A 288,358-nucleotide genomic window follows, 5' to 3' on the forward strand; every position below is an offset into this window, starting at 1 on the left:
ATAGGCTTTGCTTCTCTATGGAAATAAGGAAAAGGCTCCCCTCCAAGATGAATGTAGCCCAATGCACTTTAAGCTCCACCTTCCTCCTGGCTAGGATCCCCAGTAGTGGGCAAAATATGCACAACCAGATAGGTTTATCTGTACTTTGGAAAGCCCACCAACTACAGGTTCATCTGCAGCAACCACTTGGTTTGTGTAGCAGGGAGAAATTTCTATAAATTTTAAGTTTCTAGTGTAGCTCTGTTAGACACCTTTCTGCATGATCCATAGGCACTCTTAGATCACAGCAAAGCTGACATGTGTTCAGTATCACTCTAATGGTGTTCTTGTGTTGGGAAGGTATCACTCACAGGTGGCATATGTAGTTAGAATCTATAACCCAGCATCACTAGAGCAGGCAGTGCTTAAGGGGTCAAGGTGGGACAGAGAGACAAGAACGCAAAACTACCCTTTAATTACTCTCATCAAAGCACCACACCTGTAATATTTACATGCTGGGATTCCTTCTAAGATTTCATTCAAGGAAGGGTTTCAGGACTAGGAAAATTATGAAGGCACCTCCATACAAGCCTCCTTTTGCAGGGTATTTCCCTATTACTTGTGTTTGTAGAACTCAAATATGTGAAATCTTGATTTCTACAGAACAGGTGGTCTGACCTCTTCAGCTGCATGCTTTAAGACAGTCACTTTCAAAGTGTACTTTGAAGAACTCTAGGAATTTCTTCAGGGCTCCTTCATGGACTATGGGGAAGAGGCGGGAAACCCAACTCTCTGGGCTCCCACAAGGTTATCCACACTGCATATTGCATATTTTACAGACTCAGCTGCCATAGACTTTGAGGGTAAACAATGTGCTCTGTGTCTTGTCTTAAAAGCTAAGTTTCAGGGTGATAAAAACCTGAGTACATCCCCTTCTCCATTCTCTAGCATTATCAAAAAAAGATCAGCTCTAATTATATTATAGTACAGAAGCTACCGTTTTCTACCTTTGGTCTATTTTACAAGGAAGCTGCAGTAGTAGTGAAAACAAATGTGTATAATGCCTATCAATGAACTAAAACTCATTGTCAGGAGAATTACTTAGCTAGGCAAATAGGACTCACGGTGAAATTGTGCAGCCCGAGGCATATGCATGATGTCCTGTGTAGCGAATTTCACAGCGGACGACATTGTTGGTATAGTCTGACTCAGGAACCAGGTAGCTGGGGTTCACACTGACCTAGGCAACATAAACATCATCTGTGTTTCAGATTTTATTAGCAGTGTTTACTGGTTAATTTCTTCCTATTTTCACAGGGCTAGAACAGAGGCAATGTGCTCCAACTAAATCAAGCAGGGAGGGGGTGTAAGTTAGGCACATGGTTCAACTCTGGAGAAGTTATCGAAAGAGGCTGTATATTTTTCCCTAAGTTCTTTCAAATAAGAATTTTTAAAATATATCTAGGTTGGTTTAGAAGTACTTCTGGAAGATGTATAATTGCTTGAAGGACCGTGATTATTTAACATTGGAATCCAGAGAAGAGGCCCATGAGTTGCAACTGAAGTAAATTATGGGTACATATTCAAAGTTCTCTACCTTTAGAATATAGTTTCCAGGTTTTACATCTGTAATATCAATCCACTGGCAGTCTATGTCTGCATTATAGGTATCATAGCAGCCAGGACTCAGCCCCTGAAACAAATAAAATTCAAAAATTAAAAAGATGGTATATGGCTAGAATGTGCTAAAGAATATGCTTATTATTTGCAAATTAAATTTTAAGTTAGTACTTACAAGAGTTTGACATAAAACTATACTTATATTGCATCTCCTTTGAGAAGTATATATTACTCAGCCTTATAGCACCTCCAGCTAAAAAAAATACAGGACTAATATAAGTAGTAGTACATCTCGCTTCTTAAAATTGTCATAAATCACTAGTGATAAATACAATCTTAAGTGACAAAATAGGCCTCTACCAAAATTCTTGAATATTACCAGTTCAGGAATAAAGGCCATGTAATAATCAACTTGACTCAAATGTCTTGTCATCAGTGGAACTCTCCAATTTCTCTTCTTGGAAATTACCTTCCTATACTCTGAATATCCAAGATACTCTGTGTATAGATTTTATGGTATTTATCCTTCTCTCCTCTATATTAAAGTCATACTATATAAGAATATATCTAACTAGAGATTGTAAGCTCCCCAAGGGCAGAGTCATATTGCATTTTTGAATAGTTAACACTTATGAACTATGTATTATATGCCAGGATCAATTAAACATGTTAAATATATAAATTTAATTCTCACAACTACATGAGGCAGGAGGTAGTATTAACCCATTTTACAAATAAAGAAACTGAGGCACTGTAAGGTCAAACAGCTCACACAAGAATATACAGCTAGTTAATGGCTGAGCTGGTTTTGAGTTTAGGCATTTGGGGTCCAGGGTCCCTGATTGTAACCACCACACTATGTTCTTTTTCACATCATCACTGAATATTTTGTTGTATTAAAGGGATGATTGCTACATCAACTCTACTTGCAAAGATAGTCACTTCAATAAGTAAATGAGTGCCTTCTACAGGCTGAGAAGAGAAAAACACCACTAAGATATGGTCCTTGCTCTCCAGAAAGTTATAGCCTGGTGAAATTTGCTCAAATTGGAGTCCATAGGTATATTCTTGATTCCACTAGTTCTTCATCAGACGTTTTAACTGTTGTATTTGCAGTCTAATACTAATCAAAATGAATTAAAAAGTATAGGCTAGAATCATTTAAACTCAATACCACGATTTAATTTCAGCAACCAAAATTGTTTGGTGCTTAAGATCACCTTGGTCACCAGAGAGATGGCAGAATCATCTAAAGCGTGTTCTACTAGTGCTGGTTTGCCTGTGGTTTGATTTGGGAAGAATGGGGGAGAACTGTGCTCTCATACAGCACACAGTAGTACAGATAGGCCAAACTCAAAAAGTACCTGTGCCACAGCAGTGAGAACCATTTTCCCACTTTGGTCCATACCAACTTGTGCTCATTCGTTAACCTTATGTTGAGTAGTCAATATATTATGAAGAATTTTCTGTTTCTGATTTCCAGCACATAATTCTGATTCTGGCACATACTATACATTCAGTAAGTGTTAGCTATTATTGTTGCTACTACTACTACTACTACTACTACTACCACCACCACCACCACCTTCATGGCACTGTAAGGGATTCACTGGATTAGATACCCATTTAAGACTGGTTTAAATAATGCTACAATGCTTATCTTACCTTTAAGTGAACAAAAGAACTTTAAAGAATGCTGAAATTGCCACTCTACCTTACTCAAGTGGCAGAATTTAAGTATAAGCTTTGATTATTTGAACTGGCAAACAAAAAAGGAGTTTTTCAGGGCAGTAAGCAAACAGGCATTTCCTGTATTCACACTTTAAAAACTTTTTAAAAAATGTAGAACCTTAGCCAAGCCTATATAGATTAACTATTTGGTTTTAGCAAAACATAACTGTTTGTTACATAAATTAATGAGGTTAATGTAACTTTCTAGTTTCGTATATATTTAATATCTAAATTTGTTATCTAAGAACTTATATGAAAGTATAAATATAAAGAAGTCCTATCTAGTATTACTTTTGGATACATTTAAAAACTTTATAATACAACTAATCTAAGTCAATACTGGGACTTTGTGAGAATTTTTTTTTTCCCTTTAAATGAAGCCCATGTTCAAGAAACACCAGTCTAGTGAAAAACACAAATACATTAGTCATTTGTAGTGTAAGACCTAGTGAATAATGGTTAAATAGGACACAAACGGAGGATAATTAACAAGAAAGCTACCTAGCTGATTCACTTCATTATAAACAGAAACGAACACACCATTGTAAAGCAATTATACTCCAATAAAGATATTAAAAAAAAAAAAGGAAGCTACCACATAAAAAGAAGTAGGGTCACCCCCCACGGAACTGGGGGACTCACATGCTATAAATACCTATAGTCTTAGATTCAAATATTTCAGCAGTGAGCTGTCCAGAGTGCCTCTTTTTCTAAAGGAAGAAAATAAACTCCAGGTCCACTGCACAGTTGGGTGCTGTGGGACTTAGAGATCACTGAGTGAAAAGGGGACCTCTATATACACATATGTGTAATGTGTGGGTAGGTTACATCTCTTTTGCTTAAAGAGTAAGTCCTGCCCCAGGGCGAGAGGAATTGAACCCTTACCCCTCCAATTGCTATGATGTTCTAAGCTGAGGGAAAGAAGCAACGATAACATTTAGGTCACCAGAAAGCTTCCTGCCACAGCCCTGGAATTTGCTTCCCAAGATGCCAGCTGCTGATCCTTTTGTGCCCTGAGTTATGTACATTCACTACTTTCTGCCAAGATTTCCGCTGGAGTAAAATTATAATGTCCTTTTACAAATTAGGGTTTCTTATGGAAATACTGGCACAGCTTTTAAATGACACACATTTTCCCATTATAAGACATACAAACTGCTTAGGACAGCACTCTTTTTAAAAATCCATCCAAAGGACATCTGACATCAATTATACTGTAGGTTTAAATATATATGCATGGAGAAAGAAACTGTGTCCTCTGCTCTTCTTCATATGATTAAAAGAGACATTTTTAAAAGTACTTTTTAAGAAACTTATTTTCTGGCCTTTTGCTAATCCCAATCACCATTCTATTTTTAGTTTAATAGGTAGAGGGAGGAATAGTTTTGCAGGTGACAAAACAGATATCTTTTCTACAATTGCTTACCAATCAAGTTAAAGAATACAGAATGAGTGCAGAAACTGGAAACCATTAGGATTTTTTCAGATAATAAACTACTGCTTTTCACTGTAGAACATAACAGGTAGGCACATTGACTTTCTGTGATGATGAAATACTTTAAAAGTAATTTGGATCATCAAGCCATCCCTTTCCTTTTCCCAATAATTTACCATATGGACTAGATGACCCCCTAAATAAAATAGTTTTTTCTTTTAAAAAGACAGCCTGCAGGAAAGAAAATAGAAGACTGTTTTCTCTCTGAAGCCTGTGGGTTCTTGATTCCAGGTTGCCACCCTACCTGTGTGTGTGCAGTACATGCAAACCGCCTATGGTAGCCGTAGTCACAGGATGTGTCCTCAAGACAGAAACTTGCTTTGTGGCCTTCAGCCACTCTCCTCTGGGTGCTGGCATCAAGCAGGTCATAGTGGCTGAATTCATCCATGCTGTGGTAATGTCTAATGTCCCACACAACACAGAGACAGTGGTCAGTAACATACAGAGAAAGCAACGAGGATTCTAGATGACATCCCCACTGCTTCCTGCACTTGTTTTCACATCAAAATTGAGATCAAGTTGATCTTCTTAAAGGTAGATTCATGCTAGATTTTTTTTCCAGGACAAAAATCTATCAAAGTTATAAGGCTTTAACTTTGCTACTAGGAAAAAAAGACCTACTTTGAGTATGTTGCTTTTCTATTTCACTCTGTTTTATATTTGAATATTAAATAGAGATAGATAGTAAATTATCTTTGTTTAAGTGAAACTTGCCATATGTTATCTAGTATATCTCCTTTGGCTGCCACTACCGATGCTTCATTCCAAAAGAGAAGAGCACTTGTCTCTTGGGAGGTTTCTGTGAAATTTTAAAAAAATGTGTTCTCACACATTTAAAATCCTTACTAAAATGCAAAGGAGAAATAAAGGCATGTTTTATCCACCATTATTATTTAACTAGTATAAACTTTTATTTAGAAATAATTCTATTTTATCAGCAAATTAGGTGCTCACATCTATTTTCCTCCTTTCATTAAAGTGAAGGTGCTGAGCTGTTCATCTTCTCACATAAGGAAAGAACAAGAAGAAACGGCTTGAACTATAGAAAGTTTAAGGGCACAAAACAGGATTTCCTGGCAGTAAACACCTAGGCAAGTTACCAAGTCAAACTATAGAATTACCTTATGTGAAAATATTTAAATTTAGGATAAAACAAGCAACTACCTTTTGCTTGGGTTTGATACAGGCCTTTTAAAAGATTGAGGTAGGCCCTTCTCAGTTCATGGAGTAAGTCATCTACATCTTTCTTTGAGAACAGTATCTGAATCCTTTTCATAATGTGTGATCTTTATTAAATGCTATGAAATGCTAACTAATTGTAGATGATCTTGACTGTAATAGGCTTTTTTAGAACTCTTACCTGTAGTATACTGGGATAAAATTCTAGTGAAGCTAATTGCTGTATCCTATCAACAGTTTTAATAAGCTGGGCTTAGAGTTTCCAGTTTAAAAGATAACAGGATATAGTAGTTGATGTATTATTTTAAAGATAGATTTCCTTGATTATGTTAAATCACACAGAGAAATTCTAAATGTAAATAACAGCAATTTTCTCTCTTTGTGTAAGAATTTGTCATATCAAGAATCACCTGTAAAATGAAAAAGCAACTCAAAAGTACCCAAGAGGCCTATCCACTTACTGGTGACAACTGTGCCATTCCCAGGAATATCTCGGTCGGCTTGGTAAGAAATCTGATGTCCCTTGGTTTTTCACTCTTTGGGGAAATCTTAGCAGCACCCTGTGATCATAATCTCTGACATCTGCCCTGTATGCTGAGCTGTGATTTTGAAAAAAGAAACATTATTATTTTCACAGAATATTAACTAAAGACAAAATTATAAGCAAAACCTTTCCATTTTATAATGGTCACTACCCTCTTCCCCCAACTAGGCTATCAGTTCCAAGAGACCAGGGCATTTTGCATACATTTTTTTCTTAAACAGTTAACTAAGATGTAAAGTGGGGAAGTAACTCTAATAAAAGAGTATTCCCAGATTAGATAAATAATTTAGTAACTATCTTTAAAACAACGGCATTACTGTAGTAATATGGGGAGTGCAATGGTGTGTGGTGCAAGACTCTAGAATGAAGATGATGAGCTTGGATTTCTTCTTTTAGCTGGACAGTTATAAAGGAAGTGGAAGAAATTTACAAAATAAATTTTTTCTTATTTATTTTGTGTGAATATATATATTTAAAAACTATTGATGACCTTATTTTACATTAAAAAAATTTTTATGCATCTTATCAAATCATCTTTTGCTCCCTCTGCTGGTTTCCCAGCAGCAAACTCAGGGAATTCCATTCCCCAAATTGCTAAGATTTTATTTTAGGACTAATGCAAAAACAAAGCTCTTGCTCATGCTCTTATTCTGGCTGAAGTAATACCAAAATAACTAAGTTAATTGTGGCTTCAAATAAAAGAAGAAAACTATGACACCCAATAAGGGGTGCCGTACTGGCAAAGTGGCTCCCAAACTTTTAAAGGGGTATTAACAAGCTCTTCCATTACAGTATTTTTTCCACGTTATAGTTTAATAAAACCTTATTGGAAACAGTTGGCTCCAGAGTTTAAGGATCTTGGAAAAAGAATAGGAGACACACACACACATACACACACACACACTCTCTCTCTCTCTCTCTCTCTCTCTCTCTCTCTCTCCAGGATAGGGTTTGTTTCATCTCCCTGACTTGTGCCACAGTTTGAAAGTCAGAACCCACAGAAATCTTCAAAATTTTAACTCTCCATCCAGGTCAGCATGCCCAGGAGAACACGTTCCACTTCCCAACTCCTCTCTGCACGGAACAAGAGTGGTCAGAACCAGGCACTTGGGTAGCACCCCCGGAACCAAGACGGAGGAGCTGGGCCGAGGAGATACAGCTGGTACCTGGCCAAGCAGTTTTCCTCCGCAGCGCATCTCAGGTTGTACATGGCCGTCTTTTGCACGTACGTGGACGCCTGGATGTAGTAGGGGTCGGGCACCAGGTCCGGAAGACCTAAACGTCAGCCAGGCGATAGGCAAAACCGTGAGACAACTCCGCGGCCCTCACCCTGGCTCCGGGTCCCTCCATGTCCCTTACTCCTCACCCTTCACCCAGCTGGACTGCGGTTGTAGGGCTGCGGCTAGCAGAAGAATGGGGACGCCGAGGGCTGCAAAGCAATGTGGAAAGAAAGCAGGAGGGGCCAGGCGCGCGGTTTGCAGCAGATTCCAGGGCTGCCTCTGCAGGAGCAGGGGGAGGGATGGGATCTGCATGGACTGAGGCCTGCCGCGCCCAGGCAGCCACGTCGGGGAGCCACAGAGTTGGGGAAAGGGTGCGCGGGTGTTTCTGGCGACTTGGGGGTGCTTACCATACTGGAAGTAGCCGGTGCCATATCCGGGCCGGTACCTGCTCCCAGGCCTGGGCCTTTCGTATGTGTCGTAGTAGTTGTAATAGGGGTTGTCGTCGGTGTACTTGTAGGGGTTGTACGGGTCGTCGCCCACCATGCCGTCCACGTCCACGCGGTTGGGCGGCCGCAGGTTACTGAGCGCCGGGAGCTCTCCTGGCGCCGTCTGGTTACCGGTGCGCGGGGCCCCAGACATTGAGTAGCCAGCTTGGAACCAGTGGCGGGCGGCGGGCCTGGGGCGGCCAGCTGCGGCTCCAGACGAGCCGGCCGTCCGCGCCCGCGCCGCCACCGTGCGGTTGTTGCGGAGCAGCAAGATTGGCGTGCGCAGCTGCGGGGCGGTGGCGTTGGCGGCGCCCGGGGCGGTGGCGCCCGGGTCTCGCCGGCGCTGTGGCTGGTACTGCGAGCCCAGGCTCAGCAAGCTGAACACCTGCCCGTTGTTCTCCCATTGGATCTTCTGGCGCCAGGCGCCCGGAGCCGCCGGCTGCTCGCGAGGCGGCTGCTGGTGGCCGGCGGCCGGCGGGGCGCAGCGCACGAGTGCGCAGAGCTGCAGCGGCCCGAGCAGGAGTGCGGTCCAGGCGTAGCGCATCGCTCCCTTTGCTGGATTGTCCCCGCTCCGGGAGGACGTAGCTCGGAGAAAAAAAAAAAAAGAAAGACGGGGCTCAAATCACGAGAGGGAGGGAGAAATCTTCAACTAGGGAGGCGGACTGGGCTCGCGTCTATCTCAGTCCCCACCAAGCAGTGCCAAGGATGGGCTGAAGACCCTCTCCAGTAAAGGCGGCTGCTGGGACGTGGCACTCGCCTCTCTCCTCTTTCTCAGTCCTTCTGGAAGGCGACGGGGAGCGGCGTGGCGGCCCCGGCGAACGGGCAGTGTCTGGAGTGAAGGAAGGAGGAGAGATTTTAAACTTTCTGGCACATTTGCAAAGTTACACAAGCCGTTCTGGCCCGGCCGCCCCTCCGCTATTTGTTCACGTAATGTGATTGGAAACGTGCAAGGCGGACAGCTCCTCGCCTCTGCCCCTCCCTCCCCTCCCCGTCTTGTCCTCCTCCCCCCAGACACGTTGCACAGGGAGCGTTAAGGGGAAAGAACAAAACGGAACACACATCCTGAGACACACTCTTAATCTGGGGCGAACATGCAGGAATTTCAAAAGACTCAGACAGGCAAAGCCAGCCAGGCCATGGGGCGACGCCAAAATATGCACGAAGAAAAATGCTATTAGGTCACCAGCCCTGCAGAGGCGGGAAGTCGGGAGGTGGGGAGGGTGCTGGGGGCGAGAGTCGGGGATGGGGGGAGGGGGGAGGGGGAAAGTGGGCGGAGGAACGATTGTGACTAACTTATCCATAAGGAGTTAACCAGACAAATTTCCACACTCCTCGCTTTTATGGGAAGCGCCTTCAGCAAATAAACCCCAAGATATCAAATTTTGTTTTTCTGTGTGTAGGTAATATGAGAAATGGGTTACAAATTTATTTCCTCCAGTGAATATTTTAATAACCAAAAGTAAAATTTTACAGGGAACAAAGCCAGCTAACGCTGAAGTGATGAATAAACCTGTCTCTTTCAAAATGCAGGCCTGAATTGTACTTTAAGTGGAAGTGAAGAACCATCTTTCATTTCCACAGTGTCTCTCAGGAAGTTTCAGTAAAGGGGGCTAGAGCAAGTCTGCCTTAGCACTCAGAAGGCAGTTTCAAATATGCATTTCATCTGATTTTTTTCTCTTTATATGTTTAATAAGGAGGTTTGACTTTGGATTAAAAAAAAAACTTAAATAACCATTTGTTAAATGTTGAAAAGTCAGTAAAGAATCCTTTGGTGTTTGATTGATCTTCCAAGCTAAACAAAGAGGTTGAGGAAGAAACAGCCTTGGGTTTCAGATTTTGGTAAAGAGAAGGGAATGGGAGTGGCCAGAGGAGAATGTGTAGGAGGCTGTGGGTAGGAGATAGGTAGTGCTGACTGGAAAGGGATGCTTAATGGACGAGTTGTTCACATGCCACTCAGGGTTTGGGCAGTGCTGGAAGCATTTCAAAGAAAAATATTTAACAGCTTAATTTAAAACTACAGTCAGAACCAGGTTTTATTAACCTTTTAATTAGACTCATCATTGATTGGGCCATTGTCTAGATACACTTCAATATTCACCTATCACTGTTGGTCTCTGTCTCTTGATGATTAACCACCACATTTGGATTGTGTCGTGGACCTCTGCTGATTTGACTGCCCAACACACATTTCACTTGTTTTCTGGTCAGAACAACTGTATCTTCCTTTTGGAAACTTCCCCTACCCAGTTGCATGGTGGGACTGACTGAGCATTCGTGAGACTTCCCCCACTTCAAACGGTGGTCATTAGACTCAAGCATGGCTAATCAAACCATCTCCCTAGAGTTCAAATCTTGAGCAGAAGTACACAAAGGTCAGAAATGTTGGAGCCCGCTCTTCCCGCTAGTAAAGAAAGTTTCTGTGAGTTGTTGCTACACAGATTCCCCTTACGGTGTCTTCGGCCAGTACCTTCGAAGACCTGGTTCTTCAGCTTTTCCTTCCATTTTTCCACTGCATTCCTTTGTGGCTTAATGTGGTCAGAGTCAATTTCTGTTGTTTACCACTCAAGAACCCTAATTGACACTAAGGTGAGGGTTGGCTGGTTCTCTCACGTAATCAGATCTCATGATTCTGAATCCAAGGTGATGCGTTTGGCTTTTACTGAGTCAATTAAGATTTGCTCTGCTGTGTCCACACACCATCCTTGATCACAAATGGGTGTCAGGTGGAAGCTTGCCTATGGATTGCCAGATCTCTTACTTAAATATTGAAGATAAAAATTCAAGTGCAAATCCCATGGATGATGGCAGGTCAGCAGTGCTATCCCTCTGTATGAAGTTCAGAGACATCTCTAGCTATCATGTTATAGACTTGCAGCAGAACTTAAACTACTCAATTCCCCAAACGCACTAAGAGACGGAGTAAAAAGAAGAAGCAGGTGTATATAATTTGGATGGATGGGCCAAATTATAGGAGAATCAGGAAGGGAGAGAGTATAATTATCTCTCATCAGAAAAATGTTCTATATTCACCCATGAAGAGCTTGTTCGCCAGGAAAGAGAAGCCCACAACTGCTAGGGCTTGACCACACGTTGCTGAGGGAAGACCTCTGCTATGGAGTTCAGACTGTCAGAGTGGCAAACCCAAGTGTCCCTTAATGGGAGGGTAGAAAATTTTTCCTGGATCTTGGATAAAATACTCTTGCTTCCAATCCTGGTGTTTACATAAAAAAGCTGTGTATCTTTGGACAGCTGACTTACTTTCCCTGGCTCTTAGTTTTATGTAGGATTCAAGGATTAACTCAAATCCTTTCTAAAGTATTTTCCCTGTTTTAAAATCACTGATTTTTGTGAATAGCCAAGTAACTTCAGTTACTTTCAATTCATTCACTATAGCGTTTCATTATGATTATTAATATTTAATTGAATAACTCCTTTAGTTGGACTTTAAAGCTTTGGATGTATTTTATGTGTGAGAGTGTGAAGACTGCCATTTTCCCTTTTTAAATATTTCCCTTCAGAAATTCAGTGTACATTTGTTTTACAAATATTTCTTGAATACAGTTATACTGTGAAGTGTAGTATACCGTAATGGTGATTTGCCCACCTGGGCAGTCAATGAATGTCAATTGATTAACTCATCAAAATTTATGGCTGAATGAAGTTCACCATTTTTTTCAAATTTGCTCCAACAGACTTAAAAATTTCTTGTCAGAATAAAATAACTAGAATAGTAATGTGTGCACTATTTATTTTCCTTTAAACACACAATACTACTTTAGGGGGGAAAACACATTACCCTTTGTTATACTTCCTCATGAGATGGTTAGTTGCTTTTCTTTCTCTTCCCCTTTCTCTAAATTCTCTCTGCTTTATGATTCAGCCAACTGAAAACAAACATGTGGCTAGCACATTGGGGACAATTGAAAGTATTTGCAAACCCTGTGAGAGACAGTCTAGCCACACATTGTGCCTTCTGTTCAATGACAAAGCTATTATTCACAAAATTGGAGAAACTACAGTTCCTTCTACTCAACACTGAAATAATCATGAATCATGACAATAATAACTGCAGCTACATCAAGATACCTTTGCTTTTAGCTTTAGGAAGATCCATAGCTGATTCCACTTTGACTCTGAGATCTTCTTTTGTGGACAATTCTACAGTATATAGCATAAGAGGAAAAGAGATGGAATTATGCTATTTTTTCAAGGTTCTAGAATATCGATATCAAGAATTTAAACTGCAGTGTCTGTCACATTGATTAAGAAGTGAAAGTTGTTGGGACTTCCCTGGTGGTGCAGTGGTTAAGAATCCACCTGCCAATGCATGGTCCAAGCCCTGGTCCAGGAAGATCCTACATGCCGTGAAGCAACTAAGCCCATGCGCCACCACTGAGCCTGCATGCTAGAGCCCGTGAGCCACAACTACTGAGCCCGCGTGCCACAACTACTGAAGCCCGCATGCCTAGACCCCGTGCTCCACAACAAGAGAAGTCACCGCAATGAGAAGTCCACACACCGCAACGAAGAGTAGCCCCGCTCACTGCAACTAGAGAAATCCCACGCGCAGCAACAAAGACCCAACGCAGCCAAGAATAAATAAATTTTTTTTTTTACATCTTTATTGGAGTATAATTGCTTTACAATGGTGTGTTAGTTTCTGCTTTATAACAAAGTGAATCAATTATACATATACATATGTTCCCATATCTCTTCCCTCTTGCGTCTCCCTCCCTCCCATCCTCCCTATCCCACCCCTCTAGGTGGTCACAAAGCACCGAGCTGATCTCCCTGTGCTATGCGGCTGCTTCCCACTAGCTATCTGTTTTACATTTGGTAGTGTATATATGTCCATGCCACTCTCTCACTTTGTCACAGCTTACCATTCCGCCTCCCCACATCCTCAAGTCCATTCTCTAGTAGGTCTGTGTCTTTATTCCTGTCTTACCCCTAGGTTCTTCATGACATTTTTTTTTTCTTAGATTCCGTATATATGTGTTAGCATACGGTATTTGTCTTTCTCTTTCTGACTTACTTCACTCTGTATGACAGACTCTGGGTCCATCCACCTCACTACAAATAACTCAATTTTGTTTCTTTATATGGCTGAGTAATATTCCATTGTATATATGTGCCACATCTTCTTTATCCATTCATCCGATGATGGACACTTAGGTTGCTTCCATCTCCTGTGAAAGTTTCTGTAAGAGTGTTCTGATATTTGTAAACTGTATTCATATATGTGGGATAATTCATATAAATGGAAAGTAGACTTACGCAGAAAGCCAGAACACTAATGCCTTGGTGGAAGGACTCTGAGTTGAGCACAGATTCTTTAGTTTGGGGTTCAGGAAGCTCATACAAATGTCGTTCATTGGTAGACTAATGTTCATACATGCTTTGGTGCCATGCAGTTTGAAAACATCACAGAGAATAAAATCAACAAAGAAAGTGGGAAGTTGGAGATGTGTAAGTGAGAAATGATTGAGAAAAAAGTAGGCATGATATCCAACACAAGGGAGATGAATTGAGAGGTGAATGAAAACACTAAGCACATTTTTGAAGGTAATTTAGAAAGGAGTACAGCGTGAACCAGAAGTCTTTGGACCAGAAATCTTCTTACTTAGGGTAAAATGGAGGAGAAGAGCAAGTTAGTTTTGAAGTTAACAATGTGCTTGTGTTCCCTTGACCTCATTCTTATCTTCTGCCACATACCACTTCCAGGTACTCGCTCAAATATAAAAAGTAGACTGTTGGTACACACTTATCTCTGTGTCAAGCCTGAAATGAAAACAAAACAAAACAAAACTGTAAACAGACCAGATAGAAGAATTCCAGAAATAATGAATTTTAAAATATCTTGTTTGGTTACTTATCTCCTTGGGCCACCTAGGGAATGGAAAAGTGGAGCTTAACCCTAGGGAATGGAAAAGTATTTTTTTCTAGTGTCTTTAATGCATATTCATATGTGATTAAGTAAATATTGTTAGTCACTATAACAAAACGGGAAGATGAGAAGGGGTGAAGTTATGATAGGAGAATGAGTCTTTGAAATTCAGTTAATCAGAGTTCAAAGTAATTTGGTTACATTGACCACAGAAATAAGGGGTCAGCCTTATTTTTGGCAAAACTGCCTACAAATGAAGTCCAAATGATTCGATTGGACGTGATGGACTGTCCATGACAAAGAATCCACTGTTCTTCATGCCATGAGTTGTACTAGGGTCATTCCTGTTTTTAATTGATACAATGAAGTGTGTCCTTTGGTCCATGTCCTGCCTTATTTGCTGCTTCTCAGCTCTTCCTGGATTCAGCTTCACTGTCTCAGAACCCTAAAAGTTATTTAATACAACCTGGATATGATCCTCTGAGATGGTGAGATAGAGGTCAGGGGAACATTCATGCTTAACTAAGGTGTCCCCATCTACTTGTCACATGCTATGATTGCAGTCCACCATCAGATCGTCTTCCCTCTGCTTTAACTTAACCCAAAGTGCCCTGCCTTCATTTAGTATCCAGGAGGACTAAGACCACAGATTACTAACAACCTACTGCAAATTATATGGAGTTGTATTATTTTCTCTCTCTCCCGTAAGACAGTAGTTCTCAGAACATTTGAGGGTGTTATGGATGTTTGGAGTAAAGGCGGAGTGAAGAAAGATCTTGATGGGGCTCTAGAGGTGAAAACCTGTTTACTAATCGTTGCTCAAGATGAGCTTTGAGAATCATTGTTCTTTCTCTTTCTGTTATTATTAGAAAATTGCTTATTTCACCATCTCACTTCTTCTTGATTATATAGCACCTTAAGCAAAGAATCAGACTTTTATATCATGGCTCTTAAAGCTATGATATAGCTTTTAAAGCAGGTCCAGTTAGTTATATAGTTAGTACGTTGTTGTAAACACGGGTTTCTTTGGCTTCTATGTATTTTCTTTTCCTACTTTTCAGCTATTTCATGGATCACAGCCATCCCTTCCAGAAAGTGGCAGATAAAAAGAGAAAAATTGAAGCTCATAAAGTGTGTGGGAACTCTGTCTCCTATAGGTCACATAATGGCACTGAACAGTTTGACCACTATTCTGGGCTCCTTATGGGAACAAGACAGGCTTTTCTGCCAGTGACATATCTCTTATACTTTATTCTCAACAGTCTATATAAGTTTTTGCAAATAAGTAATACAAGAGCCTATGATACAATGGCATATTTGGAAACATTAAATGAATTGATTAAATGAAAATATTAAATGAATATTAAGTGAAACTTGTAAATGTATACAACCTCAAAATGATCCGTGACGAAGGAATCTCTCATGCCCAAAAAATGAGTTGAATACACAAGCCCTTTTCAAACTTACTAAATGGATTCTCAGTAGAAGAAGGAAATAATAAGGAAATGAATAGTAATAAAAATAGCAACTTAATCACTCTCTTTAAAGGACACTACTGGTCCTCTCATTAACAATAAGCATTTCTATTTCTTGTCATTTGCAATGCTTCTGACACAGTGTAAAGTGCTTAAATGTATTACCTCATTTTATCCTCACAACAACCCTGTGAGCTGGTTATTAATACCTCCATTTTATGAATAGAAAACAGAGGCTTAGATAGATTAAGCAACACGCTCAGTTAAAAATGGACAAAACTAGATCTTGAACGTCAGGTTTATCCTGTTATAAACACTATATTACTCTTGCCACGTGAAGTAGAATAAAGGTAAGTAATAGTCTCTTTCATTTTCTTTCTTTGTTTTAATTATTGGAAAATTAGGCTTAGTGACTCACTGAAGGAGGTTGTGGCCAGGTCAATTAAATGACTAGCAATGACTGTTTACCTAGTGCCTAAGGGTAAATGGCTTTGGGATAACTGGTTGATGGAGACAGACAGTCCTTGGATAACTATTACCTCTACTATTTACTAACAGGGAGTTCTTGGGCGAATTAAGTGTTCTGAGACTCAGGTTTCTCAACCAAAAATAAAGATAATAAGACTTATCTTGTAGGAAGTGTTGTGAGGATGAAATATTTGTAAGTATATGGCAGAGAATCTAGCTTACATTAGGCAGTAAGTAGGTGATAACTGTTGTTAATGCTTGGTACTTGGACATTACAATTTAAAAGTCAACAAGACTATTTGTATATAAACAATTATGCAGAAAGGAGTTTTCTCTAAACATGGAAAAAGAGGCATTATTTAATTTTTAAAGTGCCTGTTTTGTAACTTTGAGGCAAGAAGATTCTTTAAAAAATAAGTCAGCTTTATTTAGCTATAATTTACATAAAATAAGATGTGTAACTTGCAAGTACACAGTTTGATGAGTTTTAACAAATGCATATGTCTTTGTAATCAGCACCACAATCAGGATATAGACTATTTCCATCATTCCATGAAGTCCCCATGAGCCCACCCCACCCCTGCCCCAGGAAACCACAGATCTGATTTTTTTTCACCTAGATTAGTTTTATCTGCTCTAGGACTTCATATAAGTAGGAATTATGCAGCAGCTATCATTTTGTGTCTGTTCTTTTGCTCAGCATGTCTAAGATTGATCCATGTTGTTGCTCAATCTGCAGTTCATTTATCTTTCATAATGAGTAATGTTTCATGCTATGAACATACCATAATTTGTTTATTTGCTTGTTTGTTTCCCAGACTGGAGCTATTATGAAGAAAGCTGCTATGAGTATTCATCTACAGGTTATTCAGTGGATGTATTTTTTATTTATTTTTGTAAATACTTAGGGGTAGAATTGCTGCATCTTTAGAGTTAGGTATGTGTTTACTTTTATAAGAAACTATCAAATCTTTTTATAAGTAGTTGTATTATTTTACATTCACACCAGCCGCATACAGAGATTCCGTTGTTCCACATTCTTGCCAACCCCTGATATTTCAGTCTTTTTCCATTTTAGCCATTGGGTGTGAAGTGGCATTTCATTGTTATTTTAATTTGCATTTCCTTAATGACTTATGATTTTAAGCATTACTTTCATGTGATACTTTTTTGTGTGCTATACATTTTTGAAATATATATTCAATTTTTTGCCCAATTTTTTTCTTATATTCTTATTAAGGTGTAAGAGTTTTTTATACATTCTGGAACAAAACTTACGTGAGACATATGTATTACAAATATTTTCTCCATCCATGGACTTACCTTTTCATTTTCTTAATGTCTTTTGAAGAACAGGAGTTTGTAATTTTGATAAAATCCAGATGATCAATTTATTTTCCTTTTGCATCCTAAGATATCTTTTTCTAACCCAAATTGACAAGATTTTCTTCCAGAAGTTTTATAATTTTAGCTTTATGTTTAGGCCTATGATCCATTTTAAAATACTTTTGGGTATAGTACAAGGCAGGCGTTGAGGTTTTCTTCATATGGCTATCCAGTTGATTCAGCAAAATTTGTTGAAAAGACTATTTCTCCAAGACACCCCTTTGCACATTTGTCAAAAGTCAGTTTGCCTCTATGTGCAGATCTATTTCTGGACTTCCTATTCTTTTTTACTAGCATGTTTATTCTCATGTCATTACCACACTGTCATGATTATCATAGCTTTATAGTAAGTCTTGCAATCAGATAGTGAAAGTCCTCCAAAAATATTTTGACTGTTTTTGGTTCTTTGCATTTCCATATACATTTTAGAAACAGCCTGACAATTTCTACCCAAAAAAATGCTGGAATTCTGATTGAAGCTTCATTGAATCTATATATCAGTTTGGGGACAATTTATACTTTAACAATATGAGTCTTCCAGTCCATGAACGTGGTATACACTCCACTTATTCAGGTCTTTACTTTCTTTCAGCAGTGTTTTGTAATGTTCAGTGTAGAAACTTTGCATCTCTTTTGTTAAATTTATAAGTATTTTATGTGTTTTGAGATTATTATAATGAAAATATTTAAACTTAATTTTCTTATTGTTTGTTGCTAGTTTATAGAAACACAAAAATTTTATACATTGACTTTATATCCTCTTTAAAACTTTGTTTTAGTTAAGATTTAAGGAGGAGAATAATAAGAGACTGTGAAAGAAACCTGATGGATGTAAATAAGAGAACAACAAAGAATGATTCTATATGATCACAAAGAATGATTGTATATGAACAATTTTAGAGGGTAGGTAATGAAAAAATAGTACCATATCTGCTAACTATTGCTATGTAACAAATCATCTCAAAACCTAGTGCCTTAAAATAATACACATAGTATTATTTCACAGTCCTTTGGGTCAGCTGAGTGGTTATTCTGTTTTTAGCTGCTCATACAGATACATTCAACTGTACCTTTGTCTCAGAAACATATCTGGTACATACTTTATTCTATCTGTGAATGAATCAATTTATTGGGGAAAACAATTGGGAAAACAACAAACATAAAAAAATCTATTGAAAAGAACATGAATAATTCATTTCACATACTCAGAATATTGGAAATAATCAGATACTACCAAAAATACCTACTAGGTATTCACCTACTAGGTGAATACCTACTAATTAATATAAAATATTAATACTTCTAAACTAATTATGGTGATTCATAAAAAATCATAATCAAAAATCAAAAAGAAAGTATAAAGTATTTTATTTACTTATTAAATAAATTTAACCCATCACAGAATCAATAAAAGAGTTGCATAAGAGGAATCAGGGTAGTATTTGTATATATGAAAGTTTGTTTAATCATGGATAGAAAGGAAATAATTTTTAAATTAATGTTAATAATGCATTTATATACATATATGTTTAGTCCAATACTTTTAATATATAATATAACATGTCCCAAACTGATTATTTTTCTGCAGCAAACTTTTTACTTTATTCTCCTCTCTCTTAGTAACCATAACCCCAGCTGGCTAGTCCAGAAACCTGGGAGTCATCCCTCAGGTCACGCTCTCCTTTACCCCAACATCCAATCCATTTTAGAATTTGGTCCATTGGACCTCCTTTAACATTTCTGCTTTTCCCCATCTCCATTTCAAACACCCCTGACAAAGTCACCAATCATCTCTCAGGCAATAACTTCCTAGCCAATTTCCCCACATTCATTGACCCATGCCCACCCTCACATAGTCCATACTGTAGCTAGGGTGATTATTTTTACAAACACACATATGACGATGTCATTTCTGTCATCAAAACAATTTAGGAGAAGCTCACTTCCTTAGAGTAAAGTAGAAAATTCCTACTATGGCCTAATGGACTCTGCTCTTGCCAATTTATGTAGGTTCAATGCCGCCACCACCGCCACATCCCCACAGCCCCACCTCCTCTACACTGCTGCTGTTCATTGCAGTTTCCAGACCAAACTGTCATACGCTCTCCCATCAGAGTCTTTTTTGCACAAATCACTATTTCTTCTACTCTTTAGCTAGCCAACTTCATCGCATTCTTCAAGTCTCAGAGCAAATGTCATTTCTTTCTGGAGACTTTCTTTTCACCCCAAAACAAGGTCAACTTCTTTTTTGCACATACATAGTATACTGCACTTGTTTGTAAAACTAGCCTCACCTGTAATTATGTGCTCAATGCCCGTCTTCTCAATTGAGCTATAGTTTCCATAAGGATATAAACTTCATCCATATATATTCATCCAAGTTGCTTATTTCCATCTGCAGGAATGAGGACTTCCTTTATGTATTATATGTGGACTAAGTACAATATCTATTATCAATACATGTTAATAAGTAGTAATAATAAAAACACTTTGTCCTAACTTAGCATGGTTTCAACAAACATGTACTGCACTCCCAGAATCAATGTGCCAAATGAAAAGTCACTTCAGCTGTCTCAGCATGGGAACTTAAGTAATTACTCACTTGGGAGAGAAACGGGCTTAATTTAACCAGAATAGCAGAGCGTCTGCTCCAGAGAGGTCTTGGGCTGAAGCAATTGGAACCTTAATCTCACCAAAATGACAAGGTTTTGGCTGAAGTGAATGGGGAATCTTGCCCAATACTTGACCACACCAAACTGGCTTTAGTCAGGCCCTCACATTTCATGTACCAACATCTACTTGTTTCTTAATTTAAAAAGGGTAAAGGTAACTTAATTGTAAACAATGCTGTTTTATAGTAGACTAAATAGTTTTAGAGTTATCCCATTTAAATTTTCATTTGTAAATTGAATAATTCATTTAACTGAATATTCATATTTTCTTAGGACTCTGGTTATTTTATGAGCTGCCCTTTGTTGAGAATGGTGTTTGGGCATCTCAACAATGACTGCATGGTGAATTGTGAATGAGATGAGGAGAAGAAATAATTTAAGGTGATCTGACACTAAATTGCAAGGTTTATGAGGCAGAAAGCATGCATGAGCATTGAAACGGGGCTCTTAAAAATGCTGTGACTTGTTTTTGGAAGTAACAGGACCTCAGCTAAGAGCAGCTCCAGCTGCAATCCAAATGGTGATATTTTCATATGAGAAGGGCTAAATGATCATTTCGTGATCTTTCAAGCAAACCACAGAGGAAATTCACAAATTACTACAGCAGACTTTGCTTGTGTTGACACTTATGTACACAATCAAAGGGGCTTTTCTCTAAGTGTCTACATTAAAGGCTTGCTTTCACGAAAGAAAAATATCCCTTACAACTAGCTATAGGAACAAAGAATAAAGAAACAGAAGTTACTGTTTTATTTATCAATGCATTTTTACTATGCTATAACTCTGTACTAATAATCAGCTATATAAACAAGTGATTCATAAGAAAAATTGACACAGTTTACCCATTTCCTTATGAGTAAATGGATATTATCAAGTTGATTATTTCTTGATTATTATCAAGTTGATTACATTTTTTGTATGTGATACTAAGGGACCACTAAATAAACTACTGCTATATCTGCTACAGTATATTTAATCATCTTTCACAAAAAGATATGTCTTTCATGATGGTACTCCAACTTAATTTCTGAGCAGCTCTGCCATAACACTTTGTAAGAGAATGGAGATATATCTTAAATATTCAATGTTTATTTCACATTGACTAGATATTAAGACTAAATGTGATGTCTGAAGAAATTTTTTTTAAAGAAAACTGGCGGTCGTAAGTATGTGCTCTCTATTTTGGCATTTTCCTTGGGGACTGAGTAAAGTTTCTAATTGCTTAATTACCTATTAGGATGACTGACCATTGTTTATTATTATTTTTTGTGGTACACGGGCCTCTCACCGTTGTGGCCTCTCCCGTTGCGGAGCACAGGTTCCAGACGCGCAGGCTCAGCGGCCATGGCTCACGGGCCCAGCCGCTCCGGGGCATGTGGGATCTTCCCAGACCGGTGCACGAACCCATGTCCCCTACATCGGCAGGCGGACTCTCAACCACTGCACCACCAGGGAAGCCCCCAAGTTCTATCTGAGTTACAAGTTAGGGACTACTTTTGGTGATTTTGAGCCTAGTGCATAATAATTGCTAGAACTAAACACTTACCCTATGTCTTCCAAACTATTAACAGAATAGATATAAAGGAGGAAATGGTCTGAGAACAAGTGCCGATGGGTTTTAGAATAATACTAAAAGCCAATGAAATGCTGTGGAGATGCACTGAAGCAAAATGTCAATTTTGGGAACTGGATGCTCTAAAAATAGGACTACATTTATGCAACATTGTATTGGAGGTTATCTATGAGCTTGATTTATAATCTTTTCTCAACAGACTCTCAATTTCTTGAAAATTTTCTCAATTTTTGGTAATAACTCCTGAAAGGAAAAAAAAAAAAGATTATAGCAGACATGTGCTTATAATGTCTCTACTCCTCTTCCAAATACTTCATGTCCTCAGAACATGGCTTCCACTGAGAGATTTGAAATCAGTTTCTGGATTTACTGATACAGGCTACTTGCTACTAGGAATTTGAGAAATTCATGGGAGGTGTCTCACCAGGAACCCAAGAAATGGAATTTTAGGTGTGGCTAGCAAATGACTTAAAACTGCTTTAGTAGACTTCCCTGGAGACAGAAAAATACTGTCTATAGGTCTAGTGGATTCAAAGCCACACAGTTTTTTCCTTTCTGTAGTGGACTTTCTCACTGCTCCAGAATGAGTGTATGGCAGGATGGAGTTTTTTGGAATTCATATGTCAAGTTCATAGCTATGAGTGGGTAAAAACTCTGCTTTTGCATTCCTACAGAAAACCACTAAAATGAGTCATCCTCTAGGGGGCAGTAGAGCATGATACAGGCTCAGAATTGTCTGGATCAAGTTCCTGAGGGAATGATTGATCATGAAGAACGATTAGTCTTAGACTTGAGAAAACCTTAAATAGGCTTTAACTTTATTATAGTGCCCCAGAATCCCCTCAAATTTTTGTGGCTAGTGAAGCTAAACAGTGCTGAGGTAGACCAATTGATGAATGCAGCTGCCCTGAAGGAGAATCACAGATGAATGAACCTAAACCCCAGATCTGCAGAAGACTTGAAGAGGAAGGGATGGGGCAAGACTGACTGAGCCTCTTGAAGTGCAATGCTTTACAGTGAGACTTCTGACCCTGAGGAGCCCCTGTCTTGCCAAAGGAGTTCCAGTTTGGGGAGTGTCCCTCCTTATTTAACTCCAGTATGATTTTTCAGCTGTCTAACTCCCCTCATTTTATAGTATTCAGGATGGCAAGAAATTTTTTCTAGGCGACTTCTGATTTCTCAAAACTTTGGTTATTCAGCTTGGTCCCATACTGCCTCAATTATGTTGGTACAGTTCATCTAATAGTCAATTGCCTGTGTAATAGAAAGAATTTTGTGAAATTACCTTCATCCTCATGTTATGAAAACAAGGACCCCAGGAGGGTGGGTGGGCACTAAAATCCTAATGCTGATGCGTTTCCTTTCCAATTTTCTAGGAGAAACTTAGACAGACACAGGTATGGTACACTTTCCAGAGTGCCTGATGGGAAGCCTGTCTGACCGAAATGAAGAAGGAGAAAAGCATGTTGGAGTGTGATGAGTGGTAGTGGTAAGTTGTACAAACACATATGGCATTCTCCTCTGGGTCGTGGGTGCATAAATATCTGATGGGAGAAAGGGTAACAGAGAAATAGAATTACTTTGAAAGTATCCATAGCCTCCCTCACCACTTTGTTTTCTTCCAAGAAGAAAAAATTATTACTGATTGGATCTCATTTTCTATGCAGAATTTTAGTGATAGGATAATTCTTATGAGAAAAGCTATCAAAGCACAGGGTGAGAGTAAATTTGACAGAGGGCTGCATGCAGCAGGGAAAGTCTCTGTAGGCAGCTAGAGCTATTGGTAAGGGACTCATAGGAGGGTCCCTCCTCTGGAAGGAGGAAAATGAGAGAGAAAAGGTGGCAGTGGGAGAACCATATTAAGGGACGGAGCTGAATATTGAAAAGTGATGAGGAACAAGAAAACTATCCAAAAAAATAAAAAAGTTAAGTCATGTGGCTTGTATTAAAAACACACCGTCCGTTTTCAGGCATTTTTCCCCCACCAAGAGACTTCGCAAAGATTCCAATTGCTTTTATTTACTATTTGAGAATAGGCCATTTGGGGACAGGGATTCAATTATATTTAGGTTATAATTAAAAAGTATATTGACTTGGAATATCATTATATATTTATTAGCCTAAGTTACTTCTTTTAGCTCTTTCTTCACTTTATATTTTGATGATACACTTTCCTAAGTAGCAATAAATCTGAAAAATATTTTTTAAATCAACAACAACAAAAAAGTTCTAGCTGGGTATTACCAGGCTTCCTGCCAAGTACAGTAATTGTTACTTGTGGAATTTTCTTAGAATGGCCAAGGCATTTGACTCAATAACTATAACTCTGGAATGAGTATCTGGGTGGAGACATTAGTCTGTTGGAATGTTGGTGAGTTAGTTCAAGCACATATGCTGGAAGAAGAGATTTATCGATGGATTCACTCAGGAAATCCAAGAAATACATGGTCTATGTTTTCTTCAAATCAAACATGGAATTTCATTAACCTATGCTGTTGGTTCCCCTTTTCTCTTAACAGATTGTTTCCTTTTTTTTTCCTACTCTGCTTGCCTTTTGTGTTTTTTATACCATACTAATAATCCATTTATTAAATGATACTCTTTTTTGGATATATAAATACAAAGGCCACAGTTAGGTCATGTTAAGAAGGGTGGGTTCAATTATTTAAGAGCACACGTTGACTGGAAATAACCACAAAGTATGAGGAACTAGGGCAAATAGGAACCAGAGGACAACTACATCACTGCTCAGCCAAGCAACACAGAACGCTCAGTTCCCAGCCACGATGTCCAGATCTGGATTTTGACATTCTTCTTTCACTGAATTTGAGTTGAAACTGAATTTCCTTGTCGTTCTATCCAAGTTGGCAATGTGTGGAGCAAATTTATAGAAACTTAGAATGTAAATGTAAGCAAATAAATTGCAAATGGTACACCCTAAGTGCAACAGTTAATTCAAAAACATTCATCTGTGAATGGGCTGGTTTGTTTGCAAAGTATTAGTTAGGATGTGCCCAATGCAGAGAACAATTAAGGAACAGTTTTGAATTTTGAATGGTCTTTCATCGCTGCACGTTTATTAGGTCCTGAAAGTGATTACACTACCTTTAGTTTCCTCCCCCTTTTTATTTAAATTTGTTGAACATATCTGTACACAATTCATTTTTGCTTTTAAACTTCCAGCCATTAACATAAACAATTAAATAGTATAAAGTTGTTCTCCTCTTTGATTTGTCCACATGTTAAAAACACTAAACCATGAGATGTGGTTGTGCAGATCTCATCTGAGAATTTGCAAATATGTGGCTCCATTTGCAATGGGCCTGCTGCTGTATAGGGATGTCCATGTGCCTCAGGGCTCTCATCCATTGTTTTTCCCTTGCACATGTCACTTTAATATTCATTATTTTAGGAAATTACTGTACCTAATCAGCATATAATTTGCCTTTCTTGTCAATTAATGTAAATAAAAAGATCATCATATTTTCTAAGAAACAGATAATAAAAAAGCTACTCACGGAGATAATATTCCTCTGTTATACCTATATAACAGGAAATGTTTCCCTACCCCTTGCACTGAGACATATGAAACTTTACCCCAGAATTTCTTTAGGTAAATTTAAACATTGTTTAAAGGGATGTTTATAGAACCTTTCAGTTCACAAATCCCTAGAAGTTAATTTGCTTTGCTTAGAATTCAGCCCTTGACCACATAGAGAAGGAAGTTCGAGAAGTAGTACAGTCCCAACTCACTGGAAGTCAGCGGGGGAAAAACACTGTGCTTAAGCTGATTTTAGACTCAGAATGTAGCTCATTAACATTTTGTAAATATGACACATCCAAGAACCACATTTATTACAAATCCAAGAATAAGTGAGGTCATCTGTTTCAAGCTTGTTAGAATTTTGCTTTGGGACTTTGTGGGGGATGTGGCCCCTCTTGTGTGACTTCCTGAGCTGCAGGAGTGAGAAAGCTAAAATCTATACCTCTCAGAGTCTGCTGAAGCTAGGGCTGAAGGATTAGGTTCTGCAGTCAGACGGGATGCCCAAAATTTTGAAACTTACTTAAGGCATAGGTTTCCCTTCCTCAGTTTCTGCTGATTTTGCTGGTAAGCATGGTTGCGCAGGAATTAGGATTCCCTGCTTCACATGAAGGCCCCCAGTCTATTCAGTAGCTTTGCAGGACCCAGTTATAGTACAGAGCCTAGGAGGTGCAGAATGGTTCTAGAGCTAACAGCTACACCTTCCAGATCCCTGGATTGCACAGTTAAGGTAACTGGTCCCAGAGCAATAGTTCCAGGGACAGCTTCCAGATTTCCAGCTTTCCTAAATGTGGTCAAGTTAGCAGCTCCCTTAGTGGGCCAGAATCATTTTGAAATTATTTCTAGAGTCCAATTCTCCGTCTCTTTAAATGATTTTATAAGTATCTAATTCCCTGATTTAAATTACTTCTGGCTTGAAATAGAGTGTTTTCTGTTATCTGTGACTGAATTCTGATTGATAATAGTGTTTGAGGAAGTAGGTTAGGTATTTAACCTACTTGGGTTTGAAGGAAGTGAGGATTGACCTACCATTAAACAATGGAACAATAATAATCTGTGGAAGCTAGTGGTGAAATAGTTAAATTATTACCTGTATTCACCTGGCTTGAGGTGCCTAGTGGAAACATGACTTTGATAACTGAGTGATAAGGTGGCACAGTATGAAGACATGATGAGTAGGGGTGAACTGGCTGCTGCATACTGCGTTAGATTAAAAAGAGAAATGAAAAATTCAGGGCTTTAAATTATCCACTCAGTGTGGTTAGAGAACTAGGAAATTTTTAGCTTTAAAAAACTCTTCTTTCTTGTGGCTGTTGGTAGCCGGAAACCAGAGTCTGACCCTACGGCTTGTTAAATAACAACATGGGTTGAATTCAAACACTTGCCAGATTTCTTACGTGAAAATGCATATCTTGGGAAAAAGTAAGATTCTGGAATTTGGAGAGGTGATCCTTGGAAGAATTTGGAAAATTCTGTTTACCCCAAAACTAAACCCATTGACCTTCCAATGACAGCAAATGTAGCCCCTTCTATCCTGTGTTCTAGTCTTTCCTTGCTTTAAAAAGCTGTGGTGACTTTTGTTGAAGTTGTCACCTAACCAGGGGATACTAATTTGCCTCATGTTCCATTCTACTTAAAGCAGTCCTTCTGGACCTGTAAGTAGAATCTGATCCCACAGGGACCCAGTTACAAAGCCACACATGAAAGGAAAATACGTTGCACTTCAAAACACTGCAAAATTTAGCCAAAAGAAGTAAAGAAATGTGCTGATTCTCACAAGATTTATAGATCTTACTGTGTACCTCATTGCACAGAAGCAGCCGGCCTCATAGAAGAATGAAATGGCTTATTGAAGACAGCAATTATGATGGTAGGTAGAAGTCAGCGCCTTGTGAATTGGGGTCCACAGAGAATGTGAAATCTTGTCTCAACCAGTGACCAATGTATATATGGGTCTGGGAAGAAAGAGGTGCAATTGGGAATATCACTGTTCACGGTATGCTGATGACAGTCTTCCCAAACTGTTGCTTCTACCTTACTATGACTAGGAATGCAAAGCCCTCATTGGCCAGGTCTAAGTTCCATGTCAACCCTCAGTATCAAGCATCGTGTCCACTCGAATGGTTTGAGAAGTGGGCAGATGGTAGTTCTCCAAAGGAATATCTGAATATGATTGCCAGAGGAAGGGAAGGGAATTCTGGGTAGCAAAACAACTGTCATGTCATCTAGGAAGCCATCGCCCCATGTATCCCTTATACCATCATAATGACTGAAAATCTACCACAAGCGAATAATTACTGTTGTTTAAAATTTGCCCTTCTAAAAATGGCAGGGACTTCCCTGGTGGCACAGCAGTGGTTAAGAATCTGCCTGCCAATGCAGGCGACACAGGTTCGGTCCCTGGTCCAGGAAGATCCCACATGCCACAGAGCAACTAAGCCTGCATGCCACAACTACTGAGCCTGCTCTAGAGCCCGCGAGCCACAACTACTGAAGCCCGCGCACCTAGAGCCCGTGCTCCGCAACAAGAGAAGCCACCACGATGAGAAGCCTGCGCAGTGCAAAGAAAAGTAGCCCCTGCTGGCCGCAGCTAGAGAAAGCCCGTACACAGCAGCAAAGACCCAACACAGCCAAAGTAATTAATTAATTAATTAATTAATTCTAGAAAAAGACAAAAAAAAAATGGCAAACACTTTCTACTTAGTGGATTATCCTCATTGTAAAGATGAGAGATTAAGTAATCTGTCTAGAGTGGTAGAAATGGGACTTCATACAAAGCTGTTTGACCACAAAGCCCCTACTCTTAAAGAAAACAAAGTAAGCAAATTACGCATATGCTATAAAATTTAAAAGGTGCAATTAAGGAATATATGGTAAAAAATAAATTTCCCTTTCACCCTGCCCCTCAGATACCAGTTTACCTGGAGTGTCTGTTACCAATTTCTTATTTAATCCCCTATGTATATGTACATACATATACAAGCATACACACACGAATATTTATCCTAAAAACACAAAAAGCACCATAAGATTATTTTATGCTTTTTAAAAAATATATCCATCTGACTGTCTTGGCGACAATTACATATTACTAAAGCAGTATGGCCTTGTTGATTTTGCTAATATCTACACAGTGTTTATTGTCTGTATAGAGCTTTATTTGTGTAACTAGACTTACTTATACATCTTTAAGTTCTTTCCAAGCTTTTGCTACTATTAAAAAATGCGGCAATGAATATCGTTGTACAGATAGCTTTTTGTTCATATTTAAATATATTTGCAGGATATAGTCCTAAAAAGAGACTTTTTGAATAAAAGGGTATGTGTGTTTTTAATTTGTTAGTCACTGCCAAATTGCCTTCCAAAAGGATGGTTTCAGTTTTTACTCCCATCAGCAGTATTTGAAAGCACCTATTTTCCTGTACTATCCTGCTCAACTCAGGGTACTATCAAACGTTTTGATCTTTATCAATCTGATAAATGGAAATGGTTATTTTTCTTATAGGTTTAATTTGCTTTTCATTTACTATGGGTGATTTTGAACATCTTTTCTTAAGTCTAAAAGTAATTTGTATTTCCAGTCATGTTAAGTGTTCATATCCTTTATCTCCGGGGTTGTTAGTCCTTTCACTTTGATTTATGGTAGTTAACTGTAGATTCATGAAACAAGCTTTATTTTGCTCTGTTACCAAAATTACCCTCATTTGTTCACAGTACTGTTACTCTAGGCAGAATCTTATTTTCACTTCACTTATGGTTTCTATTGCTGTATTTTAAAATATGGTAGTCTTTTTGGTGTAAAGAGTGAGATTGGGATCCCATTTTCCTTTCCTTTCTAGATAAAAAAAAACTTCCCATTCCCGCAACTATGCAATGTTGCTTTCTTGAGACGATAACAGCTTAACAGTTCTGCTGCCTTGTGTCCCTCACAGTCTAGTAATTTATCAGTGCCTTTCAAGCTGCCTCCTCAGAGTTGAGCTTTATTTTCTCTTATTATTAATGTATTATTTCTATTGAGACATAAATGTTGATTTGACATGTTGTATAACTTAAACTTCCACAATGTCACATGTCATTTGTATCCTGCATAAAGTGTGTAGCTCAGCCAAGAGGCGAAGTCATTTCCAATGTCACACAGGCGGCAAGTACAGAAGCTGGGGTTGGATCAGCTCTACCGTGCTGACTACAGAAAGGGTGAAGACTGGAGGTAGTGCTTGGAGCTGCCTAAATCACAGGCCTCAGAGGTGAGCAGGCGGGGATGGAAGGAGCACGTGAGGACAGCGGGAGCGCTGCCGATCAGGTGCCTGGGAGCCTGGGCTGGGTCCTCAGAGGGCACACCTCCCCACAGCCACCCCACCCCTGGGCAATCCCCGTATAGAGGACAGAGCTGGGGTGGGTCCAGCAGACAAAGTGTGGTGGATTCCTTCCCTTAAGGCACTGGGATAGTCATCTGAAGAGAACAGGTGGGCCGACTGGTCAGAGGGAATGCAAGTTCCCGCCATGCCCCCCAGCTAGGCAGCCCCTGGGCCAGCTCCCCGCTGAAAGAACAGGACTTGATCCAGGTCCACAAGGACGGAGGGAGACGTTTAAGGACGGCTGGCCCCTGCCTCTGCTCAACAGACTAGCACTCTGACCGCACAGCAGCCCCATACACAGTCTTCAACACATGGATCAGGCTGGGGCCTCTGGCTACAACCCACGGGAGAGGGACAGAACCAGAGGCAGGGGTTAGTCTGAGATGGCTTGGAGCTCCCAGAAATCTATCTTCTGCGTATTTTCCCCAAGGCTCAGCTGGTCTTGAGCACTCCTGCCAAGGAATGGCTCAGGCAACCAGGAACCACGTGGAAAACCTTGCCTGTTGTTTTGATGCTGATGGCTCTCAGGAAGATGGCAGCTATTCAAAAGGATTGTACACACCTCTGAGATTTTATGTACCTGACCTTTTAAAAATAAGCCCTAGATTTTCTAAAGCCTGCTATATCACCTAGCTTGAACTTGGTAAAGTGTGCGAAACTGATTTTAAAAAATTGTGTGGGCCTCTGGGTGTAAGCACATGAATAGATTTCTAAGGGAATCTACTTAAACCTTCTGAAATCTGTATTTTTTCAGATAACTGTATATTGTTGTTTCAAGAAATTGACTATTAGATTATTAAGTATTATATCCAACAGCAAGATTTTTACCTTGGTTTAAAATGAAATAAATAAGTAGACAAAGTGTCTTAATATTGATTGAAAACAAGATCTCTTAGAAAATGTATGTAGTACTGTATCTCGGCCTAGTCATATAGTTATACTTTTTATAGTAAGAATTCATAGTACTTTCTGGATTCTTACCAGATGCAATAAAAAATTAATTCACTTTGTAATGCCTTTCTGCCCAAAATTGAAAAATAGAAAGTCAAGAAAGTAGTTACTGTTGCTATTAACAGAAAATGATATTTGTGTTTCAATTTGGTAAAATAATTTATGCAATTAAGAAGAAGTGAGGCATGGTGGAGACAGCAAGGGTTAGGAGTCAGATACAGCTGGTACCAATTCTGCCTCTGCCACTAGTGGCTCTGTATTCAGGGACAGTTACTTAACATCTCTGAGCTCCCTTAGTTTTCTCTTTTGTAAATGGGGATAATAAAAACTATCTTAGAAGATAGTTGAGAGGGTGATGGCACAAAACAGTCGCTCAGTAATGTTACTGTTTATTATTATTAATGACATGGAAAGTGAATTGTCAACCAAGAACAAAATTGTACTTCCTTTGAATCAGAAAGAATTAGGTTCCCAAACTAAAGCTGGTTACAATTACTAAATGTAAATTAAACCATAATCTCTTTGGATTATTGACATTTCTTTATATCTAATAGGACAGAAACAGTTCGGAATTTGTAGGTGACTTTATAACAAAAAATCAATGCCTCATGGGTGGAAATATTACTCCCAAATTTGGAAACATTAGGTGTCCACAAGCAATTCTCTCAGCTACTCTCTGCCACAGTGTTATTCTTTCTAAAATACTTACGATGAGGAGCCACTTTCAGGCTAAAATTAAAAGACAAAATGGCTTTGTTTTGGAAAAACCGATTCATCGATATTTTTTTCCCATTGCTATAAAAAGTATTTGAAAATGAATCAAAACAAAGTGGTAAAAAATCTTGGTATGTATTTTTTCCTTGGATAATGAGGTACTCATTCAAGTCCTCTTGGAAAAGATTATTTTGTGCTCTGGTCAAGGTGGCCTACTTTCTTTTTGTGTTGAAAAGAAATAAAAATAGCTTCTGAAGTTATTTGAATTAGAAGTTATTTGTATTTTCCCAGGGAGAAAATTAGAAGTTATTAGAAGTTAGAAGTTTGAAATTAGAAGTTATTTGTATTTTCCCAGGGAGTGTTCACTTTGGGAAGAAAGAAAATTATACACCTGAAGAACATGGTTGGCCAATTTATTGTTTTTTGTCTATGGTAGGCCTAAAAGGAAATACATAGAATTCAAGGGTTTTTTTTTTTTCCTAGGAAATGCAGTGTCTCATTTTGTTTTATGATAGAATACTACTCTTTCCCTCATTTTAGTGTGTTCAAAGGTGAATTATTTGAGCTCACAATCTGAACCAAACCACACACACATATATATATATATATATATATATATATATATATATATATATATATGAAATGGAGGAAAGAGAGCATATCAGAAGTCTTTCCTTACAGGAAGGTTTCAATAAGTATGTTTTCCCTCTTCTGAAAGATTGCTCAAACACATTTTAATTCCTCTAAAGTGCTCATTTTGAGAAATTGTCTACAAAAATAAATTCTTCCCTCTGAATTTTTTTCATATTCATATAGTCTTGTTCCTGTGTTCTCTATGGAAAAATGAGTATCTCAGCCACCTGGGATATTATTATAGTTGAGGACTGTCATCAAGAGGAATGTGTAATTGCAATTATCCTTAGCTCCAAAGGAGTTCGCAATGGACACATAAAGTAAATTGATTTGTACAAATGGTAGAGCCAAAGAGGAATCTTTAGAACCAGGTGTTGGCAGAATTATTTCATTCATTTGTGCTAAGTGCCCTCTCCTGGTCACTGTGAGTAACGTGCAGGAGCTTATTCTTTTTCTAGATCTGCTTGTTATGAAACATGGTATGTGCAACTATACATATATACTCCATGCTGGGCTTCCTATATGAGGAAAGAAATCTGGAGAAAAGTGACTCTCAACCTTACAAGAGTTAGAGTCTTATTTCCCTCCCTCATCCTAGTACCTTTGACCATCAAGTTATATTTAATTAACCTTGTATGGGAGGGTAATACTTTTGTTTGTTGACCAGCGTGCTCTTCTCTTTTCCTCATGACTTCACCATCGATCCAAGGGAATCCTGCATATGACCTGTTTGTACATGACAAGAGTGATGTGTGGAACAGGAAGCCAGCCTAGAACTTGAGCAGGTGAGGAAATGAACATCTTCCTCTTCTCCCATGCTCTCTCATACAACAGCAGAATTTGTGTAAGCCCTAGGATCAACAGAACTCAGGAAAAGGGAGCATCCCAATGTGATTGAGTGTTAAACCTAAATATCTGTGAAATCACTGAATTTTACTTTAAGTTTTTGGCATCAGGCAGAATGGTGGGTGGTCTCAGAATGAGAAATTATGTGAAATTTATTACTGAAAAATTTTATCTTCTATACCTGTTTAAAAATTGTGATTGAACTAGGGATTCTTCTGCCTAATGACTTCAACAGAAAAACACAATTTTTGATCAGAGAGATTAGCATATCAGAGTTGGGAATGACTGCATATGTCACCTAACCTAGTTTCTAGTCTAAGATATAATTAGACTTTCAATCTCTTCTGATAGAAGAGGTAAGGGTATTTCCCCAGACAAAGAATAGGCTTGCTTACTGTTTGTTAAAAAACCAGTAGATTCCTCAAGGTCAGTGTACTTTAGCTGTGATGCAAACCCACTGTGTGCATCAAATCCAAATCGATCTGAGCAAGTTGGTTCATGTTGATGGGACTTGGGGACAGGAGAACCCGTGTAAATATGCAGATACTCATGCTCCTTGCTGTGCCATGAGTAATGGTTCTGTGTTCCTAATCAAAGTCTTGTGTCTTCAGCCAGAACCCATGAAACAGTAACAGGCTAATTTCTTACTCTGTAAGTAGAGCAAAGTCAAATCCCAGACCTGACAGTAGCCTCCCACCCAGCTGAAAATATTTTTTCACTGTAGCATTCTATAATGAATATTTTTACCTTCTTTACATGTTAGAAATGAGAGCTGTTCCAAAAGCTAATTCATTTATCTTATTCATCTATCCCACTGTGATAATAAACTATTTATAGAAATCAAATTTTAAAACACTCAGAATATGTTATTGGCAGAAAAGTAGACACATAAATCAATGGAACAGAACAGAGAGCCCAGAAATAAACCTACAAACTTAAGATGAATTTATCTACAACAAAGGAGGTAAGAATATACAATAGCGAAAAGACAGTCTTTTCAATAAGTGCTGCTGGGAAAACTAGACAGCTACATGTAAAAGAATGAGATTAGAACATTTTCTCACACCATATACAAAAATAAATTCAAAATGGATTAAAGATATAAATGTAAGGCCAGAAACCATAAAACTCCTAGAAGAGAAAATAGGCAGAACACTCTTCGACATAAATCGAAGCAATATTTTTTTGAATCAGTCTCCTAAGGAAAAAGAAACAAAAGCAAAAATAAATAAATGGGACCTAATTAAACTTAAAATCTTTTACACAGCAAAGGAAATCATTGACAAAATAAACAGACAACCTACTGAATGGGAGAAAATATTTGCCAATGATATGACTGGTAACGGGTTAATATCCAAAATATATAAACAATTTATACAACTCGATATCAAAAAATAAATAGCTCGATTAAAAATGGGCAGAAAACCTGAATAGACATTTTTCAGAAAAAAACCAGAAGAGTCTGTTTTTATACTCAAATCTGAGAAATGACATTTTGTTTTGTTTTTTTGTTTTTGCGGTACGCGGGCCTCTCACTGTGTGGCCTCTCCCGTTGCGGAGCACAGGCTCCGGACGCGCAGGCTCAGCAGCCATGGCTCACGGGCCCATCCGCTCCGTGGCATGTGGGATCTTCCCGGACCGGGGCACGAACCCGTGTCCCCTGCATCGGCAGGCGGACTCTCAACCACTGCGCCACCAGGGAAGCCTGAGAAATGACATTTTTGATCTAGGGAATATCTGTCTATTCCTCCTTCCATGGGGCAATAAAACTTTGGGTCTAGCCTTAATTGCTAAAGGACAATAGTGGAAGGTGGAAAACTGGATTACCATGAGAAAAAAATACATTAAGTAGTATTTTAAAAATTCCTATTCTTCCCAGGTAAAATATTACCTCCTGCCTTCTTTAAGCCCTATTGTTTCTATCTGGGTGCACACCTTCCCAAAGCCATTCCTTGTTCATATCCAAGGAATAGCAATCAAAGATCTCTGGGAAGCTGGGTTCCAGTGAACTAAAGGGAGATGGAAAAAATGAGTAATAAAAACACCAAAAAGTAGGATATATCCAATATCTGATACAGCCCATTGATTCTGAGAGAGATATGACTCACATAAGCCCTCTGGTTCGAACACTGGGAAAACAGGGTCACATGTTTCCCTTTGATTCTCAGCTTGCCCCCCCACCCCACCCCAGTACCACACTAACCTTATGCATCTCTTTCAAGTGTCAAGCACAAAGTAGCTTTAATAATCTCTCCTTGGTCTCCTTTACCCATTAAAGCACAGATATAAAGAAAATAGTGCCACAGACAGGTGTTTCCTCATAAAATAAGACAGCCATTTCATTGAGTCTTTTCCAAAGAGAAACTGATAGAAGCACTAGTGAGCCAGTATTCTCTCAACTACACAGACACCATGAAGCCAACAAGATGATGAGGAACTTCCAGTTATACTGCTTAACATTGAGAGGATGGCTAATAAAAGAAAGTAAAGGAAATTGTGTTTTCTTAGAACATTGGCTTAGGTGACTATATGTTTTATTTTCAAACTGGGAGATTTTTAATAGTGAAAGGGAGTATATTAATAATTAGCTCAAAACAATGGGCATTAACAAGGAATGTTCCAGTCAAACTAGAACATATGGTTATCCTAATAATAACACAGAAATTATGCTCTAAAAGGTGGTCAACACCAGCAAGAAAAAGGTTTCTTCATCTTATGGATGGTCTACTCTGAGGATGAGGAAACATGATGTCCCCTCTTAAGATGCCTAAAAATGCCTGTCACAGCTTCTGTAAGATGGAGCTGGAGGGAGTGCAGATTAGATATTGAAGAAGAGAAGATTAATGACTTCAAGACACAGCAATAGAAACAATCCGAAATAAAACACACAGAGAATAAAAACTTTAAAAATATATAAAGTGAGCATAAAGGAGCCATGAGCAATCTTCAGGCAGCCTAATATACACATAATTGAGTCCCTAAAGGAGGGAAGACCAAAAAAAATTTTTTTGGAAGAGATAATACCTGAAAATTTTCAAATTTGGTGAGAATTATAAATCCACAGGTCCAAGGATTTCAAACCAAACCACAAAAAACATGATGAAAACCACATAATCATAATCAGAACCTAATTGTACCAAACCTATTATTAAAAAAAATTTTTTTTAAGAGCCAGAGGGAAAAAAGAAACCTTTTCTACCAAGGGATAAAGATAAGAATTACATCAGATTTCTTAATGAAGCAATGCAAGTGAGAAGACAGTGGAATGTCTTTCAAGTACTGAAAGAAAGAAAAATTGGTCAATTTAGAATTCTACACCCAGTCAAAATAGTTTTTAAAAAATGAAGGCAAAATAAAGGCTTTCTAAAATGTACAGAAGCTGAAAGACTTCATCACAAACAGGCCTACATTACATAAAATTTTAAAGGAAGCTTCTCAGAAAGAAAATAACAGCAGTGGAAATATGGAATATACAAAAGAAGAGCACCAGAAAAATGCAAATATATATGGACAAATATACAAGATTTTTTCTTATTATTTGAATTTCTTTACAAGATAATGATAATTACTTTAAAAATAACATATGTGTAATAAAAATGTATGAAAACAATAGTATAAAGGCCCTAGTAGAAAAATGAAGTATATTATTTTAAGGTTATTAAATTATACACAAAGTGGTATAATATCAAACAGCATATGATCAACTCAACAGACAGAAAAATCGTTTGCAAGATTCAACATCCATTCCTAATTAAAAACAAACAAAAAAGCCCCCAAAACTTTAGCAGACCAGGTATAGAAGGAAACTTATTCAACCTGAGAAAGGGAATCTATTAAAAACAAAAACAAAAACTACAGCTAATATCTTAATGGTGAAATTCTGAATGTTTTCTTAAAGATCAGCAACAAGAAAAGGATGTCTGTTCTCACCATGTCTATTTACCTTTATACTAGAGGATCTAGCCAGTTCAATAAAGCAAGAAAGACAATGGAATCCAGTTTGGAAAGAAATAAACAAAACTGTATTCACAGACAACATGATTGTCTTTGCCGAAAATCTATTGGAATCCACAAAAAAGTTCATAGAGCTAATAAGTAAGTTTAACAAGGCTGTAGGATACTGAATCAATATACAAAAATCAACTGTATTTTTATGCTAGCAACAATCAGTCAGCAACTGAAAGTAAAAAACAATATCATTTCCAATATCCTTAGATAATATGAGATACTTAGAGATAAATCTGACAACATATATACAAGTCCCATTCACTGGAAACTATACAAGAGTATTGAGTGAAATTAAAGAAGACCTAAAGTAATGGACAGACATTGCTTGTTCATTGTTCAGAAGATGTTAAGACATTGTTAAGATGTTAATTCTCCCCAATTGATCTATATGTTCAGCTCAATCTGAAAAAAAAAAAAATCCCAGCAGGCTGTTTTGTAGAAATTGACAATCTGATTCTAAAATTCATATGGAAATGAAAAAAGACTTAATATAGCCACAACAATTTTGAAAAAATAGAATAAGTCAGGAGACCAAACACTACCTGATTTGAAGATTTATAATGCTACAGAAAGCAAGGCAATGTGGTATTGCTTTTAAGGTAGGCAAATTTATCAATGTAACAGAGTCCAGAGTCCAGAAACAGACCCACAAGTATATGGTCAATTGATTTTCAATAATATGCAAAGGTAACTGAGTGAAGATAGGATGTCTTTTCCACAGCTATGTCTTTTCCAGCTATTTGCTGGAACAAATAGCTATTCATATGCAAACAAGTAAATTTCAACCCATATCTCACATCACATACAAAAATGAACTCAAATGTAGAATTTAAGACTATAAAATTTCCAGAAGAAAACACAGGAGAAAATTTTTTTATCTTGGTTTAGGCAGAGATCATAAATACAACACCAAAAGCAGGAACCCCCACACAAAAAAATGATAAATTGGACTCCATCAAAATTAAAACCTCTGAGAATTAAGACAAGTCAGAGATGGGGAAAACTATTAGTAAATCATATATCTGATAAAGGGCTTCTATGCAAATTATGTAACAAACTCTCAAAATTCAAAAATGGGTAAACAATCAAAAATTTTAAGTGGGAATAATATTTTAACAGACTCTTCACAAAAAAGACCTATGAATAGCAAATGAGCATCTGAACAGATGTCACTTAGTCATTAGGAAATGCAAGCAACACCACAAATACGAGATACAACTATACACCTATTAGAGTGGCTGGAATTAAAGGACTAATCATATCATGTGTTGGCAAGGATGTGGAGGATCTTTAACACTCATATATTGCTGTTGGCAATATAAAATGATACAACTGCTTTAGAAAGCAAGTTGGCAGTCTCTTAAGAAGTTAAATATGCACCTATCACAATCCAGCCTTTATACTTCTAGGCATTTACTCAAGAGAAATGAAAGTGTATGTCCATACAAAGACTTATAGACAAACATTCATAGCAGCCTTATTTGTAATAGTAAAAAACTGGAAACGACCCAAATATCTATGAAATGTGGGTAGATTAACAAAATTTGGTGTATCCATACAATGGAATACTACTCAGCAATAAAAAGAACTGAGCTATTTATGAACACACAACATGGGTGAATCTCAAAATCATTATGTTGAGTGAAAGAAGCTAAATGCAAGAAGATATGTTCTATATGATTCCATTTATATAAAATTCCAGAAAATGAAGGCTAATCTATAGTGTTAGAAGGTTAGCACTGGTTGTCTGGGGATGGTAGATTCAGGTTGAATGGGGGGCAGGAGGGAGGGATACAAAGGGGACAAGGAAACTTTTAGAAGTGATAACATGTTCACTATTTTGATTATGGTATTGATTTTCATGTGTATATATATATATATATATATATATGTTTTGATGCACCATTATGATTTTAAAAATCAACAAAAATGTATTAAGGCCTATTAGGTACAACCTATCATACTAAGAATTATTCAGCAAACAAATAAATATAAAAAGCTATCTTTGCCATTAAAGAGTATGAAGGGTAGCTAGAAGAAAGTTTTAAATGAGAGAAATTAAATAGAATAAAAATTTTAAATAACTTTTATTACAAATGGAAGTGGTACCTCTCACAAGGCAGTACATGGTTAAGTGTCCAGTGAACCTTCCAGACAATGGTTACCATGGGAAATCAGAGGTTCATCAAAATCTGGGCTACTTGGGGAAGATTTTCTTCAAAGAAGTACGACTGAAGTTTGGTCTTGGAGGGCTGTATAACATGCACCAAATGTTTGGCTAGACCTAAGAAACACACAATTGCTTTTAATAAATTGTTGGGCTGATGTTCTCTGTTCAGAGAGTCAATATGTTCAGGAATGCACTCTGCTAGTAAAAAGTCAGTCTCTTTAGATGATGGCTGCTGACAACCCTGCCAGCAGGTCACCCTTCTCCCAAGCCAAATGCACAGTGTGACTGAAGTCTTAAGAGGTCTGTCAGAAATAGCCCACTTGTCGGAACTGGGATGTGTTTGTGGAACTGTGTGTTGAAGCACCTGTACCCACCCATGTCTGGATGTAGTTATTAGTCCTTCATTTTCCCAAGTGGTAAACTTGTTCACAGATGTTACTGGAGGGAAAGAAAATGTTCAGTGTTTACGCAGCAAATCTGCTCTGAAGAAACCATTCTGCTCAACTGAGGAAATGCCAGTTATTTTGGTATTCCTTTAATTTTGGAAGTCTGCATTATTTGCAGGGCTGACCAAAAGACTTTTTTAAAAAGCCACAAATAAACATCAAATTCCTGTTTAATATGGTGGACGTTACCGGTTTTTGAAAAACAAAAAACAGTCAGTCACTCTTGCACCCAACCCCAAAAGCTAACGGACTTTCTGGTATTGATAACCCAGAAACCTCATGACATAAACCTTATTTTATTTCTGAGTTGGAACATCTACCTCAAAAAGTAGGCTCTGCAGGAAGGCCCTTTCTATTCTTAACGTTTCTGAAACTGGTAGCAAAGAGCAGACAGAGATAAAGCTAAGAGGAAAGTTTCCAAAGTTGATCTCTCATCAACAGCAAGGAATTCCCACCTCAAAAAAAATTATCTTTTTTTAACTTAAGCCTTTTCTCAGCTGAATAAATGGAGAGAAGTGCATTTGGGTTCTTTGTTTTATCCTTCTTATTGCCTAAGAAAATGTTTATTGTCTCTCAGGAAATAAAAACAAAGGAATGGTAATTTATAATTTTTTTCCCACATGTGTAATAACCTGTGTCATTTGGCAAACTGAAGTAATTCTAGGATCAGTTGGGATTGCCTATCCTTTGATTAGTTTAAATAAAACTTGAGGTAAGCCCCTCTCTGAAGGTTCTCACTTGGGGGTAGTTGAAGTAAGGGGAGGAGGGGGAATGTCTTCATTTTTTCCTGGTTTTCATCTTTCATCTTAAGCTCCTGCTTCTATTGAATTTCTAATCTCCACTTTTCATTTCACCTACAGTCTATGACACTGACTCATACTCCTCTAAATAATACTGCTGTGTGGGGGGGAGAATTTCCTGAAGATTTGGAACAAAGGGTATGGATAGGATGAGGTGAAGCACTTCACACTGCATATTAGCTGTGTTTGTAAAAATACTCCAGACATTTCTATAACCAACAGGCCCCCTTTTCTAATAAGGACCTTGCCTCTCCCACACTGCAGCCTTCATCCTCACCCTTCACATCTCCTTGCCACTTCTTTAGAGTTTTACTGGTCCCTCAAATCTAAGATTCCTATAGAGTAGTTCCTCTCTCAAACTTTCCCTAGATCAGCATTCTCCAACTGTGGTGATGGAAATGTTCTATAATCTGCTCTATACAATATGGTAGCCACATGTGCCTACTGAGCACTAGAAATGAATTAAATGTCACATTTAATTTTAATTAATTTACATTTACATTCAATAGCTACATGTGGCTATTATAATGGTTGTTGTATTGGATACCACAGCTCCCAACCATCCAACATTGACCAAGAGGCTACTCTTTCTGAACTGGACAGGCTTACTAAAGTGTGTTTCTCAACACAGATATTTAAAAACAGGAACAGTTATAAACCAGGAATATAAAAGACAGGAGTTTTTTTTTCTTTCCACTTGCTAAGTATCTAATATGGTCTGTGTCCATGTGCATGAAACCTAGCCATAAAAATACTGAAAAAGGGAAAAAACCCTCAATTTAAACCGTTAGTATTCTATTGCCCCAGCCTTGCTCTCTCAAATACATCCTTTTAAACATGCTTATATATTCATTTAATGCTAGTGTCCAAATGTAAATTAGTAAATCATGATTCTGTGTTGAAGTTCCTGACAAATAACTTCTTAGAGTAGCCAAACAATTTAATATATCTAAGTCATGGTTTTAAGATGTGTGATTTGTGTTTCTAATTTTTAGGATACACTCCAGTTACATATTTTTTTCTTTTGTCAGTTACATATTTTTTTCTTTTGTCAGTTACATATTTTTTTCTTTTGTCAGTTACATCTAAGGAAGTTTGGCATGCTAAACAATGGAATCATGTGCTTGAGTCTCAGCTTAATAGTCTTTCCACTCAAAGAACTAAATATGCCTCTGTTAACATTGTGCATCTAATTGTTATTTCTTCTGGTATAAAGAATAAGCTCTGGAGCACTGCAATTCTTTTGAAGGAAATACTACTTATCCCAAGAGTGTAGATTTTGTTTTACAATATATATTTGCCTTCTACATTTCTTCCTTTAAAATGTTTATTGCAAATGTTAATTTTAAACAGATGGGTTTTGTTTTGTGATGGAGAGGATCGAGTGTGCATTTAATAGATGCTGTGAACATTTCTCTTTGCAAGTCCATTTACTTTTGGGCCAAGTCCTGACATGATTATTTCCTTGCTGCAACACTCCCTTGTTTAGCTATTTGCTTGTTCTACCTTTCCATTTCTTCTGCATTTCCTCCCTGCTTGGTAAGCAAGGCAGCTGCCTTCATTCTGTTGGACAAAAAGAGCTCTGCCAAAGAAACATTTGTTATCAAACTAGTAATTTATTTCATTTTCATTTGTCACGCTAAGTAAAATCTCTACTTTTATCCAGTCAATATTAGTTTCCATTATTAGCATCTTGTCTTTCAAACTTTGAATCATGATGGTTAGTCACTCTTATTTTGTCACCCATAATGTATATTAATTTGCTTTTAAAGTCACAAACATCTTTATTACATACTTTAGTTATAAAAGTAACATAGTCACATGAATTAAAATATGAACCGAAGGAAAATATAGTGTATTTTCCCACAATCCACCACTTTAATGCAATCACTAATTTATTTATTTTCTCATGCATGTTTTCACGTAGCTATAATAATGATGTCCATACAATTTAGTGTCTTTTATTTAACATTTTATCATAAGGCTTTTCCATGTTATGACATAGTCTCTTCAACCCTCTTTTTTATAATCATCATTTCAGTGACTATATATTATTCTATTCAGGGGCACACTATAATTTATTTAAATAATCCCCTATTGGTGACCATATGAAATACATCTGATATTTAAGTTTGATAAATGAGACTCTTAAGAGCATCTTTGTGCTTATAGCTTTTTACATATTTTGTTTAACTTAATGGGGGATTATTTATCTATTTATAGACTATCTATTAATTTGTCTAGATCTAAATCTAATAGAGTATATCTGTGTGTATCTATTTATTATTGACTTACTACGATAGTTAAAATTTGAAACCCTAGCATCAGGCAAGGGTACAGCCAATTAGTATATTAGGAAGAGATAATTTTTTACAATTTAAATATATTAATGAATTTATTCAAAATATCCTTTTTGAGCAGTATGTCAAGTACTATTCCTGACATACTAGGAAGGCAACAATGACCAAGGGAGACACCATCCCTGTCCAGATAAAGCTTTCCTTATTATGGATGGTGCACACTAGTCTACAGAAGACACAGTACTTTGATGGGGGACATAGATATCCTATAAAAACACATAGATGGGGCTCAACCTTCTAATTACAGAACCTTCTAGGGCTTCCTAGAAGAAGTAACTTTTAAATAAAGTGTAAAGAATAAAGAACTAGTCAGCAAAGATGTCGGGTGGGATAGGGAAAGAGGGTAATGCACTTCAGGCACCACTAATGGCATGCGAAAGCCCACAAAGCAAGGGAATGTGTGTGGTGAAAAAAACAAAAACAAAAAGAAAGCAGTGTGCCTGCAGAGGGGATTGTGTGTAGGAATATTTGAAGATTTCTTTTGCATTTTGCTTAACATTCATCAACAATCAGATTTAAACCTTGACGTATCTGTTGAGCAGATAATCCAAGCTTCCTTTCCAACAAAAGTCATCCTATCCTAATACCAAGCAAAGTATTAGAGGGCCAGTTAAACTGCACCCTTGCCAGCATCAGATGGTATCATCTAGGTTATTTTAATAGCAGGAGAATGAAAAAGATATTATTTATGTTTTAAGTATCGTTTCAAAATCTATGGAGTGAGTTGAGGGAAATCCTCAAGGGAAACTATTCAACAAGGTATCCCATAATTCTTTTCCTGAGCACTGAAATTCCTATGGTTTCTCTCTCCTTTGGCTTCAAGTATTGAAAGCCCATGTTAATTTGTAAATTTGTTAGTGGAAAGGATCATGTATTCTATTCCTTTTGGCCATGAACACTTTATAATAAATTATCTTTTCATATTGATTAACAAAAGAGCTGTGTCCCTAAAGAATGTGTCACAGTAGAGTTAAATTTTGATTGTGAATATTTCAATAAAAACAGTTCCTAGTAAGGGTTTCTCTTTAGAAAAATGAAAACTTAAGTGTGGACCGTAGACTTGTAGAAGACTTGGAAAGCAGGAGTAGAGAGTGGAAAGAAGGTATTACCCCCAAACAATAATGAAATGGCTCCATATCATACCCTATTCACAAATTTTCCTCTTCTGAGCCCTGTCCACAATAGCCATTCAAGGGGAAACTGGAAAGTACTTTTGAAATGTAACTTCTTATAAACATCAGATGTGAGACCTTTTTTGTTACATGGCCAATTTTTCAATGTAATATAGACTAGAAGAATCATGGTTTCCTTTATACTCTTTGGCTATTAGGTCATACATTAGTAGGCACAACCTGTATCGTAGGGAGTCATGAAGAGTTGAGCTAGGTGAGGAGGACAGTAATTAATGCAGTTGTTACCCCCAAAATTAGGTGGAGTAATTTAATTTTGATTTGGTTATAAAAATCATCATAACTAATATTCCCAGTCCTATCATATGACATTTGATAGTCACTGTTTAAGTAATCAAACAGTAATTCAGTGTTTAAGTACTGTGGCAGTCATTTTACTGTTAAATTCTGATTCTCCTCCTTCTGGGCATATGGTAGTTATCTTCATTCCCTGTCCTCCTTAAGGCTGTACTTGCTTTGGCTAATGGAATGGGAAGAAAAGTGATGTGTGCCTTTTTCAGATGGGAGCAATAGCTGGTGGAAGATGGAATCAAACAGGCTTGATTTGAACCATATCCATACAATAGCCATTGGGGAATGTGGAATTGTGAGAACTATTGAATGAAGAATGAACTTCTATAATCATAACAAGAAGAAAATGGACAATTACAAATCAGTCTTTTTCTAGCCACATGTCACCTGTTTTGTGGAAAAGCTAGTAACCCTCAACTTCTTCCAAAGTAGTCCTGAAAGTTCGAGGAGACCCTTCCTGTGCTCTGCAGCCAAATCTTTTGGCTGCAGTGTGCCATCTGTGATCTTCTCTTTTGCTCCAAATCTCTATGGCAATGGCAGTGAACAAAGTAGTCACTCTTTTAACAATGCACAGCCGAGGTGTTTCTACCACAATACAGCAATTGCTGAGCCAAGATGGCAGTGCCCTAAGCCAATGACAATGGCACCTAAACCAAATCTCTGACTGTTGCATTTAATACAAATGCCCCCTTACATTGTCATGTAAGCTTGTAGCATCAATATAGCAATGCCATATACGCTCAAAAATCTTATTTGTATTAGTTTTTATTCATTTTTAAAATTACAATCCTCTTTGTCTCTGAGCTCAAATATGAGATCATGGTGGCTAGACCACAGTTACAGACATAAATGGGGCTATTCTCAGAATCATCCTTGCCCTCTGTCCTGGCAATGAGTACCTCAAATAAACCAATGCATCTAAAAGATTCCCTCTCTTCAGATAATTTCTCTTCTGGGAGTCTCCATAGGCCCTTTTGCACATAATGATTTAATAGACGCAGTCTATCCATCCTCCACACTTGTCTTAGGGTGATCATTGGTTAGCCCCAAGTTGTGTACTCACCTACAAATACTTTTCAAGCTTGCTGAATTTCTTTGATCATATTAACAAGAATGTTGCAGATATAAGAAGATACTGAACTAGAATTGAATTAGAGTGAAATGGAGAAAAAGAAAATAATTACAGTACCTGGACACTTCCCATTCTCCTACTTTGCTGTTCTCAGTTGGTTGGTTTCCATCCCTCTTGATGCAAGATAGCTGACACAGCCCCATACCTACCTCCTTCTTCAATCCTATTCAAAACAGGAAGCCGAAGGAAAGGACAGGAAGCAGCTTTCTCTTTGCACACCTCTGTCCAAATCAAGGGGGGAAATCCTTGCCAGAAGCCCTCTGACATCTTGCTACTCAAATTGTGGTCCTCAGACGACAGCATGGTCCATCGCCTAGGAACGTAAAATGCAGCATTCGAGGCCCTATCCTGATTACTGACTCAGATTCTGCATTTTAGCAAGATCCCCAGGTAATTTTCATACACAGTAAAGCTTGAGAAGTACTGCCCTTATAAGCTTTTTCTAATGTCTTTTTAGCCAGAACTTGGTGACATAGCTATCCCCAGGTGGAAGGGAGGATGGGAAAGTAATCTTCCTTTTTTTAGCCTCTTTAGTGGGAAAGAGGAAAGAAAAAATGAGGCAGGGAATGACTGTTGGTGGAACAACTCCCAGGATCTGCCATAGTATTTCTCTGGAGAAAGGGTGGTGCAGAATGCCGTGCTCCCTGCTGTTCAGTGTTACCCACTGTGGCTCGCTGGGTTCATGTAACCTATGGAACCCTCCCAGAGAAGGAAGCACTGTCCTCATCAGTAGTATTTTTAACAGCAGGTTGAGACTTTACCTGTGTGATTTTGGAATGGTTTCTTGTTTTTATAATCTTGAGGTTTAAGAGTGCTGTCTAACCCAGGAGAATTCAAAGGAAAAATATTAAAGCTAGTATAATTAAAGGGAAGGTGAAAATTATAAAATAGCAGGTTTCTCTTCTGCTCTGGTTGGTATGCAACATTTTTTCACTGAAAGCCACTAATAAAATTTATTTTCATGTACATTTTTTTTCCTTGCTGTGCATTAGTTTTCTGGCCTTATTGAAAATTTGTTAAGAAAGTTGTTTATAAACATGAAATAACTGGCTTAGAGGTTTTTAGTTTAATTTTTTAAATGAGAATTATGTTGTTTCAATGTTGAGCCATTAATAAGCTAAGCTTTCTTAAGTATTTCATAAAGTAAAATTCTAACAGTTTTTCCAATCATACAAAGTAATAACACAAGGATAAAATGGCATATAGAAAAAATAATAATAAAGGAAAAATATGGGGGACCTCTCAATCATGGGACAAGGACCTTGTAAACTCCAATTTAAGCCAATTTTGGTTTGACCTCCTGGTGATTATGTGATGATTTATGTGTGGTAGTATAGAAATAACAGATGTCCTTTTTTGTCTCAAAATACCTCTACATATTTGTTTGAAGCCTCCTAAATCAGTGATCTTTCCCACTGGTTGTTTAAAGGACATTTTGAGAGTGGATTTGGGGCTACATTCCTATCCTTCCCAACCAAATCTTTATTTTGTTTAATTCTAGGGAAAATGTATGTTCCCAATGAACCCATCTTGCTATTACCTTACCTGTTTGATATGATAGAATAAATTGGGTGTAACTCCAGAGAAACAGAAATCTTTGCAGAAAAAAAACAAAAACAGAAGAATCTTCAACATAGAGATGGCTGTTTGATTTCGGAAATGCTGCAGACACACTCAAGAGCGTGTCTTTAAATCCAAAGTACAAATGAGTCAGTGGTCGTGTACAGATGAGCAAAGAGTTGGAGGGCAGGTCAGTCCTTACAACACTTGGCATGTTTTAGGTGCACATAATTCTCATCAAGTTGGCTGAGAGGCCTCTACAGAGATCTCTTGGGAGACTGTGGTGCCCACTAAAACAACTGTGACTTTCAATAAAAATTTATGCCATGGATGCCAAAACAAACTTGTGAAAATTGTTCACTTTCAGGCAACCTGGACAAAATCCTTAGGAGGGCTGAAGTCACCATTTAAAAGGCTCCCTATAAGAGCCAAGAGAAATGTACCTTTGATTTATTCAAATACAGGTTCTTTTAAATGGCAAATCCGCAATCAGCCAAATTTGCATTTCATACCTGGAGTCTGGATTTGGCTCAACCTAAACAGTGAGTCTCCTTGGTCCTTGCTCTCTGAGCTGCTAAATGGAGATTTCAGGAATGTGGTCAAACTAGATCTTAAATTTAAAGACTTGGTGATTAATTGGAGGTTTGGGGGAGGTCTTGTTTTCATTCCTTCAGATAGACCATATTCATTGAACCAAATTGAAAATAATATTTTCAACAAAGTAAAAAAGCAAGTTCAATTATGAAACTCAGGAAATATATTTTTTTCTTTTTTTTATTTGAATTTCAGATTCTCATCAAATGTGAGTTGTATTCAGTCTGCTTAGTAGTAAATCAGAATGTCACCACTTGACCTTGGCAAAGTTACCTGGTAATGAGGATGAAAGGTGTATGGAACAATTTGTGTCTGAATCACCAAGTTTTCCTTCAACAGGACAAATGTGTCATCTGTTTTGTCATGGCTGGTCTTGAGCAATAGGACCTGTGGTGGCCATAGAGAGGAATGGGAAGGGCACCAACCTGCAGGTCAGAAGGTGATATTCACACGCAAGTATACTTCTGTAAATGCATAGACTTCCTGGAAGAATGCACAAGAAACTGGTAACAGAGGTTGCTGCTGCAGTAGGTCCTGAAGTGGGAACCTGGTGAGTCTAGGGTGGGAAAAAAATTTATTCTTTGTGTATGCCCTTTTTTCATTTTTAAACTCTTCTGCATGTCTCTCTCTCTCCCTCTCTCTCCCTCTCTCTCTCTCTCTCTCTCTCTCTCTATATATATATATATAGATATATATATATATATATATATATATATCTCCCATTCAAGGAAATGAATAATGATATCAAAAGACAGTGAGAAAGAATACATGAGGGGCTTCCCTGGTGGCGCAGTTGTTGGGGGTCCGCCTGCCAATGCGGGGCACACGGGTTCGTGCCCCGGTCCGGGAGGATCCCGCATGCCGCGGAGCGGCTGGGCCTGTGAGCCGTAGTCGCTGAGCCTGGGCGTCCGGAGCCTGTGCTCCGCAGTGGGAGAGGCCACAGCGGTGGGAGGCCCGCGTACCGCAAAAAAAAAAAAAAAAAAAAAGAATACATGAGTGTGTGTGTGTATATATATATATATATATATATATATATATATGTATTTGACTCCACATTAAACTGGATGGATCATTTTCTCCCTCTAGACCTTAGAAACCTGTTTTCTAAAATGAAGTGGCCTAGAGTTTAGAGTAGAGAAATAGCTAATATTTGTTAAATCAGGGACTCCACAATTATAGAAAATAAAAATTTTCATCTGAGTCTGATGTTGGAGAGATACAACATATATAGTTAATAATAACAATATGAACCAAAAACCATATCTTACTAGCCATAAAGTTCAAAATTCATTGTTTGTATATTGAGCAGCTGCCCTGAGAAGGAACATTCGGAAAGTAAGAGGGGAAGAGACAAGTTGCTTTTTATTGGGTGGAAGCTGTGGTAGACAGGAGAGCAAGGTGGCTAGCAGCCCAAAGGACAATACAAAACAGAGCACATTCATGGGCAGAATGGCTTAAGACTCTGTGTCTAACTGGGGTCATCGCTTCACAAGAGCCTCTGCCCGTCTTTGCTTTATCTGGGAACAAACTTGGGTGTGGCTGCCTTTGACCAGCCCAGTTGACCTTGTCTTAGCAGTTTCCTGTAACTGGGCTCTGTCCTCATACCTCAGTGTATGCACTTGCCCACAGTTCAGACATCTAACTTTATTCTCACCCACTCTAATTCCATTATAGCTTTCACTGGGGAAGACAGCTCAGTTCTCTGTCCTTGCACTTTCTCTAGCTGGCTTTTGAGTTGCAGAAGTGATTTCACCCTTAGTCACGTAAGACTGAATGTCTGCCGCCTAGTTTGGAGCAGATAATGTGGAAAAGAGACTAAGCTTCAAAGCCCATCAGGCAGGGCCTACATTCACATTTCAAAGGTTTCCTCACTTGGCTGTAGAAATATAACTAAGCTGCTTAAAATCTCCATGCCTGCTGCTTCATTTGTAATGTAGTCCCTTAGTTATGTACCATGAGTCTGGAAAGAACTGTTAACACAAGCTATTCTGGAAAGACAGCATTCTCATTTGAACACTCGGAGAATCCAGAGCACAAGCCTCAACCATGGCACTGTCGACATTTTGAACCAGATAATTCTTTGCTGTGGAGGGCTGTTGTTGTGCGTTGTAGAATGTTTAGCAGCATCCCTAGCCTGTACCCACTAGATGCCAGTAGCACTTCCCCAAACCCGTATGTGACAACCAAAAATAACGTTAGACATTGCCAAATGTAATGTCTCTGAAGGTGGAGGGGGAAATCGCCACCAGTTGAAAACTACTGATTCAGAGGATGATCTTCCTATCAAGTTTCATTTTGGTTCGTACAGAGTCAGACTAGGGTGAGCATCTGGACAATATTGTCTCTTTTCTGATGTTCCTTACCTTGTGCCTTCAATCCAGCTTCATTAGGCAGCTCTCTAGGGCGACAGGAACATGGTTGTCCCAAGAGTTAAGGCTTTCAGAATTTAGGGAGAGCTTCTACAAGGCAAACAAACTTGGTCTTGCTGATGTTGACCAACTCTTAGGTAAAGCTTTCACATGTTATTACTGTAATCGAGTTTCTATCTCAGCAAAGCTCTGTAGGAAATCAGGGAGTGAGGAGACACAGAAAATTCCATAAAAAGGGAGAACTCAGTAGCAAACTGCCTGCCTCAAGAACTGGCAAACTACAAGAGTAATCTCTCTCCTTTCTTTCTAGGTCTCAGAATACAGCGCTCCCTGCCAACCAGCTGCCATCTCTCCCCACCCAGTCAGTCTGGTGATCAACAGCATCCACGTCAGGAACTGCAGGCTGTGCCTTAGGTTTTGAACTCTTCTTGGATGGATATTTATATTTATCAGGTCTTGAAGTCAAGCCGAGGAATTTGTACTCTCAATGGGATGGTTAAGAGAGAAGAACATTTGTAATAGGTGGGAGGGTGACTGTGTTAGATGCATCAGAGTCATTTTGGGTAATGGGAACTGAGAAATACTCCAGGATGAGTTGATCAGAATGGCACTCATGATGTTCTAGGATGATGCTTCAGTGAGAGAAGAGGATAGGAACCAGAAGATAGGCAAAGAGAATGTTTAAAATGAAGGGAGATATGAGGAGAATGGGGGCAGTGGCTTAGACTCCTCTTTATGAAGAAGATGGTGGGTGCACACAGCATATACAGGTTGTTTTTAAGACAGAGGACACCTGAGACTCTGATGGTTGGGGGGAAGAAGCCAGTAGAATAGAAGAGGTGCTAGAGAGGAGGGACCAACCAAGGAAGCAAAATACCAGAGAAGAAACATCCCTCCCCTTGAGACTTGTGGAAAGAAGTAGAATAAGAGGAAATTCCCTTATAATTTACTGTTTTCAATTAAAAAGTTGAAATGCCCTTCATAAAATGCACATGAGAAAGTAAAATATGAGACTGTTATCAGCCAGGAACACTCTAATTTAAACCAGCTTGAGAAATCTGTGGGTAATAAACTCGTGATTAAGTATTTATTAAACTTTTATTGTTCACATGCCCTAAGCGTTTGGACTTCTGCCAATACTCTGAAAAGAAAGACAAAATTATTTCAAAATGTTTACATTATATTAAATAGAAAACTTTGAGTATTAATCTGGACTTAACATCTTGTAACTTTTAGTCATCTTCAACCAAGCTGCTCGCTATTATCTCTTACAACGAAAAAGGTGTGTGCCCAATTAAGTGGTTGAATATTGACTAAGCACCTACGACTTACAAGTACTAGTGTTCAGTCCTGGTTTAGTGGCTGTCAGAAAAATGGTGGAGGAACAGGGTGGAGAGCTGTGCCAGGATGGCCTGGAGAGCCAGAACTGTGATGAGCTGTCCAGACGCACAGCAAATATTTAAAGCCTAGAATCTCAGGCCCTTGAAACAGGAGGTTTTATAGCACAGTATATACAAAATATTTTATTATCAGTGGAGTAGTGGATATAATACTGAAGAAACATCCTCTGTTCGTAGGAAGGGAGATCAAAAGAAAGAAATCCTTCTCTTTGGCAATGTTTTCGTTGTGCCAAAGATAAAGCAAGGGAGTCCTTTGACGAACTTTTTATTGGAGTCTGAGTTTAAATATGTGGCACATAAACAAATAACAATCTCCTCAGCTTAGACTCCTCATCAGTTTAAAATAGACCAATAATATCTTCTTGCCTGAAGACAGTTGGCTGGGCTGGATGCTATTTTTAAAGTCCACTTGAGCGCCAAGATTTCTATTTCTATGATAAAACCAGTCTGATGCATAGAAAATATAATGCATTTATTGTTCCTTTTCTTTTTTTTCTTTTTTTTTCTTTTTTTGTGGTACGCGGGCCTCTCACTGTTGTGGCCTCTCCCGTTGCGGAGCACAGGCTCCGGACGCGCATTGCCAGTGGCCACGGCTCACGGGCCCAGCCGCTCCGAGTCATGTGGGATCTTCCCAGATCGGTGCACGAACCCGTGTCCCTTGCATCGGCAGGCGGACTCTCAACCACTGCGCCACCAGTGGTTGATGGGTTGATTGCGCCCAATATTGTTCCTTTTCAAACAAATCCATTTTTCTCTTGAACACAGTTAGGGACAATTTACCGTGCTTTTTTGTTTTGGCAATTTAGGAAGGGTTTCCATGGTCTCTGTGGCCTCTTGCTCAGTTTTTCTGTGCATCAGCTTGACCATAAGATTATCTGAGGCCAACATTGTCACCTCTTTGGATGTATGTTTGCTGGCATGCATTCCCCCTGGGGGCAGTAAAAATTGGTTTTGGGGGTGATGTAATCTTAGATAATATATTGGTTTGTAGGCCACCAAAGGGCCACAATACATAAACAGATACAAGGTATATCTGTGGTAATTAAATTTCATGGTGATGGTGGCGGGGAGAATTAGGGGAAAAAATGTAAAAATACTCAGAGGGGAAGCAATAATAAAATAAATGGAGAAACACTGACCCGGGCAAAGAGTCCTGAGGGAGGGTAGGGGTGTAAGATCTTTTGGGTAGGACTTTAACCCATCAAATACAACAGTTTTTTTTTTTTTTTAAGTTTTAGAAGCCTATATTTAAAGTATATCTTCCGCCTTTCTTTCTAATCGACTACAGGACACATTTTGCAATGTTTTAAATTTAGACATTTTCAAATTTACTTTCTGTAAAGACCTTTCTTGTGACAAAAGGCATATCTTGAAAAACAACTGTCTCTTTTCAGGTCAGACTGTTCTGTGTGGCAGTCTGGAAGAGAGGTCTTGCAGGAGACAGTAGAAGGAGAGTCGTTGAGCACGCGAAAGACATACGTTTCAATCCCAGATTTGCTTCGGATGAGCCTTGCAATTAGGGGCAAGCCGAGTAAAGCCGCGGAGCCCCTGTTTCCTCATTTGTAAAACAAGTCTGCTAATGCTTCCTGTGGCAGGGTTCTAAAGGATTTGAGACAACTGATGTCAGGTGGCTGGCGCTGGCTGTTTCTGAGTTAGGTGGTAAGGCCAATAGGTAGCAGAGGCCAATAACTGGGTAGAGGAGGACAAGATGCCCAGTGGACCTATTTTGCCAAATTCCGCAAACATCCTATTGGAGTTCCTGCTGCTGCTGTTAAAAAAAAAAAACTGTGCCCCTGCACAGTTTAAATAAATTCAAAAGGACTATCAGTAACTTTCAGAGTAAGATTTGGGCTTTGCATCAATGAAGAGACATCAGGACAATCAGAGATACCATCAAGGAGCAGCACTTTGCCTGCTCCATAAAATCACCATGATTTAGTCCTTTAATGAAAAAAGGGGCTTGTGCAGGCACAACAGCTGTGGTTTTATGAGGGGAAAATAAGCCAGAATTCCTTGTGGTGGGGCTGTTGCCACAAGGGGTCAGATCTGGATTTTTGGTGGAGGCTGGCATATCCTACAGTGACAAAAACATGATTGGAAGTCACATAGCTTGAAATAACTTGCTTGTTTTAGGGGAGAATAGCTCAAGCAATACCAAACCTGACTAGCTCTGTTTAAGTAAGGACTTCAGTGTTTTTGATCTGAGGTTGAGTTGAGTGTCTGGAGTGGGAACAGAAGAAGGAATACCATTATCTTTAAGCTTGCCCTGGTTGCTGGTTGCCCACTTAGCACATGTGAGCAGTTTAACTGTCACCATGAATAAGGGCTTTTTTTTCCCCCAAGGTTATAAACAGAGATGCATAAATATTTTGGATCCATCAGCCTCCAAGTATTCTTCAGATGTTTTGAGTTCAACAAAACAGAATACACTGTGCTGAGTACATTCTCCCTTGCTTTTTGAGGATCACGTGTGATTTATAGGAAATGGAATCCATATGTTTCTGCTTCATTTACACTTAACTCATCAAAAGATTGTGTTGTAAAGCTATGTGATGTCCAAGATGGCTTTTTGAGCTTGGTGGTTTCTTTTTTTAAAATAAGCTGCTTAAAAGTTTTTGTTCCTTTAAAAGTTAGAGAGAGAGAGAGAAGAGAAAGATACCTAGGAAGGCCTGTTTTGCCAAGATGAAATAGATTTGAACACCAGGAAGTTCAATTTAAGCTGAAACTACAAACCAAAGAATTTCAAATGGGTCCAGAATTTGGAAGAAAACAAAGGTTCCTCTCCAGTCACTTTCCGAAGCATCTCCGATGAATGCAGAAAAGCAGCTGGCCACTCAGCAACCCCACTAAGGGAAGAGAGGGCTGTGAATGCACCATTAGTGACCCAGCTAACACATGTGCCCACTGCTGGAAGAGCTGTTATTCTCAGGCCTCCTGAGACCAGTCACTCTAGTCCAGATAAAGAACTTTTTGCCCTATTTTAGCATGGAAATATCTGCTCTCCTGGTGTTTTCCCGGGATTGTCCTGTCCTAGGCCAGCATTTCCTATTTGTTCTTCTGCCATCTGGCCCAAATAGCTGGCCACTAGACTGAATACTGTGTGTGCATTTGGGATGGTGTTTATTTATTGGACAACTTCTTTAGAGAAATATCTTGTTTAGCTCACAATAGAGCCAAGAAAGCATGCAGTTTGTATAAAGTAAGAAATATGTTAACGAGGGACCCACAAGTTTGTAAGAAGCCAAATGTAAAACTAAGTTTTCTTTCGCCATCTCAATATTTAGTCACTCTCATAGCAGCTCTTTAATCATTTTAGACATGCTTTATCATCTATATATGGCATCTTATGAAAGTTTTCAGGAGAAAAGCACCCAAATTAGAACTATTTAATGTGATAGTATAATTCAGATAACTATAAATCTCTGTAGAGGACTTATCTGCTCATCTCTAGAACAATATATAGTGTTCGATGTGAAACTTCATTATCCAGTGAGGTCTTTTAGATTGTGTGGTCTGAAGTCATTTCAACAGAATTAATAGTCCTATGAATTACTTATACATACCAATTCAGTTATCTGGGGGTGAGGGGCAGGATTTTGGAATCTTTTCTTTTTTATGTGCAGTTTATTTTTATATATTTATTTATTGGCTGCGTTGGGTCTTTGTTGCTGCGTATGGGCTTTCTCTACTTGCAGCAAGCGGGGGCTACTCTTTGTTGTGGTGCACAGGTTTCTCATTCTGGTGGCTTCTCTTGTGGAGCACCGGCTCTAGGCGTGTGGGCTTCAGTAGTAGTGGCACACAGCCTTCAGTAGTTGCAGCACACGGGCTCTAGACTACAGGCTCAGTAGTTGTGGTGCATGGCCTTAGTTGCTCCGCTCCACATTTGGGATCTTCCCAGACAAGGGATCGAACCCATGTCCCCTGCGTTGGCAGGCGTATTCTTTTTTTTTTTTTAACATCTTTATTGGAGTATAATTGCTTTACAATGTTGTGTTAGTTTCTGCTGTATAACAAAGTGAATCAGCTATATGTATACATATATCCCCATATACCCACCCTCTTGCGTCTCTGCCCACCCTCCGTATCCCACCCCTCTAGGTGGTCGCAAAGTACCGAGCTGATCTCCCTGTGCTATGCAGCTGCTTCCCCCTAGCTATCTATTTTACATTTGGTAGTATATATATGTAGTGTTATTCTCTCACTTCATCCCAGCTTACACTTTCCCCTCCCTGTGTCCTCAAGTCCATTCTCTACATCTGTGTCTTTATTCCTGTCCTGCCCCTAGGTTCATCAGAACCATTTTTTTTTTAGATTCCATATATATGTGTTAGCATACGGTATTTGTTTTTCTCTTTCTGACTTACTTCACTCTATATGACAGTCCCTAGGTTGATCAACTTCACTAAAAATAACTCAATTTTGTTTCTTTTTATGGCTGAGTGATATTCCATTGTATATATGTGCCACATCTTCTTTATCCATTCATCTGTCAGTGGACACTTGGGTTGCTTCCATATCCTGACTATTGTAAATAAAGATGCAGTGAATATTATGGTACATGACTCTTTTTGAATTATGGTTTTCTCAGGGTATATGCCCAGTAATGGGATTGCTGGGTCGTATAGTAGTTTTATTTTTAGTTTTTTAAGGAACCTCCATACTGTTCTCCATAGCGGCTATATCAGTTTACATTCCCACCACCAGTGCAAGAGGGTTCCCTTTTCTCCACACCCTCTCCAGCATTTATTGTTTCTAGATTTTTTGATGATAGCCATTCTGACTGGTGTGAGGTGATACTGTATTGTAGTTTGTTGTTTTGTTTGTTTGTTTGTTTGTTTTGCAGTACGCGGGCCTCTCACTGTTGTGGCCTCTCTCTTTGCAGAGCAGAGACTCCGGACGTGCAGGCCATGGCTCACGGGCCCAGCCGCTCCGCGGCACGTGGGATCCTCCTGGACCGGGGCACGAACCCGTGTCCCCAGCATCAGCAGGCGGACCCTAAACCACTGCACCATCAGGGAAGCCCCTGTATTGTAGTTTTGATTTGCATTTCTCTAATGATTAGTGATGTTGAGCATCCTATCATGTGTTTGTTGGCAATCTGTATATCTTCTTTGGAGAAATGTCTATTTAGGTCTTCTGCCCATTTGTGGATTGCATTGTTTGTTTTTTTGATATTGAGCTGCATGAGCTACCTGTATATTTTGGATATTAATCCTTTGTCAGTTGCTTTGTTTGCAAATACTTTCTCCCATTCTGAGGGTTGTCTTTTCATCTAGTTTATGGTTTCCTTTGCTGTGCAAAAGCTTTTAAGTTTCATTAGGTCCCATTTGTTTATTTTTGTTTTTATTTCCATTACTCTATGAGGTGGGTCAAAAAGGATCTTGCTGTGATTTATGTCATAGGTGTTCTGCCTATGTTTTCGTCTAAGAGTTTTATAGTGTCTGGCCTTACATTTAGGTCTTTAATCCATTTTGAGTTTATTGTCATGTACAGTGTTAGGAAGTTTTATAATTTCATTCTTTTACATGTAGCTGTCCAGTTTTCCCAGCACCATTTATTGAAGAGGCTATCTTTTCTCCATTGTATACGCTTGCCTCCTTTATCAAAGATAAGGTGACCATATGTGCGTGGGTTTATCTCTGAGCTTTCTATCCTGTTCCATTGATCTATATTTCTGTTTTTGTGCCAGTACATGCTGTCTTGATTACTGTAGCTTTGCAGCATAGTCTGAAGTCCAGGAACCTGATTCCTCCAGCTCCATTTTTCTTTCTCAAGATTGCTTTGGCTATTCAGGGTCTTTTGTGTTTCCATACAAATTGTGAAATTTTTTGTTGTAGTTCTGTGAAAAAGCCATTGGTAGTTTCACAGGGATTGCATTGAATCTATAGATTGCTTTGGGTAGTATAGTCATTTTCACAATGTTGATTCTTCCAATCCAAGAACATGATATATCTCTCTATCTGTTTGTATCATCTTTAATTTCTTCAACAGTGTCTTATAGTTTTCTGCATACAGGTCTTTCATCTCCTTAGGCTTATTCCTAGGTATTTTATTCTTTTTGTTGTAATGGTAAATGGGAATGTTTCCTTAATTTCTCTTTCAGATTATTCATCATTAGTGTATGGGCCTGCAAGAGATTTCTGTGCATTAATTTATATCCTGCTACTATACCAAATTCATTGATTAGCTTCAGTAGTTTTCTAGTAGCAACCTTAGGATTCTCTATGCAGAGTATCATGTCATCTGCAAACAGTGACAGTTTTACTTCTTCTTTTCCAATTTGGATTCCTTTTTTTCTTTTTCTTCTCTGATTGCTGTGGCTAAAACTTCCAAAACTATGTTGAATAATAGTGGTGAGAGTGTGCAACCTTGTCCTGTTCCTGATCTTAGAGGAAATGGTTTCAGTTTTTCACCATTGAGAACGATGTTGGCTGTGGGTTTGTCATACATGGCCTTTATTATGTTGAGGTAGGTTCCCTCTATGCCTACTTTCTGGAGAGTCTTTATCATAAATGGGTGTTGAATTTTGTTGAATGCTTTTTCTGCATCTACTTAGATGATCTTATGGATTTTATTCTTCTGTTTGCTAATATGGTGAATCACACTGATTGATTTGCATATATTGAAGAATCCTTGCATTCCTGGGATAAATCCCACTTGGTCATGGTTTATGATCCTTTTAATGTTTTGTTGGATTCTGTTTGCTAGTATTTTGTTGAAGATTTTTGCATCTATGTTCATCAGAGATATTGGCCTTTAGTTTTCTTTTTTTGTGACATCTTTGTGTGGTTTGGTATCAGGGTGATGGTGGCCTCGTAGAATGAGTTTGGGAGTGTTCCTTTATCTTCAATTTTTTTGGAAGAGTTTGAGAAGGATGGGTGTTAGCTCTTCTCTAAATGTTTGTTAGAATTTGCCTGTGAAGCCATCTGGTCCTGGGCTTTTGTTGTTGGAAGATTTTTAATCACGGTTTCATTTCAGTGCTTGTGATTGGTCTGTTCATATTTTCTATTTCTTCCTGGTTCAGTCTCAGAAAGTTGTGCTTTTCTCAGAATTTGTCCATTTCTTCCAGGTTGTCCATTTTATTGGCATATAGTTGCTTGTAGTAATCTTTCATGATCCTTTGTATTTCTGCAGTGTCAGTTGTTACTTTTCCTTTTTCATTTCTAATTCTGTTGATTTGAGTCTTCCCCCTTTTTTTTGGGATGAGTCTGGCTAATGGTTTATCCATTTTATTTATCTTCCCTAAGAACCAGCTTTTAGTTTTGTTGATCTTTGCTATTGTTTCCTTCATTTCTTCTTCATTTATTTGTGATCTGATCTTTATGATTTCTTTCCTTCTGCTAACTTTAAGGTTTTTTTTTTCTTCTTTCTCTAATTGCTTTAGGTATAGACTTAGGTTGTTTATTTGAGATTTTTCTTGTTTCTTGTGGTAGGATCATATTGCTGCTAACTTCCCGCTTAGAACAGCTTTTGCTGCATCTCATAGGTTTTGGGTCATCGTGTTTTGTCATTTGTTTCTACGTATTTTTTGATTTCCTCTCTGATTTCTGCAGTGATCTCTTGTTTATTTAGTTGTGTATTGTTTAGCTTCCATGTGTTTGTATTTTTTACAGTTTTTTTCCTGTAATTGATTTCCAATCTCACAGCATTGTGGTCAGAAAAGATATTTAATATGATTTCAATTTTCTTAAATTTACCAAGGTTTTGTGACCCATGATATGGTCTATCCTGGAGAATATTCCATGAGCACTTGAGAAGAAAGTGTATTCTGTTGTTTTTAGATAGAATGTCCTATAAATATCAATTAAGTCCATCTTGTTTAATGTGTCATTTAAAGCTTGTGTTTCCTTATTTATTTTCATTTTGGATGATCTGTACATTGGTGAAAGTGGGGTGTTGAAATCCCCTGCTATGATTGTGTTATTGTCGATATCCTCTTTTATGGCTGTTAACATTTGCCTTATATATTGAAGTGCTCCTATGTTGGGTGCATAAATATTTACAATTGTTATATCTTCTACTTGGATTGATCCCTTGATCATTATGTAGTGTGCTTGTCTCTTGTAGTAGTCTTTATTTTAAAGTCTATTTTGTCTGATATGAGAATTGCTATTCCAACTTTCTTTTGATTTCCATTTGCATGGAATATCTTTTTCCGTCCCCTCACTTTCAGTCTGTATGTGTCCCTAGGTCTGAAGTGGGTCTCTTGTAGACAGCCTATATACAGGTCTTGTTTTTGTAACCATTCAGCCATTCTATGTCTTTTGGCGGGAGCATTTAATCCATTTGCATTTAAGGTAATTATTGAATGTATGTTCTTATTACCATTTTCTTAATTGTTTGGGGTTTGTTTTTGTAGGTCTTTTCCTTCTTTTGTGTTTCCCGTCTAGTGAAGTTTCTTTAGCATTTGTTGTAGAACTGGTTTGGTAGTGCTGAATTCTCTTAACTTTTGCTTGTCTGTAACGGTTTTAATTTCTCCATCGAATCTGAATGACATCCTTGCTGGGTAGAGTAATCTTGGTTGTAGGTTTTTCCCTCTCATCACTTTAAATATGTCCTGCCACTCCCTTCTGGCTTGCAGTGTTTCTGCTGAAAGATCAGCTGTTAACCTTATGGAGATTCCCTTTTATGTTATTTGTTGCTTTTCCCTTGCTGCTTTTAATGTTTTTCCTTGTATTTAATTTTTGATAGTTTGATTAATATGTGTCTTGGCATGTTTCTCTTTGGGTTTATCCTGCATGGTACTCTCAGCCCTTCCTGGACTTGACTGACTGTTTCCTTTAGGGACGTTTTCGACTATAATCTCTCCAAATATTTTCTCAGACCCTTTCTTTTTCTCTTCTTCTTCTGGGACCCCTATAATTAGAATGTTGGTGCATATAATGTTGTCACAGAGGTCTCTGAGACTGTTCTCAATTCTTTTCATTCTTTTTTCTTTATTCTGGCAGGCCGATTCTTAACCACTGTGCCACCAGGGAAGTCCAGGATTTTGGAATCTTGAAATTTAGAGTTATTTCCCCTAATTCCTAGCCCTAAAGAACATTTAATAAAATGTTTCTTAATTTCATCATCCAGTGCTAACTGCTGTTAACATTTTAGTATATGTTCTTTCAGCTCATGCATGTGGGCATGTGCTTGCATACACAGACACACACACGCACATTTTAATGAGATCATATTATTTATTCTGCTTTGTAGCTTCTCTTTTTCGTTTAGAAATATATTATGGACTTTTTCCTATGTTAATAAACTTTTTTACCTCATCAGGTTTAATACAGAATTTTAAAAATAATGTTTTTAGGATTGTACTATGATTAGCTTAATATCTCAGAGTCTTTTTATATGTAGGGTTTTAAAAAATCTTTATTTTAGATACATTTTTAAATGTTGACCTTAGTTTTTAAAAATGTTTTCTATATTTTAAGACACATTAGAAAATAAACTAATTATCTTCTGCATCTTGCGTTTCATTATATTTTGGACCAACGCACACTTTGAGAACCATGGAGAATATCCATCTCCCTCTTTTAGAAGAGGCCAAGCATTCCTATATAGATGATACTTTTTAAAGACCCTAGAAAAAATCAATAGGACAATCAGTAATTTTTTTTCTTCCTTAGGAAAAAAAAAGTGTTTCCACCCCATTCCATTGCCAAGAAGAGCCTTGTGACTTAGATTAATCTGCCTCCCTTTCTGTGATGTTTAGTCCACTGGTAAAACTCCCAGAGTCAACTTCAAAGAAAGTTGAGATCCATACCTATTTTGCTGTCTGTTTCTGAGTTTCTTCACCCCTTGTTTCGGAGTTTTCCAATCTGTTACTATAGAACTCAGTCCTGTCCCTTTTGTTGACAGGTTGCCAGGATACATCCTGGCAACAAAGGCTGGGGTTCCTGTTCCAGGCAGCCAGCCTCACATACTACATGAACTCTTGCAAGAGGGGATGTGAATCGTGGAGCTCCCAGCTAGTCTGCTCCTGTTTCCACCAGCTCCCTCACTGAGGGGTTCAGCAGGCCATGACAAAAGCCAAAATAGAAAGATGAAGAAAAAATGTTACAAGGTGAGTCTCCCAGAAGGTGTTCTTTCTTGGTTGTCTGTCTCAAATCTTACCTTTCAACTAGCAATAATAATCTTGATCTCTTCCACTTCCTTCTCACCACTATGTAGTAATATTTCCTTGCTATAGAAAAGGAATCCAAAGAAAAGTAACCAATTCTTAAGTTAAAAAAAACCCTCAAATACTACTTAACGAATGAACAAATATTGTTTTACTTCATTGGATGATTCTGACAATAATTGAACTATGGATTAAATGTTTTAATGGCTAAAAGAAGCAAATTCTATTTAAAGGGATGATTTTTAAAATTTTCTTAAGAAAAGTTGATAAAATATATTTTTAACATAAATTCAGAATTATATGTTTATAAGCCAGATTATCCATGAAAGAAAAGGGGTGATAAAGGCTATAGTTACTCAGTTGACTTGGTAGTTTTTTTTTAATTGAGATAAAATTCACATGGAGTGAAATGTAACTGATCTTAAGTTTAAATTCAAGTTCCTAAAAAAACAATGAATTTGATATATATATACAACCATGTAAACCATCACCTTAATCAAGACATAGGACATTTCTATCACTCAGAAAGTTTCCTCACATCCCTTCCAGTCAGTCTCCCCTCCTTAGGCAACCACTGTTCTGATTTCTATTACTAGAGAATAATTTGGCTGTTCATGAATTCTATATGAGTAGAATCATACAGTATGTATTCTTGTATCTGACTTCATTGGCTCAGCAGAATGTTTTTGAGATTGTTCCTGTTGCTGTGTATATAAGTAGTTCAATTCCTTTTATAGGTGAGTATTAATGCAGTATAGAATTATTCCACATCTGTTTATCTATTTTCCTATTGATTGATATTTGGTTTGTTTCCAGTTTGGGTCTCCTATAACTAAAGTTGATTTAAACATTCTTGCACAAGTCTTTTGGTGGACATATGTTTTCATTTATCTTGGGTTCAGACCTAGGACTAAAACTGATGGATGATAGGGTAGACATATGTTTATCTTTATAAGGAGCATGAAATGATATGTCATTGTGGTTATAATTTGCATTTCCTTCATGACTAATGAAGTTAAGCATTTTTACACAAGCTTGTTGGAGATTTGCATCTCTTTTTTGTTAAGTATCTATTCATATTTCTTGCCCGTTTTAAATGTGTTTTTATTTTTATATCATTTTTATTGATACATAATTCACATACAATAAAATGCACCCATTTTAAGTACACAATCTGATGAGTTTTACAAGTGATTACATCCATTTTACCACCAATGATAAAATATAAGAATATGTCCATTAACTTTGTATTTCATTCTCCACCCACCTACCCACCAAGTAATCACTGATCTACTTTCTGTCACAGATTAGCTTTGCCTGTTTAGAATTTCATATAAATGAAATAATTCAGTATATTCTCTTTTGCATATGATTTCTTTTATTCAGTATAATATGTTTGAAAGAGATCTATGTCATTGTGTGTAATTTGTTCACTTTTATTGTGGAGTAATATTCTGTTGTATGAATGTGCCATAATTGGTTTATCCATTTACCTGTTAATGTGTATTTATGTTGTTTCCAGTTTTTCACTGTTAAGAGCTGTTATGAACATTTGTTTTATATTCTATTTGTGGACATATATTTTCATTTCTCTAGGATAATTATTTAGGGACAGAATGTCCATATCATTAGGTAGATATATATTTAACTTTATGAGAAATTGCCAGATGTTTCTCCATAGTGGTTGTAATGTTTCACATGCCCACGAGGCATATATGGGAGTTTTGGTTTTTTCACATCCTAACACTTGGTATTGGTAATTTTAAAAATTTTATCCATTCTAGTGTGTGTACAATGGTATCTCTGTGGTTTTATTTTGCATTTTCTTGACAAACAACAACTAATGATATATACTATTGTTTCATGAGCTTGTTGATATTTTATACGTTTTCTGTTGTGAATAATCTATTCAAAGCTTTTGCCCGAATTAGGCAACCCATATTGGGTTGCTTGCCATGTATGTGTCAAATATATGTATTGAAAACATTTCTTCCCAATCTGTGGCTTATCTTTTAATTTTCTTAATAGTATTTTTTAAAGAGTAGAAGTTTCTAATTTATATGAAGTAAAATTTTAAATTCTTTTTCTTTTATGTTTAGTGCTTTTTGTGTTTTGTCTAAGAACTCTGAAAATATTGAGGTCATAAAGTATTTTCCTATACTTCTAGAAGCTTTATAGTTTTAATTTTTATATGTAGTTCTGTGATCCACCTCGAGTTAATTTTTGTGTTTGGTGACAGTAGATGGTTGATATTCATTTTTCTGCTACATGAATCCAGTGGTTCCACCATCATTTGTTTAAAAGATTTTCCTCGCTCTATTGAATTGTCTTGGCATCTTTGTCAAAAAAGAATTGATCACATATGTGAATCAGCCATATTTCTGGACTCTATTTGGCTACATTAATCTATTTATTTGTCTTTATTGGCATCATTAATTTTTAATAAGCCAGCTCATCTTGGCTTGCATGTAATGAAACAAATATTCAAAACAGATATACAAGTTGAGTCCTTCCATGACTGCTTGCCAGTGGAACCACGCACAAGAGTTTGAATCAGGTTGGGCATTCTGTCTTGTATGTTGTCCAAATCTTTACCTAGGCAGTAATCTGACTTTAAGCAATTCTGTAATAAGCAAAAGCCAAAAATATACAGTTATAAATTTAATCAAGAATGATAATCCCAGGAAAAGGGATGTATTTTTCAAACCCATTTACACAGAATGTAGCTTGAACTTAATTTTCATTCGTTCAATAATTTATTGAGTGTCTACTGTATTCCAGACACTGTTCTAGACAAGGAAAGTGGGAGGAAAATATTTCTTTGTTCGTAATTTCTGTAAGGAAACAATACTTAATATAATCTCTACTCTATTGCCTGTTTAACAGTGTATGTCTCACAATTACAGAGAAAAGAAACCCTATGCCTGATAAAATAAGCATCAGATTAAAAGTTTTTATGCATTCCTATGAATTGACAGAAAATTAACAGCACTCAAATGTTTAATAAGGAAAAACATTTCCTCAGTCTTTCCAAGTTTGCTATCACCGTCATAAATATACATTTCTTTTGAGCCTGAGAATGTAAGCTATCATTTCTGTCAGTTGCATTTTCCAACTTGTTTTAGAAATTGAATCTTATATATTATTTCTAAGAGAACTTGGTTCACAGACTGGACCTTAATATGGCTGTTTCTTCTCTGGATCTATATAATTTAAATGAATATTATTTTATTCTATTTTAAAAAATTTTTAATTTAATTTTATTTTTATACAGCAGGTTCTTATTAGTCATCAATTTTGTACACATCAGTGTATACATGTCAATTCCAACCACCCAATTCATCACTCCACCATCCCCACACCCCGTGGTTTTCCCCCCTTTGTGTCCATACGTTTGTTCTCTACATCTGTATCTCAACTTCTGCCCTGCAAACCGGTTTATCTGTACTTTTTCTAGGTTCCACACACATGTGTTAATATACGATATTTGTTTTTCTCTTTCTGACTTACTTCACTCTGTATGACCGTCTCTAGATACATCCACGTCTCAACAAATGACCCAATTTGGTTCCTTTTTATGGCTGAGTAATATTCCATTGTGTATATGTACCACAACTTCTTTATCCATTCGTCTGTTGATGGGCATTTTGGTAGCTTCCATGACCTGGCTATTGTAAATAGTGCTGCAATGAACGTTGGGGTGTATGTGTCTTTTTGAATTATGGTTTTCTCTGGGTATATGCCCAGTAGTGGGATTGCTGGATCATATGGTAATTCTATTTTTAGTTTTTTAAGGAACCTCCATACTGTTCTCCATAGTGTCTGTATCAATTTGCATTCCCAGCAACAGTGCAAGAGGGTTCCCTTTTCTCCACACCTTCTCCAGCATTTGTTGTTTGTAGATTTTCTGATGATGCCCATTCTAACTGGTGTGAGGTGACACCTCATTTAGTTTTAATTTGCATTTCTCTAATAATTACTGATGTTGGGCAGCTTTTCATGTGCTTCTTGGCCATCTGTATGTCTTCTTTGGAGAAATGTCTATTTAGGTCTGCTGCCCATTTTTGGATTGGGTTGTTTGTTTCTTTAATATTGAGCTGCATGAGCTGTTTACATATTTTGGAGATTAATCCTTTGTCTGTTGATTCGTTTGTAAATATTTTCTCCCATTCTGAGGGTTGTCTATTTGTCTTGTTTATGGTTTCCTTTGCTGTGCAAAAGCTTTGAAGTTTCATTAGGTCCCATTTGTTTATTTTTGTTTTTATTTCCATTACTCTAGGAGGTGGGTCAAAAAGGATCTTGCTCTGATTTATGTCATAGAGTGTTCTTCCTATGTTTTCCTCTAAGAGTTTTATAGTGTCCAGTCTTATATTTAGGTCTCGAATCCATTTTGAGTTTATTGTTGTGTATGGTATTAGGGAGTGTTCTAATTTTATTCTTTTACATGTAGCTGTCCAGTTTTCCCAGGACCACTTATTGAAGAGACTGTCTTTTCTCCCTTGTATATCCTTGCCTCCTTTGTCATAGATTAGTTGACCATAGGTGTGTGGGTTTATCTCTGGGCTTTCTATCTTGATCCATTGATCTATGTTTCTGTTTTTGTGCCAGTACTATATTGTCTTGATTACTGTGGCCTTGTAGTATACTCTGAAGTCAGGGAGTCTGATTCCTCCTGCTCCATTTTTTTCCCTCAAGACTGCTTTGGCTATTCGGAGTCTTTTGTGTCTCCATACAAATTTTAAGATTTTTTTGTTCTAGTTCCGTAAGAAATGCCATTGGTAATTTGATAGGGATTGCATTGAATCTGTAGATTGCTTTGGGTAGTATAGTCATTTTCACAATATTGATTCTTCCAATCCAAGAAAATGGTATATCTCTCCATCTGTTTTTATCATCTTTAATTTCTTTCATCAGTGTCTTATAGTTTTCTGCATACAGGTCTTTTGTCTCCCTAGGTAGGTTTATTCCTACGTTTTTTATTCATTTTGTTGTAATGGTAAATGGAAGTGTTTTCGTAATTTCTCTTTCAGATTTTTCATCATCAGTGTATAGGAATGCAAGAGATTTCTGTGCATTAATTTTGTATCCTGCAACTTTACCAACTTCATGGATTAGCTCTAGTAGTTTTCTGGTGGCATTTTTAGGATTCTCTATGTATAGTATCATGTCATCTGCAAACAGTGACTGTTTTACTTCTTCTTTTCCAATTTGTATTTCTTTTATTTCTTTTTCGTCTCTGATTGCTGTGGCTCGGACTTCCAAAACTATGTTGAATAATAGTGGTGAGAGTGTGCAACCTTGTCCTGTTCCTGATCTTAGAGGAAATGGTTTCAGTTTTTCACCATTGAGAACGATGTTGGCTGTGGGTTTGTCATACATGGCCTTTATTATGTTGAGGTAGGTTCCCTCTATGCCTACTTTCTGGAGAGTCTTTATCATAAATGGGTGTTGAATTTTGTCGAAAGCTTTTTCTGCATCTATTGAGATGATCATATGGTTTTCATTCTTCAGTTTGTTAATATAGTGTATCACATTGATTGATTTGCGTATATTGAAGAATCGTTGCATCCCTGGGATAAATCCCACTTAATCATGCTGTATGATCCTTTTAATGTGCTGTTGGATTCTGTTTGCTAGTATTTTGTTGAGGATTTTTGCATCTATGTTCATCAGTGATATTGGTCTGTAATTTTCTCTTTTTGTAGTATCTTTGTCTGGTTTTGTATCAGGGTGATGGTGGCCTCATAGAATGAGTTTGGGAGTATTCCTTACTCTGCAATTTTTTGGCAGAGTTTGAGAAGGATGGGTGTTAGCTCTTCTCTAAATGTTTGATAGAATTCACCTGTGAAGCCATCTGGTCCTGGATTTTTGTTTGTTGGAAGATTTTTAATCACAGTTTCAATTTCATTACTTGTGATTGGTCTGTTCATATTTTTCTATTTCTTCCTGGTTCAGTCTTGGAAGGTTATACCTTTCTAAGAATTTGTCCATTTCTTCCAGGTTATCCATTTTATTGGCATAGAGTTGCTTGTAGTAGTCTCTTAGGATGCTTTGTATTTCTGTGGTGTCTGTTGTAACTTCTCCTTTTTCATTTCTAATTTTATTGATTTGAGTCCTCTCCCTTTTTTTCTTGTTGAGTCTGGCTAATGGTTTATCAATTTTGTTTATATTTTCAAAGACCAGCTTTTAGTTTTACTGAACTTTGCTATTGTTTTCTTTGTTTCTATTTCATTTATTTCTGCTCTGATCTTTATGATTTATTTCCTTCTGCTAACTTTGGGTTTTGTTTTTTCTTCTTTCTCTAGTTATTTTAGGTGTAAGGTTAGATTGTTTATTTGAGATTTTTATTGTTTCTTGAGGTAGGCTTATATAGCTATAAACTTCCCTCTTAGAATGCTTACACTGCATCCCATAGGTTTTGGATCATCGTGTTTTCATTGTCATCTGTCTCTAGGTATTTTTTCATTTCCTCTTTGATTTCTTCAGTGGTCTCTTGGTTATTTAGTAACGTATTGTTTAGCCTTCATGTGTTTGTGTTTTTTCTGTTTTTTTTCCCTGTAATTTATTTCTAATCTCATAGCATTGTGGTCAGAAAAGATGCTTGATATGATTTCAATTTTCTTAAATTTACTGAGGCTTGATTTGTGACCCAAGATGTGATCTATCCTGGAGAATGTTCCATGCGCATTTGAGAATAAAGTGTAATATGCTGTTTTTGGATGGAATGTCCTCTAAATATCAATTAAATCTATCTGGTCTATTGTGTCATTTAAAGCTTCTGTTTCCTTATTTATTTTCATTTTGGATGATCTGTCCATTGGTGTAAGTGAGGTGTTAAAGTCCCCCACTATTATTGTGTTACTGTCAATTTGCTCTTTTATAGCTGTTAGTAGTTGCCTTATGTATCGAGGTGTTCCTATGTTGGGTGCATATATATTTATAATTGTTATATCTTCTTCTTGGATTGATCCCTTGATCATTATGTAGTGTCCTTCCTTGTCTCTTGTAACATTTTTTATTTTAAAGTCTAGTTTATTGGATATGAGTATTGCTACTCCAGCTTTCTTTTGATTTCCATTCACATGGAATATCTTTTTCCATCCCCTCACTTTCAGTCTGTATGTGTCCCTAGGTCTGAAGTGGGTCTCTTGTAGACAGCATATATATGGGTCTTGTTTTTGTATCCATTCAGCAAGCCTTTTTGGTTGGAGCATTTAATCCATTCACGTTTAAGGTATATTCCTATGACCATTTTCTTAATTGTTTTGTTTTTGTTTTTGTAGGTCCTTTTCTTCTCTTGTGTTTCCCAGTTAAGGAAGCTCCTTTAGCATCTGTTGTAGAGCTGGTTTGGTGGTGCTAAATTCTCTTAGCTTTTGCTTGTCTGTAAAGCTTTTGATTTCTCCATCGAATCTGAATGAGATCCTTGCCGGGTAGAGTAATCCTGGTTGTAGGTTCTTCCCTTTCATCACTTTAAGTATATCATGGCACTCCCTTTTGACTTGTAGAGTTTCTGCTGAGAAATCAGCTGTTAACCTTACAGGAGTTCCTGTGTATGTTATTTGTCATTTTTCCCTTGCTGCTTTCAATAATTTTTCTTTGTTTTTAATTTTTGCCAATTTGATTCCTATGTGTCTTTACATGTTTCTCCTTGGGTTTATCCTGTATGGGACTCTCTGTGCTTCCTGGACTTGGGTGGTTATTTCCTTTCCCATGTTAGGGGAGTTTTCAACTATAATCTCTCCAAATATTTTCTCGGGTCCTTTCTCTCTCTCTTCTCCTACTGGGACCGCTATAATACGAATGTTGTTGTGTTTAATGTTGTCCCAGAGGTCTCTTGGGCTGTCTTCATTCTTTTTTCTTTATTCTGTTCCACAGCAGTGAATTCCACCATTCTGTCTTCCAGGTCACTTATCTGTTCTTCTGCCTCAGTTATTCTGCTATTGATTCCTTCTAGTGTAGTTTGCATTTCAGTTATTGTATTTTTCATCTCTGTTTGTTTGTTCTTTAATTCTTCTAGGTCTTTGTTAAACATTTCTTGCATCTTCTCGATCTTTGGCTCCACTCTTTTTCCGAGGTCCTGGATCATCTTCACTATCATTATTCTGAATTCTTTTTCTGGAAGGTTGCCTATCTCCACTTCATTTAGTTGTTTTTCTGGGGCTTTATCTTGTTCCTTCATCTGGTATATAGCCCTCTGCCATTTCATCTTGCCTATCTTTCTGTGAATGTAGTTTTTCATCCACAGGCTGCAGGATTGTAGTTCTTCTTGCTTCTGCTGTCTGCCCTCTGGTGGATGAGGCTATCTAAGAGGCTTGTGTAGATTTTCTGATCAGTATTATTATTTTAAGTAATTTCCCCAAACTCTCTGGTGAATGAAACATTTTCAGGCATATATGCAATTCAAGAAATAAGTTGTGAGTGGTGAAGAATGTGAATGATTCCAGAGCACCCTTCCTGAGGCAGCAGTGGAGATTCCCATGGAGTCTTAAAAACATAGAGAAAGCTTTTCTAAATAGTACAGTATACAAGTACAGCAGGAGGCACACACAGTGTTGGGGGCAACAGAAAAGGAAAATGTAAAGGAGGCAAGTTGCTAACAGTTCAAAAGTGATGACAAACTGCAAATAGAATTTCCACAGTGCAGTGCAACCAGACATTTATTTCAGAGAAGCCTCTAAGAGGAGGCTAATGGAGTTCTCTGCAAACAAAATTTAGTAGGATTCTGGTTGCGCTAAGTGCTATTTTGTAGATTCACATTGATTAATAATTGGATGTTTCACTGTTAAAATAAAATGGAGTCTCATTTGTATGCTTTAATTCAGGGGTTAGGAAACTTTTCCTATAAATGGCCACATAGTAAATAATTTAGCCCTCATAGGCAAAAGCAGTCAAGACAAATACATAAATGAACAAGCATGGCTCTGTTCCAGTAAAACCTGATTTACAAAAAGAGGTGGGCGGCTGGCCAGGTTTGACCAGTGAGCCCTAGTTTGTTGACACTTGTTCTAATCTTCAAGGAATTCTGATAAAATATCTTCCAAAATTATACATTGACATTTAAAGAACTGTGGCCTTGAAACTGTTCTTCCTCAGAGTGCCCAGTATTTTGGGGGGCTCTCTTCAGAAGAAATATGACTTCAAAGGAGAATTAAACTTTGAAAGTAATATGTATTCAAAATGCATGTGGTCAAGAAAGACAATATATGAATAAGCTCAGCTCAGGAAAGCCTAACTCTGTGTTTTTCCTTCAGTTTTCTACCTAGTCATACAGCACCCAATACATGTGTCTACCTAATCATAAGGCTGCCTCTGGTGTGCTTGTCTAGCTCTGTTCTTGGGGGGAGCTCTATGCCGTAGATGCTCGTTGCTCATTACTTGATGAGCAGTCTTTACCATAACGTCCAGGGCTTGGTCCAAGCCAATGACTGGATTCTCTTTTCTCTTAAATTTGGTAAATAGACAGTCTTCCTTCAGTATCCTTGGGCATTTGGATCCAGGACCTCCTGTGGGAACCAAAATTCATGGATGCTCAAGTCCCTTATACAAAATGGTGTAATATTTGCATATGGCCTATGCATATGCTCCAGTATACTTTTAAATCCTCTCTAGATTACTTGTAATACCTAATACAAAGTAAATGCTATGTAAATAGTTGTAAATACAATGTAAATAATATGTAAATAGTTCCCAGTGTATGGCAAATTCAAGGTTTTTTTTTTTAACTTTCTGAACATTTAAAAAATATATTTGATCTGATGTTGGTTGATTCTGCAGATGCAAAACCCACAGATATGAGTGACTGACTGTAGTTATGCTTCTAAATCTAGAATGATAATCCCTTTTTGAAAAATTATTGTAATATAGTTTATTTACAATGTTGTGTTAGTTTCAAGTGTACAGCAAAGTGATTCAGTTATACATATATTCATTCTTTTTCAAATTCTTTACCCATATAGGTTATTACAAAATATTGGATAGAGTTCCCTGTGCTATACAGTAGGTCCTTGTTGGTTATCTATTTTATATATAGTAGGTGTATATGTTAATCCCAAGCTCCTAGTTTATTCCTCACCCCACCCCAGCGTTTCCCCTTTGGTAACCGTGACTTTGTTTTCGAAATCTGTTAATCTGTTTCTGTTTTATAAATGAGTGCATTTGTATCATTTTTAAAAATTAGATTCCACATATGAGTGATATATTTGTCTTTCTCTGTCTGACATACTTCACTTAGTATGATAATCACTAGGTCCATCCATGTTGCTGCAAATGGCATTGTTTCATTCTTTTATATGTCTGAGTAATATTCTGTTGTATATATGTACCACATTCGCTGTATCCATTCATCTTTCAATAGTCATTTAGGTTGCTTGCATGTCTTGACTATTGTAAATAGTGCTGCTATGAACATTGGGGTACACGTATCTTTTCAAAGCATGGTTTTCTCCAGATGTGTGCCCAGGGTTGGGATTGCTGTATCATATGGTAACTCTATTTTTAGTTTTTAAGGAACCTGCATACTGTTCTCTATAGTGGTTGTACAAGTTTACATTCCCACCAGTGGTGTAGGTGGGGTCCCTTTTCTCCACACCCTCTCCAGCATTTATTGTTTGTAGACTATTTGATGATGGCCATTCTGACCAGGGTGAGGTGGTACCTCATTGTAGTTTTGATTTGCATTTCTCTGATAATTAGTGATGTTGAGCATCTTTTCATGTGTTTTTTGGCCATCGTATGTCTTCTTTGGAGAAATGTCTATTTAGATCTTCTGCCCATTTTTTGATTGGGTTGTTTGTTTTTTTGATATTGAGCTGCATGAGCTGTTTGTATATTTTGGTGATTAAACCCTTTCACTCACTTCGTTTGCAAATATTTTCTCCCATTCTGTTGGTTGTCTTTTCATTTTGTTTATTATTTCCTTTGCTGTGCAAAAGCTTTTAATTTCATTAGGTCCCATTTGTTTATTTTTGTTTTAATTTTCATTACTCTAGAAGGTGGATCCAAAAAGATATTGCTGCAGAATACTAATCCCTTGAGTTAATATTGTTAGGAATATTAAACAAGGGTTAGATGGTCAGATATTCCTAAGACTTGAGAAAATACCACAAAACTAGCTTTGAATCCTTTTTCCAAAAGTCCTTTTCTGTTTTTATTCATCTATTTAATTAATGAGCTTGATTCTTATTTAAAAATTTAGGTTAAAATTAAGCTAATCTTACTCAGCTCATTCAACATTCAACATATTTTGTCAGTGCCTACAAAGTGCCTGGCACTGGACTAGGTGCTGGTCATCTAACTATGTAGAGAGCAAATGAGCCCCTAATGCTCATGGAGGTTACATCCAAGTGAAGGAAAAGAATACTACACAAGTAAACAAACAAACAAGGTAAAAACATGCTGTAAGAGCTGTGAAGAAAATAAACAGCATTGCCATAACTGTGCACATAACTGTGATAGTGGTGGTGGCAGGGGTACATGTGTGCATGTGTATGTTCATGTGTGTGCATATGTTCACACACATGTTTCTGTATGTTGCATGTGTATGTGTGTGTTTCTGTGTTTTAGGAAGAAACAAAGAAATTACTTGAGAAAGAGTAGTCAGGAAGGGTCTGTCTGTTTGAGTCAATGATATTTTAACAGAGATCTGGAAAATGAAATGAGAAAGCTATGCAAAGACGGGGAAGATTCTAGGCAGTGGCAAGAGCATGTGCAAAGCTCCTTTTCACTCTCTCCCCTAACCTACCCCAGAGTGAGAACGAGTTCGGTTTATTTGAGGAACCAAAAGGTGAACATGGATGAAGCACAGTACAGGTGGGAGAGAGTAAATGGAGACCAAAGCAGAGGCTTAGGGACACACCAGGTTACAGAAGTTCAAGAGTTTGGATTTTTTTTTTTTTTTTTGCGGTACACGGGCCTTTCACTGTTGTGGCCTCTCCTGTTGCGGAGCACAGGCTCCGGACGCGCAGTCCCAGTGGCCATGGCTCACGGGCCCAGCTGCTCCGCGGCATGTGGAATCTTCGCGGACCGGGGCACGAACCCGTGTCCCCTGCATCGGCAGGCGGACTCTCAACCACTGCGCCACCAGGGAAGCCCAAGAGCTTGGATTTTATTTTGAGAATAGTGCAACAACCACGGAACATTTAGTCAGGGGAGGTATAGGATTTGTTTTATAACTTAAGTAGGTGAATATGACTGCTCTGAAAAAAAGAAAGATTAGGCAGTGGGAGTGGTTATTCACCCATTATGCCTGAAACAGCACGTGGATGGTGAGGCACCCCCATTCACCTGCGTGGCAGTACACTTAGGAGGGCAGGCAAAACATCACAAGAAGTTTTCCAACATCACTGGAAGAATGGAGACAGGTGTGAAAGAATATGGGAAAGGAGAGGCATTAAGATGCAAAAAGCAAAAAAGACAGGAGAGGAGAAAGTGAGCAGAAAGAAAATATAAGAAGATGACTAGGGTAAAATAAAATGTTTACTTTTCTGTGAAATCAATCAAATGCACTTATACAGGGATAAAAAATACTAAATCCTTTTTTTAGACTGTCTACTAGTCCCTTTTACCTTTTCTCTTGCTCTCCTCTCCCAACCCCACATCTTCCATGCAAGCCCACAAGAAGATCAAGAACTTAGTTGGAGAGCTGGGGCAAAGGAAGGCATCCTCGTGATCATCTCACCTGCCTTCACTATCAGTATGACTTCTCCCAAGTCGAAAGATGTGGTCAAAGTTTATTTTAGTAAAATTACCGTGAAATGAACAAAGAACAAAGTGAAAAGTATTGAGGATTGGAGATAGAAGAAATACACGGTTGGAGGAGAAAGATTCAGAATTCAATGTTTAGCCAACAATTGTCCTTATTAGTACCATCTGACCTAGTTACAATCCAGCATATCATTACCAAATACATGCTAGATGGACTGGAATCTTGGCATGGATTCATTGCCAAATGAAGATTTTGACAATGATTATCAGTCTGTTTTCTTGTCCTAGAAGGAATTTGGAGAGAAATGTATAGAGGGGTGTGTGTGTGTATGTGTGCGCAACTAGAAGCAGAGTGCTCACCAAAGTGGTAATAAATATAACTAATAAGATTCCAGCCTCTCGCCAAGTGTATATATTCATTGAAAGGATGGAAATACATATAGTTTGTGAAAAATTATTTATATTGTGGCTCTTTTTAAAATCAGAAATGTGTAGTAAGTAATTAGTTTTCATATTATTTGAATCACTTCAAGGCATTTTCTCTCAAAAATACCAAATGATTGTGCAATATTAAAATAAGATAAATCTTGGATTGCTTTATCTGTTCAGTTCCAAGTGAACCATATTATATATGAAACACATAACATTTCAATCAACAAAAATTAAAATCACATTTTCCTCTTCAGTTAGCCTATTTCCTATGTCAAATACCATGTCAAGTGGAGTTTAATTATTTTAACTATGGGGGTGGTTATGGGTAACAAGAAGTTTCCAAGTAAACTTTTCAACAGAGACTCTCAGGAAATGCTTACTGATAAGTAGCACAGGAACACTGTTCTAGCTGTAATTACTGAAATGGACACTATCCATTGTGTGACTAAATAAAATAGGTTAGGTTGTGATTCACCAACAATTTAATAACATATAGTGTAACTGAATCTATTTCAATCTTAATTTTGTAACTGGAATTTTATAATTAATCAAGAGAGACAAAAATTTGTAGCCTAAAATTGTGTCATCCTTCCATATGATATTTACAAGACAGATTTAAAATCTATACATTTTCAAATAGTGATTTCATAATGTCTTAAGATAGTTCAGCTTATTCTATTTCTCCCATATAATTGTGGTATTATAAGATTCTGGTATTCAAAATATCAGAAAACTAGAAAAACTATGAACAAATAGTTACAACACTTAAATGGAAGCTTCAGAAGACAACTGTGAGAAAAGAACAGTGAACAGAAAAAGTGAAAACAAGAAATTTATAAAGCCCACTGAAAGTAAATGCGGACTTACTAAATGCATCTCATCTACACCTTCCCACCCTGGGATCCAGAATAATGAAATAATTCTCAAGACAGAGAGAAAGGAAAAGCCTTTTTAGTCACCTAGGAGTTAATTGCCATATATATCTTTTAGTGGAGTAGCCTTTGCAAATGGGACTTCTGGGCCTAAAAGGACAGGAAAGGTAAAGGAGGAGAATGAAAGGAAGAGGATGCTCACAATGACTCTTGTTGGTGTCCCATGGACCTTGGCTGATGGCATTCTCTGAAAAATTCACCTGGAGGCTAGGATAACCACAAACCTTTACAGAAAAACTACAAAGGAAAAGAGCTCTGCTAGACCCTAGGATTGGTCCATCTGTCCTATATGAAGATAGTAGAATCACATAATTCAAATAATGCCATAGTAATAGTACAGTAGTTGCATCCATGAAGGAAAGGCCAAGACCATCACTGAAGCATTGGTATTATTGAGAATCTGATTGCTTCTTTTCAAAAAACACTTCTTACTTTGATAAAAAGATATGCCTCTTGGGGCTTCCCTGGTCGCGCAGTGGTTGAGAGTCCGCCTGCTGATGCAGGGGACGCGGGTTCGTGCCCCGGTCCGGGAGGATCCCACATGCTGCGGAGCGGCTGGGCCCGTGAGCCATGGCCGCTGGGCCTGCGCGTCCGGAGCCTGTGCTCCGCAACGGGAGAGGCCACGGCAGTGAGAGGCCCGCGTACCAAAAAAAAAAAAAAAAAGATATGCCTCTCTTTCTTTAAGTGACTGAAGTAGGATTCTTTTTATTTGTAGTGACACACAATCCTAACAGATACATACGTGAAGTAAACGTACTATAATAGACTATTAACTCATAGATGGAAGGGTTGGATTATTTGGAAATATCTCTAATGGTGGTCGTGGTAATGGGAACTCAAAAATTATGTCCAAAATATCTGTTCCAGGCCCCACTGCCAGAGGCAGCATTCTGGGCTGAATGAATTATTAAATAAATCCAGCTCCAGCCAGACCTTCTTAGTGGACTCAAGTGTACTTAGGGCATTTATTATAAGGATACTTGTGCATGGAAACACAGGGGAATCAAACAGCCAGGCCTCAGGAAGCTCAAGAACTACCTGTTCCAGGGGAATTCCTAGCCAAAGAGTTGAGTGGACTCTGTTCTCCAGACCAAACACCAAAATAATAGGTAATTTTTATAAAAGCTTCAGAATTCTAGAGGGAAATCAAAGGAATTTTCAACCAAGTTCTTTTTATTTCTGCTGATTATTCAGTGTTAATAATCAGGTATTATCCCCATTGGCTTTTCAGCTCTATACTCATTAGGTCTCTTTCTTGAATTGTTTCAAAAGCCTGCATAGAACTAGAGACCCGACCCTGCTTTCCTTTTTAGGAGAGGTGAAGAAAGAGCCCTATCCACAATCTAGCTCTGCAAGCCTGACCTGGTCACTGCTTTTCCACCTGTGAGGTGGCCCACTTCCTCTTTTATATTTGACATTACAGACATTAGTAACATCTGAATATAATTTCTCATTTCTTATTTGGAACATTGTGACAAGCTTCTTCCATTTTCTAATAGAATTATCACAAATCTCCAGGAGTGCAGATATTCTCTAGAAATAGTGCAAGATATAAAGACTAAAGAACATTGTATGTCTTCTGCACCCACGCAGTAGTGACAACCCCTCATGGTTGCTCACCTGAGTGTTCCAACATTGGCCTGTTCCCATGCTCTACCCTGTTTCACCCACAGTCACTCCATCTCCTTCTATTCTACTTTTTTTTCTAATTTTTAAAAATTGAAGTGTAGTTGATTTACAATGTTGTGTTAGTTTCAGGTGTACAGCAAGGTGATATGTGTGTGTGTGTGTGTGTGTGTATACACACACACACACACATATATATATATATATATATATATATATATATATATACACACAAGTATATATATTCTTTTTCAGATACTTTTCCATTAGGTTATTATAAGATATTGAATATAGTTCTCTGTGCTATGCAGTAGGTCCTTATTGTTTATCTATTTTATATACAGTAGTTTATATCTGTTAATCCCAAACTCCTAATTTATCTACCATCTCCCTCCCCAGCTTTCCCCTTTGGTAACCATAAGTTTGTTTTCTGTGGGTCTATTTCTGTTTTGTAAATAAGTTCATTTGTATCATTTTTTTGTAGAATCCACATGCAAGTTATATCATATGATATTTGTCTTTGTCTGACTTACTTCACTTAGTATGATAATCTCTAGGTCCATCCATGTTGCTGCAAGTGGCATTATTTCATTCTTTTTATGGCTGAGTAATATTCCATTGTATATATATTCCACATCTCCCTTTTTATTTTATTTTATTTTTTATTAATTTTTATTGGAGTATGGTTGCTTTACAATGTTGTGTTAGCCTCCACTACACAACAAAATGAATCAGCCATACACATACAGATATCCCCTCCCTTTTGGACTTCCTTCCTGTTTAGGTTACCACAGTGCATTAGGTGGAGTTCCCTGTGCTATACAGTATGTTCCCATCAGTTGCCTGTTTTATACATAGTATGAATAATATATATGTGTCAATCCCAGTCTCCCAATTCCTCCCACCCCACCTCTTTCCCCCTTGGTATCCATACAGTTGTTCTCTATGTCTTTGTCTCTGTTTCTGCTTTGCAAATAAAATCATCTGTACCATTTTTCTAGATTCTACATATATGCATTATTATACATTATTAGCTTTTCTCTTTCTGACGTACTTCACTCTGTATGACACTCTCTAGGTCCATCCACGTCTCTACAAATGACCCAATTTTTTTCTTTTTATGGCTGAGTAATATTCCATTGTATATATGTACCACATCTTCTTTATCCATTCATCTGTGGACATTTAGGTTGCTTCCATGTCTGGCTATTGTAAATAATGCTGCTATGATCACTGGGGTACACATATCTTTTCAAATTAGAGTTTTCTCCGGGTATATGCTCAGGAGTGGTATTGCAGTATCCTATGGTAACTCTATTTTTATTTTTTTAGAGAACCTCCATACTGTTCTCCACAGTGGCTGCACCAATATACATTCCCACCAATGGTGTAGGAGGGTTCCCTTTTCTCCACACCCTCTTTAGCATTTATTATTTGTGCTCTTTTGGATGATGGCCATTCTTATTTGTGTGAGGTGATACCTCATTGTAGTTTTGATTTGCATTCCTCTAATAATTTGTGATGCTGAGCATCTTTTCATGTGCCTTTTGGCCATCTGTGTATGTCTTCTTTGGAGAAATATTTAGCTCTTCTACATAGTCTGTCTTCTTCTTAGGCATAATTTATTTGTTGTGATGTTTCATGCTGCTGTTCTTCAGCTTCACAACTCTTTCTCAGTGTCCTTTCTGCTTTAGCAACCATTGCTGTTATCTTTTCCAATAGCGGAATTGTGATTGAACCAGTTCATCTGTTCATGTCATAGACTACTGGTGAGCGTATGATGGATAGCCCTTGTCCAATGCCCAAGTTCTGACACAATCAGCTTGGGTTGGGGATCAGGAGTTGAATAATATGCTACAGAACATGACCACCCAGGGCCACCTATCCGCTGAGGGGGTGGGGCAGATTTCCTTAGCAGGGGCTGAGTATGACAAGCACCATAATTATAATATTTCATACTGCTTTGATCTGATAATTTAAAAAAATGTACTCATATTTCCCATAACTTTTCAGTATTTTTTTTTCCTTTTCAGGACTACAGGTCGGATTGTCTTTTAATGAAATATGAATAAAATGTTATTTGAATTAGCTGCAGAATGAAAATTTTGGAATTCATCAGAATATTTTTTAAAAGGAAGAATAATTTAAAAAATCTATAGTTAGTCTTCTAATTACATTTTTCAGCCTGCAGGATTATTTATGAAAATATGGGGCAGAAGACCTATTAGAACCATATAATAACAATTATGATATCATACCACCTACCAGACAGTGTGCTAAGCATTTTATCTTTTAATCCTCATAATAACTCTGCAAGGTATTATCATCCTACCAAACAAGGTGAAATTGAGGCACAGAGAGGTTACATATCCCAAGATTCTGTAGCTGATAGACATTTTGGAGCAAGTGTTTAAAATAGACCTGAGTTTATTGCAAAAGTACTTTAAAGTGGAGATTAACAGAGTATTACTGGGTTCTGGGTGTAAGCTACTTTTTCTGCTTTTACTTAGCAAATTAGACTGTACCAATGTATTTGAGAGCTTGCTTGAACTTGGACTCTATTTCCCAGACGTGTTAGTGAAATCTTGATTAAGATTTTAATGACCTGAGCCCATGACACACAGAAAGAGGCATGGGAATTGATTTAGCATCCAAAGGGAAGATGCTGTTGTAAATAAACTCTTTCATTCTTGAAGTGCTGTCTAAATGCAGCAAAATTCTACAGCAGAAGTTCACTTTCTAGTCCAGAAGTATTTGTCAAGATTTTTAGCAAAAATGTTTAGACATATGTCAGCTACTACTAGTAACATAAGATGGAACATGGAGCTAACTGCCTGAAGCAACATTAAACAGAATTTCAGAATTGGAAGGAGCATACAAGTCTGGCTCTGTGTAGTATACATAGTCTCAAGAAGTTAGGTACAAATTGCATTTAATAAACCAGAGGGATCTATTTTCCTACTAAAAGTTTACTTGCAGAGTAAAGTCTGCAATGGATCCTTTTAGGAAACCAAAGAACTTCCTTTGCCTGGTCTTTAGATGTTAAATGTTGATGTTCTCCAGATTTCCTCACTCATGATCTTTTTTCAGTTGTATGTTATATATAAGAAACTCTATAAAAGTTCCCCATTTCCTATAGGGAAATCAAAATTCTTGCGATTCGTTATAAGGCTTTTCATAATTTGTTCCCAGTATACCTTCTCAATTACTTATATAAATTATTCACCATTCTTTTCCCTTTCTCACTTTACCCACTACCCACCTTACTGCCCATCTACACACACACACACAAAACCACTCACATCCATCTACAAACTCATATATACACACACATCCATATACATACACACTCACACTCTTCCACTCACACCTATTCACACACCCCCAATCACTGACACCCATGTACACATTCACTTCCATCCATACACATACCACATCTAACAATTCACACCTCTATCCATACACTCATATCACACCCATCCACTCACAGTCATGTACATACCCACACCTAACCACTCACCATCTACACACTCACATATACATACGCTCACACTCGTGCACATACATTCATATATATACCTATAATCTCACCCATCTGCCTTCCCATTTGCTCAAATTATGTCAAAGTGGCATATTCTGATTCCTACAATTTTAAATAGGAAATGACTCTACAAAATGGAAATGTGTTTTCAGCTCAGACTCGAAACTGGAAGTAACCTTTTCCACCCAGGAAGGGTTTAAACATCCACCTCCAATTGTTAGAGAAGGCTGACTAAGGTCCTGAGGGCAGAGTCAAAAGGAGAGAAGGAAAATATTATGCATGCAGCACTTTGACAAGAAATATAGTCAGTTAACCAAGAGCAGAGTGTATTAAAGTCAAGTTTCTGAAGATAACAGTTAATAAAGGCTTTACCAGTTGTAAATATGCAGATACAGAAACAAAGAATACAGTCAAAGAGGACAGGGGAGAGCAAGCTTGAAGTGTGTACGGGAAAGACACATAGACCACACAGAGGAGAATGCAAAATCTGAAGGATTGTTTCTTCAGTCACACTGGTTGAGGATTCTCACAAGAGCTAAAGAGAGATACTGGAACCCATTCTATAATGTTATGTGAATATTTATGTTTTCGTTACTATAGAGTAAATTGAATTATAATTCTCATTGTAGAGGGCTGACTGGGGCTTCTCAGCAAGGCCTCTGGGATGGAGTCACCCTGGCGGGGTTTCCAGTGGAGACTAGAGTTGGGTGACCCTGAGCTGACTATTAAGATTCTGGGTCACAGGGGGGCCAAAAGTAGTTGAGCAACATTTTTGCAGAAGGCTCCATTCACAATGCTGATCTCTTTCTTTTGGGGTGTTTTAGTCTTCTATTACTGCCTTAGCAAAATACCATAAAATAAGCAGCTTAAAAGAACCCCAATCCATTATCTTATCATTCTATGTCAGAAGTCCAACATGGGTATCCTGGGGTAAAATCAAGGTGTCAGCAGACCGTGTCCCTTTTTGAAGACCCTGTGTTTGTTTCCTTGTCCTTCCCAGCTTCTAGAGCCACCCCCATTGCTTGCACACAGCCTCTTCCCTCCACTTCTTTTAAAGTCAGCAATGGCTACTTGAATCTCTTTTTCCTTCAGTTGTCCCATCTCTTTCACTGGATGGGGGAAAGTTTCTCTACTTTTGAGAACTCATGTGATTAGATTGGGCCCGTCACTTCTCATCCTGTTTTCTCCAGAATATAACGGAGTTGAAATATAAGACACACTTTTCTAGTGGTGAGCTGGTCTGTGTCTTCAGAGCAAATTAGCAGTGAGGTCAACCACAGGATGCCGCATTCTTCACTCCCTTGCAGATGGTACCTTGTCCTTCATGTGTTGGGTTGTCCTTCTAGACTTAAAGTGGAGACAGACAGACAATGGGAACAATGAAACAAAGAGAAAGAGAGCACAGGCAGTGGGAGAAAAAAAGCCTGCTGAAAACACAAGAAACAGTAAAAAACAGCATTCACAGAATTGATTTTAAATTGAATTCTTCCAATCAAATACTCCAATCTTTCCGATCCTAGGTGTGACTTAAAATACACACAGATCTTCCTTTTGTTTGTTAAAGGAAAAGAGAACAAAGCAGTTGATACTCTCACTGACTTCCTTGCTATTTGACACTTATTGGGCATGGGGTGGAAGGAGGTTTTCAGTAAAGTTTAAACTACAAAAAATTTAAAGTACAAACTAAGAACGTTTGCAAATAAAGAGCTGTCACCACATTTTATGTTTGGTCTGGGCTCTGGGGACCTGGAGAATGAACAAGTTTCTCCTAGACACCAAGAGACTCCTTTCAGTGGTTTTCTCCAGCAGGGGATAGCCTTTGTAAGATTTCCTGAGCAATGAGAGGTTGTAGTGGAGGATTCTAACCATCGACAAGTTCAAACCATCTGGCCTGTGAAAGAGTTCCTTGTTCACAAAATTCAGAGATGAATGAATGACAATAGCTTTTTAATGACTTATTTACATAGGAGGATGAGAGATGTGGGGAGAAGAGCAACAGAAAGCCCCTGTTCAGAAACAGCCTTCAGCTGGTGGGTGTACCCAAACGACCGAGACTCCAGGGTCACCACCAGAGAAGACATGCTAAATGTACCAGGAAATAAGAGGCACATTCATTTACACACAGCAGAAACCCAGCCTTGCCTTTTGGGCTCCATCCTGGTTTTGACTTTCTTCCCAGGGACTTTCCTCAGAAACAGCTTTGCGTGGAAAGAGCATTATTAACAAAGGGTGTTGATGTCTGTAACGAATGGTAATGATGGTCAGTTTAAGTGTTAACCAGGCTTTGGGAGGCACCGACCTCCTGGAGGTGGGTAGAGCTAAGGCACAACTTTGAGGCTCTTGTAGGAGAAGTGGGTGATGTGGTTAAAAAAGGTTCCTTCAGAATACAGTGAGGCCCATCTCTCTTATGCCAGTCTATATTGGCCAAGAAGATCCCATCAAAGGCAGCTATATTCTTCATTGTGTTTGTTTTAACCTGGAGGCACTAGTCTAGTAACTGCACTTCTGACACTAATACTCTGTGGCTTGGAAGTCTTTGCCAAAGATATTGCACTGAGTTAGCTCTCTGAGACAGTAAATCAAGAGTGTAAAGACGGTGGGAACTCTGTGCAAGCATATCACATAATGGAAACTGGTAAACAATGAATCTATTTGTAATTCTTTTTTAAAATTTAATACTGAAACAAGGGTATCTGTAGTTTTTTCCCCCATTATTTTTTATCATAATGCATCAAATTTAGACACTTAATGGATATTGGATATCTCATTCTTTATGAGAAGGAATTACTGTACTGTGCTGTTCTTATACATTTCAGTTTAAACTAACATAGATGGTACTTGAGAAAATGGTCAGCTTGGCAGAAAGAAAAAGTTCACCAAATTCTATAATCCCTGCAAGGAAGCATAAGTCTCTTAGGAAGTATTTCCAGCCCAAATCTTGGAAATGTAACAATAGTCTATATTATTAATAGCTTATTTATGGTTCTTTTTATTGACTGGTTCTTTCTTAATCTAATAACTTAAGATATCCAACATTCTTCATTTGGGAAATCATTTAATGGTTAATCAAGGGCCCTGACTAAAACAGAAGAGTAGCTCTTATTATATCAATGGATAACTAAATAATAATGGGAATGCTTCCAAAAAGTTCAGATGGTTTCCAAAACACATTTCTTGCCTGTTTGTGTTTTTCTTTTTCCTTTCTTTCTTTCTTCCTTTTTTTTTTCCTTCTATCATCTCTCCTGTGGCTGATCTAAACACAGGCTGCTCGATTTTTTTTTTTTCTTTCTGAAATTAGGTTCATCATTTCCTATGACCCTTTAATAATGTATGAAAATTCTTTCTCAGGTCACTGGTTCTTTTCTTTTTTGCCTTGGATATTTCTCTCCTTCCTTGAACCAAGTACTTCATCCTGACTCAACTTTCATTAGGAAGTTTCCCTTCTGAGTTTTTACCAATGAGTACGTCATGTTTTTAGTAGTTGTCTCCCAGAGAAAAGACTTCAACTGGGTTCTCAGTCTTCCGAGGGCAAGTGCTCCTTATAGTGATTTTCAAATATTTAACTGAGGAGAAAAATGGAGGAAAAGGGCATTTTAAAGCTAGAATCACAAAAGGTCACAAACTCAATTGAGTTTGAGAATCAAGCATGAATTTTTTTTTTTTTTTCTTTCGGTACGCGGGCCTCTCACTGTTGTGGCCTCACCCGTTGCGGAGCACAGGCTCCGGACGCACAGGCTCAGCGGCCATGGCTCACGGGCCCAGCCGCTTCGCGGCATGTGGGATCTTCCCAGACCGGGTTACGAACCCGTGTCCCCTGCATCGGCAGGCGGACTCTCAACCACTGCGCCACCAGGGAAGCCCCAAGCATGAATTTTGAATTGAACAAGGGGCTGATGAGAAACTTTGTAAGAGTGCAGACTGGCTGTCCGATCTATAGGTTCAGCCCTTACTCAATATCCCAGCTTATGTTCGATGTTGCCACGTTGGAAGATGGGCTCTAGGCCTGATCTTCCAATTTTTCAAAAGAAATCAAAAATCCCAATTTTGTGTCACATCTCTCAATTTTAAAATAATGGCAACTAATTCAAACATTTTTAACTCTATGCAGGCCAAAAGGGGCATATCTCTGAGCCAGGTCTGGCTTATGAAACATTTCTTTAAAGTCTTAAAAAAGAGCTATTGGAATAGAGTTATTTTATCGGAATCGAACTATCCCAGATGTCAGAAAATATGGCATGTAGATTTGTTTGTTATTCAATGGCTGACTCTCCCAGTTTTTTGTCTATCCTTTGAATTTCTATACATTATAGGCCTCTAACGCGACTATCCTGGTGGTTTCCATAACCAGTTCTCCATCACTCCAAATGTCAATATTACAATTACACAGTCATACCTGTGTGGCATTTATGACTCTTGAGTACTCTGTGATTTGGATACTCAATATAGAGTGAAAATTACAGGCTCGGTCTAATAATAGCTTTCATAGGGTGATATTATGAACCTTAACATAAAATGCCCTTGCAGAAGGCTCTACTTAGAAGCATAAAGGTGCATTTCTCCCATTTTTGGTTTTCATAGCTTTCCTAACACCATAGACTATTATGTCTACACCCGACAATTAGATGGAATAAAAGTGAAAGAACTTATATCTTGGTTTAAAATTCTTCACAGTGAAGGAGAGACAAGGAAGGGGAAATTTTGCATTAGCTATTCAAAATCAGCCTGGGAATGTCAGTATGGACACCCAGATTCCCTAGAAGTCATGCCTCAGGCTAAATGGCTTTTCTGAAAGTGTTTCCATTTTTTACCTTTCAAACACTGCTCCTGTCTTTCCCAAGCCCAACCACCTCTAGTTCCCAGTTGCTCTTTTGTCCATGCATATCAGAATTACTGAGGACTGCAAATGCTACTGGCCCAGGAGCTACCCAGAAGGGAGTGAGAGAACCAACCAGGGTGACTGGACCAGCTCCCCTCAACACTTCCTGGTCATCTCTGATCTATGAATGGGATTACCTTACTCTGACTCCCTCTGTGGCTGCGGTGACCATATGGCTGGGTAGTCAGTACAGGAAGAGTATCATATAAAATTAAGAAGAATATGAATATGCCTAAAATGGCAGGTTTCCCCTTATGGTGTAATTCAGTTGATCACAATGGAAGAGCAACATTTTCTAGCTCTTGAAGGCTAGTGATGGTGTAAACATTATAAAGATATGTTTTCAGTGGTCTGAATGAGTTGGGGGTTGAATATTAAGCATCATATTATTTTCTAAGTTGCTATGAAATAATTCATTTGAGTTTATTGCAATAGTAAGGTAATATGCAGCTTGAATATCACAGATTTTTATTGCTTATATTCTGAGAGTGGCTGTATCAGTCAAGAGACAGAGACCATACCAGTTATTTAAACAGAGAGAATATAAAGAGTTGTTAACCAGGAATGAAGTTGTTACCTAGGTAACTAGCAAAGTAAAAAGAGAGAACTATTGTATAAGGGAGGTGGCAGCTACCATTCCTAGGGCTGAAGGATCAGAGGGAAAAGGTTTGAATTATTACGACTTAGCAACTTAGAAGAAGCACCCTATGGAGCTGAAAATCCTATTTCCAAAGAGGAAGAGCAGACTGGCTGATGGTGCTTTCTGCTGGGGGAGGGGAAATCAATCTGATTTGCAAATGTTGCAAAAACTGTAAACTGGTTTCAGCTACTGCTACAGGAAAGAACTGCTTTTGCTGAGATAAAGAAGTATTGCTGGGGTGATACTCACAAGAACCAAAAGCAGGCAGGAAACCCTTTAAAAAGACATAAGTCTTCTTTCTCCTCTAACCTCACATTCTTCCCCCATTACCAGTATTGGTAAATCATAATGCAAGGCTGGCTGGCAAAGCAGAAATGGGGTGTGCAGAGTCTCAGTGCCAGCATCACAAAGATGGATATAGGAAAGAGAGTATGGAATACAGAGACAATGCATTAATAACTGGCACAACAATGATGCCTGCTAGCTCTTTCAAAATCTCATGGAAAAAAATAGGGTTCTATCCTTCTGAAGCAAAATGTCAATTAATGTTTTTCTTAAAAAAAAAAAAATTCCAGGAAAGGAGGTATTGTGAATCAGTTTCTTAAGAACCATTGGCTCAGTATTTAAAGTTTCAAGCTTTTCTATTTCTGATTTTTAGGAAAAACTGTATATTTAATAAGTCAGTTTTACCTCATAAAACCTCTCAAATTTTTTCCTCATCAAAAAAAGGTCCTGAAATTTGAAATGTCACTATTAGAATTCATTTTGTGCCTAGATAATGACAACTATTAAACTATAACTCAGTGTTAGGTTTTCACATGAGTAAAAGACTCTTAAAAATTGGCTAAGATACAAATAAACATTTATTTCTCTTATGTAAATAAGGCCAAAGGAAGACACTCCAGAGCTTCTATGATGGCTCTAATATTATCAGGGACCGAAGTTCATCAACATCTCTACTCTGTCATGTCAAGGGTTACACGAATGTAATCTGGCCCAAGATGGCTGCTAGAGCTCCAGCCATCAGTTATCAGTATGAAGGAAGGGCAGAGGAGCATGTTGTGTCCCCTACTTTTCAATAGGAGTTTTTACAAGTGCCACATAATATTTCCACTAGCTACAAAGAAACCTGTAGACTTTTGGCTGGGAAATCATGTGCCCAGCTAGAAAGTGGGGCTCTGTTAACTTGAGAGAATTTGCACAGAGTAACTATTGGTAGGGAACTAGCTGTCTCTGCCAGACTCTGGGAGGGATATTACCTCATCAATCATAATTCTTGGTGTAAAAGAGTCTATCAGCTCTTTTCTGAAAGCAAGATTTCATTGGTAAGGAAGACTGGAGTGTATATGAGGGTACCAGGCAGGGGAGGCTACTGAATGGGGTGGATGGAAGATATTGAAGACAAACCTCCTCTATTTTATAATTTTACTCAGAGCCAGCATAAGTCCCAACTCCACCTTTCTTATTTATTCATTTGTCCATTTAAAGAATTTGGATTCTATACTAACAGAGAAAATGTCATGTATCCATGTTTATTTTGTTTCAAAGAGCTAAATTATTTTTCAAAAGACTTCATCACACTTCTGCTTGTGTTCTTTCCCCTCTTTTATAGAGAAACACCTCCTAATGCTAAGATGAGTTTTGGATTTTCATGGTTATTATATTCATCTTTGTGAGTTTGTCTCTCCCTTCCCATGAACACCAAAGGGCATGGAAAAATGGCATCATATTGATAAAACGTGATGCCTTCCAAGACATTCTTTAAACAGTCTATTTGCAAATATGGTCAAAATGAATAATTCAGGCCAGTTGGAGTGAACATTTCTCCATGGATGCTTGGGGTGAAACTGGCTGGCTTTGCAAAGTGGTTCTCTTTATAAACTAGCAACATTGCTTTACGATGTATCTGGGTGACAGGCCAAATTCTTAAGTGATTTAAGTATATGTATTTAGTATTTTCCAGCACTCTCACTTTTAGAACTAACTTATAGGATAGAGCAGCTGACTATGCTGTGCCTTGTCACATTGCCTTAGCAGAATCACTGCAGAAACATCATAAATTTCTCCAGTTCCCCAAAACTTCACTTGCTTCTAGCTACCTCATCTTCCATACGTTGATACATTTAATCACAATAAGACAATTTTCAGGAGGACACTGGAGGAAGAAAAGGATGATTAAAAAAGAAAAGATGAAGATTCAATGGGAATTTTATGATGCTTTGTCATTTTTGCTGCAGAGAAAATATTTGTAGTGCACAAGCACCTGCACGCATAAAGATCCATCCCTAATCAAAATAGTGACAGGGCTGCAAACTGAATGCCCTCTGACCTCTTTGGGAAGCCTTCACTTTCACCCTGCAGCCAATTCCTCTCACCCACCACCTGCAGCTAGTAGTGTAGATTTTTATTAAGGATACTGGTGAGATAAGGAAAGGATTATGTATTGCACACCACACAGGGAAAAACTTCATCTAGAAAACCACTGACAGCAAAATAAAGTGATCCCTACCGCTTAAGGAAAAACGCTGTCTTCAGTAACCTCAGTTTCTCACCTGCTTTTTCCATCTTGGAGATTTCTCCTCTTCTGTGCCCTATTCCCCTCCTCCCTTTCACCTCTTCCTTCTTCTAAAAGGGAGCATAAAAGCAGGTGAGAGCTTAGTTACCTTCCCATGGGGCATATGAATCGTACATTAAAACAGGGATAAAAAACTTAAGAGAAGAAGCTCTGCCGGTGGAATTTTAGGCAGAATGAATAATGGAAAGAGTCGAGCATTGGAGCCAAAGAGAGCTGGAATTGATTCCCAGTTCTGTCATTTAGAAACTGACTGTCTTGGGCAAGTTACTTGTCTTTTCTGAGTCACAGTTTCTTCATTTGTAAAAAGAAAATAATAATACCTGCCTCATAATCATTTGAGAATTAAATGAAATTATGTAAATAAAAATTAGTACAATATCTGATGCATAGTTGGCACTCAGTAAATATTAGTTCTCTTACTTTATGATTAGGTAAAGATGCAGGAGGTGTTGGAGCAAGTCATGGGGCTTTCTCAGAATTCTCACCTCCAGGGAGCAGTGTGGGGACGGGGGGGGGGGAGACTGCAAGCAAGTCTAGGGAAATAAGCTCATTTGATCGCATTGATTTTTCCAATCTGTCTCCTTAAGTACTTTTGCTGTCTGCAACTTCCTGGTATCAAGGAAAATGGGAAACTGAACCAGGAGATCCTTGGTGAACAAGAAATCAGAACCAAAAAAGCAGAGTGGTTTGGAGGATTATTTCAGTCATGTGCTGTTTAAAACCTGATGAAATAATTTTACTGGATTCTTTGTGTTCTCTAGAGCCATTTTCTCTTTGGATGGTGATGATCAAGTGATAAATTTTGTTCCTTCAAGCTTCATTTTCTGTGTTGGTCATTCTGTTTGGGGCCAACACATTCTTTTGTCACATGTGTTAATATCACTGTCCTAGGATCTGTCAAAATGAAGAATAACTTCCTTTTCTGTGCCAGACCTGATTTGATAGCCTTAATTGCAAAGATGTAGACCTTTCTTGGCACCAAAATACGGGAACTGGGTGCATATCTCACAGCTCTTTTTGTCCCTCATCAACCGCAATGCCCAAACAGTGTTTTGATATTACCAACACGGCTGTCCTTGCTGTACCTGAAGCCGTGTCTGCTGTGGTCTGCAGGGTCCAGCCTCAGATCAGGTGCTTCTCCCTCTGTGACTAGGAGCCTCTAATCCAGAGTGAGGTCATCCTTCAGGAAATGAAGAAGGTCCTAAGACTTTTGAAAATTACCTTTCTTGAGCTAGATTGTAGACCTGGGATAAAACTGACTCATGCCTTTACCCAAGGTAAAAACTCCTTTGGCTTCTGACCATAATGAGATCTTATCAGCCCTTTCTTCTGGTTTAATAAAATTGTTGGCCATGTTTTTTACAAAAGGTATTTTGAAGATACATAGATAGATAATATCTATATAGAGATATATCTATATAAAACAAGAACGTGAACACAATAGCTATAAAAAGAGCATCAAGTGAAGTCTGAGCATCTTCATCCCAGGAAAGATGTACAGATATACTGCCAGGAAGAGTATAGCCCTGGGTTGCATATTGGCTTGACAGTTACGGCCACAATTTAATAATACTCCCGTCCCATGATGAAGAAGAGTGAATACCTGGTAGGTTACAAGAAGTTTACCTCTCTCTGATGGTTTCCCTGATAATCCTCCTATTCACTATTGAATTACTTCTTCTGCCGGTTCTTAACCCTAGGCCCATGGACACTCAAAAATTCTAGCATATTACTTATAGCTCAAGTAAAAGATAAATCACAACTAAAAATATTTGATAAATTATTTCAATGAAATTAGTTTCACTTGTACTAGTAAGAATTTTATTTTTTGCTTTTAAAATTATTATTCTGGGAAGAGGTCCCTAGGCTTCAAAGAACTGACAAAGGAATCCATGGCACTAAAAAGAATCCCTAAGGTAGTGGAAGGAGGTCTTTTTACATGATCTGCAGTTTCATTAATCATTTTCAGAGGCCTTGGTTCTCTCCTCCATGATCTCACCACCATGCCTCTTGGTTTGTGCCATATATGTCTGTGATGTGCTATTAATGTCCATCTTCCTTTGGGCAGAACACTACTTTCAACACAGTAACAGTGCAATTCATAATGGAATTTTTTTTCGTACTTATTTCAACATTTACTGAACAAATCCTAAGTGCTAGTTACTATGCTAGCCAAAGAGGATACTAGGTCAAAAAAAAAAAAAAAACACGTTTCTTTATCAACTTCAAATCTAAGTGTGTGTCTGTGTGTGTGTATGTAATAACTTCTTGATTTATGTTTCCCCTGTAGATCTTGGAGGCATCTGAGGTTTCATGGGGACTTTCCAGCATTCCAGACTGCTGCTTTGCAATGAAGCTCTGAGTCACTGTCTTTGGGTCTAAGGTACTGGCTACAATGTGGAACCCCAGAACAGCCAACCTGACTAACCTTCTCTCTAAGCAGAAGCCCAAAATATGTCTGGCCTGAAATCAGAGCAAGCACTAGAGAAAGACTTCTTTGTTAATGGAAAGAGGAAAGGAGAAAACGGTTTCCAACACGTTGCAACAGTCTTTCCACCATTCTAAAGAGTCTACCTTCCTTATAAACCAAGCTGTTCTATCTAGTGCATCCCTTTCTAGCTTTTTGCCAGAAATTGAGCATATCAATCCTGGTGAAAAAATAAAGACGGACCCTCAGAAAAATAGACCTGGAACTGTAATACTCCTAAAACGGTCCAGTAGGAGGATTATGTCGGAAAGTCAGCCCAGGCCCCCTGTGATCCCATCCCGCAGGCCCGGGTTCCAGGTGTGCCATATCTGTGGCCGAGAATTTGGGTCCCAATCGCTTGGCATTCACGAGCCCCAGTGCTTGGAGAAGTGGCGTACTGAAAACAGCAAGTTGCCCAAGCACCTGAGGAGGCCAGAACCTTCCAAACCACTGCCTCTCAGTGGAAGTGGATCCTACAATCTTCAGGCAGCATTCCAGGGTTCCCAGGCTCACCTGCTGCCCTGTGAATCCTGTGGTCGCAAGTTCTTGCCAGATCGGCTTCTTGTTCATCAGAGAAGCTGCAGGCCGAAGGGTGAGGGGCCCAGGGCACCAAACCCCAACAGTTCTGATAATCTTGCTGCTCTCAAGAAAGCTTCTGGTGGCATCCCAACCCGACCAAGGGCTCTCATCTGCTACGTCTGTGGTAGGGAATTTGGCACTCTGTCCCTTCCTATACATCAGCCCAAATGCCTGGAAAAGTGGAAAATAGAAAATGACCGGCTCCCTAGCGAGTTCTGCCAGCCACTACCGCGGAAGCCTCAGCCCCTTCCAACTGGACAGTCCAACCAAGAGGGGCCGAGTCAAGCTCAGCTCGTACCCTGCCCAAATTGTAGCCGGACCTTTGCCCCTGACAGCTTTCTGGTGCACCAGAGAAGTTGTATAGCTCAACCTAGCGGGCCAAAAGTTCAAGATTTGACATTATGGAATAAAGGTGGCCTCAAAGAGTCCACTAATTCCAAGCAGCAAAGGAGCATGGCAGTACCCACTGTGACTGATAAGGTAATTCGTGCCACATGGTATGCACTGGGTGGGTCTGGGGGTACATTCTGCCTCCAGGGGAATGAGAGAAAAATGTCCCCAGAATCAGCTCCCTCAGCTCTTAGGATGGTTTCTTTCAATGCCTTATTTCTGCCTCAGTGCAGCCTAAGTTGACCCCCTGTCAGACTCCAGGGCTATATCTCTGTTGGCAAAGTAGATTTAAAAACACCCTTGCCTGGTGGATTCATAGTCTCCTTCCATTCTGCTGCCCAAAAGAGAGATGGACTTCTTTCTTCCTTGATCCCTCATACCAATAATCCTTGGGAGAGACTGGTATTTGAAAATGAGTCAGTAATGCTGTGTCTACATTACAGAGAAATAATTCCCATTCCAACAGCCAATATTTATTACTGGTTTATTTTAGTCATCTACCTTAGGAATTCATTTTTGGCCATGCTGGTTATACTGAGTTTATCGTACTAAAATAAAATCTGTGTCAAAAACCCCAAATGACTTTAGCATAATTAAACACTGGAGCACTTGCAGAAATAAACATGCTTTAAAATGCAGCATGTTTTCTTTTAACACTTATATGGTTGTAGTATCTGGGGGGATTAACCCCAGTGCAGACCCAAAGCCAACTAGGTGTGTTCATGGGTCTAGGAAGTGCTCAGTTTCTGCTGCTGCTCTGTACCCTGTGTTTGGGTCAGACACCAGGCCATGACTTGGGCAGTTGTAAATAAGCATGACCCCAGGGATCCCCAACCTGTATGGTGAAATGTTGTTGGGCCTTCACCTGAAATTTCATCATCAACCAGGACTGGGGAAGGATGCAAGATAGAGTGTGGTCCATGTGTTTTGTCCTTCCATGAAGCTAGGGAAGTGGTTGTGCTGCCATGTGTCACACCTTACAGAACATCAAGTCGTGAGAAATAGGAGGTGGTCAAAGGCTTTTCTCTGTGACTTGCTACTTGAAATGTCCCACCTGCAGGAGTTTTTTAAACGAACTGTTCTCAGGAGACTAAGGTTACCCAAGCTATTGCAAAAATTAAACCAGAGGGATTGGGGGATGGGTAGCCATACTTCATTTTTTACCCAGTTTTTCTTCGTTACTTCTTTTATTGCATTACTTTGGCAAATGTCAGGTACTTTTTCCTAACTTCTATGTTTAAAATGAAATCTTTAAGTGAGATCCTTCACTTACTGGTTTAGAAGGTTCCAAGACAGTGATCTTAAAGCTGAAGAGTCAGACTAATGGGCATATTTTCCGATGAAATTGAAAAAGAACAGCTAGTTTCTTTGCCGAACGAAAACCGAAACTCGTAAGTGTGGCATGGGCTTCAGGCTGGTCTCATAAACATGAACTGTTTTTCTCATCTTCTGGCTGTTGCTTTTCTTCCAAAACGTGTGGGGTCTGGATCCAGTGAGCGAAAGAATCCATGTCATAGAGCCACAAATCTGAAACTCCGTTAGTGTTCTGACTTTCAGCCCTGTTTCCTGATTGTATGCATTTGCTTTAAGTGTTCTCATTACAGATCTCAAGATAGGAAAGAGTGTGGTCAGAATTCTCGTGCTTGTTGCTGTAACACATACTTTGTGCTCCCAAGAGTGGAGCCAGCAGGCTGAGCATAGCGTGTTCTCACTCAGTCACGACTGCTGAGAGAGGCTGGCCTGGGCCCCTGGCTTCACAAGAGGACACCCCTGACTCACTCAGTCATCTGGAGGGGAGAATGTCAGGAGGAGAGGCCAGTGAGGGCTGTCGGTGACTTGCACTTTGAGATCAGAGTAGAGGGAGTCCTTTGGAACAGGGGCATCAAGAGGACACGGCTCTGTCAGAGTGTGACCAACTCTGCTCCCGACCTGAAAAGGTGCGTGTCAGTGAGAAACTGGCACCCACTGCCGTCAGATATGTGCTGGCCCTTTTGGGGACCACACAGGCTTTAGTGGAGGGCATAGAAATGTCATCCAACATAGGGTCCCTTTAGCTGCCAGATTTGGAGCAAGCTTGGGTTCATTAAAATGGAGAAAACTCCTAGTCTTCTGAGAGGCAAAAGATCTCTTGAACCAACAGACTTTATCCCTTCCCTTGAAAAGACATTTGCCACTGCATTGTGCTTTCAGCAGAAAGCCTTTCCTGGGTAGTGTAGTTTTCTCCTTTGGTTGCATTTTGACCCCGTCTATTGCTGTTTTTCTATCTTTGTATCATTTAAGATTTAGATAGTGCAGTGAATCATTCATTTCCATAAAGATCACTGCCTTGTGCATTATTAGATTTCAGAATTTCATCTGCCTGTGGCGGCCAGCTTTTGGCTGACTGTGAGACACATGCACTGTTTTTTTTCAATTCAGATGTTTGCTTCCTCTCTTCTCATGTCAATCAGAACAATTTCCCTCTAGAATCCTTGTTCTGACTTCAGATTAGAATCAGCGATCTTGCCCAATGTTCTCAGGGGGCTCCATCTTGTAGTGAACTCAGGTGAGAAAAATATTTTCAGAATCATGATCACAGAACTTGGAAACTACTCATTGCAGTTGGGCAACAGTGACTGTTTCGCTGGCAGAGTGGATTACCCTCCGCTCGGAATGTTCCTCCTACATAGATTGGCTCAGTTCTCTGATGACACAGATGCTCCTGTTACCCGTCAATCAAATCTAAACAAACAAACGCCGCTAAGACGGTCCTCCTCCAAGTCGTCGATGGGCATTCTGTGCCAGCTCTGCTTTGCCCTGTCACCACTGAATGGGCTTGAATTGTTCCGTTGCTTCTCATCCAAAACGTAGGGCTGAATTCACTCTCTCTGATCTCACAGTGAAGTTGTGAAGGATCCCAAGCAGCACTGTAAGAGGAATAAAACCGTTGATGCGGATTTTTATTTAAAAGGACCTAGAGTCTGTCATACAGAGTGAAGTAAGTCAGAAAGAGAAAAACAAATACCGTATGCTAACACATATATATGGAATCTAAAATAAATAAATAAATGGTTCTGAAGAACCTAGGGACAGGACAGGAATAAAGACGCAGATGTAGAGAATGGACTTGAGGACACGGGGAGGGGGAGGGGGAAGCTAGGAAGAAGTGAGAGAGTGGCATGGACATATATACACTCCCAAATGTAAAATAGATAGCTAGTGGGAAGCAGCCGAATAGCACAGGGAGATCAGCTCAGTGCTTTGTGACCACCTAGAGGGGTGGGATAGGGAAGGTGGGAGGGAGACCCAAGAGGGAGGAGATATGGGAACATATATATACATATAGCTGATTCACTGTTATACAGCAGAAACTAACACACCATTGTAAAGCAATTATACTCAAATAAAGATGTTTAAAAATTAAAAAATTAAAAAATAAATAAAAGGTGTGACTGCCTGGGGTGTTGCTCTCCCATTATATGGTGTCAGAGCAACATCAAACTCCCCTTTTTGCCTCTAAAAGAAGGAAAGCCTGAACAAGCAATATCCAGCTTAGCAAGGTTTTAAAAGTAGTGTTAATTCCAGATGAAATTTGATGCATAATATGGAAAACTATAGATTATCATTTTAAATTTTAATATTGCATTTATTTAATGCAACCCTTTGATGTCTGTTTTAGCAAGCAATGGTCTAAGTAATGCTAAAAGTATACAAGAATAGAGGTCACTATTGCCTCTTATTTTAATATGAGTGAATACATTTTAATATTTGCATTTAATATTTGGGAAAAATTTCCCTTTTCTATAAGCTGATAGTATTTCATTCTTTGACTTAAGGCCTTTCTGTCTAATTGGAACACAGATTGACAGAGTTAATTAAATATAACTACAACCTAAAATTAAGCATTTGTTTTATTACCTTTTATTAGTTACATAATGCTTAGGGTTAGTTTCTTAGTATTTTTCTGGTAACATGTGAAACACTGTTTCTAAAAACCCTATACTATATTACAAAATAGGCATTATTTTTCTTTAGGGAATGTCTTTTTTTTTTTTTTAATAAAATATTGTCTCTCTGAATGTAGTTTTAAGCTACCTTTGGCATCCTTGATGCTCAGGTTTGAACTAAAATCCCATCAAACACATCTCTAGCATCAGGTGCTGCCATCTGGTGTTTTCTTTTAATGTAATGTCTTCTACACTCAAAAATATTATTGCCTTTCTCTTTGTGTTACCTTCATATTTGAGAACATGCCCTTATAATACAAACTCAAATTATTTAGGGCTACAGTTTTATATTTGGTTTAATATCATCAGTGCTGTTCCATAGCTAAATATCTCATTCTCTAAAGGCAAACCCCTCAGTGGGAAGGTCACAATCAGAAAGACTCAGAAGGGTAGGATGGATGTTCTCACAGTCAAATGTTGTATGTGTGTGCGTGTGTGTGTGTGTGTGTGTGTGTGTGTGTCTATTAGGTAAAAAGTATTTGGATTTTATTAGGAGGAATGGAATAAAGGGAAGTAAATTTTATTAAATATCTTTATGATCAGTACTTCATATACATGTTCTCATTTTAATCATCGTAATATAACTATATGTCAGATATTACTTCCCTACTTTCCAGGTGGGGAAACTGAGATTAAGCAAGTAACCCAAAGTCACACAGTGGGCTCGGTAATGGTGTCAGAGCCAGATCTGTCTAATTCCAAAGAACAATACCTTTTTATGTCACTAAAGAGAGAGGCATATGTGTGGTACAAAAAGGGTATGGCTATGCTGCCAGGCTTATAAGTGTTAATTAAGCAGGACAAAGAGGACAGAAGTTTGTTCATTCAATAAATATTTATTGTTAGGCATTGGACTAAATATAGTCCAAGTACTAAGTACTAAGTCCAAGTACTAAGTACTAAATATAGAGTCATAAAAAAGGTAGACACAGTCCTTGATCTCCTGGAGTTTTTAGTCTTATGGAGGAAATGATAGGAAATAAATAAAAATAAATATAAACATTCAAATTGTAATGTGACAGTGTCTAATGGTAGGAGGTGGACATTTAGGTTCTTGGTTAGAGACAACCTCGTGACATTTCAGCTGAGACATGAAAGGTATGAAATCATTAGCCAATCGTCAGGATGTGAGGGGATGCGAACGACAGGAGGAGGAGATATGCTGGCTAAAGGTAGCGCGTATGAAGGCCTTGAGGTAAGAGGGATCTTAAAATGGAACTAAAAAGTCCACATGTGGCCAGAGTGTGATGAAGGGAGGGGACAGGCACACAAGATAAAGCTGTGGAAACAGCACAGTTTCCGCCAGCTGCCCAGTGGACATAGGGACCTCAGTTATTTGGCTACTGCAGGAATCCAGGTGAAAGCAGATGAGAGCTTGGCCTAGGGTGCTGGTAGCAGAGATGGAGATGAGGAATAATGGGCAGAACCTGGTAATAGGTGGGATATGGAGGAGTAAGGAAGGGGGTCAAGGATGACTAAGATTTCTAGCTTGAGCAACTGCACTGCTTGTGTCACTTTCTAAAATGGGAAAAACTTGAGAAATGGGTAGGCTCTTGGGGATAAAGACCAATTGTTTCCTTCTGGACATAGCAAATTCAAAAGGCTTGTGAGATATCTAAGTAGGTCAGTCAGGCTGAAAATATAAGTCTGGATCTCCAAAGTGGAATTGGGCTGGGGTATACACTTGTGCATTGTTAAAATATATTTAAAGTCATCAGAATGAGTATAGGGCTAGAAAAATCAACCCAGGGCTGAGTCCTGAAGCATTGCAGTGTTTAGGGATTAGAGGAGAAGGAGCTGGAGAATAAGGGACTGGAAACACTGGAGGAACAACTTGAGAGCACGGTGCCCTGAAAGTTGTGACGGAAGAAAATGTGAAGAATAAGGGTGTGGAAAACAGTACGCAACGCACAGAGGTAGGATGAAGGATGGAGTAGGATGAAGGCCAAAAAATCTATTTGATTTGGCAATGTGGATTTAGTTTGACACACTTGGAGAGAACACATTCAGAGTCGCGACGGGGGCTGCAGACTGTATGGATGATAAAGATAGGATGTGTTTTGAGAAGTTTGGCTTAGAGACTAGAAGAGAAATAATGGGTAAGCTAGAAATAGAGATCTTAGCTTAAGAGAGGTTCCCTTAGAAGATGGGAGCTTGTAGACTACATTTGAATATTCTGGATATTGATCCAGTAGAGAGCAGGAGAGGTGATAAGAGCAAATGTAAAACCTGGAGGAGAAATGGGCACCAAGGTGGGATCCCAGCCTGTGCAAAGGGAGAGGATTAACAAGAGGGGACAGTTCTCCATTTCAGGAGGAGGTTGAATGCAGGTGGAGGTAAGATTGTAGGTTGTTAGTGGGAAGATGAAGGAACTACAGTCTGTTAGCTTAGATTTGATATTTTCTCAGTGAAAAATACCAGGTAAGCTTATCAGGCCTATCAGATGAGAAAGAGAGACATATAAAGAGAGAGGGGAAAGTGAATCTTAAGGGTCTACTTAGTCCTTTGTCTCTCATGCCTTCAGTTAAACTGAGTTTCTGAAATAAAGACAGGCTCCTAGAACCGTTTGCCTCTAATTCCCAAATACAAGCATGACTTGGAACTCTTTGGAGGTGGTAGATAAAAAGTTCAGTGTGATCCTTCTGCAGATTCTTATCCTTTTAGCCATCTTCAGTGGCCCTAGTTCACCTCTGAACTAGCACTCATCAGTGCTGATGTCATAAAAACCAGGCTCGACCTCACAAACCAGCCCTTGATGATGCTGCCAGCTGGGCCACTAATATCCAGCTCCATGTGCCATTTCTGCATCTTTCCTTGGTGCCAACCATGCCTGAATATCAGGGCAGCATTCTAGGATCCCACGGCTCTCAGGTGTACCAAGCGTAACTTCAAGGTAACAAGAGCATTTCCTTCTGCCGTGTTGGCTCCAGTAACCAACCCAAAGGAATCTGTGTGTATATAGCGTGTGTGAAATATGTGTTGAGGGTGAGAGAGAGTTACACATCTGATGTGAGAGCAACAGCATCACCGATGAAATTGATATGTATTACTTCCTAATATAAAAATTTGAATAATACTCATCTGTACAAATTACACTCTAACATATTCATTTTTAAAAATCAGCCTCAAATTATAATTATACATATGTCCTACATATCCATAATGAGAGAGACCATAATAAATATAGCTACCTCTCTCAGAGCCCAAAGATGAAAGCAAAAATAGGTGGTCCTTGCATTGGTACTCCAATATGTGGATTTCTGCTTCTCTGAAAAGAAGAATACTGATGGTAACCTCTGTGATAAGAGAGGATCACATATTATAAATTCAGGTATTATTCAAGCCTAAAATGAACAGAACTACAACATGCTGTACCCTCAGATAATTTTTCTAGCTTAAATGATTTCATGTGTCTTCCTAAGCCTGCTTCTCCATGTCACCCCCATCTCGCTCCTTCCAGCCCCAAACACACAGACATCCACATTTTCTAATGATAGATGCTTAGGAAATCTTTATGTAATGACTGAATGGATATACATAGTTCTTAGAAACCTAAATTCCAAGGTCAACAATTAAAATCTCTCCCAAAATTCTTAGACCTCCACCAAAGGCAGTGCAACACAACCTTGAAAAAGTTCCTCTTGAAATGGAGGTGATTGTCCTATGAACAGACTCTCACTGCTAGATGTGAGGACAAGTTCAGCTTTATGAATAGGTGGAAATTGAGAGAATTTGACTTAGGACTCACCTCTTGCTTTCCCTTTATATTATGTAATTCATCTCCTTCTTACATCCATTGTCTCTTTCACATATTTACCTCTGTGAGGCTGTCTTATAGGAAGAGAGATGTCCTACAAATTGAAGAAGGATCTAATAAATGGAGGAAATCAATAAATTTCCAATAATCCTGCTCCAAGCACCAACTCTGATGCCATAATGCTGTCATTAAAAGTCCCCAAGCAGCTCTCACATCCAGGCTACCTTTGTTTAAGCAGAAAAGGTAAAAACATAAAGATATCACTGGTCCCAACCTAAAGCTTCAGGAAATCAGAGGCAGAGGGTAAAGAGACAGAGAGGAAAGGGAGAGATTGGGACCAAAAACTCTGATAAGAAAAGAAAACGAAAAGACAACAACCAAAGAACAAAACTATCTCCTAAGGTTAGAATCCTTTCTGTCCTATATCCAAGATGATATCTTTCTTCTTTTCATTGGAAAACTTCTATCCTGGGCCTTCCCCCAGAGCTGGGGGCCCTTTAGCATACAAGTTGTAGACAAACCAGTCATGGGAAATAACCCATCTTCCAAGTTCCAGGTCAGATAGTGCCTATGGTTTACTCTTTTTCTCTCTAACTATAGCAGCTGGAAAAACTGTGTCTGCCACAATTTTTAGGTTTTTCCTTTCTTGTCCCCATTGCTTCATTTTACCCTGTGACCCAGAGCCATCTGACCATGAAGGTCAGGCCTGGTGCCAAACTGAGGATCACAGAAACCAGACACCAGGGACACATCCATTTTCTTCAAGGAAAGTCATTCTTACAAGAATTTGCCAAGAGGTTGAATCAATATCTCAAACACCTCACTTTCTAACCAATATCCTTCCAAGGGATCAGAAAAGAACGCTTCTATCTCAAATGTGAAAAGAAAAAAGAAAAAGAAAAACCTTCAGCTAAGAAACTGTATTCCTTTCATAAACAGAAACTAATTTGCAATTCGTTCTTTGACTTAGATTTTTCAGCCTTTGTATGTCAGGACAAGGAAGTAAATAGTAAATAGCTAAAATAGCTAAAATAGCTAAAACATATATTCAAAATACCAATAGTTTGTTTTAAAAAATCAGGAACATGAAAATACTTTAATGTTAACAGCATTTCCAAATGAGTGACCAAGTCTTTCTTATTGTTTAAAAGGAGCAAAACAAAACTCCAAATCACAAATAGCAGACTCTCTAATAGTTGGCCAATAGACAGGCTGGATTGGAAAATTCCTTTACGTGGCATCCAGTGATTTCCAAAAAAATTTAATTTCAAACAACGATCCTTCCAGATGTGACATTTGGGTAGGATTGTTTGAAAACATCAGAAATGTGAAATACCAGTGGTTTTGAGACAATCAAACTCTGCGATTGTTGAGGTTTGAGACTGAACTACACAGTTACTCCTATATATTAGAATGTTAGTACTTTGTCTGCGTGTGTAGGACATGCCTGGGGGAATGGAAACTTAATTATACACTTTCAGTCTCAGTCAAGTTTGTTGAAATTGTGTTTTAAATGGCCACAGGCAAAACTCTGACTTTGGGAATGGCTTTGGGTGACCTGGATCTCCTTTCCCTTTCAACACCTTCTGCATCTTCCCTGCTCCTACCAACTCCCATCTTTTGATACTGTTGGAAGGGGGTCGGGAAAATCTGATAAAATTCTTCATGGAAAAATCTCTCATAGGACTCTTTGCATTTTCAAAGAGGATCTGGGGAGAAAGGATTTTAATCCAAAGGAATGAACTTTTGAGGTAGTCGAGAGAGCAGAAGTAGGAATTTTACAGGTTTCTCTCACATCCCATGCAACGTCTGACTGTGGACACATAAGGCAGAGCATGATACCCTGCCGACGACGGACGACATTACGCCCCATGTTTCTAGAAGCCGCTGAAATCAAACAGACCTGGAATCAGTTGACAGATGCACAACAAAATCACATATCTCTGAACAAATTACTTCCCTCAGCCTCAGTTTGGCAGGCAAGAGCTTAAATGTGAGAATACCCGCAGAAGACCTGGGATCGTGTCTGACAGACTGCCACCTGTCATCTCCTCCGTGCTCCCTTCACAGTGGCGGTGCAGTGACAGGCAGTCTGAATATCCACTGTCTGGGTGAAATGCAACTTCACCATTTACTAACAGCTCTGTACCTCAGTTTCCTGGTTTGTAAAATGGGGGTATTACCTTTTATCCAGGGGATTATTATGAGAAGTATTGAGATAAAGCATGTTCAGTGCTTAGTACAGGGCCTGGCACATAGAAAGTGCCTCGTAATTGTTAGCTGCTACTTGATCAGACATTTTCAATATTGGAATACGCACATGGATTTCTAAAAGAGGTTTTACTCTTTTTTCCGCAAGTGCAGGGAAGAAAAACTTTCCCTCATATTTCCCCATCTAACCTTACTGCATTCTACGACATGCCTTGTGCACTTACCACAGACATTTCAATTATTTGGCCTAATAGAAGAGATCAAGAGTGTGGAAAATCTAAAACAGCAGCTATGGCCCAAATTCTTTATGTTTAATTTTGTCATGCAGAAAGAGGAACACTATTGATGGAATGATACCCATTCAAAAGCTGCACAGTCACATAACCATTCCCTCAGACCCTGGCAGGATTGGCCCTGTTTTTGACAACCTGGGATCCAGCTAGAAGTGAGGGAAGCAAAAAATCCTCTAGCAAGTAAATGACTTAAGGATAATGCACAGTTACTGTGTGGAAGTGCTGTTGGACCCTCCTCCCTTCATGGAGTGTTTTCTTTTGCCTAAGGATAGGTTTCCAGCCTCCTGTCAAGTACAAAGTGCCTAAGTGCTTATACTCAAAGGGAGTAGGTAATTTTCAGTGTGACAATTGCTAATGTACCACTGCACATTTGTTTTCTAAAATACCTCCCCTACTTTTTAAATTCCAGAGCCAGAGATTCAGTCCTTTGACTCAAAGCACTGACTCCATAGGAAATCCCAGCTAAAATGTAAAGATCCCCTAGCTAGGTAGCAAACCATGTCTAGCTATTGGCATATTAATACAGATTAACCATAAGTTTAGCTCATTTCTTAAAAATGAGTTGTAAGGCAAATACCTTTTATTGGGGAGATAAGTGGGGAGAGGGAGTGAAAGAACAGCTGCTCTAAGTCACAAGCTCATATGCTTTCAGGGTTTGGGCAGCTGCATGTAGGGCCATAGGGAATGGTGGAGCCTGTGGTATGCTGGAGAGTAAGTCCCACCTAAGGATATTCACACTGGAAACTTTTAAGAACTTTGTGCCAGTCAAATAAAACATGGAAGTCCATTGGCTGAAATGGTGGCGAGTCCATCAGTTTACAATCTGAGATCCAGAGTGTAAAACAGAGGGGACATAGTTCCACGGGGTAGCCTGGGTGAGATGCTGTAAAGAGGACAGCCTGGGTCATGAAGGACCCATGAGGGGACCCACATAGTTGTGTAGTAGTTGAGTACAGGGTCCACTGGCACACACGCTTCGTGCCGGGGCAAAGGGTAGCTCACCCTAGCTGCCAAACACCATTTGGATCACGTGTGGGAGACTCCAGACCAATGAGGCGATTCTTGTGGGTCAGATATCTGGGAGCCAAAGCTTCTAAGAATTTTACAAGGCCACAAAAAGTCCAGGACCCTAGAGAGGTTTCCCATTGGAGAGTAGTCTTCAGAACTAATCAGTCTGATTGAGTTCAAACATATCAATGGGCAAAGGAGTCAAGAATGCTTACTCCACTCAGCAAGCCCCTTTCTCCCCCAGCCCCTGTTTCTTGACTAATTTCATGGGGAATGGGCTCTGTGCACACCACATAGGGATCTGTCAACTAGACTTATTGCCTCAGACAGAGAGCTTAGGAAAAAATAAAAAATGTTCCCAAATAAAGGTGGTGAATTTAAATACGATCATTCCCACAGTTAGGGCCAATTCCCAGTTCTGTCCCTAGCATAGTGCCTTGCACATTGCCTGTAATCAGAACATTCTTCTGAGCAACAGCATCTGGGCTACACTTGAACCACCTCCTGAGAGACAGCCGTTTCCTCCAAACGCATTTCTATTTAGTGCCATTCTCATCTGCCGAATCAGTCTCAGCTGTGTTTTCAGCAGATGTCTCTGGTTTCTTTCCACTCACAGTGCAACTTCAGTGTCAATATTTAGAATCCAAGTGCTTTATTGGCTTTCACGAAGTTGAAAAATCTCTGATTCAACTCAGATATTTACAGACTGGCTCCTTACCAGTCATGCTCCATCTGAGAAACAAAGTACACATCAACCTATAGGGCCAATTCTAGGCCATGTCCTGAGACAGGGCAAGGGTTGTCCTGTGTATTCTTTTCCACGGCCACCATATTTAAATTTTGTTATCTTGTGACTTGTGTCATTACAGATGATAGATCACAACCAGATGGTTTGAAAATGTGTTAAGGTGGGGCATCTTTTTCTAATTTACTCAAAGTGGTGGTGCAGGCCACGGGGACAGTTTCCCTTTCAAGACATTTTCACACCTCTGGGTTCTTTGATTTCTCTTTGACTCTTAGGTTAATGAATGTCCCCAAATGAACACAGGGCATGTGGCTGTTTTGTTACAGGGATGTTATGGTGCAACCTAAAAGGAAGAAAAAGGACCATTCAACTTTCAGCAGTGTTTGTTTGTTTCTAAGTAACGTGTGAAGCATGTTACCTGGGGGAAAGAGCGAGGCATTTTATTTACATACATAATTTGGTAATAAAAAAGACATCTTTTACATCTTGATATAGCTGCTTTGGCCCAGCCCCACTAAAATAGCCTCTTCGAAAAGAACAGGCCAACTGCTTCAATGACAGCAAATAAATCCAGGTAACTATGGCCTTACAATGTGCAAATGTGCGAGGCTTCCTTTGTTCCCTGGTAGCAGGGAGGTAATTGTACGTGTGACCTTTTAGAGGCAAAGCTCTCAGCTTTCTTTCTTCCTGAGGGGATCGAGTCTGGAAATGATCATTGGAGGCTGAAAGGAGGGCGAAGGCAAAGCCAGGGAAAATGTAGTGGAATGACTAGTGCGATACAAAGGGAGCCTTACAGTACCCCTGAGATTAACTGAGGAAAACGACTAACTTAACTTACTTGTCTTTTGTGCACACATACTCATGCTCGTGCATGTGTGCACACGCGCGCACACACACACACACACACACACACACACTCATATACTAAAGGACCTTGAACTTTCTCTTACTAGAAGATGAGAAACTGGTGTCAGTTATGTTTCAAATGCCAGATGCCATACACATGGGCACAGAGGGCTAGCCCTGCTTTTAATCTATCCATCCCTGGTGCAGGGGCTCAGGCCCTGACATTCTAAAACTGGATTTTCTGGATGAAATTGTATGTGAATGGAATTGTTACCCACTGCACTTACTCTGGCAAAAATGTTAATGTCCTGGAAAAGAAACTCAATAAAACACTTTATAATTTTCTCTAGTTCTTTTTTTTTTTTTTTTTCCTCCCATGGTATGTTTTTTTTTCTTTTTTCAACTGGAGAATTTCTTGGGTGACAAATTAAAGGGTTTAGAATTTAGATCACTTAAAAATATTCTCCAGTTTCTGGCAAAAGTAACCCTAAAACACATTATTTGATTTTGGAATTTCATCTGACAATGTGTATTGCTGACTTTGAACTGACTGCATTGCGTGAGCAGGGAGGTGCAAAAATACTCCACTAAACTAGGTCTGCATGAGTGGTGTTTAATCAGCTTCACTGAAGAATGATATACAAACGATAAACTCCATCCATTAAACACATACAATACAATGAGTTTTGAAAGTTTTATATACCTGTCACCACCATAACCCCTGATTTGATTTTTAGCCATTACAGCTTAGTTTGGATGTTATATAAATGAAATCAGGTGGAAATGTAGTCTTTTATGTCTGACTTCTTTCAGCATAATGATTCTGAGTTTCATCCATGTTGGTGTGGGTAGCAATAGTTATTTTTTATTGCCGAGTAATAGTCCATTGAAGGGTGGAATTACACTTTGTTTATCTATTCATTGATGTTTACAGTTGCATTAGGGTTTTTATTATCATTTAGGAGTGCTGTCTACTTCAGTGCAGACAGAACCAGTTTACATTTCTTCAGTATGGAAGAATCAAGGTGTTTTAATATGTGAAAAGTATAAATTGCCTCATCTGGCCCATTCCTTGATCTGATTCTGTCTCAGAGGTCCTCATCTTTGAACTCAGGTCTCAACACAGTCAAGACAGTTTCCATTACTGTTTTTCATTGCCCAGTCTCTGCCTGACTCCCAAATAATACAATGCCTTCACATGGCCAAGGCAGCCCTCTTGGTGTAGGAAGTACTTGCTTCTAGTACTGTCTGTCAAATCCCTCCCCAGCTACTGAAGCATGGCTACCTTCTAATGACAGGAGGATGGAGTCTGGGGTCAGGACCAAGGTGGGAAGCCAGGGAGACCCTTAGAAAAGGTGCTGATCTTTGACTGCATTCTTGAGGTCTGATACTCATGTTTTAGTCCTGTATTGAGTAGCCCGATTCCTGCTTTCACACTTCCTCTGGTCAGTTATTCCACTATGGACTTTAAAGCTTTCATATTAACATACTACAGTACTGTTAAGCAGTTTTTGAATAGGTCATGTTGTTGGGCAATTTGTTTGAGGGAGTTCTGCCCACATCAGTACAATTCTACCCATTCAACAAACCCATTTCAATCATCACCCTCTTCACTGGTTTCTGGTCAAGATTCTTCCCTTTCTTCCTACTTCAGGCTCCTATAGCACTCTGTCTCTGTATCATGACACATAAATTTTGCCTTCTAATTTAGTTTACATGCTTGTCTCCATTACTAAGGAAAGCTAAGGATTGGGGTTCCCCATAACCTCCAGCAGGGTGAAGGTGTATACTCAATTTAAATGCTTGTTGTTGGAAGGAACAGATGAATAAATCCATGGAGGCAATAAAATAGAGGACTGTGGCCTCTACCTTGGGGAATAATGTTGAGTTTGGTGTGGCTAGCAGACCTGTTTCATGGGGCTTAAGCTGGGCCTGAATGAAATCAGTCTGAAGTGTTTGGACTTTATTCTGTAGTCATAGAGAACCACAGAAATTCCTGATATCAAATCAGACCAGCCAAGTTTGTACAAAACTTAGTCAAGTGCACAGGGTGAGGAAGCAGTCGGGAGGCTGAATATCATACAATGATTTGTCAGTCCAGCCACAGTGGGTGACACAGGACCCAAGGGGATGGTTCAGTCCATCCATCTCCCAAATCATCTTTTTGGCTGTCACTTTTCAACATAAGATGGCTCATACCCTACAATCCCATCTAGTTATTTGTGAATTCACTTTTTGGTGAATGCAGCCAAGCTAGGGAAACAAGCCTGAATAAAATGAAAATATTAGGAAGAGCTATACTTAGATCATCTTATGGTGGAAACAGACTCGTGCTAAATCCTGTCCTCAGATTATTTTTCCAGGCCTTTGTTACTGCTTTTTAAAGTAATAGAGCTGAATTCTAGGACTTCAGTTGAGTTACATCATGCAAGCATTTAACTAATGTATTTTCAACTATAAACCATTGACAGAAGAAAATAGTATTGGAATAATGTAATTTAAGATATTGTCAATATTTTCATTTTGCATTGTACTTTTATGCTATGCAGAGGTGTATTCATTCTTAATGTTATTTTAATTCCAGTTACTAATTGGTTGCATTACTAAACTGTAATATATACAATACCTTGAATATCATCTTTTATCAGTTATTTAAGGAATTTTCAGAAAGTACTTGGGGCTCCACTTGATTTTTCCTTTTAGGACTGAGTTTATTACCTAATCTCTGCTTAAGTTGTGACTCGGGAGTTGACATTCTTTTTTATTACTTTATTATTATTATAAAAATGACACAAGTTCATTATAAAAGTTCAGGCTGTCATAAAAGTATAAAATTAGCATAACAGTTACCCCAGCTTAGTTTGACCTTAGTGAGTATCATTCCAGACATCTATGTAAATAACATATAAATAAATAGACATGCAGGTTTTCATAGAAATGAGATCATCACATTCAAGTTATTATTGATAGAGGTAATATATTTAATTTTACTTGAATTCAACAAAAAGAAACCAAAGTGAAACTGATGATATTGCTGAACTTCAGAAAAATATTTCTTCACTAAAAGAATGTTAGTTTCTAAAGCACCCACTAATGCTCAAAAACAAAGATACACGTTATTAAATAATATGAAAAAAAATTTAACTCCATGTTTCAATTTTATACTGCTTTAATTGACTGTTTGCCGTGAAAGGTGGAGAATTTAGTACCATTAACATCTTTGTACCTACCTCTCCTTCTGTGGCTAATTTTTGTAAGTAAGGTATTTTTATTTGTCAAGGTGTGTTGCTTTTCTATTCTCTTCCCTAAATATAATTTCTATAGTCATTTTACCTTAGTTCTGTGTTTAAATGGATTCATTGCCATTCTTATAAATCTATACTTCTCCATGTGGATTACAGCTTCAATATTTCTGAGCTTTTTTTTTGTTTGCTGTTTTTGTTTCATCTCGTGATTGCTTATATTTTATGGATTGATGTTTTTCAAAAGTGTGTAATTTATTGACGAAACGGGGACATTTTAGAGAGTAAAAGAAGGGACTATTAATACTTAGTCAAGACAACAGGTACATTAGGAACTGTTTTACACAAAGCAGAACTTAAGATCTTCCTAAAGCCAGAAGTGGTATATGTCATAAGTTCTTGCAGCCTTCAGTTCAGTACTTTTAGAGGCATTTAAATGGTGCCAAATGGCTCCTTACACAAAGGAGCATCTATTTGAAAGAAAAGGTTTGGCTCTGACTAAAGGCCCAATATCTCACTTCCTGGGGTTAATGGATGGGTTTTAGGGAGTCCCCCAGTCATTCCAAATCATATCCACAGTTCTCTGTACATGTGCATTTTTCTGAGGAGATGGCCTTTGCAACCATTAGATTTTCAAAGGGGCTTATGGCTCCATATATATTACTAATTGATATTTCACAACATAGCTCCCAAAAGCTACATCACTGATGCATGTTCTCCTAAAAATAATATCACACAACTATAATTTCACACTATTATTACTTAGTATTTATTGTGGGATTAATATAAGAAATGACCAAATGTACTAGTCATAACTTCCACTTTAGTTTTTAATGTCTCTTTCATTAAGGTTCATGTAATAGTATTTAATGTTAGGAATATCTTTTCCTTCTGACCAATTACTATACTTCCTTCTATAAGCTCTGTTACCTATTGAGTTGTGTGGTTCACTATGGTTTTCTTTCCGCCTGAGCACTCAGGGAGGTCATCAAAAGCTATGTGAAGCTATTTGAAATAGGTATCCTAGTCTAGGTTTTCTGGAACTATGTCCATTCCTCTTCAATCAACATCTCTCTTAAGGCTCTCCACTAAACCACCCTCTTTCCTTGGTCCTTATTCTTTTCCCTTTGATTCAGTGGCGATATTACAAATTGTAAAAAAGAATGGATGGATGACAGGTCATCTACACTGATTAGGAGAAAAGTTGTTAAATGTCCACTTCCCTTTGCATTGCACAGTCCTGGCCTAAAAGATTGAACATGAGGCATTCCTGACAAAGAAGAGACATTAACAGAAAGAAAAAAAAATGCTGTGTGGAAAATAGAATAATAATTCCAATGGTGGCCAGAAAAATGATTGAAAACATATGAAAGTTAGTGGATTCAACTTGAAAGAAATATACACATATGAAAACTTCCCATGAAGTGTTCAAGTGCCTCTGGCTACATCCAACCTAAACAGACTTTCCCAGGAAACTGAAAGAACAAGGGCAAAATGTGATGAGCCCTAATAAACTTGCTGTGTAGGGGCATTTAGCTGCCCCCCTAAAACAGTTCACATCAGAAATAGTGCTTATGTAGTGCTTATGTAGATCAAAACTGTTGATCTAATCCTTTGCTTTGCAGAAACTTTAGACTGACTGGCTTCCTCTTTGCCCTCCTTTGATTACACTTCCTGGAGTTGGCTTGCCCTGGCAGGCCCCGTGTAGACAAGCCCCCTGGGCACACCTTCCGCCACCCGCCTTGCTCAGTTATGTGAGTCCCAGTAGCACACTAGCCAAGAAGCGGCCGTCTACCCTTTCCACCTAGAACATGGTCTCTTCTTCCTGTTCCTCCTCTCCATCCCCCACTCATCCACTTCCATCTGAAAACACTGAAAATGCTAAAGAGTAAAACCTTGGCAGTGGCCGTAACCACAAGTTGGAGATTGTTCAACTTTCTCTGGAAGTTTCAGACTGACAGTTGTGAAATTAATGAACAATAAAAGAGGTTCTCTTATCTCTGTTCAGACCCATGGGGATGCATTTTTCTCTTCAGCTGTGTGTCTGGGTTGCTTACACTTCCCTAGAGCATGGCTTAGGAGCGAGATGCTCAAAACCTAAGAATATGGAGTATATTGCAAGTTCAACTGCAGTTCACCCACAAATATAGAGCATGGGGCAGGCTTTGGAAAATATAATATAGAATATCTTAGCCTTTTTATGGTATTAATTTTCTCCCACATCCCTGTAAGTTATTTTGTGCCTGTCTTCTAGCCTCTGTGTCTGCCTATTTTCTTCTAATTTTTCCTTCCAGAAGAAGCCTTATGACAATGTGACGTGAAATGTCTTCATTTATGACCCATACCAATTATTTTGCTTACACGCTTGGTTAAATACTACATTTGGCTCATACTTTCCATATGGAGTTTTAAGAAATTCATTATTCTCAAAGTAAAAAGAATAACTTCTTTTTTCAAACTTCAAAAACCTGCATCTAATTAATCTTTCAACTAAATAAACATAAAAATAAGAAGGAACTTTTGGATACTTTGAAGATTATTACTTCTGCTTTACTCTTTCTCTTAGGTCTTGAATTCCCTAAATATTTATAAAGTCACTTTTCAAGTGTTAGACATTGCTACATGGCTAATAAGAAGGAAGGATAAAGAACTATTTCATTATTTTGATTAAGGTAGTGTATTGAAATATTTTTCCTCAAACAATGTGCTTTTTTAAAGACTTGGCTCATCCCGGAAGTAACTCCACGTTCCATTTTGCTTGGTCTGCATTAATTGTGGATTTACTCATCTAGAATCTGTTATTTCTGCTCAGGCATGCAGAAATCATAAAACTGTTTCCTTCTGATTTTGATCTTTCCCTGTGCTTTTTCCACTGCAGATGTAACCCCTAAGAGTTAGTTAAAAGCAAGCTGATTCTAAAACATTCACACATTTCACCATGTTTTATTTCCCCAGTGGAGACCACACGACCAACTTAATTTGGTTCTGCTTTCATGCCACCCCAGTGCTACTTCAGAAATATTGAAAAAGGTCATTTAATTCCACTGCAATTTCTTGCAGCTCAACTTAACTGGGCCTTTTCCATTATTCTGTGAGTATTCTTCCCTAATTGAATCACTGTTTCCCACAGTGCTTAATCCCAGTATTTTTCACTATTCTATTTCCCAGAATCAGAATCTCTTCATTCTCTAAAGATCACTTTGCCTCATACTTAGAAGACTAAATTCATTTTATGTTAGCTTCACTAGCGCCTCGCTTCTCTACAGTAATCTTTCTCTAACTCCACCTGTTTTATTTTTCTTCCTTTTCCCCTTCCCATTTCCAGTTACACCCTTGACCCAATCTTCTCTTGCCTCCTCAGAGACCTTTTTCTATTGATTATCCCTTTTCTCTTATCTTAGTTCCCCAGCCAGGGATTGAACCCAGGCCCTCGGCAGTGGAGGCTCAGAGTCCTAACCACTGGACTGCCCGGGAATTCCCAGGCCTACAGTTTCTTAATCTCCATCCCAAACACTCCTATCCCCAAAACAGCAAAAAAACAAATCTTTCTTAACTCTACTTATCTCTCAAATTTTCTTTCTGCAGACTTTTGGAAAGTGTATTCCTCTTCTTATTGACCTAATCTTTAACTCCTAACAATTTAGTTTTTATTCTTTTCACTCCTTTGGAACTAAACTATCCAACATCACTGGCTTATAACCTACTGGTAACCAGATCTACCTGCCTTCCTCAGCCACCCATTACTCTCTGTAGCATTTGACAGAGTTGATGACACCAACTTTCTGGAACCAGAAGTGTTTCCAGAATTCTGAAGGGAGTCTTTTTCTCCATGCCCAAGTTTCTTTAACTTCAAACTTGAACCTTTATCTTTTTAGACTGCAATTTCCCTTGCTCGATCTCCTTATTGTAGATATTCTCCTGGGAATTTTTCTCCATACACTCTCTATATATGCCTCTTCTAGAATTTTTATGGTTTTAAACCTCTTTTCTGTGCAAACAGTTCTGAATCCCGCTAATCCTGAATTACAGGCCTCTGTTTCTTATTTTGCCTGGACTAATTTGTGTTTAAACTCCACTAATACATCAAACTCAACAGGTCCAGAACAGAATCCCTTTTTTCTCCTTCCCCAACCTGTCTTTCCAGATTTCTCCCTTTCTGAAAGTGACATCACCATCTTCCCTCTTATTTAGAATAAAACATTGGTGTTCTCTTGGACCCATGATTTACTTACCCCCCAGAGCCATGAATCCTCAAGCTCTCAAAGATACGCTGCCCTGCTACTCCTTTTATATACAGCCAAACAGACTTTCCTGCAGTGAACTTATAGGTTATTTCCCTACCTAACAGCTTCCTATCACTTACAAAACAAAATCTAGATCTTAGCCTGGCATTCATGGTTGTTCACAGCATGGCCACCACCTACCTATTTGATTCTAGTTCTCAGTGCTACACTGAGCATCAGGCAAGCTGAATTATTTGCTATTCTCTGTACTAACCTTCAGATTTCTGTCCATGGGACTTTGCTCATGCTGCCTTTGCTCAGCCTCCAAAATCTTTCTCCATCCTTCCCAGCCCTTGTGGTCTAAATTTTACCCATTCTTCTAATGCTACCTCCTTAAAGCTTTCCCTGATCTTCACAACTGGAAGAAACATTTCCAACCTCTGAATTTAATTAGATTTTAATAATATAGCCATGCTATTTTCTTTGGCTTCATGTTTATATGAATTCTTTCCCTTCCTTTTACTTGTAATCAGTTTCTATCTTTATGTTCATAAAATGTGTTTCTTATAAGCAACATATAATTGGGTCTTGCTTTTTTTTTTTTATCTAGTCTGTCAATCCATGCCTTTTAATTGTGTTCTTTGGTCCATTTATATTTACCCCAGTTATAAATATACATAGAATAAAGTCTACCACCTTGGTGTTTTAATCATACTTATGCCTCCTGCCTTTATTTTTCTTATTTTAATTTTTTAAATATTTTTCAGTTTTATTTTTATTTTATTTTTTAAAATTGTATTGAAGTATAGTTGATTTATAATGTGTTAATGTCTGCTGTATAGCAAAGTGATTTAGTTATACATATATATATTATTTTTCATATCCTTTTCCACTGTGGTTTATCAAAGGATACTGAATATAGTGTGTTATACAGCAGGACCTTGTTGTTTATCCATCTTATATATAATAATTTACATCTGCTAATCCCAAACTCCCAACCCTTCCCTCCTCTACTCCCTCTCCCCCATGGCAAACACAAGTCTGTTCTCTGTGTCTGTGAGTCTGTTTCTGTTTCGTAGATAAGGTCATTTGTGTTGTATTTTAGATTCCACATATAATTGATATCATATGGTATTTGTCTTTCTCTTTCTGACTTACTTTGCTTACTACAATAATATCTAGGTCCATCCATGTTGCTGCAAATGGCATTATTTCATTCTTCTTTATGGCTGAGTAATATTCCATTGTGTGTGTGTGTGTGTGTGTGTGTGCGCGCGCATGCGCGCACATGTGCATGTGTGTGTGTGTATGTGTATATATATATATATATATATATATATATATATATATACCACAGCTTCTTTATCCATTCTTCTGTTGATGAACATTAAGATACTTTCTGTGTCTTGGCTATTGAAAATAGTGCTGTTATGAACATAGGGGTGCATGTATCTTTTCAAATTATGGAGGTTTTTTTCTGGATATACGATGAGGAGTGGGATTACTGGATTATATGGCAACTATATTTTTAGTTTTTTGAGGAACCTCCATATTGTTCTCCATAGTGGCTGCACCAATTTACATTCCCACCAACAGGGTAGGAGGGTTCCTATTCTCCACACCCTCTTCAGCATTTGTTATTTGTAGACTTTTTAATGATGGCCATTTTTAATGGTGTAAGGTGTGGTACCTCATTGTGGGGTTTTATTTTTCTAACATTTTTATTGGAGTATAATTGCTTTACAATGGTGTGTTAGTTTCTGCCGTATAACAAAGTTAGCCAGCTATACATATACATATATCCCCATATACACTCCCTCTTGCGTCTCCCTCCCTCCCACCCTCCCTATCCCACCCCTCTAGGTGAACAGAAAGCACTGAGCTGACCTCCCTATGCTATGTGGCTGCTTCCCACTAGCTATCTATTTTACATTTGGGAGTGTATATATGCCACTCTCTCACTTTATTCCAGATCACCCTTCCCCCTCCCCATGTCCTCAAGTCCATTCTCTACATCTGCGTCTTTATTCCTGTCCTGTCCCCTAGGTTCTTCAGAACCGTTTTTTATCTTTTTTTTTTTTTTTTTAGATTCCATATATATGTGTTAGCATATGGTATTTGTTTTTCTCCTTCTGACTTACTTCAGTCTGTATGACAGACTCTAGGTCCATCTACTTCAATACAAATAACTCAATTTTGTTTCTTTTTATGGCTGAGTAATATTCCATTGTATATATGGAATATTGAATATATATACAATATTCCATTGTATATATGTTTATATAAGATATATAAACATCTTCTTTATCCATGCATCTGTCAGTGGACACTTAGGTTGCTTCCATGTCCTGGCTATTGTAAATAGAGCTGTAATGAACATTATGGTACATGATGCTTTTTGAATTATGGTTTTCTCAGGGAATATGCCCGCTAGTGGGATTGCTGGGTCATATGGTAGTTGTATTTTTAGGTTTTTAAGGAACCTCCATACTGTTCTCCATAGCGGCTATATCAATTTACATTCCCACCAACAGTGCAAGAGGGTTCCCTTTTCTCCACACCCTCTCCAGCATTTATTGTTTGTAGATTTTTTGATGATGGCCATTATGACCGGTGTGAGGTGATACCGTGTTGTAGTTTTGATTTGCATTTCTCTAATGATTAGTGATGTTGAGCATCCTTTCATGTGTTTGTTGGCAATCTGTATATCTTCTTTGGAGAAATGTCTGTTTAGGTCTTCTGCCCATTTTTGCATTGGATTGTTTGTGTTTTTGGTATTGAGCTGCATGTGCTGCTTGTATATTTTGTAGATTAATCCTTTGTCAGTTGCTTCATTAGCAAATATTTTCTCCCATTCTAAGGGTTGTCTTTTGTCTTGCTTATGGTTTCCTTTGCTGTTCCAAAGCTTTTAAGTTTCATTAGGTCCCATTTATTTATTTTTATTTTTATTCCCATTTCTCTAGGACGTGGGTCAAAATGGATCTTGCTGTGATTTATGCCATAGAGTGTTCTGCCTATGTTTTCCTCTAAGAGTTTTATAGTATCTGGCCTTACACTTAGGTCTTTAATCCATTTTAAGTTTATTTTTGTGTATGGTGTTAGGGAGTGTTCTAATTTCATTCTCTTACATGTAGCTGTCCAGTTTTCCCAGCACCACTTATCGAAGAGACTTTCTTTTCTCCATTGTATATTCTTGCCTTTATCAAAGATAAGGTGACCATATGTGCATGGTTGATCTCTGGGCTTTATATCCTGTTCCACTGATTGATATTTCTGTTTTTGTGCCAGTACTATACTGTCGTGATTATTGTAGCTTTGAATTATAGTCTGAAGTCAGGGAGCCTGATTCCTCCAGCTCAGTTTTTCTTTCTCAAGATTGCATGGTTATTCGGGGTCTTTTGTGTTGCTATACAAATTGTGAAATTTTTTGTTCTAGTTCTGTGAAAAATGCCATTGGTAATTTGATAGGGATTGTGTTGAATCTGTAGATTGCTTTGGGTAGTAGAGTCATTTTCACAATGTTGATTCTTCCAATCCAAGAACATGGTATATCTCTCTATCTGTTTGTATCATCTCTAATTTCTTTCATCAGTGTCTTATAGTTTTCTGCATGCAGGTCTTTTGTCTCCTTAGGTAGGCTTTTTCCTAGGTATTTTATTCCTTTTGTTGCAATGGTAAATGGGAGTGTTTCCTTAATTTCTCTTTCAAAGAGTGTATAGGAATGCAAGAGATTTCTGTGCATTAATTCTGTGTCCTGTTACTTTACCAACTTCACTGATTAGCTCTAGTAGTTTTCAGGTAGCACCTTCAGGATTCTCTGTGTATAGTATCATGTCATCTGCAAACAGTGACAGCTTTACTTCTTCTTTGCCGATTTGGATTCCTTTTATTTCTTTTTCTTCTCTGATTGCTCTCGCTAAAAGTTCCAAATCTATGTGGAATAATACTGGTGAGGGTAGGTAACCTTGTCTTTTTCCTGATCTCAGGGAAAATGGTTTCAGTTTTTCACCATTGAGAACAATGTTGGCTGTGGGTTTGTCATATATGGCCTTTATTATGTTGAGGTAAGTTTCCTCTATGCCTACTTTCTGGAGAGTTTTTATCATAAATGGGTGTTGAATTTTGTTGAACACTTTTTCTGCATCTATTGAGATGATCTTATCCTTTTTATTCTTCTGTTTGTCAATATGGTGTATCACACTTATTGATTTGCATATATTGAAGAATCCTTGCATTCCTGGGATAAACCCCACTTGATCATGGTGTATGATCCTTTTAATGTCTGTTGGATTTTGTTTGCTAGTATTTTTTTAGGATTTTTGCATCTATGTTCATCAGTGATATTGGCCTGTAGTTTTCATTTTTTGTGACATCTTTGTCTGGTTTGGTATCAGGGTGAAGGTGGCCTCGTAGAATGAGTTTGGGAATGTTCCTCCAAACTTTTGGAAGAATTTGAGAAAGATAGGTGTTACCTCTTCTCTAAATGTTTGATAGAAGTTGCCTGTGAAGCCATCTGGTCCTGGGCTTTTGTTTGTTGGAAGAGTTTTAACCACAGTTTCAATTTCAATGCTTGTGATTGGTCTGTTTGTATTTTCTATTTCTTCCTGGATCAGGCTCGGAAGGTTGTGCTTTTCTAAGAATTTGTCCATTTCTTCCAGGTTTTCCATTTTATTGGCATACAGTTGCTTGTAGTTATCTCTCATGAACCTTTGTATTTCTGCACTGACAGTTGTTGCTTCTCCTTTTTCATTTCTAATTCTATTGATTTAAGTCTTTTCCCTTTTTTTCTCAGTGAGCCTGGCTAATGGTTTATCAGTATTTTTTTATGTCCTCAAAAACCAGCTTTTAGTTTTATTGATCTTTGCTATCATTCCTTCATTTCTTTTTCATTTATTTCTGATCTGATCTTTATGATTTCTTTCCTTCTGCTAAGTTTGGGGTTCTTTTGTTCTTCTTTCTCTAATTGCTTTAGGTGTAAGGTTAGGTTGTTTATTTGAGATGTTTCTTGTTTCTTGAGGTGGGATTGTATTGCTATAAACTTCCCTCTTAGAACTGCTTTTGCTGCATCCCATCCTAAGTTTTGAGCCATTGTGTTTTCATTGTCATTTGTTTGTAGGTATTTTTTTATTTCCTCTTTGATTTCTTCAGTGATCTCTTGTTATTTATTAGTGTATTGGTTAGCCTCCATGTGTTTGTATTTTTTACAGTTTTTTTTTTCCTTTAATTGATATCTAGTCTCATAGCACTGTGGTCAGAAAAGATACTTGTTACAGTTTCAGTGTTCTTAAATTTACCAAGGTTTGGGCTTCCCTGGTGGCGCAGTGGTTGAGAGTCCGCCTGCCGATGCAGGGGACACGGGTTTGTGCCCCAGTCCAGGAAGATCCCACATGCCGCAGTGGCTAGGCCCGTGATCCATGGCCACTGAGCCTGTGCGTCCGGAGCCTGTGCTCTGCAATGGGAGAGGCCACAACAGTGAGAGGCCTGTGTACTGCAAAAAAAAAAAAAATTTACTAAGGCTTGATTTGTGACCCAAGGTATGATCTATCCTGGAGAATGTTCCATGACAACTTGAGAAGAAAGTGTATTCTGTTGTTTTTTAATGGAATGTCCTATAACTATCAATTAAACCCATCTTGTTAATATATCATTTGAAGCTTGTGTTTCCTTATTTATTTTCATTTTGGATGATCTGTCCATTGGTGAAAGTGGGGTGTTAAAAGTCCCCTACTATGATTGTGTTATTGCTGATTTCCCCTTTTATGGCCATTAGCATTTGCCTTACGTATGGAGGTGCTCCTGTGTTGGGTGCATAAATATTTACAATTGTTATATCTTCTTGGATTGATCCCTTGATCATTATGTAGTGTCCTTCTTTGTCTCTTGTAATTGTCTTTATTTTAAAGTCTATTTTGTCTGATATGAGAATTGCTACTTCAGCTTTCCTTTGATTTCCATTTGCATGGAATATCTTTTTCTATCCCCTCACTTTCAGTCTGTATGTGTCCCTAGGTCTGAAGTGGGTCTCTTGTAGACAGCATATATACTGGTCTTCTTCTTGTATCCATTCATCCAGTCTGTGTCTTTTGGTTGGACCATTTAATTCATTTACACTTAAGGTAATTATCCAAATGTATGTTCCTGTTACCGTTTTCTTAATTGTTTTGGGTTTGTTTTTGTAGGTCTTTTCCTTCTCTTGTGTTTCCTGCCTAGAGAAGATCCTTTAGCACTTGTTGTAAAGCTGGTTTGGTGGTGCTGAATTCTCTTAACTTTTGCTTCTCTGTAAAGGTTTTAATTTCTCCGTCGAATCTGAATGAGATCCTTGCTTGGTAGAGTCACCTTGGTTGTAAATTTTTCCCTTTCATCACTTTAAATATATCCTGCCACTCCCTCTGGCTTGCAGAGTTTCTGCTGAAAGATCAGCTGTTAACCTTATGGGGATTCCCTTGTATGTTATTTGTTGTTTTTCCCTTGCTGTTTTTAATATTTTTTCTTTGTATTTAATTTTTGATACCTTGATTAATATGTGTCTTGGTGTGTTTCTCCTTGGATTTATCCTGGATGGGACGCTCTGTGCTTCCTGGACTTGACTGACTATTTCCTTTCCCCTATTAGGGAAGTTTTCAACTATAGTCTCTTCAAATATTTTCTCATCCCTTTCTTTTTCTCTCCTTCTGGGACCCCTATAATTCAAATGCTGGTGTGTTTAATGTTGTCCCAGATGTCACTGAAACTGTCCTCAATTCTTTTCATTCTTTTTTCTTTATTCTGCTCTGTTGTAGTTATTTCCACTATTTTATCTTCCAGGTCACTTATCCGTTCTTCTGCCTCAGTTATTCTGCTATTGATTCCTTCTAGAGAATTTTAAATTCCATTTATTGTGTTGTTCATCATTGTTTGTTTGCTCTTTAGTTCTTCTAGGTCCTTGTTAAACGTTCATTTTCTCTATTCTATTTCCAAGATTTTGGCTCATCCTTACTATCATTACTCTGAATTCTTTTTCAGGTAAACTGCCCATTTCCTCTTCATTTGTTAGGTCTGGTGGGTTTTTATCTTGCTCCTTCATCTGCTCTGTGTTTCTCTGTCTTCTCTTTTTGCTTAGCTTACTGTGTTCGGGGTCTCATTTTCACATGCTACAGGTTCGTAGTTCCTGTTGTTTTTGGTGTCTGCTCTCAGGGGATAAGGTTGGTTCAGTGGGTTTTGTAGGCTTCCTGGTGGTGGGAACTGGTGCATGTGTTCTGGTGGATGAGGCTGGATCTTGTCTTTCTAGTGGGCAAGACCACGTCTGGTGGTGTGTTTTAGGCTGTCTGTGAACTTATTATGATTTTAGGCAGCCTCTCTGCTAATGGGTGGGTTTGTGTTCCTGTCTTGCTAGTTGTCTGGCATAGACTGTCTAGCACTGTAGCTTGCTGGTCGTTGAGTGGAGCTGGGTCTTAGTGTTGAGATGGAGATCTCTGGAAGAGTTTTTGCCCTTTGATATTACATGGGGTTGGGAGGTCTCTGGTGGAACAATGTCCTGAACTTGGCTTCCCCACCTCAGAGGCTCAGGCCTGACACCTGGCCAGAGTACCAAGACCCTGTCAGCCACACAGCCATATACGTAGGGAGATTCTTGCCTTTTGGGAAGTCTGATTTCTTCTGCCAGCATTCAGTAGGTGTTCTGTAGGAGTTGTTCCACATGTAGATGTATTTTTGATGTATTTGTGGGGAGGAAGGTGATCTCCACGTCATACTCCTCCACCATCTTGAAGGTCCTCTCCTTGCCTTTTCTTTTAATCCTCTGTTCCTCTTTTCCTATATTTCTTTGGGGGACGGTTAACTCATCAATTTTTAAAAATTATTCTCTCTTCTCATTGACTTTTTAGTTATTCCTCTTGGCATGACTTTGTACTTTAGTGGTTATTATAGAGGCTAAAACATAGCATATCACATTCTATGTTTAAAAATTACTTCAAGAAAAATATAAGAATTCTATGACAATCTATTTCCAGTTTTTCGTCCCTACAATTTATGCTCTTGTTTACTATAACTTTACACATTAGAGAATATAAACTCCATTTTCTTTTGTTATTATTTTTCTTTAAAGAGCCCATGGTCTAAAGTGATTTTGTCATATATATGTACAAAAATTAGAAACATTTTTTAAAAGAGTGTTTTAATTTATTGACCTATTTGCATTTTATAGTGTTTTTCCATTCCTTCTTGCAGAACCAGATTTCTAGCTGATATTTTCCTACAGCATTTATAATGTCTTTTAACATTTCTTGTAAATCAACTCTGCTGAGGAAATTCTTTCACCTTTTGTCTAGATAAAGACATCTTTAGGACTTCCCTGGTGGTCCAGTGGTTAAGACTCTGTGCTTCCACTGCAAGGGGCATGGGTTGGATCCCTGGTCAGGGAAGTTCTGCATGCATGCCACACGGTGCAGCCAAAAAAAAAAAAAAAAGTCTTTATTTCACCTTCATTTTTGAAAGGTATTCTTACTGACTATGGAATTTTGAAATGACTTGATAATTTTTCCCTTTAAGCATTTTTAAAATGTCATTCTCTTGTTTCCTGTTCTTCATTTTTTTTTTTTTCTGATGAGAAGTCACCTGAAATTCTTATCGTTTCCTTATTCCCTTGTATGTATTGTTTCTGTCTGAGAGCTTTCAAGCTTATCTCTGGTTCTTAGCAGTTTTACTAGTACATATCTAGTTCTGTTTTTTTGTTCATCTTGCTCGGATTTCTCTGAGCTTCTCAGATATGTCATTTTTAGTTATGTTCAATGCATTATAGGCTTTAAATTCCTCCATGGTAAACTGCCCGTGCTTTGTACTTAGTGTAAGGCCTGGAGCCAAAGGTCTCCTCCTGGTTCTTCTACTACACCTTTAGACTCCTGTGGACTCTACATGCCTGCAACAGAGGGGGGTTCCCTCTTAGTGCTCCCAAGCCTCCCCAGCAGTATACTGCTCTTATCTGGGACTAGCACATGGCCTAATTCTCCAGCTTTACCGTCACATTTTAGGCAAGCCCTATGTTCCTGAATTGGTAAGCGTTGATCTCAATGCTCCTGACTCTCTCCAGTGTTGGACTGTCACCCTCTATTACTAGGTGCAAGACCCAGTGGGTGGGAAAGTTTCTATAGACAGGACCTGTATGCTGCACCTCTGAATGGTTCACACTCAGCTGTCCTGCCCTTATCTCTGTGGCAGACAAATGTTTCTAATTCATGTAAAGTTGGAGGGTGGGAGTTGTTCTCTTGTTTCTGCTGATCCACCCTCAAACTGAGGCAGTCCTTTTAGTTCATTAGTTTACCTTGCAACTTTGAGTATCTAATAGGCTCAAAAATTATGTTTCTGCAGGCTATCTGATTTGTTCTCATTGTTTAGGTGGGAAAAATGTTTCTTGTAATGTTCTATATCCTAGACAGAAGGGTTATATCCTTAACTCTTCCTTAGATTTGGTTCTCCCAGAAACAAACATTAAGAAAAGGATTTGAGTTCAAGTAGTCTGGGGGGAGGTGATCTCAGGAACCCCAATAAAAGTAGTGGGAGGAGAGACAGGGAAAAGAAGGAAGTCTACATAGTGTGTTAATGAGTAACTGTGATACAGTCCCACTGGGGACTTCTGGAGCACTGTATGGAAACAGCCTAAGTGAGCAAGCTGGGTCTTTATCCACCAACTCCCAAGTGTAATTGATTAGTTGTCCTGCCTATAAGCGGAGTCTACTGCAGATCAAAAAAGGCAGAGACTCGCAGGTGCAGCAGAAATTTTATACATGAAGGAATGCGAGAGAGCACAACAGTGTCTGTTAAAAACTCTCTCTGTGCCAGTTAGGACATTAATTACTTTATTCCTCAGTCATATTGATATACTGAGAGGATGATTCATACCTGATTTATCTTTGTATTCTCCCAGCATGGAGAAAAGTCAGAAGACAATCAATCACTATTTATTCAATGAGAAAATAACTTTTATAAAGTACCAATATGTAAAATTCTGGTTAGCTCTTCTTCATTTCCTGTCCTCCTCCCAAACCAACATCCTTACCCCCCACCTCAATCACCCAGGTAGTATAGTTTATTCTCTTAACTGCCAGAAAGGTTAAACTCACCAGAATGGTTAGACTCTTTTAAAAATTTACTGATTTTTCTAGCTAATTTAAATGTATTATAATTTAAAAGTATAATTTCCAAACCTGAACTTTATCTAACAGATATTTTGTATTACTTGCAGCCAACAATGATAAGGCATCCACCAACAGTTGTTTGCTACATTTGTGGTCGTGAATATGGAACAAAATCAATTGTCATCCATGAGCCACAATGTCTGAAAAAATGGCATAATGAAAACAACTTGTTGCCTAAAGAGCTAAGGAGACCAGAACCGAAAAAGCCAGAAGTCGGGACCATTACTGGTAAGTTTTTGGAAAAAAAGACTTGAGTGTATAAGGGAAGACTTTTCCCTCTAAACTTAAAAGAGTAGAGGTATTCTTTTATTACTTGTTCAGGTAACTGAAATCAGCAACATTTACTGTCTTGGCTACAGCCAAATAGAAAAAACAGTTCCAGAATACCTGACCAAAGTGTTGTCTTCAGATGCTGAGACATAAAGATACTATATCCTGGCAAACTGTACAAGGAGAGGGACTCACTGGTATTTGCTATATTTCCCAAAAGTTGCTTTCATATATTATCAAACACAAGTCTTTAAAACTTTGTAGCTTAAAAAACCTTTGGGGACATCTGGAAACATGTTTTCAAATATGAATGTGTTTTAGTGTTCAAAGAGTGGGGGTACCAAAGTGAAATGCTTATAGGGTCTGCTAGTCAGGATACACAATTGAATAAATTTGTCCGTGTGTGGAAAAAGGGAAGGTGGAGACTATGAGTGGGAGAGCACTGCCTTTCTTTTTTTTTTTTTTTGCGGTACGCGGACCTCTCACTGTTGTGGCCTCTCCGGTTGCGGAGCACAGGCTCCGGACGCACAGGCTCGGCGGCCATGGCTCACGGGCCCAACCACTCCGCGGCATGTGGCATCCTCCCAGACCGGGGCACGAACCCGTGTCCCCTGCATCAGCAGGCGGATTCTCAACCATTGCGCCACCAGGGAAGCCCAACACTGCCTTTCTAAAGGAGACAGCTGCTATCCAGTTCCAGCTGGTGTTACACTTAAGAAATTTAGCCTTAAATTTACTGTGATGTACCTTTCAATAATACAAAAGAAACTGGAAATCTAGACTTCTATATGAAATGTCCAGATTTTAAAAATTTTGCAATGAATACTTTGTAAAACACTGCACAGGCTGACACTGGAACTTCATAAACTGCCATGTGTGGTCGCATTACAGAGCCTTATACTGACTCATTTAGGGTGAGAAAGAAGTAGTTCAGAGAGTGTGTTTGCCATACAAGCTCAGACTTGCTCATCATCTGCCATTGTCATTTTCTCAGTTGATCTCCTGATTCCCCTCAAAGGAAAATTATTCTTGGTTTTAAGAGAATCATTCAATTAATTGATTTTCTTTATGTAACCATAGGTACCTTGGAGGTCATTTAGTATCAGTTAGCCCAAAGTACTCTTGTTAGAGATGTGACCCAAAGAGACTTTTTTTTAACAACCCACAGAGTGGAATCTAGATTGTCATGATAAAGTTCTAAAGGCTGCTAGAACCCAACTATTCACAGTCCTTGCCTAAAGGAAGACTCTGCATGAAAAAGGTGGGAAAAGAGCTCAAGATGAAAATATCCATCTACTGAAATTAGAATATTTGCTCACAAAGAAATTGTTCACCTCTTTGAGACTGTCTTCCCATCATTTCTCATTTGGTGTCGAAAATCTATTTCCTTCACTTCTGATCTTTATCACTTTCTCTGCTTGAGCATGCTTATCACAATTCTAGAAGAGGTGAGAGAAACGACTGGTTTGGAAGCCCTGGAGTGTTCGCCATTCTGTTATTGGCTACAGATGGAAAAGGCAGATCCTTATAATTGCACTTTCTGCAATTTTTCTCTTGGCTCTATGCTTTTGTTATTTCCGAAGTTGCCCTTCCTCTCTAGGCAAAGAGAATTCTCATGAACATTTCCATCCCGTGGACTTACTGTAGTCATAGGATTCAAATAGCCCTTCCTCCAGATCCAAAGTACAAGCCCTAAAACTTTTAGAAATGTGATGAATCATCTTCAACTGAGAATCAGTGAATACTCTGGAATTTTTGAGTCCATATTAAAACTCATATGAGTAAGGAGAAAGACAGTGCCATTCCTTTTTAAACTGCTTTTAAAGCACTCAAAATATACATTCAGGGCTTCCCTGGTGGCACAGTGGTTGAGAGTCTGCCTGCCGATGCAGGGGACACGGGTTCGTGCCCCGGTCTGGGAAGATCCCACATGCCGTGGAGCGGCTGGGCCCGTGAGCCATGGCCGTTGAGCCTGCACGTCCGGAGCCTGTGCTCCACAGTGGGAGAGGCCACGACAGTGAGAGGCCCGTGTACCGCAAAAAAAAAAAAAAAAAAAAAAAAATATATATATATATATATATATATATATATACACATTCATATCCTGCATGGAAAGTGACACTTCCTTTATCCAAGGGAGAAATACTAGGTTGTCCTGTTGTGCTGGAGTTTAATTTCCCACGGAGAAAAAAATAAAAGAAAAAGAACATGAGTAAGCTTGTTAAAGAATCTAAGGTTTGCTATGTTTGTGTGAACCACTAGACAGAAGTCATATGGGTATTGCCTGGGCTTTAGTGAAGAAATATATGCTGTGAAAATAATTTTTTAAAAACTATGTGATATATTTTTGCATGCCTGGCTACATTTTGGGGGGCCTATTTTGGGCAATTCTAAGACATAGTCAATTTAATGTACTAAAGCCATTCTATTTAAATAAGGTTTATTAAAGTTAAATCCCACACTGTTTCTCTAAAATAAACCCATATGCCTTTTTTCCTGTGCTCTGCCAATGGAGATTATATATCTCTCAGCTGCCTTTGTTGTTTTCTTAAGGACGCTTTTTTTCATCAGATGAACTATTCTGTTTGCATTCTTCACTTTAATTACTTAAAGAATCTCTGAGTTTACGGCCATAAAGAGATGATAAAGTTTTAGGATATAATTCATCTCAAATTCACTCTCAACTGTCAGTTATATCCTCTAAAAACATTCCACTGAAGGATTACAGGAGAAGAAAATTCAAATAAATGTTCTTTTCCTTTTGTAAGCTTATATTTAGAGTCAACTGAAAGAAAGCCAAAAGTTATATTTGCAAGATAATAATGTGTAAGCAAAAATGTTAATAATTAGTGAAGAATGCATATCACAACACATAAAACAATGTCTTCCCCTTTTTAAAATCTGAGGACTGAAAAACCTCTAGTTCCGAGCTAACGGTTCTCAACCCTTAAAAGACCGAGCAGCACTTTTTTTTTTTTTTTGGCAAAAGTAATACGATTTGTTTAAAAGCCTCAGTCAACAGGTATTTCCTGAAAATACTTTCCATAAAAAGTAGAGCATGGTTCTCCAGAATGAAAACTGATCCATTTTCCCATTTTCTTTTTCTTTTATTTTTTGTTCTTCTTTTTTTTTCTCCTCTGTTTTTCTTTAACTTTTCAGCCAAGGGTTTCTATGATCTTGATGCCTTAAACGAAGCTGCTTGGAAAAGTGCCCAGAGCCAGTTGGTTCCCTGTAATATTTGTGGGCGTACCTTCCTGCCAGACAGACTGATTGTTCACCAACGATCCTGTAAACCAAAAGTCGCCAAGTAAAGCTCTTTCTCCCTACGAAATAGTTGCAGGAATTAAATCCTTTGGAAAGAGCTGGGATATGACGGGGAGGAGGAAAAGGAGGGGAGGAGAGGAAACAAGGAAAAGTGGAATTGACCAAAGGCCATCGAGCACGAGACGCCCAGCTCAGTGCTTTGGGGGCCTGGTGCGACCACTGTGTCACTGCTTTTAGCGTGCAGCTGCGTGTGTGTGCCTTGGCATGCCAGGGCCTCGCATGTCACATGGTTGTCAGGCAGAATTACACGTGGCCGCCCCTCATCAGAGCTGGCATTTTTATCTCCAGGAAATTTCAGAGCCAGTTGTTGCTGTTTTTCTTCTGGTCTGATTTCCTGAACAAGATTCTGAACCTCACACTTAGGACTATTATTCAGTGAACAGAGACTTTGGGTGGTGACTTCAGGCAACTCTTTAGTTCCCGAGAAAAACTGGATTCCCTCCCATCCCTGTGCTTTCTGAAATAATGTGCCACTCCCTGCTATTTCTGATCCAGGGAAATGTTTTTAATTGAGTTAGTGACCGGGAATCTTCTTTTCTCTATAAAATTGTTCAACAGGAGACACATACAAAAGAAGAGCTAAGGACTTAAAGTACTAGAAGCACACAGAACTCATGCTCCCTTACTAATAGTGAAAAATGCTACAAGGAAAATTCAGCATCAGTGCCAGCCTCATATGTTGGGAGATTGCTGTGATGTGATTCATCACATGGGTGGAAGCTAGCTCCCTCCTCCTATAGAAGAGGTCCAGCAAGAGTTCTCTCTGCCCTCCTAGGGGCTTATAGGTGTTTTATTGTGGAGCTCTAAAAGCCTGCCTGGAAGTCCTGTGCCTCCCTACCCAAGGGCCACGCACAGTACATGGGTTGTGAAGCTGCTCTGGATTTGAGTCCTTGAATGTGTATTCAGAGAGTCGGGACTCCTGGGAGGAGGCCAGGGCCAGGGAGGTGCTCTGCCCAGGAAATTCTGCCCCGCCCCCACCCCGGGGCAGCGCTGCTTTGCCTGGACTCCCAGCGGTTTTGCTTGAGATCTTTGTTCATTTTATGGCTGACTTTCAGCGCCATTTTGGATCCACCAGGTAGGTTCCTGCAAACCTTGCATTCATGACCTTACACAGCACAGTTAACTCCAAATTATACAAGCAAATTTATTAGACCTAATAATTTGGTCATAATCTGCAGGTTATAAAAGGTTAGGTTAGGATCACGGTGCTAACTATTTGGGTTTTCCTGCCTGTTCCAAAGGAAGCAAGAGATGAACTTCTTAAAAAGTCTTTTAGATATCCCCAAATAAGATTAGCATCTTGTAAAGGATAGCCTTTAATGACTCATACCTGATGGTTTGTTCTTTTATTTTGTTAAAAAAATGACAACAACATCTAATGTGTAGTGAGTGTACTGTGGGTCAGGCACTGTGCCTAGTGCTTCCTATATATCAGTTTATATAAATCTCACATCAACCCTACAAGTAGATAGTATCCTTCTTTTATACGTGAGGAAACTAATACTTAGACTAAAGTAGCAAATTCAAGGTCACACTGGACTTGAGTTAAGGGTTGGAGTCAGGAAGCAAACTCAGGACTGTTGGACTTCCAAGCCCATAGTCTTATCCATTGCCATTTGTGTGCTAGATACCACCATTAATAAGATTAACTCCAACACAAATGATCTGACAAATGTCAATTTTGTACAATGTTTAGTAACTAAGGCAAATGGGAATTTTAGCATGCTTGCAGTTTGGCTGCTGGTCTGGGTTTATCTTAAACCGAGGTGATAACAAAAGTTTGAACTGCATTGTGTGTTTTTTATTTATTTATTTATTTGCAGTATGCGGGCCTCTCACTGTTGTGGCCTCTCCCGTTGCGGAGCACAGGCTCCGGACACAGGCTCAGAGGCCATGGCTCACGGGCCCAGCTGCTCCGTGGCATGTGGGATCTTCCCGGACGGGGTCACGAACCCGTGTCCCCTGCATCGGCAGGCGGACTCTCAACCACTGCGCCACCAGGGAGGCCCTGTGTTGTGTTTTAAAAGCCACTTCTGTATTCTGCTAATGTTCAGAAGCCAGACAGCAAGGGAAATAAAGCAAGAGTTCTGGCCTCAACTTTGAAATGAGTGGCCATTTGGGGTCATAAAGAGAGATTCGTGGGCCTTTGCTTTCAAAGCCTGAGAAAAACAAAACAAAACTGTTTTATCTGTAGGAATTATTAAATCTGAGTTCTTGAAGCGGTTGAAAAAGATGAGCTCTTGTAAGAACTGTGCTTCCACAGGGAACAGCTTGAGGAATGTCAAGGTGCCGACCGTGGGACTTCCACTTCTGGCTCCAGCTCCAGCTCCATCTGAGCTGGCCTGGAAACGTTACAGGGGATCAAATCTGAAGCAAGTTCAGTCACAATGACATCAATCCAAGGGCTCCTATCTTTCATCAAGGCAAGTCACTGAAGTCTCACCATTAATAGGACAGAGCTCACCTGCTCTCTGCCGACTGCCCTCCCCCCAATTTGTTCACATCTGTGCAAATTTTTTACTCTAAAAAGGAAAATGATTTTTTTAACAATGGTTGGCACATCCATGAGCTTTGAATCTGAATCTTGTAATGGTTCCCATAGATAGTCTCCTAGGTGATGAAGAGCAGATACTAGATGAAGGTACTTGGAGCTCTTATACTGGCTCAGGTAGGTATTGGCTTGGGATGCGATGTTATTAGAGGCATCGGCAACAATACAATTCCCTCTCTGCTCTGGCAACTGGTGCTGCACAATCTTTTATTGAATTCCCCTTTAGTTGAGGTTATGGGAAGAATTCCAGGATTTCTTGATGCTCATTTACACATTAAATTCACATCAAAGTTGCGGGGCATGTCTTATCAGAAGGGAACACTGGAGACAGAACAAGCCTGTCCTACTAAGGGATGTGGATGGGGAGACTCTCCTCTGGTGAGTAAGCATGGAGATCTGTTCGAGCTCTGTTGTGGGAGCTAGCTCCTCAGGTTGTGGGACCTTCTCCTCATCTGGCAGCCTTGGATGTATTTCCAAGTAGGGTCCCAGTATTTCCAAGGATGGCTCCCAGATGACACTGCTTCAGCTTGGGGGATATTGGCCTGAGTCTCTTCACAGAAAAAGAAGCTTCTACTGACAAGCAGACCCATTTGCGAGCAGGGAAGAGAAAGAGGGCAGATATCCAAAGCCTTCCATCTCCTGAAAACCTGAAAACAGCCCTTGGTCTCTCTGTACTTCTGTCATTAGCAGCATCTCTTCTTTACACCCTCATCTAAACCAACTCATATGGCTTTAATCCCATACCAGGTCAGGTCAGGAAGTTCAGCCCTTTCCTTCCCTAACCCTGTGGGAACCTTTCCCTGCTCTGGCAATGGACAACCTTCCTTTATCATTTATTACTTCCCTCCTGACTCTCTGTCTGGTGCACATAAACGGCCGTGCCTGTTTCAGCTGGCCCTGCCCACTCTCTGTGAGCACTGTGGCCAGAGATGGAAATGAGGTTTTCCTGCACTTGGAAGAAACAGCACACATGAGAGGCAGTTGAGTTTCCGGTGGGGGCCAAATTGGATGGTGTAGAGAGAATTACACCAGGAAAAACACTGTTAATTTAGCATAGGATGGTACACTTTGTGCTTAGTTCTTTTAAATTTTTGTTATAAAAATATTCAATAGATAACACCTGTAGGGTAAAGGATAATGAAGTCTTATGTCCTCCACACCCAGACAAACTTAGTTGAAACCCCACTAAGGTTGAATCTGAATGGTCTAAATTTCAACTACTATTCTTTTGGGTATAAGAGGATGAGGATGTGGGGAGAGGTGCTGGGAGCACAAGATTGCAGAGTATGTCTGATAATTCCTTTTATTTCTACTTCTGGAAACTTGAGATTAAGCCAGCATGGATATAAACCAACTGCAAGTAAGAAAGTGAAACCTGGCCTAGGCATCATGGGGGCTAAGTCCTATCATTGATTCATATTGATCACCTATAGACCAATGTTTTCAGATAATACTTAATTGAGAGTGTGTTTGGCAAAATAATGTCCCCAAAGATGTTGATACCCTAGTTCTCCAAACTTATGAATATGTTACCTTGCATGTTATGCTACCTTTGCAGATTGTGGTTAAGGTTTTGGGCCTTGTAATGGGGAGAGTATCTCGGATTATCTAGGTGGGCCCAGTATAATCATGAGTCCTTAATAGTGGAATAAGAAGAAAAAAGGGTGCTTGAGAGAGATGGCAGCATAAGAAGGATTCAACAGTCTGTTGCTTGCTCTGAGATGTAGGAAACTATGTGCAATGACCAGAGAAAAACCTCTCCAAGTTAAGGGCATCCCCAGCAGACAGCCAGCAAAGAAACTGGAACCTCAGTCCTATAACCACAGGAACTGGATTCTGCCAACAACCTGAATGAGCAAGGAAACATTCTCCCCTGGAACCTCCAGAAAGGATCACAGCCTGCCAACAACTTGTTTTTATCTGGTGAGTCCAGGGTTGAACTTCTGACCTACAAAACTGTAAGAAAATAAATGTATGTTGTTTAACCCATTGTTTATAATAATTTGTTATGGCAGCAACAGACAACTAATAGAAGAAGCATCCACAGGCAGACCTCAGAGGTACTGTGAGTTCATTTCCAGATGACCTCAATAAAGTGAATATCACAATAAAGCAAATCACAGAATTTTTTTGGTTTCCTCATGCATAGAAAAGTTATGTTTACACTGTAGTCTATAAGTGGACAGTAGCATTATATCTAAAAAAGCAATACACATACCTTAATTTAAAAAATGCTTTATTGCTAAAAAATGCCAAAACAATTGCAATGGCAACATCAAAGATCATTGAATGCAGATCACTATAACAAATATAATAATAATTTAAAAAATTTGAAATATTGAAAGAATTATCAAAATGTGACAGAGAGACATGAAATGAGCAAGTGTTGTTGGAAAAATGGTGCTGATAGATTTACTTGATGCAGTGTTGCCACAAACTTGTCAAACAAAACAAAACAAAAACTCATCTGCAAAGTACAGTAAAGCAAAGCACAATAAAATAAGGTGTTACCTGTATGTGGCATAGGGTAGGACCCCCAATCCTTCTACTGATCAGAGAGATAGAGTCCTCAACTCCACGTGGGACACCGGCCACCTCCACTGCTTGCATTAGTGAGAAGGCACCATAATCAATTTCAGTAGGGCCAGATAGCCCAACAAAAACTGGCTCCAAGATTTGCTACCCACAAAATACCCAGCTATTTTACAATATGCACAAAATATGGATGCAAATTTTTAATGTTTTGTTAATATTTTTAGTCATAAAATGGATTCTGTTACATGTACACACTTGTTTAAAAACTAATGAGTGGACAAATGCAGTTGAATTACTTGGCAGTTGACTTTGCATGCCAATGACCCCATGACCTTGTCCTACCCACCTGTCTGTCTTTTCCACGAGCTGCAGAAAGAAAATAACTGTATAATCTGAAATGGTAGAAGGTTATTGTTATGGGAATCCCTAAATAAGGTACTAGCTGAAAAACAGTGAAAATATCCGAGCACTGAAAATGCAGATATGGCTTAAACAAATCTCATCGTTCTCTTATGATCTTTAGCAGGACTTTTCTGAGGGGCCATGTGTGGATCTAAAAAGTAGGCTGGACCATCAAAGAAATGTGCTCAAAGTGTAGGGGAAGGGTAGAAAAAGCACCTGATTTGAGGACCGTCATTCAGCTAAATTATCAAGCAAGAAGTTTCCCTTCAATGCCTTCATCTCCCATCTTTGAACCTTCTGAACTCTTTCCTCCCAACCCCCATGAAGGTTTCTCCAGGATCCTGCTGCCCTGTCTTCTATCTATGACTGTCCAGACGTCTGTTTCTGTTGGAGAAGAAACTCAGGTGCTCCACCTTCTAGATATCCCTCCATCTCTCCTAGTCTGCCCATCCACATTTCTCTTCCTGTGTCCCTTTCTGGACTTTTCACTAGCTATTTCATTAGAAAGAAATTTGAGAAAGTCATCCATGCTAAGGGGTTCATGGAAGTTGATGGTTTGATGCTCTGTCTTTCTCAGATGGTATGGTTATTTTTAAAAAAGTTTCTTAGAAGTATTATGTCTATATCCAAAGTAATGAAGTCCATGTGGTGGAATTTTAGACAAAATGTTGGGATGGAAGTCAATGGGCATGGGAAGCAGGTCTCTCCTTGACCGTTAGTGACCCTCATCACACCACATAGACCTCTGTTAACTCCACACCTGAGTAGAGACACCTCTGACAGGGTTTCTACGGACAGCTTGTATTAAGGTAGGCTAAGTGCTGTAACAAATAGACCAAAATATTCTAAGGGCTTGAATAAGACAGAATTTTATTTCTTGCCCTGGGCAAGTGAGCAGTATAGTGAGGCGTCCCTCCTTTGTGACATCATTCAGGGCCCCAGGCTCATGAAATCTCTGCCACTTTCAACATGTGACACACAAGTTGCCCTGGTAGGTCCTCTCCTTTCAGCTCATCCACGAGGAGAAAAGAGCATGGAGTTACCTATTCGGCCTAGAAGAAATGCTCATCATTCCACTCACATTCATGGGCTAAATCTCAGCCACATGACTGTACCTGAGTGCAAGGAGGTCTGGACATTGTGTTCTCACTGCCACAGCAGGAGGAAGAGGTGACCAGGGATTTGGGGGAATAATTAGGATTTTCTGGCATGAGCTCAAATCTCTTCCTGGCTTCTTGTTAGGGGACCACTTTCCCTTTTGTGGGAAATTGACAATATTTGGGCATAAACCTCAGAGGACGAGAAATTATTCTTGCCATCAAGGCAGGCAAGTTTGGTAAATTAGACCCCCCAAAAGATAAAACTTTAAAAAATTATAGCCATTTTCACATATCAGAAATAGCAGCATTCAATATTTGAAGGAAAAATTGTGCTTTTTCTTTTTATTATTTGAGGAAACACTTTAAAAGGCATTTTTGATATGCAAAGTTTAGTCCTGAGTTTAGTCTCACAAGGTAGCTGGGGCAAAGAAGAACAGTTTTGCAAAAGAATGTGAATGGCCACCTTTACAGTGGACAAAGCTCCAACTTTGAGGAAGTATTATTGAGTACACTGGTTTTCATCCTCTTGTTAGAGACTGACAAAAAAGAAATTGGAGTTTGGGGCTCAGAACTAGGTCAAGGGGAACTCCCACCTATGTGACGAGGGACTGAAACCACAGCAGCACCTCAGCAAGACAGCAGGTAGGGGGCGCCCTACATTGGGACAAGGCTGGTGGACTTAGGAGCAGCAGTCACTGCTGCCGAATTTTAAATGTCCCTTTCCTGCACTCTAATGTTGTATGTTATCTTCGAGCCTTCACTTTGCCTTATTGTTAGCTGTGCTGGGGTGTGGGGTGGAGCTGTGAAATAAGAGAGGAGCCAATGTCTACACATGGACAACCAGACCAAGGAAGCCCTTGAAGCTACAAGGAGCCCCCAAGCAGCAGACAGGAGCAACAGATGGCAAGCAACAGCCAAGGCAGGTGCAGAGTCTCCAGGAATCCTCAGAAGCACCTGAGGAGAGGACTGGGATTCCTGACATCATCTATGAGCAACTTAGATCCTGGTTTTTCAGCTAGCAAACCCTGGAATGCCAGAGACCGTAGGTATATGGTTGAATGTGCTTCAGTAAAGCATCAGTGAACAACACAGCACTGCATGTAACTGACAAGTGGTGGTACACAGGTTCTGACTCCTGCAGCCAAAGCAGATGGGGGAAATGACATCTTTATGAAGACCTCAAGGCAGAGGGAGTTCGGAGCTGGCCCTGAAACGATGAACAGGTAGAGGCAGCAGGGATACTAAAGGACACACGAGGGAAGAAGCTTACAGAAACTGTGATCTACTCCATATCCCTGTAAGCAGCCTCAGGGATGAACACTCTGTATAATACCAGTATCAGCATTTTCCAGGTGAAGCACAGCGGGAAGCTCTATATCCTTTATGGGTGTTTCTAAATTTAATTTTTATTTTATATTAGAGTATAGCTGATTTACAATGTTGTTATATTCTTTATGTTGATGGGTGACTTGACCACAGGAAAGACAAGTACAGAGCCTTTAGACTATGAGATCAATTCATACAAGAAGTTTTCAAAGTTAACAGCTGAGTTACTTGTTCTGGATAAAGGTATTTCTCTTTCTCTTTTTAAACATGCTTCCTGCCCAACTTCTGTCACCAATGTGGTATTTTCCAGAAATGAAGAACCCAGATCCAGAAGGCGGTAAAGCATTAGCACAGAGGGTTAGAAGCAGTCCCCATATATAGCTGGGCAAACAGGCAGGCTTGGGAGGGGCTCAAGAGCAGCCCTGTTGTGTGTGGAAATTATCTAGGAGAGCAACAGTGGACAGCAAGTGAGAGGAACAGCTGAGCAAGGACAAAGGGCATGTGCAGGATTTGTGTGCAAGGAAGATGAGGGGCAATGACAAGGCAGAGGCCAGGGTGGTCATGGATTTATTCTTCCAACCCTGCAACTTGAGGTAGGTGCAAAGAAAATCTGAAGAGGTGTACAATTTTCTGTTTTTGTTCAGGAGGGCACTGGACAAGATGACATCTAAAGGAAAAATGAGGGTGAGTGAACACAAAGGGTAGGAGGGGTATAAATCTGCTTTTCCCATTTTGTTCCCACATTTGCCTTTTCCTCCTTTTCATCCTCTCATAGTATCACTGTCTCTGGCCCCCAGTTCCCTTTCTCTTTCCAAGCAGGCTCATTTCGCACAGCTCTAGCAATGAGCACGCTCTGCCAGAAGAGGACAGCATTGGGAAGCAATGAGCAGAGGCATCCTCACTGTGCAGGCACAAGTCCCGCCAGGCAGAGACAGGGGCTGGCTTTCTGTTTATTCTAGCAGCAAACTCTGAAATAAACATGAATTTATCCTTGAAGTCATATCAAGTGACTCCTTCATCTCCCCCGCTCCCAGCTTCTTAAAGGAATAATCATAAATATTCAGGGTATAGATACCAACTTGGCTTCATAACAGGCGATGTTTCAGCCAGTTTTCTGACAAAACTTACATAGAATATTGAATGCAAATATCTAGATATTGTGAGTAATTCAGGCCAAAGAGGCACTTTGTTTAAAGTATGCTGGCTCTTATTATGCAGTTGGCAGGTTGAATTTGTATTCTACCGTTTTTTTTGTTGTTGTTGTTGTTGTTTTAATGATTGCACAAGTCACTTATTAACTTTCTCAACACATATTTCTTGAGCACCTGTGAGGTGTCATGGGTTGCCTGGACAAGGGGGAGGTATGTAAACAACCAGGTGGTATAGATGGATGATGTGGGATTGAAAGAAACTGGATTTTTGAAGAAGGAAAAGAAAGTTCTAAAAAGGGAAAGCAATGGTGAGTACAGATGACACCTGCCCCATCCCCAGGCATTATGTTATATGGGATATGGGGATCTGACAGTGTCCATGGGGGACAGAATAGACTTAGTTAGAGTAAGAAGAATTTTTTTGAATATTAAGAGAAGAAATTGGGGCTAGAGGTAAATTACAGATAAACTGCTGATAACAGTATTAAGGAATAAAGAAAGGGTTTGAGGTAGGAAACATAGGCAGCCTCATAAGTGTATAATCGGGGTATCACATGGAGCACCACACTTAGAAGGCCCCATGCTTGATTTAATGTCTTGATTTTACAAGCAGGAAATTCTTACTAATTTTTGAACAGGAGATCCCCATTTACATTTTACATTAGGCTCTGTAATTTGTGTACCTGAAGGTGGGGGTTATGTGGAAGTTTGGATAAAACAAGACTAGGGAATTTCCAGATCTGTCTGTGGATAAGAGTTTCCCTGATGCTCTGGGAAGCTGGAATTTCTGTTGGTGTTGGAAGCACACAAGGGTGTAATTCCCAATGATATAAATACTGATGGTCTTTTATTTATTAATTTTTAACATATTTATTGGAGTATAATTGCTCTACAATGGTGTGTTAGTTTCTGCTTTATAACAAAGTGAATCAGCCATACAAATACATATACCCCCATATCTCCTCCCTCTTGTGTCTCCCTCCCACCTCCCTATTCCATCCCTCTAGGTGGTTACAAAGCACTGAGCTGATCTCCCTCTACTATTTGGCTGCTTCCCACTAGCTATCGATTTTACATTTGGTAGTGTATATATGTGCATGCCACTCTCTCACTTCATCCCAGCTTACCCTTCCCCCTCCCTGTGTCCTCAAGTCCATTCTCTACATCTGCCTCTTTATTCCTGCCCTGCCCCTAGGTTCTTCAGAACCATTTTTTTTTTCAGATTCCATACATATGTGTGAGCATACGGTATTTGTTTTCCTCTTTCTGACTTATTTCACTCTGTATGACAGACTCTAGGTCCATCCACCTCACTACAAATAACTCAATTTCGTTTCCTTTTATGGCTGAGTAATATTCCATTGTATATATGTGCCACATCTTCTTTATCCATTTGTCTGTTGCTGGACACGTAGTTGCTTCTGTGTCCTGGCTATTGTAAATAGAGCTGCAAAGAATATTGTGGTACATGACGCTTTTTGAATTATAGTTTTCTCAGTGTATGTGCACAGTAGTGGGATTGCTGGGTCATACAGTAGTTCTAGTTTTAGTTTTTTAATGAACCTCCATACTGTTCTCCATAGTGGCTGTATCAATTTTCATTTCCACCATCTGTGCAAGAGGGTTCCCTTTTCTCTACACCCTCTCCAGTGTTTATTTGTAGAATTTTTGATGATGGCCATTCTGACTGGTGTGAGGTGATACCTCATTATAGTTTTGATTTACATTTCTCTAATTATTAGTGATGTTGAGCATCCTTTCACGTGTTTGTTGGCAATCTGTATATCTTCTCTGGAGAAATACCTACTTAGGTCTTCTGCACATTTTTGGATTGTGTTTTTTTGATATTGAGCTGCATGAGCTGCTTGTAAATTATGGAGATTAATCCTTTGTCACTTGCTTCATTTGGAAATATTTCTTCCCTTCCTGAAGGTTATCTTTTCACCTTCGCCTTTATGGTTTCCTTCGCTGTGCAAAAGCTTTTAAGTTTCATTAGGTCCCATTTGTTTATTTTTATTCTTATTTCCATTTCTCTAGGAGGTGGGACAAGAAGGATCTTGCTGTGATTTATGTCATAGAGTTTTCTGCCTATGTTTTCCTCTAAGAGTTTTATAGTGTCTGGCCTTACATTTAGGTCTTTAATCCATTTCGAGTTTATTTTTGTATATGGTGTTAGGGAGTGTTCTAATTTCATTCTCTTACATGTAGCTGTCCAGTCTTCCCAGGACCACTTATTGAAGAGGCTGTCTTTTCTCCATTGTATATTCTTGCCTCCTTTATCAAAAATAAGGTGACCACATGTGCATGGGTTTATCTCTGGGCTTTCTATGCTGTTCCATTGATCTATATTTCTGTTTTTGTGCCAGTATCATACTGTCTTGATTACTGTACTTTTGTAGTATAGTCTGAAGATTGGGAGCCTGATTCCTCCAGCTCCATTTTTCTTTCTCAAGATTGCTTGGGTTATTCGGGATCTTTTGTGTTTCCATACAAATTGTGAATTTTTTTGTTCTACTTCTGTGAAAAATGCCATTGGTAGTTTGATAGGGATTGCATTGAATCTGTAGATTGCTTTGGGTAGTATAGTCATTCTCACAGTGTTGATTCTTCCAATCCAAGAGCATGATATATCTCTCTATCTGTTTGTATCATCTTTAATTTCTTTCATCAGTGTCTTATAGTGTTCTGCATACAGGTCTTTTGTCTCCTTAGGTAGGTTTATTCCTAGGTATTTTATTCTTTTTGATGCAACAGTAAAATGGTAAATTGGAGTCGTTCCTTGATTTCTCTTCCAGATTTTTCACCTTTAGTGTATAGGAATGCAAGAGATTTCTGGGCATTAATTTTGTATCCTGCTACTTTACCAAATTCATTGATTAGCTCTAGTAGTTTTCTGGTAACATCTTTAGGATTCTCTATGTATAGTATCATGTCATCTGCAAACAGTGACAGCTTTACTTCTTCTTTTCTGATTTGGATTCCTTTTATTTCTTTTTCTTCTCTGACTGCTCTGGCTAAAAGTTCTAAAACTATGTTAAATAACAGTGGTAAGAGTGGACAACCTTGTCTTGTTCCTGATCTTAGAGGAAATGGTTTCAGTTTTAAACCATTGACAATGATGTTGGCTGTGGGTTTGTCATATATGGCCTTTATTATGTTGAGGTAAGTTCCCTCTATGCCTACTTTCTGGAGGGTTTTCATCATAAATGCATGCTGCATTTTGTTGAAATCTTTTTCTACATCTATTGAGATGATCATATGGTTTTTCTCCTTCAGTTTGTTAACATGGTTTATCACATTGATTGATTTGTGTATATTGAAGAATCCTTGCATTCTTGGGATAAACCTCACTTGATCATGGTGTATGATCCTTTTAATGTGTGGCTGGATTCTATTTGCTAGTATTTTGTAGAGGATTTTTGCATCTATGTTCATCAGTGATATTGGCCTGTAGTTTTCTTTCTTTGTGACATCTTTGTCTGGTTTTGGTATCAGGGTGATGGTGGCCTTGTAGGATGAGTTTGGGAGTGTTCCTCCCTCTGCTATATTTTGGAAGAGTTTGAGAAGGACAGGTGTTAGCTCTTTTCTAAATGTTTGATAGAATTCGCCTGTGAAGCCATCTGGTTCTGGGCTTTTGTTTGTTGGAAGAGTTTTAATCACAGTCTCAATTTCAGTGCTTGTGATTGGTCTGTTTATATTTTCTCTTTCTTCCTGGTTCAGTCTCAGAAGTTTGTGCTTCTCAAAGAATATGTCCATTTCTTCCGGGTTGTCCATTTTATTGGAATAGAGTTGCTTGTAGTAATCTCTCGTGATCCTTTGTATTTCTGCACTGTCAGTTGTTACTTCTCCTTTTTCATTTCTAATTCTATTGTTTTGTGGCTTCTTCCTTTTTTTCTTGATGAGTGTGGCTAATGGTTTATCAATTTTGTTTATCTTCTCAAAGAACCAGCTTTTAATTTTATTGATCTTTGCTATTATTTCCTTCATTTCTTTTTCATTTATTTCTAACCATATCTTTATGATTTCTTTTCTTCTGCTAACTTTTGGGGTTTTTGTTCTTCTTTCTCTAATTGCTTTAGGTGTAAGGTTAGGTTGTTTATTTGAGATGTTTCTTGTTTCTTCAGGTAGGATTTTATTGCTATAAACTTCCCTCTTACAATTGCTTTTGCTGCATCCCATAAGTATTGGGTCATCATGTTTTTATTGTCATTTGTTTCTAGGTATTTATTGATTTCCTATTTGATGTCTTCAGTGATCTCTTGGGTATTAAGTAGTTTATAGTTTAGCCTCCATGTGTTTGTATTTTTTACAGATTTTTTTTCCTGTAATTGATATCTAACCTCATAGCATTGTGGTCAGAAAAGATACCTGATACAATTTCAATTTTCTTAAATTTACCAAGGCTTGATTTGTGACCCAGGATGATCTATCCTGCACAATATTCCATGGGCACTTGAGAAGAAAGTGTATTCTGTTGTTTTTAGATGGAATGTCCTATAAATATAAATGAAGTCCATCTTGTTTAATGTATCATTTAAAGCTTGTGTTTCCTTATTTATTTTCATTTTGGATGATCTGTTCATTGGTGAAAGTGGGGTGTTAAATGTCCCCTACTATGATTGTGTTACTGTCAATTTCCTCTTTTATGGCTGTTAACATTTGCCTTATGTATTGAGGTGATCCTATGTTGGGTGCATAAATATTTACAATTGTTATATCTCCTTCTTGGATTGATCCCTTGATCATTATGTACTGTCCTTCTTTGTCTCTTGTAATAGTCTTTATTTTAAAGTCCATTTTGTCTGATATGAGCGTTGCTACTCCAGCTTTCTTTTGGTTTCCATTTGCATGGAATATCTTTTTCCATCCCATCACTTTCACTCTGTATGTGTCCCTAGGTCTGAAGTGGGTCTCTTGTAGACAGCATATATAATGGTCTTGTTTCTGTATACATTCAGCCAGTCTATGTCTTTTGGCTGGAGCATTTAATCCATTTGCATTTAAGGTAATTATCGATATGTATGTTTTTATTACCATATTCTTAATTGTTTGGGGTTTGCTTTTGTAGGTCTTTTCCTTCTCTTGTGTTTCCTGCCTAGAGAAGATCCTTTAGCATTTGTTGTAAAGCTAGTTTCATGGTGCTGAATTCTCTTAGCTTCTGCTTGTCTGTAAAGGTTTTAATTTCTCCATCAAATCTGAATGAGATCCTTGCTGGGTAGAGTCACCTTGGTTGTAGCTTTTTCTCTTTCATCACTTTACATATGTCCTGCCACTCCCTTCTGGCTTCCAGAGTTTCTGCTGAAAGATCAGGTGTTAACCTTATGGGGAATACCCTCATATGTTATCTGTTGTTTTTCCCTTGCTGCTTTTAATATTTTTTCTTTGTATTTAATTTTTGATAGCTTGATTAATATGTGTCTTGGCATGTTTCTCCTTGGATTTATCCTGGATGGGACTCTCTGTGCTTCCTGGACTTGACTGACTATTTCCTTTCCCATATTAGGGAAGTTTTCAACTATAGTCTTTTCAAATATTTTCTCAGTCCCTTTCTTTTCCTTTTCTTCTTCTGGGACCCCTATTATTCGAATGTTGGTGTGTTTAATGTTGTCCCAGAGGTCTCTGAGACTGTCCTCAATTCTTTTCATTCTTTTTTCTTTATTCTGCTCTGTGGTAGTTATTTCCACTATTTTATCTTCCAGATCACTTATCCGTTCTTCTGCCTTAGTTATTCTGCTATTGATTCCTTCTAGAGAATTTTTAATTTCATTTATTGTGTTGTTCATCATTGTTTGTTTGCTCTTTAGTTCTTCTAGGTCCTTGTTAAACATTTTTTGTATTTTCTCCATTCTACTTCCAAGATTTTGAATCATCTTTACTATCATTACTCTCAATTCTTTTTCAGGTAGACTGCCTATTTCCTCTTCATTTGTTAGGTCTGGTGGGTTTTTACCTTGCTCCTTCATCTGCTCTGTGTTTCTTTGTCTTCTCATTTTGTTTAAATTACTGTGTTTGGGGTCTCCGTTTCACAGGCTGCAGGTTTATAGTTCCCGTTGTTTTGGGTGTCTGCCTCCAGTGGCTAAGGTTCACTCAGTGGGTTGTGTAGAATTCCTGGTGGAAGGGACTGGTGCCTGTGTTCTGCTGGATGAGGATGGATCTTGTCTTTCTGGTGGTCAGGACAGTGTCCGGTGGTGTGTTTTGGGGTGTCTGTGAACTTATTATGATTTTATGCAGCCTCTCTGCTAATGGGTGGGGTTTGTTGCTGTCTTGCTAGTTGTTTCTCATAGGGTGTCCAGCACTGTAGCTTGCTGGTCATTGAGTGGAACTGGATTTTAGCATTGAGATGGAGATCTCTGGGAGAGCTTTCGCTGTTTGATATTACATGGAGCCAGGAGGTCTCTGGTGGACCAATGTCCTGAACTCTGCTCTCCCACCTCAGAGGCACAGGCTTGACACCCAGCCAGAGCATCAAGACCCTGTCAGCCAAACGGCTCAGAAGAAAAGGGAGAAAGAAAAAGAAAGAAAGAAAGAAAGAAAGAAAGAAAGAAAGAAAGAAAGAAAGAAAGAAAGAGAAAGAAAGAAAAGAAAGAGAAAGAAAGGAAAGAAAAGAAAGAAAGAAGTAGAAGAAAGAAAAATAAATATAAAATAAAAAATCAAAAAGTTATTAAAAATTAAAAAGTAATTTAAAAAAAGAAAGAAAGAAGAGAGCAACCAAACCAAAAAACAAATCCACCAATGATAACAAGTGCTAAAAATTATACTAAAAAACCCAAAAAAACGGACAGACAGAACCCTAGGACAAATGGTAAAAGCAAGCTATACAGACAAACTCTCACAAAGAAGCGTACACGTACACACTCACAAAAAGAAAAAGGAAATATATATATATTTATATTTTTTAAAAAAGAGAGCAACCTACTCAATAAACAAATCTGCCAATGATAATAAACTCTAAATACTAAACTAAGATAAACATAAAACCAGAAACAAATTAGATTCAGGAAGCAAGCCCTAAGTCTACATTTGCTCCCAATATCTACCACCTCAAGTTTGGGATGATTCGTTGTCTATTCAGGTATTCCACAGATGCAGGGTACATCAAGTTGATAGTGGAGATTTAATCCGCTGCTCCTGAGGCTGCTGGGAGAAATTTCCCTTTCTCTTCTTGTTCACACAGCTCCTGGGGTTCAGCTTTGGAGTTGGCCCTGCCTTTGCATGTAGGTTGCCTGAGGGTGTCTGTTCTTTGCTCAGACAGGATGGGGTTAAAGTAGCAGCTGATTCAGGGGCTCTGGCTCACTTAGGCCAGGGGGAGGGAGGGGTACAGAGTGCGGGGCGAGCCTGCGGCGGCTGAGGCTAACGTGACATTGCAGCAGCCTGAGGCGCGCCGTGTGTTCTCCCGGGGAAGTTGTCCCTGGATCACGGGACCCTGGCAGTGGTGGGCTGCACAGCCTCCCAGGCAGGGAGGTGTGGATAGTGACCTGTGCTTGCACACAGGCTCCTTGGTGGCAGCAGCAGCAGCCTTAGCATCTCATGCCCGTCTCTGGTGTCCGCGCTGATAGCCCGGCTCACGCCCATCTCTGGAGCTTGTTTAGGTGGTGCTCTGAATCCCATCTCCTCACGCACCCGGAAACAATGGTCCCTCGCCTCTTAGGCAGCTCCAGACTTTTTCCCGGACTCCCTCCCGGCTAGCTATGGCGCACTAGCCCCCTTCAGGCTGTGTTCACGCCGCCAACCCCAGTCCTCTCCCTGGGATCTGACCTCCGAAGCCCAAGCCTCAACTCCCAGCCCCCACCCGCCCTGGCGGGTGAGCAGACAAGCTTCTCGGCTGGCGAGTGCTGATCTACAGTGAGCCTCTCTGCAGGAATCTCTCCACTTTGCCCTCTGCACCCTTGTTGCTGTGCTCTCTTCTGTGGCTCTGAAGCTCCCCCCACCCCCCGCCAACCCCCATCTCTGCCAGTGAAGGGGCTTCCTAGTGTGTGGAAACCTTTCCCCCTTCACAGCTCCCTCCCACTGGTGCAGGTCCCGTCCCTATCCTTTTGTCTGTTTTTTCTTTTTTCTTTTGCCCTACCCACGTACGTGGGGGAGTTTCTTGCCTTTTGGGAGGTCTGAGGTCTTCTGCCAGCGTTCAGTAGGTGTTCTGTAGGAGTTGTTCCACATGTAGATGTATTTCTGATGTATTTGTGGGGAGGAAGGTGATCTCCAAGTCTTACTCCTCTGCCATATTGAACATCTCCTGTGATGGTCTTTTAGGGAGCGATGGTTCCCAGTTCTAATGAAGTAGGGATGTCTGGAGAGAGTCGGGGTCCTGGGAGCACTTCTTGTTCTTTGGATCTGGAAAGTGGTCTACCCTAGAGCACGTGGGGCCTCGTTCAGATTTAGGGGTATTTGGTGCAGAGTTGTTTCCTTTCTAGGCTGTAGTGTCACATGTGATGGGGTAGTTAAGGGAGGTTTGTGGGCCTCCCTTAAATCCCATAGTAGGCCACACTGTATCTGGAAGAAAGGCATCTTATCAAGAGCCAGAGAGCCAGTAAAACATCTCCATGTGGTAAAGTATGTTAGACTTTTCCTGTGTGCTTATGTTACTGAACCAAACTTGGGTCTGCTTGCCCAAGCACAGTAAAGCCAATCTACTAACACTGGGTTGTGGTAAAGGAAAGTGCAGCATTTATTGCAGGGCACCAAGCAAGGGTCCAGGGCAGCTAGTGCTTAAAAGACCTGAACTCCCCAAAGGCTTTCAGGGAAAGGTTTTTAAAGACAAGGTGAAGAAGGGGGTTATGGGATGTGTGATCAGCTCATGGACTTTCTTCTGATTGGCTGATGGTGAGGTAATTGGCATTCAGCATCGTGAACATTCTGGTTCCAGCCGGTCTGAGGGTCTAGGTGTTTGTGGGCAGCATGCAGTTAACTTCTTCCACCTGGCGGGGGTTTCAGTATCTGCAAAACAGCTCAAAGGACATGGCTCAGAATATTATCTATAGCCCTTAAGGGGGAACTAAAGGTCCTTGACTTTTTTTAATGCCTAAACTATTATTATTGGGTCTTGTTTGACTGTTTTCCTTTCTTTCTGGATTTTCTCCCTTCTTTTTTAAAATATTTTTTAAAATTTTATTTTAGGGGCCTCCCTGGTGGTGCAGTGGTTGAGAGTCCGCCTGCTCATGCAGGGGACACGGGTTTGTGCCCTGGTCCGGGAGGATCCCGCATGCCGCGGAGCGGCTGGGCCCGTGAGCCGTGGCCGCTGAGCCTGTGCATCCGGAGCCTGTGCTCCGCAACGGGAGAGGCCACAACAGTGAGAGGCCCGCGTACCGCAAAAAAAAAAAAATTTATTTTTTATTTTTTTGGCTGTGCTGTGTGGCTGCATTTTCTCACTTCTATGATTAAATTTATTCTTTGACTAAAATTTTTCTATAGACAAAAGACAGGCAGGGGACATGTCGGGTGGTGGAGTTTTGTTCTGGGAAGGCCCCATAGGGTCCTGCTTGGTGTTTACAATTTCTGAGTATGATGTCTAGCTTAAAGAGCCTTCTCCCTCCCCAAGACTCTATAGATTCTTACATTTCTTCTAACAATTTTCAGTTTTTATATTTAGCCTTTAATTCCTCTGAAATTTTATTGCTATATGTTTGCATAGTAGGGATCTTTTTTCTTCATTGCAGTTTTTCCATATCATTTATTAGTTAGTTTATCCTGTATATGAATGGATGTCGATCTGTTTTCCTATCTCTGCAACATTATCACATGGTTTACATGCTGTATCTTTAGAGGACATTTTGATATTGTATGACAAAGGCCTGCTTCTTTTTCAAAAAAAAAAATTGGCTCTTCTTACTTATCTCTTCTTCTAGATGAATTCTAGAATCAAACATGTCAAATAACATAAATAATTCTGCTAGGATATTGATCTGTATTGAATCAAATTGATAAATTTTTTTAAGGAAGAATTAGCATTTTTACAATATGTACTCTTTCCATTCAGGAACACTATACAATTTGTGTTCTAAATCATAAATCTTCAATCCTGAATTCCATTCACCCACCCATGCTAATTTGCTTTGCCAGTAACAATCTTTTTGCATCTTTTCTACTTTTTTGTGGACCCCTTGGCATCTCCCTTTTCACAGCCATGTGTTTTCAGATAACTCTAAGGGGCAGTGAATACACAGGGAATGGAGAGTTTGAGGATAGTAAAACATCACACTCAAATTTTCTAACTACTGGGAGTTTTTGTTCTTTTCTTAAATATATCTTGTTAAATTGAAATATTTCTTCTCTTAAGTGCTCCAGAAAAGATTTGGAAAGTTTTGCTTTAGACCCTGAAGATGTCCACATCAATAGTTTCTCTATAATCAGATAGTTATAATACAAAGCCATATGAAATTAAATGCCAAACATCATTGCAAATCAACATACAGCTGGAAAAGCACTCTACATAACTCAATATATTTTTCAGGAAAGCAAAATCTTCAGCAATATCCATCTCCTAAAATGAGGTTGTTCATAAAGAAGAAAATCATTTTTATTCAGCCAAATTATTTATTCCACCGACCAAGGCTAATCACGGCATGTGATTAATAATATTCACTTAAAATTACATCCTGGGAAGTGTTTTCACTTAGGTTTAATGAAAAACACTTGGAAGCAATTGAATGCTGTGGAGACGTGGTTAGTTATTATCCTTGTTTATGAATTAGCATGATTTTAAAGAGTAGTTGATGCTGAAGGCTAAAGTTTTTATTTCTTTTTCATAACAATATTCCACCCAAACTGAAACAGAGAGATTGACAAGTGTAAGAGAGCATTTAGCCTGCAAAAGGAGCCAGAAGCTAGAGATTTGGAATCAGAGGTGGTGGGACTGGATAGTCTGATGAAAACCGTGGAGCCCAGAAGGTGGTGATAGAGGCTCTTCTCTCCCCTCAGGCATCTCAATTTGTCCAGTTTCTTAACCCAATGTTAGGGTAAACCTAATTTCAATTATCTATGGTCTCCTTGTTCTCATGGAAACAAGAATAGGAGGAGACAGGGTAGCATAGAAGGAATGAAAACTTGTGTATAAATCTGAGCCCTTGGGTAGGACTTTGATTTCCCAAGTCACTGAAGACTCCTATTCATAAAGAATATGTATGTTTCGATAGCCTCTGTAAGGATGGTTAGGATTTTTTTGGGGGGTGGATGATAAATTTTTTTAAATTAATTTATTTTTATTTTTGGCTGCATTAGGTCTTCATTGCTGCGCACGGGCTTTCTCTAGTTGCGGTGAGTAGGGGCTATTCTTTGTTGCGGTGCATGGGCTTGCCATTGCGGTGGCTTCTCTTATTGCGGAGCACGGGCTCTAGGTGCCAGGCTTCAGTAGTTGTGGCTCGCGGGTTCTAGAGCGCAGGCTCAGTAATTGTGGCACATGGGCTTAGTAGCTCCACGGTATATGGGATCTTACCCGACGAGGGGGTCAAACCCGTGTCCCCTGAATTGGCAGGCGGATTCTTAACCACTGTGCCACCAGGGAAGTCCCTAAAATTTTAATCATCAATAGTTTCAGCTTAATAGTAAGGTTTTTGGCAGATTTTGGTACAGCTAATTAGTTCAAAGGGAGCTTATTGAAAGGCTTAAACTACTAATGACTGTCATACACAGCAAAAATTTAAAAAGTGTTTTCAAGCAGAGCACATAGAGAACTGAGATGTTACAAGAAGGAGCTGGAAGACTAAAGGTGCCTTTTGTTATGTTAATGAGGTGACCTTTGGAAAGTGCCCAAGGATGCTGGAATGTAGCCAGAAGAACCAAACAGGTGATTAGAGGGTTGGAACTTTCAGCTCCACCCCCTGACCTCGGAGGGGAGAGGGCCCTGGAAACTGAATCAATTGGCAATGGTCAATGATTTAATCAATCATGCCTGTATAATAAAGCCTCCAGAAAAACCCAAAGGAGAGCTTCCAGGTTGGTGAATGCATGGAGGAACGGAGAGAATGGTTTGCCTGGCGAGAGCATGGTAGCTCTGTTTCTGAATTAAGTCATTAAGTCATATGGACCCTGCTTGGGCCCTAGCCCCTCTGTCTTGGTAGGGGGAGGGGTTTTTTCCATTCGGGTGGGGTTCGGGCAGCCTAATAACGAAACTGAATCTGACATTGACAGAGCACAAGCTTTATTCAGTGGCCAAAGAATGGAGAAGCAGGAACTAAGTTCACAGATCTACTTCTCACCCATGTGGCGAAAGGGACTTAATTTTAAAGAGTAAAGACAAAGGGAGAAGGAGTGGGGCTATTGATGGGGAGGCATACGTATTAGTCGACCAGGGAAGGGGCAGGGCTTTTTCCAAGGGAGTGGGGTGCCACCCCCTTTTTATCCTTTTTTGGTCCTGAATGTCTGGTCGTGGCCACTGGTAGGTGTGTCATATAATACACTAATGTAGTAAAAGCAGCATATAATGAGACTCAGGGTCGGTTGGAGGTCAGATTTGTGGCCACCTTGGTCCCAGCTGGTTCCATCTGTTTTTTGTTTGTTTGTTTGTAGCTTCCTTTCTTATCTCTGGACCCTTTAACTTAAAGACTTATGTTAACTCCTGCTAAAGGGCCTGGGGGTGGGGAGGTGTTGGCAGGTTTGAGCAAAGACCTGGAGCAACTCTGGCAACAGCTCCATGCTCTTTCCCCATACCTTGCTCTATTCATCTCTCCCATCTGGCTGTTTCTAAGTTTTGTATACATTCTTTCATAAAAAAAAAACCCAGTAATCTAGTAAGTAAAATGTTTCTCTGAGTTCTGTGAGCTGCTCTAGCAAAATAACTGACCCAAGGAAGGGGTTGTTGGAAGCTCTAATCTATAGCTGGTTGGTCAGGAGCACAGGTGATAATCTGGATTTGCAATTGGCATCTGCAGTTGAGCGGGGAGGGGCAGTTTGGTAGGACTAAGCCTGTGGAATCTGATGCTATCTCCAGGCAGATAGTGTCAGAATTGTGTTGAACTGTAGGACATCCAGCTGGTGTCTGAGAATTACTTTTGATGTGGACCCTCCACCACAGTGGAATTGGATAAGAATCTTTAAGCACTTAGAACAGTATTGTCACAAAGAAGCTCTCAACAGACCCTGGCTATTATGGCAGAGATAATTAGTGCTCAGAGCTTATTTATTTGTTCCATTGCATTTCCCAGCCTCCCCTGCAGTTAGTTTAAGGCCAGGTGCCTAATTATAGTCAATGAACTGGAGCAGAAGGACTGAGGCAGGTAAAAGCCAATGCGCCTTTGAGATCTCTCCTTCCCTGATGAACAGAACTTGGAGACCATGAGTTCCCATCGGTAGAGCACCAAGATGGAGCACCACCCCTGCTACATCAGGGTGCAATGAGGGTGACAAATTGTTGTGTTACATTACTGAGATTTCAAGGTTAACTCATCACCTTAAGATGTCTTCACTAGGTAAGGAAGACATACAATTTTACTATTAGAGTTTCTTTGCAAGTATTAATTCTAGATAATGACTAAGAAAATGAGTAACTGACTTCTAGTTCTTCATAAGCAGAATTTAATCCCCTTGAGGGTAAGGCCTTTATCTATCTTATTTACCATTGAAACCCCAGTGCATAGAGTAGTGCTTGCTTGGCACATAATTAAGTGCTAAATATATCTCTTCTGTGCAGGTACTGTGCCTTTTCAATATGCATAGCACTCTTCATACATTGTATAGTGCTCAAGAAATTCAAACCATGGTCTTTACCCTCAAGGAGTATATAATCCAAGTGAGGAGACAAATATACCTTTTCTTCCCTTGCCTCCTTCCCCCCTCACCCCCCAGGTACACAAACCAATGACATTGCTGCTTCAACTAAAGACACTATATTTAAACGCTAATTTATGCCATAGATGGAAGGTGTTCCATCTGTAATAGAGAAAGAGAGACCAGGTGAGTGAAAGAGAGAGGTTAGTGACATAGCTAGAGGAAAGACCCAGGATTCTGGATATGAGACTACAAATGTTGATGAGACAGAGCCAGGCTAGAAGAAAAATAAGGGTGGAGAGGACAAAGAAAAAAATTGGATGGTGGATGTCATGATAGGCCACCCAGACACCCCCCACTTCGGGACTTAAGCACTCACTCATTCCTCCAGCCGCTGGGACGGTTGACTGCTGAAGACCCCTCCGGAAACAGCCCTCAGGTGAAGAAAGCCATCTGGGTCAAGGTCTCACCCTCTTTCCAGGGACAACCCATATCCAATGATCAATTGATGCCAAGATGCAAAGGCTGGGCCTCTTGCCTCATTGAAGGATCCCAGCTCCAAGCATCCTGTGGGGTTATAGAGGCCTCTGTTGTGACCTTATCACAGCCTGACGTTTGTCCTTGCCCAGGCCTGCTCTCCTTACTTCCCTGCAGGTATCACTTACGAAAGTAGGCCCCATACTTCCTGCATGCAGATCTCCACCTCAAAAATCTTCTCAGGGACAGGCAGCAAGTCATGAAGCATCACACAAGCCAGGAAGAGCTTAGACTTGTTGGAGTTGAGAACACAGTCACTAATGACTTCTGAGGAGGGGAACGAGAGTCTAGGAAGGATTCGGCTGGTGATGGGATGGAGGGTAGGTGGAGGCGAAGATCCTTCATTTGCAAAGGCAAAAATCACTTTGACAAAGTCTGCTCCACACTCTATGAAGCCCTTCAGTGAAATTCCATTGTCTAGACCCCAGAATATTTTCCCAGAATGTGTCTAGAATTTCAAAGTTCACTCAGAACTCTGAGCTACATGTCTGATGAAGGGAGTGAAATTCCTTCCTTGGCTCTGCTTCAAGCAGGATCACTTGACTAGAGATGAGTGTGAGAAGTAGCCAGAGTTAAAGGTGAATGCTCCGTTTCTTGAAGAAAATGTCAGCATTTTGTGACCTTTCTCAACATAGAATTGATATTGTGAGGGAGTGAACAATTGAAGGGAAGACAGCATCCTTATGGGGAGAGCTGACTACAGCTGCTCGTTCTTACCACTCAGATCTTAGTGTTCCACAGTAGCACTGGCCATAGAATAAAACACCAGCTGATAGGAATATTCAGTCAGGAGAGAGAGAGAAGCCAGGGGCAGACAGCCAAGACGAGCTAAGTCGACCTAAGAAGCTGTGGAAAATAGAGATCAATGAATATTGTTGATTGTTTGATGTGGTAACGTTTTCAGGTACGATTTACGTAACATTGAGGATCCTTTCTCTACATTAATTAAAAGACATTTTCTCTCTTCCCAACTTTGTTTTCATCTCTTACCTGTTGCTTTAAAGATGTTTGTAATGGCAGCGGGAGTACCAGAGCATCAGGTCTTAGACAGTGATCGCTACAAGAATGATGCTCATTTCACAAAAACTACGTGTAGATCTAATAAATGGTATCAATGGAGTCTTGGAAAACTATTATTTTGATTGGAGCAGTTTTAGAAGTGTTGATTGAATATTTAAATAAGAACTTAGGGAAAAAAGTTAGCCATCCTAATGTTTTTATAATGGGGCCATTAGCTCAAGTGAGCTTGGCATGCTGTCCTACTGATCGTAGGTGGAGGGAGCCGATGTCGTAAGGTGTAAATGTGGGATCTATGGATTCAAAAAACAGAACAAAGATGGGACATCCTGAGGCAGGACGTGTGCAATGAGTGTTTTTTTTAAATTAATTTATTTAATTATTTTTGGCTGTGTTGGGTCTTCGTTTCTGTGCGAGGGCTTTCTCTAGTTGCGGCCAGTGGGGGCCACTCTTCATCGCGGTGCGCTGACCTCTTCACTATCGCGGCCTCTCGTTGCGGAGCACAGGCTCCAGACGTGCAGGCTCAGTAGTTGTGGCTCGCGGGCCTAGTTGCTCCATGGCATGTGGGATCTTCCCAGACCAGGGCTCGAACCTGTGTCCCCTGCACTGGCAGGCAGATTCTCAACCACTGTGCCACCAGGGAAGCCCCAATGAGTGGTTTTGACACTAATGAGCCCAGTAAAATGGGAATTACCTGCTTTCTAACCTTATTCAACAAACATTTCTTAATCCTTTACCTGTACCAAGCACTTCATGGGAGTGTATTTGGCAAACTGATGAAAAATCAGAATTAGTAAGGCCTTCTGAAGTCAGAAAGATGAGGGAAAAGGTAGAAGGGACAAAGGGTTTGAGAAAGGACTGAAAGTTGGAATTAGGCAAATGAGGAGAGCTGAGTCTGGACGGAGTGGTCACGGTGCGAAGCAATTGCTCTGTCAGATTCCCTTGTGAGTCAGTGGGGTCACCAGCTGGATCGGGCGATCCTGCAACTCCTGGGAGCAGAGGCATCTGTGGCACGTGGGACTTTGGCTAGTTCCTTAATCTCTCCGTCCCCCGGTTCCTCATCTGTACAATGAAATTAATAACAGGACCTCAGGGGATTGTTGCTAGAAGTTAATAAAGTAATTCATCTGGAGTGCTTCGCACAGTGCCTTGCACTCTGTCATGGTGCTCAAATAGGTTTACATGTGCTGTATGACAGTGGACACACTGTGTATGGGTGAAGAGATCACTGGAGAAATGGAAAGGGCACAAGTCCCTGGGATGTAGTCCTTTCAAATGTCTTCCCTCCCTGCATTCCCTAGGGGTTAAAAATAGAAAAATCACCCAGCATAGCAGCATGGGAAACAAAGACGGGATACATTCTCTTTGGAGTCATTCATCTCACCACAGACATCCAGAGAGACATGCAATTTCTTTTCTCTTAAGTTTATAGCTTATGGAGTGTCTTAGCTTCTGATGGACTGCAGGTACCTTCTGGTGAGACTTAAGCAATTTTCTCAATTTTTGCTTAATAAGAATAATTCACTCTATGCTAAGTCTGCATAAATAGTTTCTGACAGATGAAACAGTTTATAAATCCTCAAGAGTTTTTTATTATCCTTGAAAAAACCTTTACACTTACTGTGTACCCTGAGGGCCTGTTGTATGGAAAGGTCTCTCACGCTAAAGAACAAAGGCAGGCGATGTTTTCTTAAAAAACAGGCATATTGTCCTGCTTGACTAAGGCTCCCTCTGGCTCCAAACCTTGAAAATCCTGTTCGTTTTTAATATAAGTGCTCTAGCAAGGATAGGAATAAGCCAGATTCAGAGGATTTCCGTGTCAGCAGTGCCGGATCTTTGCATGACAGGTGGCAAATGGCTTTTCTTCTTTTTCTTTCACCCTTGAAACCTCTGGCATATCTGAACTCTTGTTCTTGTGTCTTTTCTGGCCTTTGAGGATAACAATGCAGCTGTGTGTTAAGCGAAGGTAAAACAGCCTTTAAAGGGTTATTCTGGTTTTCATAGGCTCCACATAAGAGTAAGATAAAGAGAAGTGATCTAACGTGCCCCAAATCACAATATATTCTGACAGGAGAGCAGAATAGCTTATTTGGAGTTTTTCCTCATCCCTGTTTTCACTCCCATCTGACACAGCAAAGCCAGTTGATAGAAGGGGTGCTCGCCTCCTGCCCTCTCTTCTTAGCTGAACACTTCGCTTTCTAGCTCTTCAGTCATCTTATTCCATCTTCTGACATTAGCATGTGTAAGCCATGTAGAGGGCTGGAGGATATCTTTGTGTGTATCTTTGTGCCCATCCCTGGGTATCAATTAATTTATTAAAGGCCCTAGGGAAAAACTTTTCAGAGACGTGGTGTTGGGTGACAGTTCTCCATGAGCCTCTCATGTTTCTGCACATCTTGCAACAGAGATACCATCTGTCCTTTCTTCTGGGCTATCTTTCTAAGGATGTGTATAGAGTGGGCAGCCTTGGGAAATAGAGCATCTCCCTCTAGAGCAAAGTACAGGCGTGTTCCCTCCCCATCATAAAAGATTCAGGTTCCCTGAGCTCAGGGTTCCCCTCCCGTGGCATAACCCACTGCATGTACGGGTTTAGTGTGGCTTTCCTCCCAGGGCCCTGGGGTTCAGTGACTAGTGTAGAAATGTTACTGCTCTTGCTGTGTGTAATGAACTGTTCTGTGTCTCTGATCCAGGGGTCCTGTGTCATCTGCCGGCCTCCATGAAACTGTGGCAAGCTAAATTGTTGGTATGTACGTTAAAATCTCAGACGCATCTCAGTTCTTGACACATAGTTCCAAATTTAAAACGATCCTGAGAGATTTACTGATGTACAAAACCCCTGATGAGGATTCCTTTTCTAAAAATTAATTAATTAATTAATTTTAATTTTTTATACAGTTTTAAAGGTTACTTTCCATTTACAGTTATTACAAAATATTGTCTATACTCCCTGTGTTGTGTAATACATCCTTGGGCTTATCTTACACCCAATAGTTTGTACCTCCCACTTCCGCATCCCCATGGTGCCCCTTTCCCCCTCCCCACTGGTAACCACTGGTTTGCTCTCTATATCTATGAGTCTGCTTCTTTTTGTTATATTTGCTAGTTTGTTGTATTTTTTAGATCCCACATGTAAGTGATGTCATACAGTATTCTGACAAGTATTCTTAGCGTGTTGACCACTGTGACACTACACCAAACCGCTCAGCATGTCCCACTGCTTCCTCAAATTCTCAGAAACTCATGCTTTGTGTGTGTAACAATAGCTTCACTCAATCACCGTTCTTGGATCATTATTTTGGAAACTTCTTAAAAATTGGCAAAAAAAGCATTTAACTCTCAGACCACTTTCTAAATATTATCAGATCTTTGATCTATGCACTGAGGATTGAGTTCCTGTAAATGGCTTGGACAAGTTGTGACTGGCAAAAACACAAAGGCTGTCTCTGTTCCCACTGTATAGATTGGCTCAGTCATTCAGACCCATTCATTTATTCAAATAAATTTATGCATTAACTTAAAAACATATTTCACAGAGTCAAGTAAGACAGGCACATTCCTGCCTTCTTGGAACTTGTAGGTTAATGGGAAATAAAATATTAACATAAAATTATTTAATATATCGTAAATACTAGAAATGAAATGACTACTGTGAAGTACTATGAAGCATGATAAAGGATTTAATAGGGATTTTTTTAATTCTCTCAAATTTCAAATGTAGCATAGACTGGCAAATAACTCTGCTACCAAAGTACAAAACTTTTTGAACCGTTGAGATCTTTTTCCCTTCCTTTTTTTTTTGCATTGGATCTTTGAGATAAACAAGAAATAAGAACTAAAATTTGTATGTTCTTTAAAATTTTACCCAAATAAAGTAACATTTCCCCCTGGATAAAGTGGATTTGGGGGAGGTTCCACGATTTCTTTTAAGAAAGAAGATGTTGCTCTATTGACAATCTTTAAGAATAAGTGGAAATTTGCTGGCCATTATGTAGAAGTTAGAAGCTGAAGGGAGCATGAGATTAAAAGAGGAACATTTCACTTCTCAAACGAATGAGGTAGACCTAAGACCCGAATAAATTTTTTCACCTGTCCCAGCAATGTTTGATAACTATGTTAGGTGACTATAGCCTGTGATGATAAGCACCTAATCTGTTAAATTTTAAAATAAGTCTTTTGAAATTATGAGAAGGGAGACACACATAAAAACAGTTGTTATTTATAAACATTTCCAATTAAAATTTCAGAAAAGCAGAAACTTGTAAAATTTTCTAGGCAGCTCTCACCTTCATTCAATTCACAGGCTGATTTGAGCAGAAAAACTGCAGAATGGCAGGATCACCCAGTATTCTGGAGCTGTATGGAATAGTCTGTATCATATCTGTCTGTCTCTCTCTCTCTCTACATGCATGTGATTTATATTTATCTCCCCAGTTTTCTGAATAATTCAAACATTGTGTTTTAATTTGTGAATTATTCCAAATAATGCAGATAATTGATTAAAATCTGTACTTCTGACTAGCGTTGGCAAGGTTTAATCATAAAACCCAAGATATAAAAGCTATTTTTAAATGGGAATGAAGAAAGCATGTGATAGGGATTTGACTGAGGAATGGTTAAAAAAAGAAGGTATTATTCTGTTCATATAGATTAAAGGAATGTAATCCCATTGAAATTCTTCTTTTAGGGTGGTGCCAGAAGGAATTTATTTTTCTTTGTAGTAATACTAGGACTTGAAATAACTTATCTACTAATTAGTTACCTCATGGGAAGGAAAAAGCTCATTTGTGTTTGCATTACTGAACATGAAGGCAAAGAAGCCAAGATGTTGTAGACCAGTTCTCTTTATCTGTCAGCAATGGCAGATGTTTATCTCTGTTTTTCCTGAATGCTGCATGAATATCTGGATGAGGCTGAGTTTCTGCCTAAGCAGGCAGAGCTGATCCTTGCATCCAGCAAACCACATTGCTCCAGCTATTGCTTCTGGCTTGGTAACCCTCATTACACTACCCAGCTCATTTTAGAAGGGATTGTTCAATATGATTGTCCCTTGCTCCTAAAAGCAATTACATTACAAGCTGGTGTAAGATTTCTGGTTTCCTTTCAGAGCATTGGTAGGTGAGTGTGTTTTCTCCAATTCTATTGGTAGCACAAATGCCCTCTCATTCAACGTTTCCATTTTATGAGACCTTCAACACTGCCATCAAAGTCAAATAAAAGTTCAAAGCCTACAACCCTTTCTTTCATTTCTTCATCCCTTTGAGGGAGGGACTCTTGGGATGAGGTACGGATGGGGGTAAAATGACTTTTTGTGTAAGAAGCAGGACTTCATTATATTGCCTGTGTTTGGAAATATCCATGTGGAGCTCAATTTATTTCTTCACATCTGACACTGACAGTTTCTGGCACATAATAGTAAAATTCTAGTGTTTCCTAAAAGATTCTTGGTAACTGGTTCTATTTTATCTGAATTATAGCTTATAAAATAATGTAAGCAACTAACTCATATCATATTAATAAAGGAAATTCTCCTGCTAGATCCAAGTCAGTATTACAAGTCTAAACAGAAGACAATTGTATTGGGTTTATAATGGAATTCTTAGTTCTATCTACTTCTATGAGAGTGGATCTCAGTGATGCTGCCTGGAGAATTTTGTATAGTGTAAGCCATTTCCATTTAATGACCATCGAAACTGAGGCAAATATTTTCTTCTTTAGGACGTTATCTTTCAAAATTTCCACTGACAATTTGAAGCATAGCAATTCAATGAGGGATTATAGAAGCCATACCTTGGGATGTGTTTTTAAGTGGGTTAGAATAGGGACTCTTGCTGGTCTGTATATCTCCCTATGTGTCCTAGGGTTATAAGTACAGAGATATTTACCTTAAGTACTGGGTTTTGGACTAGCTACATCGTAATCAGTTGGGTAACTTTAAAAATAATACAGATTTGAAGACACAAGTCCCAGGGATTCTTATTCAATTGGCCTGAAGCAAAGCTTTAGAATCAGTGTTATTTATAAGTATCTTACTCAGTTTTAAGTTATGCCATGTTTGGGCAACAGTTTTTAAATCCATAAGCTACTTTACTTTTTCCTATAATACTTTTTCATGAAAACATGAAGAAATAAAATAATAACTTCTGATGATGCCAAAATAAATGTCCCAGTGCTTTTGGCTGTTTGATTTTATCTTTTCAAAGAAAATGCTGTGGTAGGAAAACAGTAGGTTGTTTAGGAAGAAACAACTCAGGCAAACTTATGTAATTTGTCAAATATGTTTTAGGTACTCTTGGGCCCTATGGTTGCATAGGTGTCTGTACCAGTCAGGATAAATTAGGTTATACTGTAGAAATGAACAGCCCCCAAATCTCAGTGGCTTAATATAGCAGTTTATTTACTACACATGCCACAGATCCATATGATCAATGGCAGCTTTGCTCCACAGCATTTTCCCTGGGGCTCAGGCTGACAGAGCAGCCTCTGTCTAGGACATGGCTGGTGATTGTGGAGGAATAGTAAAGAAGGCATGGTGAGCCATATGCAGGCTCTTAAAGCTTCTGCCCAGGGAAGGTCCCACAGCCATGCCTGAATTCCATGGGGAAGAGTGTAGAATCAATCCCCCAGTAGGAGGGGATAGCAAACATTTGAAAATCAGAGTGCACCACATAATTCTCTTTAGAAAATGAACAGTGCTGATCTTAAACCAACAGAAAACAAGTATTTATTGAGTTCCTACCATGTTCCAGATACTGGGAATATAACTGTAATTGGGAAACACAAAATCCCTGAACTCTTGGGACTTTCATTGAAGGGGTGGGAGGAGGAATAAAACAAATATTTTTCTTTGAAGAAAAACAAAGCAGAATAGGAGACTAAAAGCGATGAGAGTGTTGGGAGTTCTATTTAGACAAAGTCATCAGGGAAGTGTCTTGTGAGATATTTGAGCATAAAATTGAGAGAAGAGAATGGACTCCGTTCCAAGACCTGGGGGAGGAGACTTTGAGACGATGAGAGCAGCAATTGCAAAGGGCCTACAGCAGGAACGTGTGTGGCCTGACAGGCACTACGAGAAGGTCAGAGTGAATAGATGCTTGCATTTCAAAACAGAGAAATAGGAAAGAAAACAGCAGTAAGAGGTCCCAAATAAGTCCAAACTACAAGGCAAGCTCCATGAGATTTAAGGCCTAAGTACAGTCCTCTTTGACTTGATGCTCTGCCCTCCAGATCCAGGTGGGGCAAAGGTCCCACCTTCCAGACACTGGGGCAGAAGTTCCATCTTGTAGGCCCACTGGGAAAGCAGTCTTTCCCCTGAAGCTTTGGCAGGGCTGGGTGGGAGCCCCAAGATGCTGGGCAACCCCACCCCCCATGGCTTTGAGCAGAGGCCGTCTGGCCTGTTGAAAGTGAGGTGATAGGCTCCCCTTTTGAAACCAAGGGGGTGGCCCTGATGATCTCTGAATTGCCTTCAGGGTTATTCTTTCCCTGTCTTGAAGAACAGTGCACATTCATAATCAAATAGTTCTAGGGCTCCATCTTGAGAAATTCCGGAAGACCAACAGTCTGGTCTCCCTTCATCTTTCCCATATCCTTCCTCCTCAGTTCAGACTGGCAGTTTTCCTACTGGGGTTGCTGATGAAATCCATGGTGCACACACAAACCAATCTCTTTATCAGAGAGATGCTTGGCCACATCCTTAGTGTTCTCTCCCGACACACTTTCTCAATTTTGCAATATGGGTAGGATAAGAATTTGTCAAATCTCTAAGTTCTGCTTCCTTTTTGCGTAACAATTCCAACTTTAAGTCATTTCTCTCTTCTCACATTTTCCTGTAAGCATTCAGAAGGAGCTAGGCCTCACCTTCAACACTTTGCTTAGAAATTATTTTAGCTAAATATTCCATTTCATTGCCTGCAAGTTCTACCTTCCACAAAACACCGGAACAGGAGCACAATTCAGTCAAGTTATTAGACACTTTATTACAAGGATCACCTTTTTTCCAGTTTTCAATAACATGTTCTTCATTTCTGTCTGAGACCTCATCAGAATGGCCTTTATAGGCCATATTTCTACCAACATTCTGGTCAGGATTACTCAGGTATTCTCAAGAAAATGTGAGGCTCTCTCTAGAGCTTTCCTCTCCTGAGCTCTTACCAGAATCACCCTCAGTGGTCTGTTCATAGCAATGTAAGATTTTTCTAGCATGCATCTCTTCCAGCCTTCACTCCTTACCCAGTTCCCAAACTGCTTCCACACTTTTAGGTGTTTGTAATAGCAACACCTCACTCTCAGCATCAATTTCTCTCTTACTCCATTCAAGCTAAGACAGAATACCATAGACTGAGTGGTTTATAAACAACATAAATAAGAAATTTATTTTTCACAATTCTGGAGACTAGAAAGTTCAAGATCAAGGCACAGACAGATTCTCTGAAGAGGGCCCACTTCCTGGTTCACAGGCAGCTGACTTCTTGCTGTATCCTCACAGGCTGGAGTGGGTGAGGAAACTCTCTGAGGTCTCTTTTATAAGGGGAATATTCCAATGCATGACCTACTTAGCTCCCAAAGGTCCTATCTCCTAATTCCATCACAATGGGGTTTAGGATTTCAACATATGAATTTTGGAGGGACACAAACATTCAGTCAGTCTATAGCAAGGTCATTGGTCATTTTGGCAAAAGAGGTTTAATTGACTTGTTATAAGGATTAAAAACTTGACTTGAGCAATAATGGAGGCTGAGAATTTGGAGAGCAATTACAGACTCTTAAGAGGTTTTACTTTGAGTGGGAACAGTTGGCTAGGTTTCACTGCTTCATAGTTTTTTTTTTCCACTGTAATTGTACCATGTGACATGTTTTCCAGCAGTACTTTAAGAGTTCCAGTTTTTCCACATTTTTACCAACACTTGGTATGGCCAGTTTTTGTTAATTTTAGCCATTCTAATGAGTATATAGTTATATCTCATTGTGATACTTCCCTGATGACTGATGATATTATTGATCATCATTTCATGTGCTTATTAGACATTTGTATAGCTTCTTTTGTAAAGTAGCTCTTTCAATTTTCCATTTTCTTATTGGGTTTTTAGTCTTTATAATTGAGTTATAAGAGTGCTTTATGTATTCTGGTTACAAGTCTTTGTCTTGTATCTGGCTTGCCAATAGTTTCTTTGATGCTCCATGACTTGCCTTTGTGTGTTCTCATTAGTGTCTTTCAGTAAGAAAAAGTTTTCCATTTCTGAAGAGTTCCAACTTATCTGTTTTTCCCTCATGCTTCATGCTTTCAGTATTCTATCTAGGAAATATCTCCCTATCCCAATATTGCAAAGATTTTCTCTTGTGCTTTTTTCTAGAAGTTTTCTCATTTTGTATATTATATTTGTGTCTGTGACCCTTTTTAGTTACATGTTAGGCATCATGTGATGTGAGGGTTGATATTCATTTTTCCCCTGTGGATAGCCATTTGATTGAGCAATGTTAGTTAAAAAAAATTTTTTTTCCCATTGAATTGCATTGGCAACATTGCCAAAAATCAATTGAACATACAAACTTGCTTTACTAAATTTTTGGGCAGTGATTACTCGTCCTCTATTTTTTACTATATTTGAATAAGATTGGTGTTTTATTTCTTTCTTCAATATTTTATAGAATTCACCAGTGAATTTATCTAGGCCTGGACTTTTTCTTCTTGGGAAGGTTTTGATAACAAAGTAAATTGCTTTAATACATATAGAGTTATTTATGTCATTTATTTTTTTCTTAAGTCAGTTTTGATATGTCATATTTTTTGGAAATGTATTTATTCATTTCAATATTCCTATTTTTTAGCATAAAGTTATTCATAGCATGGTCTTATTGTTTTTTAATATCTGTAGTGTTGATAACCCCTTTTTCATTACTAATATTGGTGATTTATATTATCTCTCTTTTTTTCTTGATCAGTCTAGCTAGAGTTTTGTCAATTTTGTTGGTCTTTTCAAAGAGACAGTTTTTGGGTTTGCTAAGCAGTTTCTCTATTGTCCATTTTCCGTCTCATTGATTTCTGTTTTTATCTTATTTCTTTCCTTCTACTTACTTGGGGTTTACTTTCCTCTTCTTTTTCTTTTTTCTTGAAGTGAAACTTACGTCTTTGCTTTTAGAGCTTTCTTCTTTCTTATATAAAGCAACTTTTCCTTCTCAACACTGTTTTAGCAGCATCCCACAAATTTCGCAGTGTTGTATTTTCATTGTCGTTCAATTCAAAATATTTTCTAACTATGCCTCTGATTTCATCTTTAACCTGTGACTGTTACTTAATTTCCAGATACATAGGATTTTCCTAAGATATGTTATTGTTATTGATTTCTAATTTAATTCCTTTGTGGTCAGAGAATCACTTTGTATAATTTTGATCCTTTTAATTTTATAAAAACATGTTATATGGTCCCACTTATGGTCTATATCTGTCAGCGTTCTATGAGCACTTGGGGAAAAAATGTGTAGTATTCTCTAGTTTTTGAATGTAGTGTTCTATAAATTAGATCAAAACGGTTGATAGTGTTGTTCAGATCGTCTGTATCTGTACAAGGGTTTCATCTCATTGTTCTATCATTTGGTGAGAAATGGGTGTTAAAATCTCCCATACATCAGGGTTGAACCTGAGATTGTGCAGGTTCACACTGAGTATCTGAGCACGTTCCTCTCCAGCTCTCCCTTCTAGGATTCTCCTCTCACTCTCCAGCCCCTGGACACTCATTTTCCTCTGGCCAGAAATATGGGATATTTCTTGGAGTTTTAGCCACTTACAGTATTGCTGCTGCTGTAGCACTCCAAGACCAGAGCCTGCCGTGGGGGCAAAGCCACAAAAGAAAAGAGAAAAAAATGAGAAACTTAATTTTGTCTACTTTTCAGAGTCTTCAAGTTTTTTTGTATTTTGCTCAGAGTTTTTAGTCATAATCAGTGAGAGAAAAGGGACATAGGTGGATGGAGCTTTTTGTGATATGCCAATATCAAAACATCCAAAAAGTTTCAGAAGTTTTACATAGAAAAACTTTAGCCTTTTCACGAGGAATTCTGAAGTTTTGTGTTTTTTTCAATAAGGTCTTCTTTATCCCAAGAATGTAAATAAATATATATATTCTATCTTGTTTCTGATTTTTTTTTTTTTTTGGCTGTGCCATGTAGCATGTGGGATCTTAGTTCCCTAACCAGAGATCAAACCTGTGCTCCCTGCAATGGAAGTGTGGTGTCCTAACCACTGGACCACCAGGGAATTACCTAGTCTATCTTGTTTCTGTTAGCACTTTCAAAGTTCTTTTGTTTGTTCATTTGTTTCGTTTTAAGCTTACTTATTAAGCCAACTAAAATTCCTTTTTTAACGTTTTAGCATGGGATGAAACAGATCTAAATTTAATTTTTTTCACTTTGAATAGATGATCAATTGTTCAAGCACCATTTATTGTATAGTACATCATTTTCACACAAGAATTTGTTTCTGGATTGTCCATTCTATTCTGTTGATCACTTTGATTATTAATTTTCCAATATCTAGCATTATTATCTAGCATTATTACTTTAATCCTTTTTTGGTCATAATGTATATTATTCTTGTTTTATACTTAACTTGTTATTCAAGTTGAATTTTCAAAAATTGTCCGAAGTAGGAATCTAATCCTTTTTTAAAGGACAATCCAATTTTAAAAGACAGCCAACACCACTTTTTGCATACTCCATCATATACACACACAAATAAATGAATTTCTGAATTCTAGATTCCCTATACTCTTCCATTGACCTATTTATCTATCACTTTTCCAATATTTAGCAATACTGTGTTAAACCCTTTTTGATCATGATGTATATTATTGTTTTAATGAAATTCTTCACTAAAAGTGCTAATATCTCCTACAACTGTGTATGGTGACAGATGTTAACTAACCTTACTGTGGTGATCATTTTGCAATATATACAAATATTGAATCATTATATTGTATATCTGAAACTAAATAATGTTGTATGTGAATTATACCTCAATAAAAAATGCTAATATTAAATTTAGGGGTTTTGCATCTAACTTTATAAGAGAAGATCTATTGCATTCTCTTCTTTCAGTATTCTGGTTCTGATTTTGTAGAATCCACCCATAAAATGTTCTGATCCTGGCTTTTGTCTATATTTTAGATTTTGTCTATGCTGCTGGTCTATTCTGTTTTTAACTTCTTTAAGAAATCTTATTAATGTATATTTTTTCTGGAAGAGCCAATCATTCCAATTTAAAAAATTACTTTGTATAAAAATGTTCTCTTATGTTTTAAAAAATTCTGGAATTTATACTTTTGATCTCTTTATCATTCTAATGTTTTTTTTATTCTTGATCAGGTTACAAAAGGGCTGTTTATTGGTATTTTCAAAGAGGCAACTTTTGACCTTAAATATATGTTCTATTGTGCTTTTTTTTTTTTTTTTTTTTTTTGCGGTACACGGGCCTCTCACTGTTGTGGCCTCTCCCATTGCGGAGCACAGGCTCTGGACGCGCAGGCTCAGCGGCCATGGCTCACGGGCCCAGCCACTCCGTGGCGTGTGAGATCTTCCCGGACCGGGGCACGAACCCGTGTCCCTTGTGTCGGCAGGTGGACTCCCAACCACTGCGCCACCAGGGAAGCCCTATTGTGCTTTTAATTAATTAATTTCTATTTCTGTCTTTTGACTCCTCTTATAGTTTCTTTGGGTGTGTTTTTTCATTCTTTTTCTAGTTTATGTTGAATATATGGTTCATTTATATTTAATTTTTACTTTATTAAATACTTTTAAGCCTAGGTTTATTATTATTATTATCATTTTGTGTGTGTTTTTAAGTTTCAAAGTGGATAGATTTTCCTGTCTTGGCTTCTCTCCTTTTTCTATCCTTTAGGAGTTTCTTTTTTTTCTTTCTTTCTTTATTTTATTTTTGGCTGTGTTGGGTCTTCATTTCTGTGCGGGAGCTTTCTCTAGTTGTGGCAAGCAGGGGCCACTCTTCATCACGGTGCACGGGCCTCTCACTCTCACGGCCTCTATTGTTGCGGAGCACAGGCTCCAGACACGCAGGCTCAGTAGTTGTGGCTCACGGGCCTAGTTGCTCCATGGCATGTGGGACCTTCCCAGACCAGGGCTCGAACCCATGTCCCCTGCATTAGCAGGCAGATTCTCAACCACTGTGCCACCAGGGAAGCCCTAGGAGTTTCTTTTGTTTGTTTTGTTTTATTGCGTTTTTTTGTCTACTTTATACATATTTCTTGTCTACTTTTATTTCTGAAGTTTGTTAAAGTCTCCCAAATTAAGATACTCTTTTGTTGCTGAACTGGTCCCAGAGCATACATCCCAAAATACCTGTGGGTTGCACTTTCCATAGCTTCCCATAGCCTCTGAAACCAGCTCAGAGTTCCAGAGGGAGAGAGCTAGGAAGACAATACGCAAAGGTCCTTAATGCAATGCCTGTTGCATCAGCTCTTTGCTTTCCTAGTGAGAGCCAAATCAGCAGTATTCTTGGCAAGGCAGACCCTCTCTCTGGAGGTAACTGTATGTAATTGATGAGCAAAGCAGTCTCTCTGTGTATGACATTATTTATAAGATTTCCTTGATGTGATGAAGGAAATTGGGAATTCCCTGGGGAAAGTCAGTGTATACACTCTGAGCACTCATTCACTTCCATAAGATACAAATATCTGAACTGTTAAACAACCAACCAATTTTGGCAAGAGTACCTCCATTTCAGAGGAGGAAAGTCTGACTTGCAAAGAGACTGAAAATGTCATGGCTTCAGAGAAATATTTCCAAAGTAAATTAAAATTTATTATATTTCCGAGTATTCTCTTATATACTAGATAACTTTATACTAGCAATCATCCTTGACAAAAATAAAAAAAACATGACTGTCATCACCATACTGATAATACCATTGAATACAAAAGATCTGGAGTGACTCATCCAAAGTTATACAACTAGCACGTGGTAACATCAGTATTGGAATACACATCTTAGGACAACACATGTCTATTTACTTCCACTTTATCATAGCAATCTCCTACAACCTAAAGACTCAATTTCCATGGGAAAGTTCTCCTTGGATTCCAATTCACGTAGATGATGAAATTTGCGAAATGAGGAATTCCTGTAGTTGTTGAATAGATATCAGTTGATGTTAATAGAAATGTTCCAGATGTCTTCCAGTTTCCCTTCACCCTTTCTGCCACACTTTGCATACCAGGGGACTGACTTAAGCCTTAGCATCACGAGTTCACTTGCCCTCTGAGATCTGGTAGGGTTGACCAGTGGGAGAGCCAGCAGGAGACCTGAGGGAAGAGGAGAATAAGGTTTGGACATTTATATCCATTTTCTCCCTGCAGGTTGATTTGGGCTGGCCATGTAACTTAAGATCTCAGCTCTTGTGAAGGGTCTTCTTCACTCCCTTCTTTTCTCCCCTATTCCAGTAGCAATGTCCTCCCCTTGCCTTCTCAGGCCTAGAGTGAGAGTGGTTCCTTGGTGTTCCTTACCCCAAGTACCACACCATCCCTTCTGGTTTCTCTATACCCTGCTCACACCTTTGTAAAGGTGTCTTTTTAAAATGATCCACAAATTATCTGATTTGAATGTGCCAGGACCCTGACTGATATAGGAAACAAATTACTCTTAAAGTTTATAGTTTAAGTACAAAAAGATGGAGTAAAGAGATAAGTTTTCTAGCCAAGCCCAAAACTATTCATATACTAACATCTGATTACTACAGTTTTGGAAAGGAGTTGACTCTTTTAATACATGCTTCATTGGGGATTACACATTTTCTGGACCAAACTCATAATCAGATCCAAAGGATTTCTAATACTTTATATATAGTTAATTAAATTTAGCAGTGACAGGAAAAAAAAGATAAAAGGAAACAACCCTTTCAGTTTCCAAAGCAGAGAGAAAAAACAGGGCATTGCTCCTACATCTCTCTGTTGCCATGCAAACTTCTTAGCCATACCACACTAAGACATCTCTTAGAAGAGTTAGAGTCTCCTGATTCTGATTCTTTGGCTATTTAAAGCAGGCATGGGGCACTGCAAGGGCTCACTTTCCAAAATTCAATGTAAGAAGAGAGCGGGAATGTTGATTACATGTGAACAGAGGGATTGAAACAATTTCCAGCAGGCGTCTATGTACACATGAGGATTCATACACACACACACACACACACACACACACACACAAAGCCAGAAAGGCAAACCTGCAGAGAAAAAGGTATGATTGTCAGAATTCATTCTGGTGCTTGGGGACTAGATGGGACCAAAGGCTATTACTTTCCTTCTGAGCCAAAGCAGGGTGACATGCTGACATGTTCAGTAGTTTCTGCCAGTTGGCCACAATTTGGGTGGGTGGGAAAATATACTTCATTCCTATTCTCCTCCCTTATCCCCTGCCATGGGTTAATTTTTAATATAATGCCATAAGGAATATTATAATTCAAAAAATAAGAAAGGAATCCAGCTACATAGTTGCTTAATCAACATAGAATAGGTTTCCACTGTCAAAGTCGAGTGAAGAGTGGAGCGTTATCCTCCAGTGGATTTGTTTTTGTTGTTTGTACAAGAATAAGGCTGAATACATTTCCCTTTTTTGCATTTTAATGAGAAGGGGGACTGAAAACTAAAATATTTTGGCTGCAGCCACTGAGGGGTATGAGGTGGCACAAAATAATAGCGGGTTGTTCATACTAACAATTTTCAGTTTTGAAACAGTCCCTCTTGTCAGTCAAGGTAATGAGATAAAGTGGCCTACTAGAAATTTAAGTTATAAAATTTGTGTCCTTGAACAATTATTGCAGGTTTCTAGTCTCTTGTCTCTGTTTTTACCAGTGTAATAGATATTTCTTTGGACAACAACTTAGGGGTACAGTTATGGCACAAATTAATAATAAAACAATTTGTGCATTAGTCCTTCTAGGTTTGGAACAAGGGAGATGCGAGTAAGCACTTAGAAACGAAAATGATTGTCAAAATTAACTTTTGTTTCCTAATTTCTCAAAGTGAGGATAAATAACTATACTTGAAGTGAAAGTTGATATATTGAGAACTGTAGGATTAAGCGTATTATTTAAAGCTGTAACTGCAATTGCTTTTTGAATTCAAAATAGTCTATTTTTTTCAAACGTCAAAGAAGAAGATGGCAAAGGAAGAAGATGTAAGACATTAAAAGCAGAAAAGATCATTGGTATGACAAAAAAATCTAATATATTAGCCCCATGATAAAAATAAATGGCATAATGATCTACTAAATAAACAAAATGTTGGGAGAAAATGTTAACTATTATCAAGCAGAGGTGAATGCAAGCTGATGCAACCTACTTAATGATGTAGGTTAAAATTTACAGAGAAGTTATAATTATTCCTTATAAGTAAAAATATGAATAATATATAAAATTACTGAAGATAAATGATATATTTACAAAAACACAATAATAGTGAAAGGCAACGCATCGGTTTCTATACTTTATGGATAAAAAAGACAAAATTTAAATACAGAAGATTTGAATAGCAATATGTGTAACAGTATTTAATAGATATGTAGATGTCAAATATCAAACCCTAGAAACAAAGAAATGCATCATTTTTTCAAGGACCCATAGATATTCACAGATATTTATCATGCTGTTTGAAACAAAAAAATAAACCCCAAAGTAGAAATACTATAAGCAACATTCTGTGACAAAAAATGCATTCAGTGCTAGAAACAAATAGGAAAATCAGAAAAAAAACAAAATTTTTTTTTGTAAAATAGTTCTCAGGTTAAGTAAACAATAACATCACAGTTACAGAATATCTGAAAAATAACAGTGAGGGAAAAAATTTTAAACCATATACATTTATATTACTAAAAAAGAAAAAGAATGGAAATAAGTGAATAAGGTGCCAGTTTAGCTAGAAAAATGAATCTAAAATAAACTTTAGAAAAACATAAGGAAGAAATTTTTTTAAATGAGGAGCAAAATTCCATAATGAGAAAAGTGATAGAAATTATAAATTAATTCAAAACTTGGTTCTGGAGGGAGGGAGGATCAAATACAATTAAATAAATAAATAATCTACCAATACTAAGTATGAGTGAGAACAAAAGAGAGAGAAAAAACATGAATTCATAAAATACGCAATGAAAAGGAGAGATGACTACAGATAATGAGAAAATCATCGTAAGAAAATGTTTTGCACAATTTTATACTAATAACTTTTAAAACTTCAGTTTTTTCCTCAAGAAGAAATAGACTACAAATTGTGCAAGAAATTGTGAATGTTGTTAAAGTTTTCCAAAATGCTTCTGACACAGAAGGTATCTTTGGAAATTATTTTCATTCTTCCAAGAGCCAGATTACTCCAACATGACTTGAATTTGTTCCAGAGCAACACAAAATAAGGAATTCTCTTCATATTCTTTTATGACACTAGCATATGTGTGACAGTAACATTGAACAGATTCTCTTCTCTATCTCTCTCTCTTCCCTCTGTCTCTTCCCCTCTCTCTTTCCTCACAAAAGCTGTGAATGGTATATTAGCAGAGAGAATTTAGCAGTACATCAAAAGAGTAATACAATATAACTGAGTGAGATTAACTCCAAGAATGTATCCAATTCAGTACTGGCAAATGCATTGATTTCTTTCAATCAGTCAAATCACAATAGATGCTAAAAATATTTGATTAAATTCAGGACCTATTCCTGACTTTAAAATATTGTTTTAAGTCTCCCAAAAACTATAAATAAGAAGATATTCTTTACATAATAATAATAATCAAATTTGGCAAAAAAGATAAGTAGAGTATTGAAAATAGTAATAAAAACATAAAATAAAAAATATATTTGAATAAACTGATCAAGAAATATTTTGCAGGTATATAAAAGAAAAATAAAATATTCTAAAGGACACTAAATTATAATTTAATAAATGAAAATAGGTGCCATGTTTTTGGTTACCAATACTTAATATTTTACTATTATTTTATTCACTTTCCTCAAAATAATAATATTCATGTATTTTTATTCAATATTGAAATACTATTTTTCTTTTTTTTTAATATCTTTATCGTGTTAGCTTCTGCTGTACAACAAAGGGAATCAGCTATATGTATACATATATCCCCATATCCCCTTCCTCTTGTGTCTCCCTCCCACCCTCCCTATTCCACCCATCTAGGCAGTCACAAAGCACCGAACTGATCTCCCTATGCTATGTGGCTGCTTCCCACTAGCTATCTATTTTACATTTGGTAGTGTATACATGTCCATGCCACTCTCTCACTTCGTCCCTGCTTACCCTTCCCCCTCCCCGTGTCCTCAAGTCCATTATCTATGTCTGCATCTTTTTTTATTGGGGGGGTACTTGGGCCTCTCACTGCTGTGGCCTCTCCCGTTGCGGAGCACAGGCTCTGGACGCACAGGCTCAGGGGCCATGGCTCATGAGCCTAGCCACTCCACGGCATGTGAGATCTTCCCGGACTGGGGCACGAACCCGTGTCCCCTGCATCGGCAGGAGGACTCTCAACCGCTGCACCACCAGGGAAGCCCTATGTCTGCATCTTTATTCCTGTCCTGACCCTAGGTTCTTCAGAACCTTTTTTTTTTTTTTTTTTAGATTCCATATATATGTGTTAGCATACGGTTTTTGTTTTTCTCTTTCTGAGTTGTGAAGTACTATTTCTTCAGAAGCTTTTGAACTATTCTAAAATTAATTTAAAAAATAGATAAATAAAAAGCTAAGACAATTTGGAAGGATCAAAAAAAGAATTGTAAGAATACTTATCCTACTAGATATTAAAATTTATGAATTACAATATCTAACACAAAACTGCTACAGGAGGCAGAAACAGTCTGAAATGAAACATAATAAAGCAGCCAGAAATAGACCCAAGGATATGTGGTAATTAAATATATGATAAAGATGGCATTTCATATTGGTGAGATGATGAATAGAATTTCTGGTATATAACATTGGGATTACTGGCTAGACATTTGGGGAAAAGAAAGCTGAATCCCTTATGGTAAAATAACTTCTAGGTGGATCAAAGATTTAAATGTATATTAAAAAAGGTAAAGAATGGAAAGAAACCAGAAACTACTAGAAGAAAATATGGGTGAGTAATTTTATAGTCTTAGAATGCCACAATCTTTCTAAGCAATATAAGTAATAAAAGATCCACAATTAAATTTTGATAAATTTGGTTACATAATAATGTAAAATTTCTCCACCATGAAAAGTCTTTAAGTTAAATCAAAAACAAAATACAACCTGGGAAATATATGAGAAAGAGTTAATACACTTAATATATAAAGAGCTCTAGCATATCAATGAGGCAGTCAAACACTGTAACAGAAATATGGGTAAAAATGTAATAGGTGGTTCACAAAAGGAGAAATGCAAGGGCTGACAAATGTGTGGAAAATAGTCACTCTCACTAGTAGAGAAATGGAAAAGAAATTACATATATTATTTTTTGCTCATGAAATTAGCAGATGTTTATGTGACTGTAGGGAACACTGAATTGTCCAGGTCTTATTGGTATAAATGTAATTCTACAGATTTCTCTAAAGCAGTGTAGGAGTGTGTATAATATCCTAAATTAGGTACCTTTGGCCTAACAACTCTACTTCTAGAAATTTATCCCAAGGAGATCATTGTGTAGGTTAAATTAGTATATATGAGGTTTTTCTTTAATGTGTATAAACAATCTGTAAATGTCTCTCAGTATGACACTGATTCAATAAATTATAGTACAAATTATATAACATCATATATCCAATAAAATAACAATATAGATCTGAATTTAATTATTCAGAAAGATGTTAATGACATTTTTTTGGGTTGAGAATAGCAGGTTAAAAATAATAGGTAAAGAATAAACTGAAAATGAAATTATAAATAATAAGATCCATCTATGCAGATGTATGCATAGAAGTATACAAACATGTATTAGTTATATTTCCCTTGAATACAAGTGACAGAATCTCAGTCAAATCTAATTTAAGCAATCCAATCTATTTTTGGCTCAGATAGCTGAAAAGTATAGAGTCCTGGTTTGCTTCTAGGCACATCTTTTTCAGGGCTTCAGACAGGGTCATCAGGAAGAGCCGGTTTTTCCCTCTGTTTCCACGTTTCTGCCCTTCCTCCTCTGTGGTGGTTTTATCTTCAGAACAATATCTCCCCTCATGGTGACAAGGAGGCTGCCACAGTTTTTGCCTCTCCTCCTCTCCATATCAGCACTGGCATGAAAGAAAGTCTTCTAATTACTCAGTTGAAAGCTCTAGGTTCATTGGGCCTGGCTGGTTAACTTAGGATGCATGCTTATACCCAAACCAACACTGTGATCTAGAGAACGTGAGGTTCTAATTGGCTTAGGCCTGTGTGCTCTGTCACACGTTCCATCATATCTCCACCATATCCATAGGTGATATAGGATAATACTTATAGCATGGGGCCTAAGAGTCAGATGGGTCAGGAGGAGAGAGGAGGAATCGCAGTTAAAGAAAACTGGTGGGATAATTATCTGGAGATGGGTAAGTGGATGCTGGGCCACTGAAAGAACAAAAGAAGTTTCTCCCTTCATGATGATGTTTCTGAACACTACTACTTTTTTGTATTATTTGAGAATTTACAATTTTTAGTTAGCAAAACTATGAGAGACTATTAGCATGCGTTCTTTTTATATTTAGATAAACAATAAATCTATTTTCAATATAAATAAAATACACAGATTTTTTTTATATTTAGATAAACAATAAATCTATTTTCAATATAAATAAAATACACAGATATTTGTTTTTCTTGTTCATGCTATTTTTGCTTTTTTGTATTTCTGCCTTGTCTTTCACTTATTTTTCTTTCCAATAAATCTATCAGTATTACTCCTTTCTAGTATCTTTCATAGCTGTTATTCAGTCTTCCAAAGTCACAGGCAAAACAATCCATGCAAAAAGGGAAGGTATTTATCCTAGGAAGTATCTCAGAGAAAAAAATGGAAAAGTAAAGAAATAGGTGGTGGCTCCCGAATGTTTGAAGAAGGTATTAGGGACCTCATTTTGAAGTTGTATTTGCAGAGCAAACATGATTTTTACTTTGCTTGCAAGTTTATATGTGGTGCTGGAGGAAAGGAAGGCTTTCTATAAGCCTACTTGATAAGCCTTTGGTGAATGGTTAATTCAGATCAGTGCTTCAAAACCTTTGTGTACATGTGAGTCACCTAGGGATCCATTAAAATGGAGATTCCAATCCAGTATGACCATGCTGGGGCCCACAGTTCTTCATTTCTCACAAGCTCCCAGGTGATGTTAATGCTACAAGTCTATGCGCCATTCTTTGAAAAGGAAAGATTTGGATAATATTTTCTACCTATTAAGTAAAAACTTAAGCCAGCCATATTCTGCATGCTTTTCCTTAAGATTAGAAATATGTTAAAATATACTTTTATCTATTCCGGGTTTATTTGTACATGCTACATATTTCTATTTAAGGCTACATTTTAAAAAATCAACAGAATTTGATTTTACTGTTTTGGCCAAAAAGTTCGTTCGGGTTTTCCCAAAGGATTTTACAGAAAAACCCACACGAATTGTTGGACAACCCAATACGTTACCTCATGTTAAAAGAAGGTAAATACTTTCATTCTTGCTCCCACTTTCTAGTATAAAATCCCATATCTGTTTTTACATTAACTCCCTAAGAAAAAAATGTTTTCTTGCCATCTTAAATGCTATTTTTCTTGTTCTGAAACCAAAGATTACTCAATTCAACTTTGAATTACATTGTGATTATGGAAAATCCTTTACTGTTTGAGCATTCTACAATGTGCTCTGTCAAGGGCAAACTCAAGAGCTGTGGGTTTCTACTTCACTGCTGCCAACTAGCATGATTTGTAAGGCAGAAGGAGCAAGGTGCAAAGAACTTCTCCTGGAGAAAAATTGTCTTAAAGTTAGATTCCCGCTTGTGCAGAATGCTGGTTACTGCTCTTCACTGCGGGGTCCATGTGAACTTGGGCAGCAGACAGAGCCCAGCCCTAGTTTCAACACCAATAAGGACTGAAGGCCCAAGCGGTTTAACCTGTCAGAGGCCAAATTTTGTGGGTGTGTATGAATTCACTTTGGGTTACCAACATGTTTAATGATTTTTAACGATGTATATGTTTTTAAACTTCACATACCCTCTCCAACTCCAGGCCCTTTGCCAGTTCCTCTTGGCTCTGCTAAGATGCATGGAATCTGGGAATCAAGATCAAGGGAGGGAGTCTGCTTTACTCAAGAGGGATGTGTGTACGTGTAAAACAGAAACACCCCTCTCCATGTCTCCATTGGTTTGTGTGCCTTTCTTTAGCTTGCCCCAGGAGCCATACTTGCTTTGGGGACTCTAATAAGCAATTCCAAATGGTAACTCTGCTGTAATTTTCACTTCTGTGTAAGCATCTCACTTGTCTTTGAGTTCCTGGCCCTGTTTCTGAATATGGCTTCCATGATGGGTGAGCTATGATTCTATCTCCCTTAACCCCTTGTTGCTATCCTGACTGCAAACACAGGTTACCTTACCTTTTGGGAGTTTATTTGGACTTTCAGACTGTACTCAGGGCCTACAACTACCTATGATCTTCTCTGACTCCTACTGAGGCCCACTGGCTAGGAGTTTTTCTCATTCGTACTTCTCTGGCTATGATTTTGTGAAAGTTACCGGCACTTGTTAAGTAGAGTGGTAATAGTAACGGCATTTATAATAACAATAAAGCTTGTTGATGAATAAAAATATCACCACAACCTACATTTACTTTCTTCCAGAGACAGAGACCTTTAGTAACCAAAGATGTCTCCTTTTTCAAGGCATCTACATAGTAAACAACTTCTTTTTACTGTAAAATCATGACACTTGTTGGATAATGGATGTTGGGTTGACCATTGGTGCAAGTTTGCCCTTTAGCCTTGCCAGTCTGGTGGTAGGAACAGGGACCCCACGGTGCACTCCTGTGGCTTGGCCATTCCCCTCACAGTTGCTTCTCTGAGTCTCAGGGGACTTTACAAGAGATGTGGAGTTAATGCCTCTAGCACTGTATATAGAGAGAAAAAAAGTCTTACATATGCATGTGACTAGTTTTTAAATGTATAAGAAGAAAATGATGTTTTCAGTTTATTAGTCTTTGGGTACAAAACTTAAGCTATGAAAGAAAACAAAAAGGATTCAAATATGTTTTGAATAATCATTTATTCTAGAGCATCTGGCAAACATAAACTTGGAAATATGGAAGAACCTCCATGTTAATAATGGCCATTTTCCAAAGAACAATAAGGGACATATACTAGAAACAACAACAACAAAAAAGCCCAACCACAGTCATCTGCCACAGAAGTAATGATTGCAGGAATGGTAAAGGACGGTGATACTAAGCAGAAGGTTATGCCTTTAAGTCCTGCTAGTGAAATCCAATTTAATGAAATGAGGGTTTAATCATAAAAGCAAAGATGACTTTCACTTCTATTTTTAATTTTATGGATGAAAAGTAAGCCTCAGAAATATGAAAGAACCAAATAAAGGCCTCAAATAAGAATAACTTAAACTACTTTTGTGGGGATTGGGGAGTTTGAGAGCAGAGGATCACTTGGCAGGCAACAGATAAATACAAGCAAACTGAAAGTCCTTGACTTTGCCTTAAGTGGCAAAATGCATGATGAAGACAAGACCGAAAGAGTCTGAGTTGATAAACATGGAGACAATTATTATTCTTATTTATTGGCTTATAAAGCACATCTTGCTTAGTACAAGGTGCTGGGCTGGAAATCAGAAAGGCCGTTGAAACCCCAAAGTAGAGCCATTCTGAGAGTTGAAGTCCTGCAGAGAATATTTTTATTTACTTCAGAAGGTAAGATGTCCTATGTGGAACTATGTGTATGAAGGAGGTTCACTGAATAAGGATTATAATTGCAAAATGAATGCTGTACCATGTGCCAGGATGGCAATAGTATGTTGAACCTAAATAAAGAATGTGGGCTAAAGCATTAGAACAGATTAAGATATTTTAAATCAAATTTATTGTTATTATTATTTTATTTTAAAACTTTTTTCCTGAATGAGGGATGGTGGGAGTGAGGTGGTGAGGAGATGCACGAAAAGAGTTACAGAAAGAGAGGTGCCACAATGGCTAAGTAAAAATTAGTTAATTCAGAGCTACTCAGTGGGAGGTCTATATCATATTTTTTATATTTTGTAATAAACCCCAAATTGTATGGGTCTTTTTTCCTAAACTGGCAACTTTATGTGGCTATGTTCGTCTATACCCAGTCTGAGTGGGCATACACACAAGCCAAAAAGTTTAAAAAAATGTTGCCTGTCTCCAGGACGTTTTAAAACTAATTCATTTGACTTTACATCATTATTAAGGAAGATTATTTAAACAGAGACACAGTCTACTTTTTGAATATCCTACCCTGGGACTAAAATTAGCAACTAGACCTTGAATTTAAACCATTCCAAGTTGTGGAATGAATCACATTAACCTTTCTACCAGTTTTCCTGTTCAGTTTAATCTGATAGCCCCAAGAGATGGGTTCTGAAGGAGTGCCTGAGCTATTGGGGAAGGAAGTGGTTAAGAAGAAAGAAGTACATTTCTGGTCAGGGTGTCTGAGCATGCAGTGACATTTCTCAGGGCTGGACTAGATGGTGGCTAAATATCAAGTGTCATTTAGAGGTGTCAAAAGGTTTACCAGCTCCTGATGGTCCCACCATAAATTCACTCAACAAGGATACATTTGTTAATTAAACATTTTGGGGAGACAGGGCACCTATCCTGGGCAGAGTCTTGTGTTTGGCATTTATGTATGATTCAAGGGAGGAATAAGACATGTCTTTGATTTCAAGAAGAGACGCACTTCATATTACCCAGGCCCTGTCAAGAGTGCAAATGAAAGCCCACATACCATATGTCTAAATATTTTAAAGCCATAAATTAAAATGTTAAACAAGTTTATTGAGATACATATAAAAATCATGTATGTTTAAGGCTACAATGTGATGTTTTGATATATGTATACATTGTAAAAAGATCAGGATAATCAAGCTAAATAACATATCCTTCACTTTTACATAATTACCTGTGTGGGTTTGTGTGCGTGTTCCTGTGTTGAGAAGTTTTAAGATCCATCCTCTTAGCAAATTTCAGTAATACAATACAGTACTGTTAATTCTTGTTACCATACTCTATATTATAGCTCCAGCACCCATTCATCTTGCAAAACTGAAACTTTGTACCCTTGCCCAACATCTCCTCATTTTCCGCTCTCTATCCTAACCTTTGGCAACCACCATTCTACTCTCTGCTTCTATGAGTTTGACTAGTTTAGATTCCAAGTATGAGGGAGATATATAGGACTTGTCTTTCAGTGTGTGGTTTATTTCACTTAGCATAATGTTCTCCAGGTGTCTTCTTTTTTAAGATTGGATAATATTTCATGGGAGGGAGGGAGAGAGAGAGAGAGAGAGAGAGAGAGAGAGAGAGAGAGAGAGACCACATTTTCTTTATCCATTCATTCGTTGAAAGACATTTAGTTTGTTTCTATATCTTGGCTACTGTGAATAATGCTACAATAAATATGGGAGTGGAGATATTTCTTTAAGATCCAGATTTCAATTCCTTTGGCTAGATACCCAGAAATAAGCTTCCTGGATCATACGTTAGTTCTATTTTTAATTTATTGAGGAACTTCCATACTGTTTTCCATGATGTCTGCACCAGTTTACATTCCCACTTACTGTACAAGGATTCCTTTTCTCCATATCCCTGACAACACTTATCTTTTGTCTTCTTGATGACAGCCATTCTAACAGGTGTGAGGTGATATCTCATTGAGGTTTTGATTTGAATTTCCATGAGATTAGTGATGTTGAGAACTTTTTAAAATACGTATTGACCATTTGTATGTCTTCTTTTGAGAAATGTCTGTTCAGGTCCTTTGACCATTTTTAATTTTATTTATTTATTTATTTATTAACATCTTTATTGGAATGTAATTGCTTTACAATGGTGTGTTAGTTTCCGCTTTATAACAAAGTGAATCAGCTATACATATATCTCCATATCTCCTCCCTCTTGCGTCTCCCTCCCACCCTCCCTATCCCACCCATCTAGGTGGTCACAAAGTACCGCTTTGATCTCCCTGTGCTATGTGGCTGATTCCCACTAGCTCTCTATTTTACATTTGGTAGTGTATATATGTCAATGCCACTCTCTCATTTTGTCCCAGCTTACCCTTCCCCCTCCCTGTGTCCTCAAGTCCATTCTCTATGTCTGTGTCTTTATTCCTGTCCTGCACCTAGGTTCTTCAGAACAATTGTTTTTAGATTCCATATATATGTGTTAGCATACAGTATTTCATTTTCTCTTTCTGACTTACTTCACTCTGTATGACAGATTCTAGGTCCATCCACCTCACTACAAATAACTCAATTTTGTTTATTTTTATGGCTGAGTAATATTCCATTGTATATATGTGCCACATCTTCTTTATCCATTCAACTGTCAATGGACACTTAGGTTGCTTCCATATCCTGGCTATTGGAAATAGAGCTGCAATGAACATTGTGGTACATGACTCTTTTTGAATTATGGTTTTCTCAGTGTATATGCCCAGTAGTGGGATTGCTGGGTCATATGGTAGTTCTATTTGTAGTTTTTTTTTTTTTGCGGTACGCGGGCCTCTCACTATTGTGGCCTCTCCCGTTGCGGAGCACAGGCTCCGGACGCGCAGGCTCAGCGGCCATGGCTCACGGGCCCAGCCGCTCGGCGGCATGTGGGATCTTCCCGGACCGGGGCACGAACCCGTGTCCCCTGCATCGGCAGGCGGACTCTTAACCACTGCGCCACCAGGGAAGCCCTATTTGTAGTTTTTTAAGGAACCTCCATACTGTTCTCCACAGTGGCTGTATCAATTTACATTCCCACCAACAGTGCAAGATGGCTCCCTTTTCTCCACACCCTCTCCAGCATTTATTGTTTCTAGATTTTTTGATGATGGCCATTTTGACTGGTGTGAGGTGATACCTCATTGTAGTTTTGATTTGCATTTCTCTAACGATTAGTAATGTTGAGCATCCTGTCATGTGTTTTTTGGCAATTAGGCAATCTGTATATCTTCTTTGGAGAAATGTCTATTTAGGTCTTCTGCCCATTTCTGGATTACGTTGTTTGTTTTTTTGATATTAAGCTGCATGAGCTGCTTGTAAATTATGGAGATTAATCCTTTGTCAGTTGCTTCATTTGCAAATATTTTCTCCCATTCTGAGGGCTGTCTTTTGGTCTTGTTTATGGTTTCCCTTGCTGTGCAAAAGCTTTTAAGTTTCATTAGGTCCCATTTGGTTATTTTTGGTTTTATTTCCATTTCTCTAGAAGGTGGGTCAAAAAGGATCTTGCTGTGATTTATGTAATAGAGTGTTCTGCCTATGTTTACCTCTAAGAGTTTTATACTGTCTGGCCTTACATTTAGGTCTTTAATCCATTTTGAGTTTTTCTGTGTATGGTGTTAGGGAGTGTTCTAATTTCATTCTTTTAGATATAGCTGTCCAGTTTTCCCAGCACCACTTAAAAAGAGGCTGTCTTTCCTCTACTGTATATTCTTGCCTCCTTTATCAAAGATAAGGTGACCATATGTGCATGGGTTTATCTCTGGGCTTTCTATCCTGTTCCCGTTTTCCCGTTTTTGTTTTTGCGCCAGTATCAGACTGTCTTGATTACTGTAGCTTTGTAATATTGTCTGAAGTCTGGGAGCCTGATTACTCCAGCTCCATTTTTCTTTCTCAAGATCGCTTTGGCTAATCAGGGTCTTTTATGTTTCCATGCAAATTGTGAAATATCTTGTTCTCCTTCTGTGAAAAATGCCATTGGTTGTTTGATAGGGATTGCACTGAATCTGCAGATTGCTTTGGGTAGTATAATCATTTTCACAATGTTGAATCTTCTAATTCAAGAACATGGTATAATCTCTCCATCTGTTTGTATCATCTTTAATTCCTTTCATCAGTGTCTTATAGTTTTCTGCATACAGGTCTTTTGTCTGCTTAGGTAGGCTTATTCATAGGTGTTTTATTATTTTTTTGCAGTGGTAAATAGGAGTGTTTCCTTAATTTCTCTTTCAGATTTTTCATCATTACTGTTTAGGAATGCAAGAGATTTCTGTGCATTAATTTTGTATCCTGCTACTTTACCAAATTCATTGAGCACTAGCAGTTTTCTGGTAGCATCTGTAGGATTCTTTATGTATAATATCATGTCATCTGCAAACAGTGACAGTTTTATTTCTTCTTTTCTGATTTGAATTCCTTTCATTTCTTTTTCTTCTCTGATTGCTGTGGCTAAAACTTCTAAAACTATGTTGAATAATAGTGGTGAGAGTGGACATCCTTGTCTTGTTCCTGATCTTAGAGGAAATGGTTTCAGTTTTTCACCATTGAGAACCATGTTGACTGTGGGTTTGTCATCTATGGCCTTTATTATGTTGAGGTAAGTTCCCTCTATGCCTACTTTCTGGAGGATTTTTATCATAAATGGGTGTTGAATTTTGTCAAAAGCTTTTTCTGCATCTATTGAGATGATCATATGGTTTTTATCCTTCAATTTGTTAATATGGTGTATCACATTGATTGATTTGCATATATTGAAGAATCCTTGCATCCTGGGATAAACCCCATTTGATCATGGTGTATGATCCTTTTAATGTGTGGTTGGATTCTGTTTGCTAGTATTTTGTTAAGGATTTTTGCATCTATGTTCATCAGTGATATTGGCCTGTAGTTTTCTTTCCTTGTGACATCTTTGTGTGGTTTTGGTATCAGGGTGAATGTGGCCTTGTAGAATGAGTTTGGGAGTGTTCCACACTCTGCTATATTTTGGAAGAGTTTGAGAAGGATAGGTGTTAGCTCTTCTCTAAATGTTTGATAGAAGTTGCCTGTGAAGCTATCTGGTCCTGGCCTTTTGTTTGTTGGAAGATTTTTAATCACAGTTTCAATTTCTGTGCTTGTGATTGGTCTGTTTATATTTTCTATTTCTTCCTGGTTCAGTTTCAGAAGGTTTTGCTGTATTAAGAATTTGTCCATTTATTCCAGGTTGTCCATTTTATTGTCATACAGTTACTTGTAGTAATCTCTCTTGATCCTTTGTATTTCTACAGTGTCAGTTGTTACTTCTCTGTTTTCATTTCTAAATCTATTGATTTGATTCTTCTCCCTTTTTTTCCTGATGAGTCTGGCTAATGGTTTATCAATTTTTTTTTATCTTCTCAAAGAACCAGGTTTTAGTTTTATTCATCTTTGCTATCCTTTCCTTCATTTCTTTTTCATTTTTTTCCTTTTTTAAAAAATATCTTTATTGGAGTATAATTGCTTTACAATGGTGTGTTAATTTCTGCTTTATAACAAAGTGAATCAGCTATACATATTCATATATTCCCACATCTCCTCCCCCTTGCATCTCCCTCCCATCCTCCCTATCCCAGCCCTCTAGGTGGTCACAAAGCACTGAGCTGATCTCCCTGTGCGATGCAGCTGCTTCCCACTAGCTATCTATTTTACATTTGGTAGGGTACATATGTCCATGGACTCTGTCACTTCGTCCCAGCTTACACTTCCACCTCCCCATGTCCTCCAGTCCATTCTGTATGTCTGCATCTTTATTCCTGTCCTGCCCCTAGGTTCTTCAGAACCTTTTTTTTTTTTTTAGATTCCAAATATATGTGTTAGCATACAATACAGTATTTGTTTTTCTCTTTCTGACTTACTTCACTCTGTGTGACAGACTCTAGGTCCATCTACCTGATCTGATCTTTATGATTTCTTTCCTCATGCTGACTCTGGGTTTTTTGCTTTTCTTTCTCTAGTTGCTTTAGGTGTAAGGTTAGGTTGTTTATTTGAGATTGTTCTTGTTTCTTGAGGTAGGATTGTGTTGCCATAAATTTCCCTCTTAGAACTGCTTTTCCTGCATCCCATAGGTTTTAGGTCATTGTGTTTTTATGGTCATTTGTTTCTAGGTATTTTTAAATTTCCTCTTTGATTTCTTCAGTGATCTATTGGTTATTTAGTAGTGTATTGGTTAGCCTCCATGTGTTTGTAAATTTTACAGCTTTTTTCCTGTAATTGGTATCTAGTCTCATAATGTTGTGGTCGGAAAAGATACTTGATACTACTTCAGTTTTCTTAAATTTACCAAGGCTTGATTTGTGACCCAAGATATGATCTATCCTGGAGAACATTTCATGAGCACTTTAGAAGAAAGTGTATTCTGTTGTTTTTGGATAGAATGTCCTATAAATATCAATTAAGTCCATCTTGTTTAATGTGTCATTTAAAGCTTGTGTTTCCTTATTTATTTTCATTTTGGATGATCTGTCCATTGGTGAAAGTGGGGTGTTAAAGTCCCCTGCTATGATTGTGTTACTGTCGATTTCCCCTTTTATGGCTGTTAGCATTTGCCTTATGTATTGAAGTGCTGCTATATTGGGTGCATAAATATTTACAATTGTTATATCTTCTTTTTGGATTTATCCCTTGATGATTATGTAGTATCCTTCTTTGTCTCTTATAATAGTCATTATTTTAAAGTCTATTTTGTCTGATATGAGAATTGCTACTCCAGCTCTCTTTTGATTTCCATTTGCATGGAATATCTCTTTCCATCCCCTCACTTTCAGTCTGTATCTGTCCCTAGGTCTGAAGTGGGTCTCTTTAGACAGCATCTATACGGTCTTGTTTCTGTATCCATTCAGCCAGTCTATGTCTTTTGGCCGGAGCATTTAATCCATTTACATTTAAGGTAATTTTTGATATGTATGTTCCTATTACCATTTTCTTAATTGCTTTGGGTGTGTTTTTGTAGATCTTTTCTTTCTCTTGTGTTTCCTGCCTATAGAAGTTCCTTTAGCATTTGTTGTAAAGCTGGTTTGGTGGTGCTGAAGTCTCTTAGCTTTTGCTTGTCTGTAAAGGTTTTCATTTCTGTGTCGAATCTGAATGAGATCCTTGTTGGGTAGAGTAATCTTGGTTGTAGGTTTTTCCCTTTCATCACTTTAAATATGTCTGGCCACTCCCTTCTGGCTTGCAGAGTTTCTGTTGAAAGGTCAGCTGTTAACCTTATGGGGATTCTGTTTTATGTTATTTGTTGCTTTTCCCTTGCTGCTTTTAATTTTTTTTCTTTGTGTTTAATTTTTAATAGTTTGATTAATATGTGTCTTGGAGTGTTTCTCTTTGGATTTATGCTGTATGGTACTCTGCTTCCTGGACTTTCCCTTCCCATATTAGGGAAGTTTTCAACTGTAGTCTCTTTAATTATTTTCTCAGTCCTTTTCTTTTTGTCTTCTTCTTCTGGGACCCCTATAATTCGAATGTTGGTGTGTTTAATGTTGTCCCAGAGGTCTCTGAGACTGTCCTCAATTCTTTTCATTCTTTTCTCTTTCTTCTGCTCTGTGGTAGTTATTTCCACTATTTTATCTTCCAGGTCACTTATTCATTGTTCTACCTCATTTATTCTGCTATTGATTCCTTCTATAGAATTTTTAATTTCATTTATTGTGTTCATCATTGTTTGTTTGCTCTTTAGTTCTTCTAGTTCCTTGCTAAATGTTTCTTGTATTTTCTCCATTCTATTTCCAAGATCTTGGATCATCTTTACTATCATTACTTTGAATTCTTTTTCAGTTAGACTGCCTATTTCTTCTTAATTTTTTGGTCTGGTGGGTTTTTACTTTGCTCCTTCATCTGCTGAGTATTTCTCTGTCTTCTCAGTTTGCTTAACTTACTGTGTTTGGGTCTCCTTTTCGCAGTTTGAAGGTTCATAGTTCCCGTTGTTTCTGGTGTCTGCTCCCAGTGGATAATGTTTGTTCAGTGGGTTGTGTAGACTTCCTGGTGGAAGGAACTGGTGCCTGTGTTCTGGTTGATGAGGATGGAACTTGTCTTTCTGGTGGGCAGGACCACATCCAGTGGTGTGTTTTGGGCTATCTGTGAACTTATTATGATTTTAGGCAGCCTCTCTGCTAATGGTGGGGCTGTGTTCCTGTCTTCCTAGTTGTTTAGCATGGGGTGTCCAGCACTGGAGCTTGCTGGTTATTGCATGGAGCTGGGTCTTAGAGTTGAGATGGAGATCTCTGGGAGAGCTGTTACCAATTGATATTACATGGGGCTGGGAGGTCTCTGGTGGTCCAGTGTCCTGAAGCTGGCTCTCCCACCTCAGAGGCGCAGGCCTGATACCCGACCAGAGCACCAAGACCCTGTCAGCTATACATCTGAATAGAAAATGGAGGAAAAAAGAAACAAAGAAAAAATATATATTATAGAATAAAGTTATTAAAATAAAAAAAGTTATTAAAATAAAAGATTTTAAAGTAGTTTAAAAAAATAAGATGAGAACCACAAAACCAATAGAGAACTCCACCAATGATAACAAGCCCTACAAACTATACAAAGATAAACATAAAAATAAGAAACTAGTCAGTCACATACAGGAAACCCCAAGTCTACAGTTGCTCCCAAAGTCCACTGCATCAATTTTGGGATGATTCGTCATCTATTCAGGTATTCCACAGATGCAGGGTATAACAAGTTGATTGTGGAGATTTAATCTGCTGCTCCTGAGGCTGCTGGGAGAGATTTTCCTTTCTCTTCTTTGTTTGCACAGCTCTTGGGGTTCAGCTTTGGATTTGGCCCCACCTCTGCATGTAGGTCTCCCTCTGGCATCTGTTCTTCGCCCAGACTGGAGAGGGTTAAAGGAGTGGCTGGTTAGGGGGCTCTGGCTCACTCAGGCTGGGGGGAGGGAGGGGCAGAATGTGAAACAAGCCTGCGGCAGTAAAGGCCAGCGTGACATTGCAACAGCCTGAGGCGTTCCGTGTGTTCTCCTGGGGAAGTTGTCCCTGGGTTACGGCTCCCTGGCAGTGGCGGGCTGCACAGCCTCCCAGGAGGGGACGTGTGGATAGTGACCTGTGCTTGCACACAGGATTCTTGTTGGCTGCAGCAGCAGCCTTAGCGTTTCATGCCTGTCCCTGGGGTCCGCGCTGATAGCCGCGGCTCGTGCCTGTCTCTGAATCTCGTTTAGGCAGTGTTCTGAATCTCCTGTCCTCGTGCATCCTGAAACAATGGTCTCTTGCCTCTTAGGCGGGTCCAGAGTTTTCCCTGGACTCCCTCCCTGCTAGCTGTGGCGCACTTGCCCCCTTCAGGCTGTGTTCATGCAGCCAACTCCAGTCCTCTACCTGGGATCTGACCTCTGAAGCCTGAGCCTTAGCTCCCTGCTCCCACCCGCTCTGGCAGGTGAGCAGACAAGCCTCTCAGGCTGGTGAGTGCTGGTCGGCACTGACCCTCTGTGCAAGAATCTCTCTGCTTTGCCCTCTGCACCTCTGTTGCTGTGCTCTCCTCTGTAGTTCTGAAGCTTCCCCCCACCCACCCCCAGTTTCCACCAATGAAGGGGCTTCCTAGTGTGTGGAAACCTTTCCTCCTTCACAGCTCCCTCCCACTGGTGCAGGTCCCATCCCTATCCTTCTGTCTCTGTTTATTCTGTTTTCTTTTGCCCTGCCCAGGTACATGGGGAGTTTCTTGCCTTTTGGGAAGTGTGAGGTCTTCTGCCAGCATTCAGTAGGTGTTCTGTAGGAGTTGTTCCACATGTAGATGTATTTTTGATGTATTTGTGGGTCGGAAGGCGATCTCCACATCTTACTTCTCTGCCATCTTGAAGTGTCCTCTTTGCCTTTGCTTTTGATGTCATGAAAAAACAAAAAAAGTTATTCCCTTGACCAATGTCAGTAAGCTTTTTCTCTTTTTTCTGCCAGTAGTTTTACCATTTCAGGTCTCACATTTAAGTCTTTAATCTATCTTGGGTTGATTTTTGCATATGGTGAGATAAGGTTCCAATTTCATGTAGATAATGCAGTTTTCCCAAAACCACTTGTTGAAGAGCTTTCCCCATTCTGTGTTCTTAGCACCCTTTCAAATGTTAGTTGACTGTAAATGTGTGGATTTATTTCTGGGCCCTCTACTCTGTTTCATTGTTCTATATGACAGTTTTTATGCCAGTACCACACTGTTTCAAATACTGCAGCTTTGAATATATTTTGAAATTAGAGAATATGAAGCTTCCATCTTTGTTCTTCTTGCACAAAATTGCTTTGGCTATTCAAGTTCTTTTGTAGTTCCATATGAATTTTAGGATTTTTTTTTCTATTTCTGAAAGAATGCCATTAAAGTGCCATTAGAGTTATGATAGGAATCACACTGAATCTTTTGACCGCTTTGGGTAGTTTTGACATTTTAACAATATAAAGTCTTCCAATTCATGAACATAGGATGTCTTTCCCTTTATATGCGTCTTCTTTAATCTCTTCATCAGTGTTTTAAGTTTTCAGTATACTAGTTTTTTACTTCTTTGGTTAAGTTTATTCCTAAGTGTTTTATTTATTCTTTTTGTTGCTATTGTAAATGGGATTGTTCTCTTAATATCCTTTTTAGATAGCTCATTGTTACTGTGTAGAAATGCCGTCAACTTTTGTATGTTAATTTTGTATCCTGCAACTTCACTGATGTTGTTATTAGTTCAGACAGTCTTTTTGTTGAGTCTTTATGGTTTTCTACATATGATCAAGCCATCTGCAAACAGAGATCATTTTACTTTTTACTTTCCAATGTGTATGCCTTTATTTCTTTTTATTGTTTAATTGCTCTGTCTGGGATTTCCAGTACTAGGTTGAATATAAGTGACAAAAAGGATGGTACAGAGCATCCTTGCCTGTACCAAATCTTAGTGGAAAAGCTTTTGGTTTTTCTCTATTGATTATCATTTTAGCTGTAGGCTTTTCATATATGGTCTTTATTTTACTGAGGTAAGTTTCTTCTATACCTATTTTGTTGAGACTCTTTATCATGAATGGACATTGAATTTTTGTCAAATGTTTTTTTCTGTATCTATTGAAAGATCATGTGGTTTCTATGTTTCATTCTGTTAATGTGGTATATCACACTGACTGATTTGTGTACATTGAACTGTCCTTGCATCTTAGAGATAAACCCCACTTGATTATGGTGTATAGTCCTTTTAATGTGCTGTTTAATTTAGTTTGCTAGTATTTTATTGAAGATTTTTACATCTAGGTTCATTAGGGATGTTGACCTGTAGTTTTCTTTTCTTGTGGTGTCTTGTCTGACCCTGGTATCAGGGTGATCAGCATCAAAAAAAAAAAAAAAATCAGTTTGGAAATGTTCCCTCTTCTATTTTTTTGGAAGAGCTTAACAGGGATTCATATAAATTAACTTTTAAAATCAAAATTAGTTAAGTAAAGCTGAAAATGTTTAAATTTTGAAAATAATGAAATATCACTCAATATTTTAATAAAAATATGGGCTTCCCTGATGGCACAGTGGTTGAGAGTCCGCCTGCCGATGCAGGGGACACGAGTTCGTGCCCCGGTCTGGGAAGATCCCACATGCTGCAGAGCGGCTGGGCCCGTGAGCCATGGCTGCTGGGCCTGCGCATCCGGAGCCTGTGGTCCACAATGGGAGAGGCCGCAACAGTGAGAAGCCCACGTACCGCAAAAAATATATATATATATATTTTAATAATAATAAAACTATTTGCATTTCTAGCATTAAGTATCTCTTTTGTTACCAAGGTAAAGAATTAGTAACATGCTCCATGAATGTTCTGTCTAGACCTACATGTATGAATTGTTAAGTATTTCAGCCACCATGGGCAACTCTTGTGAATATCATACCTCCAGAATCACAAACCAGAACACAAAGAAAATAGACTCTTGGCATTACAAAGAAATGATTGTTATGCAAAAGTAGATTGCATTCACACTATCTAAAAAGGGACAATTTGACAGTTAATAACTTTCTCTTATCTCTTTCCTAAGCTCACCAGTGCTCATCAAATCTTCCCCATACTTCAGAGAAACACTTGCTTCTGACATGAGCAGTGGAACAGCCAACTAACCTTCACAACATTCAAGTGCAATCATCTTTGTTTTGAGCACATAGGACAAGAAAGGTGGACAACGATATTCCCTGGATCTGAACAGTTTAGTCAGAAGAGCTGTTGTTTTAGAGTGACATATGCTACATTGTACCAGTCTTCAAGGTTGAATCTCAAGTGACTAAGACCCATGTGTCCTTTAATAAATTTAGCATTGTGGTGTTTGTGATATACAAAGCTTACTAAAGCATAGCTGCTGGGTCACAGGCTCTTGCCTGGGCCAAGGATGGTTCCACCATAGAGTCTATAATTTAACAAGAGAAAGAGACATATAAATCGTGAATTATAGCAGAGACTAAATGAAGGAGTGTTGTGGTAGAAGAATAACAATACTCAAATTTTATTGGCTCCCTATGTCCCACTCTTACAAGTGCTTTATGTATGTTATTTCATTTGAACCTCACAGAATAATAAGTGAAGATTGCAAAATACAGAACTGAGGCACAGAAACATTAGGTAGCTTGCCCTCTTATGTGAATGCCAGTCAGAGGTCATGTTTTTAAGTAGACATTTGCTGGATATAGTAGTTTGCCAAATTTTATTTTAAACTTTTAAATAGATGTTAACTGAAAGACATATTTTTTCTTTATCATTGTGCTCTTGTCAGGTTTTGCATTTTCAAGGAAAAAATTCAGCTCTGCGTGTGCGTGTGTACTTGTGTGTGTTTTCCTAGAAATAGGGTCTTTGGTTTTTATCAGCGAAGTCTAAAATGTATATGGAAATGGCAAAGGCCAAAAATAGTCATGAAAATCTTATAGAAGAGCAAAGTTGGAAGATTTACACTATTGGATATCAAGATGTATCATAAATCAACAGTTATTAAAACAATATGGTATTCAGAAAAGGAGAAACAAATCAAGGGAATGTTGCAGAGAATTCAGAAACAGGCCTATACCCAAAAGGAATTTTGATTTATGATAAAAATGAACCTGCTTAGGGTAGAGGAAGGGCAGCCATTTCAATAATGATGATGGGTCATTGGATATCTGTATACGAAAATAAATGAAATTTGATTCTCATCTCATATCATATCCAAACATCAATTCCAGGTGGACTGTAGTTCTAAATGTGAAAGTGCTTCTAGAAGATAGCATGGGAACATATCTTTCTGACCTCGAGGGATGAAAAGATATTTTTAAAACAGAACATCAAAGCACTAATCATAAAGAAAAAGACTTACAAATTAGACTACGTCAAAATTAAGTTCTGTTTATCAAAAGACATCATTAACAGAGAGAAAAGTTAAGCCAGAATGTGGCAGAAGACATTTTCAATAAATATATCTTGCAAGGTTGCATATCCAGAATATATAAAGAACTCTTACAAATCAGTAAGAAAACAACAGATGACACAATAGAAAAATGGGCAAGAAATTTGAGCAGACATTTCAGAAGAGAGATTACCCAAATGGCCAGCAGACATGTCCTAAACCTTATTAGTCATGAGGGAAATGCAAGTCAAAACCTTAATGAGATATAACAACACATTCACCAAAGTGGCAAAACTTTTGTAAATGATCACAATACCAAGTGTTGATATGGATTTTTCTTTTTTTTTTTTTTTTTTTTTTGCGGTATGTGGGCCTCTCACTGTTGTGACCTCTCCCGTTGCGGAGCACAGGCTCCGGACACGCAGGCCCAGCGGCCACGGCCCACGGGTCCAGCCGCTCCACGGCACGCAGGACCCTCCCAGACTGGGGCACGAACCAGCACCCCCCGCATCGGCAGGCGGACCCCCAACCACTGCGCCACCAGGGAAGCCCCCCGATATGGATTTTGACCTCTTGTACTTTGGTGGTGCAAATGTAAATTGATACAACCACTTTGGAAAATTTATTTGCAATATATATTACACCTGAAAAATTCTTATTCAATGATCTAGGAATCTAACTCCTATACCCAGGAGAAATGCGTATATGTGTGCATCAAAACAATGGACAAAATGTTCATAGTATTATTTGTAATAGGCCCAAATTGTTCATCAATGGTAATGTGGATAGATAGATTGTGGTATCATTATACAATGAATGATGTTCCGCAGCGAAATGAATGAACTACAACTCTATGCAACAGCCTGGGTGAATTTCATCAATATTATATTGCATGAAAGAAGTCAAACCAAAAAGCACATTCTACTTTATAAAGTTAAAAAAAATGCAAACTAATCTATGGTGCAGATGTTAGGATTGTGGCTACGTTTGGGGTGATAGAGGAATAATGACCCAAAGCGGGCATGAGGTGAGTCTCCGGGATGCTGATATGTTACACTTCTGGGCCTAAGGAGGCCACTGTGTAGAAATCTATCAAACTGTACAGTTACGATTTATTACTTTTCAGTAAACAATACCGTGAATCAAAATGTGTTAATGCTGTGAAGGAAATAAACAGTGATGGAATAGAGAATATCTAGAGAAGGGAGGTCAGGGAAAGGCTTTCTGAGGAGGTGACATGAGTTAAGTCCTAGAAGATAAGAAAGAGGCACACGGCTGGGGGAAACCCTATGCCCTCTGCAAAGGTGAGTGAGTTTCACTTTTGCATGGATGGGGTAGTTGTGTGCTGAATTCATTAGAGTGTTTGTCATCTATTGAAGAGCAAGGCCCTATGACACAAAATAGATGCATTTTGATGGACTGCAGAACTAGGGAAGATTCAGAAATAGGAGATGCTGCTCAAGGGATGTACGTGTGTAGCGAAGACATAGCTGAGAAGAGAGAGCCCTGAGGTATAGTGTGAGGGCACTGATTCAGTGAGAGGAAGGAAAGACGGGAGAGATGATAAAGAAAGAAAGGAGAAGGTGGAACTTAGTCTTAGCCTCCTTCACTACTTCACCTATCCTGATCTCAGACATCAAGTGGTAGAATCAGGGCCAAAAAATTAAGGAAAAAATGACGAGGAAAGAAGAAAGCGCCTAAGGTTAGCGTGTGTGCAGACCTGTTTATGAGTGCACATCAGCAAACGCACATGAGGAAACTGAGCAGACAGGACATACATAAGCAGAGGGTTTAGGAAGGTGAGAGGGAAAGGAGGGGCTCCACTAATACAGATAATGTGAAAATAGATACAGAGGTTTGTTTGACATCATTTGGGAAAAAAATTAACTGTTTTATATACCCTTCTCACCTTGTAATAAAATTATTTCATGCACAAAACTTAAGAACTGATGGGCCAAAAGGGAAACGCAAAGAAAAAAAAGCCTTCAGAATGCCTGCCTGTGTACGATATTTGATATAATGAAGGACTGAATTAGAATCACATTCAGGAACAATGACAATGCTAAAAGAAAAAGAAAAAAATTCATTCTGTACTGGGCTTCACTAACATTTTTGCATCATTTAGAAAGCACCTGATATGTTATTCCTATGCATAAATAGATTTTACATACAAGTCTTGAGGATAGGTATATTCATGGCTTAGGCTAAAAAGTACAGACTAAAGAAAGTAGCATCCGAACTTCCGAGCATCATAATAACACAAAGACACATTCACACGCAGCTAAGTCTGGCTGGTATTTGAGAGAATGCCAGTGTAATTAATCAGTTCTCTCCAATGTTTACTTCAGCTATCTGTTGTGCACAAAACGGCTCAAATTAGTTTTGGTAGTAGAAATGGTCTGAAATCCAAAGACAGTTCACATTACTGTTCTAAAATTATAACAGTGCAACACTGTAAATTTTACTTTTCCAGGTGTGAACCAGATGCTATAAGATTATTGTAAGTTACATTTTCTTCTGCAAAGGCTTTCTTTTCAACATATTCTCAAACATTACATAGTGATGATTCACACTTATGTTGAACACATTCCAAACTGTGTATGTAAGAAGTACTTCTAACAAAAATCAAACAAAGGCTTTTGAAGGTTTCTTTAATTGTTGTCTTATTGGATGTCATTTATTTTTTAGCATTTCAGGAGAACAAGCTGAAAACAAAACATAGTGCTAGGATATTAAAATTATTAACAAGTATTAACTTAGAGTTTGTAAAGAGTTAAAAAAAGTAATAAGGCATATTTTTATTTATGGAACCCTTATTACATGAAGTAATATTCAGCTCATTACAATAAGAGATGGGATAAACAGGTATGAAATAGTTAGGAAAAGAAATCTGGTATCGTAAAATATACAAATGACAAACCCCAGTGTCTTTAGTAAACTTATATATAGACCAAACATAACAAAGAGATTAATAAATACATAATATACATTTTTATGGTCAGGCTGAACAGAAATAAATTTAATTTTATTACCCAATGGATAAAACTAAGGAAATATTTGGACTTCTTTCCCCAAATTTCCCACTAAGACTATGTTCTAAAAATAAGTATTATAAAAATACAGTATACCTTTATCATATAGAAAACATAGAGCTGTGAGTGAGGCGGTGACAGATATTGTCATGTCACAACAGGGGGACTAGTGTAAGTCCTAAATGAGGGAAAGCCCTTGAGGCGCATTAGTACGTCCTGCAGTGACCGAAACTCCGTTATGGGAAGAGTAATGGGGATTTTTCTAGGCTACTCGAGATGTGACAGTACTGTAGCAGAATCCTCCCTTTGACTGTACTTACTAGTTTCCAATGACTACAGCAGAGAAATTTCACCCTGTGGCTTTTCCTATTCTAGGAAAACCAGGTATCTTAGCAGAATAGCCCTGGCTCTGAGCTAATTTCTTCCATGCCAGTGATGTATTTGCCAGACATATGCTGGGGAGAAGCTTCTGTATGCTGTCTACCATGCAGTTATCACGATCTCATTAGACAAGATCTCCAGGTTCACACCCATGACGACCCCCTCAAGATAAACACCGCCCCACCTCACCCCCTCCCTTTTACCATTTCCCCATTTCTGCTTCCTCTCCACCTGGCGCTCTTTCTCAGACCCTCATTTCCACCTATCACTCTCTGTTACTCTTTTCTCATCTCTCCTCCTCCTTCCCAACTTATTTTTCCCCTCTTTTTGTCTACTTTTTCCTCTGTTTTCTTCATTTCCCCCATTTTTCCCCATTTATTCCTCCATCTTCCCCTGGTCCTCTCCCCTGACCCTTGTTTTATCCTAGCTTCCCTTCTTTCTATTTCCCCTGTCTCTCCCATCTACTTGGGGTATTCTTTTGGGATTTGGAGGGATGAATTCTCTGGGGAAGGGTACTTCTCTGAGCATATTCTCCACAGAGCCTATTTCAGCAGCTCTGCTCAGTGTCACATCATTTGCCCCACTACACATCTCACACTTGGCCCAACCTGACCCTTTGTAACCCAAACACATTATTCCCTTTGGGAAGGTAGAGTGATTAGAGAGGTAAACACCTTATAGGAAATCAAAATCCTACTGATCTATTGCCATCAGCAACACATTTAGGCCAGATTGTCAAGGGCCCTCCCTCTTCAGGGTCCCCTGTTTTTCAGGCTTCTGATTGATTGATGCTTAAAACCCATAAACTGTTTTCTGTAAAATAAGAGATAAAAAGACAATTTTATCTCATTAAAATGGAAACTGTTCCTTTGAAAATCTGGCCAGAAATGTTGGTGGAATTGCTCTATTCATCAAGGCTCAAAAGACCAAGAGACTGATCATCCTTAGGAGAAAACAACACCGGTGCTGTGGCTACAGTCTAACGATTTAGGTAGAAGATGTCAGAGCCAGCAACTGATGTCCCTGTGATGGGTTACCAGGGCTTGCATATAGGAATGAAATGGTTCAGGTAAACTAAGCCTAAAGTATGCAAATATATCATCTTCTCACTACTCTTCTCATGTACGTAGGAAATAGTTCACAGTCAGACTCAGGAAAGAAGCCCCCTTGAGCTCTGGTGGTAGGTGCTCTGCTCATAAAGTGAGGGCCAACATGGCCCCAGGCATCCACAGATCACCCCTCCACAACAATGTTAACAGCTGTCTGATGATGAAAACTGAGCTACTGGTTTATGTACCTACTTTTTCCATCTTTCAAAATAACTGTTTGATGCTGACACTATGAATTCTTATGATAAAAATAGGAATTAAAAATAGTGCTTCTCTGTGTTATTCTTGAAAGAATTTCAGATGAAGCCAAATTCTCTCATGCTGCTCAAATCAGACAAGAAGTTATTGCCTTTATGTTTCCTTACTGAATCCCATTAGCTGTTTCATGATTCACTATTTGGTATGTGATCATGGCCTTCTTTTCTATGATTATCCCAAATTAAAGTTTACATTGTCTGCTTTTTTTTCAGATTTTCTTATTGGATGAAAGAAAACATACTTAGCATTCAGTGGGAATTATGGTAATGAAAATGACCCTAGCCAGCCATCCTGGCATTAAAACGATGTGGCTTGCTAATTATAAAAGGAAAAAGAAAGCCATTATGTCAGATTAAGACCTTCATCTCTTAATGGGCAGCAAGCTCAGAGTTTCTTTGTCTGAAGGATATTTTCACATAAATTGTTCCCTTTGTATCTGAGTCCAAGGATTCTGCTTTTGTTACTTGAAAAATTCAATAGAAATGTCTAGCAATACAAGAAATATTTTTAAATAGGTAAAGGCACTATCTGAAAATAAAAAGAATGCTAATTACTTGTTTAAAGTGCGTAAGAATTTAGTTTCAAGTTATTTATATGTGTATACATACATACACATACACATAAAATCTCATGACACTTAAAATTTTCCCAAATGATCATAGAATGTTCACATTGAACAGGACTTTGGAGATCATCCAGTGGTTCTCAAATTTAGCTCAGGTCAGAAACACCTGGAAGGCTTGTTACAAAACAAATGGTAGGCTCACCCCCACAGTTTCTGGTTCAGCAGAATTTGCACTTGGAACAAGTACAGGTGATACTGTTGCTGCTGGTCCAGGGACCACAATGTGAGAACCTCTGACCCAGGCAAACCCCCTTGATTTACAAACTAGAAACCTGCAGTTTCAATAAACTGTCCAATGCTAAATACATGAGTGGATGAGGTGAGAGAGGAACCTGGTTCTTCTTGCTCCTACTTCCATTCTTGATTTTCTACATGAGTGTTTCTCAAACTCTAACGTGCATACGAATGACCCCCTGGGGAACTTGTTAAAACAGACTGTAATTCGGTGGGCCTGGGGAGAGACTTGGGCTTCTGCATTTCTAACAAGCTCTCAGGTACTGTCCTTGCAGCTGATCCACAGATATACTTTAAGTAGCTAGATCCTGCACTGTCATGCAATAGTGCTGTCATCTTTATGTTAATTACTTACACTCAAAAAATGTAGAACATCTCATCACACACCAAAAAATGGTAACTATGTGAAGAAATAATATGTTAATTAACCTGACTCTAGTAATCATTTTATTATGGATATATAAACATCAAATCATCATGTGGTACACCTTAAATACATACAATTGTTAATTTTTAAAACTTATAGAGGGCTTCCCTGGTGGCACAGTGGTTGAGAGTCCGCCTGCCAATGCAGGGAACATGGGTTTGAGCCCTGGTCCGGGAAGATCCCACATGCCGCAGAGCAACTAAGCCCTTGTGCCACAACTACTGAGCCTGCACTCTAGAGCCTGCGAGCCACAACTACTGAGCCCACGTGCCACAGCTACTGAAGCCTGCGTACCTAGAGCCCATGCTCCACAACAAGAGAAGCCACCACAATGAGAAGCCCACGCACCACAATGAAGAGTAGTCCCCGCTCACCGCAACTAGAGAAAGCCCGCATGCAGCAATGAAGACACAACACAGGCAAAAATAAAATAAATAAATAAATAATTTTTTTTTAAATGGTGAGAAACACTGTTCAAAAGAAAAAGAAAAAGAAAAAACAAAACGTACAGACAGCAAAGAGTAAACATCAAGTGTGTGATCATGGCTGCCTCTAAGAATGGAGGAAGGAGAATGGAACTGGGTTGAATCCGTAATTTTTTCTTAATAAAATATCAAAGGCAAATATCACAAAATATTAACATTTGTTAATTCTGATAGTGGGTACACATAAATTTGTTATATTAATTCTTGTATTTGTTCCCATATGTTTGAAGGTTTTAATTTTCTGAAAAAAATAAATGATCTTTGTACCACAAAAAAAAAAAAAAATGTAGAACAGATATTCTTTTTTTTTCCCTAATAGATTTTATTTTAGAGTAGTTTTATGGTCACAGCAAAAATGAGCAGAGAGTACAAAGAGTTCCCATATACTCCCCTCTTCCATTCCTCCTCACTGCTCCCTACACAACCTTGCCCACTATCAACATCCCCCAGCAGAGTGGTACATTTGTTACAATTGATGAACCTACATTAATGCATTATTATCACTGGAAGTCCATAATCTACACTAAGGTTCACAATTGTAAGTTTTGTGAGTTTGGACAAATGTATAATGGCATTTATCCACTATTACAGTACCATGCAGAATAGTTTCACCGCCCTAAAAAGCCTCTGTGCTCTATTTGTCTCTCCCTCCCCACAAACCCTGGCAAACACTGAACTTTTTACTGTCTCCATTGTTTTGCCTTTTCTAGAATGTCATGTAGTTGGGATCATATAGTATGTAGACTTTTCAGATTGACTTCTTTCACTTAGGTTCCTCCATGTCTTTTCACGGTTTGATGGCTCATTTCTATGTAACACTGAATAATATTCCATTGTCTGGATATAGCACTTTGGAAAGCATGACTTTATTTGCTTAATGGGTGTGTTGGAATGTAGGAGCTTAGACTTAAAGGAACCATGATCCTCTGACACTTCTGACTTAGAACGAAAGCTAGAATGTATCTGTAGATTTTAGATTTTATTGCTATCGTTACATCTAACATCCACCCAAACTTTCCATTTTTCGTTTGTCTAAATTCAGATTTTATCAGCTTTCTAGTTTAATAAAAGTAATTTCCAAATTTCTACTTATCCTTTAGTATATACCGCTCCAATAGTTTTTTTTTAAGTCAGTATTATCTTTTTCAAATGTTATCCACACAGTTTGCCTCAATGTTTTGTTTTTCAAACAAACATAAATACCTCACTGTCATAATTAGACATTGCCTGGTTCTCCATTGCCTCTACAATAAATTATTAATGCCTTAATGGCCCTATTTAAAAAATGGATATATCCATTCAAGTACTGAAGGACATCTTGGTTGCTTCCAAAGAATGTCCATGTGCAGGTTTTTGTGTGGATATGTCTTCAACTTCTTGGGGTAAATACCAAGGAGTGCAATTGCTGGATCATATGGTAAAAGTTTTGTGAGAAACTACCCAACTGTCTTCCAAAGTGGCTGTACCATTTTTCATTGCCACCAGAAACGAATGAGGGTTCCTGTTGCTCCACAACCTCATCAGCATTTGGTGGTGTTAGTGTTCCAGATCTTGACCATTCCAATAGGTATGTAGTAATATCTCATTATTATTTTAATTTGTAATTCCCTAATGATATATGATTTTGAGCATCTTTTCATATGCTTATTTGCCATCTATATATCTTCTTTGGTGAGGTGTCTCTTAAGGTCTTTGCCCATTTTTTACTTGGTTGTTTTTTAAAAATTTTTGAGTTTTAAGAGTACTTTCTATATTTTGAATAACAGTTCTTTATAATATATGACTTTTACAAGTATTTTCCCCCAGTCTGCAGCTTGCCTTCGCATTCTCTTAATAGATATTAATTTTTTGGGAGCAGAAGGCGTCATTTCTTGCTTAGGTTTTTATTCTTTCATAAAGTTAAGCTTTGCTGATTAGCAATAATTCTATGTCAAGGAAGTATATGAATTATTAAAAATATCTTTTACACTAACTCTTTTATTACTTCAGAAAAGGAAGAGTACTTTAAATATGCTGAGTATTTTTGTGGCTGTGTTAAAGCTATTTTAATGAGGAGTTATTTAATGGTCATTACTAGCTTGTATATATATCTATTCATTCGACAGCATTTATTATTAAGCACTGTCCCTGTGCTAGGATCTTGGAACAGGTGAGTCATAGACCCAATCTCTGTCATCAAGCCTAGTTAGGAAGGGGAGTGTAAAATGCAATGCAGAGTGTACTGTGGTAGGTGTTAACACAAGCAATATCTACAGGATGGAAAGAGTACTGGAAGGAAAGTGTATTTAGGGATGATTTTCCAGAGGAGGTAGCTTCTGAGCTGGATTTAAAAGTACACATGGGAGTTTGACAGGGGCCGGGAGAGGGGGGAAGCAGACATTCCAGTCTGAGATGTCATAGAACTTAAGACCTGAAAAGCAAAGGCCTGAGCACACAGCGTTATTGGAAGTCTACATTTAGGTAGACAAAGGAGGAAGAGAAAGCAAAATAGAGATAGGGCTTTTTCAGAGACTTGGGAGAAACTGCTCTCCAGAGCTAACTTTAAAAATGAAATAGAATCGGTTGTTCTTGTACTCCAGCAGATGTGAACAACGAGCACCTAGCTTCTTATCTGTTCTGTAGTCTACAGGAAACCCAACACACTGTTAGCTCAAAAGGACTCATTGCTAAGGCAGACACACACTGGCTAAACTTTGGGGATTCATATAAATTTAAAAGTTGTAATTTTAAAAACACCATCTCTCTTAAGCAATTAAAATGTAAACTAATGGATGAACATCTATTTTAAGTGTGGTATACTTTAAAGCAATCCAATAAAACAGAATCAGTTGGTTAGAGTGAAAACTTTGGGAGTACAGAGACTGTGAGTTAAATTCATAAGCTCCTAAAGTTTAATTAACAAGTATTTTTACTTCTAATCTTGCCTTTTACTTCTTTTAAAATGTATATGTGTTTTTTAAAGAAAGGTCTTCTTTTCTCTCTACATTTATTCTCAACTTAGCTCAGTTGCAAACCCGTGGTCTTTTGGCAGCTCACTTCTCTTTAGGGAGCGATCGTTCTCTGACTCAGACATTTCTGCCTTTTCCCCATTCTCGTGTAAGACCTCTACCTAAATTTTCCAGCTATATATCAGCTAAAATATCCCTTCTTTCCTGTGTGGCTAATTCACTTCTCTCCAGTTTATTTTCTACTCTGCAGTTTCCCCATCCTTCCTTGGAAGAAAGACGTTTTATAGAACTTTCTTAGCTCTCCACATATCTATGTACAGTGATTTAGAGTTAAATTGCAAATTTTCCTCCAATATGATATTTTTAGATTGAGAGAGAATACTTGTAAATATCCAGAATCTCTTCAAATGTAAACTTGACTTGAATTTATTACATGCCAGTTAATGAATTTTCCTGTTTTCTCTCTAAACTTTTGTCACCATGAACATTTAAATACTTAACATTGTTACCAATTTAAAGATTATTCAGTATTTAACACAGCTAAAATCATACTTATGGACTGGCTATCATGTCAATTCAAAAATAATTAACTATAAAAAATAATATATAGAAAAATAAACTTTTGACACCATCTGGCAGAAGGAAGGAAATAATAATGATAAGAGAATTAATTAATGAAATTGAAAACAGGAAAACAATAGAGAAAACCAATGGGACAAAAAGCTGGTTCTTTGAAAAATTCAGTAAAATTGATAAATCTCTAGCAAGACTGACAAAGATAAAAAGAGAGAGAAGGCACAAATCACCAATATCAGGAATAAAACAGGGGCTATCAATACAGATCCTGCAGGCATCAAAGTGATAAAGGAATACTACAGACAACTTTATGCTCATAAATTTGACAACTTAGAAGAAATGGACTTGAAAATCACAAGCTCTAAAACTCAGCCCAGGTGAAATAGGCAACCTGAATAGTCCTACAAACACTAAATTGAGTTAGTAATTTAAAAGATCCTGAAAAACAGAAAAAAAATCTCTAAGCGCAGATGGTTTCACTGGAGAATTCTACCAAACATTTAAGTAATTAACACCAATCTTATACAATCTCTTCCAGAAAATAGAAGAGGAGGGAACATTTCCCAGCTCATTTTATGAGGCTAATACTACCCTGATACCAAAATCAGACAAAGATAGTACAGAAGAAGAAAACTACAGGCTACAATATCTCTCATGAACTAGATGTAAAAATCCTCAACAAAATATTAGCAAATCAAATCCAGCAATGTATAAAAATAATTATATACTAGGACCAAGTGGGACTTATTCCAGACATGCAAGGCTGGTTCAACATTTGAAAATCAGTGTAATCCACCATATCAACAGGCTAAAGAAGAAAGCTCATATTATCATACAGTATTTGACAAAATCCAGCACTTAATTATAATAAAAAAACCCTCAGCAAACTAGGAATAGAGGGGAAACTTATTCAACTTGATAAAACCCATCTACAAAACACCTATAGATAATATACTTAATGGTGAACGAGTCAAGGCAAGGATGTCCATTCTCACCATTCTTATTCAACATAGTACTGGAAGTTCTAGCTGCTGCAATGAATGAATGAATGAAGGAAGGAAGGAAGGAAGGAAGGAAGAAAGGAAGGAAGGAAGGAAGGAAAGAAGGAAGAAAGGGAGGAAGAGAAAGAAAAATATTAGACACATACATGTTGGAATGGAATACATAAGACTGTCTTGGAAAATGACGTTGTGTAGAAAATCCTAAGGAATCTACAAAAATAAGAAAATTCCTAAAACTGATAAGTTTAGAAAGGTTGTAGGATACCAGATCAACACACAAAAATCAATCACATTGCTATATATAAACAAGGAATATGTGGAAACCAAAATCTAAATCACATACCATTAATAATCTTTCCAAAGAAAATAAAATACTTAGGTAAAACCTAACAAATCATACACAGCATCTGTATGCTGAAAGTTACAAAATATTGATGAAAGAAATCAAAGAACTACATAAATAGGGAGACATACTGCATTCATGGATTGGAAGTCTCAATATAATAGAGATGTCAATTATCCTCCAATCAATCTGTAGGTTCAAATAATTCCTACCAAAATTCCAGCAAGGTTTTTTGCAAGCATAGACAAGACAAGCCTATTCTAACATTTACATGAAAAGGCATAGGTCCTAGAATAGCTAAAATAATCTTGAAAAAGGAATAAGTTAGAAGGAATAAATATACCCAATACTCAGGCCTACTAGTAGATATAGTAATCAAGACACTGTGATACTTGTGCAAAGATAGACATAAGGATTAATGGAACAATATAGAGAACCCAGAAATAGATCCCCACAAAACATGCTCAACTAATATTTAACAAAAGTCCAAAAGTATTTCAATGGAGAAAGGTTAGCTTTCTTAACATATGGTGCTGGAACACCACACAGGAAAGAAAAAATGAATCTCAACTTAAATCTCACACCTTATATAAAAATTAACCCAAAATGTGTCACAGACTTAAATGTGAAACATAAAACTATAAAACTTTTAGGGAAAAAAATAAATCTTTGGTAACATATTCATAACAGAAAATCTGATAACACATGTGGCCAGGTAAGAGTTCTTAGATTTGATACCGAAGTCACAACCCATAAAAGGTAAAATTAATTAACTGGACCTCATCAAAATTTTAAAATTATCCTCAGTGAAAATCTGTCAAAAGGATGGAAAAGCAAGCTACAGACCTGGAGAAAAATTTTCTGAACCATCTACCTGACAAACGACTAGCATCTAGAATATATTGCAAACACTCAAAACTCAACAGTAAACAAATAATCCAATTAGAAAATGGGCAAAAGACATGAACATGTATTTCACCATATATAGTAGATGACAAATAATTCCATGAACGTGTACCAGCCATTAGGGATATGCAATTTATAGCCACAGTAAGATATCACTACATACCTATCAGAATGACTAAAGTAAAAAAATAGCAACAATACCAATTGCTGGCAAGGATGAAGAGAAACTGAATTACTTTCACATTGCTGCTGAGAATGAAAAATGGTATTAATACTCTAGAAAATAGTTCGGCAGTTTCTTATAAATCTAAATATGCAACTAGCATATGACCCAGTAATTGCATTGGGGAAATCGCAAAGAAATGAAAACTTCCGTTCACACAAAAACATGTAATGGATGTTTTATTCATAATACCCCCAAACTAGAAACACCCGTGTCCTTCAACAGGTGAATAGTTAAACTGTGGTCCATCCGCACCACAGAATATACTTACAAAGAGGATACACTTGACAATTTGAATGAATCTCTAGGGACTTACACTGAGTGAGAAAAAAAAAATCCTGAAAGATTATATACTGTATAATTCCATTTATATAACATTATTAATATACTAAAATTATAGAAAGAAGAACTGATTACTGGTTGCCAGTGTGCAGGGGTGGGGGTAGGTGAGTGTGGCTATAAAAGGCAACAAGAGGGAAATTTGCCTGTATTAATATCAATATTCTTGTAGAGATGTTGTCCTGTAGTTTTGCAAGCTGTTACCACAGAGGGAAACTGGGTAACAAGTACACAGATCTCTCTGAATTATTTCTTAAAGCTTCATGTGAACCTCTAATTATCTCAAGTTAAAAGTTTAAAAAAAGCAGTTTTAATCCTTTCCTATTTTCTAATTATTTAATAAACTCTTTAAGCAAATTATGATTTTATGGAGAGGCAAAGAGGAATTATTAATCTAATTTATGAAATATTGACTAATACTCCATAATACTAATTATCTGTATTGTAAACCTGAAGCCCCATATTGCAAGACAAACATAATATGACATTGTCTCCTCAGATCCTATATGGAACAAGATGGTGTATTAGAAACTAAAAATATATTGGATGTGAACACAATCTCAGACTTTACATAGAGAATATTAACAAAGTAGCATTTCTCACTTAATCTGCAAATTATAGCTTTAAGTAGTGTTTCTTCTGTCATCAATGCACAGGCTTATTAATGAGTTTTATTCTCTGATGATGACATATTTATTAACATCAAGATAGTTAATGTGGATTGTTTGGTTATTGAAATGATTCTATAATATAATGCAAAATGAAAATCTCATCATTTCCCTGCAAAGAAAAATAATTGTAAAATACAATCTAGAAATTGAAACCTAGGATTAGATGCTGAGGCCATGAGATTTTCTTTACTCTTTGCACCATCTATATGGATCTGGACACTTTAGATAACATGCATTTATGTATTGTTATCAATTAATTTATTTAATTCTGTATTCACTTATTCAACTAACATTTACTGAGAACATAGCATGTGCATAAAATTATGCTGAGCACTGAAGTAGAGCAGACAGGTAAATAACACTGCACCCTCAAGTAGACTTCAAAGTAACACACATCCAGAAACAACAGCATAAAACAGAAAGTCTTAAATGCCCTAAGATATAGGCCATGTAAGCCAAGAACAGTCAGTGTTCAGAGGAAGTGAGTCTTTCCAACCTAGTGAAACTGGCAAAGGCTTTATGGAGAAAATGATGCCTGGTGTAATCTTAAAGGAGGCTAGGTTCAAACAGCCTGAGAGAGTGAAGGTTTAGAACAGGAGTCAAGACCCTCTGGAATTGCCAGGGAAGCCTGAAGCCATCTAGGCTGTTAAAGGGATGGCCTGAATTCTATCTCCGACAACTGTCAGTAAAGCTTGCTTGGATTCCCAGGGACAGGTCAGCGACTAATTTGAAAAGACATTTCTTCAGCCTTTCAGCACATTTCTGACTGATACCTATTTCCTTATCTATAAAATGAACTTTACAGAAATGAAGGAACTACAAATATCTAAAGTACCTAAATAAATATATTTTTAAAATATTTTTATTGACAGTGAAGATAGAATAAGAGAAAGTTGACACAGGGGTAGCAGTCAGATAGGAAATCATTTATAAGCATGAATACTGTAGGGGCTTAGGGTTTAAGGATGGCAGCACTGAAGCAATAGGAAAATTTTGCATTTCCTGGTGGGATCTGAAGAAAAAGAAAGAGAAATTAATACTCATCATCCTAGGGCAGTGTATAAGGAGTAGATCTTTACCCAGGTCAGTGTGAAGATCTATCAGATGTAAATTTCTTTCAGTCTGTGGCTGTTTGTACCTGGTGAAGTTCAGGCTGGTAAATAATTTAAGTGCATATGTTATCTACCATTAATCCTCTAAGGAGTTTCAGATGCTTAGATTTTTTCATTTGCATATTAGTTAATTTGGAACATCCTTTTTGATGCTCATCCACACACTTTCATATTAGTTGGGTAGTAAAGTCTTAATGTCAGGCAGTGTCTGCTCCCAAATTTTAATTTTCTCTTTCCCTGTTCCCCAGAATCTGGATGCCCTGGTGAGTGAGTGAGTGTGTGTGTGTGTGTGTGTGTGTGTGTGTGTGTGGGTCAGGAGGAGAGAAGGAATAAATAAAGGAAGGTGACCGTGTCACATATGCACTTGGAAAACTGATCTTAAATTTCTTTTAAACCCTAACCACTTCCAATCACCAGAAAATAATTATCTTAGTAAAAAAATCAAATTTAATGTGCCCTACAATTTTAAAGCAGTGTTCAGTTTGACTGAGTGTTGATCAAATCCCAAACATAACTGAGTTATCAATTTCCTCGAATAATTTTTTTTTTTTTTTTTTTTTTTTGCGGTACGAGGGCCTCTCACTGTTGTGGCCTCTCCCGTTGCGGAGCACAGGCTCCGGACGCGCAGGCTCAGCAGCCATGGCTCACGGGCCCAGCTGCTCCGCGGCACATGGGATCTTCTCGGACCGTGGCACGAACCCGTGTCCCCTGCATCGGCAGGCGGACTCTCAAACACTGCGCCACCAGGGAAGCCCTCCTCGAATAATTTTTAAAAGCTCAGGTTTTGACCTTGAAAATAAAATACTTGACCTTTATTATGCCCCACCTCTAATTTGACTAATTGGTGGCATAATAAAAACAACATATATGTAAGGTCTTTAAATGTTAGCACGAAGACCTTTCCTGCTCCTCCTACTTTCTAATTCCATACAGATATTGTGAATTCATGCAACAGACCTGTTTGAATCAGCACTTTTCAAAAAAAGAAAGTTTCAGAGCAACAAAGAGTGTTTTTAATTTAGCCTGATGAGCTGTATTTCAAACAGCTATGTAGATAGGCGGCTTGAGTCATTTGCTTACACACACACACACACACACACACACACACACCCCACACATACACCTACCGCTTTGATGATCACAAACCAAACCCTTATAATCACAAGGTTGCAGGACTGAACTTCTTGGAAGACATGCCATCTAAGAGCCCACAACTTCACAGAGAAGTTTAATTACTACATTGTCCCATGGAGCTTACCCTCAACTCTAATAAGTAGATTTCATGTTAACTTTATAAACAAAGTGTCTAAACTATTACTGCTCAGGACTTTAAAATTGCTATGTGTTTTCTCAAGGAATCAGTCCCAAAACAAAGAACCCCCCCCCAAAAAAAAACAGTTTATAAGCTGATATGGTGATGTCAAATACCAGATACAACACAAAAATATCTGGTATGAATTTTCTTCTGCATGTGAAGGTCTAGTTCACTCACCTGAATAAACTGGCTTCTGATATACATTACATCATGAGTATGAGATCAGAATTTTCTTCCTTAGATATACTTAATGTAGAAATACTTGAAGCCTGTGTTTCTTTGAATAGCTGTAGTTACAATGATGTTAAAGTATGTGTGGCCATTTGAGTATTATTGAGTACAAAGTTTTAAAGCATTGGTTCTGAATTGTGAGTTGTTCCACATTAGACAAATCACTCCACACCAAGAAGCCTGATACTTGCTCTCGGGGACCAAACTGGTAACTCTTTATCCAGACACTTAGGCTTTCTCTTGAAATCTGTGATTACCTTGGTGTCCAAGTAGGAATTGAAAGGTAGTTAAAAAAAAATAGTAAAGGCAACACAGGAGACCTAAGAATCCAAGGAAACGGATTGTTCTCTATCTTTTACAAGTGTTAACAGATTGGAATTGTAGGTTTGTAGTTTTTGGCAAGCATGCTTATTTTGTACTGACAGAGGTATCTGGCTTTGGAAAGTGTGTTTGGGTCAGGTAGACACACAACCCAGGCCATCCATCACTGGGGTAATGTTAGGACTAGGAGAGTTTGGTAGGTCAAGGAGAACAGGAATTCCCCCGGGATATGTAGCAAAGAGAAGTCCCTGGATGAGCAGGTGTCTACGGTGGCAGGTACCCATGGCCCGAGTGCCCATAGTGACCTCAGGCCATTATCTCCTCCTCCACGCCGAGACATATATTTGCAAATTGCAGTGTGACCCAGACCTTCCCCACTGTGTTCCTTCCCACAACCACCTTGAAAAGTGGGAAGAGGTCCACTGCAGGTCTGGGCTGGCCTTGAACATTAAGATACACCCTGAGCAGGTGGGCAATTCTAGGTGCTGTTCTGGGCAGTCCCAGCGATCTCACAAGACTTATGAGAGTGCGAGTCTCCCACAGTGGTCGGGTCACGCCATCCATACTCCTCCAGCAGTGGCCATTCTGTTCTGACATATAGGACAGTACAGACTGGCCATGCAGTGGCTGTGATTCAGGAGATGAGGACAGATGACAATATGTCATTATTCCTGTCATGAATGAGCACAAACTTTCCTCTCTGGATTGTACTCAGTGTGAATGTCTAAGTCCCCCAAGCTGTTCTTTGAGTCTGCCTGCCATCACTCACATAGATTGTCTATGTACATATGCAAAAATCCTCCCTTGGAGAAGGTGGTCAGGCCAGATGCAGCGTTTCAGGAAGACTGAAGACAATTCGCTGTCCCATGATGCTGCAGTGTTGCTAATTACTGAACAAGAACACATAGATAAAAATGCACTCCTTGTTTGCACTGGACCTTGAGCATTTGACTCCAAGTCCTCTTGTCACTGCACTGACTTTCATTGAAGCTATACAGCCTGGAAGGGTGGCAACCAGCTGGTACATCTGCGATGTAACAGACACTATGAATAGTGAGGGTCAACTGTGACATTATCTCAATTACCTTTTCCTTCTCTTGGACCTGAAAGCTTTCCTTATGCTTAAAGCATGCTTGGCCTTTCATTTATATCCTGGTACTTTGGAGGGCAAGCTCCTGATGTCATTTTCCAGACATTTTGGCTTGTGGTAAAATCCTCTCACCAGGTGCATTCACTGTTTCAAAGGCGTTTGTTTCTGAACCACCTATTTCTTATCCAATGTGACAGATTTGTATTTTCACAGTTTATGAAGTTATTATATACTTCTTCATGGTGATCTGTGCCCATCCTGGCATCTAGTCACTCAAGCACAGGAGAATAAGGATTTGGCACTAGTCCTTTGAAATGCAGACCCCTTTTATGTGTTTTGTGGCTGGGAGTGGGGGGGGGAGCGTTCCTATGAATAGATGAAAGATGAATTAATTTAACAGAATGACTATTTAAAGAGAAGCTCTTGCAGCCTACACATAAAGCTGGCACTTCAGTCCCCAGTTTTGGAGCATCTGAGGGGAGGAGGAATGCTGGAGCCCCGGCTGCTTCTTACTCGGCTCACCGTGAAAAGCTTCCCCCTCTGAAATGTCTGCTTTTTAGGTGTCACATAGCTATTGCAGCGGAACCAGGCTTCCTCTAAATTGGCTGGTTTACATGCAAAATATTTTGTCAGATACACATTAGCTTAGGGTACTTTCATTTCAATCTTTTAAGCTAAAACAAAAAAGACTTGTTTTCTTTTATTGAAATAGGGAGGGGCTCCCTGTAGGGCAAAGGAGGTCAGAATATTTCCTTTCCTCCATTGTTCAATGATTTTTCTTTCTAATTATCTTATGTTTGCAAGGTCTAGGCAATTTTATACATAAGAAACAAAAAAAAAAAACCTGTTTTTGAAAAATTATGTTAAAAGGAAGAAAAAAGCACATGGCTTTACAAAATCAAAACAAACATCTTAAACGGATTTTTTTCACATAACTTTTCAATCCTTTTCTAAGCGTAAACATTTAACTAAAATTTATTATGTACGTATTTGAATTAACTCTTCACAGTGTTCAATTCTCGGACTCCTGCTCTTAGGTAGGAGAAGCAACTGTTTAGCTATTGAAACATGCTGAGATCAATGAAAGGGGAGAACATGAGGAAAACAAGATTCATTAGTGAGCCTTCTTGTACAGCCTTGTGATTTCCCTCCCTTTACTCACAGAGGCTGAGTCCCTCTACTCAGATAGGCGCTTCCAGGAGAGGGATCTCCAAAACTCATAGAGCTATGATCCATTTTGACAGGAAATGCAGGAGGATGTGTATTTGTGGAAGCATACTGAAAATGTCTGCACTACGGTTATCCCCAAGTTTCCAGGCTTCTAGAGCCACCCTTTTCTTTAACGTCCAAACAAACTGAATCAATGTCCCAATCCCAGTGCCCCTCACCATATTTTCAACAGATTTCCCAGAGGGGTTTGGTTTCCAGTTTCTCCGTTTCTCTGAATTCCTGTGCCTATGTGTCAGCCTACCCTCTTCCACATTCCCTCACCCAGCTCTGGACAGCCCTGAGGGCTACCTCACAGCACAGAGCTAGGAGGCACTGCTCACTTTGTAGTGTATGTGAATGACGTCTTCCGGAGCACATCAAGGAGTAAATGGTGGCCCTGGCTTGGGCAACATAGCAGCTGCAGAAAAAAAAATAATTCTTTTTTTTTCACTTGCAAAAGTACTGTTAACTCAATCCCATAGAGGTCTATGGGATGTGTTGGGCTAATTATTGAGAGTAATTGGTGAGAATAATCACATCACAGGTGGGGAATCCTTTTAGGCTAGGTCGGGGAAGGGGAGCAACTCAATTTTCATAGCCAAACAGGCCCACGTCATTAAGGTATTGTCTAGAAAAAAAATTCTTGAAAAGAATTCTGCCTTCTTCCTAAGCCTTTGCCTTCAAATGCTAAAATGACAGATATTTTTATTGCCTTTACAGATGGTTTGCAGAGAAAGGAAGGAAGGATGAGTGGAGACCATAGGGATGATTTAGGACTATGGCAAAGCCCTAAACTAAAAGCCTGAAATCCCTGAATTCATCTCCTATTTGCCCCTTCACATTATATATTCAGCCTTTCCCAGACTGAGAGTAAGGGGGAGATGCTTTCAGACGGTTGTATAGAAATATTTTTCTTATCTATCCAACGTCAGCCAGTTGTTTACTCTATTGATTTGAAAATCTCCCTCCTGTGCTAGGTCTTTCTTACATTGCCAGTTAGCTTCTTTCTAATGTCCTGTAACCATTAAGATCCCCTGATTAAGGATTTATAACTGCAATCTCATTTTTATTATATATCTTCAGATGTGAAGTTTTCCCCTACCATGTAAATCTACTCTCTTGAACATATTTAATTAAATGTGTGAAAAGTAAATAAATGTCCCTTTTATAATTGATTTATGAGAGCTTAATGCAATTCAAATCAAAGTCTTCAATTATCCTTCAGATAGCTTCGTCATTGAATATGAAATTAACGTGGTACCATAAATTTTCTCTATGTTGTGTTAAAGGTCAGGTAAATTGAACAAAGGGCACTATCCATGGAAAAATTAGAAAATACTGTGTTTAGATATTACTATGTCCAAAATGGTTAAGCTGTCAGGAAAACCTACTCCTGGAAATAGTATATTAATTGGCTATTCCAAACTACCTTATAAAAGAACACAGTGGAACTAGAAGGATTGACCAGAGACTGATCATTGAATTTAGGTAAATATTCAGAGGAAACATTACAGTCTAAAAAATAAAGTTTTACTTACACTTAAGAAATACAGATAGACTACCTTTTTCATAAGAACCTTAGATAAATTTTTCTTTCCTATGATCTTAATTAAAAAAAACACATATTACATACTGCATTTTCAGTTGCTTCTTGGAAAATAAGATTAAAATACTGTATATAATCTATACTCTTTAGAGAAAAAATCATATGAAACAGGAATTTGAAAGTATCAGAAAAGAGGGGACTGAATTGAAAAGCCAAGTGACAGAAGTAATAATTGAATGTTTTATTCAGTTGGAACAGTGCTGTCTTCATCCCAGTTTGACCCATATGTGTTTCTTTCGAGTTCCCTTGTTGAACAGAACATGGTAGGCATTTCAGTGTCGTTCTGTAGAAGTAGTTAGCCCACCTTGTTGCCTGGGTGTCCTCTAAAAGACTGGGCAGGTTGGCCATGGGGGAGGTGAGGTATAAGTGCAAGAAAAGTGATTAGTGAAATCCACATATTTCAAACAAGATCTTTCACTACCTGTTTTGTAGAATGTCAAAAAGCTGTCTTATGTTGGAGAATATTCCCTGGCAGAGCTCTCTTCCCCTCCTGGGGGGAGGAGCCCTAAGGACTGCTAAGTTATAGTTGCTGCTCTGTTAGGATATCCCATAAGGTTTCTGGTCAAAACGGCAGAAGGCAGAAGGCCAGGCTATGTTCATGAGGTAGGGAGCTGCCTCCAATGTGCTTTGAGGGCTTTCTAAAGCAACTCTGTCACTGAAAACCTCCCCTAAGAAAGAGCCTTAAGGCCCCACCATTATATTCATTCCTTTTGCATAAAGAGGATTCTAACCAGATTCAGGAAGAGCCTCTTAGCTGCACATATTACCCAAGAGATATACGCACGAGTGACCTTCATTTGTATAGTTTATCACCTTCACTCCAGATCCTATTAGGATCCAGAGGGAGTGGGACACAAGACAAGTATACTTTGGTGGCAAGTGTTGAGTGGAGACAGAAAAGTCTGAGATGTGGTACACAGCCCAGATCTAAGAATCAAGGGTGGTCCCAGGCAGCCCAGCCCAGGGTAAGGATAGTGTGTTTCTAGAGGCGAGGGACATTAGGGCCTATTCTGAGAAATGGAGAGCATTTGAAAAGTGAAGTGACGTGGTTGGTACCCAACATAAACTTGACCTACCCACACTTTCGTAGTTAATACTGGCCTTGAGTAAGGAAGGGACCCTGTTTTGATGCACTCATTGATAATTGCCAAACAGGAAAACAAAAGCCCTCCCAGAAGTCTGGTTCCCTTGGGCCTCAGACACTTCCTTGCATTTCATTGTTGAACAGGAATCTGCTGTCACAAGCTTCTCTTCCTTGTCAGAAAAGAGGCAGGGCTTGCTGTTTTAATTGGCCACTGTTTTTTGGCCACATAATCTGCTGCAGTTGGAGATTTCATTAAAAAATTGCCTCATGTTATTTTCTTACTTTCAACAACAGTATTGAAGACAATAATAAAACAGAAGTGAAAGTGGGCCCTGCTGCTTCTCTGGGGTCACAGGCAAGGCACCTGCATTTCCTGTACTGCTCAGGGTATCTGAGAAGTAGTGGTACACATCACTCAGCATATCTTATCTCCCTGCTTTCAGACCTAAAAAGGCCAGTGCGAGGAAAATTAAGCCAGGTGATAAACCACCACAAGAAGGGATAATTTTTTCAAGTTTTCTTACCTGGAGAAGGTAGAGGAAAATATTACAGGTAATTGGGTCAGGCTTCAGTAACCTGAAGTGTCATAAACAACCCCCTCCCACCACCAAAAAAAAAAGGGCTGATATTGTCTGCAGGTTTAATAATGATACAAAAACAAAAAGGACTGAACTACTTTTAAAAACTCTACAAGTTGCCTTGGAAAATAATTCAAAGCAGAAGGTAAAATAAATGAATCCTGTCCACTGGGCTGATTAAAGAGTAGTAATTGCATTGTCAATCCTGCCAGGAGTCAAATGCCCCTACAGAGTTCAGAATTAGAAGTGCTTGTAAGGCTCTTGATCTAGACAAATGGACGACAGACATCTGCCTGAAGGTGAAGAACAGTTTTACTAACTGTCTTGTGTGGTAATGGACAGAAGCTGACAATGAAAATGGCTGACATGTAGGTTAAGAGGTCAGTCATCTGCCAAGACCTGTAGTTCTGGGGCATGATTTGAATGTTATACAGGAACACAAGGAAAGGCAACTGCGCATGTGTGATTGTGGGTGTGAACTTCACCGGTCCTGGGTCAGATCATTTAGGTTGATGTTTCTTCCCATGTCACACTTCAAATCATGCCTCACCGCTGCCTGTTTCATCAGACCCACTGGGTGTGTGCATAAGGATGTGTAGAAGGTGGAGATTTTAATTGGCCCTTGTTCTGATCATTAGTTCACAGTTTTTTATTAGGAAACAGCTGCAACAATAATAAAAATGATCATAATTTTAAAAAAGGGAGGAGTATAAGAATATGTTGAAGGTTGTTTGTTATAATCATTAGGTCTAACAGCAAAAGCAATAGAAAAAAAAACTAGAGACCGACTAAATGTTCTACAATACATTGAAATATTAGCTGCTAAATAAAATGAGGTGACCTATATGTTTTATGTGAAAAGATGTTCATAAGATGCTTTTAATTGTTAAAAAACAAATTAATTTGGGAACAAGATGCATACCTTGATTCCATTTTTTGTTAAAGGAAAAGAAATATTTTTTGATAAATGCAAGGAAGAGGATCTGGAAGAGTACACTCAAACACTTGAAGAATAGGGTTTGATATGTAAGATTTGGATTTTTATTTTTTAACGACGACTTCTCTACTACTTATATTTTTTAATGAGTATATATTGGTTTATTAATTTTTAAAAGCCATCAATTTTTTATTTAAAAAAGAGGGAAATGGTGAAATAGAAAAAAACAATAGAGCTGAAAGGTATGGTTCAAAAATTTGCACTTTTGCATGCAGACCACCTCCTGTGCCAGGAATGGTTAATTTTATTGCAATTATTTAGTTTGTGTTCAATTCCAGTGGTGAGTTAAGATTGATATTCTCTTTAGAGTTTCCATGCATGTAAACTCTATTGTGTGTATGTGTGTGTGTATGTAATTTCTGCTAACACATTGAGAGAAAAGAAGAGAAATTACCTAATCATTTCCAGTTTTCTTCTTTCTTTTCTTCATTTTTGGGGGCCCTTATTACTCCTTTTTCCTTCCTTTCTCTTTTTGACACAGTTTTTAGTTGCACTCAAACATACTATATTAGTTATGAATCTTTTGATTATAAGAGATTATAATGAGCAGAAACCCAGCTCAAACTAGCTTATGCTGAAAAGAAAAGCTGAGTGGGAATTTTGTGATCATGTAATTAAGAAATCCGGGGGCTAAAATTTTTTCATCAAGATTTTCTTTACTTTTACATCTCTCAGCACTACTTTTCTCTATATTGTCTTCATTCTCAGTCAGGCTGTCTTCTCAGGGTAGCAAAGATGGTAGCCACAACTGCCCAAGTCTTACATCACTCTCAGAGATAACAACCCCAAGAGAACAAGAAAGAATGCCTCTTTTTCAATAGCCCCAACCAATCTGCCCACCCCATGGCCCAAGAGGATGAGAGACTCTGATTGGCTAGTCTTGTGCCCATTCCTATGGCCAAGAGGATGAGAGACTCTGATTGGTTAGTCTTGTACCCATCCCTATGGCCAGGGAGGCAGATCAAGTGATAAACACATCTATCAGCTGAGGAAGGGAGAGTTCCCAGAGGAAAAAGATAATAGCTGTTACAAGAAGGGAGAAGGTCTGCCAAGTAGGCAAAAACAACAGATATACACTAAACATGGGATTTAAAATGTGTCACACTCCATATGAAGAAGTAATAGAGCCTCCCTCATCTCCTTGGTCTTCCTAAATTCTTGAAAATTTTTCCTCCTTAAGTTTCTATAAGTTCTTTGAAAAATCTCTCTCTGGATTGGGAGACGAGATTGCCTGTGTTCTTCTTCCCATGTGTATCCTGTTATGAGCAAAAGGCTCTTGCTTTGGTTTACCCAACTGTCCTGTCATTTGTCTTCCAATGATTTATCTCAAAAGGAAGCTGGTAAAATGAAATATTCTGATTTTTAACATATTTTATTTGAGTGGGGGTGGGGAGAAATACACTGTTTCAGATGGGTTTTTTAAAAGCCTTGAGTTGGTGAGTTGCATAAAAATAACTTATGCTCTTTTCCCTGAGCCAGCAGTCCTTTAAAAAAAGCAGGTGTTCCGGATACTACAGATGACAAACAGCTTTATAACTTACACAAGGAAGAGCAGAGAACAGTGAACTTTTCTGCCAAGTGTTAAAGCCAAGGGCAAAATATTCCAAAATGGGCTTCTCTGTAACCATTTCAAAACAGCAGAAGCCAGAGGATTAGTAAAACAGTAAGTGTACAGTCTGGTCACTTTGAAGCCTGACATATTAGTCAGTTTGCTAAGGGTGTACTTTTATGCAGATCTTTTCATGGGGAAAGATTTTTCCTTTAGCCAAGTATGAAGACACAATAGTTTTTTCTCTATCCTCAGCTCATGCTAAGCATCATCAACATCTGTTGCATAATCTACATGGAGTGGGGCTATTGTCATGAAGTTTGCAGAATACCCATTGGCTACCTTAGCTTATTGATTGTAAAGGTTTATTTCTGCTTGTTGAGTTGCTGTTTTAGAGGAAAGAAAGGGAGGTGGGGTATAGGTTTGGAAAATTATGCATGCTCTCTTTTTTAAAAAAAAAACAAGCAGGGGCTTCCCTGGTGGCGCAGTGGTTGAGAGTCCGCCTGCCGATGCAGAGGACGCAGGCTCGTGCCCCGGTCTGGGAGGATCCCACATGCCGCAGAGCGGCTGGGCCCGTGAGCCATGGCCGCTGAGCCTGCGCGTCCGGAGCCTGTGCTCTGCAGCGGGAGCGGCCACAGCGGTGAGAGGCCCGCGTACCGCAAAAAAAAAAAAGCACAAGCAATCTGAAGGACAGTATATCCTGTAGCCCCTCAGTCACTGGCATAAGGATAATGTAGTGCTTTGTTTTATGTTTTTATGCTCCCGGTTTCCTTCTTTGGGAACATCTATAGAGCACATCAATAATTTTTCTCCAATACTTATCAATGAGTTTTTCTACCAAGCATCAATTTTTCCAATACTGTGTAACTGTCACATCCATCTGTTACCTCCCACCAAAACCTGAAGCTGGCTAGCCACCCTCTGACGACACTGTCATCCGTTTTGACACAATGGTGTATGATGGATGTTAGGGAGCAGGTATGATGGGGTGATTTTTCACATTCCCTAGAACCGAGCTGTCCAATAGAAATATAATGCAAGTGAAATATTCAATTTTAAGTTTTGAAGTAGGTGGATGAAAAAAGATTACAGGTGAAATTAATTTTCAATATATTATTTACTCTAATATAGCCCAACATTGTACAATTATTAATGGGATATTTTGCATTCTTTCTTCTGCACTAAGACTTTGAAATCCAGTGTGTCTGTTACACTCACAACACATCTCAGTCTGGACTAATCACGGTTTGAGTGCTTATAAAGACCTCTGGCTAGTGGCTACTCTGTGGAACTGTGCAGCCCTGGAGGGACACTGCAGGCTATACTTAGAGCATTTGCTGTGGACCTGTTGTGTTTTTATAGAATATTACAGATTTATGAGTAGTTCAGTATGCTGTGAACAATAGAATCTTTTGTTTTGTTGTTTTTTTTTCCAAAAATCCTCATTTCCTCAAATCTATACCAAGATTCCAAATTCTTTCCCCCGGTCAATGTAGCTACTAAAAGCCGTTGCCAAGGTCATGACAGGTTTTAGAAAATGTGGAAAGTTGAGGAGAAGCGTTCCAAATTTCTAGGTCACAACTCTTAAGTGAAATTCCAAATTAGATAAAATGTTTAAAATGTATCTACCTGATTATTTATGATTCTCATAGAACTTTTCACCACCTCATGATTTTCTGCTACCTACTTGCTCTTAAATGTGTTTTGTGTTCTAGTCTCAATTCTCTAGTGTTTTGGAACAATTAATCTCCTTTCTACTTCGGCTACACATTCCCAATAGCATTGCTTGATCCTCACACCAGGGAGTATACTGTAGGGGTTTTTACTTTCTTTGAAGACTTGCTGTCTAGGGATTATCACTATGCGGTGATATTGTTCTCATAGATGCTTTGTAAGCACTTTAATAAGTCAACATTTCCACTTGTGTTTCCCGAATATATGGTTAATGGTGGCATTGATGATTAGTTTTGTTTTTGTATGTATGTGGTACCAGGCCAAGGGGTAGCTGACATATGGCCCTCCTTAAATCACTTAATTTTTTGAGAATGGCTCTGAACACTTTTGGTTTCTTCATGGTTGATGGAAGGATACTCAGCAGTCGGATCTGGTTCCTCTGTCTGGATCTCTTTTCTCACTGTTCACATGGTTGTCCTCTTTTCTTTCTTCAAACTTCAGAGGCCTTCCCTGACCACCCAACATTATACTATGTCCTCTCTTTCTTTCCCCCCTGCCCCCCAGCAATCTGTTTTTGCCTTCATAGCTCTTTGCAACACGGACATATACTTGTTTATTGACTACCTATAAGGTCAGTCGGATGTCTCTGTTCTGTCCACTCCAATATATCCTAAACAATTAACACAGTGCACAGCAAGTGCTCAAAAATATTTGCTGAATAAATATGTAACCAAGTACCTTGCATTTTCCCAAGAACAGTATTTTTCCATTTATATCACTTTAATGGTAAACATATCAAAATCATATTGACAGCCCTAGAGTTAAATGCTGATGATACTTCTTTTGCTAAAAATGTTTCTTTAAAAAAATATTTCTTCTCCACCTGTTCCTGAATTGTTAGTCAAATCACCATTGGAGGTCTCGGTAGAATGTTAAATGCTGTTTACAAATGAAAGTTAAATATCAAACTAGAGGATAAATTTTTTTTTAAATCTTAAATTGTCAGAGAACCAATGGCAATACTAAAACATGAACTGAAAGGTTTTCTAAATAATATTTCCAATAATCTAAATGATTATAATAAAAGTGGGCTTGTGAACAACTATATACAGACCATATAGGAATCCAGGATGTACTATTATTGTAGTTTAAGGAGAAAAGAATTCTAGTGCTATTTAATGCCGTGATACAAGTAGAGAAATAGGGATATTTCTATCCAGCTAGGCAGCACTCAGCTTCAGAGTTCATTTTTTCCAGTGAATTCACCCAGGTGCCATAGGCTTTCTAGAGTACATTTATTTAACAAATATTTATTTAAACTTTTTAATGTGTTCAATTTTAAGTTTTCTTAGAATATTAGCTTATTTAATTCTCATAACAATCTTCTGGGTAGGCACTATTAACATCTCATTTTGTAGCTGTGGACACTAAGGCCTGGTCAAATGAAGTAACTTTGAAGTGGTAAGAAGGGAAGTTGGGATTTACACCCAAGGAGTCTGACTCCCAGATCAGTGTGCTTAACCTCTATACTGCAGGGCTGCCTTGGACTTTGAGTTTAAAAACATTCAGCCTATCAACAGTTACATCTTTCTCTATTCTTCCCACAAACCACCTTTAAAACATTTCCCATGATTTACAAGGAACGTTTTTCATCAGCCATCAGCTTTTCTCATCCAGTCCAATATGTATTTAGCTTTTCTCTCCTTGTTTTCTTCTAAAGAGGACCATATGTCCCCAGGATGAGGAATTGGAAACTGGAAGCTATAAATTTGTGGAAGAAAGTAAAACTCGTAAGACAGTCATATCTAGGCAGACTGAAAATCTTACATTTTCAGAACTGGTCTTTCTTCACAAAACCTGTTTGGAAATAGGATTTATTCTGGTCTGGAACAGTGGGGATTATAATTACTTATGCATTCCATTCACTGACAGCTTTCTTCTGCTAATTAGAGGTAACCAGTTCTAAAGTCTTTGCATAGCTTATCCAAGGGGAAAAGGTTTCTGTTCTATTAATCCCTAGAAGCTGCTTAAAGTCAGAGACCAGTCTATTATAGGTTTAATCCTCATAAAATCTAAATCATTTTATTCCATTTCATAGCCATGGGCATCATCTGTAGAGCTATCCAGTCATCCCCAAATGCGTGTTTTTGGTGTCAAGGTAGAATAGGTGAGAAAAAAGATGAATTACTTGTAAAGACAACAGAAATCCTGAATCCAAGTAATATTCAAAGCACAGATTATATGCTATGATAAAATCATTAAAATGTAGAAGAGAGACTTTGTAGTTGCCTGTAGGAACAGATGCAATTAAATATACAGTTTGGTTACAATTGGTAAGTAATCAATGGAGTGCATTTTCATAGGTTTCATATTCTGGGATCGTGGCTGGTCCCAGTGAACATGGCATGGTGTTCCCAAGTTGACCTGCGTTCCCGTTTAAATCATTTAACCACACTCAGCTGACCTACGTTCCTGTTTAAAACAACGTCATCAAATTCATTTCAAATACCAAAACCTCCAGTTAGGGATTTAATCTGTTTATGCACACTTGTGAGATCTCTGGTATCTAAACGTGCCCTTGCTTATGAATACTCCATTTTTTACAGAATATGAACTTCACAAGACCTCACAGCCATAGTTTTCCAATCTTAAGTGAATTTTCTCTCTCTTTTTTCCTTGCTAAAGGAAAGAAGCAGGATGATTTGCAGTCAGGGTCAGATGGCCTCAGATAATGTTTGGTTTTAGGCACATTGGCCTGTATCAGAGAATCATTCCTGGAAGGAAAACTACAGGTGCCCCTCCTTGAGAGGGTCTCTCTGTCTCTCTGTCTCTCTCTCTGTCTCTCTCTGTCTCTCTGACTCTCTGTCTCTCTCTGTCTCTCTGTCTCTCTCTGTCTCTCTCTCTCTCTCTCTCTCTCTCTCTCTCAAGAGGGCTTTCATCAGTGGGATATACCAATTGTTGAAACCACCCACCCTGGGTCTGCATCTCCAAAATTATTTATCTGTTCTCTTGGCCCAAGTTGGAAAGTAGTGTAACCCAGCAGGCAAATTACTAATTTGGCAGCCCTGGAAAATATATTAACCCAGTGGCATAGCATAGAGTATGCTGTGGCTGAATATTTAATAACTAAGATATTGTTATATATACATGCCATGTTATGAAAGCAAGAATGCTGATCATTTATCCCAAACTAAGTTGAATACTCTGACGTATTTATTTCACCAACAGAAAAAAACAAACCTAAGAAAAAGTTGAATAATAAGGCTGTACAATTTGAAGGGTTTTAAACACTTCCCAGTTTTTGCTATAGAGTGTGAAGTATTTCCCTTAGAGATAAAAATGTTAGATGTAAAAGACTGCTTAGAAAAAACCATTTTAGAGTTAAATAACAGATCCATGACATCAATTCACGTCAGTGACTAGAGTAGCTATTAACGAAGATGACAAAAGGAGACCGGAATTTAAAAGGGGGAAAGGATGGTATTAAAGACAAAAACCAGACAAGCGAGATTGATTTTATTCAGGCTATTGCAATTGGAAGACCACCCTAACTCTGAGTATCAGGGTGTTTCTGAGGGGTGATGTTGCGTTAGACTTTTATAGGGAAGAATAGACTAGTTACAGGTGGGATGAGTTACATTTGGGATTGCTGTAATCAGGGGAAGTCTAGGTCAGTTAGCTGAACAGGAAATGTTTTTCTCTGTGTCTAGCAAGTTTCAGTGGGACAAACAGTTCTAATCTCAGCTATTCATTCATGAGACAAAGAATGGGAAGTTGGAGGGTCTGGGTCTAGTCTTGTCAGCACATTCAGGCAGAAAGGGGAAAGTCTGGCCTCCTCGTAGGTAAACAAGAGAGTCATGTGCAAATCTTATGGAGTCATGAGAAAGACTGGACCATGAGTTTGCTCACGGGGAGGTGGCTTTTTGTGGTAAGTCATTTTCTGGAACACAAAACGGTGGGGGCCCTTCTCAACCATCGCTGATTTCTGGGAACGCAGGGCTCAGGCTGGCTTCACCATGATCAATGGCAAATAGATTCAGACTGGAGGCATCAGTGGACATGTAGGGAGATGTGACGTGACCCAAAGGAAGATTAGTTCAAATAGATCTGAATGCATCAAGCCACTCTGGGACAGAAAAGGCTTTCCATAAAAAGTAACCTGGAAAAAGTGACCTACTGAAGACGATGTGGGTGGAGTCCCTGGAAGAAGAGACCAGTCCACTGGGCTCAGGTTGCTGCAGAAATATCACTTTTAAATCACAACTGAAGGTTTGTGGATGAAGCTTAAGAATGGGCAGAGTGGCTCTTAGGGCCACGGTGAAGAGTGAGCCCAAGTCAACTTCAGGTAGAATAACGTGTGAACCTGCACAAATCCAGCTACGGGGTTAAAGTAAGTATAGTTAAATCCAGCCATGAAAACTTTGTATAGAGTTTGAATCCAGAGTTCCTCTAGGTATCCCAGCAGTTTTACAGCAGATTTGCTCCCTGCTGGTGGTTCATTATGGAAGAAGAGCACAGGGGAAAATCATGGTCCCGAATCAGTTGATTTATCCAAAACCCCTTAATCCCTGATGGATACTTTCTTTGCATTTTTGCCCCAGGCTGTCTCAGAACACATGGCAAGACATTCATCTGATTGCATTTTTGTACATGGTCTAATTTTTTCCATTTAAAAATACCAACAACAGAATTGCCAATGATCTGTAAGGGTAGGTAAAGCACAGTAATAGGATTAAATGGAATCTCAGGAATATCTCAGTGAATCAGGTTAACAATGCATAAAATTTCTTCTACACCCAATCTTTTATTGAAGTTGCTATAGTATTATAAGCAGCTAAGCTCCTGGGCTTGAATTTCACCTCCCTCTCCAATTCTAGCTTTATTAGAAGTGCTAAGATGAAGCAAAAGGCTAAAACTTGCTCCAAAAAGAGAGAAAAGAAGAAATATTGAAGGGAAAAAAAAATCACTGGAAAGTGAAGAAATGACCACAGAAAACAGGTCAGGTGAAGAATGATAAATTCCTAGTCACTCTCACCTCAGGCACACAAACACCCACGGGTATAGCAAAGATAAGCTCTGTCCAAACAAGTCAAAGATAAGGAGGTGTGTACTGGGAAAAGGAGGTGGGGAGAACATGTGAGAATGTCCTATAACCAGGTGGAAAACTGGGTAAAACCATGTGTTTCTGCAACCATTCCTTTCTCTGTGAAACTCAAAAATGTTCAAAAACTGGGCTCCTAATCATTCTTTATCAGTCACATTTCTTTGCTCTTGATTTTGTGGTTGTTTCAGAAGGTAAAACTGCTATAGAATTTATACTTCTGTTCATCATCTATTTCCATATTTCAGTTCTATGGCTTTTTGTAAAATGCACAGAGATTTTTCTCCTGTTTTATAAGATCTACAGTAAAGTGTAATATGTTCACACCTCCTCATCTTATTATTTACCAAATATCTGGTATATTGTAGGATGCCCTTCCTTGTCCTCTTGTGAGTAGTGGAGCCACATAACTAGTTGTGGCCAATGAGTTGTGAGACGTGACGCGTGTAACTTCTGAGCTGGAGCATTTAATTCCCCGTATGAGACCTTCAAGTTCTCTTTCTCTCACTAGAATGACCAGCAACATTGCTGTTAGTGGCTGTTTCATTAGGCTGGAGTCTTAAAGTGAAAAAGACATGAATCAGAGATGCAGCTGACCTGAAATTGCCATACAGTGAGAGCAGGAAATACATTTTTAATGATCTATGCAAGTTTTGGGTTGTTGTTGCATGAGTGTTTGTTACCACAGCATAACCTAACCTATCATGACTAATACAATCACATTTGCAGATGCAGTGTGATCTGATTCTTGATATACATATCTTATAATTAACCATATACATTTGTGCAGCAAACAAAGCAAACTTGACTCCAGAACAAAAGAGCAGTCTGGCCCAGCTGAATTATAGGTCCCAACCAGAAATCAGAAAGGACCCCAAACAGGACTCTCGTCAGTGATCCAGACTCTGCAATGAGAAATAAAAATCTGAACCTTTAATGCAGAGTTGGATGTTTTATTAAGCAAATCAACACTTAAAGGATGGGGAAAAAATGGCGTCTATTTGATCACTGGCAGTGTTGTAGCAGGTTTATCCAATTTTTGTAGCACAATAAAGATATATTATGGAAACTGTAAAAAGAAAGAGGCAGCTGTTTAATTGTAATAATTGAATGAATAATTACATGGCAACTCCTTGGCAGATGATATACGGTGAAATGAATTTCTGTACTAATTATTTTCGGTAGCTAACTCTTGAATATAAAAATCTGCTCAGTGTCACAGATCCAACTATGAGTAGTATGAACTCCCTGGCATTTAATGGAAACTGACAATTGAATAGAAGGGGAGTAGAAATGGACATGAAGCAGAAATATACTAAATGCTCTAAGAGTTGCATACTCCACGCTGTGACAGGCATGGGAATTCTAAAAATAATCTAGTAGCTATGGCTGGTAAACCATTCCATAGTTAGTACTAGCCTGTAGAGGCACCTGCTGGAATAGGAAACTGAGTATTAGAGACTAGTTGGTAGTAAGAAGCCACGGAAGGAGTGGGCAGAACAGTTTATTAGCTTGATAAGAAGTCAATGTTATTTTGAGGAAGCTGGCTTTCTTGCCATCCAGTCTAAAATCTAGCTCTGTTTCAATCCCAATTACTTCACTACTTCCACACTTTGGTATATCAATTTGTGGTTTAGGATTTGGCAAGACTGTGCACAGGAGAAGCAAACCAACGAACAGTCCAAGTAAAAGCAAACTCATCACCTATGTGGGAAACTGTGTATAAGCACAGGTTTATTTTTACAGTGTAAAAATAATCACATGGAAACAATGGTAAACATGTAATCAAAAACATGTTAGAAACAGAATGAACCATAACAAAAGAACTAAAAAAGCAAACGGGGAAAATATCTGAAACAATATCTCAAAGGTTGCTCTTTTAGACTATGGCATGCTATTCCTTGGCTACACAAAAACAAAATTTTCTTTCCTCTGACAACCCATTTTCTGACCGTGCAACAGAATCAGAATACTCAGAATAGTTCTTGTTAAACTATTTACACTGAGTTAACACCTGGCTTACTCTTAGAGAGAGTAGATGTTTAGGGCAGTTGGAAGGAAATAGCCATTTATAACTGTTCAAAAAATTACTCGTTCAATAAGTTAAAATTTGATTTTTAAAAAAGCAGGCTGTCAAAATATTTAAGAGGATGGCAATAAAAGTATGTTGTGTATAGAACATATCAAGGGTGACGCCAACTCCATCCATATCTACTGGATGGAAGCAAGATGTGCTTTTCTTAGAGTTTATACTAGGCAAAAAAAAAAAAAAAAAAGGCATTTTTATTTTAACCAGATGTGAAAGAATTAAACCCAATATTTTCAAGTATTTTTAGTGCCATATGATGTCATCTGATTTTATATCTTCTGAGGGATAATGTGTATTTTTTAAATTGTGAAGCCAGTTTCCATGTATGTACTTAAAGTCTTATATATGATAAATTACAATAAACAAATTATAACACTGCAGAACATGCTTTTGGCTGTTTATGTCAAAAAGCAGAGAGAGAAATTTAGTTTCTCAATAGGAAATGGAATTAAAAGCATGTGAAATGTCTTCTGCGGGCCTTCAAGGTAGTCCTTATTTCAATGACTATTGTACTCCTCCAAATAGGTCCAGGGCAGGGATTGCTGGGCCATGTCCTCCAAATAGTACAATGGCCTCTTTCCTGAAATGCCAACAAAGCAGCCCCTGGACTACACAGGCACTGTTTGCAATATTTCGCGAGTCATCCAGGGAACCACAGTTTTTAAACAACCAGGCCCTTCCTTTTTTATTGGTAATATGTTTTCAGTGACGGTCTTACATATGCTATACATCCCCATTGCCACTAACCCAGATAGGGCCGAATTTCCCAGGATCGTGGCGCCACCCTTGTCTTCTGCAACTGGCAGGGGAAGGAGGAGGCCCTTAAGCGGACAGACGAGAACTTGCTTCCTCGCACTTTTCTCTGGAGCAGCATCAGGCGAGCAGCCACACCCAGGAGCAAGAGTGTGGCCCTCAATGGCTTTGCTGAGTGAGCTTCTCTGAGACGTCTCTCCCGGGAAAGAGATTTCTTAAAAACCATTGAAAGCTTTCCAGAGGGCGAAAGCGAGATGATCGGGAGCCAAGGTTAGCATAAATGCTTCCACTCCTCCTGAGTTCATTTCGGAAACAAGGAAGGAAAGAGGCAGTCACCACTGCTGACTTGTGGATGCCTAATCCAGCAGCTCCCCACCCCGACCCCCCCCCAATTAAGAAAGAGACGCTAAGAGTAAAGTTAATATTACTGCAGGGCCGTTGGTGTATTAAATGTTGTTGAATGAAAAAGCCATTCGCTTAGACCAAAGTCTCCTCCATCCACCACCCACACTTGAGCACAGAACATTCCGGGCAAAGCCCCCTTGCCCTTCCCTCCTTGGCGAAGTCCTCTAGGGTGGGCAAGCCTGGCGTGGGACGGGGGAGGATTGGGGGCTGAGGACTCTGCCAGGGGCTCCCGAAGCACAGCAATTTCCCAGGACAGTGCCCATGTTCCGTTGCCCCCCCTCCCGCCCTCCCCGAGTCTCTTTTCCCGGCTGAGGCTGGAACCCTGGAATGGTTTGGGGACCAATGAGGTGGCAGCAGTTGACGCAGGGATCACGGTGAGGGGCGATTTCATCTCCGGGGGGAGAGGCCGCCAAGCGGGGGAGGGAGGCGGAGGAGAAAGGGAGAAGCGGGGCAAAAAGTAGGAGGGGAGGAGCGGAGAAAGCCAGTTGAGGGGCGGCAAAGACAGCAGAGGTACCAGAGCGAAAGGTACAGAAGAAAGAGCAGGTTCGCTGACCGCCTCGGGCAGGAGGGCGGGCGGTGGTACGGGGCGACGAGGCGGCGCGGTCGGGGCGCGGGCCGCCCGGGGGGCGCCGCGGGGAGGGTCGCCATCAGTCAGGCTGAAGGGGCTCGCGGGCCGGGGGGGCGGGCACCCGGCGCACTGCAACGCGAGGGCACGGCGGCCCCTGAAGCCCGGGCAGCGGTGACCGCGCCCCCATCCCAGAGGTGCGCCCGCGCCGCGCCCCGCTTCCCTCCGCGCCGGCTCCGCGCCCGCCGCCCCGGGGCCGCCCCCGCCCGCTCGCGTCTGTTGCGGGGCCCGGGGAGCAGCGCCGGAGGCCCGGCCGCATTGTGACGTAGCGGGGCCGCGGCAGCGCCTCCGCCGCCCGCCCGCTCCGGCTGCGGCGGTTCCTGCTCCCGCCGCCGCCGTCCATCCGTCCGTCCGTCCGTAGTCCGCGCTCCCGAGCCGCCGCAGCGCTGGGCGACCCCGGTGAGTCCAGGTCCTGGGCGGGCGCCGCGGGGAGGTGGGGGGCGGCGCCGCGGGCGGCTGAGCCTTTACAAGTTTGCACCGGGCGACCGGGGCGGGTGTCGCCCTGGCTCCCACCGAGCCCCGGGCCCCCTTTGTGCCGCGAGTCCCGGCTGCTCGAGTAGCGGCGGTGCCTCTGCAGAAAGGGTTTGGGGGGAGGTCTCTACAGCGACGGCGGCGGCAGCTGCCAAGCGGCTACTCTCCTTGGGGGAGGGGGGAACAGCCCCCGCCTCAATTTCCAAAGGATTGTTCTTTTCATTTGCCGGTTTCGTGTGGGTATTATTCTTGCTGCTACCTGGGATCGTATCGGAGGCAGGGATGGGCAGTGCCGCGGCTCCTAAGAGCTGAGATAATGAGGGGCGAAGTAATAGTAATAGCAACAGCACCACCAACAATAATAGTAATCGCAGAAGAGGGACGCCTGGGGTTGCCACGGCCCAAGGGGAGCCCCTCGCTCAGCCACACCGCGCCCACTGGCTGCTCCGTCTTGCCCGGGCTTCGACCGCCACCCTCGGGCGCCGTCCTGCGTCCCGGGCTCGTCCGCGTCAGTTTTAGCCAGGAGTGTTTGTCTCCTGGCCTTCTTCCGTGGTGATGACTTTCATCTGCAGGTGGTAAGTGAGGTGAACTGGTATTTTGGCTATCGTCAAATGCCACGTTTTGTTTATTTCATTTTTATGAAAAGAAAAGAGGGAAAATTATGAGCCATTACTGGCAGCCATACAGTTTCCACAGGAAATACTAGCATTCTTTGAGGAACACGCTACTGCTTGCGGGGAAGAAAGTCTTTGGGAAACAAAAAGGCAACAGCATTGTTGCTCATTTTCAATGGACCGCTAGGAGGGGGGGAAACGTGGTGTTTTTTCCTGTGGGAACAGGCTTTCCTTGGGAAAGTTAATTAAGCTTACTATCAGTGGCCGTTTTTCACTTGCTGGTGGCTGGGCCCCACTCCTCTTGGCTATTACTGACAAGTGTCCATCAAAGAGCCCAGAGGAAGGGAGAACCACTGCAGGGCAGTCTCACCACACACCACGTGCTGTGGAGCCCAGCCAGGATGCAGTTTGCAAAATGAAGTAAGGGCTGTCTGGGGAGGTTTATGAGGATTACATGTGTGCAGAGTATGTCAGTCCTCCAAGGTGTCACTCTAAACACATCATTTTCAAGCAGGGCTTTCCTTGCTGAATCTGCAGGAAGGCAAAAACCTATTTCTCTTATTATGGAGCAGATGTCCCAGTTGGGAATGGGTTGAAATCTGTATTTCATTTGTACATACTGAAATTTTAAAAGGCAAAGAGGACAAGGTGTGGGAAAGCAGTATGTTAATGTGTTTACATCTGGGAGAGAATGTCTGTTGGGTATTTCTGATGCATCTCAATATTAAATTACATTCAGCTTGGTTAGAGTCTAGGAAGACACCCTTAAGGTGTCCTTAAAACTATTTGAAAAGGTGTGACATTTTCATCAGCATAGCAGAAGTCTCTCTGGAAGGCAGTATTAACTGAAGATTACCCATAACCAAATATGTAGGAGTTCCAGGTCTAGAAACAGGGAGAAAACGATGGTCGTTCTCTTAAGGATCTTTGGACATCTCAGTTAGAAATTAAATATCAAAAATAAGCTATACAATTTTGAACATAAACTTCATTTTATTTATAGGAAGCGTTTCATGAGGAAAGGTTACAATATGGTGGATTTGAAATGATGCTGCATTTATTGATTTGACATTTATTGTGTATTGATATCCAAAAGGAAGGGACTAAAGCAAATGAATTTCTCTGTCTACTATGTCACAGCTTTGCTACTTCCAAGTAGTTGTTCTTGTGCAGGTATATAGTAGAAATGCAGAACAGAGGCCAAGAAACTTTGTGTGCGCTGTTGTCTGGGAAGGAATTGTAACGGTACTTTACTGCTCTTAAGAGGAGGGAAACCCACATAACCATCTCATACAAACAAATGATCTTTGATATTATCAGAGAAAGCCTGGAGCTGTTTTTCTTGCCATACTGAAGGCATTTCTTGTCAAGAGAGGAAATCTCCCAAGGAGCAGGTACATCATTATAAGAAACACAAGGGAATTTCTCTTTTAAATGCAAAATCTAATTGAACAGCAGCAAGAGAATCAGTGACACTCTTAGAAGGCTTGTTTTTGGCAGTCTGTCAGATTAGGGTTGCAAACCACATAGGAGAAATAAGTGTCTTGGGAGAAAAATAATTTCCTGGTGAAAATCAGACATTTGCTTCTGTGAAGCTTTTACCTTTATATGCTTGTTTCCTTGTGCCCCTTAGACTGGTGTGCAGATTCCACTTACAAGAATTAATTTTCTGAAAATGAATCAATGAAATGGTTACTAATATGATTTATACTATGCATGATATTTTTAAATGTATGGTTATTATCAAGATTTATGCCGTAACTTGCAAACCTCAAGGCACTTTTTTTTTTTATTTCAAATTTATTATTTTTGGCTGTGTTGGGTCTTCGCTACTGCGTGCGGGCCCTCTCCAGTGCGGCGAGCGGGGCCACTCTTCGCTACGGTACACAGGCTTCTCACTGCGGTGGCCTCTCCCGCTGCGGAGCACAGGCTCCAGGCGCGCGGGCTTCAGTAGTTGTGGCTCGCGGGCTCTAGAGCGCAGGCTCAGTAGTTGTGGCGCACAGGCCCAGCCGCCCCACGGCATGTGGGATTTTCCCGGACCAGAGCTTGAACCCGTGTCCCCTGCATTGGCAGGTGGACTCCCAACCACTGTGCCACCAGGAAAGCCCCCTATACATGATTTTTTGCTTTACATAGGTTAGATAACTAGATTTTATATTTTATGGTTTGTACCTTATCAGCTCTTTTTTTAAGCTTTTAAAAGTAATGATCAAAATATGTGTTGAAATGATTAATGTTAATTGATATGATTGATGGCTGGGCCCTGGAAGAGTACTGATCGATTCCTAAATAGTCATTGTGTATACACTTTGTACATACATGGGATATAAAAATATGCAGAGTCTCTTCACAAGGAACTTACAAGGGGGAAATAGGACGCATGGAAAATAATGGTACAAAAGATGAAAGAAGATACTTTATGATTGAGTGCCCACGACACTGAGTAGTAATTGAAAAGGAATTCCCAGGAGAAATTAACCAAATCAGCTTAGATGTTTTATCAGTTATCCATTGCTGTGTAGCAAATCACCCCCAAACGTAGTTGCTTAAAATGATGCTATAGCTTGCAATTCTGTGGTCGGCAGTTCAGGTTGAGTTCAGCTAGGTGGTTCTTCTGCTGGTCTTGGTTGAGTTCCTCAGTTATCTTCAGTCAGCTGGTAGTTTGGATGATCTAGGATGACCCCATTTATGTCTGGCAGTTATTAGGTCACATTAACAGGTAACTGGGGCATGTGCCTCCCATTCTCCAGCTGACTAGCGTGGGCTTCTTTATGTGGCAGACAAGCAGTGCTCCAAAAGCAGTGAAAGAGAAAATCCCAATTCGAGGTGATCTTTAAGCCTCTGCTTGTACTGTATTATAGTTGCTACCTTCCCATTGGCCAAATCAAATCACAAGGTCACCCCAGATTCAAGGGGTATTGAAAGACTCCACTTAGGATCAGAGGGAGCTGCAAAAAATTGTAGCAATTTCTTTTCAATCTAGTACGTGTATGAAAACACTTGTTCTAGCAAATGTTTTGTGCTGAGGGATAGTGTACTATAAGATAGTATACTTGGAGACAGCCCAGAATTGAGGCTAGGGAATTGCCCTATAAATCATTGTGCTATAATCTTTGTTCTGAAAACCACAGGTAGAGGAGGAGGAGTGACAACGATAAAATTTTAGCCATATCCTCTCCCAGCGGCGTTAGGATGGTCCGGAGACAGTAGGTTGGTAGCAGAGTCAGCAGTCCCTGGTGGGAGGTGAGGAAAGCTCTGCAAAGGTGGAGGCAGAGAGAATGGAAAGGGAGGGATCGACCTGGAAGAGCCCAGATTTATCGTTAGGTGACTGATTACAGTCAGAATCATTATGAGAATTAAAAAAGCTTGAGTGATTGAAAGAATGATCGTGCTGTTGTGAGAAATAGAGAAATCAATAAGTGATTTATTTGGGGGGAGGAGAAAAATTCAGTTCCAGGAAGGTTGATTAAAAGAGATAAATGGAATGTGAAAGTACTTTACAAGCTGCAGAGTATGCTATGAATGTCACTATTGCTTAGTGTTTAAATGGCAGTGGATTATATATGGCTAAAGTTTCTCTAGCTGTAAAGCAACAGAAAACAAAATGCAACCTGGAGGATATCCTAAGGGTCGAAGGGAAGTCAGAACCACTCTCAGGATAGAAACAAAACCTCTCTGGGGGGCTGGGGAGTAGGAACTGAAGTTCTTTTTCCTGAGGCACACAGCTGGAGGTCTGCCCAGGGAAGGCTCTGCCCTTGGACTTAGTGAAGCAGGAAAGAGAACTCCTTGGGCCTAGTTTGAGTGGCAGACACACTGCTGAGCCAGAAGCCTTGACTGACAGCCCTGCTAAGACAGCACACAATAGGGAATAGGTGGGTGCTTCCTCAAAGGACATGGGAGCAGTGCTATCAGAATTGGGAATGGACACAGGGTGGCAAAACCAGCCAGTATCCGCCAGAGATGAACACTTGAAGATTTATTTGGGCCTAGCCACTGGGAGGCAGGGTGGGTAGGAGGTGACAATTTAGGCACATTTACATAGAGATGTCGGCGCATTAATGACAGTTAAAGCCATGCTAGTGGCAGGGTTTTCTCATGGAGGGAGAGTAGAGAAAGGAGAGAGCCGGCACAATGCATCATCCAGGCTCCTCCATAAACGTCAGTGGATATTTTATTAGCGGGGAGAGGAACGCAGAACACGTTCTGCGCCGTCTTTCACCTGAGGGCTCAGTCGAGGTGCTGCTTCGCCGGCCTTGTTTTATTGGTGGCTAGACTGAAATTCGGGTGGTGTCCTTACTATCGGGTGCAGCTGTCCGGCCAGCCCGAAACACCTGGCCTTGCTCACATCACAGGATCAGTTGCAACAGCACACAGAGCTGCTCTTTATGGAAGGGCCTCGTATGGACCAGCTCAAACCTGAGCATACGCTTTTCTAGTTTCTGTTGCACAAGTCTAAGAACCCTGAAGGTACTCAATAAATGTTAACTTAATGAGTGAAGGTGCCAGTATCTGCCGCAGCAACATTTTCTAAAGCAGTCGGGTCTGGCTTTTCATTATTCACAAAATAATTTGCTATAAAGTCCCTAAATGTCTTTTGCAGATTTAAATGTTCTAAGGTGCTAGTGTCACAGTAATATAGGTTTTTATAATCCACCACTTACAAAAATAGACTCTGGGTTTGTTTTTTTTTGTTTTTGAAACACAATTGTCTTTACTTTTTTGTATTTGTCAGCAAGTCACAGAAACCCAGTGTTCAAGTAGGAAGGGACATATCCTGGCTCCTGTATTGGAAAAGTTCAGAAAGGATCCAGTGCTGCTTTTGTCTTCTTCTTGGTGGTAAAATATTCATCAGCAGCTTTAGACTTACTCCCTGTGGGAAAAGAGAATAATTCAGGATTTACTCTAATTAGACCGCTTTGATCATATGCTCATGCCTGAACCTGTTCTTATGGCCAGAGATTGGGAACAGGCTTCTTGGCTCGGCCTTGATGGTGGGTCCAGTCCTGGAGCCTTCAGGAATGGGAGGGAGTCTGTGTGAGGAGTGGGTGGGAGGTGGGAGAGGTACATGGTAGGGTGGTCAGCAAAGCCCTCCTAAACCGAATGACCTGAGAGCAGGGAGCGGGTGGTTTTTAAAGAGAAAATATTGAAAAGAAGAGAAAGTGGAGGCTGTGCAAACAGCAACAGCAGATATCTACTGTTCCATCTGTCTTCCCCAGAGAACATAGCATATCTCACTAAGCCACCGAGCCATAAACCTGGGAACGGTCCTGGTCTGACTGTCTCCCTTTCTGCCTCCACCTAATCAATCACCAGGACCTCCTGTTCCATCCCTCAATCTTACTCTTTTTCTCTGTGTTAGTTTAGACCCTCCCTGTTTCAGTCCTCACAGCTCACCTCGAAAATGCTGCCTCCCATCTCTCCCTACCAGGCCATTCTCCTCACCACTGCCTGAGAGCTCTTTCTAAAGAACAAATAGTTAAAATCGAATCATGCATCCGTGGTCAAAAGGTACAAATTTCCAGCTGTAAAATAAATAAGTCATGGGGGTGTGATACACAGCATGGTGACTGTAGTTAAAAATAATATATTGCATATTCGAAAGTTGCTAAGAAAGTGGATCTTAAAAGTTCTCATCAGGGCTTCCCTGGTGGTGCAGTGGTTGAGAGTCCGCCTGCCGATGCAGGGGACACGGGTTCGTGCCCCGGTCTGGGAAGATCCCACATGCCGCGGAGCGGCTGGGCCTGTGAGCCATGGCCGCTGAGCCTGCGCCTCTGGAGCCTGTGCTCCGCAACGGGAGAGGCCACAACAGTAAGAGGCCCGTGTACCGCAAAAAAAAAAAAAAAAAAAAAGAGTTCTCATCATAAGGAAAAAAGTTGTAACTATGTAGTGATAGATGTTAACTAGACTTACCGTGGTGATCATTTCATAATATATACAAATATCAAATCATTATGTTTTGCACGTGAAACTAATACAATGTTATATGCCAGCTTTCTCTCCATAAAAGAAGAACCATTCAAAACTTCATGGCCCTGGGGAAGAAGTCCAAACTCTTAACTATGAATTCCAGGATGCCCCGTGATGTGTGCCCTGTCGGACACAGCAGATGGATGGGAGTGAGGGTGTGCAGCACACTTCTTTTAGCTGTCCACATAATCCTCATGCTGTGCTGACCTCTCTAATATTAAGGTCACCAAATGTCCATTTCCTCTCTCATCTTCATACTTTCGCATATGCTGTTGTCTCTGTGGAATATTGTTTCTCCTTTCTTGACCTAGTGAACATTTACTCCTCCTCCTAGACACAACCCAAGTATTATTCTTTCAAGAAGCCTTTGCTGAAGACCCCCTCCCACCCAGCCCCTGCCTCGGACTTGACCCTGTGGTCAGCGTTGGGTATTCTAGTCTGTCTCTGTTCCTGCTCTAAATGTCTTTAGCGAGGCACTGTGCTTCCTCATCTTTGTATATTCCTGTGCTTAGTACAGTACCTCTCACGTCAGGGATGCACAATAATTTTTAAATGAATGAATGAAATATGTGTACTGAAATGTTAATCTTCAGGTTTTTAAGGTGATTTTTTAGATTTTTTTCTATTTCCTTTAAGTTGATTCTCATATTTGCATCGTGGAACATTGGACATGAAGACAGGTTCTCTTTGAACTTGCTGCTCAGACACTTTTGCAGCAGTTCTCCCAACTGCTCGTTTCCTACTTGGTCACTAAGAGCTGCCTTAAGAGGTGGGAAAATAGCAGTGGCCCAAAGTTACTCTCAAGGCTAGAATCTGTGGCTCAGGGATCAGATGAGGAGTACTTTTTCTTCCTACGTAGAGACGTAGAGACGTAGACGTAGAGAGGGCATCTAACAGTTAATATCCGAGGTGCTTACTCTGTGTTGCAGTTATTCTTAGGGAATCCTCACAGCAGCCCCAGGAAAGAGATGTTACATTCTCAGCCTTCCTCTCCGTGTGAGAAAACTAACATTCAGAGAGTTGAAGCTGCTAAGCTCCCTCTTCCTGGAGCCTGCAGGGCTGCCAGCCACTCATCTGGGTTGTTGAGGAGGAGACCCCATCCCTGACTGGGTTCCCAAGTCATCCATTATGATGTTTTTGTTGTTGTTCTAGAACGAAGTGACCGCTTCCTAAGAATAAAACATTCCAGCTGCCTTCCTTGGCCATCAATTATGTCAGAAACACTATGGAAGAAGTTATTTAAAGACGTAAGGACACCAGTACTCTATGTAGCTGAAATTAAGATGAATGTCTACCTTAGAAATTCCAATTATGTTTTCGTGAATCTACCGTTGCCAGATAATAAAGGCCTCTTACAGAGGTTGTACTGTCATGTGTAAAATGTAGGCCTCTTGGACAGGCATGGAAGAGGCTTAGTTCTGAGAATCCCGCATAAAGTTATACCAAAGATACACAAAATGAGCTAAACACTTTGGAAGCCGCAGAAGCTTAAGAATGTTTCTTAACCTGTTGTCAGTCTGAGAGCATTTTGAGGCTCTGATGAAAGCTATGGTTTCTTCCCTTTAGAGAAAAAAGATGTGCACACTCACACACACACCACTTTGTATCTGATTTCAAGAGTTTCCATCTGGATTTCCTGGGGCTCCATGGCCTCCAGGTTAAAAACCTTGCTTAAAAGCTGTAATCTGGAAGAAGGGTAACAGCCATTGTTGAGTGTTTACCGTGTATCACATGTAACCATTTGTCATGATCACCATGTGCCAGTCCTTTCTGAAAAGCACATCATGGCCAACCAGCCCCTAAGACGTGCAGGATGAGCCCTGTTTTAAGCTGTGGAGAGTGAAGTTCGGAGAAGGCACTTACTTGTCCCCCAGCTGCCAAGCGGTGAGCGTGGAATTAAACAGAGCCCAGATCTGCATCACTGCTCCTTCACTCCATTCTTCTTACCAGGAGAGGCATGAGACCCGGCCAGGAGACTCCCAGCCTCTGTTAGTCCTGACTGCCCTCAGCCTTGAGCTTCCCCGTTGAAAGTCAGTCAAGTGGCTGCTTCTGCCTCAGGAGCCTCCTGGAATGTTTCCAGTGCCAGAGTGGACCAGGGCTGGGAAGGTCTCAGCTCACTGTCGCCCGCCACGCAGAGCAGATAACATCCCTAGAGAGATGCGGCCCGACTGCCGGACCATCCCTGGGTGAGCGCTGCACTTGGTCTGGAGTGCCGTTTACACACCTGGAAACTTTTTTTTTTTTTTTTTTTTTGCGGTACGCGGGCCTCTCACTGCTGTGGCCTCTCCCGTTGCGGAGCACAGGCTCCGGACGCGCAGGCCCAGCGGCCATGGCTCACGGGCCCAGCCGCTCCGCGGCATGTGGGAATCTTCCCGGACCGGGGCACGAACCCATGTCCCCTGCATCGGCAGGCGGACTCTCAACCACTGCGCCACCAGGGAAGCCCCACACCTGGAAACTTTAACTCAGCACATCCTCAACAACACAAACGACTGCACTTTCTCCATTTGAGCCCGTCCACAGATGTTTATTGTGGGCGCCTGTTTGCCTGGCTCCACACTCGGAGCTGTGGTCACGGCAGCACACAGATGTGGGTCCTGAGCTCTTGGCGCTTACACCCGGCTCACATCTAGCAGAGAAGGGGGCTGACAAAGAATTTAAATAAAGTGCGATAAGTTGGATGAAAAAGGAAGTGTAAAGGATTCATTCCATTCTTTGTAGTTTCAAAACTCTAGTCCCAAACATGTCTATTTCTCTAGCCCTTTCCGTCCTCCCTCTCAGGGTGTTGAGGGAGCTTCAGGTATCCAGAGACTTGGTTGACAGAGGAAAGGGGACCCACGAGCAGAGCAGTTCCCCTCAGGTCCCCCTTTGCAGGTGAGAAGGCAGAGTGACCAGACAACAGGCCACAGATGGAGTGAAGACAAGGCTGACTGGTCGGGCTGGTCCCGGCAGAGCATGGCTCCCTGTAAACCACAGGCTGCTTCTCAGTTATTGGTGATGTGACTCTTGTCCTTGTTTTGGTCTTCATGTTGTAGTCTCTCTGCTGCAAATGAATCCGGCGGGTAAGTACTCTTCAGGGAACAAACACACCGTCACTCTGCTCCCTCTTTGTAGCCCCTCTCTGGGCTCCCCGTGTGTCACCTCTTCTCTCATTCCACGGCTACTTCTCCCCTCTCGCCCACCTGCCCCTGAGACAGCCTCCTGGGTTTTCTCCCCAAATGTCTGCTTGTGACCAGAACAGCCTGCTAGAAATAAACAGTGTCCATGGATGCGAGCCCCATAGGTCGTTTCAGATCTTCCAGTAGGCACAGTAAGAAAAGCAGAAGGAAACAGGTGGAATTAATGTTAATAATGTTTTACTTAACCTGGTCTATCCAGAGTATTAGCATTGCCCTATGTGGCCAATATTTTAAAAAATCATTAACCGATTCTTTGCATTCTTTTTTCCCCAAACTCTTTGAAATGTGAGTGTATTTAATTGTTTTAATTTAAAAAAATTTTTATTGAAATATAGTTGATTTACAATGCTGTGTTAGCTTCAGGTATATAGCGAAGTGATTCAGGTATACATATATATATAAATATATATATTCTTTTTTTACATTATCTTCCATTATACGTTATTACAAGATATTGAGTACAGTTGGGTGTATTTTATTCTTAACACAGACCAGCCGTGCTTGCCATCCTTAGTCACCACATGTGGCTGGTGGCTCCTGTGGTGGCCTGCAGGCTCGGGATCTGAGGAGGCCCTGGGAGTCCCAAGGGCAGACTCAGCCACCACCACCTCTATGCCCCCCAGCACTTAGCTTGCACCTCTGCCGTCGCCCCACCAGGAGGTGTTGTACTCGGCTGTCTGCTCTCTTGAACATGGGCCTGTGGGGGCAGGCAACGTGTCAGTCGTCTCTCTGTCTCTCGTGTAGAGTGCAGTGTTTAGGAGGCCCACAGTTGGCATTTGGGACACTGAACGCGTTAAAGGATGGGGGAGGGTTATTTGTAACCTCAGGAGCGGAAGGGATTGGTATGGGGGAGGGGGCCCACCCCTGGCTCCTGCCTTGCGATCCCTGGTTCTATCCAGTGCCGCAGAACTGCGTTTGAGTCAGACTGAGTGGACAGGGGGCCTCAACAGTTCAAAGGGACATTCTAGCCTAGAATCGTGCCGAGCTTCTATGCATCTCATTCAGCGTGGAGCTTCACCTCCTCTCATACTGAATACTAGGGGAACTTATCTGCAGTTAAGCATGTTAAACTGTAACGTCTTATTTAACGGCGGTAGGGGAGGGGGCGTAAGCAGGACAGACCAAACACCAAAACAAAACGTGTCCACTGGACAAGCCTCCCAGCGAGATTACAAAGAAGGCCAGCTGACATCTAGAACATTAAATACACAAAGAAGGAATAGCCTGCATCAGGGAGCTGTTAGAGTCATAATGATGGGCTTTCTCTATGTTTCCAGTGGTTTTAGAGTCATCACTACGCCCCCTGAGAGAATGGGAGATTTATAGGCTGAGTCAATTTGCCTTTGCACGTACAGTGTTTAAATTTTGCAAGTTCTCCTGACCAACTAATGTGCACGTGCTTGCTGGTCTACTTTACCCCTAATGATAAATGCCACTTAAAATAATTGATTCAACCAAATCTCAAAGATTGGTACTGTGACAAAACCATACTAATCACATATTCAAATAAATTCAAAGTTTGTAAAGGGGAGAAAACATTAGCGTTTGATCTGTTAAGTCATATAAGCATTTTAAGAAGGACTTCTTGTATCAGAAAAGAGTATGGTTACCTCAGGCCCAGTCAAAGGGTACGTTGAAATAGAAAGTGGAATTAGGCCTAACCTCTGTTTTCTGCAGTTGATTCCCATTTTCAACCTGGAAAGCTCCTTGACCTCCTTGGGGTTTTTGTTTCTCAGAGTGCATACAGGGAAAAGTAAATCCTGCTGTCACACACTATGTAGGAGGAGGATGAATGAAGTCTAGAGAATGTTTTGAACAATTCCTCAAAAAAACTATTTGGAACAGTTGGAGGGCAAAGTAGCTGCCAGTATTTTTGCAGACTAACTTCTAAAAAGCCAGAAAAATCATAGCATACATCCAATTGTAAATAACCGAACACTAACCATGTTTAAGTAATTCGAAGATCTCTTTTTACTAAGTCAAGGATGGTTCAAGACAGACAGTGCTTTTTATCTGTTGGCTCCAGTTTGGAGGAGGCTGCTTTCATGTGAGTCTCTTAAAAAGAACTCGTGCCTGTCTGTATCTGCAGTGTCCTTTGTCCAACATGATGGCTCTGGTGTGCTGTGTTGGTGTAATTGAAAACCTCTAAAAAGGCTGAGAGTTACTTTTGAACTGGCTCGGTGAGCTTGGACTGGATTTGTCAAAGTGGTGAAAGGTTTAAAGGAATTTTCACAAATGAGGTCTCCAACCTGTGTTTTAGCCATACAGTTCCAGTGAACTCTGAGGCCCCGTGAACTCAGAGAAAAGCAGTCATATCAAGATGGAAAATAATGATTAATTTTCATTCCCCGAGTTCTGCAGACATAAGCACACTTAGCCGCTGATCATCATAATTTAGCAGTACTGTTGTGCACTAAAAATGCAATTTAAAAGTCTAATGTTTAATTAAGTTGAGTACTCCAGATTAACAAGTTTATATATCTTCGGCACAGGATATAGCGCAGTGTTTACTCCTGTTGCTAGGAAATAACAGAGTTCTTCACAAGTTACAGGTTGATTTGGTAAGAAGAGGGATGTAAGTTTCTCCCGCTAACAGACTTGATGGATTCTGCTTTGTTTGTGTTTCATAATGTATGTAAATGCATTTCATGCCCCAGAAGTCCTGCACACTCAGAGCTTTTGTTGGTAACAGAAAGCCCAGGTACGTGCACCTATGGAAACGTTTGGAGGATATTTGAAAGAGTGATTTTACCAACAGCTCGTGGATGAAATCAGCTTCGTCAAGTATTTGAGTTTTTAATGAAATGAATTTGTCCATTTGTTAGAATTGTCAAGAAAATAGATTGTTCTTTAATGTATAATTATCAAGAGGCTAATTAATGGTTTTGCATTCTTGCCATTAGTGGGAAACTATCAAATTAGTATCAGAATTTAATCCAGGTTGATGGTTTTCCAAAATCATTAAAACTTGCATGTAGGAAATCAACTCTGCTATTCTTTTTTCCCTTTCCCTCCCTTTGGCAAGCCTCACTGCGTGACACATTGTACAATAGTTTTTAAAAATGCAAAGCTAATGCTTGCACAGCATGAAAGGGAGTAGCTATGCCAGCTCAGTTGCCTTGTCCCTGGAAAAGACGAAAGATTTCTATGTGCTGTTTCAGTCAGAACCAGGCGTGAAAGAGTGGCCTCCCCAAGCTCAAAAGCAGAACTAAGAAAAAACCCACGGGGACAAATTTCTGTTTGATCTATTTGAGGCAGGCCCTTGTTCACAGGGCTGAGATTTCAAAGCAGAGGCCCTTCCTAAAAGATGGAGAATAGCAGAATACTTGATTGTGTTGAGGAACAATATCAGCTTTTGGATGGCTTGTGCTTATTACAGGATTTTATCCTACATCCAAACTCGGAACAACTTGGGGAGAAGAAGGGGAGGGTGCTGCTGAGGGGCAGGATTCTGACTGCACTCCAGGATATGTGCCCATGACCTCTCTTGGTGATTAACACGCTTTAAACTTCCTTCTGGGTAATTATTGACTCATTTCTGTAGAAGGCCACTTGTTGATTTTGGTAAGAATGTTTTGTCAGTCTGTGCAAGTAGCTAGCGCAGTTTCAGGTACATGCTATGTGATCAGTACATGTTGGCTGAGTAAATGAATCCTTCAACATGTCTTGCAAGTAAATGTATCAATAATATAAGACCCAAGGCTTACTCCACTGCAGTAAATAGAGGTTAAAGGTTTGTCTTCTTAAAAGATATCATCGTGTAACCTGTGTTATTTATTTATTTATTTTTTTTGCGGTACGCGGGCCTCTCACTGCTGTGGCCCCTCCCGTCGCGGAGCACAGGCTCCGGACGCGCAGGCTAAGTGGCCCTGGCCCACGGGCCCAGCCGCTCCGCGGTTGGATCCTCCCGGACCGGGGCATGAACCCGTGTCTCCTGCATCGGCAGGCGGACCCTCAGCCACTGCGCCACCAGGGAAGCCCTAACCTGTGTTATTTATACTCAGCGCATCCCTCTGAAGCAGCATACTGTCAAACAAGTGGGCAAAATGCCATGTGATGGAAGGTTGCCCTGCTCAGCCGCTAGTTGGAATAGGTGAGGGAATTGTAAGAGGCCTAAGACCTGCTGTTATAGAACTTTTGATGCTAGAAGGGAATTTGGAGATTTGACAGTAATGAGATGGAAAGGTGAGATAACCAAACTGGCACACAAACTACAAGCTTTTAGGGTGTGGTGATTATTTCCTGTCATTCTTACTGTCACCTGAGATACCCAACAGCGCTCTTATAAATGGTGTGGGATAAAGATGGTGGATGGAGGAGACTGCGACATTGGTTATGGGCATGCGTGTGAGTCTCAGTGCACAGCCTGGCTCAGCCTCTTACTGTGTGTGTGATTTGGGACAGCTTACTGAACCTCTTGATATTATTTTTTCTTTCTCTAACAAGTATCTATTGATTACTTCATTTATTCAAGGTAAGTTTTGAATGATTAGGATAAAATGGGGATCATGGATATCTGATCCACTCTCTTCCTTTTTCCACCTGCTCTGTGCGCTGAGATATTTGGACTGAATCAGTAGGCGTCTTTGTTCTCTGGCTTCTGGTTGGGTTTGGACAATGGGAGGCATCAGAAAGAGATGAGCAAGCAGGTGGGGAGAGAGAGTTTGCACTATTTATTCCTGGGCTCCCTCCTTATCAGCTCGCCTCCCTAGACTATAGGCCACTGTTCTTGGCACACGAGCACCTCCCTAAGGCCACTTTCTGAATTCTGGTAACTGTGTCCTCCAGACACTTCATACTGATAAATGCTCCCCTTTAGTCTTACTAGCTCAGGGTACTGCACCATCTCTTGTAGTTTTTCCAAACCCTGCCCACACCTTTGCAAATGATCTCTTTATTAAAATACCCTCAAATTGCATTTGATTGTGCCACCTGTTTCCTCGGGGAGCCTAACACAAGTGGTTACTTGTTTCAGAGGTCATTGTAAGAAGGACATGATTTAGCTAGAATTTAAAACAATGATTGGCTCACAGTAAGTATTCAACGAGGTTAAATATGATTATCGTCATCAGTTGTTTTTTATTACAAAATATTGAGCTTGTCATATTCATTGTTATTACAGTGTTTTAAATGTTTAAAAAGATGAGAAGAAAACAACTATCATGTTGCAGATGTTAAAAGTAGAAAAAGTGAAACAGAGAAATCAAGGGCTAAAGTCACACAGTGCTTCAGTTCTAGAACTAAAAAATGAATTAAAGATGTTTGACCTTGTTTCTTTGCACAGGGTACACAGTCACAACATGTCTGGAAAAGAAAGCTACAACTTCAAAGTATTTAGTAAATTAAAACATAACCTACTTGGAGTAAATGGGTATGCCAAATGTAATACATCCTATTTGTGACCACTAAATAATAATTGAGTTGAATCATGGACACCTCAGCATCTTCACCTTAATTAATGTAAGAGCTGAGGCTGAGCATTTTCACATTTATACCATCTCGGTAGTATCAAGACAGATGATCCCTAGGACTGAATTTCTTACAGACTCTTGAGGGTAGATACGTTTATTTCTACTCAGAGCTGAATAGGAGACCAGTGTTATGATGCGTGTATAGTAGGTTTTCTGCACACACACACAGTTTTCTAACTTCCATCTAAGCGTTCTCATTCTTAAGTCACATAAAATAGGTCACTCTGTGATATTTGGAGCCATCTCGTCTTTAACTTATAGTACACTCACTAAACTGTTTGTCAAGAATGAAAACTAATGAATTCCCTGAAGAAGTAGTGGTCAGTTTGAAAAATGAAACATCCTACAACGTCTTTCCATTCGATAATAAATTTGTCATAATTGTTGAAAGTTCAGACCATATGGATGTATCTTTCAGTGTCTTGGAAAAATTTTATAAGTATTCGCTAAGAAACTAGAAAGAAAGTGAATTTCAGAAATGTCTCTTTTTTACAATTAAGTAGAGTCAAGGGGGGCATAGCAATCTGAAAGGCCTTTTGGTGTCAGTACAAATAAGGTTTTATAGATTGTCCCTTCTATTCAAGGAGCTAAGTGGCAAAAATAAATATCTTGTTTCTAGAAGAGCTAATGCTTCTAGAAGGAATGATTGTCATTTGAACATTTGGATCTCTTTTTATTTAGCATTTTCTTTAAAGTCAAATCCAGGTAAGGTTTCTGTTGTCTTTCTTCATAAAGAATATGCCTTTCATATATTGGGCACTTAACAAATGTAAACTTTCTCAGCTGTTTGTTTGTTTATTGTCTTTGAATTGTCCTTGCTGGAGGAGATATTACATCAGAGTGCCATAGTGATCTCCCAATTGATCCTAGCGAAGCCTCCCATTGCTTCCTTCCACCTGTCTACTTCTGTTTAGATTTTCTCTCTTCCCAGTTTTTGCCCTGAGTGAAATACAGTGGCATATTCACTGAGAGGAACTAGTATATTCATAGTAATTATTATTCTAAATGATGGCACTGTTTTCAGCACATCAGTTGTGTCGACATGCAAATGAGCAATGTGGGAATAAAATAAAGTTCTTAGTAGATCATACCCAAAATATCACACTATACCCAAGAACCTTCTGTGGCTGCTTGCCAAACAGGGGTAGTCATAGGTTTTTTTAGAGTAATGGATGGTGTTTGCAGATGGAGGACACATTGCTTTATGCAGTCAGTTTGTAAACATGCTTTGATACCTTTTCCTGTGTAGTTGCAGTCTTTTCCTTCTCTGAACTTTATATCTAGTGGAGGATAAAATTGTCTATCAATAGTAGAGGCATGGACCAAGTGCTGTAGTAGGAAGGAGGAGGGCACAACGAACTCCACCTGAAGTCGGGAGGAAGGTGGCCAGGTTATCAAGGGCTTCCCAGGAAAAGTGACATTCGCTTTAGAGTTTAAGGCCAAGTGGGGGTTCACCAGGCAGAAAACTTAGGGGAGGGTATTCGAGTCTGACAGACTTGGGAAATTATAAGTATCCTGATGTGACTTTACAGTAAGATACGTGGTATGGAGTGGCAGGAGGTAATGTTAAACTGGAGCCAAACCTTAATCTGCTTCCCAGTGTGGAAAAAGGGAGCCTATGTGTCTTTTTCAATGAGTGATATTAATAAATAACCCTACATAGATTCTTGTGTCATCCATGCTCAAGGTTTATACTATCACCTGTGTTGTGACTTCCAAATTTTTATCTCTAGCCCTGGGCTAGAGATTCTCTTTGTCTTCTGCTCATCTGCATTTTGCTGTTTCATCAGCTCTCACATAGCCTACACCCCCAAAGTAAACTCATCACCTTTCCCTCAAAATCTTGGCTCTGTCCCAATATCTTAGTTTAGCCAGTGGCCCCAATTACCAAGGTAGTTATCCATGACACTCCCTTCTCTTGAACCCCACCCAGCATCTCCCGACATCTGAACACACAACAAGTTGCCTTATTTATTCAGTTACTTTCAACATTATTGTCTCCTTTCCATGTGCATTTCTAGTATCTTTATTCAGGTTGTCGTCATCTTTCTCTTTGATTACCACAGCAGCCTCTTAACCCGACTCCATCCCTTTCTGCTCAGTTATCTCACAGTTACCAAGTTGATCTTTCAATTGATTGAATCAGTGACTGTGCTAGTAACTTTTTAGTAGGTTCTCATCGCCTATGGATAAAATCCAAAATCCTTAGCGTGACATATTGATACAAACCCTTAGGATTTTGGCCCTTCCCACTTGTCCCGCCTCCTGGGTCCCGTGACTGATCCCCTGCCCTTCTCCAGACTTACTAAATGTTGTGGAACTCCTGTAATTTCCAGTCTGTTAGTCTCCTGGGAATTTTCCTGTTCCTGTTCCCAGCCTTGTTACCCTGTCAGCTCATTCCTCCCCGCCTCTGCCTCCACCCACGTTGGGGTGAGGTGTTTCTACCACTGGGTGGTGATAGGTGGTTTACTTTTCTCCACTAGATTTCAGGCCCCTCAATGTCGGGTAGCATGTCTCATTCATGTCTGCCATATTCCCAGTGCTTAGCTTCATGTCTGGCTCATAGTTGTAGCAAAAATAATAGTGTTGACAAAGCATGTACTATAGACCAGGCGAGGTGCTCATTTATTTACATCTATTATCTCTTTTAAAGGGGAAAACCAAAATCAAGCTATGATTTAGAAAGGGAATGTGGCAGAAAAGTGAAGATTGGGCGAGAGATTTGTAACAGGGAGTACAGTAAGGGCAATATTTTATCAAAACAAGTGAGAATTGAAAAGAGATCCATACTAGGGTAGAGGCGGTAGAAATCAAGTGGAGAGAATTGATTATGGTGATTCCTATAGATATTGAACAGATGGGTGGATGGATGGATGGATGGATGGAAGGATAGAGAACCCAGCACGTGTCCCTTAGAACTTGCTGTGCAACTTACTTTGTTTAACTTACAAGAGTCTTAATAACTTTGGTGCAGCACGTTTATTAGGACGAGAGGAGCAACTGTCCACGTGCAGAAGCAACCTGTGTGGCAACAACCTGAGAGGAGACTAACTTAAAAGCAGAGATATCGTAAGAGTAATATGTGACAGCTTTTAAAAATAGATATTTAGAATTACATGTACATATAATAGTATTAAGTCCAAAATTAATTGTTCGAAATTGGAAGTATGTTATATAATTCAGAATTCTTTCAATCAAACATGAAGCTTCCAGTGGTGTGACTGTAAGCCTAGGGATTGTCAGTAGGAAGTAATGGTTAAAAGCAAGGACCCTGGAATCAGAGTGCCTGGTTTGAATTCTTGCTCAGTCATTTACTAGCTATAGGACCTGGAGGGTATTACTTAACCTCTAAAATGGAGGTGCTTTCTTTGTTGGGGTGTTTTAATGATTAAATGAAAAAAGAAAAGCATGTGCTACTATAGCATAGTGGGATGTAGCAAACACTCAGTGAAGTATGGGCTCACCTCTGTGTATAACCAAACGCATTCCTTAGCAAAAGTGGGAAAGGGAGCAGTTACTGCATTTGCACTTCAACTCTTGTTTTTGACTGGCTTTCATCATGTTTTGTAGATGTGTTATAGTGGGTAAAATATTGCCTTGTTTTATATTTAAAATGACAATTTTCTTTACTAAAATCCACTTCAAGGAACTCTGTGTTCGCTAGGGTACAGCCTAAATGCATTTCGTTTTCCCACACAATTACTTAAAAGAATTAGTGAGATGAAAAACATGTTAGTGGTGAACAATCATTTAATGCACACAGTGTATTAAAATATGATAAGGATAAATTATGTCCTTTTGGTGGGAATTCTCGAGCTCATTGGTGTTGAATGTTCATTAAGTAGTCCCTTTTACTATTCATGATTAAGATTAAGATTATTAAGATTAGTTAGTAAACATTAAGATGTTTACTAATTAAACATCTTCACAGGAAGAATCTTTAAAATCTGCTTTCCAAATGCTCATATTAGTCACTATATATTTCAAGGTAAAAATATCCTAAGGAGAATTGCCCAGAAATTAAAAAAATATATATTTATTGATTTAATGACTACCTAACTGATAATGAATGAATGAACCTGTAGTATGAACTTAGTGAGTCTCTTCTGAGTGTCTGCTTTTTTAGCTTCTTTGCCTTCTTCCTTGGTTTCTTTGATCCATAGAGATTCAAAACGTTTGGTGCCTCCTCCCAATCTACTGTCATTCTCCGTACTTTTACCTTGTGTTATTTTTTTCTGCAATAGCACTTACCCCGACTTAACACATCCTAGGTTTATTTGCTTATTTATCATCTGTCTCCCCTACCTGAATATAAGCTGCTATGTGCCAGACTTTCCTTTGTTTACTGCTATATCCCTCAGTCCTAGCGTAGTGCCTGGCCCATAGCAGAAATTCAGTAGATATTTGTTGAATGAAGAAGTGTACACATATAAGCTTGTGCTTAGCCAAGAGTCCTAACCAAGATTGTGCTGCTACATGAATGTGTTTTTGTAAACATTGTTTGCTGAATATAATATAATACTTATTCACTGAAAACACAAAACAGAACTTGGAAAATACAAAGAAATATCAATAGAAAAATTTTAAATCATTCTCCAACTCTGAGACAATGATTAACATTTTGATGTGTTATCCCCTTCATGTATTTGATATCATGATTATGCACCATCCTGGATATATTATTTTGTACCCTGCACTTGTTTTCACTTAGCATTGTGTCATCAGCATCTTCCTATATTTTTTTTTACAAAACTTTTATAAAGACTTCTATTTTAAATGGTGGAGTAAAAGTCCATTTCTCCCCACCTCCAAACAACAACAGAAATAATGAAAAAACAGAGAAGAAAATCCATCTGTAATGAAACAAGTCATTAGCAGCAACCCCAGAGCACAAACATTGAAGTACACTGGCCAAGTCTATAATGTGTGGATACAGGTGAAGGAAGGCATAAGAACCTACACTTATCATCTTGGACCTTGAGCAAGATGCAGATTTCCTTCAAATTAAGTGCACTGCTGTAAAAGACATCTCCAGTGTTCCCTGAATTATGGGACAAGACCTAGAGCCATAGATAGACTGTGGGAGAAGTTGGGAGTGACTCTGTAAACACCCAAGTGCCAGCACTGAAAGGCAGACAAGATGGAACTGGAGGAGAAGCCATTCTGAGGCGCCATTTTAATTTTCTTGTCCCCAACCCACTGGCTGGAAGTGAAGTGTGGAAAGGAGGGAGGGAAGGCAGCCATTGCCTGCAGGGCTTTGCTGCAAGGTCCACTGGAGCAAGCAGTGGGAGGGGCAGGGGTAGCAGAAAAGAAAGGCTTTCTGGGAGAGCTAGCCAAGGCTTCCCGGGAAACGCATTACTTATTTCAGACTGAGAACAGACTGAGACACTGAATAATAGCTGGTGAACTAAAAAAGTGAATACTTTCACCTTATCTCTCTATTTGGTAGAGAGACTTGGCCACTAGGGAGAAACTAACCCATTAAGATTAGAAATAAGAATGAAATAGCTGAGCTTGTGCAAACTTCATGTAGTTTACAGAAAGAGGTTAGCACAAAGATAAGGGCCATAAATCAAAGATTAAGTAACATGGCACAAAAGGGCATGTTTCTGTAATTGTAAAATGAGCTTTGCAGCAAAAGGTGAAGCTGAGCTTTTCAAAACGCGGGAATGTCACTGTTTATTTATGAGCCGAGATAAAACTCATTTCTAGATAAATGACTAAATTGAAATGCCATAATGAATACCATTCAAGAGCTGTTGTGGTTAAAAAATGTGACTATAAAAATGTCACAGTATCACAGAACCAATTTGTTGGTTAGGTGTTTTCCGAGTCCCATCGACTCAGTTTATTGACTCCCACTAGGTTTTACTGCTGCCTGCCTTGTGTAGCCAATACACAGTAGCTATTGTAAAAGCGAGATAGAGTTCTTTCGACCTCACAGAGCCCTGAAGAGTTTCGGGAACTCAGTATGAACCAGAGCTCACATTGTTGGTGATGGTATTAGATGAAGTAAAAATAAAGGCACTTTGTTGACAGAGACCATACCTCATTTACAGAAAAGCAGTGGGCTCTTCAAAATTCCAGTTCATATTTAATTTGAAACTTGACATCTTACATTCTAGTTGTTTACCATTTCCCTTGAGCACCCAAACTATTATGGTATCTCTCTGCCTGATTTAGCCAAGGCTGTATAACTTGTTAAAAAAAACAGTGCAAGACTGCGTGAGAGCAGCAGTCCTGCATTTTTTGTGCCTTGCAGGTTAGTCATGTTCATAAATTACATTTTCATGTTATCATAGGCCGCAGATGAAATTTTTGGTGACAGATGGCAATAAGAAGTCAGAAGTAATGGGGAAATGGAACATGTGTTATGGTGGATAGAAAGAGCAAGTTGGTATGGAAAACTGAGCTTTGTGAAGAGCAGAGAAGTGGATGAAGTGGATGAGTCAGGTAACAGTATGAGAGGATGGCATAGCAGGCTTGCATCCTCCCAAGAGGTTATAAGGAGAGGAACTCAAGGAAATGAAAATACAGAGACAAACTAATAACAGCAAACACATTTATACCATGTGCAGCCACTGTCCTAAATGCTTTACAAATGTTAACTCATCTTCACAGTAGCCCAGTGAGCTAGGAATGATTAACATCTCCACTATACAGATGAAAAAAAAAAATGAAGCTTAGGAAGCTTTAAAGTGCTTTGCTCAAGTCACACAGCTAACAAGATGCCCAGCTGGGATTTGAACCTGGGAACCTCAGATCCAAGTCCATGCTCTTGGTCATTATAATGCATTGTCTCTCAGACATGGGTGACAAATTAAGATGATTTGTAAAAGTTTAACTGTTTACTGTACAAAAGAACGAGTTGGCAGTCAGGTCTTTGTTCAAGGTCAACACCTGACTAATTCATACTCGACGGAGTTCCAATAGGGAGGCGATGATTAAAAGAGGGCACACAGGTTCATGTCAGTGGACATAAGGTAGTAAAATTGAGAGGGGAAAACATAGGCTGGATTAGAGAAATTATTGTGATAGCAGAGCCTCCTCTGGGAATTGTGGGTTCAGATTAGACAAACTTTCTTTTGAAAGTTCTATTCTGTAATTGGAAAATATCCTTATTAGAAAGCGTGCTGGGGCTTCTGGTGGCGCAATGGTTACGAATCCGCCTGCCAATGCAGGGGACACGGATTCGAGCCCTGGCCAGGGAGGATCCCACATGCTGTGGAGCAACTAAGCCCATGCACCACAACTACTGAGCCTGCGCTCTAGAGCCCGTGAGTCACAACTACTGAAGCCCGTGCGCCTAGAGCCTGTGCTCTCTGCAACAAGAGAAGCCACCGCAATGAGAAGCCTGTGCACTGCAATGAAGAGTAGCCCCCACTCGCTGCAGCTAGAGAAAGCCCGCGCAAAGCAATGAAGACCCAACGCAGCAAAAAAAAAAAAAAAAAGAAAGAAAATTTAAAAAAAAAAAGAAAAACAAAGTGTGCTAATATTGTTCAACTTTACAGCAGTCCTAGATTAAACAGCATGTGAACCATTTAATTGTCCCTACTATGCAAATGAATTACCACAGAATTTGGGTAAGTGTCCAGTAATTAGTGTATTGTTCTTTCAATTTCAGACCCTTAGGCAAAAATGATATTGACCCTATAAATGTGGATGTTAGTGACTTCAGTTTTTAGGAAATATTATTAAATTGCCAGAGGTATTATTAAATCAGTGTAGATTTGGCCAGAATATACTTTTAAATGCCTTTGGCAAAGTGCCTTCAGTTTTAACAACTCACACAGTTAAAAGGGTAGGAGGAAGACTTTTAGGCAACTGAAATACATATTTTCAAGCATTTTTCCCCTTGACAACCAAGGTACTATATAATCTTTTCTAAAATAAAAATAAAACGTAATGTTTTGGATTCATCTTTAGTGGAATACATTTGTTGGGGGGAAGCAGTTTTACAGACAAGTTTCAGTTGAACAATTGCCAAGGACCCAAAAGATAGGCTTTTTTATATGCCACATGTAGGGCTTTGTCTTTACCATGCCAAAACAACTGCTCAGTTCAATTAACTGTTTGATTCTGGGATCAGATAAGCAAAACTAATTATTTGGCTAAATTAATCTGTTTTCATTTTTTTCCTCTCATATTCCTCAATCAAAAGTCCCCATTTGTAGTTGTAGAGAAAGCAGATGCACCAGTTCTTATGAAAAGTAAAAGGTGCTTCATTTATGATGTTGCAAGAAGCCTGACCTCAGTAACCTTTAATGCACACTAGTTTGGGCAGCCCGGTTACTCTGGACTGTAACTGTTGCACATTGGGACCTCTGGGAAATAGACTCTATGCAGGAAGTTTATTAGAGAGTGCTCTTGGGATCAACACCTGTGGAAGGAGGGGAAGGAAGCAGGAGTGAGCAGAAGAAGTTGGGCTCTGATGCAGTCTTACCAAAGGCCTCCGCCGATACGTGGAGAGTGGAGAGGCTGTCTAGCCAGGGTAAATTGCCGGGGAAGAGGACAGCGGAGAGCTGTTGGGCAGCATCATTCCCTGCAACTGGGAACGATGTCCTTCAGTCTTGAACTGGACACAACAGTGCCCTCTATAATAAATGACTAAAACATTTTGAAATTTTAAGAAGGAAATGGAAATAATAAAAAATAATATCTACATCTTATTGTTTACATTTAAGTTATATATAGTGTTATCACAGAAGCCTCATTTTACAAGGAAATGAAGCTAAGAGAAATTTTATTTGAATGTCTTTTTTTGCACAGGAAAGGGAAGAGGTCGTGTACTTAGTTATATACTGGTTATCAAGAGAATGCACATGTGTGTGCAAGCGTGTGTAATAGATAAATAGAATGAGCTACTTTTAGTCTTGTGCACTGTATTAGGAGCTGAACCTATCATTTATTTATGTATTTATTTTTTATTTTATTTTTTATTTTTTGCGGTACGCGGACCTCTCACTGTTGTGGCCTCTCCCGTTGCGGAGCACAGGCTCCGGACGCGCAGGCTCAGCGGCCATGGCTCACGGGCCCAGCCGCTCCGCGGCATGTGGGACCTTCCTGGACCAGGGCACGAACCCGCGTCCCCTGCATCTGCAGGCAGACTCTCAACCACTGCGCCACCAGGGAAGCCCTGAACCTGTCATTTAATCTGTGTATCTCCCCTGAGAGGGAGGTACTGTTCTGATTCTGCTGATAAATAAACAGACTCTGGATAGGTTAAGTGACTTGTCTGAGATCACATAGATAGTTAACGGTACAGTCATGACTCTAAGCTAAGTCCATCCAAATCAAAGCCCTTTTTAGGATCCCATGCTGTATTGTTGGTTCAAGTCCTCGAACCTTAGCCAAAGATTTTCTGCTTCAGTGGATAACTTTCTACCCTAGTTTTAACCGTGTTTCCTTACCCAGGTTTTGTCCTCACAAACCTCAGAAATCTGGTATTTAAACTGAGTGTTTATTGCTTTTGACCCTTGAGACAATTTCTGTAAGTAAAAGGCAAATATTTTTATCCCCACTTATCAGGACTGTGGTGGCGATGACAGTGGACCAGCATCCTGTGAAAACGGTTCCCTTCTGGGATGATTTCTGCCCCGTGCTTCTGCCCCCATTTACTAGATGTGTTAATGGGTAAAGGAAATTCATGATGCTAAAATATGGTCAGGAGTCAGAGGTAAAGCTGGGTGTACTGATTCCAAATCCCATGCTTGATTCTCCTTTCAGTGAGATCAGTATGGGGAAAGCGATGTGTGTTTGTGTGTGTGTATAGTAAGTACAGAAACAAACCAGACTTTGAATGTCCCTACATTATAATCATTTCATTTATGATGAGGAGGTTCTGGAACCAGTAGAAAGAAATCATTTAGGGGGCTACTAGGAGAACTATAAATATATACACTTGAAGTATGTGACTTTTGAAATGAGTTTAAACCTCATTTAAATTAGAATAACTTCCTGTGGACTTCTCATTTGATTAGAGTGCCTGCACTACGTTCTTTTACACTGTGTTCAATATTTTGAGAAAGTATGGTTGACTGATCCCCACACTTGAATCAGGTTACAAATGACACATTTCCATTGCCCTATGACAGTTGGCTTCCTCTGATTTGTTTTCGACAGCACAATTGAAGTAGGCAAGGTTCTCTTGTTACTTTGCTTATTTTAATAGGGTACTGCTTGTGTCAGATAATCCAGAAGGACTTTAAGACATTTGTAAGATTTTCATATCACATTTCATCTTCTATAGTAAAAAAAGGAATAAGGCAAGTCATTGTAATATTTTCAGTCATATATATTCTTTAATAAAATGAAGTAAATGACAGTTTCTATCTGAAGTAGTTTATGTCTTTTCTCAAGCAACTATTACTTTATTCATATGTCTTTGGTTTCAGCTCAAATCTTAATTTAATGGAGGGTTTCAGGAACAGTTGGATGGAACAGATATTTCTGCATGATTGATGCAGTGTCCCATATATATTGTATAACTCTGCATTATAAATTATTTGGAACTTTAATATTGAAAACAGATGACAGTATGTTTGCTTTTTGAAATGCAGAAAGTCAAGTCACTTATATACGTTGGTATATAAATGTGTGGAGATTTGAATACATCATGAATGCATGCGTGCTCATTAACAACCACAAGTCAGCTTAAAAATACACTTCCACAATTTATCAGTATTAATCTAAATGTCTGTAAACTGAATTATCTAGTGCTGCAGTCAAGACCAACTAAGAATTTACTATTATTTTTTATTGCTCTGAGTATTAAAATGGTCACAGAACTACAGTAATACTGTTTCATATCTATACATACATATATTAAGTTATGCTGACACTTATAATTGATAAAGGTTTATGAATGAGAACCAAATTAAAGATGGCTTTGAGTTCCCCTTTTTTTTCCCCACAGTGAAGTCAGAAATCAAGTAGTAATATAATATCTTGAGAATTCATATATAATGTACAATGATTTAATGAAGACTTTCAGGTTTCACTGTTATTTTAGATCCCCATAGTATTTGGATGGGGTTTCGTATGTCATTTGAGTCTCTTGGCCTAAGTCTTCAAGGGAATGTTCATTTCCTAAAACCTCTTTATGGGCTAAACATAAGAGTTTATAGAAGGATTCACACGCACCTCTGCTTCTAGGGTAGGGATGGTAAGTCATATGCGTACAGAGTCAGGGAGGTACTTGGACACCAGCAGGGGGACTGGGGTGTTATACAGAGGGGAGTGGTGGCAGCTCGCATATTGAGCGGTGTCCTGGCCTGAAGGAGGCAGCTGGGTTTGTGATCATTCAGGAGGTAGTGCCAGTTTCTCCATGTCTGACGTTCAAGACAAGACAAAAGTATGGATGTTTTTGTAAAATTCCTTAATTTTAGAACACTGAGTAGGCCAAATCAGTCCCTGCTGTGGGCTACATGTGGCCCAAAGGCCTCCAATGTTCACATTCCCATCTAAGTCATGGGAAACTGGAGTCCTGGGTTGTCTTGCATTGTACATACATGGAATGCCAATACAGTTTGAGTAGGGAACTAATTATCTTAATAGAATCTTCAAAATGGAATCAGAACCAACTTTGGATAAAGTTTTCTTCTATAAGTGTGAAAAATCCTCCAGCTTTTTGGTTTAAGCCATGTATATGTACTTTTAAGCCCCCAAAGAGGGGGGTGGGTGGGAAGTTGGAATCTTGTTTCATTTGGGGTATTGTCTTTTATTGATTGGTCTGGATTTGATCACCCAATTACCTGTTTCCCATTTATATCTCAGCATGAGATTTCCTTTCCTGATTTAAGCCTTTGTGGCGCGTTTTTTATCTGATCATTTGTCTGTCTGATATCCTTGGTATGTTTTTGTAACATTTTTAACAGTTAATGTAAGTGCTATTTGTGGAAAGCAAGCTGGTCGTCTGTGAAGGGTCTCTTGTGATTTCTCAAGTTGTTTTCACATTCGACTGATACTGGCTTCTAGAACAGAAGTCTGGGAACTAACAATGAGTGTTAGACCACTGAACACAGGTTACGTTCCTCTCCAAGTCTGTCTGCAGGGGCAGAGAGAAAAGATGAATGAAAATGGAAAATAAACGCATGTAGCTGAGCAGGAGGTTAATTATATTAATTTCAGACTCAACCCAGCTTGACGACAATATAATCATCTTATAAAAAATGGAATGCCAACAAGGAGCCAAACTCCTATTACCTTTTTCCTTTTAAGAGCACAATATGTTATAGTAATCAGGAGCTCGTAAATTGCCCGTACAAGCAGTTCAGAAAAAGTTGCTGTACGAAGCCTACTTAAGAGTTGGAAACAGTGGGGAGATTCTTTTCCCTGTTGCACCTGAGGTGTTTTTTTCCATGTGTTGAGTGTCATTTCGGTTGTTCAGTAGAGAACACAGGAATTCTGCCGTGCTTCTCGAACATGTGATGGGTGTTGAGGAGTCAAGCTGCAGTTGTTACTTTAAATACCGAGAAGCCATATGTAAATAGAACTCTGTAGTGTGGTTCCTTGACTGTGTATGTGAATACAGAGAAGCATCCAGTTTTCCTCTCATTTGGACTAGAAGACCTGGTAAGAATTAAGTGGGGGGTGAGAATGGGAATTAGTGGAGGGAGTGATGAAATATTCCAGCGCCTCCCCGACACAAACCTCTCCCTTCCCTCACCAGGGAAGCTTCTGTTCCTCTCCTTCATCAATAAATTCTAAGAATCACCAAGTAAAAGACCAGTGATTCGAAGTGTTGACACCTTGAAGCAAGGGAATGTTTCTCAAAATATTTACAGCAGCTATGAAAGTAATTTAGAAAGTTGATCTGCCGTTAACGTATTCAACTTTGTCAATTGTGCATAATGTCCTCAATATTTACTATTACTTAGTGCTACAAACAGAAACAATCATTTCAATGACCCTTTGTATTAAAATATGTGAGCCCTTATATTTCATTATTCGAGAGAACCACACGATCCCACAAGTCCATCGGAATTTTAGAGTAAATTTTACTGCCTCGTCACCTGTGTCTAGACAAATTTATTAGGCACTTGCTGATGGTGAGTAATACCTGTTTATTAAGCTGATTTTCAGGCTTCTGACGAGAGCTTTCATAAATTAGCTTTAGTACTTTAGGATTTGAGCTTAGATAGAGATTAGGCATTCATAAATTGAATCAAGCGATCATGGACTGAGAGGGAAGAAAACTATTTTTAATGCACTTTTGGTCTGAAACCCCTCCCTTTCTTTCAACCCCAAGAGCCTGCTCTGCCATAAGGAAGGACGTAGTTAAAGTTAGATTCTCTGGTGCCAGAAATTTCTACTTTATGTCTTGGCTAACCAGTGAGGATAATCAGCACCTCGTCTCCCTTAAAACTGACAGGGGGGCTTCCCTGGTGGCTCAGTGGTTGAGAGTCCGCCTGCCAATGCAGGGGACACGGGTTCGTGCCCCGGTCTGGGAAGATCCCACGTGCCGCGGAGCAGCTGGGCCCGTGAGCCATGGCCGCTGAGCCTGCGCGTCCGGAGCCTGTGCTCCGCAACGGGAGAGGCCACAACAGTGAGAGGCCCGCGTACTGCAAAAAAAAAAAAAAACAAAAAAACCTGACAGGGTACCTTTTTTAAAGTGTTGAAAGAGAAGTGTACAGACCTTACAGGTTGAGCAGCCTCAATTCCCTGGCCTCGATGAAGATTTTGAAACTTATTTTCAGTCGTCAGGGTAACGCTCCATGGTCAGTAAATGAATTGGCTACCTTAGTCATTGGCATTTTCTACGTAATGCATAAAAGGTGGTAGTGCATACTCTGAAATGTAAAATCGACATTATTCATAGGAATGCTCATTTTGTATAGTTTTACGGTACCTTAAACATAGAAGCCATCTATTACCCAGTTTGGTAAGGTTGTCGACTGTTTAGTATTTTAAGAAGGCAAACCATTTAAAGATTCAGGTTTATTAATCTTTTGGAAATGAACCCAGTCCCAAGTTTTAAATGAAATCTGCCTAAATTCAGACAAGTGCAATGAGCCTGCAGGTTTTTTAACACTTCTGTTTGGAAAACTGTAGGATTGTCTATGCCTCTTGTCACTGTTTAAAACTTTGGTCTGTCTGATGCCTCCTCAGAAGAGCAGTAAGAGCCTTTGCCTCTTGGAGTTCTGTAGGAAACTGCATTATTTTGAGGCGGGCTCCGCCATGTGAAATCCACCCCAGTATCTTAGAAATACTGCATAGGAGGTACATGGGGTGTCGTGGGAATAGCTAGCACATAAAATAAACAGTACCCCATGATGAATTTACCTGTTTCTAAAATCCTTCGTCTCTTGTAAATTTACTTCTTGATTATGTCGTAGAAACAAAAATTAAGGGAGTATAAAATAAACTTTAGGAAAGTTTCTCTAGCAAATTTAAGTAAAATATGCTTTTTGTCATCTAGCCACCTCTTTCTCTAGGAGAGTAGAACTTCCATGGATGGTGAGGCATGGGATGTTTTGCATTTTAGCTGTGTTCTCACAGCTCCTCCATTAGCTGCATGTTCTCACAGTAATCAGGATATTGATTGCTAGCCATCAAGATTAATACACTCCAAGTTATAATTTTTTGGTTTCTCCTTTTCTCCTACTCCTCTCCTCAGTGGCTGATCCACTGTTGTCTTATTTTCCAAGTACTCAGTCTGAGGGTAGAGAAGACTCAGCTGGGTGGTTTGGAGAATGGAAGAATGGAATCAACACTACTCTGTGTCCCCCGCAATGGGAGTCACTGCCCCCCAGTGCTCAGGTCCTCAGGTAATGTCTATGGGAATGGCAACTGCAAGCATCCAGTGACCTCTGGCAAGCAAAGAGCTGGCATTTCTCACATGATCCAGATCACTGGATATGGATTTGGGTGCTAAGAAAAGGCAGGATCATTTCAGTCCAGATGCAGCTAGTTGTATCAATAATGCTGTCAGTCATTATGGAATCCTTATGGAGTGCCCCAGTGAAGTGCAAGTACCCCAGTCATTGTCTCACTTAATTCTCATGGCAGTTCCAGGGGTCACTTTGATGACCATTATCCCCAATTTACAGATGAAGAAAATGGAGCTTATAGAGAGGCTAAGGAACTTGCCGTGGTTATTCTTCAGGTCATTGGTGGTGAAAGGACTCAACCCTGGCCCCAAACCCATGCCCTTAATACAGCCTGTGTCCTCCCAACTGTCTTCTTCACTCAGCAGTGTGTATAATGCATTCCACAATGTTAGCTTCTTTGTTTGTCACTTGTTTTCATGGTGACAGCGTGATAAGCAGGCAATGCTCTTTTTCCAGTGGCAGAATGTTTAAGATATATTGTTCCTATCTTAGAGATGTATAGGGGATTTTTGCAATTGTTATGTGAAACTCTATCTCTATATTTGCCTTAAGGACAAAATAGAATGTCGTTTTCTTCCTTTCCTCCTAAACTTGTGATTACACTTGCATTGGAAAAGATCCCGTGGCAGATGGCATCTTAGAGTGGTTTTAACAAATATGTTCACGTCCTTCATACCAACCAGTTTTCTGATGACACAATAAAAACTGAACATTTTAATGTTGAAACCTACTTAGGTACTTAGCTGTCAAACTAAATCAACCAAGTATTATTTTCTGCTCGCCTCTTAGATGTGGATAGCTAAATATTCACTTATGGAGTTTAACTCTTGCCAGTCAAGTCGTCTTCTCATGTTCCCTCTTCATCTCACTGTCCTCCTAACAATCAGTACTGTCTGAAACCTTTCACTCAAGCAGCGACATATCATTACATTTTTTTTCTAATTCAGTGATTTTCACTGGAGACTTGAAATTAGTGCAAGTTTTAATTACAGGATATTTGAAGGAACAGATGCCTTTTATATGTAAGCAGTTACTTAAACTGAAATAAAATATTAGTAATCATATCTTCCTTTAATGAGTCACTGAAAGTGTTTTGTAAGTAAGCTCTGCCTAGATATTCTTTAAAAATGATATGCCGTATTTTTTTTGTTTTCTCTTTGGTAGGTATTGACTGTTTGGGAGAGGCCAAGCGTGCTTCATCCTCTACGGCAGGGCTTCTCATCCTTGGTTCTACTGACATCTGGGGCCAGATCATTTATTGCTATGTGGGCTGTGCCTGTGCATTGAAAGATACTTGGCAGCATCTCTGGCCTCTACCGACTGCATGTGGGTAGCAACCTCTTCCCGCATGTGACAGTTAGAAATGTCCAGACATTGCCCAGTGTCCTCTAGGGGTAAGATCACCCCAGACTGAGAGCCATTGCTCTGTGGTTCTTCAGATGAGAAACCATAGTTAGAGAGGGATGAAAATATCAGCTCTGGTGATGACCAAGCTACAGTGGATAATGTGGCCAACATCTAAGGCCAGGATGGGTTTCTTTCTCGTTTTTTCAGACACCTTTACCCAAGTGTCATCTTACCAGAAAAATAGGACAACCCTGTGACTGTCAGCCTCACCTGCTCTATTTATCTTCCTAGGACCAGTCTCAACTGAAGTTATGTATTGTTTGTTGTCCTTCTCCCGTATCAAAATGTAAGCTACATTACCCTTAAGGCAGGAAATTTTAAATCGCTTTTTAAAAATCAAAAAAAAAAAAAAAAAGAAAAAATAAGCTACATGAGTGCAGAAAATTTGGGTTTTATTCAGTACCATAACTGCAGAGCATAGATCAATGCCTGGCATATAATTTGCCATCCATGAGTAATTGTCGACTAAATGGGTCAATTATTTAGAGACACTTGCTGTATAAAGGTAGAGTGAGGATATCACAGATCACAAATATAGCTTAAAATAAATTGAGAGAATTTTTAATGAAGAAGTACAGCTTCAAGTATAATAATTCTACCTAATGATTTTATAATTAATTGTTTCATAATTGAGACTTAGGTTTTTCCCTCATTTGATGGAATTAGTTGTACTAGAGTCCATTTTTCATGTCCAGCAACAATGGCTTCAGATAAGAGAAAGCTTTGGGCTGTAGGGAAATGAGGAAAGAAAGTCCAGATGATGCATGAAGTCAGAAAACAATTGGAAAATACCAACATTTCTTGTATAAGCAACCACTGAAAATGTGTTTCACTGGAAGGTGCGGAAGTACAAGTACAGCATTTCTTGGAATGCTTGTTTTGTAGTTTGAGAAGTAACAACTGAAGTTTGGAATTTAAAGCAAATAATTGATCTTTTGAGTTAAAAATTTTTATTCTATATTTTCAAAACTTTTCTTTATACTTTCTCAGCTCCCTAAATTTAACCAATTGCAAATGTTTTTAAGTACCATTACCCTCAATCTTTTGAATTGAAGTAGTTGCTGTTAATAGGAAATTTGCATTTCATCATAAAGATGGGACACAAAATCCTTGGCTTAGTTATAAGGCCCAGAAAGGAATGGGATAAAATGCTGTCAGCTTAGCAAATAGTAAAGATACACATTCCACCAAATGCGTCTTTGTCTTGAAGAATTATGGACATGTGTACCAGGCAAGGTGAAGAATGCAGCCCCTTCAGGCTGTATACTGAACACCACTTGAAATTTTATATGACAAGAATAACCAACCTGGCCATGGGCAGATACCAGAATTCACTAGTATTGTCACCAAAAGGACCGTGACAATTTATCTTTCAAAAAATGATAATATCAAATTTGTTGTAGGTTGATTAGAGTGCCCTCGTGTTTCTTAATTATAATGCCATTTAGTTCTTTCAAAGAACCTAATGTTTCTTACTTTTAAACATAAGTTTAACATATAAACATATAAACATAATAAAACTTATAAACATAATAAGATTACTGTTTTGTTTTGTTTTTTTCTTTTTTTCATACCTGCTTCATGAGATATATGTAAAGTCCTGAAGAGTCCAAGGCAGCCCTAGGTCTGTGGATTGGGCACTGTTTATCATAGATTAGTTACAGAAGTAGAAGAACCAAAGTGAACTATCCTATTTCTTTTCTTTTTTTTTTTCCTTCTGTGGCTTGGAGAGGAGTTGACTCACCCAGTCTTACACAGGATGTTGGTGATATAAGTGATACATCCTTGCCTGAGACCCTTCTCTGATGGTCTCTGTCCGGTGTTATTCTCATCCTCCATTTGTGGTATAACATGACCATATCTTATCCCTCGTGGATTATAATATTGCTCAATGTCTGGATCCAGGGGTTTTGGTATAGTTTTATAACGGTAATAGGATGAATGGAGGTGACAGGGAACAAAGGAAGAGGGAATAGAGTAGAGGGCTGCCATTCTCTGAAATTCTGTCTGATAGCAGAACATTTTAGGAATATATTCAATCAGTGGACATATTAAGTTTCCATTACATGCAAAACATCATGATAGGTGATATGGGGGATACAAAGATGAATATGATCTAGACCTGCCCTCCAGGAAAGCATGCCTTCTAATGATTTCCTTCCTTGAGATGGTCCACTGCAGCCCATAGCTACAGCTCTTTCTGGAAGTGTTAGAGATTTAAGAAAATCATGTTCCTGTGACTTTTGGACATCCAATAGAATGGCTTACACTGTATGGTTTGGTAGCATTTTTGTAGCTCTTTAGAATTCATCCTCTCAAAGACTTTTTTAAAACTTAAAAATGTATTTCATTTATCCCATGATTTGCTCTATGTGGCTTTATATTTTCTAAGCTCCTTAACATCACTAGAAGAGGCTAAAAGTAGGATTCCAGTGTTAAAGATGAGGGTATAGAGTTTGTCTCAAATAGCTGATGATTTTTCCAGAGTCAAAATAAAACTTCCTCTTTTCTCTTCATTCAAGTAGGAGGCAGTTTGACCAATGAACTCAACTTCTGTCTTCTGTAAAGCATAGATCCATGGACTAACAGAGTTTTAGAACTCTAAAATTATTAGAGATAATCTCAGAGACAGCTGAATTAGTAGACACTTAAATACACATCTTCCTGCTAGCCACTGAATAATAGGACTTTCACATTCTTATCTGCTTATCTGATAGCTTCCTGGGATTTGGGTAAATGAGGTAGAGTTGAAATGATCTATTTGATCTGTTTTTGACATGTCCAGTCCATAGGAGCATAAAGCTGAGAAGTCAATTCTAAAACCTTTTAGTAGCCACAAAGAAAGTAATAATATTGATTACTGAGATACATATGAACTGTGGGATTGTTGAGAGGCACTAATTATATGGATATAATTATGGATACAATGAAAGCAGTTGTCGATGGATCGTGTAGGTTTTTTTTTTTTAATCACATTAACAATATTACCAAATAATTAGAACACAGTTTGAGGTAAGCTTTGCAGGAATGATTCCCAGATGTGAGTGAGCTAATTTTTATCATTAGATTAGAGATAACTCAATGTTTTAATGCAGCTGGAGCAAAAGACATACACTTCAGTAGGACCTACAGGAAGCCAAAGTTGTTGAACTTTCTTCATTTTACTCACAGATTATTTGAAAAGATAGACTATGAATTCTTTGTCATCCATAATATATTACAGCTTTCTGGAAGGTCTGTGTGAGAAATGCTTTTCAAAGCTTGCTGGGATAAAGTGGTCATCATAGCATCTTTACCGCAAAGAACATCTGCTTACCAGCTCTGCTTTCTTTGGTTGTAGGAGTGCTTTAGGGAATGATTTTTTTTTTTTTTTTTGTCTCTTGACAGGCTTCTGTGCTTGAGGACAGACTGCAAAGATAACAATAGTGTGTGTGTGTGTGTGTGTGTGTGTGTGTGCGCGCGCACATGTGCGCACATGTGTAGAGCATGCTAAAATCATAAGCCTAGCCATGTAAGGATATGTTGTTTCTCCAGGTAGCTTGAAAGTCCTTGGTACTTTCACATATGTGTAGATATCCTCAATTTGAAAAAAAATAAATATTGATTTTCCTTTGTCTCCCTTCTGATTATCAATTTCTAGTTATCAATTAAGTTATCAATTTCTAGAAATGCTTTACATTTTTAAGTAAAATAACACATTCAGTGTGACACCATGGAATGATGAGCTCTATATTCAGACATTTCTGTTTGTATCATATTTGTAGAATATTGTGAAGAGAAATACCTAATGCCTTTTCATCTAAAATAGAACTGTGAAGTTCTTTGTGGGAGGAAGAGTTTGAATTTGGAAAACATTCATCCTGATTTTTCCTCTGGTGCCATTTTGATTAAAAAACTAAAAATAAAAATGTTTCCCTTCCTATTTCCCCTTTTTCTCATCCTTTGAGTATTCAACGTAACCAAGCATATTATGAGCAAAGCAAATTATATGTATTTTGTCTTTACTTCTTAAATTAAAAGTGATTTTCAAATGTAAAAAATACTACAAATATTGACTCTATTTATATTTTTCTCAAATTTCTGAGATTCTCCCATTATTTCAGATTCTGAGGGACATATATCTTTCATTCAAAATATATTAACAATTGGTATACAAATAGAAAAATTTTAATTTTCCAAGTATTTAATATGTTCCTTCAAGAAATGTGGGACATAGAAATAACTGTTTATAAAGTTTATGCCTTTTTATTTGTTAAGATATCTTTGTTCATTAAAGGGAAAAAAGATTTATAAACCTGGCTTTCACTTTCTGGAACATTATGGTCTAGAGAACTACTGTTGTTCATTACCTGTTGTTCTTAAATAAGTGTTGTGATAACAAGAGTCTTCATTGTCTAAGTCCTCACAGTTTGGTTACAAGGTAAGCTGTCATAAGAGGAAAATAAGTTACTGATGAAATTACTGGTTTTAAAAGTAGCCTTCTAAACCCTCATCCAGCTAATGTTTTTATTAATCAGTTTTGGACTGATTGTAAGATGCTTATAACAATTTAATGCCAAAAAATGGAATGCGAAAACTATAGTGCACATCCAATCCATATAACAAAACAAATTGATTGCAAGAATTCATTGATTCAAAAAAACCTGATGTTGGAAAACTGCCTGAATCACATATAAATCCATCGATAGAAGAGGATCCGGCAGAGTCAGACCAACGAACAATTTAAAATGAGAGAACAAAAATGGATGAGGACATAAGGAGATGTTTCATATAAGAATTACTTTAGAATCAAAGGGTAAGAGAAACACTTGGGAACATTGATGACTTTTTTGAGTATTCTTTGAAATAATAGCTCTAGCTTAGGCTGAACTGCTGTATAATTTTGTCAGAAAAGAAAAATTATGTCCACTTGATTCAGTCTTTACTCCAGTTCATAGCCACAATTATAGCTAAAACTTTTCCCTTATGATATAAATTTAATGGATTTATTTAAGATAATAACCCAGCATGATGTTTTTCACTATTTCAATGAAAAAGTGGCTTAGCTATTTCCTGTCACCAGTTTTTCTCTGATAATGAAAATGTCATGTTAAGCCACCACTCTGAATTATCCATCACCAGTAATTATGAGTAGAGTGTACCTCAGTTGCTCCCTCCATCAAAAACCCAAATTATTTATTTGTCTCATCTCAAAATATTTATTTAGCACAGTAATTCTCAGCTCTGGTCAGACTTTAAAATTACTTGAGGAGTCTTTAAAAATACTGATGCTCCGGCTCCAGTCCCAGAATCAGAATCTCTGAGGGTTGGAGCTTGAGAGCAACTTTTTTAAGGCTTCCTGTGAGATTCTAGTGAGTACCACTGATAGTATATCAAGAAGGTATTAAAACCTCCAACAATTCGCTTTACAACCAAAAAATGAATATAGATATGATTTTCTTCCTACTAACACTGTTCTAATGTATTACAAAGTTCTAAGGTTTTTCCTTAAATAAGTCACATTTGAAAAAGTAATGGTAGCATGTTAGGTCTTTCTTGACAAGAAAGAGAATTCTCTTAAGCAAAATAACTCATTTCTGTATTTTGAACTATGTATTTCTTTAATTTTTTTTTTCCTGCTGTAATTTCCTCTCTTTAGAGAAAACGTCCTAGTGCTACTGGTGTTTCTGAGGGGTCAAGGACCTGGCAGGCAGGGTCTCTTCAGACTTGTCATACCTCACTTTCTCTAATCTCCTCTGCTCTACCTTCCCATGAGGCATCCTACTGTAGCCACTAAGTGTACCATTCATTCCCTAAACCTATGGTGCTTCATTGAGCTGGAATACTTCTGATGAAACTCTGCCTTGCCTGTGACTGTCCTGTTTGTCTACCTGTCACGGCCCTTCCTGGCCAGCCTGTAGATCACCTCTGAACTTCCACAGCCCTTTGCTCCCCCATCAGCTGAATGTTCTTTAGAAAGAGCCACTGTCTTATATTTCTCCCCACGTGGATATTACAATTTTCTCATACTGCGTAGACACTCAGTAAGCTCTTAAGTTAGGAAATTATGGAAAGGATCTAATGGCAGGGAAAATCTCAATGTTTCATTCAACTTTAATAAAAGTTTATTCTGTACAGATTTATTTCAAGAATTGCATTTTCTTGGTCATGGCACATTTCTACATTTGGAATAAGTTAAGCAGGCAATACCTGAATTCAGGGGTCCATCCCACCTGAAAAGACTTGCAAATACATAAATAGGTTTGCCGATTTTTATGTTTTAGAGGAAAGAAATATGAGAGGTAATTGTGTAAATCCCCTTCAAATATAGAGATAGTTTCTTCTTTTTTCTTAATTCAGTTTCCCAGAATTAGTTTCAGCTAATATATTTTTTTAATTGGGATGACAAAATTTTTAATATTATTATTTTATTTCAGTATACACTAAATAGATACTACAGTTTAGATTTGTGCATTTCTTTTGTGCACAAAGAATAATGCCTCACAAAGTGTTTACAACGATTAAAGAGTTTTGCCTGAATCATTGTGGATTACTAAGAAAGTCTTATAAGTCATCTTTCTGTGTTTTAGCTCAGACTCTGACTCACAGCTCATCATTGACCAACCTTAATTGCAAGGGTTTGGGGGCAAAAACCATGTTATTTTAGTTTTTTTGTGCTTATGTGTGCAACTAAGCCAGAGATCACATAATGTGTATGATGGGGTCATGAGACAGGTCTCCAAACCAGTGTCACACTACTTCCTGGGAAAGCCTGACAAAAAGGTAGGTCCCAGATGAGAAGGTGGGTTGAAAAGAAGGGAGGAGATGAGAGCAGGGTGTTCACAATGAAGTAAGGAGAATAGATTGGGGTGGTGCTGAGGGATTTCTTGAGGATTAACTAAAGCCAGGACACCAAAGACAATGTAATAACTAACAAATTCAGTATTCTTGCTTATAGTGTTGAGTGCTATTTACTTTCTTTAATCCTAAAGAGCTTTTTTAGAAACACTAACTATGTGTCTATTGCATCAGTTACTGTAACCCAGATCTTATTTTGCCTCTGCTATACCTCCAACATTTTTCTATAGATTCAGCATATATACTGTTGTGTTCTCTTGGATATGAAAGTATTATCCTTTTTCATGCTTTTGTTGCCCTAAGGTTTGTTTTGTGGTGTCCCCTCTCCTCATTTTACATCTTTTCCCCCATTAATAGATGTGCTTTTTGATTCCAGAGGAAAATTAAGAATGTGGACTGATTAAAGACATTTCGTCTGTAGTGGTCGTGTACTTGGCATAGCCAGTAAGCAGCTTTTTTGTTTTGTGTTTAATGTCATTAGGACTTAGACAGGCCTGAACCAAGGGTACTAATCAGCAGCATGTAACACCTCTGTCTGTGTTTGGACCCAGCTCTCTAACTGGGATGGTTGTACTGACCTCATCGGGGAAGGCTGGCTGCTTAGCAAATGTGGCTAACCCTATCCCAAACCAAAGGAGTTTGGTTTATATATACATATACAGTATGTGGGCTTTATACCAGAGGGCCAGATGATGCCCTTGCTCAAAAGGAAGGACTTATAGCAATGATGACCTCTTGTTTCCCAAAAAGCAAGGTACTGTGATCTCACCCACTCATATCCTCTAGGAGGCCAGCATGTCTGATTCATCTAATGGCTGTGTTGGAAGCAACAAGCCTTATGAACGATTGGCAAAGTGCAGTCTTCAAAATCTTGGATGCTCAGTGTTTGTTTATGATGTTTTCCCAAATGTATTAAGTTGGTACATGTGGTAATTTCTATGAAAGTCACGTACTACCTTTTTGTCTCTGCTCCTTTTATCGGATTTTATCTAATCCCTTCCAGAAAAAATGAGTTCCTTGTATAACCAGTTCTACACTGTTGTCAAAGAAGATTATACCACTGCTTGCATAAAAATCTCAAAGGGCTTCACAAAGTTTCCAGTGATTTTTTAAAACTATGTTTTTTATTAAGATGTCTTTTTTAAAACATCCATAGATTGAATAGCTTCTTTTAAATTATTGGAATTTCTATTGGGCTCTTATTAATAGGATTAAAATGCAATTTTTTGCTAAGTTATCTTCTCTGATTACTGAGCTTTCTACTTCTCTTACTGAAGGACAAATTGTAAATATGGAATTATAGTGATTTTTTAAAAAATTTACAATATTTTGTGGGATCATAAACATTAGAAACCTTTCTTCATGGTTCTATATAAGGATGAGAAAATAGTTCCTCCCTACAGAAAAGGTTCTTGGAGGTTTTTAAAAGTTGTTTAACCTTTTAAAATTTTCAGATAGCTTTTATATTTATTGGTTTGATATAAATGCATTGCATATTAGTATAAAGAACATATACCATTATTTTGAGATAAGATTTGACCTCACAGACCTCCTAAGTCCTCTGTTCTAAAGAACCGAACTTGGAAAGTAAATATTATTTGCCCTGGTTTATAATACCTGTGTCTGAAAACAAGGTATGAGAATTGTTAAAATCTTAAAAAGTTTGCTCAATTTGATGGCCTTGTTTCTTTGATTTACTAATTAACGCTCTTATATACAAAATCAAAGATTATTATTTACTTTTTCATTATTTTTCTAGATAGCAAAAACTTTTTAAGCAAGTGCTTTATTTTGACCTTATTATATCTTTGATTATTAAGAAAAAAAGGCAAAAATTTCTCACTTATGAAAGAACTAAGTTTCTTTTTAGTTTTATTTATCATTTCTGATTATTTTTAAATGTTTTCTTGTTACCTTGTTATCAAATATTGTCTGAAAGTCATCCATGATCCTAGCTCAGTGAAGTGCCTACATTTTCTCTGAAAACCTTTTGAATTTTGCCTTCCCAAATTCAGAACTTACATGCAGAAAAATAAAATAAAATAAGTTACCAGGATGTCTTTTACACCTAAAACAATTTTTGAGATTTCAGAGACACTGGAACTATCACACAAAGATTTATATTTTCATCTTATGAAAAGAGAAGTGCTAGAAACAGTTTTGTTTGAAATGGTATTATTGTAAAAGTTCATGGGAAGAGCTGTCTAATAAACATAGACTCTCAACCTTCCTCATGCTACAACTGTATAAATTATTAATATAAATATTAATATTTCAGAAATTGTATGATTTATGGGAAGATCCTGGAAATTTGTCAATTCTCCCACTTTCCACAATATTTTTAATAGACGTTATTTTTAGAGCAACTTTTTTTTTTTTTTTTTTTTTTTTTTGCGGTACGCGGGCCTCCCACTGTTGTGGCCTCTCCCGTTGCAGAGCACAGGCTCCGGACGCGCAGGCTCAGCGGCCATGGCTCACGGGCCCAGCCGCTCCACGGCATGTGGGATCTTCCCGGACCGGGGCATGAACCCGTGTCCCCTGCATCGGCAGGCAGACTCTCAACCACTGCGCCACCAGGGAAGCCCTAGAGCAATTTTTAATTCACAGCAAAATTGAGAGGAAGATACAGAGATTTCCTGTAGACTTCCTGCCCCCATAGCTGCACAGCCTCCCCCATTATCAGCATCCCTCACCAGAGTTGTGCATTTGTTAAAATTGATGACCCTGTATTTGCATATCATTACCACCCAAAGTCCACAGTTTACCTTAGGGTTTGCTCTTGGTGTCCTACAGTTTATGGGTTTGTACAAATGTATAATGGCCTGTATCCACCATTCCAGCATCATACAGAGTAGTTTCACTGCCCTTTAAATCCTCTGTGTCTGCCTATTCCTCCCTCTCTCCAGATAGCTTTTTCTTGCCCACTACGAACCTTGTAAAAAGACTCAGGCTCTCGTCCAAGTACTTACCAGGCCTGACCCTGCTTAGCTTCCGAGTTATATGTAATCATATAGCTGATTTACTTTGTTGCACAGCAGAAACTAACACAACATTGTAAAGCAATTACACTCCAATAAAGAGGTATATAAAAAATAAATAAATAAAAGTTTCATTTTGGGGGCAAAAAAGAAAAAAATTGGGCTTTTTAATCCTCATAGTTATAAGCCAAGAAAAAAATCATTGTGGGCAAATGCCCACAAGGACCATTGAGTTCCTTGAAGAGAGGATATTAGTCCATTTTTCAACAAATATTTCCTTTTGTTACCTTCATGCAGTTGAGTTACAGGCTATTCACTTTACACCTTGCTTTACAGGTAAGTATATGGTTAACCATAGTTGATATGCTGTGGCTGTAACTGAACAGTTAGTAGAACTGTAGACTCTTGGGAACTTTATCTAGAACAGTTCTGGAATCATCACCAGCCTCCAGTTCCTCATGCCCTGTGGCTGCAGAACCCCAACTACATGGGAAATCCTTTAACACACATAGAGACAAAGGTGATGTTGCCTGGGCTCTATCTGCTTATGGTTCTGTTTATTACTGTGATCAGTTATATTGCCCTGGATGTTTGCCAAAGTAGTTTTTTCTTGTGTATTGGGTTAGTAGTTAGTATCAGTAGAATTTTAGAGCTGGAAGGAATTAACAGTTATACACAACAGTATGGATGAACATTCCAAACACCTTGTTGAGCAAAAGAAACCAGACACAAGAGTGCATACTTTGTGATTCCATTTATATAAAGTGAGCAAGGCCAACCAATCTGTTGTGTTAGAATGCAGGACAGTGGTTAGCTAGGGTTGGGGCGGGCAGTGATTGATAAGGGGTAAGAGGGAGAGGCACTCAGTTTGTGAAAATCCATTAAGCTGTGCAATTATGATTTGTGTACTTTGCAACCAAAAGCTTAAAATAGTTATAACAGGTATAAGGTAACTGGGTGGGAAAGACAGCTGCTGGTGTTAAAGCAGGAAAAGTACAGAGGGCCCAAGATGGGGTTGAGGTGAGGCTGAACCAGTGTGAAAACCACTGGTATGAGCCAACTACCATATTTTGGAGCGAAGAAAAGAAGGGCTCCCCTAGAGACAGTGATTTGCCCAAATTACACAGCTACTTGGTGACAACGTTTATTAACTTATTTAATGCATATATATTGAGCATGTACCGTGTCTCAGCTATGGGGCAGGCTGCTAGGATATAGTTGGAAACCAGATTGACCCAGCCAGACCCTACCCCTGTTGGAGTATAGAAGTCAGGCTTTCTAGCTGACTCATATACATGACCTGCCCTGCCTAATAGACATTTGAGTTTGCACTTCCTTGATTCACGTTAATCTTTCTATTTCAGAAAGCTGGCCATTTCATTTCGTTAAGGCACAGGCTAGAATTTCCTTCCCATTTCTACTTGTTGCATGTTTTGTTATGTTCAAGGAAGAACGTTCTGAGAATTGTGTGTAGTTTAATATTCTTTACAAGAGACACTGGTCTTCCAGAGAGGCTCTGATGAGAGCAGAGAGAATTCTTGCTGCATCCTCCTCTGGGCCTGTAGGCTGGAGTCCCCATCATTTCTGTGCGGGTAAACTCATAGCACTAGGCTCCCAGGCTTGTCATTTGATCAGGCTCTCATCTGCATGTCAATGAGGCTTAAAGCCCATGGAAAGAATTAACTGGTCTTGGATGTTTATGCAACTTTTCAGCAAGGGCAATTGAAAGGAAAGTTGCCCTGACGGAGCTGATTGTCTTGGAGCAGATATATAGTGAAATAATCATGTTAACATTATATGACTAGGGTTATATGATATTTTCAATGATCAGCCTAGTAGGAGTTTAAACATGAGCAAAAACACAAACTAATCAAAAACAGTAAATGAAACATCCCTTTTAAAGCAGATCAACTGGCCTTTTATTTATTTTTATACTTGTTTTTCTTTTTTCAGAGTAAAGCATAGGACAAATTCAGATTTCCTTTGGCGTTTATGAACCATGTTTTCTATTGCATTTTAAAACCAACAATATTAATTTCCAGTTGTATTTCTTTTCCTTTAGGGCTAATTAAAGAAAACATGTTTGTTTTTCTAGGCATCACTCCAAAATTTGCAAGTGCCAGGATATAAATTCTGGTTTTATGTTCCAAAGGAATGTTTGGGTTTTGAGATCACGTAAATCTTTAGTAGAATAAAAGTTCGTGTGTGAGGCGGGTACATACATTCTTTGTTCAAGAGTTTAGCCTCATACCATAGACATTTCTAGAGAGGTAAGCAAATTCCATGCAAGGACTTTCCTGTTACTTCTCCACAGGTTATATAAATAAACACACAACAAACTCAACTCATTAAAACAGTGTTTCATAGGCCATAAATTTATTAGGTAAGACCCCTCAAAATTTCTATATTCTCTCTTGTTTGTGTCAATGCCCTTCATATATAGGATGGCCTCCCCTAAAAAAAAAATCTTGAGAAAGCTTGATTTTCAAGTTCTTTCAAACCGAGAGATAGTCATATTAAGATCCTTCATGATTTTCCTTCTGAGTAAAGTTGAAGCAACTCTCTGCCAATAATGGTATAGAGTGAAGCCCCATTCTAAAAGGTGATTAGGTTATAAACTCACGGCATGAGGCAGAAATTATGTCTAGTCAGAATGACCCTTGAATGCCCATTAAATTGCCCTTAAAATCCACCTTCCCGTAGGCCCAGTGCTGTCAGTTTTTCCTCCAACGTTGGAGACACTGCTTTGTCTCTGCACATCAGATGATGTAGGGCCACATTATAGGAAAAAGTAACACTAGAAGGGCACCCGACATGGTAAGATCCCCACAGCATGAAATAAATGGGAACCAAATCAATGGGTGGAACAGCTAATTTCCTGTCTTGAGTCTCATGTTCATTATCAGGGCTAGATTCCTAGAGGGGAATAGGGAGTGGAATTTCTCACGCTATGTCTATTGCTCTCCTTTCTTTTTCCCTCTCACTGTAGAGTTGAATTTTAGTTAAATGCATACATACAGTGACACCATTGTATCTATGAGGCCCCTCTAGGGCTTTTCTGTGCATAACACACCAATGGACATGTCAGGGAACATATGTTGTCAATTCCAGGGTTAAACACTTGAAAACAACACAGTAATGAGAGATTTAAGTGGTTTGTACCCCAACTCTCCTACTAGATAGCATATGATTATGGTTTAGAATAACTGGTTTTGAAGGTGGGTGGCATTTATGCATGTTTAAATATATGTAGATTGTGTTTAATATTATGCCAAAATGTATTTTGGCAACAATAGATGTTGCAAGAGTTGGCTTCCTTTTTAAAATGTGATTACCCAGTTTATATGCCTAAAGTTAAAGAAGTTCTTTATGACTGGACTGAAATAATTGGGCACATTTTACTTAAAATTTTACACACACACATACGCACACACACACACAGGCTTCCTGACATATTGATAAAGGCATTTATGGTTTGACTGCTCCTGGGAGTTTGAGCACCATTTTTTCTCACACTGTTCAAGGGTTCAAATGGCACTCCCTCCCCAGAGTCTGGTGATGCTGGGATTAGCTCTACAACTCTCTTTGGAATCGTCCTCCTTGATCTCTTCCTTTCCTTTCTCTCACACACATGTACTCTCACCACCCATCATCCATCACCAAGGCCTGTTGGCTCCACCCTCCTGCTACACTGGAGTCTGGTGCTGGCGTGGTCCTAGCCAAGCCACTGGAGCATCAGGCCTAACTACATGGTTCCCTCCTGACTGCTGTTTCCACTCTTCCACTTCTGCAGTCCAGTCTCCAACCAGCTGGTCGTCGGCTCTCATTAAATATAAATTAGCTCATGATACTCTCCAGTTGGAACCGTTTGCTGGCTTCCCTCCACATCAGAGTAAACTCCGAACTCCTTTCCATGGGCCACAAGGCCATGCACCCACACCCCTCCACCTGCATCTCAGACTTGGTCTCCTCAAACTCATGCCTGTCCTCCTCCACACCAACCTTTCTGCTCTCTCTGCTGTACTCCCTCTCACCACAGGCCTTTTGCACTTGCAATTTCTTCTACTTGGAATCCTCTTCCCCCACATTGTGTGTGCCTTGATGCCTTTTGTCTTACAGAAAATGGCCTTTCTTTATCCACCATGATTTAAAAAGTCCAACCTTCTCCCCCTAGTCATCCTCAACCTGCTGTTTTTCTTTATTGCACTTATCCAAACCTGAAAATACTTTATATACTTATTGACTTGTTTATTGTCTGATTAATCCATTGGAACTGTGCTGTCCAACATGGTAGCCATTAGCTACATGTGGCTATTTTAAAAAAATGTGTTTTTTTTTTTGGCTGCACCGGGTCTTAGTTGTGGCAGGCGGGCTCCTTAGTTGTGGAGCACTGACTCCTTAGTGGTAGCAGGAGGGCTCCTTAGTTGTGGCTCACCAGCTCCTTAGTTGCAGCACATGGGCTCCTTAGTTGTGGCATGCAAACTCTTAGTTGTGGCATGCATGTAGGATCTAGTTACCTGACCAGGGATCGAACCTGGGCCCCCTGCACTGGGAGTGTGGCGTCTTATCCGCTGTGTCACCAGGGAAGTCTCTAAATTTCAATGTAACAGATTAAAATGAAATAAAATCTAAAACTGAGTTCCTCAGTTGCACTGGCTACCTTACAAGGGCTCAATAGTCACTTGTTGCTCGTGGCTACCATATCAGACAATGCAGGTATAGAACATTCCCATTATCACGGAAAGTTCTATTGTATGATGCTGCATTAAAGATGAGTTTTCTCATTTCTTTTAAGAAGATGTGGTGTATGTATATATATATATTTATATATATATATACACATAATATGCATGTATATATATACATAAACACAATGGAATATTACCCAGTCATAAAAAAGAATGAAATAATGCCATTTGCAGCAACATGGATGGACCTAGAGGTTATCATACTAAGTGAAGTCAAGTCAGAGAAAGACAAATACCATATGATATCACTTATATGTGGAATCTAAAATATGATACAAATGAACTTATTTACAAACCAGAAACAGACTCATAGACATAGAAAACAAACTTATGGCTACCAGATGGGAAAGTGGGGGAGGGATAAATTAGGAGTTTGGGATTAACAGATACATACTGCTATATATAGCATAGATAAACAAGGTCCTACTGTATAGCACAAGGAACTATATTGTAAAAAATGAGTTTTCTTAGGGCAGTGAGCCTGTCTTGCTTGTTCACTGCTGAATGCTCGATGGCTGTGTCTGACACATGATGCTCAATAAATGGGTGGCAGGAAGGAAGAAGAAAGGGAGGAAGGGAGGAAAGAAGAAGGAGGGAAGGAACAGACTTATATCTTTCAGGAAGAGATATATTCATCACTTTAGTATTTGTCTCCAATCCTTCCATACCCCAAAATAGGATTAAATTTCAGGCTTAAAAAATATGTTTTTTAACATATAAGGGGAGACTTGGGGGGAATATTTAATCTTCATAATGGAATCCTTTTTAATTCCCCTCCATTTGCCATCTTTCACCTCATCTGCTTAGAGTCTCACTTTGGGGACTCCAACCTTCAAATAAAGACATTATCAGACTTCCAGGAGAAAAGCACGTTTTTCCTGGCCTCTGTCTAACACGATAAACCATTTTCCTCCCTTTATCTCTAGGATGTATGCACAATGTTTTTTTTTTTTCTCTAAGGCTACACTTTCCAAAAGTTAGAAATATGGAATATGTGTACCTGCAGGTTATTTGTGTAACCTTTCTGCATTTACCCTGTGGAAACCACACTTTTTAGAAGTGTCTTGGCAGTGTAAGAACTCACAGCACTCTACATCACACCGATTGGAGAGATGTTTTAGCATAAGGATTATAGCTGAGTGTTGATTAAAAGCAGCACTTTCCTCTGGCTTGCTTCAGAGCTAAGACCCTTATAAGTTGTCGCTGTGAACTTTTGAACTCAGAGAAACTTCTAGATATATGTAATAAGTAAGGTAATCCCGAGCTAAGAATTTGTGTCTTCCTTGTAACAAATCACATCTATTAAAAATAAGTCTGATTCTTGGCTTTTTAAGGTTTTCTTCTAACTTAATATTTTAAAAATTATCTGAAACCTTTAAATACACTCTCTAAAGCGTTTTTGAAAAACAGTTCTTAATATACAATTGTCTAGATAGGAAATCATTCCATGTACTTCATATGAAAATTATTTTCAAATAAGAATGGTTTTAAAAATAGTGATTTGTGACTTTTGTTTGGTTTTAAGCCAGAAAAATATATCATTTAAGCCCAGAATAATTTACTAAATTATGTTCTGAAGTCTAGATTCTAGGAACTCATTAGATTTGAACTATCAAAATAATGTCAGAACATTTAAATTTTGGAATAGCTTTCATGTTGAATGTTCTGTTGCTGTGAGTAACAACATAGGACGTTTAAATCTTGAACAAAACAAATACACTTTGCAGATTCACTATGCCTTCCTCCAGAAAGCTTAATGAATTAGTGAATACCTTTATTTAATAAGATCTTAGGAGAGAACTATAATAGCTATTAGCGGAAAGTCATACTAATTTTTATTGGAAAAAAGTAGAGCATAATATGTCCTTAAAAGCCAAGTGCTCAGCGGCCCATGAATCTGTAGTTTTAGAGATAAAGATCTAGGTTTCTAGCATGCGTTGCTATTATTTGTTTTTGTCATTTGTAGCCACAAATAATAATGTCTTCAGCTTCTCAAGAGGAGGATCTATACTGCAAGAATTCCTGTGTATGGAACATGCTACATCTTGGAAAACCTACTGGATTTTAAGGACCTTTTTATGCAGTCAAGGTTGATTATTTGTACTTGTGGCCAGACTGTTTCATGCAGAAGTGGGAAAACATTGTTCCCGGGAGCACCTGTAACCACTTTCCCACAGTTCTTTTTGGATTTTAACATTTTGATGTCAGAATTGCTTTTGGCTCCTTGAGACTAAATATTTAGTAACATAGCCAGCTTTTCCCCTCAAAAGAGTATCCCACAACAAGCAAATATGTAAGAATGCCTGGAAGCGCTTCAGCTGTCTATAGCAGCACCAGTTGAACAGAATTCCTGGAGCCACTTTGGAACTCTGGATCTTCTGTCTTCCTGACAGGCTGGATGTACACCCATCCCCAGCAACTACATCGCAGTTTCCTTCTTGTGAAGACTGGTAATGAATAGGGTCGCATTAGCGACTGAACTGGAAACTACTGGTTCCCACCAACTCCAGCATCCAGCCCCCTGTATACTGTCTCCTCAGGACATTAGGAATCTTATTCACTGTGGATTGCAATCCTTTCTCCACCAATGACCTGCTCTGGGAACTAATGACTGGTACTTACCCCGTGTCTCAGTTTTCCTGTCTCTAAAATGGGGATGGTTATAACAACTTTGCAGGGTGGTTGTAAGTTTTAGAAGTTAAGCATGTAAAGTGCCTGGCCTGTGGTAGCTGCTTACAGAGCAGTACTGTCTCTTTAGCTTCATGAAATTCATTAGCTGGACTCTACTTGGAGAAGAGAAATGTTTTTTTGGATAGCTTTCACTTAGCACTTAAGTTTTATTTTGTAATGTCTCCAAGTATTCTCCATGAAAAAAAGTATGATTATGTGTACCAGAGGTCCTCATTATCTGAGAGTAATCAGGAGAGGAATAAAAGCCTGCTTAAAGGGCTTCCCTGGTGGCGCAGTGGTTGAGAGTCCGCCTGCCGATGCAGGGGACACGGGTTCGTGCCCCGGTCCGGGAAGATCCCACATGCCGCGGAGCGGCTGGGCCCGGGAGCCATGGCTGCTGAGCCTGCACGTCTGGAGCCTGTGCTCTGCAACGGGAGAGGCCACAGCAGTGAGAGGCCTGTGTACAGCAAAAAAGAAAAAGAAAAAAAAAAAAAAAGCCTGCTTAAAAAGTCAAGTCACTAAACACTAGAACATGTTTTCATAGTAAACAGTAAAACACACAAACCAAAATTCATGTCATTGGAATTTGTCTTGAAAAGTTAAATTGAAATTATGAAAATAAGTGCATCTATGCCTATATATAATGAGATTTAGGTTAGATCTTTAGAATGAATTGGCCGTTAATTCTTTCAACAAAATTATACATTCATACGACATCCTTTATTTTGTGTTCGTCTTTGCAGTACATAATGATGGTCATTTTTGCAAAAAAAACAAATGTCCTTGTGCTTCATCAAGTTTTCTAAAGCCTTGTCTTTTTCTTTTAATAGTCAAGTCATTCTCTTATGAAACATCTGTTACACCATCATCCTTGTTGATATGTTTCTGAAATTACTAACAGCTCCAACTTTTTCCAGTGACCTGATCTGTATTTTAAGCAGTTAATCAGCATCACTATTTCTGACTTCCTGGATCCTGCATCTTTTGCAAGCTTTGCAATTTTGCTTCCAATCCACTTGCATTGTATTTGTGTTGCATTGAAGGAAGGTTTGAAACATCCCACAGTCAGTGTGGGACTGATTTCCACAGATGTTGATTTAATGGATACAGAGAGATGCTACTTGTAAGCAGGGTGGGATGTTGGGGGCCGAGGGGCTAAAACAGCCAATTCATGAAAATTTTCATATTATGATGACTTTTCTATCCCTATGCAACCTTGAAACTGTGGGAAGTTGGATAACCGGGCCTCCCTGAGTAGAATTATTTTCATCCCTTGATGAAGAGCTGTATCACTGACCTTAAGGTCCTCAGCATGATGTTTTTCAGCATGTTTGCTCATGCTGTCCCCTGGGTTTTCCACATCAGCTTTTCCATCAGTACCATTTGATCTTCTGCTTCCACATAATCAGTTTCTAATGACCGACTGGACACAGAAAAGGGGGGGAAGATCTTTCATGCTTCCTCAGACCTGTGTCAGCACAATCCACTTTTAACCATCCATAAAACTGGCCAGTAATGATTTTGAAAGAGTGACCCTTGTAATTTTCTACTACTGGAATATGGATGCAGTTTGGGAACAACTAAAAATGGAAGAAAACGTGTGAATGTTTTAAATTCCAGCTGCAGAGTCCTGATTTCCTAATCGTCACTGATCTTGGTACATTGAATAATTTTTGATTATCATTGGGCATATTGTAGTAGATATGTAGTGAAAATAATAATAAAAGCAGTAACAACTAACATCTATTGAGCGCTATTCTAAGGACTTTGCCTACATGAACTCATTTAATCGCCATAAAACCCTCAGGGTTACCATATGATCCAACAATCCCACTCCTGGGCATGTATCTGGAGAAAATTCTAATCTGAAAAGATACATGCACCCCAGTGTTCATAGCAGCACTGATTACAGTAGCCAAGACATGTAAGCAACCTAAATGTCCATGAATAGATGAATGGATAAAGAAGATGTGGTACATCTTCATGTGGTACATATTCATATATACAATGGAATATTACTCAGCCATGAAAGGAATGAAATAATGCCATTTGCAGCAACATGGATGGACCTAGAGATTACCATACTAAGTGAAGTAAGTCAGGCAGAGAAAGAGAAATATCATATGACATCACTTATATGTGGAATATTAAAAAAAAGATACAAACGAACTTATAAACCAGAAATAGACTCACAGATTTCGAGTTACTAAACAAATTTACGGTTACCAAAGCGGGAAGGGGGGAGGGATAAATTAGGAGTTTGGGATTAAGATGTACACACTACTATATATAAAATAAACAGCAAGGACCTACTATATAGTGCAGGGAACTATATTCAATATTTTGTAATAACCTATAATAGAAAAGAATCTGAAAAGGAATATCTCTATATATTCAGATATAGGTATATAGAAGTGAATCACTTTGCTGTACACCTAAATCAACTATACTTCAATAAAAAAAATTTAAAACAACACTCAGAGGTCAAATGTTCCTATTTTACAGATGAAGATTCTGAGTCTCTATCACTTAAATGCCTGTGATCACTGGATGATAGAGATCTGTCAGGAGTGTGAGATGAATACAGATATCATTGCCCACTGAGGTACAAAGATCACCAGTATAAATCACCACCAGGGGTGTGTTGGAAATTCAGGAATCTGGGTGGTTTTTGACCCCAGGAATGGGGCAAATGAAAAGAATAATGGTGGAGAGCCAGGTTTGTCCTCTGTTAAGCTCAAAGATGTGCAGGAAAACTACAGTATTGACTTGAAGAGAACTATAGTGGATTAGAACAGAGAAATTTTAAGGCTTATCAGTAGAAATGGAATGTTTGAAGTCAGAGCACTCATAGGAATGTGTACTGGTTAGCAAGCGCGGGATCAGATTAAATGGAGGAGGAGGAAACTGGAGAATGTCTACATTTCACTAGATAACAAGAGTGGAGCAAGCCAAGAACTCAATTGGAGTTTGACAAATGAAGCAGAGGGCCAACTGAGGCTGAACTGAGCATGAACCACACTCAGAGGCCTTGACAATGCCCATCCCGCCCAATAATGATATAATGATAACAAACACATGCAAGTGAATTGAATAATGTAGCAACATGTGCTCTAGCTAGCTTCCCCTTGGAGGATGGAGTTTGAAAAGTTTGATAAGGTTTCAGTCACAGACGAAACATATGGTCAAGAGGGAAAGAATCTATGTTTAAAACATTGAGTTTCCAGGTACCGTGGCTTCTGTTGTCTCACTGACTTTGTTGCACTTAATGCCAAGAGTTCAAGGAGTTGAACTCTTGTTCTACAAGTTGGCATTGCTTCCCAGGAGGGACTTGGTCTGAAGTGACAGAGTTCCTTCTCTGGGAAACCCTGTGTAAGGTGGCTGAGATTGACCAGGGCCCTGATGGTTGAGATTTGCTCTCTTTGCCATACCTCATCTGAAACAGTTAGGTCCAGGAAAAGGGGAAATGAATGTAGAACTAGAAGTAAACCTGAGTGTTTAAGATGTGGACCCAACATGACTTAAATGCAAAGGGAAAAAGGAAGAAAGAAAACATAATCCCCATTTGCCCTAGCACCTAGAACAGTGCTAGAAACTGGTGAGGACTTGTAAAGCATCTCTTGGTTGATTTTAAATGGTTCAAAGCTGAAAAATATCTTAAAACAAGCCACCACGCATAACTCCTCTGAAAAAATAAGCGTCTGTGTTCAGCTGCTTATGGTTCAGTTATTTGACATAGTTGTGAGACCCATTTTTTTCATTGAAGTATTGTTGACTTACAATGTTGTGTTAGTTTCTGGTGTACAGACTTCTGGTGCATATTCTTAAAATGTTGTATTTAAGACAGATGTATCGTTTGTACCACCATGACCTTTGCCTGCTTACAGTAAAAGTGTGGCACCCTGTGTTTATGCATGTCTCACTAGTGAAGTCATTTGGACTGGGTGCTTCGGTATGAATGTGTGGGCAGTGGCCCACCCGAGGTCAAGTTGCCTTCATGTCAAAAAAAATAAGTATTTTTTCACTAATTTCATTTATTTTTAGTACTATTATTTATTTATATTTTTTCTTTTTTAACAAATTTGAAAAGCGTCGCAGACAGAACAACTCAGGAGACCTGTGTCCTCTTCCCAGCTCTGCAGTTGGAAAACCATGCAGCCTTAAGCAAGTCACTTGTCCCTCCTAGATTTAATTTCCTGAATTTGCACACAGATAGGATTTTGCTAGATAATCAGTATTTTTTAAGGACTTTATTTTATTAGGAAGTTTTAGGTTCACAGCAAAATTGAGAGGAAAGTACAGAGACTTCCTGTAGACCTCCTGTCCCCACATGTGCACAGCCTCCCCCATGATCAAGATCCCCCAGCAGAGTGGTACATTTGTTACAGCTGCTGCGTCTACATTTGCACATCATTATCACTCGAAGCCCATAGTTTACTTTAGGGTTCACTCTTGGTGTTGTATAGTTTATGGTTTCGGACAAATGTATAATGACACATATCCAACATTATAGTATTGTACAGAGTATTTTCACTGCCCTGTAAATCATCTGTGTTATGCCTACTCATCCCTCTCCCTCCTCCTCCAAACCCCTGGCAACCACTGATCCCATTTTACTCTTCCTCTAGTTCTGCCTTTCCCAGAATGTCACGTAGTTGGAATCACTACAGTATGTAGCCTTTTCAGATTGACTTCTTTCATTTAGTAACATGACTTTAAGGTTCTCATATCTTTTGACGGTTTCATAGCTCATTTCTTTTTAGCGCTGAATTATACTCCATTATCTGGATGTACTCCAGCCAATTTATCCATTCACCTACTGAAGGTCATCTTCACTGCTTCCAAGGTTGGGCAGTTATGAATAAAGCTGCTGTAAACATGTGTGTGCAGATTTTCATGTGGGTGTAAGTTTTCAGCTCCTTTTGGTAAATACCAAGGAGCACAATTTCTGGATTGCATGCTAAGTGTATGTTTACTTCTGAAAGAAACTACCAAACTGTCTTCCAGCATGGCTGTCCCATTTTACATTCCCAGTGGCAGTGAGTGAAAGTTCCTTCTGCTCCACATTTTGGTCAGCATTTGGTGTTGTCAGTGTTCTGGATTTTGGTCATTCTAGTAGATGTGTGGTGGTATCTTATTGTTTTAATATCAATTTCTATCAGTTTCTCTGATAACATGATATGGAGCATATTTTCATATGCTTATTTGCCATTTGTATTTCTTATTTGGTGAGGTGTCTGTTAAGATCTTTGGTTCATTTTTTTAATTGGTTGTTCACTTTTTTATTGTTGAGTTTTAAGAGTTCTTTGTATATTTTGGATGACAGTCCTTGAGCATATGTGTCTTTCATAACTATTTTCTCACAGCCTATGGCTTGTCTTCTCATTCTTTTGACATTGTCTTTCACAGAGTAGAAGTTTTTGATTTTAATGAAGTCTAGTTTATCAATTATTTCTTCCACTATTGTGCCTTTGGTGTTAGCTAAAAAGTCATCACCATACCCAAGGTCATCTAGGTTTCCCCTATGCTATCATCTAGGGGTTTTATAGTTTTGCATTTTACATTTAGATCTATGATCAATTTTGCATTAATTTTTATGAAGGGTGTACGGTCTATATCAAGATTGGTTTTTTTTGCATGTGGATGTTCCGGCACCATCTGTTGAAAAGACTGTCTTTGCTCCATTGTATTGCCTTTGCTCCTTTGTCAAATATCAGGTGAGTATATTTAGATGAGCCTGTTTCTGGGCTCCCTATTCTGTTCCATTGATCTGTTTATTTTTTCACCAGTACTCCTCTGTCTTATTACTATAGCTTTATAGTACATATTAGGTAGTCCTCCAACTTTGCTTTTCTTTTCAATATTGTATTGGCTATTCTAGGTCTTTTGCCTTTCCATATAAATTTTAGAATCAGTTTGTTAGTATCCATGAAATAACTTGTTGGGACTTTGGGACTGCATTGAATCTATAGATCAAGTTGGGAAGAACTGCTATCTTGGCAATATTGAGTTTTCCTAGCCCTGAAAATGAAATCGCTCTCCATTTATCTAGTTCTTCCTTAATTTAATTCATCAGAGTTTTGTAATTTTCCTCATATAGATATTGAACATATTTTGTTAGATTTATATCTAAGCATTTCATTTTTTGGAGTATTAATGTAAATCATGGGCTTTTAGTATCAAACTCCACTTGTTAATTGCTGGTATATATGAAAGCAATTGATTTTTGTATATTAACGTTGTACCCTGGCAACCTTGCTGTAATCACTTACTAGTTCCAGGAGATTTTTGTCAATTTTTCAGATGTTCTAAATAGACAATCGTGTCCTCTACAAACAAAGAGAGTTTTATTTCTTCTTTCTCAATATGTGTACATTTTATTTCCATTTGTCTAATTGCATTATCTAAGACTTCCAGTACAATGTTGAAAATGAGCAGTGAGAGGGGACATCCTTTCCTTGTTTTTGATCTTAGTGAGAAGGCTTTGAGTTTCTCACCCTTAATTATGGTACTAGCTATAAGATTTTGTAAATATTCTCTATTTAGTTGAGGAAGTTCCCTTCTATTCAATAATTTTTTAAATAGTAGCCTTCAATGGCTCTCCCTAGTGAAAGGAAACACAGAGGAGAATAGTAGTAAAAAGAGGTACATATAAGACATTTGGGTAAGGCTAGAGTTTGAACATGAAATCAGTTTGAAGAACCTGTCATTTGTATTAGTGATGGGGGTTTTTCCCCTTGGGTTCCTGCCTGCTTTGTTGCCCTCCCTGACCCTTGGTCAGTCTTGTTTGGAGTGTTCATGTTGTCAGATGTCCGTCTTTTTCTAACTTTCCCCAATTCCCTGTCTGAACTTTTTGGAACTATGAACCCTAAATTGTATGGAGTTATGACTTTGATTTTATGATACATGTCATTCCCCCAAATGCAGTATGTCCTATATTTATTTTAAAATATAAAAGTATGATTTGTTTTGTGGTAAGACTTTTCTACAGTACCAGTGTGGAAAATTTTGGATACCTTTTGTGGCTAAGCTGAAGTTAACTTCTTATAAAAAATCTTTGTTTGGTTCTCTTGTTTCATTCAGTGAGCTTTTTCATTCATTCAACAAATTCTTGAGTGCCTTCCATACGCCAAACTCTGCTGAGCACTGTGGATTATGGTGAACAAGACAAAGGATCTTATCATGGGGGAGGCAGATGTGTGAGCAGATAATAATATTAAGTTATGCTGTGTACACTGAATGTGATTTGCTCAGAAACTTGGCAGAGAAGGAAGGGGCAGGAAATAATCTAAACTCGAAGTCAGGTGTAGGTTTGAATGCTTCCTTAGGAGTTACTTCCTAAGTAACCCCTCAGTTGAGTCTTTAAAGAATAAGCTTAAAGAGTAAACGGAGTGAACTAGTCAAGGTCAAGTCAGAGTAAACAGAAACCACTGTAGGTACTTCAAACAGCGGGAAATTAAAATAGGGCCCTAGTTACTCTGGTGCTGGAAGAGTTGAGACACCAGACTAAGCACGATAAGGCAATCCTGAGATTAGCAAAAGCAGGAATGCCACTACCACCCCAAGGGCTGAGAGGATAAAGGAAAGAGGTCCCTTACCACCCACAAATTGGGGCCTTCTAGCACAATAGAGAGTAATAAGAATGATGCTAGTGGTGCTGCCTCATGGGAGCTGATGATATGCAGGAGACACCGCCTGTAGCAGGGCAAGGGTGTGTGTGTGTGAGAAAGAGAGAGAGAGAGAGAGAGTGCTGCCCTCTAATCTGCCCGAATCTTCCCTTAGCAGGACCTACCAGGAAGCCAGTCAGCTGGCAGTGGTGCTTAGGAAGTCCAGTTACCCGAGAGAGTGGATCTATAGTAAATAGGCAAGTGATTGCACCACTGATTGGTAACTGAATAGCCAAAGGTAGGGGTTTGGATGGTCAGGGGTGGTGGTCATGAGAGGAAAAGGGTGTACACAGAGACATCAGCCTAAGCTGGAACCCGGGACAAGGAACAGCATGGAGTGCACAGGATGCCAGTGTCATGTCAGTTTCTGGTGTGAGTCAGACATCCGGAGGAGCTGAACAGTAGGCAGGCACCCCCCCATGGGGGCCTTCATGTGCCTGGTGGAGGAACTGGCTCTCCGCCCTGTGGACTTTGGAAAACACCAAAGCATTTTCAGTAGGAAAGTGTCAAGGCCATTTTTGTGTTACAAGTGGTGTAGACTCAGAGAATGATTTTGAAGAAGCCAAAATGTACCAGTTTCCCTGCCTTTAGTTTTGTCCTTCTCAAATTCATTCAAGCAAGAAACAATGGGAAGCTGTAAGTTAAAAAATGGTAAGAAGGATGGAAAGGATAAAATTTTACTTGATGGGATGTTTGAATGTACAGGCGAGGGAGAGGGGATGAGGGAGAGGGAAGGCCCAGGAATAATACCCAAGTCTCTAACCTCAGCCGAGTGGAGGATGATGGTGTTGCCAAGTAAGGTCAAGTTTGAGGTGGGGAGCCTGCGGGCATCCAGGTAGTGATATCAAGGAACAGGTGGATACCTGTACAGGTGACCCCTGTGCAGGGGTCAGTGGTTGAATGGGAAGAGCAGTGGACCAAGACCTTTGACCTATAGGGAGGAAAAAATTAGACTCTTAAAGGAAAAAGAGAAAGAATGTCGGACAGGTTCAGGTGTTATTGGATTTAGTGGTAGGAGCTGATCTTGTTCTAAATAATTTTTAAAGGATACAGAAGTAGAAAATTGTGGTGGGTTAAGAAGTAAAAGGAGACATGAAAATGGCAACAGTGAATGTATGTAGATGTCCCCCTTGAGATGTTTGGGTAGAAGGAGAGAAAAGATGGGATGGAATCCAAAGCTGGGATGGGTTTTATTTGTAGGGTTGGTGAGACTTGAGGATGTGTGTGGTCAGGTGCAAAAAGCCAGAGATGGGTTTAATCTTTAGAGGATAGAGTAGAGATGGAGACCAAGGGGCTCAGGGCTGGAGTCAGGCCTGCAGAAGGCTGGGGGAATTTTCCACAACTGCCTGCCAAGGAACTGAGCTTATGCTGCAAAGACAGTGCGTTTAGAATTCCAGCCTTTGGCAAAGAGCCACGTAGCACCTTCCAGTTACAAGCAGAAAACACCTCTATGACTGTCTTACGATTTTAGGAACCAGTCACAGAAAACTAGCAGTTACATAACACTTTGCAGCCTTCCGACTGTGTTCACGATTTCGTTTGACCTGTGATCACCTTGTTACACACACCTTACATACACCTCACTGTGAGTGGATAAACATAAACATATACATGCATGCAAACATATATGTGTGTACATATGTGTGTGCTTGTTTACACACACACACACACACACACACACGTACATACATGGCTATATATATTTCATTGTCTCTGGGAAACCCCTTATTAGGCATCTGAGGCTCAGAGCAGATATGACCTGACAAACCTTTCACAATCCATACGTGATTTAACCCAGGTCTTCTGGCTTCGGGTTCCTAGGGACAGACTTTGTCATTCTCATAGATTGGCCTAGAGAGTGTCATGTATAGGTACTGCCCTCTACTTTACTTCCTGGTTCCCCGGCCTTTCAGCCTCAGACATCCAGGGGCCACTCTTCTTCTTCCCGTGGCAGGTGTTCCCCTTCTGCCCTCCTGTATTCTAATGGAGAGGCTTCCCCAAGTTCTGCCCACAAATCTACCCCATCCTGGGCCCTTCCTTTCCACATACAGCAAGGAAAGACACCACCAGGGCCCTCAAACTTGCAGACTTTTTCTTCATGGCCTCGTTGTCAGATTCTCTCAGCTTTCTCTGCTACCACATTTTTTCCAGTTTTGAACCCAGTATTTCTCCCCATTCTCGCTCAAGGCCCTGCCAACCCACTGCTCTTTGGAGCCACATAACCCTGGTGGGCCTCCTGATTCAGTCACGTACGACTGGAACCAGTGGGCAAGTTACTCAGCTTTATTGAAGCTAATAATTCCTCCTAGCTTACTGTGAGGATTTCAGGAGAGAACGCGTATGTGAAGGGTCCAGCTCGGTGCCAGGCTTAATCAATCCTAGTTCCCTTTCCCCACCAGAGTGGCCTGGAGCTCTTATCCACATTTCCCAGCACTCAGCACACTAATATAATTAGCAACATTAGCATATCTAGAAGGCAGTTACCGTTTAATTGCTCTGGCCGCAGCCAGCCTGAAGTTCCTCTCTATTCACTTCTAATTTGGAGCTAGGGGGTTTTCAGTCCTACCCAGGCCAGTCACAAAATCACTGCCCTAAGAGAGAATTGAAAAAAACCTTCAGGCAGCCATTGATTACAAGAGAAAAGATTTGGTAATTCCCTCCATTTTGTTATATATAAAAATGCAAATATCAGTTTGTTCCTGGCCAGTGAACAAATCAGACAATTTCAAGCAGCATCCTTCTGTGACTTAGTGAATTATCCTGCTTGGTTAGAGCAGCGCTGCTCTCCAGAAGGCGTGCCCTCCCCGATACGAGCCATACTGATCATTAAAATAAACTAGTGCCCTCGTGTAGATTCAGACTTAGAATCAAGTTTCAAGCATCTCTTCTTAAAAGATATTTATTTATATTACATACTCAATTTAAAGGAGTAAATGCCCTTCCCTCAGCCTGCAAGATTTGTTTATCTTAGCGCTACTGTGAGAACTTAATGCCCAAAGGAAGGCAGTGTGTTTTATTTCTTCTCCTCCGACCCAACGTTGCATAAAGTAACAGCAGCCTCTAATCAAGAGGAACCCGAAATACTTTGAGATTTCGAATCCAAATCTTTACTAGTAGAACTGCACACGTGCACTTGAGGAAACCTAGATTGCCTTAAGCCACACGGAAAGCATTTACATCTGTACCACTTTACTTGTGATTGCGAGTTAAAGTAAATTCTAAATAACTTTAGCTGTTTGCGACTTGGAAAACAGCCTGGGCCATATAAATTCTCCCTTAGTTCTTTTTCTGTTAAATCTTATGCCAAAGTAAATGGAAGCCATGGAGAACCTTTGAACGCCTCAGTTCTCAAATGACCCCAGTGAAGTTGGATTGGCAGAACCAAAGTTTAGTTTCCAAAGGAAGAATTTTTTTCTTTCCTTCTTGAAGTGTACACGTGACAGTTACCTTCCTTGGGGGTGGATGCAGTCCTTGGAGGGGGAGGACACGGGAGGGCTTCCTGGGTCCCCCTGCCGTGGGCCGTGTTTGTGCCTCTCAGAAATGAGATTTCTGCCATCGGGAGCTCAGCACTGCCCTTCCTGGGGAGCCTTGGAGTCGACATCCAGGTTTCTTAGCACCTCTGCTTCACAAGTCAGTCAGCTTCACTTTTCCCCTTCCCTTTCCCTTTCAAAAAGAGTTGTCGAAAGCAAGAGGTCTGGAGTTCAGTGCCTCCTCTTCCTGCTGGTGAGGGCAAGTGGCTTAACTTCTCCAAGCTTCAGTTTCCTTTCCTGTGAACTGGAGATTAAAAATAGTTCTGCCCACATGGGTCCCTCTCTTCTCTGAGTGTTTTATTCTTGTACTCGTGACCACACGGTTTATTACATTACATTGTATTCTTCACAATTTATTGATTATTAGTAAATAATTTATTTCAATATATCTTATAAGAAATGATATATACATGTATGTATACATACATGTTACATAATATAATATATGTAACATGTATTATGCATCACTGAGTTCTTACAACTAGACCACATGCCTCTTGAAAGCAGGGACAGTGGCTTCCACCCCTGTGCATCGTCCTTGGAGTCCAGTGCTGTGCTGAGCGCAAGATACGTTCTTGAGGCAGTCTTACGAAGGTTCCTCTTTAGCCATACTGCGCCTTAGTTAACAAAAGTAGTGTCCATCAGTCAAGCCCACATTCAGAAAAATTAATTTTACCCCCCTTATATTTTAATGTGTGCTGTTTTTCTAGTACATAAATAACCCTGAAGGAAAAGAGTGACATTTATATTTTACACTTTTGCTCTAATGCAAAGGAACATATTACATGTTTGCTAATCCTCTGAAAAACAAACGTTTATGTAAGCCTTTAGAGAGGGAAGTTTAAAAAACGTTTTTTACCCTTAGCCGTCAGCTCTAAGTCAGTAGTATTTGCCACAAATTGTTCCTATGAGGGCATGTTTAAGAAATAGCATCACATAATTTCTTAATTCATTACCCCGAATTAAATCTCACGTTAAGGTGGGCTGTATGTTGTCTGCCGTTTAGGGTTGTGTTTCACTCATCTACCCACTCACTCCAGGCAGTCACTGTGCCTCTGCTTAAACATAGTCAGGAATGGGGGTCTCACTACTGCTGGGAACAGCCCTTTCCTGTTGCAAGTAAGGCATCTTGAACTGGTATACAGAGTCTTTAAAGATCTTTCTGAGATGCAGAAGTGTAAATGCCCATAATGTGTATTATTATTATTGAAGGAGAATGGAGAAGGCTAATTGCTATCCAAAAATATGCATGACTTGTGTATTATAAACCCGAGAAAACTTTTCTCAAGAGAAGTGTATTATAGGCTCTCTAGCCTCTACAATTGGGTGTACCAATTGTAAATGAGTAGGGAAAGATCGAGAACGGTCAACAGAAAATCCACCATCTCCACAGCGTGGAGAGGCAGTAGTTTCGGAATCACTCATACCTGATTTTGATTCCTGTCTCCATTACTTAGCGGCTTTGAGCAATTTACTTTTGTCTCTGGTCTTGTTTTCTCAGCAGTGACATAAAAATGATATTAAGGATTAAATGAGGTTACATTTATTAAAGCAAAACACCAACACAATGTCTGGTTCAAACTGGTGTTAAACAGTAACCAGTATGAGCATTATTATTGTGTTATCACTACATTATTATCACTGTTATTAGTATAAACTCAGGGGTGCCTGTTTGACTGACTGCAGCTGACAGTGAGGTAATGGATGTTTCTTAGGGAAGAAAAATGTGGTGTGGGGACTCTGAGTTGGCTACCTGTCTTAAGAGGCAACTGGGGATAAGGGGGTTAATAGGAAGTGTCAGCCCCCAAACTCCACCTCCCCTCAGTGGAATTGCAAGGTCCAGCTATCCTACTTGTTAACACTGCTGTAAACCTCTTACCCATACCCTTATTAAAAGGGCTGGTGGGTACCTAATACTGATCTCATCCTTATGTAGGTAAAACACCAGCTAATTTCTTATCACTCTAACCTGTATTTTTTGGTCAGGCCAGTATTGTCCAATTAAAACAACTCTTCCCCCACCAAAAACCCTGAGGTGCAGCGTTTGCTAATTTCCATGGTATAAGTACTCTCAGCATACCCAATTTCAAGCTTGCAACGTGCAGTCACTGAGCACAGAGTTGGGGAGAGATGTGCACAGTCGCTCAAGTCAGGGCAAGCTGGCTCCAGAGCACCACTGGGTCAGAGTGAAGCATGTGTTGTGACGGTATCGTACAGGATACGATGATTGACAGAGAAACTTACAAGCAAATAGAGCAGCGGGAAAATTGGTTGTCTTCAGAATGGGCAACAGAATTCATCCAGAAAGTGATTACTTGAGCAGCGTGTTTCAATGACGTTTTTCTGTCCTTACTCTGTACTCTGCAGTCATACTTAGGACAGAAATCTCTTCCTAGCCTCTTGTGCCCAGTTGGCGGTTGGGTGGGGTCTCCCTAATGACTTCCAAATTATCAGACTGTTTCTTTAACCAGTAGTTTAAAGATTTGGTCTTGGGGCTTCCCTGGTGGCACAGTGGTTGAGAGTCTGCCTGCCGATGCAGGGAATACGGGCTTGTGCCCCGGTCCGGGAAGATCCCACATGCCGCGGAGTGGCTGGGCCCATGAGCCATGGCCGCTGAGCCTGCGTGTCCGGAGCCTGTGCTCCACAACGGGAGAGGCCACAACAGTGAGAAGCCCGTGTACCACAAAAAAAAAAAAAAAAAAAAAGATTTGGTCTTGGACGTAATGCCCATGTTTATAAAAATGTCTTCCTTCCTCCCTTCCCTTTTCCCTCCCTTGCTTCCTTCCTTCCTTCTTTCCTTCCTCCCTCTCTCCCTCCCTGTCTTCTTTATTCCCTTCCCTGTGGCAGCACAGTATTTTCTATCATCTCTTTTGTAATCCTAACCCCAAGAGATCATCAGAACAGGTCATAGTATATCTGCTTTGCAAAAATGGTAGAGGAATTAGAAAACTGCTATACTTCATAAATCTCTATCACGTAATTAATGTCAAAATATATAATTTTGACATTAAATAATGTCATATATAATAACAAAATATAGTATAATAACAAAATATGTAATTTTGTTATTTGGAAATCTTCATTGTTATTCAGACACCCTCACTTCTTTAATATTTTTTATGAGTGGAGAGGGTCATTTCAGCCTCTGTCACAAATTTAATTTTGTTCTCTCCCTCATTACAGTGAGTAAATACATTTCTGAGAACTTTTAGTGAAGTGATGATACCTAGCACTTTCTCGTTATAGTTACATCCCCAGAGATGATAAAACAGAATCCTCTCGAGAAGCTGTTTTGTTTCCGGCAGCTCAGCACTGGAGCAAGCAGAATTCTGTTACAGACCATCTCTGAACTCTTAGGGTGAGGGTTGTGTCAACGTAGTGAATTAGAAAAACCCAGGTCTTCTCACTAAAGACTTCTTAAAAGTGTTTCAAGTGCCTAATGACTCAAACTGAAGAAGAAGACGTCTGAGCTCACGGATTTGCCATTTACCATGAAGCCCTCTGCAGATGTGCTTGAGATCATTGCTTGCCCCCTTCTAATCCTTGTGAGCTTTGTTGGAAACATGTGTTTATTTTATTCTACAAGGAAATGTATGAGTGGGCGTTTAGAGACATCCTTTCTTCTGATTTTCAGTCTTATATTTGTCCACCTCGTTAGAAACTTGGTGGCGAATGTCATAAAAATAGTTTATTCTTCTGGTTTCATGTCGGATTCCGCTGGCTGCCAAGTTCTACACTTCATGGCAGCCCTGACGACTTCCTGGCCATCTAGTTCATGTTACACTTTGCATCGCTCTGCCACCAGAAGCTTTACCAGACTGTCCAGCCCTTTAGTGAGCCTCCAAACCCGGACCATCAGAAGCATTCCTTGAAGGTGGTTCCTGCACTTTGGATGGCTGGCATGGCAGTGTACCTCCCAGTTTTACCTTATTCTAGAAAATCAGAATACCTGAATGCAGCAAATGATGCAGACCCCTTGTCTCCTAACAGGATTCACATGGATTGCCTAATTGACTTTGGAAACCAGCAAGCAGAGTTTTACTATGGGAAAGTATTTTGGGTTCTGATCGATAATCTTCCTTTAGCCGTCTTAGTCTTTGTCGGTTTCTGGATGTCTCTTCTGCTTTCGGAAAGAAAGAAGATGACATATGGTGATATCTGGATTGGAGATGGTGATTCAGAAATTGAAATCCTAAGAGGGGCCAAGTTTAGTATTTTATTAATGTGGCTGAGCACTCCACTTTGGATTTCTCACTTTGTCTTAGTCTCTTTCTTGAAAGACTTTGGCAGCCTGTGCCCTTTTTCCAGCTGTTCTCACAGCCCTCTCTTCAGGCTTCTCTGCTCTCAGTCCTTTCCTGCTTATGCTGGTGAATTACAAAATGAAGTTGATGTCCTTCTGTGATGCCAAAGCGGAAAAACCCACACCACAGCCTGCGAATGTTATTCTCTCTCTAAATGCTTACTGGGAAAAAACTCTGTTTTAGTCTTTGGGAAGCAGACCCTATCAATGGAAGGTTCAGCTGACGTCCCCATAGGCCTCATCAATAGATATTATAGTTTCTGAAAGAGGGACTAGATGATTGACACCTCCTCAAAAAAAACTTCTGAGGGAAACTGTGCAAGAAGAAGATATATGAACACAAGGTTACTGTAAGTGGAAGAAAAAACAGTCATCTCAACGTTTGTTATTCTAGACAATACCACGGTTTTTAGTGTAGAAATTCTTGATGACTCAACAGTGATCACAGTCCGGAAGTGAACTCAACAAACAATTGATTAAGTATTTACTCTGTGTAAGATACTGTGTTAAAAAATAGCATATTGTGGAAACTGAGGATCACACGTCCCAGCTGAATTCCTAAAGGTACTTAACAGTAATCCTGTGTTTTCATCTTATGTTTTTCTTGAAATGCTTTGACACATATTGGAAATGTATTAGTTAAGTATGCAATGTTCAGTTTTTGCACTGTCAATTGTGGTACCTCATCTAAGCCAGAAATAGATTTTGATCATTTTCCTTCCTCTAAGTATCTTTAGTAAATTCGGGCTAGATAAAAGAATTGGATGAAAGAATTAGTGCTTGCCAAATCATACCTGTGTGTATGTACAGATGTGCAAATATTTGCTTACTACAGACATTTAGCCTACGCTTCT

General features: G+C 39.1%; 3 protein-coding genes and 1 pseudogene across 6 annotated transcripts in view; 3 read left to right on the forward strand and 1 right to left on the reverse strand.

Moving 5' to 3' along the window:
* Window positions 1–9,070, reverse strand: part of LOX (lysyl oxidase) — a 14,756-nt gene extending 5,686 nt beyond the window's left edge. The window contains exons 1-6 of one of the 2 annotated variants that reach the window (XM_060143472.1): window positions 8,176–9,070; window positions 7,715–7,823; window positions 6,466–6,603; window positions 5,070–5,226; window positions 1,577–1,672; window positions 1,104–1,219 (exon numbers count right to left, since the gene is read on the reverse strand). In XM_060143472.1, coding sequence (XP_059999455.1) covers window positions 1,104–1,219; window positions 1,577–1,672; window positions 5,070–5,226; window positions 6,466–6,603; window positions 7,715–7,823; window positions 8,176–8,797 — 1,238 coding nt within the window. In that variant the 5' untranslated portion in view covers window positions 8,798–9,070. Of the gene's footprint in view, window positions 1–1,099; window positions 1,220–1,576; window positions 1,673–5,069; window positions 5,227–6,465; window positions 6,604–7,714; window positions 7,824–8,175 lie in introns of those variants that run through there. The other variant, XM_060143473.1, reaches the window with a different exon arrangement.
* Window positions 9,071–23,122: 14,052 nt separating this feature from the next.
* On the forward strand, window positions 23,123–186,696 carry LOC132518203 (zinc finger protein 474-like). Of its 2 annotated transcripts, XM_060146211.1 has the most exons (9): window positions 23,123–23,203; window positions 29,349–29,499; window positions 32,618–32,693; window positions 47,645–47,855; window positions 49,985–50,127; window positions 90,803–92,038; window positions 122,476–122,656; window positions 153,027–153,079; window positions 186,209–186,696. In XM_060146211.1, the coding sequence occupies exons 6-9, from the start codon at window positions 91,016–91,018 to the stop codon at window positions 186,260–186,262; spliced, it is 1,311 nt and encodes a 436-aa protein (XP_060002194.1). In that variant the 5' UTR covers window positions 23,123–23,203; window positions 29,349–29,499; window positions 32,618–32,693; window positions 47,645–47,855; window positions 49,985–50,127; window positions 90,803–91,015; the 3' UTR covers window positions 186,263–186,696. The 2 variants fall into 2 exon arrangements, with proteins under 2 accessions (XP_060002194.1, XP_060002193.1); XM_060146210.1 differs by lacking the exons at window positions 23,123–23,203; window positions 29,349–29,499; window positions 32,618–32,693; ... (2 more) ...; window positions 153,027–153,079; window positions 186,209–186,696 and adding exons at window positions 61,000–61,131; window positions 125,858–126,009.
* A 36,405-nt stretch (window positions 186,697–223,101) lies between these two features.
* The window catches only part of SNCAIP (synuclein alpha interacting protein), a 147,776-nt gene continuing 82,519 nt past the window's right edge, over window positions 223,102–288,358 (forward strand). For both annotated transcript variants that reach the window (XM_060146214.1, XM_060146212.1), the window contains exon 1: window positions 223,102–223,233. The gene's annotated coding sequence lies outside the window, so the exon portion shown is untranslated. The remainder of the gene's footprint in view (window positions 223,234–288,358) is intronic.
* LOC132518367 (uncharacterized) lies at window positions 286,696–287,688 on the forward strand (annotated as a pseudogene).

This window comes from Lagenorhynchus albirostris, chromosome 3 (assembly GCF_949774975.1).
Source record: "Lagenorhynchus albirostris chromosome 3, mLagAlb1.1, whole genome shotgun sequence".
Taxonomy (NCBI): domain Eukaryota; kingdom Metazoa; phylum Chordata; class Mammalia; order Artiodactyla; family Delphinidae; genus Lagenorhynchus; species Lagenorhynchus albirostris.

Excerpts from the sequence above, each read along its gene's own strand:
- LOC132518203 (XM_060146210.1), top strand. The coding sequence starts at position 91,016 with ATGGAAAGAGGAAAGGAGAAAACGGTTTCCAACACGTTGCAACAGTCT. Across the intron at positions 92,039-122,475 it reads TACCCACTGTGACTGATAAG|CCAACAATGATAAGGCATCC; the intron begins GTAATTCGTGCC and ends TATTACTTGCAG. Across the intron at positions 122,657-125,857 it reads AGAAGTCGGGACCATTACTG|CCAAGGGTTTCTATGATCTT; the intron begins GTAAGTTTTTGG and ends TTAACTTTTCAG.